Consider the following 288,358-nt stretch of genomic DNA (forward strand, 5'->3'; position numbering starts at 1 on the left):
CAGTCCTGCAATTATTATTCAAATGGGAACACAGCCTCTGGTAATGACTAAAAGCAACCACAGTATGTAAAAGCTGACTTGGTAACGAGCAGTGGAGAGCTTTTGATAGTAATAAACATTGTGAGATACGGCTCCCTCTGAAGCAATGTAGTTTTCCAGAAAGAGGCAACTTCTTACTCATTTATTTTAAGACTTCAGCTGAAGCCTTTTTCAGGCATCTGAAAGCACCTGAATATTTTCTTTGCTTTTGATATCTCTTTGATGACCAAATGAGCAAAAATTTCACAGCTTTGTTGGGATGCACCAAATGAGAATACTGGTTTTTGACAATTACCAAACGAGTCCAGGGACAAATCCGAATACTAATTAAGAAGTAACATTCTGACGCAATTATTCACATAGTTCTCTAAATATTGGTTTATTGAAACAGATATTAATATTGAAATAATGTTATATTTTAATTCACTGTAAGTTTCTACTGACAAGATAATCCTGTACATAAATAACAGTATATAATATTTTGTTTCATATACAGAGTAAAGTTATGTTCAATAGTAGAATAAACACACAGTCCATTACATCAGACACACGCAGGCACCAGGTAATTCCATTCATAAAATAGTGAACGTCTAAGCACAATTACCTCAGAATTCAAACATACCAACAAAAAACATATACACTTAGAACTCTTTTCGTGCAATTCCTCATTAAGCTGGTGAATGCAAATTCCTGAAGTATTTAGGTCAAAGTTGGACAGTCACCAGCTCCTGTAGCAAGAAGGCCCCCTTAAGTAATTAGCATGCCCCTGTTGCCCTGGCCTTCGTGCCCCTGCAAAAGTTTCCCAAAGACGTTAAGATTTTGCAATGGAAGTGCCCTTTGCAAAATAAAAATGGCACTGCCCTCTCAAAGATGACATTCCATGTCTGCATTAGAGATACCTGTGCAGCCAAAAGTTGCCAAAATGCCCTTACAGCCACGTTTGTTTCAAACAAAAACAGTTTATATGTAACTTCAAATAGTTTTTCTTGATTCTCTGGTGTTCCTATGGTTTTGGTTTGGTGAACATTTGAGCTATAAGCCCTTCAAAAATTCCCTCTAAAATTGATCCCTGGATTGATGTCTAAAGCGTTATTATCCACTAACGGTGTTCCTTATTAATCCATCTATTGCAAACTACTTTTCGGTCTTCTTGTTTTAAAAGTTCTCTTCACTATGTTGAGTTGTTACATAACTTGACCTGGGTAGTATTCAAAATACTTTGAGAAGAACTGAAAAGCACACAGCAAAAAAGTTTTAACATTCAGTAGAAAATCAAAAGGTTCTAAAGTATGCACCAATGAGCTTGTAAATGTTTACATTGGCTACTTAACTATACACAGCTTGGTTCAGAAATAAATGAATTTTAAAACACACTTTATACACAGCCTTACAGCTACAGAGTATAGAAGTTACATAGAGAACAAATAAATATTGAGACTTTTTTGAACAAATTCTAATGCTTCATGATCTAATGCGATAAATTTGGGTACAAAATGTTGCCAGCCAGACTCTGTAAAGGATGTGCAGCTGGTGTCCATACATAAGGAACTATATTGCAAATTACATTCACCTGTATTAAAGGAACACATTGCCTTGGATCGATCGAGTTGGTCTTTGAAAAGCGTTTGTAACCGTTTTTTATAAAATGCATATGGGTAGAAAGATGTTGCAAAAGTATAATACAATGATCCACACAAACATGCCTCGAAATTGCGTGGTTTTCCTTTTACCTCGTCGACTAACACGTCGGCCATTTATGGGGGTCAAAATTTTTACTCCCATAAATGGCCGACCGTGTTAGTTTGCACAGTAGAAGGAAAACCACGCAATTTCGAGGCAAACTTGTGTGGATTATTGTATTCTACTTTTAAAACATCTTTCCAACCATATGCATTATATAAAAAACGGTTTCAAACGCTTTTGTTTTGACCAACTCGTCCGATCCAAGGCAACGTGTTCCTTTAATATGTCTTTGAAACTTTGCATGGTGGAAGTATAACTAAGAGAGGTTTGGGGTAACACTAGATGAATATCTCTTTTTGGAGTAGTGTTTTGGTTCTGACAAGAACCAATGGTTAACAAATCAACATTTCGATCAGTATGCTTTGATCATCTTCCATTACTCCTGAAGAGGATCAGAGTGTACTGATCGAAACGTTGAGTCGTTAACGGCAGAATGACAACACTACACAAAAAGATATATTCACATGTTAGGCAAACCTCTCTTTGTCTTGTCGGCTTGTAAGATTGAAAGTGCTTCACTACCCATTTGTTATCATCAACTTCCCATTTTAATACTTATTTGTCACTATTAAGACCAGTGTACACATTATTCAATGGATAATGACTTCACAAATATTGTGAAGTAGTCTGTGGTCTACGTAAGGTTTTCGGTGAGAACATGAAAAACCTATTTGTGAGTAGTGGTGGCTCTGAGAAGAGCGGTTTGTTCTACTCGATGTCTATGGTCTATACACATCTGAACTAATTGTGGAAAGATTTAACTACATGTACAATGTCCAAATAAATAAAAGGTTTGAACACTTTTATCAGGGAAGGGGGGGGGGGGGGTAAATTACCGTAGCACACATTTGCTTCTTTTTTTTCACCAAACTTTTCATAGAATAAAGATCTGAGCTAAATTCTTTTTGAGGTAGTGTGTAAATTTGTATAAGTTTTCAATGAATATAATTCTAAGACTTTGAGCTACTGCACTTTTACAATGTGGCACCATCCTACCACCCATCAAGGTACTTGATAATAAACCTGGGACCAATTTCAAGGCTGTTTATATATATGCAGAAAATGATGCTGAGCGAATCTTCTGCCAAGCATGATTTTCCAGTGATAATAAATGTTTAATGACTCATAGCTTTTCAATACTAGCCCATTGGCACTATTTTATAAATCTACTAAGCAAACCTTCAGTAGTCTATAGGTCGAGGGACACGGCCAAACAAGTTTTTACGTTTAACTATTCGGCCAGATGCTTGGTACCTTCATACCCTTTGGGGTAAAATACATCGATAAAAGCTTTGGTAATAGAGAAAGAGAGAAGGCAGTGCAACGCCTACAGACCCAATGGACAATCAAGATCAGAGGCATAGGTCGTGTTCCCATTGGATTTTTTCCTCCACTGATACGCAGAAAGTTACCATGACTGGTTTTGGTGTAATTCTACTGTGCATTCTCATCTGGATATTCCGCATCGTTTAACAGCATGGTCGGGGTTGGTTTACAGCGTGGAGCTGCTCCTATTGGACCTATAAAGGCCTGGACACAATTGGTAATTACTCAAAATAATTGTTAGCATCAAAACTTACTTGGTAACAAGCAACGGAGAGCTGTTGATAGTATAAAACATTGTGAGAAACCGCTCCCTCGGAAGTAACTTAGTTTTTGAGAAAGAAGTAATTTTCCACAAAAATATTTGAATTTGATTTCGAGACCTCAGAGTTAGGTTTTGAGGTCCCGAAATCAAGCATCTGAACGCACACAACTTCGTGTGACAAGGGTGTCTTTGCATCCATTATTATCTCTCAACTTTGATGACCGATTGAGTTCAAATTTTCACAGGTTTGTTATTTTGTGCATATGTTGAGATACACCAAGTGAGAAGACTGGTCTTTGACAATTACCAATAGTGTCAAGTGTCTTTAAGCGACACTGTTAAGTTACCAAGGCTGCACAGAAGTCTTCCGCGACCTCTTTCGGCCTGTTAGTTTTACATCATGGTTGCGGTAGGTTGACAGGGAGGTCAAGTTAACCATGCGTCTGCGTCCTCATGGATTTAAATTTGATATTCTACAGAAGAGTCGCAGTACTCTAACCAAAAAAGGTCCAATGGGCACAAAGCTTTAGTCTGTATACAATGTAAACAAACCTAGTGATGCACAGTGTGCATGATTTAAGATAAGATAAGAATTTATTCAGCCAATGTTAAAAAGTTAAAAACCAAAACATCGGAAATTGTAGAGCACCTCAAGCTCTCTATAAATTAAACAAATAAATATATACAATAGGATGGCTGCTTCCAATGTTCCTGACATGGACATAAAAATTAGAGGAAGCTATACTTTACCATGCTCTATTTGTTAACAGTGTACACCAACGACAAGTCACGTGCCTCTAGGCATCAATTTCGTGTTTGTACACGGACCATAAACAAACAGTGGCCAAAACCTTGTTTTGCTGAGCAAACCTTGTTACAATGTTTTGCTAAGCAAAGTTACAAAGAAGTTTAAAAATATAGGTTCCTGCCCTTGAAAAATGACATGTAACTGTTGAAGTTAATACAAACGCAGCACCTTCCAAAGGAAGACAAAACCACAATAGACCACTCTTAATTTATGATTTAAAAAAAAAACATTGTCTACAGTAATATTTTCAAGCCAATTGGTATTCCAAGTTGACATTCCTTTGGTTAAATTAGACAAAGCACATCAGTGACAGGCTATTCCTACAAATAAAGGTAGACAATGACATTCAAGTTCCTTAAAGGCAGTTGACACTTTAATTTCTCAAAATATTGATTAGCATAAAACCTTACTAGGTAACGAGTAATGGGGAGAGGTTGGTAGTTTAAAACATTGTGAGAAACGGCTCCCTCTGAAGTGGAGTAGTTTTCGAGAAAGAAGTAATTTTCCACAAATTTGATTTCGAGACCTCAGGTTTAGAATTTGAGGTCTCAAAATCAAGCATCTGAACGCACACAACTTCGTGTGACAAGGGTGTTTTTTCTTTCATAATTATCTCGCAACTTCGACAACTGATTGAGCTCAAATTTTCACAGGTTTGTAATTTTATGCATGTTGAGATATAGCAAGTGAGAAGACTGGTGTTTGACAATTAACAATAGTGTCCAGAGTCTGTAAAATTCTAGAAAAATTCTTTAAAAACTTAAAGCTCAGAATATCAGCATAAGTTCAACCGAAGCCTTCAGCATCTTGTAAAGCATTTGTTTACAATATTTCAATAAACATGTACAGATTTAAATACAATATTTGATTATTTATTGAAATAAATATAATTTATTTGTTGTGATATAAAAATACAATTGTTCTGAGCCCTGACTGTTCTGTTGTAAATATGTTAATGTTTGTTCTCTCTGTAGGTATTGGAAGTTTCAATTTTGTTTAACTTTGTTTGATCTTTCCTCTGCATGTAGCACCTCTTAACTTCATATGAAGTACTTATGTCTGACCATTCAATATCATCCACTATGGTTCTCAATGACTATCAATGTCAGGCCTCCCGGAGTTACACAGCCTCCGTTGACCCTGGTCTTGGTGCCCTTTCAAAAGTTTCCAATAGACTTAAAGATTTTCCAATGGAAATGCCCTTTGCAAAATGAAAATGGCCTTGCCTTCTCAAAGATGAAACTCTAGGACTGCAATGTGACTCTGCAATATGATATCATATTGTGAATGCATCATAACATTACACAGTCAACCCTCCTACTGTCTGATCACTAAACGTGAATGCATCATCACATTACACAGTCAACCCTCCTATTGTCTGTCCACTAAATATCCTCCACTGTGGTTTAAAGTCTGCAATAGTAGGCTATTTATTATGACAAGGTGAATGCATAAATTCAGTACACAAAATGTACAGTCGTGCCACCATACACAGCCAGTGCAGTTGCTTGGATTAAAAATCGCTGGTCAACTCACTGGAAATGTACCGAGAATAGAAGGGACAAAAGTTTCACACTCAAAGAAATTGGGCCCTTGTTTATAAAGGTCATCCCATTCCTGATTCTTCACGGAGGCAACGAAGGCGATTGCCTCAATGCCCCTTGGTCATTGCCTTGGTGCCCTTGAAATGCTCCAGTAGAAATTTCCCTATAGGGTGCCCTTTACCAAGGAGAAAGTGCCTTGGTGCCCTTGCCCTTTCAAAAAACGAAGCATACAGGACTGTCATTCAGGCTTCTAATCAACAAACTATGACTTGTCTGGTGCCCTGACACTAGGCTGTATTTTTAAGATCATAAAGAAAGGCACCAGTCTATTTACTTGACACCAGCCTCCAATTGATTCAAATAGATTTTGAATCAAATATACAAAATGGCCGAACTAGGATGATGATCTTTTTATAAGAATATTTGTTCAAATGTGTGACATAGAACTGTCACTATGCATAGAAATACTATCCAGTCTTTCTAAAAGTTGTTTTTCTATTTTATCCAAAACTATTTTCAGCCTAACAGGTCCAGCAATCTACACTGGTCATGTGACATAAGTAGAACTAGAAAGAAAAAAAACACTGAAGCCAGTGAAATAAATGTCCACTGGTCCAGAAGGTAAGCATGAATAGAAAAATGTAAAAGTACTGGCCGATTACTGATGAACCATAGAGTCCGCTGATGTCAGTAACGACCAGGCCATCACACCGTAACAGCAGCTCAACCAATAACAATCAGTGGCTAGCCGTCACTTACACACATCCTTCCCATATCAATAAATAAATTCTCCAACCCACACCGGTGCTTTCAGACGAACTGCGGTTGCCGCGACTTATTAGAGCGAGGTCGGGACAGACTTTGAGCCGATGATCCCGAATGCTCCGTTGATTCCGATGTTGATGACGAAGCAGCAGAGTGGCTGCCTGCACTGGACGACGACCCTGCCACCGTGACCTCTGGTTGATCAGTCATCAGGGAGGATCTCTGGGGAGAGTTTTGTGAGTAAGCACTCGGGATGTACCGCTCAATGGGCGATAGGTCTGAGAGGGCGTGGCCAGTAGGTGATGACGACTGCCCAGCAGCATCAGAAAGCTGCCCCACTGTCTCCGGCAAGGATGTAGATAGTTGAGTTTTGTGGTATTGACTGGCCACGGATAATAGTGTCTGTTTGATGGGCTGTGGAGAGGAATCCCGGTGGCACTTTGGAACCGGTGAGCGACGACGGACTAACGGGGAAGCGTCTTGGTCAGAGTCAAACTGGTCTTCACTGGCTGAGGCTTCTTCTGAAACAGATTAGACACTGACTTTAGAATCGCTCCAAACAATCACATAATTTTAACTTCTTATCCAGTTAGTTGAAGAACCAATCATCCTTTAAAATATCTCAGACTTCTGTCCTTTTGTCTGATTAAACTGAGTAGTTATTTTAAAACAAAAATTGTTGATTGACAAATCATCTGCTCATTACTATAAGATAACTAATGGCAATTTCATATATGTAATGATAAAAAGGTCCTTTATGTTAAAAGTTCACACAAACTTAAAAAAAAAAAAAAAAAAAAAACATATTAATTTTTGTTACAAATATTTTACTTGGGAAAATAATGTTTCTTTTTGCCAAACAACTACTTTGGAGACAACTCTTGATCAATAAACTCCATTTACCAGGAGCTCCAAAACATTTTAAAGCAATTTTATGAAATCCATACAAATTGACCTTATAAGTTCTGATAACTTTGCTTTCTTTACCTCCTTCTCCTTCGTTCCCGGAGCTATCTCCATCCCCTTCTTCTCCAGAGTTGACATCAGCAGCTAGACAAGGCACGATGTCTCCACTATCTTCACTGCTTCCTGGTAAGACAAACCCTGGCACTCTACGTGAGCCAGCTGTTACTGTCTCTACAGGAGCTGGTGCTGCCATGTGGGTGGAGTTGTTTGTACTTTTGTTCGGTGAGTAGTTAATGCTGCCTGTAATCAAATTTCCAGAAACAATTACAAACATTTAAAGAGAAAATTTTGGATGATCTCTGTAATCAAATTTCCAGAAACAATTACAAACATTTAAAGAGAAAATTTTGGATGATCTAATTATTTTAAATACCATTTTATGTCCAAATATACATTGTTGATAGCAATTATTAATTATTTTACATCCATGGGATTTGAGGCATTGCATGGTGAGGTATCAAAATTTATTTGGTTTGCGGTAACAATGTGTGTGTGTCTACTTGCCAGGTAGAGTTTGTTGTTTAGAGAACTGTCTTGCTTGTTTAGTGACCCGATAAGAAGAGGAAGATAAAATGAAACCATATTAATGAGGGAATAAAACAGTAGGTGACGAGTTCTTAAACACCCGTTTAAAACCGGCAAGGTCGTGGCCATGTTATCGCACAGCCATGACCCTGCAAGGTTTTAAATGGCCATTAAAGAACGAGTCACTACTCTTTTATTCGCATTCATAAATGCTGCTATGTTAAAAAGCGAAATAAGTCCACAATTATAGACAGTGTGACACCGTTTCTTTAGCAATTTTTTTGAAGTTTGTGAGTTTGACGGTCGGTGTGTGTTCACATACAAGACGCGATGTTACCAATAGCTACGAATTGCGTTCCACATAATTCAAACTGGCGTACATTAGCTTGCGCGCCCAACTTGCTTCAGCTGTGTCTTGATCAACCATTTAAACAACCCCACGTGACGCACTCTCAACCAATAGGAACTGTCTGGGGTATTTATGAATATGTTTTAAAGATTGAAGACCTGTTGTATTTACCATGGTTGATGTCTGACGGTAGGGGAGAGGACGTCCTTGGTTCAGATTGAAACTGCTCCACTTGCGTCTCTCTGGGACCAAACACCTACATGATCAATAAATATTTATTAAAATAATTAATTGTAATCACAAACAGGCCAAAGCAAAAAAACAAACGTATTTGAGCATTACATGTTTGTTTCTAAATTACCAAATTATCCTTAACTAGGAGAGGTTTGCAAATATTTCAGTTAAAGTCGTCACTACAACATCCTCCTAATCTATGAAAACCTTTATTTTAATTTGGGAAACCCCAAGAAACAAGTCTAATAAAATGTATGGCCTTACCTCTGCATAAAGTATGAGCATCTCAATAGCCCTTGTCTGATGGGGCATGTCCACTAATGCTGAGAGGGAAGCTGTGTTATCACTGCAATTGGAGGGGGAAAAATAAGCTCAATAAATACAACATGTACTCAAAGCCAAAATCTCATCATCATCATTTAGGATGTTTTCATCCAGTATAAGATGTGGCCCTACTCATGTAAATGCCATTCATTTCTATTTCTTGCAGTCTTTGGTTGCCAATCTATTATCCCAAATCACATATTTTAGTTGATTATACTAAAAAGCACGATCCACAGAGATTACAAATTAAACTAGATAGTCTATGCACAAAACAGCAAGGTCGTAACTCAGTATTTCAGTGTAAAATAGTGGTGTTTTTTGTGAGGGTGGAGATTGTTTTCTCCCATTCTTTGTGCTCAGTTCCAAGGTAGATTAGAAAATGGACTCTTTTCGGTAGAGGTGACCCAGCATTGCGAATAACTTGTATTGCCCATGCATCACTTTAACTCACTTTGGTCTTAGAAGTGTTGGCCCAAACACAATGCTTAAGTTACTTGCAGTCATCTGATTGAAGTCTTCATTCTCTGAAACGCTGCACAAATCAAGAAAAAGAAAAAAACTTCTTATGATGGTGAAACTTACACAGAGCTGCCAATGTCTGCACCTAGCGATCCCGGAGATTTGGTTCAACAATCAGGGAGATATATTTAGAATTTCATTTAACACAATAGGGAAAAAGTTTCCATAATTTTGAATATTGAAAGATTTTCCAGAGCAATTTTCCTCCATCAAAATGAAAGAAAAACCCTGTAATTGATCTTGAAGAATTTTGAGTTGACATTTACTCACCCTTTAAGATGATGCATAAGAACTCTCAGTGTCTTGAAATTCTCTTCCGGCATGCCGTTAACGATGATCCTGAGTTTAGAGATCAGTCTCTCCTCAACCTCAGTGCTTTCAGGGACGCTGCGAGGAAACTCCTTGGCTAGACTGATGAATTCTGGGTAATGCTTAAAGGTCATCAGAGGCTCAGGGAGCTGGAAATATAAAAATATAAATTAGTTTTAGGCGTGGATGGGTGGATAATGCGTAAAGAGCTTAACCTCTCAACACTGTGCTCTTGGTTTGATTCACAGCTAATGCCAAATGTTTGCAGAGTTGTGCGGTAGTTTTCTCCTAATCCACAAATACTTTTCTCCCAGCCCTCAGAAAAACACTTGGGGATACACATTGCTCTTCACCTAAGCATCCAAAGCAGATACTTGTTCCCAATTCAAAACTCATCTCAAAACAGATTTTTTTGGAAACCATAGCCATTGAGCTTTTGATTGTTATGTGTATTAGCAAAGTTCTTGTTTTTTTTTGCGCCAGGAGAGGAGTGTAATCATTGACAGACATGAAAATTTTCAACATTGTTAATGTTTTATTATTAATTTATGGTTCTGCTAACACCATATGACGTGTTTACAGCCCTGCTACTGCCTAAATAAGGAGGAGACAATCCTATAATTTGAAACTCTACTTACTTGTCTGAAGTACAGTTTGAGAACACTGGTAATGAGATGTGGAGGGGTCTCAGAAAGGTCAACAAGATCAAGACCATTCTCAAATGTCTGACATAACTTTTCAACTTTGACCTTTAACCCTGCCACTCGATAGACACCCTATAGATAACAGAAAAAAGTACACTTATGTCAAAGTTAATAGTAATATATAATTCCACAAAAAGAGACCAAAATGTTAATAATAATAAAAAATAAAAAAATAATTGAGATTATTTCACAATGGAACAATCCATAAAACTAAAACTTCCAAAACAATCACAAACCTTCACATGTATTGCTCTCGTGTCGATCTCAGACGTACATTTTGTCACCAAAAATGGAGCATCCCGATTGGTGGCTTTTAGGTGGTCTCGTAGAGGGACGCCAAAGACATTCATCCTGCCCATAAGTCTCTTACCACCACACTGGATCGCCAGCGATTCCAGGCATTTCTTGTGGCATGCAAGGCCGCAGCGTTCACACTCCGCGCCATTGAAGTAGACGTAGCTGTCGCACTCACGACACTTAGAGGGGGTACGGAGCTTTCGTATGAGGTGGGTGTGAGCTGCTTTTGAGAAGGCAAGATTGCGAAAGGAGTTTGGCACTGACTCAATCAGTTCTGTTGAGTTACAAGAAAGAATGTGTATGTTACAACTTGCACAAGAAGCACACACAGATTTATTTATCTATTTATTTTGTATTCTTTGACCAGGGTAACCCCGTCAGTCGTCAATGATTTTCTTCCTGGCTTTGACCCTTGTATGTGTTGATGTACAAGCAGTAAATGGGACCTGGCAAGCCTGTGTTATTTATCATGGTGCGTCTTGTACGGCAATGCGCGTTATACGTTGAATCTCAACAACAAAATCAGAGATTTCTTGTACTGTGTCCTACCCACCTGACGTCTTATCCACAGGGAATAACGGTACCGCCTAACGTCTTATCCACAGGGAATAACGGTACCGCCTAACGTCTTATCCACAGGGAATAACGGTACCGCCTAACGTCTTATCCACAAGGAATAACGGTACTTACTTGTGCCACTAGGTGTTTGTCGGCTGTCATCCGTCTCAACCAACTCATCCCCTGATGACATGGTTCCAGTAGAAACTTCTCTGTTGAGGTTTCGATGGCCATTCATCGGGCTCGCTGACGGCGACGCATCAACAGACTTAGTGGAGCTGCCACTCATACTGTCCGAGTCACTAGCGTGTTGTGCTGGTGCAGTGCCCACCCAGGCATGCACTGGTTTGCTCTTATCTGTTTAAAAAAAAACAGGTTCGGTTAAAACTTCGCTTCTTATGATTTGACACTGACCTCATATCACCAGAGTTCAATTTCATAAATATTGCAGTTTCCTGCTTAGCGAAAAATAAGCAGGACACCAAACACAACTGGACGCAGTAGAAGTCGAAAGATCAACTGTTGCAGTGGTTCGGAGCGACTCTGGAGCACCTTGGTTTTAGACGTTGATCTTGACATGAGCCGAGTAACTGTAAATGCTATGTTAAGTCTGAAACAAAATTTATTTTGGTCGATTTAGAGTTGCTCCTAATCTATTTGGTTCGGTGCGACTATTGCACGCCCGTCTGAAACGGGTGTTCGATAACTCACCTGTCCTATCTGGTGAGCTACTAGTCCTTGGATGTCCTTGCTTACTTGGTGAAACCAATCTATCATCATCTTGACTGTCCAAGGAGTGGGAGCTTGGCTTACGTGGTCTATCAAACACACTAAAAACAACAGAAGATATCATTAGGATCAAATTGACGATTTGACATTCATCTCCATATATCTATTTAAAATAACATGTTACATGTGTTAACATGCTGCAAAAAGCAACTTAACACACAAAAGTAAAGAAAACTGTGTGAACTGTTATCATAATAATTAATAATTTATTATAATAATAATTAATATCATCACACAAACATAAAAAGGTTGATGCATTTTACAGTGTTTTTTTTTTTAAGTATAAAAGAAAAGCAAAGCTGTCATTTATTTTTACTCCAGAAACTTACACATAAGGCTCAAAGACAAAGGCCTCTGCATGTCTAGACGAGTGACCTTTAACCCTAGGCTTGTAATGGCGGACGAACTCACTGAATTGAACACCAGGCTCATAACATCTACTCTGCTCACAAAGGGTCTGAAATTGGACTGGTGCTGGAGCCGAGAGAGAATGCTGTAACTGGAAGTAACTCACTGTCACCTGAATAAGAAAGACAAAATATATACAACAAATGGTTACAGACAATGTTGAAAATTAAATTTAAAGCAATTGAGGGTGTCATGGCCAAGTGGTTTAGAGCAACAAATTCATGTTCTGGTGGTTTAGTCATCAGAGTGTGGGTTCCAATCGCGGTCGGAACACGTGTGTCCTTGAGCAAGATGCTTGACTATAATTGCTTCTCTCCACCCAGGGGTAAAAAGGGTAGAGGTTGATATTTTGTTTAAAAAAGCCTTTGGAGCGTTACAGCAGTTCTGGGATGTACATGTATACTCCTCAGGGAGCAGAGAAAGATCAAAGGAATGTTATTGGCCCAATGACCAGCAGCCGATTTCATGAAACGCTAGGAATAATCCTATCTCGAGTCAGTTAGGATTAATCTTAAGGTCTGCATGCTACAGTGCAGGGTTTGGACTCATCCTAAATCACAAGATTAATCTTAAGTTAGGAAGAGTTTGGTGAAATCGACAGCAGGGCACTAATGTAAAGCGCATTGGTATGTTATTGTAAAAAGCGCTGTATAAAACAAAGTATAATTCTTATTATTATTAAGTATTCATCCATCTTTTAATGACAACAATAATTCTGATCTTTAAATGGAGTTATCCTAATTGCTAGATGAAGGTGTTTTTACAACAAAATCCTCTCATGAAATTGCCTTTTCATCTGACTCTAAATATCAGAGACTTACTGCTTTCATAGTCTGATCACACTGGTAGATAAGCTCTCTCAGTTTCACCAGCAGTTCCTTCTGTAAACACAAACAAGAAAACAAGATTATCCATCTAGAATTGTCTTAATTGGTTGGTCATGTTATTCGCATAGAGGAACATGGCCTTTCAAGTCTTATAAATATGGAAAGGTTTGCGGTAACACCATGTAATGACTACATGTATCTCTAATGAGTTGGGGTGGTTCTGGAAAGAACCGTTGGTTTCAACTCAACGTTTCGATCAGTATGCTATGATCGTCTTCTGGGGAAAGTCTTATAAAGAAAACTCCTCAACGGAAAGTATAGATAAGGAGGCCAATGCTTCCACTACAGAAGATGAACTGAGATGCTGAAAACAACATCAGCAGCCAAAGCTTCAGATTGCCATTCAGAAACCCCAGTACATGACTGACGCTCTGATTGATCTAAAACACCAAAACAGATCCCCCCTCAAAATGTTTTACAATGCGTGAACCTGCTTCATAATAATAAATAGTAACAGTGGCCCCTTATATAGTGCTCAGTGACGCTCCAGGCGCTTCATCATCCAGTATTTTCCCTGCAAGGTACTTGGGACTACATTTGAATTATGGGATCTACTCCTCTATAGCACCATGTAAGGGTTTACAAGGTGCTGTGGTGCAATAGGCAGCCAATCATACAAGAAACATTGCAAGGTATGTGAAGGTTTACCAGACTGAACGATTCTTTACCTTAACAGCAGCCATGTCCAGCCTCTTTGCATTGGCTTCAACAATGCATGCCTTGTATGTAGTCTCAGCTTCCTTGGCCTGTAGATAAACAAAACAAAACTATTAATTTGTGGTCTTAAGCGGGACTCCACAACGAGCTTAAGTTAAACCCCATAATGACCTCAACATGGTATCTACTAAGAGCTTAAAGGTACTGGAAACATTTGATACTTTGCAAAGACCCGTATTCTCACTTGGTATATCCCAACATATGCATAAAATAATAAAACTGAGAAAAATTTGGATTCAATTGGTCGCCGAAGTTTCAACAGAAAAATTAAAGAAAAAAACACCCCTTATTGCCTAATAAAAAGATTCAGGACTTAAGTCTTTTAATATTTGCGTGAGAAAATTACCCCTTTCTCAAAAAATCAACACCTTAGAGGGAGCCCTTTCTCACAGTGTTTTATACTATATCAACAGCTCTCTATTGCTCATTACCAAGTAAGTTTTATGCTAACAATTATTTTGAGTATTACCATAGTAATAATAAAAGTAAACTATTCAGCATGTGCCTCATCACCATTGGCTGGACTATAACATACCTTCATCAATGCATCTTCCTCTGCTTTCTTCTTCTTCTCAAGTTTACTGGCGTTGGTGCCGCTACTCGTATTCAAGATCTCGGTCTCCATCTTGGCAGCAGACTCTCTAATCTTCTCGTATTCCTGGCAGCGGTTGAAGTACTGCTGCTGACACTTCTCCATGTTGGTCTTACGCTCATGCTGCAGGTCAAAGGTCAACAGAATAATTGGTTCTAAGGGTCATGTCACAAGAGTCAATTTACAGGCAACCAGTTCCAGGCAATCTATAAGAAGAGAGTCCATTCACATTTGAATGTAAGAGTGAAACTGTTTATAAAACTACATACCATTTCTTTCTTGATACTGTTCCATGTTTGACGTATATATTTTCTTTTCTTGTCATGGTCTGCCCTTCTTGCCTCCAGTTGCTAAAATCAAAACAAAAACACTTTATTAATAAACAGTTTATTTTTTATTTTTAATAACTGCCATTATTTGTGTTTTACCCATTCACTGAAGTGTGCCAAGAACTGTGTACTTGAAAAATCCCCAGACAAGATTAAATGGGTGGGATTCGAACCCAAGACCTTTGCCATTCAAGTGCGGATGTCTTACCAACTAAACCACCAGGCTTGACCAGTAGCTACAGGCAATTAAAATCCTACAGTTTAGCAACTGGTACTGCAACAATTCCAAAAGATGATAATTAGCATCAGGGATAAAAAAAATTGTTTTTATGTTTACCCATGCAACAGTGTGGTTTAAGATACGCAGTTTCTGTGGCCGATTTTTACAAAAATCTTAATTGGTCAGCAAAGTGTGATGTCACTATACAAATCACTGTGGCAAACAACCCATCCTAAAAATTAAAGATGATTCTTAGTGCTTTGTGAAAATGACACATTGGACATGTAATTGTTTTACATAAAAACATCCACTGCCAAAATCTTCAAAGAATTCACAAGTAGGCACCTCAACACTTATAATATGGGTGGCATGGTTGGCTTGTGCGTAAATTGCTCGCCCCTCACCAAGGTGACCCCGGTTTGATACCCGGCCTGGGCCATATGTGAGTTGAGTTGTGCGTTGGTTCTCTGCTGTGCCACGAGGGTTTTCCAGACCATCTGGTTTTCCTCCCTCGGGAAAAAATTAAACACTTTTGATCTTGGCTGTGCTCCAATGTCATAATGGGATGATGTGGCTGGCAGCCAAAGGCGCGCCTGCTTCTCGAACATGTGGTATTCGCGTCCTTTGCAATTCAGCTCTTAGCTGTAAGGATGATTAGCCCCCCCAAATATTATATTATTTTTATTGTATCAATCTTACCTCAACAAATTTATGGCCTTGAATATGCAGATGAGTGGCATCACAGTTTTTCAGATAGTTGAGATCCTGTAAGAGAGTTACAGAGTTACGATATAAGTCCAGATTCTCTCAACTTGCTACAATACCTACTTAAAGGCAGTGGACACTATATTAGCATAAAACCTCACTTGGTAACGAGTGATGGGGAGAGGTTGATAGTATAAAGTATTGTGAGAAACGGCTCTCTCTGAAGTGACGTAGTTTTCGAGAAAGAAGTTATTTTCCACGAATTTGATTTTGAGAATTCAGATTTAGAAATTGAGGTCACGAACTGAAAGCACACAACTTCGTGTGACAAGGGTGTTTTTTTATTTCATTATTATCACTCAACTTCGACGACAAGGTTTCTTAATTTATGCATATGTTGAGATACATCAAGTGAGAAGACTGGTCTTTGACAATTACCAATAGTGTCCACTGTCTTTAACCAAAATGACATTTTCTAAAGAACACTAAAAATATAGGTTAGTGTATTCTTTTTAACAGATCATAGACTGTTTGCCTTTGTACAGTATGCTTCCGTTTTCTTTTGCAGTTTTAATGTTTTCTTGAAGGTTTTTTTTTTTTTTTTTTTTTTTTCATTTTTATTTTGCAATGAAAATGTCTTTTTGGTAAAATTTGCCTCGTCAATACAACAATCAAAAGTTCAAAGCTCACGACAGAATTATAATTATTATTGCTATAATTATTGTTTGATTGACTTACATGCTCTAGTGCTGTGAGATAGGTAGACTGGAATGGGAGATATGTCTGCAAAAACAAAAAAATAAACAAATGATTCCAATGATTATTTTTTGAATACTAACTGTGGTCACAAAATATGCTCACCCATCCCCAGAAAAAGAAAACAAAAGGAGAAACAAAAACAAAGCAATGGCAACAAACAAACACACAAAAACTAACAAACAAATGCAAACAAAAAACCCAACCCAAACTCCTGATGACTAGAGCAAGCTAGTCGAAACGTTAAACCTATTATGAACTCACTCCGCAGTAGTGAAGTTAATAACGATCCTTTAAGCTAAAGAAGTAGTCCCAGCCGATGTTCTACCTTCCGCCCAGGTAGTTGTTAAAAACCAAGACAGTTCTTTTCAGAACTGAAAGTTCTCCTTGATTATGAAAATATACTTTGGGTAGTAGAATATAAATCAAGACAGTCCTCTCAAGAACAAACTTTACCTTGCAAGTAGATACATATGGTGTTAGCGCAAACCAAATATGCATATAAACACAAATAAGTTCTAAGTTCTTACAAGAGAGAGACAAATTTGAATACTACCCACCTCTTCTTTGAGTGTTGGACGTGTTGTGCCAGCTAATTTAGCAATACTCCTCGCAAATTCAGACTCTGTTAAGTATAGAAATAAAATAGAAGAAATTCTTTAACCAAAAATGTTTACTTTACAGCATTGAAAATATCCATACGTGTAGGTATGCCATGGCCCATGACTGGCACAGTTGGTTTGCCCGTCAGAATACTGAATCCATCAAAATCAGACAAACACTTTCAGGTCCTGATAAGATCTTTTTTTTAATAGCCCAACGGCTAGCTACTTCATCTCATCGTTGAGAGGGCAAGCCTTTTTCATTTTGCTCTAGAATGGCAAGGGTCGTGGGTTTGAATCTCACCAGCGTTATATGCCTGTGATTTTCGGGAAAGTAAAAAGTGTAAGAGTAAAATCAATATCAATATTTTGCATAAGGCACTTCCATTGAAACATTTGTGAAACTTTTGAAGGGGGCACAAAGGCCTAGACCAGGGCAACAGAGGCCTAAGTCGGCTCCCTCTAGTTCCAAGTCTACTTTAAGCAGCCCTACAGGTAAAAGGGTTTTCAAGGGAAACAAGGGTTGCAAGGTAGAAGGTAGAATATAATCAAGTGTAGGTTACCCAAGTGGGTCCTCTTCTCAACGCTCCCTCTAGTTCCAAGTCTACTTTAAGCAGCCCTACAAGAGGATTTTCAAGGGAAACAAGGGTTGCAAGGTAGAAGGTAGAATATAATCAAGTATAGGCTACCTAGGTGTGTCCTCTTCTCAACGTAGCAGATGACATCCTTTGCGTATTTAGACCAGACTTTAGCTCTGTCCAAAGCCAGGTCTAGACCAGCGTCTAAATGCATCAAAGTATCATCCAGCTCACTAGCAGACAAACAGGCTGCAGGAAACAAAAACATGAAGAAAAACAAGATTAAAACAGATTTATTAGTTTTGTGGAACGTGCCTCCACATTCATAACTTATTGACTGTTTGTTTTGATTATATGTGGAAATAAACTTTGTTTTTGAATTTAACCATAACAGCCAACATTTTGACAACATGTAGATAGCTCAAGTTTTATTTATTAATATCAGAGCATGGACATGTTAATTCGGAGGTCGCGGGTTCAAATCCTTGTCTTAACAATTTAACCTTCAAATTGAATATATAAAATTTAAAGCTTCACACAGTGTGAACATTTTTAAACTGAACCATTTAACTGGTTACAACAACTCTGTGATAGCTTTCTTTTCTAGGAAGCAAATATGGTTCCAAGAAGAATCCGAGGTGTGATAAATTAAGACTTTCCAAACATCATGTTGTTTGTCTTTAGTGGAATACTTCAACACTTTTTGAAAGTATATTCTTGGAACAATTATAAATTTAGAGTGGTTGCTTCGACAACCTAGGTATTTCAGAATCAATCTTCCTCAGGGAAATCATTTTTGTCAAACGGGCTTGGAATATTTGCCACTAGAGCGAGTGTCACGCCAAGCACACTTAAAGTGCAGTGGACACCTTTGGTAATTGTGACAGACCAGTATTCTCACTTCGTGTATCCCAACATATTATGCATAAAATAACAAACCTCTGAAAATTTGTACTGAATTGGTCATCAAGTTGCAAGAGGAAAGTGAGAGAAACAACACCCTTGTTGCACAAATTTTCTTGCTTTCAGATGCCGAATAAAAGTCTTCAGGCTTGAAGTCTTTTATAATTTGAGTGAGAAATTATCTCTTTCTCAAAAAACTATGTTACTTCAGAGGGAGCCATTTTCCACAATGTTTAAACTCTCAACAGCTCTACAGTGCTCGTTACCAAGTAAGTTTTATGCTAACAATTAATTTGAGTAATAACCAATAGTGCCTTTAATAGAAACACAAATACCTTTCTGTAAAGGTTAATGGGGGAGTGTACATTAATAGGGCCTTCGGGATCGGAAAGACTTTAACATTATTCCCATAAAACAACACCAGCACTGCCTTGATGGATGATGTTATCGCTAACTGAAGACATAACATTGCATCAAACAAGAGAAGTTATGACACATTACATTGTACCTGGCAGAGAGTGAATTCCATGGTAGGGTCAAGAATGTGAACTGAGACTCCAATTTCAAACATACTAAGCCGAAATAGGACTTGGGTTTTAAGAAAATCTCAACACGACAATTGAATACCAGCGAGGTTGGAATTTCATCAATAACTATGAATGACAAAAATATATACAAACTTTGTAATAAAAGCAAGGCGACAAAAAGTAAATAACATAAAACAATAGCATCAAATGCTTTGTGCAACTGATAAGAAAGTCATAAGTTATAAGACATGTTTGTACTACCAAAGGAAAAAAAGGTGTTTGTTTTGAATAAGCTCAGGGTCTGTTTTGAAAGTAAAACCATCCTGTATATAATAAGTGACACAACATCTTCGATTATAAATCCACATTCTTTGGTTGAGCTTTTATAGTTTCGACACATTCCTAGACAAATGGAAAGTTATTTTAGTGGTAAATCAAGCATGTGGTTATGATCTTGAAGGAGAAAGGCCACATTCAGTAAAGCAACAAGGGTTCCCATCACAAAGAAAGTCTGTGGTTGGAAACATCTTAAAGTAGTAAAAAGTGTCTCATGAGAAACTGACCACGACTATTGTTTACATGTACTGTATGTTATGTTTTGTTATAATTTCGTTATCATTATGGTGGTTTCATCCTTGCAATATTGTGGAATTTCCAGTGACAATAACACCCTTATCTTTTATCTTTAAGTGAGCAATGAATTCTCTTATGTTCTCCAATTGTTTAGTGGACATGCTCACACATACAAACAATGGAGGCATGAAACCAAAACAGAACCACCTCCTGGAGACAAACAGAGCACACTCTTTAAAACGCCAAGACCAAAACGGCTCTTTTCAGAGACAACACTCACACTAAAGAGATATACAATGAAGTTTTACCCACAAGTTTACTTTTTATTTATAGTTTCTTCCTATTTATCCACACCATGCAAAGCTTCAAACAATACTTAGAATCACCTTTGGTACAAAGGCCTACATTCCCCAAACATAAAGTTCTGTCCCTCATGTGACCCCAAATTAACCATGAAGTGTAAAAATAAAAAATAACCTTGCATTCTGTCTAGAAAACTAAATATTTCACGGCCAGCTGACGTCAGAATACTTAAAAACCCAATCCATCCTGCATCATTTGGGTCAACTGTTATTTATATGGGCAGCCTTGAGTAAACTCCTTATGCATCCTGTAGGGTCATCTAGAATTCTTGTAAAGCCCGGTTCATACTTCCTGGGAATGTGACTGGGAAGCGAATTTTGACGTCACCTGGCTGTTTTTCGCAGCGAATGTTTCGCAGAAGTCAACTGTTGTGAATTATTTGTTGCGAACTTGTGACGTCAAAAGTCATATGGCATTCGCAGGAAGTATGAACCGGGCTTTAGGGAGTGAAACTGGTGTTCAGAGACGTGGTACTCCATCGATAATTATCAAATAAACAGGAAAAAGGTTTGTAATTTCAGTGTGATGGACCTCTGATTACCTTGAGCTGTTTCACCTTTAAATGAAAAACTTTATAAGCATGTTCTGAACTTTGAAAAGCATGTAAGAAATAATGAAGGTTGTATCTGCCTTACCTGATTCCCTGCTATCTTGAGACATATGACGACTGTACACATTGCCACCATCAGAGCTTGTTGTCACTGAAGATAGGCTGTCATAAGACTGATAAAAGAAAACAACACAAAGCAAAATTTGAATCAATCTTAAATACAAATCTCATAAAATAATATTGCACATAATAACTGCATTTCTTTAACACTATTTTCTTTGTCACAATAAATGTTATCTTCACACAGTTGTTTGGCTAAACATTTTGGTTTCAAAATCTCAATATTTTGCATCTAAGACAAGTTTAACCAAGAGAGGTTTGCAGTAACACCATTTGAACATCTCTTTTGAGTAGTGTTGGTTCTGGAAAGAATTTGTGGTTAAAAACTCAATTTTTTGATCAGTATGCTCAAATAGTCCTCAGAAGAATGCTGGCCTCTGTTGCTGGACGCTGCTTATCAGTGCATACTGACCGAAATATTGAGTTGTCAACCACCGCTTCTTTTCAGAACCACCACTACTTGAAAGAGATATTCACATGGTGTTACCACAAACCTCTCTTAATTATACCTCCACCATCCAGCTAGTGAGCTAGTTAACCCTTAAAAGCCCATAGTGCCAACAAGCGGCTTGTACCAAAAGGCCCATATCGGCCGCACACGTCCACAAGGTTTGACATGCTCCCATTCACATAAAGAGGTCAAAGTTAAGGTCATGTTCGGAAACTAAATTTTCTGTTTCATGTCATTTCTGTTGACATTCTTACTGATCAAACTTTAGTAAAGAAATAACAATTAGCAATGTCTGATTGCTTTGTGATGAATAAACATAAATCAATGGTCTCTATGGTTAACTGGGTTCATTAGCCAGCCTGCATTTCTTTGTAGCCAACTTCATAAAGCCAGTGGTTAGCTAACCGAACCCAGTTAGCCATTTTTCAATATAAAAGCCACGCAGGCAGTCATCTTATTTACCTTTGATGATGGGAATCCCATGTTAATACTGCCCTGCTCAACATCTCCCATCAGATATTCTGTTACACTGCAAAAAAGAAATGATTGAAAATTGAACCTTTCCGCCACCAAAACAATTTCCTATTCTAATAAAGATTTAATTTACGACATATCTAGCAAAACGAATAACCAAACTAACTAGGATTCAGTTTGCTAGCAACACCGCTACATAGTTAGAAAAGGGGGCTCATAACTTCCAATGACCATTTCTTTAGTTGTGACAACATTATACCCGAGTTTGGGGGCTTGATTTGGTACATATTTGAACTTAATTGGAACACAAAAACAAGACAGAGGACTACATTAACTTGTTCATGCACTGACCAGTTGCTAGCAACCGGTTTATATTTCTAAAACAATTTTTTTTTTGTACATCAAAAATTAGGATTACGCAGTCACGCTGTTTTCAGAATAGGAAAGAGGATTCTTGAGGGCACTACCATTTTTGGGGTTATTTGTTTTAAACGACTGAACAATTGATTTTTTATCTAAAATAATTGGTAAATGAAAAGTTAAAGTTGAACATGAACCAGTTTCAATTGGCTTTGTAACCCACCTACTGCTGAAGGCAAGTGCCAGTTGATCTATGGCCTCAAATAGTTTAATTCTTTCCTCTTCACTCTCATCCTTTAGACCTAGAATTCAAACAAAAGACAAGAAAAATAAACCAAGCCTACCCTTACCAATGTTCTCTAGAATTCAAACAAAAGACAAGAATAATAAAAATAGCAGACCCTTACCAATGTTCTTAGAATACACAGTCTCTGATTACAAGCACCCTATAAACCATTACACAATGCTATGTAAAAGGAGTAGGTCTCATAATTCAAATGTAGTCGCACATCAGGTGTCGAACATGAACCTTGCAGGAAAATACTGAATGAGGAAGAGCCTTGAGTGAACTGAGTAACGGATATGCGCGCAATATAAGAAGCCACTGTTATTTATTGTTATTACAATTGGTATTGTCCTTTTTCTTGGCAATCGTCACTAAACAGCACAAAAATGAAACTCAAACATATGAATACCTGAGACTGCTCCCCTTTTCTTTTGGAAAAAAACACACAAAGTAGAGTATATAAGACAATTGGCAAATAGAGCTGTAACTCCAGACATGAGTTATTTACCGGTTTCTTTTATTAATGTAATTTTTACTGTTTGTAATTTGCTGTAATTTGTATGAATTTTGTGTGTAATTTGCCCCTTCAAACATCCTCGGATAGGAGATGGCATGGCACCCAAGAAATGCAATCAATTATTAATAACGTTATTAGTGATTACAAACCCAGACACTGAAAATCTTCATTAAACATATCTAATTGTTTTCTTCACTGAAAATGACACTATTATTTAATTGTCTCTAATGGTTGAAATAACACTCCCTCTCCCGATCAAAACACTCAGACGTAATTGAAAAATAAACCATGAACGAGATTAACAAAACCTAAAAAAGGAACAGGAATTAATTAAATAATTAAATCAACTTCCCCTCGTCCATGGTATGAATTAGTCTGGTGCGAAAACTTACTCTTGATCTGCGTAATAAGTAACACGGCCGCTGTATGGACATCGGTGGACCGTAGGGCACTGTACTTGTCTAGAATACTCCGTAGTATATTCAGCAAATCTCGAAGTTTATCATGGGCAAGAACTCGCAATGACTCTGTTCTCTCTGCAGAAAATACAACATAAATAACCTCAAATTAATTTGTCATCAATGTGTTGTGTTCTGATAGAATCAATCCAGTGCACATGAGTTATTCATGAGTTATTCACGGTACCATTTATAGGTTAAGCCTGGTTCATAATTCCCGTGAATGTATATCTAATTTTGATGTCACGAGGTGAATTTGTGATGCCACGCATACGCATTTGCAAGAAGTATGAAACAGACTTCACTGAGAGAAAAAATCAAGAAAAACCTGTGATAAGATTTTAATTAACCTTGCCACAAATCAATCAAAGCCAAACCATAACCTTTGCTTAATTGTTTGTCTTTAAAGACTGAAAAACACATCTGCTTATTAAAAATGCATCAGCCCAATTGATAATTGGTTAAACTTTAAGGGAGGCCGGTCATTCTCGTCTAAAGGTAGGGCTGGTTGAGTAAGTATCTGTAAACATCGTTAGATTTTGAATTGATTTAGGAAGCTTTCAAGTGATCAGAGTGTGAATGGCAGATATTCTTTTGCGGAAACAAACATTGAACACACATCAATCAACGTCAGGGCCCAATTTCATAGAGCTGCTTAAGCAGAAAAAGTTACTTAGCACATTTTGCTTACCAGAATAAGGCAAAACTACAAGCAGTACCAGGGCTGTATGCTTCGTTTTTGAAAAGGCAAGGGCACCAAGGCATTTTTTCTTTGGCAAAGGGCACCCTACCAGGAAATTGTAAATTTCTACTGGAGCATTTCAAGGGCACCAAGGCAATGATAAGAGGCAATGGAGGCAATCGCCTCCGTTGCCTCCGTGAAATATCAGGCCTGCAGTACTATTAAATTGGGTCCAGAACTGTCCATATAAAGAACAGCTGAACACAGTGCATACCATAGAGGTAGATACAAACAAAATGTTTCACAACGTCTCACATAAAACTGAAATCTAAAATTACTTTTGTTTACCAAAGATCTCCATTAGATTCTGGGCGAAAAATTCTTTAAGGAATTAAGACACACTCTGTTAATTATTGTTATTAGAAGTTTAAACCGTGTTAAAATATTTGCCAATTAATATCATGCAAAGACAGAATGTCTAAACCAATACCATAGAGCTGCTACATAAGCGCCATAACATTATGCTCACCATAATACGGTTACCGGTTAAAATGCCATGTCACATGTACCACCTGTGACTGGTAACCGAAGTATTTTTGCTCAGCACAAACTTTAAGTAATATTTGCTGCTGAAGAATCTTTATGAAATTGTCTACATATTTTATTCTTCCAATTTGGGTCGGGACTATCTCACGCTATCTTTGAAAGCGTGAGATTTAACCCTGACCAAATTAATGCAATTCAGGATTCAAGACCTTTACTTGACTGGACTCCAATCTTCTTAACAAAGTCCACACCCTCTGTGGCTTAAAAGTAATTAAAACAAAGTTAATCTTTTAAGCTCCCTATTATAAGATAATTATTAAAGTATAATATCTCATAACTTAATGACGTGTGTAATTTTAATCAACGAATGGTTAAAGGCTTTTAATAACAGCTTATCAGAAATTTAGAGTAATTAAGCTCGGTTCTAGTCGAATGCGAAGCGAGTTTGACGCCACAAATTTGCAAGAGTTAAGCTAACATTGCTCAACTCTTGCAAGACATTTTCAGTATGGAGACTTGTAATTTCATGAGGAATATCTCGAATTGAAAATAAGTGCAACAAAAAACTAAATTTGAACCGAGAACCCGTCTTTACAGTCTTCAGAGTCTTCATCATAATATATCATTTCTTTTATGATTTCCTAAGTATATCTAATTGATGTAATAGTGGTTGAATTTTAGAATAATGCCATCTTCAACTTAAAAATAATATTTAGTTTGGGGTGAATTTAACTTACGTCATCCTCCCTGGCACATTACATCATTTACTTGTCACTGCAACTCTGTAAATCTTGCAACTCATTTATTGATACATTTTTTCAACAAATAAGAAGACAGTAATCTCTTCTTCATACCAAAGTATTTAGTGAAGAAGAAAAAGAAAGATGAACAATCATCACTCCTTGAAGCTGGCATGTGTTTATTTTAGCAGAGTATAAACGAACAGCTCAAATGCTGTCATACTAAAGGTTATATACAGGCCTGAATAAAACATTTTGGGGACACATCAATGACATTTTAGAAATAGCTATAAATTATCATCAGGTTAAAGGTTATTTAAGTGTCAAGAAGGACCAGAAACAAGCCTGAAATGTTTGAAATGTTTATCTTTAAAGGTGTCAAGTTACATTCTTTTTGCAAAAGACTCCTTCATAATGTAAATTTAGATGTCTGTGGTTGTTAATGTGTTTTAAGGTGGTACTGGGTCACGACCAAATTGACCAAGTAGAAAATATTCCGTAATAAATTGTCTGCTACTGCTAGGTAAATTGTCTTTGATCTATGGCAAAAGGAAGCAAGATACTAGTCACAGGCAGTACATGTGATGATATGTTGGCTGGTGACCTTATTCTGGTAAGCATATTTACTTGTGCTTAGCCATGTTTGTGCTTTTAAAAGCAGTTCCGTGAAAAATTGGTCTTGAGCATTTTGAATGACTTCAAATGCTTACTTATTAAAAAAACCTTTAAAAAAAACTATCAAGTGCTTTATTTCAAAACTTAAAAAATGAATATGGTAAGTGATCGAGTTTGATTTTAATAAAAAGTGTCTTGTAATGGAAAACCTTGAAAACTGCCCCCCCCCCCAATTAATCAATTAAATTTAACCAACATACTAAATGACTTTATACTATAATTAATGGAACTTACTAAATTTCCAAAGCACATCAGTTTGACTACATTTGACACAATCATTCGCTGCAATTGCAAGGCAATACAGACATCATATCTCCAAACACAAAGTCAGCCAACATCTCGAGACACTATGTCTTAACTCCTATTCGTTACCTCCCAACCCAAGCCCAAAACAAGCAAGGCGTTCAGTCTACAACCAGCTTCCAAACAGAAATAAAAGCCAAGCAAAAATAAACAAGAAACCACTTCTACGGAAGCAGAAAGCCAGACCCTCAATCCTACTCCAATTGGTTCGCATTCACCGGGTGTGAATTTGTGAATTGAAGTCTGTATTTACTTATTGTATTGGACTAACTGGTCCAGAGCAAACAATAGCCCGACTTCACTACACAATGGTAAAGTTTGACCATTAGAGAAAGGACTAGTTTGTCTGGGCACTTGCAAGTCTTTTGTCCCTAGTAATCTGCTTGTTTGAAGTGAAGAACATGACTGAAGAATGTTCACTTGAAGTGGATGTCCATCATCCAATCCCCCCACCCCCTCCCTCGATTCTATTTTAAGACTTTTGTCTGCTGCTCTCCTCAGTCGGAGGAGCTGAGGTTCTTATCTGGAGAGGGATGCCGGTGATATTTCTCAAGAACCTGGAGTTAAATCAATATAGATCTCAAGTGTGACTCTCTTTGCCAAATGTTTCTATTCCCTTTCAAAACTATATATATATAGCAGTAGATTAATATGAAGGTAGGGTTATTATAAGTTATCACACAAGCGCGAGTGGAATACGTAAAAATATAGCGCTTCTGCGTCCCATATCCAACGAGGCCGAAGGCCGAGTTGGATATGGAACGCAGACGCGCTATATTTTCCGTATTTCCACGAGCGCGCGTGTGATAACGTATTTATCTTCAAGCAAACTTGGCGCGTGACATAGAACACACAAGACGCATGGTAGTGATATTAGCCGTGCAGTATAGGTTTTTATCACCACTCCATTCTGCCAATCTGATTGGATGATTAGCGCGTACTTGAAGATAAACTTTGGTATTTAAGACCCCAAAAGAAATTGTGTAAGTTTTACCCGGAAGTCTACTTCATATTAGTTTCGGCTTTTACCCATATACACAGATGTGTGTAAGCACTGTATACTTTCTCGAGCTCTGTGAAAAAAACACTGGCATATTACACGGGTGTAAGGAGTAGTGTCTTACCAACTAAACCATTGAGATTGTCCATAGGTAAAAGCAGCAGAGTACCGAGTATAATCGGGGGAACTAAAACCTAAATTAATATTCTTTATCCCTGATGCAAATTTAACATCTTTTAAAGCCTACTTATTATAAAGATGGTAACACAAGTTGAAGCAACCTGTGTAATCATAATAAACGCACCGTTGTACAGCAATTATTTGGTTTTTTTTTTATGAAAGAATGTTGCTCTGCCCGCCCTTCCAAGTTCCACATGCTCTTTACAAAACACATCCTGAAACTCCTCTAAATAACAAACGACGCGGAAATAAATTATTGGTCCACCTTTCTCTCAAGACTAACAGAAAGAAACAAGTGCGGAATGTTTTTACCTGATACTGAAACCATACCATTTGGAAGACACCACTATCAAGTTCCAATGTATACAAATTACACAAGTTTCTTCACTCAGTCAGACAAATTATACCTTAACATTCTTTGCCCAGTATTTTGAAACCAGACTTCACTGCCAATCAACCAGCACTGATACAATTTGCTGAGAGGAATTGAGATCATTAGATGCATTCCCTGCTTGTACTTGCTGTGACCTGGGCCCAATTCCAAATTTCCATGTGATTTTCAGGATAAGCAAACAACAGCTGAATACCAGTAACAAGCAACTTGCAACAAATGGAAATTTGGTTGGTAATCCTGTTTTTATCAAGGAAGAAATTCCATGCTAAGCAAATTTGTGTGCTTAGCAGCTCTATGAAATTGGGCCCTGAACACCATTTAAAAAATCAAAGTTCTTCACAGGAACTACAGTATACATTTACCCAGGAATGTGATTGTACAAAACTGAAAAAAATCCAGTGAGCCTCTTTCTCCCCTTAGACAAATTAGTTTACCCAGCATTCTTCTTGAGCAGTGCTCTGCTGGCCAAATGCCAGTTAAAACACACCTAAGGACCAGTCAAAATTCACTCCAAGTGATCCGACTGGCTACTTCAGTTTGAAAAGCATCTCTATTTCAGTTCAAATATGGACTACATGTAGTCAAAAAAGCTAGTAGACATGTGAAATGACAAGCTAAACTGGCCCTGCTGACCAGTCACTAAATAGGTTAAGGGCAAACCCTGACTGTTCACACTTAAATTGCTAACCTTTCCAAACTCATGGGAAAAAGCCAGGGATAGTAGAAAGCCCTGTAGGGATTGGGGGGGGGGTTAATAAAATGCAAAACACAGAATACAGTAATGGGGTCAATACTAAGTGGTCATTTATCCCAGGAAAACCACACCAAGTATGAAACAAACTTTGGGTAGTGGTGGGTTAAAATTCATCATGAATTTTCATTGGGTTTGATTTCCTAAGAATTGGCTCAGTAGACATTTGATCTAGACAGGGATGACAATTTTTTCTCTCGTTTATTTGAACTTTTTGATCTGAATTTCAGAGTTCTATCTGAACTTCAGACTTTTTAAGTCAGCCTGTTGAAGAAACATTTTCCCACAAATAGTGATCTTAAAGCAGTCCTTGTATTCTAAGGCCAATGTAACCTGAATAACACTCAAGTGCCTACATGTGAACCATCAGGCCTTCAACTTGACTCTTGAAGGGGCCATGCAATCTTCCACAGTGATGAGGGTCACTTCTTTGAGGAATGTGTAAATTTGTCTTCGAACTTTGTATAGGGCACCACTGCAGAAGGACAGTGCACCGAGGCATTGCATTATGGAACTTGCCGAGAATGCCTTGTAGGTTAATATGACTGCTATGTCCTGGGATAAATGATCACCTCCAAGACAACTCCGCTCCTCAAACAACCTGCACTCCTGGGGTGATCGCTGTTTTTCACATGCCGGGCCATCTCTTTGGAACAGCATCCCACTTCAACTCAGAAAAGCAGATACTTGTTCCAAATTCAAAAATCATCTCAAAACATCTATTTCGGAAACAATAGCCTCAAAACTTTTGGTTGTCTTGTGTCATTGTGTATTAGCAGAGTTCTTGTTTTTTTGCGCCAGGAGTGTCATCATTGACAGACATGGCGCACTAGAAAAGTTCATCATTATTATGTACGAATGCAGTATACATGTAACCTTCAATGTGAGTCATTACCAATGGCAGGGTATACATTACATGATGATCTCTTGTGCCACATTTCAACCAAAGTGCTACGTGCATTAATGCTCCTCCTGACGATGAAGTACACAACCCTTTCCTTTTGACTCAAATCCCTTGTGCCGTTCATGTCAAACCTTTAGGCCTATTCCACGAAACAAGGAAAGCACTTTTCGCATATCAATTTACAATAACCTTTCCACTGTACGATAGAACATTCAGGAAAATCAACAGACAATGAAATGCTTTTGATGGACAGTGTGATTTCCTTCTGTGTTTATTCCACATTCAATTACTTAAATTACTTTAACTAAAATGTTTGTTTGGCCAACATTCGTAGATGCCCAAAATGTGTGCACTTTGTAACCTAAATAGTATTATAGGGGCCTACGTGTACTATGTGTACATGTACATGAAATAAATGATCCATTGAAAAGTTAAAGCTCAACCGGTCACCAAAGTAGCACGAAAATAGTGAAAAACAGTCAGTTTTCAAACATCAAATTTTGGACTACCAAGATCAGAACCAATTGTTTTAAACTCACCATCTCTTGCAATTATTTCTTTCAGAGAAAAGTCAGAACTGTGTTAAGCCAAAGAAATCTTCTCAAATGTAATGTACATTTTCCTCCCATCCCCTTGACACCATTTAGTGTCTATGGCTTTTTACCCACTTTTATCCTTTTCATTCCTCAACTCTCTTTACTCAACAGCTCAAAATATTTAGCCTTGGATCTGATTGGTATGCCCATGGAGGAAGGGTATTCCTAGCCCATGAGCGAGTGAAACTTGGGCCTGCACATGAACTTGTCTGACTTTGAATTTCCTTCCGCCATGGACATGATTTTGAAGGATTTGAGGAATGTTAAATGGTTGATGGCAAATAAACCGCTTATTATTAAAACAGCTCTGCGGAGCTCAGCCAAGCTGCAACAACCTTCCCCCACCCACCACCAACAAATCAATCAATACAGCCTAATCAATACGTATTGATTATGACTGGAGCATCCTAAGGATTGGATCAATAACGTGCTGAGAATAGAACACCCTGTTGTCTGTAAGTGTGAATTGATGGCGGTCATTGGGGCGAAAGGAAATGTAATGAGATACTTTGTAGTTTATTTGTTTTTCGGATCATGCCATTTGGCAGAATGATAGAATTATCCCAGTATGACAAAGACAGCTTTCTCTACCACTGATTGTCCACTCAGCATTTATTCTATTATTCTTAAGTGTTTTCTATGTTATAAAAACACCTCATTGTTTTTTTAAATGATTTCTATCGGCTGCCAGTTCTTCTCCTTTTCTTATTTTGATGTGCAATTATGAACAAGAAACGATCCAGTTTAAAATGTGGTATTTGTATTCGATCATCCTTTGATCCTTTCTCAATGCATTAAGCGTTGGGCAATTACTTGCAATAATTTATTTAAACCCTTCTTCTCTCTGACCATAGAATATCATCCACTGTAGGCTTGAAGAATATAGACAAACCATACCAGTCTGCAATAAGTGTAGACTGATTGACATTTACACTCTGCAGCTCACAAATTTCAAGATCTCAGACCATGGGACATAGCCCAACTCAAGACGTTACCAGCACAAAGAAAATTGTGATCTTTCTTTTGCAAGCACTGTGATAAAATGAAATAACAATAATAGTAACTGTACATCTTGATAATGTATCACTTTGTTTACCCTTTAAAGAACTGTTGACTTTTATTTGAACACAATTGAGTTCCTGACCCGCCCTACATGTCTTGCAAGGGATATTACAAGTCTTTCTTATTTAATCAGACGGCATTTTCAGAGTTCCTCCATTTAGCATCTGAGCGGGATTGACATTCCAGAATCAGAGCGCCCGATCCATCTCCACCCGCTAGGAGACATGAAACATGTAACATGAATGTACTGCGGTTATAGCGACAACATTGCAGATCCTCACATTCATTGCAATCATACCTCATGCACTTCTTTTTCAAGGACGCGTTGCCTCGGATCGGGCGAGTTGGTCTATGAAAAGCATTTTTAAACGTTTGTTGTGAAATGCAATGGTTAGAAAGATGTTTTAAAAGTAGAATATAATGATCCACACAAATGCCTTGAAATTGCACGGTTTTCTTTATACAACGTGAATTAGCATGGCAGTCCAACTTGTGGGGTCAAATTTTTGATTCCACAAAATAGCAGAGCGTGTTAGTTTGCCAAGTAAAAGGAAACACACTTTCGAGACAAATTTGTGTGGATTATTATATTCTACTTTTAAAACATCTTTCTAACCATCTATTTTATAAAAAAAAACGTTTAAAATACTTTTCATAGACCAACTCGCCCAATCCAAGGCACTCGATGTTCATCTGTACAATGAACTCTGGAAAGGCAAGCTACGCATTAGAAATATGTAGTTTGTGTTATACATGTTGACTTTAACTGGAACGCAACAGGATATGAACGTGGAAGTGAGATGAAGTCACGACCTCGAAGTTTACGAGAGGACTTTTTCTCACGGTAATCAACAAAGTCATTGAGGACAATGACTCAAGGACAGATTTGACCTGTTATTAAAACAATTAAAGATTTAAAGTTGTTTTTGGAAGTAAAAAATAAGTGATGACTTCAGTAGAAAATGAGTTCCAAACTGTATTCATCGACAAGCAAGTATTAAAGGCACTGTAAACTCATGTTAATTGTTAGCATGAAACAATGGAGCAATGGAGAGCTATTGATAGTATGTATCATTGTGAGAAATGGCTCCCTCTCAAGTAACATAGTTTTTGATATAGGTGTAATTTCTCACTCAAATATAAATTTGTTTCAGGCATCTGAAAGCAACCTTACAAACTATTGTGCAACCAAGGTATATTTTCTTTCATTATTTTCTTGCAACTTCGATGACCAACGAAGCCCACAAGTTTGTTATTTTATGCATATGTTTGGAAATGGCAAGTGAGAATACCGGTATTTGACAATTACCAAAGGTGTCCTGTGCCTTTAAAAGCATTCATGTTATTTCTTACTCCAAATATTAAAACAAACTCACCTCCATCTTGGTTAAAGATGAGTTTTAATCGACTCAGCGACTCTGAGAAAGTTCTGACGTCCCTCGTCAACTGGAGTATTTCCTCATGATTGACAATAGGCGAATCAACGCAGTCTGAGTTCAGACTGGTGGACGAACCAGTCTTTGATGATCTCCTGATAGAGTGTGGTGACCCAAAAACCGCTATACTCGCTGGTCGAGTCCCTCCGTCGCTCGACTCGGAGAGACGCTTTGTCTTGAGGCTCCGAGGTCGAGTAACGACATCAGAGTCCGGAAGGGGAAGCGTGTCCTTTTCAGTGAGTGATGCATGATGGGATAAGTGGGTCATGTGATCTGAAGGCAGCATGGCTGGGCTTAAACGATCCGTTCCATCCGCATCCTGAAAATTAATAATAACAAATTATTAACTTAACGATGGACACTTTTCTGTGAAAAAGGTGGCAATATCTACTTTTCAATACACATTGTACAGCTAGGAACACAAGAAGTTGTGCTCAACATTCATCCAAGTTCTACTACAAACCTCTGAAAATTAGGTTAGTTTTTCCAGCTACATCAGCAAACACAATGAATAAAAACTCAACCTATATTTGGTTTTCAGAATTGCTTATAACAAAATTTAAAATTTATTTGTAGTTAAATTCTCAACTAAACTTAAGTTTGGTCAATTGATGCCAGTTTAACCACAACTTCTCACCCTTTTTATCAACCAAGTTGGCCTGGAATTCCTTAGCCGTAGTTTTGTTGATTTCAGCTTCATGAAGTCATAAGTGTTTTCTTACACACACCAAAACAACACCACCTCTGGAGTCACACCAGATTAATTGAAACTAACAAAACAAAATCTAAAAGTCCAATGTTTCAAGGGTGAGAAACAGATGTGTCCAATCTCAAGAATTCATCACAATGACATGAATCCACAGGAGTTCCAAGTTTAAAACTGGTAATAAATGAAAACTACATGAATCCCAAGAGAGCTTGTAAAAAAACCAAGTGCAGTGCGATTGCTGTTGTATTCCAAAATGATTTAGTCCACTCTGACATGTGGATCCTACTCAAGGACTTTATACCAAATCACCAGCGGAAATATCCACTTCACTACCATGTGACCACAACAGGTAAAACTTTTATGACGTTAACATTGTTCTTGCGTGTAACTTTACCCTGATTACTCCATTGATCCAAATATTTATCAGCATGGATAATGGATTGACAACAATGATACCTGCTTTTGATGTGGTTATTTTTATGGCCGGCCAGGATAAAAGAACAAGTAATGATGTCACAGGTTAAAGCAGGGTTCGAGAAACCTGATTAGAGTTTACATGCAATGGGAGTTACTCATCATGGACCATTGTGCAATGGTGCTTACCAAGTCTTTTCCACTGTTTGTAAAGTCCTGTTATTGACACTAGTAACCAATCCGTCGTTAACTACCCACTTCCTCTTGGTTTGAGAAAATATACAAAACAAAAGCAGACCTGCCGTAATCTCTTTCAAAATGTGAGCACCGATTACTCAGAAAATGGACTCCCTTTGGATTCATGTTTGATTGATCATGGGAAGGAATCACTGGGGTAAAGGTGACTCTGTCAACTCAAGTGGGTTTGACCTAGATTCAGATTGTCTACTCTACCCGTCTATCTTTACTTAAAAGAAAGCTTTGTTCAGATTTTTTAACGTCTGATTAAAAGTCTTCTTTTTTTTTTTTTTGCTTAAAGTTTTGTTGGGACTTTGTTTTCCATATTCACATGCTGCTGTACTAAAGACACTGGACACTATTGGTAATTGTCAAAGGCCAGTCCTCTCACTTGGTGTATCTCAACATGCATAAAATAACAAACCTGTGAAAATTTGAGCTCAATTGGTCGTCAAAGTTGCGAGGTATTAATGAAAGAAAAAAATACCCTTGTCATTCGAAGTTGTGTGCTTTTAGATGGTTGATTTCGAGACGTCAAGTTCTAAATCTGAGGTCTCAAAATCAAATTCGTGGAAAATTACTTCTTTCTCGAAAACTACGTCACTTCAGAGGTAGCCGTTTCTCACAATCTTTTATACTATCAGTCTCTCCCCATTTCTCGTCACCAAGTAAGGTTTTATGCTAGTAATTATTTTGAGTAATTACCAATAGTGTCCACTGCCTTAAAGTACAATACATTTTTATTAATGTGCAGATCATGTCACATTATACACAAAAGGTTGACCTTTCATACACTCCTTGATTCCTGGCAGTCAATTCCTTAGGAGTAACAAAACAATTCTAGTCATGAGCATTGTAAATTTTATACCAAAATAACTATATAATTATGTTTTGTTTCTTAAAAAACTAAAAGCTAAACCAGTTTCGAGAAGTGCCCTTTTCTTCACATCAATTGTTTATAAAAAGGACAGAAATGTTATTTTTTCAATTGAGTTGTACAAATCCTACCAGCCGGAAGTCTCAGCTCTTAAGCACATGTATGTTAACTTGTGATGTCATAAGTTACATGACCAAAATAACAACACAGCACTTTAGCTCCATGATTTGCTTTCAATCATGGAGCTATACTTTTATTTTAATCTACTTCTTCCCCCACGCTTCTATTATTCTTCCACATTTTATTTTTTACTAATAGGGTTAAAGACTTGTGTAAATTCCCAAGCTCTAATCCTTATTACTGATAAGTAATCATTTGATAAACATCAGTAATTGACAATCAAAACAGTGCTGTTTCTAAACATCATCACAAACAGTAGGGGTGGGCTGGGTTAAGGTTCACATTCCAGAATGTCTTCTATACATTCTTGGCACTGCATCTTACAGAAATCTTTGCTCAGGGCACCCCTATAAAAGTGTATTATTCTAAGAGCTGTGTGCACCTATCTGGCAGTAAGCAGTGCCATGAAATTAGGTCCTGTCCGTTATTTTATAAAGAACTAAGATTTATCTTAAGATGGTGCCAGTAACTAAAATCATTATTGAGTTCTAGATTTTATGCTTTGCGTAATTACTTGTGCCAGTTAGGTAATGCTTATGACATAATAAACAAGTTATCCTTTTGAGGTCATATTCATATTCACATATAAGTCATAATTGTAGACTACTTCAGTCATAATTAGAGATATATAAGTCATAATTATGACTTCCTCTTGTCTCTCTCTTAATAATATCCTTCTTATGCTTCCTGTATCTGCATCCTCTGTAATCATGGCAACAAAGGCTTTGGTTTGATAAGACTGTAGTTCCTGAGATTAGATGCTTACAAGTTTCATTGTAAAGATGGAAGTTTATTTAATAATAATTACAACAATAATAACATTTTGAAGAACTCAAATGTGGATGGCCGAAACCCCCAATGACATACTTTGTCACATTGCTGTATTTTATGCATCATCATGTCATGTAAACAAACACCTGTTCTCAAAGAAAATCATGTGTTTCTCTTTTATTTACAGTAAATATTTATATGTTTCATAATGCAATATTCTGTCATTAAAATTTGGTACATACAAATTTGGAAGAGGTGTAAAAAAAATTCATCCTCACTGAAAAGTAAAAAAATTGTTTCAGGTTTAAAATTACATTCATAATATCGGACAGAATTATTGCATAATATAATATAAATATAATACTTGACGCATCATTATAGATGTAAATGAGTTAGATGTTTTTCGGTACCATCAAGGACGAATGGGGTAAAGCAGGAGTGACTCCATTATGTTAAACGAAAAAAGGTAATCCAAACTGGTAATATTCAAAGTGGTCTGACCATTAGTGGCCAAGGCATGACTTAACCTAGAAACACAGTTCCTGTAGTAATTTCACAATTGGATCAGTTTAAAGGGATGTTGAATGTCAGGGCTCCAATTTGGGGGAAAAAAAACCACAAGACTATTCCTATAAAGGGCTTGTAGCTCAAAAATGTTTACTCGTAGCTCAAATGTTTCCTCGAAAAAGAGAATTTGTTACAAGGCAACACTTATCTACACAGTTTCACAATTAAGCTGTTATATAACAACAAGCACTAAATAAGAGAATATTTACGTCATTTTTGTTATGGATCGAATTTAAATTCTCAATGGAGTTTAAAGATGTTTGCCTTTATCAGGTGAAAACTTTAAAATGCAGTGAGGTGCAATTAAAAAAACACAAGACCGACAGACATGTATAGACATGTACAGTCATAAGTTTACTGTTCCAAGTCTAAAATGGCCTGCGATCCAGCGTTGATTTTGAGTGCTGATTGGATCAGGGCATCTGATCATGAAAGCGTTAAAAGCAATGTTACCAAATGGCGGCTTCAAAGAATATCACCATAATGTTTTATGGGACGAGAAATATAAACCCTGTTTTAACAAATTTTGTAGTTTTTTGTTTTAATCCCCAAACACAAGGCCGGGCCAGTACGCTTTGTTTTGAAAGGGCACGGGCACAAAGGCATTTTCTTCTTGGTAAAGGGCACCCTATGAGGAAATTGTAAATTTCTACTGAGAGCATTTAAAGGGCACCAACTAAGGCAATGACTAGAGGACATGGAGGCAATCACCTTCTTTGCCCTCTTGAAGTTTTAGGCCTGAAACTTACAGTACAATGCAGTTTACACTGTTTCTGCTTAGCAACGTTTGTATGTGCTTAGAAAATTTGGATGTTTCACAATTTTCCAAGATATGGTTCACCATCACTCAGTCCCAACACTCCTCCCCCCCCCCACTCCATCCCCTGACCCTACAGTCTGCACAGCTGTGCGCCCAATGACAGAAAAGCACAAGCGTGTTATATTATACTCACCGGTTGTACAGTGATGTACGGTAGGCTTGCAAACCGCTTTCGGATGAACCTCGGCGATGTGATCAAAGCCTTCATGTGCATTTTCATGTTGGATTTGTTATTATCCATCAGTACTCTCTGAGAATGTTCTACCTTTCACAAGACAGGCATATCACAGGCCAAAAAAGATGTAGGCTCAGAGGCATCAGTTTACAACGTACAGTCCAGGCTGGTAAACAACACTCGCAATCTCTATTAATACACTCTTGCTTGTGCTGACGTCAAATACACGTTGGAATGTGTGAAACACAGGAAACGGTGAATACAAAGCTCCTGATTCAACGTTTTCTTTTTCTAATAAAGCTACAGTTAGGATGATTTCATCAGTCTTTTTATAGCAACTTTTTATCCTTCCGACAAACACAGTTAAATTGACTAAATGAAAATGTCCTCAGCTTAAGTTCAGAAATTTCTACACACAAAAAGCAAACAGTCAATAAGGCATTGAAATCATATCTTGATAAACAAAGTTTGTTCCAGTCACAGTTATCAAGTGACAACAACATTCAGGTCTGTTTCACCTCACATTTATCTTCTCGGTTAAATGTTTTCCTCAGTTTTCACTGTGGAAGTCAAAACGATGTAAACAATTATATTGCAGATCTCCTGAAAATCCAGCTGAAAAACAAAAGAAGAAAAAGTGGCACTAATTTTCCCAAGCGGCAAGACGCAGAAAGTTATGCTCTAATGAATTGAATATCAATCCATATGGAAAGCCAGGCACTTCATCTAACTACCGCTCATCACAATGCTGTAAACAATAAGCGCTGTACCCAGAGTTCAGGCAAGAAAAAAGGTGCGTCCATTACCCTAGTTACATTCACACTCGGGGGGAGGGGGGTTCTGGATGGGTTGCAAAATCTCCTCTTTGGAAAAACTGGGCACTTCAAAACTACCCGGCGAAATGATGTCAACATTTATTTCTGCAATCAAAATTGCTGAGTTGAGTCAAGTGAGGTTCTTTCCTAGCACAGAGCTACACAAAGAGGGTTTTCCTTTCCTAAAGATGAACTCAATGTCCCAGTTGATTCCCAAAGTCAAGTCATGTCAACAATTTCTGCTGGTCATTTAATTCCGGCAAAGCAAAGTGTAATCCTTTCCTCTTAATCAAATTAAAGGTGCACCAAGTGCTTCCTCGATGACTTGCAACTCTTCCTTCCTCTGTCAAACTTTCTAATTCTGTGACAATTCAATTAAATGTTTTCCAACTTTGTTTTCAACAGTTCAAATTATTTCAAAGAAACTAATGAGTTTGCAGCTCATTGGTGAGGTCAACATCCTTCCTTGTTTGCAGTCACATCTTATTATCGATTGCTAAAATAGTTTCACTTTTAAACTTGTCCATTATTGAAAACAAACAATTCCAGAAAAAGAAATTATTTGCAACTCTGCTTGAGTAATTTCCAACTGATCTTCAAAGCTCTTGTTTTATATGTTGGGTTTACTAATCTTCTTCCATTTGTGAAATTGTCCGTCAACAAAACTGATTAGTGAAAGAGCATATCCTTCATGAGTTTTTTTTTTGTAGAGGTAATGTTTGTACAAAGTCTGTGTGGCAGACACTGAAATGTAATGGGATTAAAATCGTTGTGTTTATCTGGGTGATTTATTTGTTAATGTAACTTATGAAAAACTTTCCCAAAGGAAATTTGGACTTTGCATTTGTTTAATGCTGGATTAGATAGCTACGTTTTTTTCCCCTCTCATAATCCACTAATGCGATTTATTCATGCAAGATCTTCCTGGGGTGGGGAGTGACCATGGTTTAAAAATTATTAAATTGTGGCAATTATAACCATACTATTTCAAGGTCAGAGAACTTACTATCCTAAAATTTCAGCAAAGTAAGTTCCATCTTTACTGAAACTTGTACATAGTTTTGGTTGTATTCTTAGTTTATCTGCAAGTGTTTTTATTTCACGTTTGAAACACCCCCAAACTATCACACTCACCAATAATGCCTGACAAATCCTCATGAAGACAACAAAACTTACACACTCGATATAGAAAGACCACACCAATCTGACTCAACACCAAGTTCTCGGTATCGACAACCAATAGCCCCGTGATTCACACCAATGCCGACCAAGGTGAAATTGAAGTTTGATGTCAGACACTGTTTCATGGAATGTCTATTGCGGCTCGTTTGGCGCTTTTGTTGTAAAGCTCATTGTCGATCTCAAGTGGCCGGGGTTTAAGTCCAATCCACTCTGAAACATCCCAAGCAGCTTTAGACAACTCTGACGAAACAACCAATTTGACTCTTAATTTCAGTCGAACAGCCTGAAGAGTGGTTTAAAAATGCTCCAGTTGACTTGCAGCAGATATACCCAGATATATTTTCCAGAGCACAAAAATATTTGAAAGCAGTTCTGCAAATTATCTTGGTTGAAAACTTCATCAGCATAGATTAAAAACATTTGCTCTGCCACATGCCGATGTGCAGAAGCATTGGAGGAAATCCTTTGAAATGAAGTGATGGTGCACAGTGGAGACGGTGACAAATTACTCAGACTCCAGCCAAAGCGCTTTATTCTCCAATCTAGACACTGGGGAAAACCTTGTAGAAATAAATATCACTTTGTTTGTGTGTTGATGTTGTTGACTATCCTGCAACACAATTATACTCCAGTTTTATGTGAAAAGCATTGAAACAGCGCAACATTTCCCTCAACAAGCCCACAGGCTAGACTAGCTATCATACCAGCAACATGTTTACACATTACATGAATAGAAACAAGCCGCCATCAGCAGCAAACCACTCATTGGATCACAGCATATGTTCATCTCAGTCAAATATTTAATTCCTGCGACTACACACTGACTTCCTCTCATCCATAACTCATTACATCCGTAATGAATACTAACGCTTAAGATCCGTCGCTTCCTTGACAGCTCTATCTCGGAAATTGTCCACAATTTTATTCAAGTCCTTTTCGATGCAACCCGTCTGCGGAGTAGGATGGAGCCCTGGATATATGTTGAACCTCTCCCTCGGCTAAGAGACGTGTTACCCTGCTGCCTTCTATCCCCCACAACAAGTTCAATGACAATGACACGCTTGATAAGGTACCAACATTAAATTAACCAGCTTTACTCCAAGGCAAACCTGACCTGGTAAATTAGTCTCTGCAGCTAGTTTTCCACAACAAGGTTGATTTTTCCCCCTGATGACTCCACTACTCTCCCTTGGTTCAATTGACAGTGTATCTTTTTTACTAATCCATTCAGAAATTACTGCTATCCCAGAGTCTGTCATCCAAGCCGCTCTTGTGTTGTCTTCAAACAAAGAGTACTTATCCCAAACAAGGTCATAGACACAGTTCTTGTCATCCTTATTTTAGTTTAGATATCCATGCATACACAAATCAAGAGTATTAGTCAATCCATGGTCAATCCGAGGACAAAAATACAAGCTACAGATTTCGGTGCCACAACGAGTACAGATGGTCCCACAGTACGGCTTTATAATGTCATAGTACTAGTGATGTCAATCACGTCACATGTTGTTGACTGTTATGGGACGGTGGTTGTATTTACTCAGGGTTGCAGTCCAGCACCGACGGGAAGATATTTTTCATACGAGCTGTCGTTTTCGGAGGAATTTCCTTGGTGAAAGACGCTCCAGTTCCACACATAGCGGGGATAGTGACATTCACAGATGACAATGATGAAGTACAGAACAAGTACTGTGTACTACAGCATCCCTCATAGACTAATCGACTCATTCAGAATGTAGGCTACATATATATGTACGACCTACTGGCAGACCGTTAACATAGATCTCACTGATGGATCACTCCAACTGGGTGTTAAAATCCAGGTCTCTGGACGAGAATCCCAAGGATAAAACCTGCTATTTGACAGTCACTTTAAGCCACAGGGTTATCACTCTGTTCTGCCGTGGGCCTTAACACCAATCACAGTTAGCTGTAAGTCACACGAGCAAAGCAAGACTCAACACATCCACACAGCCACTCAGAGAAATCATCAAGTTTTGCACAGCCATTTTTTTTGCTAATTTAGAAGAACTTATTCGAATTGTTTTCAACGACGACCCTTTTACCCACACAGGGAATACAACAAAAACGCTCATCCCCTTTACCAACAATACGGGAATAAACATATATGAATGGGATGTGTAAATCTGCTGGTATGGGAGGGTATACATCTACTACAAGGAGAACGGTTGACGGACTACGGCTAATTATTATTCACTGGCTCAAAAACATCCAGGCTGCCTCTGAGCTTGAGTTTCGGGGGGGGGGGGGGGGGGGGGGGGGGGGGCAGTCTGAGCTAAATATCAAAGTGCACGCACTAGAATTTATAATCAGTTGCCCACTGCCATACGGTCTCTCTCCTGTGTTGTCCCTTGTTCGTCGTCGTCATATACAGCGTGTTTCCCCCAACCCAGAGCTAGATATTCTATTTATTCTTGCTCTATATGTTGGCTTCTCAGGCCCACATATGTTTGAGGCCTTTTGTGTACATTGATACGTACAAAGTCCTCATTTCTAAACGGCTGTATTGATGCTTGTTTTCGTTGGAAATTAATTGATTTTTGTTTTGTTGAGTTCTTCTTATGAATATGTTAAATCATTGAAGCCTGAAAAATAATAAAGAGTAGGTTCATATTTCCATAAATTCTTGAATTTTAATTGTCACAGATAAAAACAAATTCTTTACTGAGATTTATTTTGACTGATTTGTCATACATGTAGGTCTAACACAAACAAAAGAAAAACCATGTATTGCGTCGGATGACAGTGAAAAAAATATTAGTATCGATAAAATACCATTATTCAATTTCATGACATGTTCTGAAATCAGGATGATCTTAAAATGTAACTATTTGAAACTCAAGAGATACTTTCATATTATCATTTATTATCATAATGGTATAATACGGAGGTTTAGCTGCAATTCTGTGAATGTGACATCAGAAAATTTTGTTGTAAAAATCTCACGTTTCAAGCATACGTGAAGTTACCATATCTCACGTCAGGTACGTACGCGCAGACATCATGTGTGGGCATGCAATGTTACAAAGAAACGACACAATTGTCTGACGTTCACATTTTTGATAGCGTAACGTGCAGCTAAACCTCCCTAATGATTTTCTTAAAGCTGTTCTGTGCAATATGGGGCAGTTAATATTGTATTTTATGTTTTTATGTTACATGTTAAAAAATTCAATTAAAAAAAAAAAAATCTTTAAAAAATCAGTTTAAAAAAAAAAATTGGTAAAATTGTGCGCATTGCTCATACTTTACGCTAAGCAGTCGACAATTTACTAAATTGTGTATTAGGAGAACCTTGAACCAGTGGCTGTTTTCAGAGCTAAGATTGATCTAAACTGCAAATCAATCTAAGTTACTAAGCAAAGTGTGATGTCACTCAGTACATCCATAACAAATCACTATGGTAATACTGACAAGTCATCTTAAAGATGAATCTACGTGCTCTGTGAAATCGAGCCCCGGTCCACCCCCCCCCCCCCCCCAAATAAAATCAGTGTATAAATCTCACATGAGTAAGATATGATGACACACATGTACCAGCAGCAAAACAGACAATGTGTCTACGAGCACTGAACACTATCCATCTATGTTGCTATCTAAAATTCCAGATATGAAACGTTATTCCAACTTGCTCAGTTGTAACATCAGCTCTACTTATCAGGTTCAACTCCATATCAATCACCAGATCTGAAATTTCATGGAGGCCTAGGTCTCCATTGCCCCTTCTTTTGGCCTTGGTGCCCCTTCAAAAGTATCCCATAGTAGACTTTAAGCTTTTCTAATGGAAGTGCCTTCTTCAAAATTAAAATGGCCTTGTCCTCTCAAAGATGGCATTCAAGACCTGAATTGGACCCCAAATGTATCTCAACAATTGAGACATTCACAAACCATGATAACCTAAATCGCACACCAAATGTATCTCAACAACTGAGACATTCACAAACCATGATAACCTGAATCGCACACTACATGTATCTCAACAACTGAGACATTCACAAACCATGATAGCCTGAATCGCACACCAAATGTATCTCAACAACTGAGACATTCACAAACCATGATAGCCTAAATCGCACACCAAATGTATCTCAACAACTGAGACATTCACAAACCATGATAGCCTAAATCGCACACCAAATGTATCTCAACAACTGAGACATTTACAAACCATGATAGTTTGAATCCCACACCAAGTGTATCTCAACAACTGAGACATTCACAAACCATGATAGCCTGAATCACACACCAAATGTATCTTAACAACTGAGACATTCACAAACCATGATAGCTTGAATCAAACACCAAATGTATCTCACCAACTGAGACATTCACAAACCATGATAATATTCAAAGGATTGGTGATGATGTATTTTCATAAGATTTATAAATAATAAACCACAAACAGACTAACTGAGTAAATTTCATCAACTTCCTAAGGTGTGATCTCAAGTTATACATTATTTAACTTTTAAAGGGTGAATGGCTTCTGACTGGCACCCCTGAATTCCAGAATATGGAGAAAGATTTGGGTAAAGACAATTTGTACCAAACAGATTTAATAAAATTACAAAGGTATTAATTCTATTAATGAGTAAATACTACACAAATTTGATTACAAAGGATATGATGCCTATATCAAAAAATAGTTCATCGATACTTGTTCAACATCGCACAGCATCTCACAAGATGAAATATGCAGCAAGTACAATGTGCATCAATGGTAGTCGTTAGGTATGTGGAAACCAAACTGATTTCATTACAAATGCAATGCTTAGAATGTATGGTTTATAGGAAGAGATACATGACCTTCCCCATACACCAACCGAGTACGTCTCATGTAACGTGTCAGTCGATATTATTTATATACTTGGCAGAAATTATGATGGACTGCCCTATTACTGGTGTATCTGTGTGTCTATGCCATGTGACAATCATAAATTACATTGTAGTGCAATGTTAGACGTATTGTTGCAATAAACATGAAATGGCTTGGTTAGGATCCTATATAATAGTGATTTTTGTTTTAAACTATCAAGTCTGAAAAGCAATAATCTCTTTATAATTTTATGAATGTTGAAACCTTTGGATGATCGCTAAGCTACTACAATGTAGGTAACCACATTCTTAATGGGAAATAAAATATGTCCTAATGCATTTATTTCCTTTGTAGGCATGTTTTGTGGTTCATTTCTATTCCCATTAAGTGGAGGGATACTTGAAAATAATTTTAAGTACATAAATAGAGAGATTGCAATAAATGCAAAATTGCAAGGGTCGTGGGTTTGAATCCCACCCGAGTAAATATGACTGTGATATTTTTTTCACAGGTCTCGGGAAAGTACTGAGTATACAGTGCTAACACACATCGGTGTATGGGTATAAAACCAAAAATTAATATTCTTTATCCCCGATGCAAATTTAGCACCTAGTATGCATAAATAGTATTTTGTTCCACTTTACAAGGTGTACGTACATGTACATGTAGACCTACCTGTTTATGTCATCTTTAAAATGCACTGATCAATTTCCCTTCTACAATTGTAGATCTATAATCACAGCAAAAATTCTACACAAAATATGTCAGTTGCTAACTAAAAATCTTCATTTTCAACTCAAATGCATTTATTTAATGAGGGTGACCCATCCAGCACAGCTGATCATTTGTGGCCCTCGCATTATATAAAAATAAATAATAAATAAATTAATGTTTGAAAGTCTAATTATTCTGCCGCACAAAATTGCAGAACAATATTGTTGCTTGAAATGGGTCTCTAGTAAAAATGTCTGCGGGCTAGTAAAAGCACAGTTTACATGTAGTTGCCTGGTGGGTTACTTTCAGAAATAATTAAAGGCAAGTCCTGGCCTTACCGCAGCACAAAAAAGGGACCTCCCCTGAAAGTGACTTAACCAGCCGAAGGGAACTAAATCAACATTAATCATGTGAAATATTGTCATCATGCCAGAATTTGCCGGCGTTATTATGCGGAGCAGTCTGGTGGAAGGAAATATGAAAAGAAATAAAGTCACGCTTCATCGGGATGGCAATTACAAAAATAACCAAAGGTTATTAAATACTTAAAGGCACTATATAAGGACACTATTGGTAATTAATCAAAATAATTATTAGCACTAAATACAACTTACATCTTGGTAATGTGCAATGGAGAGCTGTTGATAGGAAAAACATTGTGAGAAACAGCTACCTCTGAAGTAACGTAGTTTTGAGAAAGAGTTTATTTTTGACTCAATTACTTGAAATAATAAAAGACTTTTGGCCTGAAGCCTTTTATCAGGCATTTGAAAGCACACAAATTTGTACAACACGGGTGTTTTTTTACATATTTTTTTATTCTCTTGCAACTTTGACGACCAATTGAGTCCAAATGTTCACAGATTTTATGCATATGTTGGGATACACCAAGTGAGAATACTGGTCTTTGACAATTACCAAAGGTGTTCAGTGCCTTTAATATCACAAGCTCATCAACTTCCACCACTAGGTGGCGCTGTGACTCCGCAGTCTCTCACTGTCTCTTGTAATCCTGATCCAATTTAACATTCTGGTAAGTGGATTTGGCATTTGTGGTTGCTGTCTAGTGAATTAAAGCAGCATTTCCATAATTGTTCAAGGACAAGGAAATGTTTCCTCTACTGAATGCCACACTATTCTTTATTACTAGAAATTGAGGATAGAAAAGTGGCCGAGTAACATTTAAAGGAACACGTTGCCTTGGATCGGACGAGTTGGCCTATAAAAAGCGTTTGTAACCGTTTGTTATGAAATGTATATGGTTAGAAAGATGTTTTAAAAGTAGAATATAATGATCCACACAAGTATCACTCAAAATTGCACGGTTTTCTTTTTACGTCGCGAACTATCACGGTTGGCCATTTATGGGAGTCAAAATTTTGACTCCCATAAATGGCTGACCGTGTTATGTGACGAGGTAAAAAGAAAACCATGCAATTTTGAGGCATATTTGTGTAGATCATTGTATTCTACTTTTACATCCTCTTTCTAACCATATGCATTTGATAACAAACGGTCACAAAACTCTTTTCAAAGACCAACTCGACCGATCCAAGGCAACGTGTTCCTTTAACAGCCCAACCAGCAACCCAAGGCTCTGAGAAGAGAATGCTACTTTTAAATGGTCTAATGTAATGCCAGGCCTGGAATTTTGCAAAGGCCACGGAGGCTATGGTCTCTGTTGCCCCATGGTTGCCCTTAGTCTTGGCGCCCCACTGCCCCTTCAAAAGATTCCCCTAGACTTTACAATTTCCGTGCCCTTTGCAAAATGAAAATGGCATTGTCCTCTCAAAGAAGAAATTCCAGGCCAGGCCTGTAGTTCAGTCCTTTGACAAAACGAGAGCACACTTAAATTTGTTCATCTACAATTTAAAAAACTGTGGACAACCCTGGAGTGGTTAAAATTCCCATGAATTTCTAGGATTTCATTTTAAGGGAACTACATGTAGTGCAGGTGAAAAGATGATTTATCTTGTGTTACATAACCTTGTGTTGATGAAAATCACTGAAGCTTGTAATGAGTTTCCCAGATACATAGTAACCTCTTGATCAAACCATGGAGGAAGATTTTTTCCTCCATGATCAAACTAATTACTGAGTTGTTTATAAACAAAGTATACAACCACATTTTTTCTCATGGGCCACACACAAAAATGTCAGAACTCAAGGCTACAAAAGTACTAAAAACTCAGTATGTACATGTAGTGCACTGGATCATACATTGAACAACTTATTAACCAAAAATGATATTGACACATTTAATTTACCACAGAGTACATCTTATTGGAGTTATTTCTAAGGGCCTGACAAGAAAGCATGTTTCTTCTACTTTTCGCATACATGTATATGTCAAGAACAAAGCTTTCTAGATTTCCTGAGAGTTTTTTTCTCAACATTAAAGGGCAAGGGTAGCATGCTTTCTTTTCAAGCCCTTAGAAATAACTCAAATAAGATCCTCTGCGGTAAATTCAATTGTTCAGTAAGCATGCTGACAAGCTTAAAATGCTTACAAATGTGTGGAAAGGCAAGCTGTATACTATGTACCCATTTTCGATGAGAAACAGGCTCATTTATGTTAAAATGAGTGAAAACATAGTTTTGAGGAATTATCAAAACTTTGTTGGGTCTCGGAATTCATCACTGCAGTAACCTATCTTTCTTATTTTTATATATACTCAGCTACTTTATTACCTTGTTTGGTAGATGGGTGTGCTTGTTGTGCAGTATTATTAGCGACCTTGTGTTGTGGCTACCAGTAATGTATCAATTGAAACAGGTACCTCAGTGTGGTAACTTTTCACTCTGACTGACAAAAATGATGGATGGATGGACCAACCCGTTTAAACATTAAAACCATCAGTTCCTTTCACAAAAGTACAGTCATAACACACCCTAATTCATCAGGTTCATGAATACAGTATTACATTACACTCTTTGGATTGTGTTTTGTTGATTGCTTACACACGATGTTTACTCATGCATTTAAATACACATGTACAATCATGACTGGAATTTCAATGTTAAACTAAACCATTGTAAACACATGGTTTTACCCAGACTCCTGACTGTGCCTATAGAGATACAGGAATTCATTTCCTGGAGTTAAAGGTACGATGCAAGCTCCATTGCTAACTAACAATTGCATCAACAATAATTACTTGAGAACAATGTTTTTCAACATACAGTTCATGTATGTGTCATAAGAACTTTATACTCAGTGCCTTTTCGAGTCCCGCAGACATTTATTACAACCCCCTATAAATTATTATTATAAATCTTCACTTGAACACTGGGTATGTTCAGACAGCGTACTAATTTAGACCCGAACCGGTCTAACTTTTACGAGCAGCGGGGGGTGGTCGTAAAAATAAAAACCCATTGCGTTCAGACAGCACAGAGTTAAACCCGATCCGGTTTATCTTCGGTTTTAAGAGGTCAAAGTAGACGCGACCCGTTGCTCTAACATCCGGTTTTATTCATCAGATTCACGCACCGAGTATGCCGAGATACTGAGTGTCCCATGCCCTGGATGATCAGACAGGGCATAACTAATGGATACAAATGGCTCAATCGAACGCGGTAACAGTTTTACCGTTAGGAGGATATGGGCACTTAAAACAAACTTGAACACGACTCGAAATTATTTTTTTAAACAAACAAAATATTGATACAAACCGCCGAGAAAACTCACCAAAATATTGTCCATATTCCATGAAACAGAACACGTTTCATTTTTGTGTTTTGTTTTATACCACTGTTTCCAATTTAATAAATACTTTTAGTTTGTACTTCAATCGATTGGAAGTTGCGATCTCTCAAAAGCTGGTGCCGCGATTTTTATTCTGATTCGTTCATAAACACAACTACACACGTGCAAGTTACGTAAATACATGTACTTTGCAGTATTTTCCCAACTTCCCAACAACGTGGTGATATTGCTGGCGTAGGGAATTTCCCCTACACACAGCCTCGCGCCCACTGCAGTTCATTCTCCTAGATTGAAAGTACAGCACGCTAACGGTGACGGCAATAGAAAGGCACATCCACGGGATCGGTGATGGATAACTATGGGATATCAGAGAGTGATCACTATGGGATGGCAGCGCTGTACATGTGAGAAGCATTACAAAAATGCTTCTTCGCTGCGCTCGTAGTATACGCATGAAAAACAGTTTCAATTTTTTGTAGGACACTCAACAAAAAAAGCTTGGAAAATATAATTTTGTTTCAGAATTTAATAAATCATGGGCGTGGGCCTGTGTTAAACTGCATACACCGATCGAGAGGGTTTCGCCAACTCGGTAAGCGGCAAGAAAGTAATATAAATACTCGGTGCTTTTCAGCATCAGAGGCAACAGAAACTGTATACAAACACTCCGGGTCCCGGGCGTGTGCATTGAACCACACAATGGGTCGTCCGTTGTGAGTTAAAACCGGATGTCATTCTGTCCACACGCAGTGTTAAAAGATAAACCCGAACCGGTTTAGACTCAGACCGCCTCGCTGGACGGTTTAAGTTTTGGGGTTTAAACCCGATCCGGTCTAACTTTATTTGCGTTCACACGCACAAAAGTTGAACCCAAACCGGTCTAAGTGGACTTAGACCAACTTTAGTACGGCGTGTGAACGACCTCACTGTCACATTTTACATTAAACTTCAAGTGACAATGAAACTTCTTAATCACGTCTTTGAAGTTTTAAAACTAGGAAACACAACCTCAAGGCAGGTTCCTTCCCAATTTTTCAAAACTGTGGCGCATTCTGGACGCAACGGTGGCACAATTCTGGACTGTGGCCCAAGCATGCTGAAATAAAACGAGGTCTTCGAAAAGTTGTTTAATTGCTGTGTAAAAATGGTTTGAAAGTCATACTATGCAACTTGTGACATAATGCATTATCTTTAATAGTTTTTTATTTTTATCTGCCGCGTTTCACGCCTATCGGCGTTCAGTTTGAGTATGATACGTTAGCTTGTGTATGGGAGTACCCTGTTTGGGAATACCCAAAGTATCCACACCCCCTCACTTCTAGATCAAGTTTATTCTTTCTTCCTCACTTAAACAAAAATGACAGAATACAAAAAACGCAATCTTGAATTGTTTATTCAAGTTGCTACATATATGTAGAATTGATTCCATTATACTTATAAGCCCTACATGTACAAAGCCTATTACTCATTTCATGCAAATAATTCTCCAGTAAAACTGTTTACTCAAACACTTTAACAAATCTGCTAATAAAATAAGAACATGTTTGTATTTTTCAACTCTATCCAGTGACTGATTTTCCTTGTATAGCAGGGCAAAATGCTTCACAAAAATAAAATGTATCAATTGCTACTCAAAAATCAGGATTAGCTACTCAATATTAGTATTCGGTGTGCAAAGAAAATGTTTTGTTAAAATATTTTGCTTTGCAATTATTGCTGGACGAAATCATAGTCAGAAGTAACATCGTTTCCATTCCAACCGGCACAATTCACTATTTTTTTCATTTCTTTCCACAACAAGTCACACACAAAGCGGACGCTATTCCTCTGAAGTTAAGAAATTTGAAATCTTTACCTTAACTCTTCTTGGGTCTAGAGATTCCAAGACAATAACAGGCCTTGCAGACATGACCAAAACATCAAGTTATACTCTTCCAGTCGCCCAAATCACAAAGTATTACCTCCGAGCTCCCAGGTGCTTGTCAGGCACTAGTACTGTGTTTAATAGTTAGACCAGTAACAACTGATTGGGTCTAGTACGCAAAGCAGTGTGATCTACAGGCCTAGTGTGTATTGATTTTAGATGGAATGCAAAACTCGGACCAAGTCAGGCATGGAACAAACTCTGAGTTACCTCTGAGCTCCATGAGACATGCGCCCCAGTCAGAGGGGGTTTCATAGCCTTGAATGAAGGCCCCTACTGCCAACTGATGGTTTAAGTCATTGGAATTTGCCAGGTTATTTCTGTGATGACATTTAGGGGATTTGTATGTGGTTTTGTGTAATCCTAGTGTAATGGGACTTCATCAGATTACTCAGACTTATTTTTTTCAGTTGGCTTGTTTTAAATGAACCCCAGGATGGGACAGTGGAATTTGAGAAAAGGTCAACTAGATTAAAACATCCATTGGATTGAAAAAGAAGAAGAATTTAACTGAACTACCCTGAACAAAAATTTCATATATCATATTTCATATCATGTCATATCATATTGTTACATTTTACTGTTTTATATTGTTAAATATTTCTATCCGCCCGGGCGCTTGCGCTGCTTGGATGTTGAATGTTGGATTTTTTTAGCTATCTAGTTGAAATATGTGAAACTGTTTGTAAAACAAATAGACTTCTATGAAATGTTGAATTGAATTTGATACAATAGAGATAAAAACCCATCAAAACATTTCTGTTCTGAATCAGAAATGGAAGCTGAATCCCAGTATCTTTATTTCAAGCTTAGCTTTTCACAGAAAAACAACCACAGACGGCTTTCAGACTGTCATTTTGCACAGTCAATGTTTTTTTTTACAAGCAAAGCGATTTCCGCATTTGTTGAGGTAATTTTAAAGATAGTGAATCCCCCAATTTGATTTTCAACATGGGGAATTTTTATCTGTAGTATGCTACCTTGGGATACAGAAAAAAATCATTCCACATTTTTAAAATCCCCTAAAATAATAATGAAATGTTTGTGCAAAGATTGCAGAAGTATCCATGTCAAATAAGTTGTGAGAAAAATACTTGGCTGAACACACACTTTGTTACAAGTCTGCGTTAGAAAAACACAAGATAACATGCCAGTATAAATAACAATTGTGGGGTTGGCCTTGGGGTGCATGTAGCAAATATTTCCGACCAAGAGTTGACAATGAAAAATAAATTAATATGTAAAGGTTTCCTGATTGCCCATTGAGCACAGGTCTTGGGTAAAGTTTGTTACATATTACAAAAGTAATTGTTATACGGGATAATACACTACAGTCTTACACTACTCACTGTATGTGTCCCCTACTGCAGTATAACCCTCCCCACGCCCACTACTCTAATACAAACAAACAAACAAACAAACAAACAAACAAACAAACAAACAGACAAACAAACAAACAAAACATGTTTTATGTATGAATAAACTTTATGTATAAATAATAGTAAACTTGTAATAAATCTCTTTATGGAGGAGTGTTGGCTCTGATGAAAAGAGCCAGTTTGGTCTCAAAATTTCAAACAGTATTATACTCTGCTCGTCTTGAGGAGAATCGAGCAGATATACCATCCCACATTTGCTCCTCTTACCCCCCCCCCCCCCCTCCTCTCCACCTGACTGCAATCCCCCTGGGCACTAACATACATACCAGTTGATCCAAAAGTTTGTAGGATGTTTCATTGGATTATGATGCAGGCACAGAGTATTAAAGTGAATCACGCTGAAAAAACATCCATTGGACCAAACCTGACCAACAATGGCCGCCTCATTAAATATTAAGCAAGCACAGTCATTGACACTATTGGCGTATTTTGTCCTGGATGTAAAAGTGAAAACCCCCTGTCAGTAATAGTTTCTCCCTGGGGATGACGAGGGATTAAGCAGTTCAGTGACCTGAATGTTCCTGCATCAGTACATAAGGGGGTATGGATTAGGAGGTAAGGGGGACATAATGAGGATCAGGACAATAGATTAGTGAGACACATCTCTGGGTGATAGCCATCTTCTAGAAAGTCACAACTTTTGTGTTGAAGCAACAAAAGATGCATCGATATTTACAGAAGAACAGATGCTGGGCAACCTGGAATGTTGTCCATTAAACCAGTCATGTTGTGGGAAATTAACAAAGCTTTGGCGGAGCTTCTTAGACTAATAAGATATTGGGAATCAAAGTTCTTAAGAAGTCCGATATCCATTGAGTGGAAGACAACAAAGCTTCCTAAGATCTCCATGACGCAAATAAGAATCAAGGAGCTTTGGCGATTTCTAAGTAATCAGGATTTTGTAGAAAGGGGCTGAACTTTGAGGTGGATTGACTGTGAAGACAATGATGGTGTGGAGGATCTTACCAATGCATCTTGAGTTGACAACAACGTCTTATTAACAATCTGATAAAGAAGTAACTTTAAGCTCATTAGAGATCTCAAGTGTTGATCTGTTTTGATCAAATTGTTTTAGTGGTGGAAGGGAGAAGAAGGGGGAAGGAAAAAACCTTTCACGAAAACATCTTAATGGAAAACAATAAGGTATTGCCTGTCAGTACCTTTTAGAAATATTTTTATTGACATAATAAACCTTTAGGTTATATAGGAAAGTTTACATTTTCCTTGTTAGTCTTGCCTGCTCCATATCTTTTTTATATCTCTTTTGTATTTAATTTAATTGAATTAGTGGAGAAAAATAAAACTATGATAAGTAACAACTGCCAACATAAAATCCAGCTGGGCCAATTTTATGGAGCCGCTAAACAATTTTGCTTTAATAAAACGATAACATTACCAGCCAAAATACACTGTAACTATGTCACCTACAATGCTACTACAGCACAATTCATCATCATGTCAGGTACATCTAGAGTCAATACATACACATCACCAATAGCAACTTAAAAGCACACTAGTAGCCTAACGTAAAAACTAGCACTCCATGAGTACAAGGTTATTACCTCCATAATGTAAAGAGCCACAATCTTAAAGTGGGCGCTAAGGCGCTTTGACTGGAAATGCTTGGGTGCCTTTACAGAGCTAGCACGTTGCTCAGCTGCTTAATACAAGCTTACATGTATTGTTGAATTCCAAAACACTAAGGTTGTATTTTGTTATCACTTTAATGTTATCAGGAGGTTCAGCTGGGCCCAGGTACTTCTATTGTCATTATTGTGTCGACCTTTAAGCTCCGACTGCGTAGGAGGAACATTCGAAAATAACAACTAAGAATGGAACGTCTGTGTTTACAGTACTTCTTTTGTTGACAGAAAAAATTGCCGGCTTGCTTCTCCAGCAAGGCAGGAAAAAACACAATCATTTGCTGGTGATATTTGCTTGCCTTCCTTTAAAGGCAGTGGACACTATTGGTAATTACTCAAAATAATTATCAGCATAAAACCTTACTTGCTAACGAGTAATGGATAGAGGTTGATAGTATAAAACATTGTGAGAAAAAGCTCCCTCTGAAGTGGAGTAGTTTTCGAGAAAGAAGTAATTTTCCACGAATTTGATTTCGAGACCTCAAGTTTAGAAATTGAGGTCTCGAAATCAAGCATCAGAAAGCACACAACTTCATGTGACAAGGGTGTTTTTTTCTTTCATAGTTATCTTGCAACTCCGATGACCAATTGAGCTCAAATTTTCACATGGTTTGTTATTTTATGCATATGTTGAGATACAGTAAGTGAGAAGACTGGTCTTTGACATTTACCAATATTGTCCATTGGCTTTAAATACTTGGAAAGCAGCGATTTTACAGAGGCGTAATATTTTTAAATCAATTGGCTGAAAATATACTTCATAGTGTTTTATATACCTGTATAGGGCCTTTTTCAACCAATCCAGATTTGAGGGCATTGAGTGGCAAATATTATGATCATATGTAAACAGAATCTTGAAGACATTCCATCCACTGCCCAAACGAAATGTTCTAACCCTCAATTTGAGAGCTTTTAAACATTGACCAGAGACTTCAGGAATGTATCCTGGGATCTTTCCTTGGCATGTCAGTCTGATGGTCTGGTCAATGCCTACTGGATTCTGGAATACATCATTTGTGATCATTATTGAACAAGTTTGAAAGCCAAAGATACCCTAGGATAATAGGATAGTGCATTGACCTATCCATTGTTGATATCTTGTTTTTTCTTCTATCTACATCCAAAAAGGTCAGACTGTTGTTTAGCCCTTCCTTAAATAATTTTTTTTTTTTAAGAATTACAAGGAGAGCTATAAACTGCAAAATGAGAATATCACTATCAGTATTCTTATAGATAAAAAATGAAACAAAACTATAAGCACATAAGTATACACAATTAACGCCATTGGACACTTTCGGTAAACAGTATTGTCCAAAGGCCCACACTTCGTGTATCAAAAGTATATAAAATAACTAGAAATTGAGAGTTTGTGTACAAACTCAGGGTGTTCGGGTGAATGGTCAAATGAGGTCACGTTGTGTACAACATTTGTAGAACATTACAAGAGGTTTCATGTAGTGAAAGAATCTTGTACGTAGCGTTTGTGGTTCTCAAGATATGAATTTTTCAATTGTTTCCCGTTTATTTAACGTAATGACGTCATCGATGACGTCATCATTCCAAAAAAGTTGCGGGTTCATCTACTCATGAAGGTTCATGTTTATGATAAGTTTCAAGTTCATAGTAGTTTAACATTTTGTTCAAAATCGCACGAAGAAAGATGAGGCGAATACCAGCGTAGTGGAATTTGAATTACGCGCGCCTTCAACGGAGTCTGCATGTGTATACACAACCCGTAATGCCCACAGCCACGCAGTGCTGTTTTGTCGTAGAGCATGGATACAATGTAGGCCTACATGAACTACACGCACACACACCCACACACCCACAATACAATAGTAGCATTCACATACATGAATGGCGATACTATCTGGTTTCTACGCGTAATGAATGGAGGTCAACACAAACGCGCGCTTTTACGACCAGAAGGCAAAATTCAACTGGCATTATGTTTGTGCAAAAGTTTGAGCAGGATAACTGATCTTCAAACTGATCTTCAAATTTTGCGAATATGATATATAGTTCTTGAGATATGAACTTTTGAAATTTTGAACTTCCTGTTTCAACCGGAAGTAAAAGTCACATGAGGTCACGTTGTGCACGACTTTTGTAGCTAATTACAAGACCTTTTATATGCACCAAATATCTTGTGTGTGTGGCATTTGTAGTTCTCAAGATATGAACTCTCCAATTTTTAGCGTTTTTTTTAACGTAATGACGTCATCATTCCAAAATAAGATCAATATATATGGTAAGTTTCAGGTTCATACAAGCTTTAGTTTTTGCGAAAATCGCGCGAGAACGTTCGAGGAGAAGAACACGCAGAAAAAAAAAAAAAAAAAAAAAAAAAAAGAACAATAACAATAGTTGTTCGGCTGGTGGCCGAACACCTAATAAACCTGTGAAAATTTAGGCATCAGAGTCGGGAGAAAATAACACGAAAACCCACCCTTGTTTCCGCACGTTTCGCCGTGTCATGACATGTGTTTTAAAAAAAATCTGTAAATTTTCGATATCGAGAATTCATAATTGTTTTAATGTTTTCTCAAAAAGTAAAGCATTTCATGGAATAATATTTCAGGAGAAGTCTTTCACCATTACCTTCTGTAAACCCTGTATGTTATTTGTAAATCTATGTTTTTTTCTTTTCTTTTTCTGTTCCGAAAGTGTCCAATGGCTTTAATACAGCTATGGAGGAGAGCTCACAAAGCTTCAAGAATAAGTTTAAAGCAAGTCAAATTACAACACTGTTCTCATTGTTTTCAAGACAAACTTGATGAAACTTGGGTTCGATTGTGTGTTGTTTATTGTATCAAAACTAGGGGTTGAGAAATCAAATACAAGTATCACTCTGTCCAAAATGCAGTTATGTTCTCTCCCAGAGGGACTCCAAGGTCAAAGTTAGTTTTGTGATCCACTCATTTTCAAATATACTGCCAACACTAGACTAGAGTGAAATAGCTCAGTTGACAGAGCACCAGTACATTAATCTGGAGGTCACAGGCTTCTTCCTTTTAAGTCTCATTCTAAGAAAAGTGAAGGTCATCGCTGTACTAGCCAATAACCCAATAGAGAGAAAAAGGAAGGGAAGTTCAATTTTAAAATGTGGGAGGAAAACCCTAGAGAATTATTCAAGGGAAAACCAACGCAGTTATGTAAAAACTGAAAACCCAATCCACCTAGTGCCCTCGGTGGGATTTGAACTGGGGTCCTGGGGTCCAAGAGGTGGAAAGCAAGGCAAGATAGCCAACCTGAACACATGTACTTTTTTAGCGAAGCTAAATTCAGTAAAGCATTCATCACAGCACTATAGTAATGTACAATCCTGTGTACAATGTAACTAGTATATAATGTCTTCATTACAAGTAACTCAAGGAAAGTTGTTTGTACTTACCAGGAAAAAAGTGGAAAGTTTTCTTCACTTCAATTGGGGATAAGACGTATGTACTTGTGTACTCTATCATCTCAAACTGCATAAGGTTCAGGGTTTTTCTGCCTAAGCAGGATGAAATTTGGCCCAGACTGGTAACCACTAAGCCGAATACATAATTCAAGACATTTGGCTGGTACGACCTTGATAGCCCATTTGTATGAATGGATCTAAGTTCTTAGAGAGTTTAGTCAAAGGGACAGAAAAGTGTAAATCAATGGGCAGCACATACATTTATTAATGAGAGTTAGATTAACAAAACAATCGACAGTTGATAATAAACAATTCTTGGGATCTTATAAGAGTAGTCAATGGTGAATCAATGAAAGTAAATGGATCATCTATTTAGCTCTTGGGTATTGACTATTAGCTGAATGGATAAATGATTACAGAGAGAACGAGCCATTCATTAAATGGTATCGCTTATCACTAATCAAAGATCAATAAGTAACTGTATGGTTGAGAAACTCTGTGTATAAAGGATATGCCAATAAGACCTTGGGTCTTCTTTCATAAAGCCACTTAGTGTGGGAAATTATCTCCATTAGCCAAGATAATTTCCAATACTTAGATTTCAATAAATGTGTGACAGACTTTCAATCTCATTCTTTCTCTTGGAAGGTATTATTTGAAATTCACATGAATTACTAATAAGCAGTAATTAACCGCTTTGCAGTGAAATCTGGAGTTATACGCCAAATTAACCCTCCTACTGTGGGTACCAATTTCCAGCGAGTTGACCAACCAGTTGGAATTACTCTTAGAATGTGGTAATAATTGTGCAGAATTGACCATGTACATGAGGTTGTCTACCAGTTTAGACCAAGGACTTGAAGAAAAAAACGAGTGTTTGGACTGAGCGTCCAGGTTCTTTATTGCTTACGTGTACAAAACCAAGTCACACAAAGGGGAACAAAAAGTCCTTGATTTACATACAGTGTCCACAAGCATGAATGTAAAATGTATTTGATGACAAAAATTATAATTTCCAGACTCGCTCACAATGGGCAACAGAGGGGGCTCTTCCTGTTTCTTTTACACACCTGATGGTAAACTGAATTGGAATTCTATCCACCACTCTCCATTTACACTATGATCCATGTCACACTGACCCTGGTGGATACTGAACTTGTTATAGCGTTAAATAAACACAAGGCATTGAAACTAACTGTTAAAGTGCATCTGTTGGCACTTTGTATTGCAGTCGTGCAAACCCAGGGGACAATGTACATATTATTGTTGTTGGGGTCAATGATCAACTTGATACAGCTAACAACATTGTAACCAATGTACAGTGTTAAAGACCAAGTCAAAAAAGGACAACCGCAGAGAACGGTTTCCCTTGGTCAACAGAGCTAAACGCTACACAAAATTCGTAGGTTATCAAAAAAATCATCAATTGCTCCTCAATATAAGCATTCAGTCTGCAAATCATTTGTTTAGTCCAAATATGAAATTGTTCCCTGAATAGTCCAGGTTTTGTTTCCTGTCTATGATAAAAAAAGTATACAGAGGAGAAGAGGAAAACTTGAGTCCAAAAAGATATGTCAAGTGGTATAAATGTACATCCGGAAGAGCATTAAATTTGTAATACTGCTTTGTACATCATATTGACAGTATTTTATATAAAGAGCAAACATCCTGATAAGTTAAACAAACCAGAAAGGAAATTAATAGCATTTTATTTTATCATTGAACCAATTGTAGTGATAATGAGGAACTACTTGTTTTCTTTTTAAATACATGCATAGCTGATGTTTGGATACTGACACACAAGTACTGTAAGAGAGCGGCACTATCGGTTTCTGTATGACTGTACAGATTTGGGTACGTTTTTTATGTTCACAGAATTTCAAGTCATACACTCAGCATATTTCACTGCTCTGCTGCAAAATAAGGCCGTTTCCAAATTAGTGGCTATGAGTAGGTAACCCAAACCACAATAACCTTGATAAGCTGCCATTAGCGACCCCTTAGAAACTGCCACAGCCTCCAAATCAGACACAGCCCCTATTCTCATTTCCCCTGAGATAACTTAGTGCAAGTTAAGGATCCCCTGCTCCAGAAAATAGGGAGAAATTGTTCTAAATAGTTTTTATGTATCAACCCTTTAAACGTTTCACAAATTTGTTTTCTTCAGAAAATGCATTTTTAATAGTGATGTTTAAAAATCAAAAAGTGTACCTGGTACAAACTTTTATTCCAACTGCTCACTCATTGTTTATAAAAGTTTCACAAGTATCACAAAAGTCAAAGAGCAGTTGTTTTACAATTCCATATCAATCCTTTATCAATACAAAAACAGATAAATCTTGTTTACGATGACCCCAACTGATACTATGACCTCATGGTGTCAAGGACTGATTAGTACTGCACTTAATGACAAAGTACACTTGTTGCTATTGGGAAGTTGTCTGTAAACACACAACAAACCAAACCATGAAAATGTCATAAATTCAACGTCTAAGATTAAGAAGCATCTAAAAAGTTGGGCATGTTTTTACATTGCAAAAAGACCTTTCCCACAAGCCTGCAATCCATTGGGCCACCAGAATGATCTTCAAGACCGAATCACTGAGCCAAAGTAGACTATATTGATAATAGTAACAAATTCTTATATATAGCGCATTTCACAATAACCGTATCAATGCTCTTTACATTAGTGCCCTGGTCATAGGGCAAATGACATCCCTGCAATGTTTCTCAGCTCCCTAGGGAGTATACAGCCCTGAGCTGCCTGTAAGGCGCTTGTGGCTTTTTCATACACAATATCAACCTCTACCCTCGCAGGTACCCATTTACACACCTGGGTGAAGAGAAGCAATTATAGTTAAGCATCTTGCTCAAGGACACAAGTGTCACGACCGGGATTCGAACCCACACTCCGGTGAATCAGCACCAGAACTTGAATTTGATTCTCTTAACCACTCGGCCATGACACTCTATATTGAGACTATATTATTTTGTCAGATGCCAAGAGTCTTTGCACTTCGTGACAAACCCCTGGCAGCAAATCAATTTTCCTTGTCATAACCTACCAACATTTCTGGTGCTATACTTCCTCATTGGATGCTGTTGCAATAGTAATACCAATTTGTATTATCCGTTGTGTTTCTTGAGTTTCCAAAAATGGTTTGCATTTTCAAGACAGCTCCTGAAGCTGTATGTTGTTGAGTCACTACAACACATGCAGGTGTGGAGGGGATTGCCTTCACGCCCTCAGTCATGCCTTGGTGTCTCTTAAAGGCAGTGGACACTATTGGTAACTGTCAAAGAGTAGCCTTCACAGTTGGTGTATCTTAACATATGCATAAAATAACAAACCTGTAAAAATTTGAGCTCAATCGGTCATCGAACTTACAAGATAATAATGAAAGAACAAAAACACCCATGTCACACGAAGTTGTGTGCGTTTAGATGGTTGATTTCGAGACCTCAAGTTCTAAATCTGAGGTCTCAAATTCAAATTCGTGGAAAATTACTTCTTGCTCGAAAACTATGGCACTTCAGAGGGAGCTGTTTCTCATAATGTTTTATACCATCAACCTCTCCCCATTACTCATCCACAAGAAAGGTCTTATGCTAATAATTATTTTGAGTAATTACCAATAGTGTCCACTGCCTTTAAAATGTTTAAGTAGAATTTCAATTTCCCTCCACACAGAGGTGCCATTTACTTACAAAAAACTGCCTTGCCCTTACAAGACCAGAATGAAAAAAGACTACACTGAACTATTTGATTTGCACAACACTAAGTTGGAAAGTAAGAAAATAATAATCTCATTTGCCTATAGATATAAATGGGCAAGTATACTTCAATAAAAGACGATACTCAACAGAATTGAAAGAAAGATCATGATCTGACTTAAAGTCACCATTTGAATTTGTTTTTCATTGAAGTTACTGGACAGCGAGGTATTTTTATTCAATTTCAAATCACAAGACTACCGGTTTATCTAGTCGTGAGTCTGGCCTGACACTAAAATACTGGTCTTAGAAGGATCTGCGGTCCCTTGTAAATTTAAAGTCCTGTTTACGCTTACGAATTGCTATGCAAAGCACTCCTTTGGTTTCACTGCCTGAAATGATACAAACAAAACAATAAAAACTAACTAAAAACAGTCACTCACCGAACTTGTTACAGTTGATGCCCTGTTGTGTCTTGTGCCAAGATCTTGAGTCACTGGGCTCTTCGATTCTCCTTCTTCCGTCTTTGAATTTCCTTCTGGAGGCTTCTTTACTTTCTTAGAGCCAGAGAAGAGTTTTCTACCGACCACTGACATGTTTCATCAGAAATCACTGTGTTGTGTAGAACGTTTCTTTCAGCACATATTAATATGGCATGACCTATAAGCAACGAACCACATGGAAACTCAGTTGAAGGAAGCTCAGACTATAATACGAGCTGTAACAGATTAAAACTTATAGAAATACAGTCACTGATGAACGGAAGTCAAACGTGAGTGATTATTCAAGGAATAACATCCGTCTAACTCCCTTCTGTGGGGCTTCATACCTTCGGTAATAGTGGTTTATTCTACCTTTGCACCTCCTGACCCACCATAGCCTTTATTTCTGTTTTGGTTTTTGCATTTTGGTTCGTCCTCGGTTAGTTGTATTAATGTTGTGTTGGCCCTTTAAGTTATTTTGTTATGTTATATATATTTTTGTACATTTTGCATTGTTTTGGTCGCATAAATAATGATAATAATAATAATAATAAACTAAAACAGTACAAAAGAACAAAGTAGGTAGCCCATACTCCTAGAACTATGATGAGGTTAGTTCTAGGAGTAGGTAGCCCAATTCACCCGAGCTGTTGGACTCTGATATTGGTGCACGTGGTAATATTGGTATGCCTGGTTGTTTTTGTGAATTCCTCATTCCAAACATGTCCAACAGAACTAAACAGACACATGCTGTAATGTATCCTGTAGGAGTGTATTGATGAGTTTTGAGGTCGGTTTATAGTCGATGGTCGCGTGATGGAAATCTTGACGCGCGATCCTAAAAAAAAAACAGTTTATAAGCTACAAACTTTATAGTCATCCCTGAGGCATAAAAACTGTGTCTGTTTTTTGATCAAGATTTCCATCGCCCGACCATCGTGCGACCGACTATATAACTCGGCCTTTACACATGTTACACTTCCACCAGTACCAATGCCTACTTCTAGAAACTATAAGGCTCACCTGTGAGCCTTATAGGGGTCTCGTATTTAGGGCCTCCTTAACGCTATACGTTTTTAAAATCAGCGTTGATGGGTGAAAGGCAGGAAAACAACAGTAAGTACCGAGCAGAAAATTGTATTTGTTGATGATGTTTTTTAATTTCACTCAACAAAAAGGAAATACAAGCATTATGAATGTATATTGAGTAGGATGGGGAAAGCTTTAGGTGTACAGTACACAGGAAACTAACCAGCTGGCTAACGGTCGTAAAACTTTCACCCATCAACGCTGATTTGAAAAATGTTTAGCGTTAATGAGGCCCTAAATATGAGACCCCTAAAGGCTCACAGAGGAGCCTTATAGTTTCTAGAAGTAACCAATGTCTACCTACCTACAGCAGTTACTGTTTTTACAATAGTTAAAATTATTGCTTATTACCAACTGTTATTACACATGAACTTATCTAATCATCGTACCGGATAACTTTCCGTATGGCGCCACCACTTTTTCACTCATTTTTACAAAAAGGGATATGTCAATCAGGTAAATTAGATACTATATTATTTTATTTCGAATGAAAAAGTGGTGGCGCCATACGGAAACTTTTCCATCGTACCATTTTGATACCCTGTGGCTGTGCCCTGACCCTGTGTTTACTTCTAGAAACTACAAGACTCGCTCACGTCACAGGGTGGCCTTATACTATAGTTTCTAGAAGTACCTAGTGTTGATCCTTGCTATCCCACAACCAAGCTTCAGTTCAAGAGCCTCCGATCGATCCACCCACACAACCCACAATTCGGCAAGCTTACAAAAACCGACACTGATGTGACCCTATATTAACTTCCTGAACTTCAGAAGAAACCAAAACATCCCAAAGAATTCTTCAAGAAAATGTACACACACAAAATACCGATGACTTAGAATAAGGCAAGCACATTACCCCTCTATGCATTAACCCTATCCCTTGGTCATACTTACGGAGGAAATCAAAGTTCACAGTTAGCAGAGATTCCTGACATTTGTAGACATTTATCGATTGCCAATATTCGGAGAAGTCAAGCGTTTCACACACCCAGGGTCGGCGGCCTCTGTGTATTATTTAGACACTGGTTCGGTTGTGCGGTGTATAACGAAGGCACAACTTTTAGCTGTCCCCTGTATAATGTATCGGGAGTTTGCCCACTGTTTGTGGAGGTTGCTGGGTACCTGTTAAAAAACACCAAAATATTTCTGGTTCTAATATGTGCCAAAAGAGGGCGCTGTTGCGGTTTAGGATTTTTTTAAAGTAAAAAATCATGTTGTTTTGCAGTTTAGAGTAGAGTTTATGTTTTATTGTTTTATTGTCAATTTTACCAAGGGTCTGACAATAAAAAATCAACTTGACTGTTGTTGTTTACTAAGTGGGAGTACATCAGCGACCAAGTCTAAATTTAACAAACTGCACTCAGTCTGCTCAGGGAGCCCCCTTCCCCGCGCTCAAATAATAAAAATGTTTGAACACAATGCCATTGTCCTCATTTTCATCAGAGATATCAAAGATATAAACTAACCACTGTGGGTTTTAAAGGAACACGTTGCCTTGGATCGGTCGAGTTTGTATTTGAAAAGCGTTTGTAACCGTTTGCTATAAAATGACTCCCATAAATGGCAGACCGTGTTAGTCGGCGAGGTAAAAGGAAAACTACGAAATTTTGAGTGATACTTGTGTGGATCATTATATTCTACTTTTAAAATATCTTTCTAAAATATCTTTCTAATCATATAATACCCACATCCCCAAACTAAAATATTGCCGAAGAGCCCTTTGGCAATATATTCTACAAAAAGTTTCTAGATAACAAAAATTGTAAACACTATGACAGCGTCATTTTGCTTTTAGGTTGTAAGTTGTAAGGCATGACAAAGAAAACAATGTGCAGACACTTTTATTTAAAATCTTCCATTTAATTACAGGTCTGAAAAGTATTACACTATTCACAATAGAACAATTAACTGACACATGTACAATGGTAAATTGATAGCCACATTATTTTACGGTATTACACGGAATGCATTTTAAATTATAACAAGCGCAAGGGATCGCAATGATCATAGATGTTTCAGTTATCTCAGTGATGTAATGTTACTATATTTAGAGTCTAAAAAGGCATGATAGAATCAAAGTTATCTTGTTCACCATTTTATTAACAGAAAAACTTAGTATAGTACACTGAATTGATATTTGTGTATAACTTGACCAAGGGATGGTACATCATTCAAGATAAAAACTTTGGACAAAATAGTCATACATTTTCCTGGCCCAAAAGTGTATACATAATCGGGAAATGAACCTAAAAATGTTATATTTAGGATGACAAATCTGCAGGTACCAAGGGGCAACATTTTCAAAAGATCCACAAATATTTATTCACCATTTTCTTTTTCCCCAAATAGGACCCAATATCATGGAGCTGTTTCAAATGCATGTTTCTTTTAGATCTAAAGTTTGGAAAGCAAACAACAGCTTTCTTGTGTCAAGCTAAATACTTAGTATTTGATTTAGAAAATAGGTCGTTAATGATGTGTACCATCCCTTAAGGTCAAAGAGACAGCTAAGACAGGAAAATACTTTACACATAAAACACAATACTAAGTTTCAAATCCTACAATGCAACTTAATAAATGAAGAGTAATAAGCTGTGGTAATTCAGTTGACATAATTTACATTCATGAAGATACAAATATAAATCAAGTAGTTCATCATTTAATTTAGCTTTGTTTACTATAAATGCATAAACAAATCTTGGGCCAATTTCATGGGTCTGTTAACCGCCGAATTCTGCGCTTATGGTCACTACTCTTTGATTATGTGAAAGCACCGAATTTCTGCGCTAGCTGTGTAAGTGTGGAATGCCTAGTAACGTGGAGTATGCACGGGCATAAGGCACAATTCCCTGCTAACCCGTCAGATACCCTTGACGTAAGCACAAAATTCCCTGCTTCCACGAGTGCCAAATCTTTGCTTACGGTGTAGGCAGAGCCCAAAAATGGAATACATAACTTTCCAGACACAAAAACACACTGTAGGTTGAACACTGTGGAACAAATAAACTTAAAAAGAGGCAAAAATTAACCTTACTTTTTAACATTTTACGCAAAAAGTGTACAACTTCCCTTCCATTCAATCACAGATCAAAACAAATAGCACCACCACTTAAAATCATAAACCACTAGGAAATGAATAATGTTTTACTGAGTAAATTTGATTTAATCCCAGAATATATATACATGTACTGACTGGTTTTGGGGGAACGACATAATTAAATAAACTGTGACAGCTTTATTGAAATATCTGATTGTCTTTCCGTGAAAAAGAGATGATTTTCAACACTGAACTAGCCAGAGAGAATACCGACAGGTTCTAATTTTTGTTAAATAAACATTTGGCCAGCTATTAAGGGAGAATGATGATTGAACCATGTGTACACCCAACAAGCTGTCTGCAACATGTTAGAACAGGGTTCCATTTTACAGTCAGGCCTAATACTTTATGAAGGCAACCAAAGCGATTGGCGCCATGCCCCCCGGTCATTGCCTTGGTGCTCTGGAAATGCTCCAGTAGAAACTTGCAGTTTCCTCATAGGGTGCTCTTTATCAAGAATAAAATGCCTTAATGCCCTTACCCTTTCAAAAACGAAGCATACAGGCCTACACAGGATTTATTAACGATAAACAGAACCATTAATTTTTGTACAATTATCATCGGCAGCCACATATCTGAGGTAGCTAATTATTTAATTTTAAAATTAATTAACATTTCAATTTTTCAAATGTTTCAATTTGAAACAAATGTTTGGTTTGGTTTTAGACATTACTTTGGGTATTGTGAAAATTCATGACATGATCTTTACTAAGATGTTTGTGATGTATGTCGAATCTTACGTGCAGCTGCTGAGTGTGTTGGGGGTACAGCCACGCTTAGTCACTCTGGTTTCTAAAGAACCCATGGCTTACAAATCACCATTCTGCATTTGCAAAATTTTAAAGTTTGGAATGCAAGAATCCTTTATTACATGATATGACCAGTGTAACAAACATTTCCTTGGTGTAGTATCACATAATGCAATGCTGTTATAACTGAAACTGCAGATAGTTTGCTACGGCTAAGCAGCCTTACAGATTGAGTTATATAAAACGTACACATAGATCCTTTGTAGTTTGGGATAATCGAACAGAATATGTGAGTCATATTTCCCCAGCCAAGAGCCCACTAACTCATCACTCTGTTCAGAGTAAATGAACAAAATTATGGTAGTACTTTCGTTTGATCCTTTTCTTTATATTAACTTTTTTGTTTCAGTTTCTTTTCCTCTCCAGCGCCTCGGATAAGTTTGCTAGATAGATGGCGCTATATAAATGCTTATTATTGTTATTAACTAGGCATTGTACAAAAAATACACTAGACACAAGACACAGTTTTGGCACATCCATGAAAAAACGATCATCAGGAAAATTCGTATGAAACCCTTAAACATGGATACGGCTTAGGCTTCAGGTCTGGCCTAGCCTCACCCCGACAGTTTGAATCCTTGTGTCAAAAGCCACAGCTGAAACCTTGTAGTACAAGCCAGAACATCAGTCCAAGCCAGAGCCTCAGCTCAAGCTGAAGCCTCAGTTCAAGCCAGAGCCTCAGCTCAAGCTGAGGGACAGCCCTAGCCATAACCTCAGTCCAAGCCAGAGCCTCAGCTCAAGCTGGAGGGACAGCCCTAGCCAGAACCTCAGTCCAAGCCAGAGCCTCAGCTCAAGCTGAAGCCTTAGTCCAAGCCAGAACCTCAGTCCAAGCCAGAGCCTCAGCTCAAGCTGAAGCCTTAGTCCAAGCCAGAACCTCAGTCCAAGCCAGAGCCTCAGCTCAAGCTGGAGGGACAGCCAGAGCCAGAACCTCAGTCAAAGCAAGAGCCTCATCTCAAGCTGAATCCTTAGTCAAAGCCAGAACCTCAGTCCAAGCCAGAGCCTCAGCTCAAGCCGGAGCCTTAGCTTAGGAAAGAGCCTCAGCCCAAACTATCGCCTCAGCCCTAGCCAGAGGGACAGCCTTAGCCAGAGCCTCAGCTCAAGCCAGAGCCTCAGCTCAAGCCGGACCCTCATCTGAAGCCAGAACTTCACCTCAAGCCACAGCCTCAGCCCTTTAACAACATCAAATTTCTCAGCAAAAAATTCATCTCTGACAATCTCTAAGGTAAGTTAGATAGGCGAGTTACAAAGAGAGGTTTCTACCAAATTCTGATCTTTGTTAGACTTCAGATCATTCATTTTTTCAATGAGCTCTTCTTCAAAACCTTCATTTTTGCTCATTTAAAAGTACAAGCTTTCTTTTTTGCAGCTTAAGACCATTGGTCCCAATACATTAATGAGTATCAAACTTTGATATCCAGCACGACTTGAACATTATCAAATCAAAAGAGATTCCAACCTTATGAGCTATAAAAATATTGCTTCAAATTATTTGCGCGATGACAATTTTTGGGGACCCAATCTTAAGCCATGTATACTAAACACACACAATTGAGTCACAAGAATCCATAAAACCCCCAAACAAATCACAGATATTCAAGTACCAATCAGAGGAATGCAAAAATCTGCGGCCCAGCAATTAATAATTTACGATATAATTTTGACGTACAAATTATTCCTATATATATATATATTTTTTCGTTTACAAAGGGGGAGTTTTAAAACAAGGCCTCTCTTACTCTTTCAAGTCATTCTGCGGCAAGTTGTTTTCTTTGGCGGCATGCATTGATGGTTCACTCATCTCAAATAATGAGTTACCCAGCTCCTCATGAGGTTTCCTGTCCGACTTTAAGACTTCAATGACTTCCTCCCAAGCATCTAGACACTGCAAAAGAAAAAATCACCATTTTGGTTCAAATGTTCGCACAAATCAATCCTGGGGTTGATATCACAAAGTTCATCTGAAGTTGAGTTGTCAGTAATGCTAAAGTGTTTTTTGTAGTGTGACAATCACACTTTTCTTAGCAATAAGAGTCATTTGGAGTTTAAGATCAATCTTAGCTTTTTGTGAAATCGAGCTCTGGTTGTAAAAATCAAATCCCAAGTTGTGGTTTGGCTCTCTGTCAAAAGATGACACAAACTGAAGTATCTGCTCCTTTAACATACATGTAGCACAATGTAATGGTCAACTGTGGTGCAATACGCTGCCAATAAAACCAGGAATAGTAGGGTGAACCCCTTCTCTTTTCGGACAAGTGCACTGGGTCTGTTTACGTGCTTTACACAACACATTGGACCAACAGCTTTATGTCCCATCTTATTGCACTCATATTTGTCCTGATATTCTATTTGTAATACTCCATCTTATTGAAATAGTACCAGGGCCCAAATTCATGGCTCTGCTTTCCACCAAATTCTGCGCATACGATCACCATTTCTCCGCTTAAGTGCAAGCCCCAAATTACTGTGCTAACTGTGTAAGCGTAGAATGCCTAGTAACATGGAATACGCATGTGCACAAGCCCTGCTAACCCGTGAAATTACCTGCATCCACAAGCATCAAATCTTTACTTATGAAATTGTCTGCAGGCATCCTATCCTACCTGTTTATAACACTCTACTTGATTCTTAGCTAGCCCTGTGAACATCTCTTTCATATCTTTCCTTTTATTCCGTTGCCATCTTTCCATATCAGCCTTAATATCAGCGTTAGCAACCTCCGTCCGGTCACTCAGGTAATCTACCTGCTTCTGAAGCTATAAGATTCAAACATCAGATCAAAAGCGGACATTAGGCATAAACTCAGATCATGAAAATAGGATATAGTAAGGTTTGCGGTAACACCAAGTAATGATAATCTTTTTTTTTTAGTTCAGTGGTTCTGGACTGGAATTTAATTCCTGAATTCAAGAAAACTTTCCCAAACATTCCCAAACGAACATGTAAAAGTGGCATTGCAGCCTCTGTAGCATTTTCCATATTACAAGTCAGTGGTTATGGCAAGATTTGAGAATAATATAACCAGAAATTCTGGGAAATATTTACAGAAATCATTGGGCTTATAAATTTTAAATTGTGATAAAAATTGATCTATCCTCGGTCAAGTTGAAAGGAAAGTGGAGAATCATTCAATGAGTGTAAAAACTAAAATTACCAAAATAACTGAATAATTAAAAACTCAATAAATTAAACTCCATAACACAAAATAACTCAAAACAACAAAAAACACCAAAATAACTCAAAACACTAAAATAAAATCCATAAGACACTCAACAGGACTGAGTCCATGAAATGAAAGTACAATTTTTAAAGTTTTTTTTTAACAGTGTTGTATCCTAATTCATTAGGAGCAAGAGTGCTCTTTTTCAATGATATCTAACAATTCAGATGCAAAGATCAGCAAGGTATTCTGAAAATGGAGAAAAGCATGCATTCCAATGTATTTATGGGCGTTGACGCAATCTACTCATAGTATGTAACAACTTCACTTTCATTACAAGGTAACAGTGGGCAATTTCACAAAGAGCTAAGATTGATCTTGGACCAAGCCAGAAACACAGCCCCCGGCCCACTTTGATGATATTGACAAGATGAATCTTAGCACTTTGTGAAATCGAGCTTAGCACTTCGATGAAATCTTAACACTGTTTTTAGGGAAACATTTAACATGCACTATTCATAAGGCAAGGCACACATAAACACAAATATGAGAGAGGACTGGGGTAAGTCTACTTGTGATGATGGATGAGTTTAAGTGGGGGGGGGGGGGGGGTGGGGGGTAGGGTATTTAACAAAAATTGATTTGTGGGTGAGGTTAAATCTCAGGTTGAAACCAACGCCTTTGGTTTTAATTAACTCAAGAGAAGTCATGGGAGACTTTACAAACTCAGTTCTCATTCTGTTTTTCAGTTAAACTTATTGTAGTTGAATTCTAAATAAACACCAAATAAACCAAGAAAAAAAAATCATATGCAAACTTGTTTCAATGAGAACATTTGAACATCTTTGAGTGTAAACATTTTCAACCTTTCCCAGTATGCATTTTAAACACAAACGCATTTCTCTCTCTCTCTAATTCACACAGTGGGCCTATTAAAAAAATTGAAGCAATTTAGAGTGCTTTTTTTCAGAGACAAACTTAGTTATTTGGGACAAAAGAATGAAGTACCTTTTCAATCTGTGTATCGAGCCTGGTACTCTTAGCCTCTTTGACATCATTGGGGTCTTTACCCATTATGGCCCCCAGAGAGTAGTTCTGGTCAGATATTTTCACCTGAGCAAAGAGCCAAAGGGGATTAATTACTAAAGGAATAAACGAGTGGTACGAGGTCTTAAGCGGCTGTTTAAAACTGGCAGGGTCGTGGCTGTTCGATAAAGAACCAACCCAAAGGGGAGGGCCTGTCTGGCTTGGATGTATGCTTCAGTTTTGAAAGAGCAAGGGCACCAAGGCATTTTCTCCTTGGTAAAGGGCACCCTATAAGGAAATTGTAAATTTCTACTGGAGCATTTAAAGGGCAAGAAGGCAATGACCAGGTCAGGGGGCATGGAGGCAATCACCTTTGTTGTCTCCGTGAAGTATCAGGCTAAGCACGGCACTGACCCTGCAAGTTTTTAAACGGCCGTTTAAAACCGAGTCACTATTCTTTTATTCCCATTCATAAATGCCCTTGTGTTAAAAAGGGGATTAATGTTGGAAAATCATTTCATTTTTATCTGAAAATTTCTAATTTCTGCCCTGTCATCAGGCTATGTTTCGCAAAGGGTCGAGATTGCATTGATGCTCAATGGTTGTGTGTATGCATGCATCCTAACAGTTTTTACATTGAGTACTGGTATATATTGATCGCCTGTTTAAAATTGCCACGCATTAACTAGCGCGCCACACCTATGTTTAATAGTTTCACTCTTCATCATGTTCCCTGACTCCCACATCAGTATAGACTTAAAATGGTCAATCTACAAAAAAGGAACCAGACTACAATTCCATTCTGCCTCACTTTGGTTTGTACTAATTCAAATGAACGTAAAACAAAATAAAATGGCTGCATTGTGACCGAAGCTTTACTGGCAAGCAAAAAGTGGTAACAATCTGTGATAGAGCGGCATAGAGCTGAGTGATGTGCGGACAATAAAATAAAGCAGGGTCCAATTTCATGGCTCTGCTTACCCCAGATTCTGCGCTTACCAAACCCTGTGAAACACATAAATTTACGGGATTGAAAGCGCTGCAATCCATGGTAAGCAGAGCGATGAGTTTAGGCCCTGGTTAAGAGCAGCCACTTAAACAATGTAGTAGTAGACTTGAATCAAGTAAAACTTTCCTGATTATGGTCTAAACCCAAGAACCTCCCACACAATACACATTTCAAAAATCACAAAGCAATAAAGTGTGCCCTCTACTGCACTGGGTATACTGTGCTCATCAAAGTGAAGGGCTAAAAAACAAAGACTTTGTGATAGCAGACGTTGTAAATAGCAATAACTAGAGGGCACACTTATTGCACTTTCCTTGCAGTCTGTGTATTGCTAGGGCGATGGGGGCCTGAGTACCCGATGGATTGAAACCATAATGTAAAAAATCAGACTTGAGTTAAGTCTAGAACAGAGAATATGCTGTGCAAAGATATTCACAGAAAAAACACCAAACAAGAAAAAAAACCTGACATAATGATTTGATTTTGCCTTACACTGGCATACTACTTCTAAAACATAAGTGAAAGGCCTGGAATTACACGAGTTCATCGAGGCCCTGGCCCCGTTGCCCTGGTCTTGGTGACCCTTCAAAACTTTCCCTTAGACACAGAGTTTTTCCCAGTGGAAGTGCCCTTTGCAAAATGAAAATGGTCTTGCCCTCAAGGATGAAATTCCAGGCATGATCAGTAAAAGGCTCAAATCAAATCACTTTGTCCCCGGTGCAATAATTACATCCGTGAAATAAATACTCAATTGAAAAATAAAAGGTTGCTTTTATTTTGGCCAATTCTTTGGGTACTATGTCCAAGCAAGTTGATCAACCAATCAAAACCCTTCAACTGCATTGGCTTTGTATGGTGACGCTTTGTGCATATAAACTTTGATACCAACTGATATCATATTGCAGGCTGGCATTGTTTATCTATCATTCAAAACTAGAGTGGATGATATTGAATGGTCACACAGTAGGAGGGTTGACCTTTTGTACTGTGTATGCATTCATTACATGATACATATATCTCTTTGTCTCGCCTTGAAATGAGTCAATCAAATTCAAACGAAACCTGCAAATGGATTTTGAAGGATTAGAGTGAATTGACCAAGTGTTTGCTCTATGAAAAAGAAAGGGGAGGGTGACGTGCAAAAGCTCAAGACAGAAGACACATTTTTACAAAAAGGACCCAGTTCATGCAGATAATGGTGTTTAAGACTTTACTAGGGTCTGATCATAAAGGGTATGGTTACAAGCTCATCTAGATGGGTTGGTCTTGTGATTACGCTAGGTGAAGATGCATGCTGGATCTAGGAAGATGTGGTTACTTACTGATTGTGTATGCAAATACAGGTCTGGAATTTCACGGAGGCAATGGCCTCAAAAATTCACATAGACTTTAATATTTTGCCCTTTGCAAAATGAAAATGGCCTTGCCCTCTCAAAGATGAAATTCCAGGACTGCAGATCATCAATGGTCATGTGGGGATTGATCTGAATGGGCGTAGTAGCTCCGATCTATTTGAGTGTCACTATTTGTTGATATAGACAAGTTTAGTTACTTGCTGGGCTAGTTGGGTGTAGCTACAAACCTTTTTTACTCAGCACAATGGGTGTGGTCAAATTTACAATTTTGATGGTCGTGGCTACTTACGTGTTCTCGTTCATTCTTCTTGCGTGTGAGTTCCTCGCATGCTAGCTCATACTCCATCTGGATAAAGTCTCGCTTCTTTAGTGTACTCTGAAATGAAGGGAACAAAAGCCCAGGGGGATTTCACAAAGAGATAAGACAAGTCTTATCTTGAGCTAGGACGAGTTACTCATCCTTACTTGGGACCAGCCTTAAGTTTTTCATTAACTCCTAGAACTACTCCTTAGTTAGGGCTATTGACCTCTCTGTCTTATTTTTTGAGGCAAAAGTTGCTCATCAGTAGGGATTGGTTCCAAGCAAAGTAACTTGTGAAGCAATACTTTCCATTTAAAGTAAATGTCAGTGATGCCTGGAGTGTCATTCTTCACAGACACGGCATCCTAGAAATGTCTCATGCTTATAGCAATAATAATAGTGGCTTCTTATAAGGCATGCATATCCGTCACTCAGTGACACTCCTGGCGCTGTAACATGCAGTATTTCCTGCAAGGTATGTGGGACTACGTTTGAATGATGAGACCTAATCCTTTTATATACATGTAGCACCATGTAATGGCTTACAGCTGACTAATGCTCCTACCTTGACTGCATCAGCGTACAGAATGTACTCCTTGGCAGCGGGAAGAAAATGCAGCTCTGTATTCTCTGTCTGTAAATAAATATTGACAAACAAGAAATTATGATTAAGAGCAGTATTCATTATAAATGTGCCTAAGTGGTCTAAAACATTGAACTTGAGTTCTGGTGGCCAAGTCATCAAGTGTGGGTTTGAGTTCCAGTCATGACAATTTGTCTTAGGGGAGACACTTCTATAATTGCTTCTCACCAGTCAGGAGTAAATGGGTACCAGTGAGGCTAGATATTGTTGATGTGAATGATTATCAATCTCTATTCGCCAATTTGGTTGTCGGTGCTGCATACTCCTAAGGAGTTGACGATTTTTGATGAACGCTGAAGACTCAAACCTCAACCAATTTTAAGACTCCTGGTAGATGCATCAAAAAGCAACAATTTTCCACATCGACACATGTTTACAGAAAAGATCCTGTTTGTTCAATATTTGTTTTGTTAAATCTCCTCATTAAGGTTACCACAGTGGTGAAAGAAAACAAACAAAACGGGGACAATTAAAGTTTTCTGTCTTACTAAATGTCTTACTTACCATGTCTTTATACGGTTTGGCACATTTATCTAGGCAGTCTCCAAGACCACCAAGTGTTTCTGTTAGCTCCGACTCTGAGTTTGCCCATAGTCTGTAGGTTGGGCCATAAGTTTCTAATTCAGTACCCATATCTGTAACAATAAAAGAACCCAAACTCAAAGTTAGTTTCACCCCTTCTTTGCCCTGATAAGATAATATGACTTTACACCTTAAATCAACGTCACATGCAGCTTGTTTTTGACACGCTTGGCATTTTGGGTGTCTACTGCATACGAACAGAAAATAAAGGAAAATGGCAAGAACTGAGCAGGCTTACAGATAACAGCTAGGCAATCAAACCACTTTCCAGACAACTGTTGGTTCTGAATAGAACCAGAGTTGAGATATATTTTATATTTTGCTACATTACAAATCCAACAACACAATTTGCAGGATGATTAGGAAAGAAAGAAGAAATGTTCAGTTTTAGATGTGGGAGGAAAACCTCAATGGGAAAGACTACAGGAAAGGACCTTAAACTCAATCCACATATGAGCTCCAGTCTGTGGTGGGATTCAAACCAGGGTCCACAGATATGAAAGGCATGGAAAGAAACCACTGAGCCAACCTGTAGAAATCGGGGCATATTTAATCGGTACATAAAGAATCTTGAGCACTAACCAGATTGTTCTTTAAGAATCCTCTGTGATATTCTATCGACTGATGACATCTTATCACCAAACATGCCGATATATTCTGTCATTATCGTAAACTCTGGACTCCTGTTTTTCAGCATTAGAGCCGACGTTGTCGTCTTGATGGTTGAACCGATGCGGCTCACAATACCAGCACCAGCTTTACGATGAGTTGTTAGTTCCTAAATCAGGAAAGATGGGGAAATGCTTAGGCACAAAAGTAGCTATTAAAACACAATAAAGCAGCCGTCGATTTCACTTAAATCTTCCCAACTTATGATTAATCTTACGTATGACGTATTGAACCCATCCTAAGTTAGGACGGATTACTCCTCCTAACTCGAGTTGGGATTAATCCTAGCGTTTCGTGAAATCGTCTGCAGGTCTGGAATTTCACGGAGGCCATGGTCCTTGTTGCCCTGGTCTTGGCCTTAGTGCCCCTTCAAAAGTTTCCCATAGACTTTCAGATTTTCAAATGAAAGTGCCCTTTTCCAAATGAAAATGACCTTGCCCTCTCAAAGATGAAATTCCAGACCTGATAAAGTTATGCTTACCAGAATAAGGTGATCACCAAAAATACTATTTCTCATGTACCAGCTGTAACTGGTATCCTGCTAATTTTTGCTTAGCAGAAAACTGTTAAAGCGTTTTTTGCTGCTTACAGAGAACAATGTAGTTGGGCCACTGGATGGATGGACAAAATGTGGCTATCATATCAAGTTAGTGTGGTCAAATTTTTAGGAACGCCAAAACTTGTCTTTGTTCATTAATAGTGCTTGGAAAATGTCAGTATGAAAATAAATTTTCAGGAAATTTCTGAGTTGGTCAAGCGCAAAGTGATTTAACGTGGAATGAACAAGGTATGTGGCTCTTTTTGATGAATGAATTAGAATTTTCAAGACTTTTTTAAAGAATTTCTGTGCAAGGTCGCACTCAAATTAAAAAAATGTCATAGCTTGGCACGTAATGACCCCTGTATTGACCTCTTGCACCAACGACATGACAGACTCTTGAGTCTGTTACCATGGTTACACTAGACTACATGGCCACATCACTCCACAGGTATAACAGTTTAATCCCAACATTACAAAAACAAATCAACTGAAGTTGTGCAACAACATTACTGTTTTCTATTCTACTTGTACAATCTAGTCTACTCTATTGTGCAATGCTGAAACAGACTGATAATAATACAGGCAGCCATGTACCTTTCTATCAAGGTGTGGCCATTTTGTTTGGTACCTTGTATACACTGTGGACGTCTGTATCAATTCATATGAACACATGTCAGACTATTTTTCATTGAGCCTCAGTTTGGTTACATTTGGCTGAATTAAAGGGAGGCAAGATCGCCACGACATCTAAATTTTGTTCTTAACCCTTTCGTTATCAAATTGTTTTGACGTAAACAACCACCAGTGACCAAGTTATTTGACCAGTTAAGCGTGAAGCATTATATGTTCGTACACAACAGCACATGTATATTCAGAGGCTAAATTTACAAAAGTGTGATCTGAAATCTCAAACAACATTACCACCCTATCATGTGTTGCTTCGGAGGAGTTCAAAGTTTTTTGGTATTTCCACTCCATTTTGAAAAGTCTGCATAATAGCAACCTTATTGCATTTCAACATTATTGGAAATATATGGTATTTTAGAGGGTGTTCATGGACAACTCTACTGCTTCATTCTGATCAGGCTTGAGTGTTTTTTATATATGTAATATTGGTCCACTAATTAAAGATATTGTTAGTGGTTTAAGAATTGGAGGCTTGTATGATTATCTGGTCTGAAGAACTAATGATTTTATGAGATGAAGGGACAAGAGCTTCTTGGTTTGCCGAACCAGATCGCTCTACTTGGGTCATGGACTCAACACCAAAAGATTACCCATGCCTTGGCTGTTAGAAAGATCTTCAGGTATTCATTAAATGACACTACAGGATGTTCAGAGATCCTCTGCATAAACTTGTGCAAGGCTGTCTGCCGTATCCTGGCAAAGACTTTACTCAGGCGGTCCATTCTCATACTGTGCTTCTCTGGTAGGGGCTGTAGGAGAAAATGGGATATATTGATAAAGGACTGGTAGTCAAATTAGTCAAGCTTATTTGGTCTATAAGTTAGGACAGATTGCAACAAATTCATTTATTATGTATTTTTTTCTTTTTAACTCAAGGTCTTTCATACTGTTTAGTAAGAGAGATGTTCTATTAACACATCATTAAATTGAAATTAGATTCTGGTGAATGATAATTATATTCACACAGCATTATACTGCAGACTGGTATAATGTATCATTCAAATCCACATTGCATTCTATTGCATAGTCAGACAGTAGGAGGGTTGACTATGTTCTGTGTAGATGCATTCACTACAAACATGATATCATATTGCAGGCTGGCATAGTTTATTAAAGACACTGGACACTATTGGTAATTGTCAAAGACTAGTCTTCTCAGCCGGTGTATCTCAACATATGCATAAAATAACAAACCTGTGCAAATTTGAACTCAATTGGTCGTCGAAAATGCGTGACAATAATGGAAGAAAAAACACCCTTGTCACACAAAGTTGTGTGCTTTCAGAAGCTTGATTTTGGGACCTCAAAGTCTAATTCTGAGGTCTTGAAATCAAATTCAGATATATTAGTGGAAAATAACTTCTTTCTCGAAAACTATGACTTTAGAGGGAGCCGTTTCTCACAATGTTTTATACCATCAACAGCTCGCCATTGCTTGTTACCAAGTAAGTTTTTATGGTAACAATTATTTTGAGTAATTACCAATAGTGTCCACTGCCTTTAAAGGAACACGTTGCCTTGGATCGGACGAGTTGGTCAAAACAAAAGCGTTTTTAACCGTTTTTTATATAATGCATATGGTTGAAAAGATGTTTTAAAAGTAGCATACAATGATCCACACAAGTTTGCCTCGAAATTGCGTGGTTTTCCTTCTACTGTGCGAACTATCACCGTCGGCCATTTATGGGAGTCAAAATTTTGACCCCCATAAATGGCCGACGTGTTAGTCGACGAGGTAAAAGGAAAACCACGCAATTTCGAGGCATGTTTGTGTGGATCATTGTATTCTACTTTTACAACATCTTTCTACCCATATGCATTTTATAAAAAACGGTTACAAACGTTTTTCAAAGACCAACTCGACCGATCCAAGGCAACGTGTTCCTTTAATCAATGGATGTTATTAAATGGTTAGACAGTAGAAGGGTACGGAAACATTGTTTACTTTTTGCATTTTCTTTTCTAGTAATAAACAAAGAAACCAAACAATTGTTACAGAAAAAAACAGTTCCTGGAATGACAACTTTGATGGGGCAAGTTCAGTTCTATTTTGCAAAGGGCAATTCTATTAGAAATCTTAAAGACCGAGCAACAGGTCTCTGTGTAATTCCCTGCCGGAGTTCTTCATCTTACCGGTATAATATGAGTTTCTTCCGTTTCTGTGAGTTTTTGTCGGAGCCATAGGAAATCTTGGTAGCGTCTTCTCACGCTGTACTCAGGCTCATCAAAAGAACTTCTTGTCGTCTGAATATAAAATCAACAAACAAATAAACCAAATAAAACTCATCTAAACAAATTAACACAGATCATTGTGATCGGTTACAGTGTAGAGTTTTTTGTTTTTTTTAATAGTAAGATTTATCATGTTTATTTGATTTATGTCAGGTTGGTGTAGCAGTGTCTTGCCTTGCTTACCACCTCTGGGACACCAGTTCAAATCCCACTGGGGGCACTACAGGATTGGGTTTTCAGTCCCTACTTGACTGTGTGGGTTTTCCCTTGAATCATTCTCTGGGGTTTTCCTCCAACATCTTTAATTTGAAATTTCTTCATTTTCTTCTTTCTTCTGGTTTGGCTTTAATAAGAGCGTTCAAAATAGATATCCAAATCCAAATTAAATGTTTTATTTGAATGCAAAAAAATTAGGCCTACTCCTGTAAATATGTTTTTTTGCATTTAGTTTTAGTTTGCAAATATATTTCCCGTCAATGCAATCAAGAGTCCAGTGGGTATTTCAAGCCATGTTAAATATTTAATTCCTACGACTGACTCTCTCTAAGTCTTTAATATTAACTCACCCTTGTGAAGACTCTATACGTGATGTAAGTATCAATCTTAAAGACATGTTTCTGAAAGTCATCAACTGTGATAAAGAGATCTTTGATGTCTGGATCCTCTTCCAGCTTAAGGGAACCCATTAAGGCTGTGGTTGAAGCGTTGGCGTTTGAGGATGAAGACGGAGCACGGATAACCTGGGGGAGACAAGAAATGTTGGTTAGGTTTGACGTTAGAACTCAAACATTTTCAAGAATTAGATTAGATTTAGCTTAGCTTTATTTATTCATCATAAGGTTTATCGCAAATAGCAAAATATCAAGAGAGGGCGCTGTTGAACCCACACAAAGATATAGGCCATGTGTGCGCACATTGTGCATGACAACATACATGTACACTGCGGTAGCAAATGCCCAATCTGCCAACCCATTGCGGTTCTGAATCGCGATAAACCTTATGTAACCATGAAAAGTGTTTTCCCAGTCATAAAAAACACTCATTAAAACAGCCACAAAAAACAGACAATATAATATAAACAACAATAATAAAAATACAATCAAGAGTAGGTAATTAAAACAGCCAACATTCAAAGCAGTAGAAAAGTAGATAATTAAAACTATACATCCCCACATGCCCCCTTAAAAACCTATCTAAAAAAAGAGTCGTTGTACCGTCTGACATGTCAGATGGCTGATGGGAGAAAGGAATTAATTCACCCAAGGGTTTCTGATTATTCCTGATCTGTTAACACTAGAGTGAAGAGGGCGATTACTCTCAGACACACGGTGAGGAATTTCTTCTCTAGGGCGTCATTGCACAAGGAATTTAATAGTTGCGATAACGTAACCCGATTTACGAACCATGCTCGAACGACAAACAGCAATCTGGTCCAACAAGTAAAATTTTGACAGCTAGTCAACAGATTTGCTCCATTTTTACCACTTGCGAAAATCATGACACAAATTCTAGGAACACAAATTTAATCCTCAATGTCTAATATCGGTTGTCTAATCTAATGAACACTCAAACACCATTGAGAAAATATTTTTGAAGAAAAATGACAAAAACTTACCAAGAATTTAACTGCTTAACATCAGCACCAACCAACCTGCTTGAATTTTTATCGGCAGTCAGAGACCATAAGGTAAACCATTAAGTTTTATGGATTCTGACTGCCGATGAAAATTCAATGATTTTTGCAAATGTTTTGTTTTGTTTGTGGAGTAAATTTTCGGGAACAACCAAAACAAATTAACAAAAAGTGTTGTCAGGATACACATGTCATGTTCCCCCTACTTAATTAAACTAAAATTAGAAACAGTTTCAGTTTCCAGAAGTAATCAAACTCAAAGCCCCGCCCCTCCCGAGTCCCTTTATGGCTATGATGGCCAACCCGTCTAGTGCGTAGTCTACCGCAGCAGACGTGCATTGTCTGCATTTATAAAATGTCAACAAACTTCGGTTACGCGATCCAGCGATTAAACATCTGCTTAAAGGACTACCAAAGCAGTCTTAGTAAATCTAAACATATCAAAATTTTCCTTACAGCAATAATGTCCTCTTCGTCATCTGTTCCAGAGGATACAGGGATTTGCAATGGATCTATAGTCCCTTCTCTTACGTTATTAGTCGTACTTTCTCCCTCTGCTTCGTCCGCCATGTTTGCTGACAAGGTGGAAATCTGCTGCCTCGATCCCACGTTTTAAAAACAAGTTTCCATAAATAATTAGTTTTCTTCAAAAAACCTTAATAAATTAAAAATAAATAACATTTTTACTGTTTTAAATTAAAATTTAATGTTATTATTATACTTATATTTTAAATTTATATATACTTAAGTTATCTTTAAAATGAGTATGACAAGTGTTGTATTTTTCTTGATTTAGTTAGTGTGTTTGGTTTGACTTTTGATGTGTACGTATTTTTCTGTGTTTTTCGTGTTTCTGTGCGAGTGACACTAACCATTGTTAATAAAGAGCAAGTATGGCGGCTCCTGGTGCAAGTACAGGGCAAGGTTAGGATACTTTCCAATGATATTAAAATAATATAAAGACAAGTTGATTGCAATTTGATGGACATGTATGTATGACATTAGACCCAGTAACTGGGGCGCTGTACTCCTTTTCAACAATTTTTGACTTTATCTGTCGTACTAGCGCCCCAGGGAATGGCACAGAATTTTAACGAATACCCAGTTTTTCGCGACACCCAGCCACAAAAAATGCCTCAAAATGACAAAAAGACCAAACAAACTAGCTCAAAAATCGCCTACTCTATTCTCGATACGTCTAGGATGTAACATCAGGCATTTAATTGTACTCACGATCATTTTTTAAACTCCAAATCGATGATTTTTAACTCCGCATCGTGGAGCGATTGACAAGTCTGCGATTTTCGGATGTGTATGGTAACGAAACATGGCGTCGCGTTGTGGGTGGATGTCCATCAACGGCTGTTTAATGCTACACTTGTTAGAGGCGTTGCAGCGAATGCTATACATTGTACACGGGGATGGGTACAGGCGCTGCAGCTAGCGAGTGCCCACGTGCGTTCAATCATGGGCAACGTAACTTACACGGTGCCGGGTTGTTGGAAAATTATCAGAAAGGGGGTGAAAGGTTCTCAGAAAGGGAATATTGTCTGAAAGAGGGGATTTTTCTGGTCATCGCCCCCCCCCCAAAAAAGAAGAAAAAAAAAAGGGGGAAAAATATGATAAATAAATAAAAACCGCTGTACTTCATCTAGGCCTACGATTTTTGTGCATGGTTAAATTGCTTCTTATAATGTTTAGTGCTGCCAGTGTCACTGTAGAATTTTTTTTTATTTATTTATCATCTTTTTTCCCCTTTTTTTCGTTTTTTCCTTCTTTTTTTTGGGGGGGGGAGGGCGATGACCAGAAAAATCCAGACCAGCAGACTTCATCCAGAACCATCCAGCTTCATCCAGCAGACTTCAGACCAGAAAAATCCCCTCTTTCAGACAATATTCCCTTTCTGAGAACCTTTCACCCCCTTTCTGATAATTTTCCAACAACCCGGCACCGTGTAAGTTACGTTGCCCATGATTGAACGCACGTGGGCACTCGCTAGCTGCAGCGCCTGTACCCATCCCCGTGTACAATGTATAGCATTCGCTGCAACGCCTCTAACAAGTGTAGCATTAAACAGCCGTTGATGGACATCCACCCACAACGCGACGCCATGTTTCGTTACCATACACATCCGAAAATCGCAGACTTGTCAATCGCTCCACGATGCGGAGTTAAAAATCATCGATTTGGAGTTTAAAAAATGATCGTGAGTACAATTAAATGCCTGATGTTACATCCTAGACGTATCGAGAATAGAGTAGGCGATTTTTGAGCTAGTTTGTTTGGTCTTTTTGTCATTTTGAGGCATTTTTTGTGGCTGGGTGTCGCGAAAAACTGGGTATTCGTTAAAATTCTGTGCCATTCCCTGGGGCGCTAGTACGACAGATAAAGTCAAAAATTGTTGAAAAGGAGTACAGCGCCCCAGTTACTGGGTCTAGTATGACATGTATTGTTATTATGTTAATGTTGTTGATGTTTACAAACAAATACAAAATATTATTACATTGTCACTATAACCACAGGTTTTCCTATTGTGTCTGGTTTATCATTCGATTTTTGTTTACTTGGCCCTGATCCAATCAGACTGCTTTTCTTAATGATATGTGTAGAGATGAATACCGGAGCCTTCTTCCTTGATGAATACTGCATGTACTGTATTATTTTATAATCCTGTAGTTGGCGATTATCTAGTTCTGTTGCGATATAGCCGATAATCCTAACCCTCCATCCATCCTCCTGAGGAGACGGGAGGCGTCCGTTGGGAGGATGGAGGGATAAGATTATCGCAACTAGTGTATCGCAACTAATCGGCCATCTAATGTACAATTTATTTTTAGTTTAATTACGATCAAACGTGTGCAGATTCAGTTCTTACATTGATCCAGAAATCATTGAATTTAAAATACTTTTTACCTTATAATAGTGTGTTTGTAATTGTTTCATCTTTCCTTGGTACAGAGCAGCAGAATCGCTTGAAGATCTTGGAAGATCTACAGCAGCAGAAGAAGAGACTACAGATGCAGACAAATAGCACCACACCTGGGTGAGGCTTCAATTGACTCTCAAGCAATTTTGTCGAGAACTGAATGGTTCAGTAATGTCTTCACATGTTGATTTGTCATGGTGAACTTTGAGTGTCAATGTTAAAGTCCTAGTTGGAGTTAGACCCAGTAACTGGGGCTCTGTTGTAACTTTTAACAATTTGGACATTTTCATCTTCGTATTAGATGCAAATGTCCAAATTTAAAACAATTATTAGGCCTACAGAGCCCCAGTTACTGGGTCTAAGTTGGAGTCATAAATGTCTTGCTAGATCACACAGAGCAATTTTTATAGGTGATTTTCTTGGCTATTATTATTTGCAATATAAATCGTAACCCTCCATCATTCCAACTGTCGGGATGATGGAGGGAATTACGATCATCGCAACTAAGGCTACCACCTGAACTGCATGCCAAAGGAAAACTCACTTCAATATAAAATGATGACATCTAGTTTTCATATAGTCCTATTGGTAATAAATGTCATGGTTTTAAACAGTTTCTTAATCATTTTTCAACCAACTTGCAGGGCTCCACTGCCAGCAACACAGGCAAGACCTAAGGATGGAATATTGAGTGGAACGGTCAGTATTTAACCTTGGATGAAAACTCTCTCAAAGGATTTATTTACAGTCAGACAGCCTTAGAGCCTTGTCTTATGAGGCAATTGCGACAGCCAACTTACATTGAAAAAGAAAATAATGGGAAAGCCCCCTTATAATATTTTCATTAATTTTCAAATGTCAGGTTTTGGACTTGTGAGATCAAAACATTTTGTTTAACTCATTCCTCAAAAACTTTAGCATTTGTTAAAAGAGTATTTCAAGGGAAGTTTCCCACCATGACTGTCTCTATAATATTTAAATTATGCGCAAATCTGTGAACATTTATACATTTGTTTCTATCTTACCAATGTTATGCACACCTTTTAACCATTCATTTGTGTTGATGCCCAACAGAACAGGGGGCCTACTGAAACCAGAAATCTAGATGCAAGACAAAGACAAGCTTTACAGGTAAAATGATAACCATTCTCGAAGGGTGGTCAGGTTGGTGTAGTGGTGCTCGTCTTGCCTTCCACGTCTGGGACCCGGTTCGAATCTCAACAGGGGCACTATTGGGTTTTTAGTCCCTCCTTGACTGCCTGGGTTTTTCCCTGGATTAATTCTCTGAGGTTTTCTTCCCACTTCTAAAACTGAAATTTCTTCATCATCTTCTCTTCTCATTTTGCTTTATTAATTAGAATGCTGAGAATATTGATCTAGATCCAGAAACTTGGTTCAATCACAGCCTTAACTTAAGGGGGTGGCCTTACTCCACAATTTGGGTCCACCATTATTTTCAGGTGATCCAATTGAATGGTTGGTCATATATTATTAACCTAATTAATTATTTAGTTTTCCATTTCTATTTCAGCATGCAAATTCCAATTCCTCTGCTTTCTTCATCACCCAAGACTCGTCGTTTGGAAACCTCATCCTACCAGTCATCCCAAGACTTCCAGCAGAATGAAGCCCTCCTCGAAAAGACTTAAAGAAACCTGCATGTCTTATGTACATGTTAGCCAGAATAAAGATCAAATGCTGGCCGGACTTATAAATGATGGACTTCATATGTTCAAGTAAAAGTGAGACTTGCATTTTTCTCCAGCTACTTGGAAAATGGTTCCAAATCTTTCAAAATCCTATTGAGGAAATTGTTTGACTTTGTAGGACTTGACTGCAAGCCCAACTGTTGAAACGGGCTCACCAATCTTACGCAAGTTGAGTTTCCATAGAGGATTCTGGAGGTTAATGATCTTAAGCCAAAGATAAAGTGACTGTGCTGAGACATCTTTGCAAGTGTTTCTGGTAATATAGTAAGATTCATCAACAATGGTCTCCTTGATTTTGTCATAAAGGAAAGAATACTACAGCAAGCCTGTCAAAACTTAAGACAAAACAAAACAGTTCTTGCGAGACCCAACACTTATTCCAAAGAGAGACTTTTCCACATGGTACAAGTGCACATACACACAATCATTGCGTCACTCGTCTGCGTACAAGACCTGCCAGCAAACTTAGAGTGCCTTTTGCTTTGCTGTGGTAAGCAGAACTACTGCCAGTAGCTGCTTATTAGAAAATGTCTGCTTACAGGGCTTATGAAACTAGCCCCAAACTGACCTCAGAGGTACCGATTTCATCAAATTAAAAACGCCGACGGATATTGATGGATTGAGTAAAGGTTGTGTTAAGATAAGAGTTCAATAAAAGAACAAAATCGACTCAAGAACTGGTTCATGCCATGTATTTTGTTAACTTTTTTTTTGTCTCGGTGAAGTAAACATTGTTTACAAATAACGGAAAGCACAATGAACATCAGTATGTATTGTTAATATTAGAGAGGTTTCTCAAATCTACAGATACATCAACACTTTGTGTTCACTTGATGAGTAACCATGGTGATTATGTTTCCCAAGTTAATCATGGATACCAGTGTTACATCCATACACATAAAAAAGAGAAATTAATATTGTTTTAGTTGTAGATTTGTCCAGGATTAACATTTCTCCCTATATTGTCGTTTTTGGTATTATCCATGATACAGTGTGTAAAGAAAGTGCAATGGTTAGTACTTCATTCACTCCCCATGCTTAGCCATGTTGAATGCTAGTGCCCGCAAGTGTCACATAAATCTACGATTGTGAAACCAAATTGACACGTGTGTTATGGTTATCATATCTGTATATGTATCCATAGACTTGGAAAACCTCTCCTAAGTGGGATTTGTATTTGGTAGTTAAAGGCTCATGTACACAAGAAATCAAGATGGATGAATGTACTACACCCTCGCAGGGGAAATCATTTTGAACCCAAGATGGTTCACAAAGCCCGGTTTATACTTTATGCAAACCAGTGCAAACGCAATTAATTGTATGCGTTACTTCCCACTAGTGCAAGAACATTTTGCTTCACTTTCACATTTTGCAATAAGTATGGACTGGGCACACCTCTTAATGATAATAATATAACAATAATAACTTTGGAGCCTAATTATCCTTACAGCTGAGAAGCTGAACAGTGAAGGATACAGGTACAACATGGTAGAGTCGCAGGCACCTTTGGCAGCCAGCCATATCGACCCATATATGACCACAGAGCACAGCCTGAGATAGAATGTGTGTGATTCCTCCCTAAAGGGCATTAGGAAAAACTCATAGGAGTGAACCAACGCACAACCCTACTCCAGGGATGAGATTGTTCAGACTTTTGGCTGAATTCAGACTTTTTATGTAGGCCTGGTGACAAAATCAGGCAATATTTTGTTCCCACAAATAAAGAAATCCTGCTCTTTGGTCTACTTCTCTAGTGCTTTGGATACTGTTTCCAAAAGCTCCTTGGAATCTATAACCCCAGGGGTTACCAAACGGTAGAAATGCCATCATTTCAACATACCTTTGAATTTGTATCCAAGTTTCAGAGTTTTTCATTGGTAATAATTCTCACCCCTGCTAATCACATAATGGCCTTAGTTGGGAATCAAACCAGGGCCACAGCGGTAAGAGACCTACTTCTATTCAACTCAAAACACTGAAACACAAGTGATTAAATTATGCGCTCGGTGTCAAAAAGTAGCAAAAGTATATAACTATCAACATCTGAATTAAAACAGGGAAAATAACTTTAACATCAAAACAACAAAAATTCAGTGCACTTTTCTTCGGTTGAGACTTCCAGGTCTTCATTAAAGGCACTGGACACGTTTGGTATCAACAACTCTCCATTTCTCGTTACCGAGTTAGTTTTTATGCTAACAATTACTTTGAGTAATTACCAAAACTATTGTCCAGTGTCTTTAAGGCTATGATGGTATGCCCACTTTAGTCAAAATTAACAATGATATTGAAGGACTCTTTAAGTTCTTCAGGTCATTTGTTTCAACCATAATCCCAAGAAGGTACATGTATTTACAGACAGCTCTTGCTATGGACAACAAGATTCAACAAATAATGCATTTAATGCGAAATCATCCCTCATCTACCCTGCCCAACAAAATCCCTCTACATCTGGGCCCAATTTTATAGAGCTGCTTAAGCACAATAAGTAGCTAAGCGAAACTAAACTATGCTTACCAAAATATGGTTACCAGCCAAAATGCAATTTCAAGTGTACAATCTGTGACTGGTACCCTGCTTTTTTTGCTTAACACAAACAATTTGTAAGCACTTTTTTTCTGCTTAAGCAGCTCTATGACATTGGACCCTGTTGCACCTTGATGCGTGTAGCACGATCAGGTATACAGAAAAAAAACCCATCTTCACACTCTGAACCAACAATTTTATTTAATAGTACACTACACAGCTGCGTCTGAAAGATGAAAATAAAGTATTTATCTCTTAACCAAATATATATAGTGACGAGACATTAACATTTATAACAAACACACATCATCTCACAAACTCTGACAATTCTAAAAACAATCTTTTCGGAATTACAGTTGTCCAGGCATATTTAACCCTTGTTTTCATATGGTTGATTTTAAGACGCTAGGGAACAGCCAATGTACTGGTTCATTTGTAAAAAGTTGACAACAGAAAACCTGTTAGATCTCAATGTATTGGGCAGAGGAAAACAATTATCATAAAATCTACAACCTTGAATAAAAATAAATAGTCTATTGTGATTTTGGTCGCTCATTGCTGCCTGATATCACAACTAAATGCAACTAATTTAAAGTATTCACAAAAAATCATATCAAAGCAACCCAAAAAATATGTAAAAAAATATTAAGTACACAAAATAAATGCATTTCAAGCTAGTTGGAAAGTTGTTAATGTTGTGGCCATGACTTTGTCTAGATCCCAATTTGTAGATAGTCAGATGAATACAATTGAGAGTTCACTTTGTAGGTATCAGACTATTTTCTTTGACAACACTGTTTTTCAGCTGCATCATTTCTGAAATTTCCAAAAGAAGTGAAGTATGTATTCTTGCTGCTGCATATTTAGTACTCATTTCAAAGTGTAACAGAATATAGCCTTAAAAACTACGTTTTGGGGTTGCATACTGGAATATTTCAATACATCAAACTTCTCTGTTCAAATATTTTGAAGAAACTTAGCTTCAAGGAAGATCGTTAGACACCATTCCTAAGATTTCAGTATTTTTCTCTGAGCGAACATGAACATTGAGTAATAAGAGACTATCTATTTATCCATCATCTTTGGGGGAAAAATGGGCCTTTTTTATTTGTTTGTCTTCGAGTAGAATTCACAGGTTTAAGGAATAAGCCATTTGTGAGTTAGATTTGAAAACATCCCCTACAATCACTTGTCTAGTCACAAGTTAGTTTCGGGGTATATTGTAAATGTATTTTGTTTTGTAATGTTATGGCAAATAGAATAATAATAATAATAATAATAATAATAATAATAATAATAATAATAATAATGACAGTTGCTTTGTCAAATGGTTCTGAAAAGCCTTAGCTCTCACCAGATGAGCAACCCTGGGGCCAATTTCACAAAGTAGTCAAAGTAAAATTCATCACAAGACAAATTGTCAGTATTACCACAGTTCACTACAGTGATTTGTTTTGTGAAGACACACAACTTTAAGCGACATTAACTTTAATCTATAACTCGCAAATAGCTTATTCCTCCAATGTAACACTTTAATGATCATATTAAACAAAACCTTCCCCAAAATATGATGACCACTATCTTTGTAATCTTTCAGATTCAAAAAAGTCAAACCTAATGTCTCCGATCACAATATATGTACTTTACTGACAAGCTATATAAACTGGGTGCATGTATGTCATAGGTATATTCAATAACTTTTTAACATTTCAAAAATGCTTTATATAAAACCAAAAATAGTTAACTCTGTTATTTTACACCTATTTATAACAGGTGGTACCAATCAATTTTATCATATAGGACTACGTCTCAACACATATTTAATCCGACACAACAACAAAATTGACCATTATTTACACCAATACACTGCTCATTGAAAAATGCACATATACCACTTTTTTTTAAACTGTACACTCACAAACCTTTTTACAAAAATTCCCATAAATGGAAATGCACACAACTGTTAAACTTTTTCACCTTTAAAGGGCATCACGTCAATTTGTAAAAATCAAAAAGCAACTTTTTTCTTTATAAGTATATACACTTTTTTTCTCCTTTATACAATGTACATTTATATATCAACTTTACATCTATCCGAAAAACAGGTAATTTCATGCGTCTTATTTGTACAAAATGTATAAGTTTATAGTTGAGTATTTCTTTAGTAAACGTTTTTAAAACAAAACTGCAAGTGTGGACTACTCTCTTTACTTTACGAAGACCGAGTTCACATCAAGAATACGGCTGTAGTTGTTGGCCAAGGCATTGATAATGAAGAATAGACCTTTAAGCTCTCGAACCCTAGACGTAGCCAAAACCAATGAATCAGACATGGCTTAACAGAGCCTCGGCAATAGACCAATCAAACAAGCAACCCCCCCCCATAGAGCTGACCAATTACAACCTCCAACACAACCCAAGCCTCCACATGTCCTACATGTTCAAATGGACCTGTTGCATGGGGCAGAGCAAGACGATAAGTCGTATGAGATGGGCTTCTTGATGGACAGTTGCTATGGTGAAGGGGGGGAGGGGGGGGGCAATAGATGTTCTATTTAGGGCTCTCATCCATTCTGAGCTGTGAGAAACATGGCTGCTGAGTTCTTAGGGATTCTTATTAGTCATTTCTAAAGGAGCACATCTGGAACCCTATTTCTATTTCAAAGAAATGCTAACCCCCCCCCCCCCCCACCTCACATTCAAGCGTAGGACTGAAACAATTGGAGGGGAGGGGTGCTTTAAATCTGAGCCTGGTTTACACTTGAAGTGACTATCAAAACAATTCGATATCAAAATTGAGATTCAATGCAAAATAATTGCATAATTTGGGCACAGTAATACTTTGGCTTATCCTTCGTGGATTTAAGGCCATTTTTGAAACCTTTGATACGGTTTTTGCTCTGGTAGGCCCAATTATACTGTTTGAAGCCCCATGACAAAAGCATTGCAGGAGCCATAGCCAGAGCCAAAGCCATGGTTTCAAAAGAGGGCCTCTGACTTTGTCTTGAAGCCAAGTATAAACAACACCCTATCTGAGTAGCGCATATAGGTTGAGAAACTTCATCCTTTGCACTCTACCTTTTGGTCACAGAGTCTTAACAAAAATAACAATGCTGAAATTCTTTTTAAATAAAAAATCACGACATCTGTCTGCATAAGTTTCAGGTAGCTTAACAAAATTAAATAAAAAATCCTACAAAATAACTTCTCATTTAAGCTTTCCAAATACTGTTTCTTCCCGACCGAAACTTTATACTGTGACAATTGTTGAGTAAATATTCCAACAATTAAAGCAAAGACTTTAGGAGTTTAAAAAAAAAGTTCTTGCTTCACACTCGTGTATCAATGAAAATGTATACTCTGCGTCAATTTGGGTGAAGTATTTCTGGCAATGGTGTGTCTTCTGCCTTAAAAAAAATGTCTTTGCACTTGGCTTCAACATGGTCGCTCAAGCCTAAGCCAGCCCACCACCCTAGCCGGAGTCAGTGGCAGAGCTAAAGCCACAGCCAGGGATTATAAAAATGACACTGGCTATTAGTTGATCAAATCAGTAGAAGTTTCATCAACAACCTTCCATGGTGTTTCAAAAACACCTGGGTCATTATTTTCACATTAAAAAAAGGACGCAATCAAATTTCATTCACTAAGTACTGTTCTAGACCTCCTTTCCCTAGATATATCTTAGGTGAATTGGGCAATACATAGAAGATATCAACCTTTATCACAATCTATTTTTTTTTTGCTTACCAAATTTGTCACTTAGGCACATACATTGGACCTGTGGCTAAAGGCAGTGGACACCTTTGGTAATTCTCAAAGACCAGTATTCTCACTTGGTGTATCCCAACATATTCAAAAAATAACAATTGTCATCGAAGTTACAAGAGAATGATGTAAAAAAAAAAAAAAAAAATTGTTGCATAAATGTGTGTGTTTTCAGATGGCTTCAGGCCTTAAGTCTTTCACTATTTGTGTGAGAAATTACCTCTTTCTCAAAAACTCTGTTACTTCAGAGGGAGCCATTTCACACAATGTTTTCTACTATCAAGAGCTCTCCACTGCTCCTTGCCAAGAAAGTTTTTGTGCTAAAAACTATTTTGAGTAATTACCAATAGTGTCCAGTGCCTCAAGTTCAATAATGCATGCAACTTTTTTTTGCTCAGTTGCAAGAAGCAAAGAAACATCACTTTGAATAAAACTACTTTAGTATGATTCTTTGTTGATATTTTGATGTAGATGCTCTTGGTGATATTTTTAATCCAGTGTTGACGTTTTGAAAGGGAAAACAATGCCCTTCCACTCAGCTGTTGATGATAAGGCAGAAGGTTTCTTTAAGCTCTAGTTGGCTGGTTGTCTACATCTGCTTGCATGAAGCACTCAACTTCCTTGGTTTCCGTGATGATTTCTTCTTCTTTTCGGCCACTTCTACGACTGGTTCGGGCTCCGGTATTCTAGTGATTTCTTCTTGTAATTCTGATTACAGAAAAAACAAAAACAATTGTGACTTGATAAATAAATAAAGGGAAGCATTCTTGATGTGGAAATTAATTTTCTTAATTCTTTTTATTTATGGAATTTCATTTTATATAACTATTTTTAACGAAAGGAACTAAGTACTGTAAAATTAAGAGTTAAAATTTGCTTATTTCATAACCCTTCAAAATAGTCTGTGCTGCACTGTATCTTGAGAGCTATTTATGTAAAAAGCACTTGAATTGAAAGACTGAGTTTATGACAATGTGAATTAGAAACCAGTAATTAAATTAACTGCAAGGGAAGCCATTAGCCAACCAAGACTGATTTTTAAGTAAGTAATTGCCTTTTGTGTTTGGCTTGAGAGGACTGGTAGCTGTATGCATTAACAACAACACGATAACTGCTATGTACAGGTTGGAATAAAGCCTTTAAGTGCACACTATTCGAGGTATCATTTTTATCAAGACACATTGTGAAAATAAAAGTGGAAATTTCACTGAAAGACATACACCATTTTTGAGATACTGGTTTAATAAACGATCTCATGTCTTATTTCTCTTCTTGTCTTATTTCTATAAACATTATAGTCCTGGACGATACTTTGTTCTTGCAAAGGGTGAGAGAGTTCATAAAGGACACCTCTTTAAGGTTTATTCGTACTGGAAATTTCCAGGTGCATGGAGGCAATGACCAGGGGGCATGGAGGCATTGGTCAGGGGGCATGGAGGCATTGGTCAGGGGGCATGGAGGCATTGCCAGGGGGCATGGAGGCATTGCCAGGGGGCATGGAGGCAATGACCAGGGGGCATGGAGGCATTGGTCAGGGGGCATGGAGGCATTGGTCAGGGGGCATGGAGGCATTGGTCAGGGGGCATGTAGGCATTGGCCAGGGGGCATGGAGGCATTGGTCAGGGGGCATGGAGGCATTGGTCAGGGGGCATGGAGGCATTGGTCAGGGGGCATGGATGCATTGGCCAGGGGGCATGGAGGCATTGGTCAGGGGGCATGGAGGCATTGGCCAGGGAGCATGGAGGCATTGGTCAGGGGGCATGGAGGCATTGGTCAGGGGGCATGGAGGCATTGGTCAGGGGGCATGGAGGCATTGGTCAGGGGGCATGGAGGCATTGGCCAGGGGGCATGGAGGCATTGGTCAGGGGGCATGGAGGCATTGGTCAGGGGGCATGGAGGCATTGGTCAGGGGGCATGGAGGCATTGGCCAGGGGGCATGGAGGCATTGGTCAGGGGGCATGGAGGCATTGGTCAGGGGGCATGGAGGCATTGGCCAGGGGGCATGGAGGCATTGGTCAGGGGGCATGGAGGCATTGGCCAGGGGGCATGGAGGCATTGGTCAGGGGGCATGGAGGCATTGGTCAGGGGGCATGGAGGCATTGGTCAGGGGGCATGGAGGCATTGGTCAGGGGGCATGGAGGCATTGGTCAGGGGGCATGGAGGCATTGGTCAGGGGGCATGGAGGCATTGGTCAGGGAGCATGGAGGCATTGGTCAGGGGGCATGGAGGCATTGGTCAGGGGGCATGGAGGCATTGGTCAGGGGGCATGGAGGCATTGGTCAGGGGGCATGGAGGCATTGGTCAGGGGGCATGGAGGCAATGGTCAGGGGGCATGGAGGCATTGGTCAGGGGGCATGGAGGCATTGGTCAGGGGGCATGGAGGCATTGGTCAGGGGGCATGGAGGCATTGCCAGGGGGCATGGAGGCAATGACCAGGGGGCATGGAGGCATTGGTCAGGGGGCATGGAGGCAATGACCAGGGGGCATGGAGGCATTGGTCAGGGGGCATGGAGGCATTGGTCAGGGGGCATGGAGGCATTGGTCAGGGGGCATGGAGGCATTGGTCAGGGGGCATGGAGGCATTGGTCAGGGGGCATGGGCGCTCACTTAGTAGACTACAAAAGAGAATCAGATAACTCAAAATGGCTGCTCACGTACCTGGTTCAACTGGGTCTTCAATATACCTCGGACCATCGTCAAGTCCCTCCCCATAGCTACCATCCTCTGACATCGTTGGGTCTTCGGATACCGTTGGATCAAACATATCTACTAGGTACGGTAACGAGGTCATCCGTCGGAGTGGATCATCACTGTCAGGGAGAGGGGGAAGGGAAACCTCTTCACCTTCCTTTGGGTAGTTCTTCTGAACCCACCTGTCACAAAGAAAACAAATCAGATGAATTATTTCAATGTTAATCAAATCAATCAGAAGATTCTCTTGCATGTGAACAAAAAATCAACCAAATTACTTCAAAGTTATTGTTTTGGACTTCAAGAACTAATCAGCATTTTTTTATGCACACTAATTGAAAATAATTATAAATACTACTCATTATTTCTAAGTAACAGGCACTCCAAGCTAAACATGAAATAAAACTGTTTGACAACAAAGTTTATTTCCAATGGATGATATCTTGATACTTACTTGTGATTTTTTACTTCTTGTGTATCAAGTCTCTCATCTGGGTTAGCTTTCAACATCCCTTAAAAGAATAAAAACAAGAACAATAAAACACTTAACTCTGCATATGAAATGCCTTACATCCATGATTGGATCTCATGGAACTGAACAAATTCAAACAGCCCCAAATCAAAAGGAGTAAATAGTCAAAGAGCATAGCATTACAAGATGACATAAAATATTAAACCAAATAAACAAAACTATACACCGCAAAAGATTTAAACATTAGGAAAATTATTAAATCATAAAATGAAACATTTGTTCAAAAGAGTCCTAAATGGAGGTAATAAAAACATCAACATAAAAGTATAAAGCTATTAAAACATTTTAAAAGCTAGATCCTTTAGAAAGTGCAAAGAATTACATATAAAGGTCTACACAGTGAACACATTAATAATTAAACAAGAGACTTATGTACTTAGTTACAAGCACGATTACAGAAAGAAACTCAGAAGCATTGAAATGGCTTCCTTATGGTGATCAATTTCCTGAAGAAAGCTGTTCAGTGCCGTCTCAGTTGTAATAAGGATGTTAAATACGATATTTCACTGCGCCCAAGTTAGCCTAATGCCACCTGGCAAGCACACTTATCTCTCTCTATCGTAGAGATAGGTTTAAGGTTTTAAAGGGTTGACCCAAGTATTTATGAATGGTAGATAAACCTTGCAAGCCTGCTATATGTGATGTTGTTCATTTTTTTTAAACTGTTTCTGCATAATTTTCTTATTGCATTTTATTGTAATGCGCCTTCAAACAGGCTGGCTCTAGAGAAAGCACAATATAAGTTCAATAAATTATAATTATTAATCTTACCATTGAGTAGATCTGCCAGTAGCGGTGATACCCCCTGCGGCATAGTGAACTCGCCCTTCCCAATGTTCTCAAACAATCTGTAGATATTGTCTCCTTCAAATGGGAATGTACCTGTCGTGATGTTGAATCTGCACAGGATACAAACATGAGGTGAAATTAGAAAATTTGAACAAGCTCATTGTAAGATTTGAAACTTCAGTATAACTGAAGCATGGTTCTCACTTCTTGCAAATAATATGCGAAAGCGATACGAACTTTGACGTCAGAAAATACGCAATTTTCAAAATTTATATCGCATTCGCATTCGCAGGAAGTAGGAACCAGGGTTAAGAGAGGTTTGCAGGAACACCATGTGAACATCTCTTTTTGAGTAGTGGTGGTTCTGAAAAGAACTGGTGGTTAACGACTCAATGTTTCGATCAGTGTGATCTGATCCTCTTCAGGAAAAGAATCGGAGCATACTGATCTAAACGTTGAGTCAGTAAACACCGGTTCTTTTCAGAACCAACACTACTTAAAAAGAGATATTCACATGGTGTTACCCCAACCCTCTTTTAGTCCTTGCAAATACTTTATACTTTAACCTTTAACTGTCTAACTATTCAATATCATTCACTGAGAATAAGGGAATAAAAGACAAGTCTTAAACGGCTGTTAAAACTGGCAGGGTTGTGGCCATGCCATAAAGGACCGAGCCAAAGGTCTTTATCACACAGTCTCGACCCTTTAAGGGTTTTTTCATTCCTATTCATTTCATAGATGTTAAACTTGCATCGGGGATAAAGAACACTAATTTTGGTTTTGACCCTTGCACTGATATGTGCTAGCACTGAATACTCGGTACTCACCCGAGTTCTGTTAAAAAAACAGAACTCTGGAGAGTACGACAGTGCTACATAGCACACATCGTGTAAGGGTAACCAAAATTGCTGTACATTGCCATTTATTATTACCTTTCGATTAGTAACAAACAAACAAAACTTAAAGTTGAGAACAAATCTGACTGTGTTCTGCCTCAGCTCGCCTCAACTTGACTTTCTATCCATTCTAAGCGCTGAGTTTACAGGTCATTTCATGTCAAGATAAAATGCTTCTCATTTGACCCTAAGAAAACTGCATTAATTTGCTGGAATGAAAGCAAAAGCAGCCTGGAAATCTCAATCAATTGAGAGAGGGAACTTACAACGTCACTCCAGATGACCAGACATCTACTTTAAAACCTGAGAAGCATTCCAGTCCGTTAGCGATCTCTGGAGGCTGGAAGGCCGGGGAGCCTTGACTCGTCCGACACGTGTCATCTTTGGTGTAAAGGTCAAGTAACTGAATCAAGAAAAGGTAAAAGGAAATTGAGATGGTTTTTTTGTACATTTGTAATCATAAGTAGGAATGAGTACCAAAGAAAAAGCTAAATCAAGAAAAGGTACAAGAAAGTAGAGATATTGTTAGTACATGTAACATTTGCAATCATAAGTAGAAATAAGTATCAAAGAAAAAGCTTCAACAAAAGCCTTCAATACCAATGAATAAGAGGCCTTTCTCAAAACCTTGGCTTGGGCTCCGGCTCCATCTGCTTATGTACCACCGCATGCAGAAGACACTCTGCTCAAGAAATGTATATATATATAGGCCTGACAAGGTTTCCACTACGTCTGCAGAACGCAGAGCCCAACTTGGAGATAAAGCCCAAGCCGAAGTTTGAGAAAGGCCCCTGATGTAAACAACGGGCTGACAAGCCATATTGGCTCCGAACAGACTTGACTTTTTCAGCCAGAGCCAAAGCCAAAGTTGTGCTTTGAGTAAAAGCAGTGATCTTAAAAAAAAATTGAGGGGTTCCACTTGAAAATTCAGAGCATCCGGAAAGAGCATACTCAACAGTCATACCTGCAGTGACTACAGACGTCAAAAAGCAACATCAACCTTCTTGTCGCCAGAGGGCGCTATTCATGAGTGTGGCCTCGTCCTCCTTGAACGAGTCTTATTGTCAACAAATTGGTGAAGTGGATACTGAACATTTACTCACTACCCTGGAGTAAGGGTGGAGGGTTTTTGGCATGTGTAGAGAATCACACATTATGCAGCAAGCTGATTTATTGTAGGCAATGTGAAAGCATATTGAATCAAGTTGATGTTTTATGAAATCAACCCGAAGTGGAACTGTGTAATTTAAGACATGGATCCAAGCTAGTAGCGCCCATAAAATAGTCTCAAATATCTAAAAATATCTATAAAAAAAGTCTAAAATATTCAATCTACTTGAGGATGTTCCCACTGTCACTTTGTTATATAAACTGGACAAACTGGAGAGCCTCTCAAATCCTGACAATTTTTATTTCTTCACACAAACTGGGATTTTAAGAACAACAATCCCCCCCCCCCAACAAAAAATAAATTCTTGTGCTTTGTTCTCCACTGGATGTGCTTTGGAAGAACTTGGGGCAGTTTTTATATTCAATCCAATGTTTCATTGTCAATAAAATGGATATTTTCTTTTTTTAACATGTTCATACTAACAGTAATAATCTTTGTAAAATTATAAAGTAACAAATTATGCTGAATGAAAATTTACACTCTATGCACTCTTTTTTGTTTTATTTTTCAGAATTGTATTTATTTTACCTCTGCTACTCCGAGATCTGATATTTTGAGAATTCCTGAAGTAGTGAGTAGTAGATTGCTAGGTTTGATGTCTTTGTGGATGATCCCTTGACTGTGAATGTACTCCAAGCCATTGGCAAGCTGTACAAAATACCTGAAAGCATACAAAGAAGACATTTAGTTGGCAAGCTTCTATAAGATTTCTAAATACTGTCTCATTACCATTTATTTGGGGATGTCTCATTACTTCGAAGTAACTACGCCAAGAGCTCATTCCAAAATTTAAATTTGTCAGAAACACAATCAATTTGAAGAAAACACCGAGTGAAGACTTTTCTTTCTTCTGATAGCTAAAATAGAAACCAAATTATGAATTTAAACAACTCAGACCTCCTCAGGGCTACTTGTTCAAGCCACTCTGTATCAAGAATCAACCAAATTGTCTGTTTATTTAACAAATTCTGGGGTCTATTCAATTAAAGAAACAAAGTATTTCTAAGTGGCCAGCACATTTATAAAAATTGGTAAAGAAAAAAAGAGTACATACAAGGAACGATTTTGTGTAATGGTGAAATTGTTCCCCGCCACACAAACATAGCCAGGCAGTCTCACTATGCGTCCCTTGAGAAGTGATTCTAGAACAGCGAACCCAAAACAATGTAAGGGAAAACCGCCATCGGATGGGATTGATCTATCTCCAGAAAAACACATTACCATGGCAACCTCATCAGATTTACAAATAAATCATCACTTATGGCCCTTATTAATGTATCAAAACCCGAAACAATGTAAGTGAAAAGCGTCATCAGATGGGATTGATCTTTATCCAGGAAAACACATTACCATGGCAACCTCATCAGATTTACAAATAAATCATCACTTATGGCCCTTATTAATGTATCAAAACCCGAAACAATGTAAGGGAACACCGTCATCGGATGGGATTGATCTGTCTCCAGGATAACACATTACCATGGCAACCACATCAGATTTACAGATAATTCTTCACTTATGGGCCTAACTAATGTATCGTTTTCAGCAAATGGAACAGCTTACTGCTATCATCTATCTTATGTGCGTTCCCAATTTACAATCATTGTAAACTTTCATATCCTAAGATACTAAGTAATACTGTAAACTACTCTTAATTTGAATATACTTATAAAACTTTGTAAAATGTGTAAGTTTAAATGTAGGGCAGCAATGAAATAAATGTGTGCAAATACAAATACAAATACAAATACAAATTCTACTACTAAAGGTTTTAGGTACTTTTTGTATGACACAAAACACAATGTTGACAGCATCACATTTAATCTTACATGGTTTGGAGATACTGATAGAAGAAAGCTTCCCTTAAAATATTACTTATTGAGGAGCTGTAGTTTTCAAGAAGAAGCAATGCCAAAAAAACAATGCCACACAAACAATTTTCGTCTCAGGAGACAAAAATTATTTAAGCATGTACAATGTATTTGCACGACTCTCCTGAAAACATCGCTCTGTATCATGCTCTGTAAATTTCACTTTTTTCTAAAAAACTTGCTGATAAATGAAGCTGAAACTTCTTCAGGTAAATTGTATTGCATAGGCCTACATCTGAAATCACAGTGAGTAGGGATTAGTGTCAAGGCCAAAAAACTTGATCTACAAAAGGTGTCAAAATCCTTAGCACTGCATAAATCATCCTCATTTTTGTCTCAATCAAAAGAATAGAATTCATGTTTTCTTCTATAATCAAATCATGAAATCACCACTCCCCAGTTTCTTGATCAGAAATAACAGTATGCATTTAAAGGCAGTGGACACTATGGGTAATTACTCAAAATAGTTATTAGCATAAAACCTTACTTGGTAACGAGTATGGGGAAAGGTTGATAGGATAGTATAAAACATTGTGAGAAACAACTCATTATTCTGAAGTGACATTGTTTTCGAGAAAGAAGTAATTTTCCAAGAATTTGATTTCGAGACCTTAGATTTAGAATTTGAGGTCTCAAAATCAAGCATTTGAAAGCACACAACTGGGTGTTTGTTTCTTTCATTATTATCTCGCAACTTCGACGACCAGTTGAGCTCAAATTTTCACAGGTTTGTTATTTTATGCATAGCGTTCTTTAAAAACTGTCCTCAAAACCCACCTCTTAAACAATCACCAGTGACTCTCTACAAACTTTTTCTGTTCCTTTCTGTTGAACTGTCTATTTTGTATCATGAGCGCCTTTTTGTGGCGAATACCGACGCTATATAAGACTCCATTACCATTATTATTATTAATATACACCAAGTGAGAAGACTGGTCTTTGACAATTTCCAATAGTGTACAGGGCCTTAATTTCTTCTATCGTTCTGGAGAACAATTGGATTGGAAGGAATTTTTTTCTTCTAAATTCCAGGGATGAAAACACCGCTTCCATGTTTCTCAAACAAAATAGTAGGCAGTTATTTCTTTTTCCTCTATAAATGATGAAATCGCTGGCCTGTAATTGAATGCTTTCAATAGAAGAAGTGGATGAGCATTTGTCTTTACACATGTCCAACGTCAGTCAAACATATTTAACAAACAGTAATTAACCACTGATAAAAACCTGAATAAATAAATTAAACGATTAAGGTCAACCCAGAGCAAGTCAATAGTAAACATGGACTTTGAAAGCTAGGGGAGAATCTAAAGATAGGTGCCCTGATAAGCTTAGTGTAAACAACTCTATTTTATAAACATTAGATTTATTTTACCCAGCACTTTGCATATTTGGGGTGATCTGGGCCGGTGGATGCTAGTAGTACCACTCTAGACCTTTCTCTTTGGTATTTTACTTACTTAGGCAATTACTCAGCTGCTTATGACAAGGTATCTCTTGGCTTCCTTGGATAACCTTCCCAAGACTAATATTATTAATAATATTGCTAAGTACAACCCTGGGAGCTCGACTCATTCTTCTGGCGAATGCGAATGTGATGCCATTGTTTGATTCACATGGCTGTTGTCGCAGCAAATGTCGCAGCGATTTTGTGACGTCAAAACTTGTATCGGATTCAGATTCGCAGGAAGTATGAACCGAGCATGTTCTTGTGATGGCAATAAAGTTTTTCCCTTTAAAACAAATTTCTACTGGATAATTGGGTTATTTAAAATGGCATCAAGACATTGAGCAGGTGCATGACTACGATTGCTTCCATTACCTCCAGAGACAATCAGGTGATTAAACATTCTAAATTATAGTCCTACACATCAATGTTTTCAACTCCAAAGGCAGACATAAAGACCTGTGTACATGTGCAATTGCTTTTTCTCTCCACTCCTTAACACTCATTAAAAATCAAAGTGGATTTTGAACAGTTTTGAGAATATATAATTTTGTTCACAGCAGAAAATGATTGACCTTTTATTGGATCATGTAACAAATTGACAATCAGCCAACCTAATCCTGCAATCTGGCACAAATACAACAGAAAATGAGCAGTTTGTGGAATGCTATTGGCTAAAAAGTTTAATTTTTTAAAATTATTTCTCAAAAACCCAAAGCCTTTCAATGAAAAGTATTTCAGGGGAAGTTTAACAACTTGACCATCTTTATGCTAAGTAGGTTTTATGTGTGACTTATATTTTTAATCTTCAAAAAGTCCATTTGTGTTGGGCTTTGGGGATCAGTTGGGACCTTGTCTTGTTTGGGTTTTTAAATTTGTGTCACTGCCTCCTATTTTTATGGTGTTTTATGGGTGTTGTTTTTTACCAGGTTGTACACATCTTAAGATGACAGTTTTTGTTTGTTTGTATAACCTTGGCAGCCCCTGTCCAACTTGTAATCATTGTGTATAATATGTCTAAAGATTTAAAACAAATAAAACACATAATAAATAATATTGTGCACACCCTTTATAAATTTTACTTTATGATGATAATTGTTATTATTAATTCACCCCTAGAAACACTATTGGGCACAGCAGACGATTCTTCCATTTAAACACTGGGAAGTGCAGTTCCTTTAATTCAAAGGTCAAAGGGCAAGGACCAATGAAATAGCTTCCTTTTTATATTGGATTCTGAATAAACATCCGGCTAAAAACAAAACAACATCCACAAAGCTACCTTGTAAAGACCCTGGACACAGTTTTTCACCTTCGTTCTAATAGGGTCAAAGTTAAAACCAGAGTCCATAATGATTGTTGAGTTCTGCTGGCCAAGGTGGATGTTTTGTTGACATAACACTAAACACGTTTTTGGCACTCTTTAATTTACCGACTCTTGAAAATGTAGAACACTCAGGACACAAACCTTTGTACTTTTGTTCTGCCCCATGATATTTGGTCCTTGGACAAAAGTAGGAAACATTTTGTTTAGTAAAAGGGCTTGGTTACATCATAGAGCTAGGTGGTTGCATCATAAAGGGCAAGCTTACTAAACCATGTACACAATGTCCATGGTCCACTGAACCAGAATACAGGACCAGGACCAGAGCCAAAATAAGAATAAAACCTACATACTGTACACAGTTTAACATTACTTGTTGGAACAAACACTTCATGGGCGAGTCTACTTCAATATTCAGAAAATGGGTTTGTTCAACTGGGCATAATGACTGCAGTTAAAAGTTTGTGCGAACATGGGTGTAACAAGTAGCTGCAAGAATGCAGCAATGCATGAATAGCTACACATGTACCATTCCTATAGCTAGGCCTTAGAAGAAATAGTTTGGGCTGTTACCATTCCTATAGCTAGGCCTTAGAAGAAATAGTTTGGGCTGTTACACTCCGAGGGGTACATGGTGAAGGCTAACTTCCAAGTTTGGAGTTTCTCTCAAACATATTTTGCAGGGGTCTGGTTTTACACATCTTTTGATGACAGTTTTTATACTTTTTTTTTTAACCTACAATTCAAACCAATAATGGTTGAAGCATTGAGTTTTTGTTTTAAGAAGAATGTATGTTTATAAGTGTTTTTCTTCAAATCAATATTGTTAAGTTACTGCCAACAATCATTTGCAAAGGCAGTTTAAGTTTCTTTGAATGTTTTCAGCGTATACAGGGTTATTGTACTTAGATTAAATTTACTTTGGTTAGTGGATGATTTGAGTTCCTTAAAAACCACACTGGTTTACCTGAATATACAACATGCTTGGTATTTATTAAAAATATATATTAGCATAAAAACAGGGAGCTGTTGACAGTATAAAACATTGTGAGTAACAACTTCCTTTGAAGTAACGTAGTTTTTGAGAACGAGGTAATTTCTCGCTAAAATATTTGAGAAAGGCTCCAGTCCTGAACCTGAAGCCTTGCTCAGGAATCTGAAAGCTTTCACATTAATTTTGTGCAACAAGGTGTTTTTTCTGTCATTGTTCTCTTGCAACTTCGATGACCAATTGAGTCCAAATTTCACAGATTTGTTATTTTAAGCATGTTGGGATACATCAAGTGAGAGTACTGGGCTTTGACAATTACCAAAGGTGTCCACCGCCAATTCTTAGTTCTTAAACCTGTTGAGGTAGGCGTATTACCAGTACATTCCCGGCCGAGTGCCGAGAGTGTGGACCCAAACATTCCACAGCGGAATTATGAAGGACTGGAATGTGTCAACCTTTAATGTTTACGCAATGCCTCCCAAGAGCTGACATTGTTCATGAATTACACATGACGACAAGACATTGTACACGTAGTACACGTAGATGGAAGCAATAAATAGATGGGAGCAATTTTTAACTTTGACGTTGACTGTGTGGAGTGGCCTTTAATGGCTCAATCTGTGCTAATTGTTAAGGTTACTGAAGGGAAGTGGTGTATACAAACTCATTAGAAATTCATCTGTCAAATCATATTACAAATGCTAACTGCTAATTTATTTATTTACCAGTATTTAATTTTATTTTTGGGGGGAATGTTAGTGTGGAAGGGTTCGGCTGGCCGGTTCTTAACTTTGATTGTCTGAAAGTATTACTGACAAGTATTATAGTTTGCAAATGCCAACTGCTAACTAATTGGTTTGTTCTAATTAAACAAAAAAAAATTCTGAATTTTGTATTCCTTGACTTGAAAATAATTTGAAAAAGTCAGGAAAAGAATCAAATCTTGTAGTATCGGTCAAACCTTTTTCTCATGGAAAAGACAACTGACGGTATTTCAAAGGAACACGTTGCCCTGGATCGGTCTAGTTGGTCCTTGAAAAGCGTTTGTAACCGTTTGTTATAAAATGCACACGGTTAGACAGATGTTTTAAAAGTAGAATACAATGATCCACACACATTTGCCTCGAAATTGCGTGGTTTTCCTTTTACTTTGCGAACTAACACGGTCGCCCAGCCGTTTATCCATAAATGGCCGACCGTGTTTGTCGACGAGGTGAAACGAAAAACCACGCAATTTCGAGTGATACTTTTGTGGATCATTAAAATTCTACTTTTAAAATATGTTTCTAATCATATGCATTTTATAACAAACGGTTACAAACGCTTTTCAAAGACCAACTTGACTGATCCAAGGCAACGTATTCCTTTAACCAGAGCATAAAAGATACATTCCAAGGCAAGATGTTTTTCTCAAGAAAAATGTGGCTAAAGTTTCAGAATTGTTCACATCAGCCATTTATCCAGTGGAACATTCAATGCAAAGGTCAGTTGGAACATTATCTTGTACCAGCACACCTTAAAGGAAAAGGTTGACCTTGTTTTTATGATTTTGGTTTATTGTCGGGGTTGTCTAAGCATTACTATGGAGGTAGACAACATGATTGTCAAAGACCAGTATCACCTCATGTGACCCTATTAGGAACACACATCAAAACCTGCTCAAGTTTAAGCTCTACCATGAGTCAACCGGGTTAAAAGAAAATAGTGAGAAAGAAGAAAAAAAGGGTTTTAAGTATCAGATTTTGGACTCGCATTATCAAAACTAATTGTTTTACTAATTTCTCAAAAACTAGAATAAAACAAAAATACATAAAAAATAAATAAAGCATTTCAGGTAACAAACTTTCAAGGGAGATTTTCCACTACGATTAGCTAATTTTTACATGTACCATGTAAATTTTGCCTGAAGCGAATCTGTGAACATTTCAGTCTCACCGTTAAGCAAGACATAAACCATGGCTGCCCGTCTAAATCTTAACCACTTGATTTTTGAGTCAGTTCAACCTTGTAACATTTAAGTCAAACACTACTCTTTTGAGTCAAGTCAAACGTTGTCTTCTTTTTATTTTTGTTAACCTAAAAATAGAGCTGCACAAATAAACGAATGACACAAGCCGTGGGAACATGAAGGACTAGTTTGTTCCGTCGTGTAATGAAGCATGTATCATCATTGTTGATGGGGAATGTAGACAAACATTAAGAATAAATGCACCTAGTTAACTTGACAACTTTTTTTTAGTTGTGTTTGGCTCATGGATATTGAAGCACAATCGAGGGTCAGACGAAGTAGAACAAAAAAACCAACAAACAAATAAACAAACTCTTGTTGATCATTGTCAGTCAGATTATTTAACCCTTTAAAGAGAATGAAAACTTACAGGGGGGGGATCCCGAGGCTGTGTTTTGACTTGAAAAGGTTCAGATGTTGTTACAAATGTTGATATTACTGCAGTAGTTTCAACAGACAAGACACCAAAATTGTTGGGGGATTTCACGTTTTACATTTTTTACAATAAACATAAATATATCACAGACAAAATATTTTGATTTAAGTTAACTAGAGAAGGGATGGGAGGGGGTCTTAAAAAAAGAATTTACTGTAATACCTCAGAGATGCCACCTTTATAACTTTGTAGAAATGCAAGCTCTTTAGTGAGTTAAGGGTAAGGCACATCCATGCCGGATGTATTGGCTTCTAGGGCTAGAATAGATAAGAAGGAACTACGTACAAATCTTATGTATGAGAGATGAGAAGTAACTAAGATTCTTACCCGTGAGATTGCCAGAGCGGGAATCGTCTCTCTGGAATACTCTCCAGCATCTCCTGTAAACCTCCAACGCAATACTCCATCACTATATACGTAAGATGCCGTTAAGGAACTCAAAAGATTTGTTTTAAAAAATCCCAAGGAACTCTGGCTTGAAAATCCCATGGAATACACCCAAAGCTTTTATAAATATGCTCAGCAAGATCCTCTTGGCATATAACTCGGTCTTTTGGAATTTAACCCTTGGGCTGACTAACAGGTTGTTTTTCAAAACTTGTTTTTGTTCTTTTACTGAAACATGCTTTTGGTTGAAAGAGGGGAGGGGTTACTGAACTGAACACATGACATTGTTTTTATTTGGCAGAATAAATTATGTATAAGAGCTAATGTGGAAAACATTACAACATAAAGATAAATTATGAAACAGTGTTTGGGTACAAGACTATGGGCACTGAGAGGTGACAGTGGGCAAGAACAGGGAGGAATTGTAGCAGTGACAAATGTTGTGGAAAATTATTGTTTACCGGAAGAGTTAAAAAGGTCTTCTGACTTTGATCTCTACCAGCTTCCATTTTATATAATAATACAATAAATAGCCAGTTCCAGACCCCCTTACAAATGATATGTCATTATTGACACTTATCTTTCCTTGTAAATAACTTCTGTTTCCTGAGTGTTGCAAATTTGTTATGTTATCAGAACTCTTTTTGGAGATTTGGGTGATTACATCTTTATCTTACACATTACATGTAATTCAGAAGTCTGATCAAACGGTGAGTTTGTCAAGTTGAAACCAAAGTCTAGCAAGTTGGTTTATCACCAAACTTGATTATTATGAAATATGATCTGACACACATATTTAACTATTTGCCAATGCAACATTTCCTTGTAGTGCATGCGTTTCAGATTCTTAGACAACCAGCATTTGGGCAGAGTGTTCAGTTTGGAGAAAGGGAGTCATTAAAAAACTTAACCAAAATCTTGGTTTGTACGTTTGTTAAAACATGAGAAACATGAGCTAGGTTTGGGAAAAGTGCAGTGGATTTCAGGAAACGTAAATCAGTGTGTGGGGGAAAAAGCCACGCTTATATGATACTCAAATCAGCATTGAGAATGCTGTCAACATGGTTTAGGGAAAACTTGACCAAGCTTTTGGAAAACTGAAGAGAGGTTGGAAAAACTGAAGCAGGGTTTGGGAAAAAATGAAGCACTAGCAGCATTGAGGAAAACTGAGTTAGGTTTATTAATTTTTTTTTTTTTTTTTACCCATACACCGATGTGTTAGCACTGTATACTCAGTACTTTCCCAAGTCCTGTGAAAAAATATCACAGGCATGTTACTTGGGTGGGATTCGAACCCACGACCCTTGCAATTCTTGAGCAGTGTCTTACCAACTAGACTACCAAGGTTGCCCGGCAGCTAGAGGCAGTCCGAATCCTATGTGAGGTTTCATAAAATGGGGGAAAATAGAATCAGAGCTTGGGAAAAACAGAAAGAGTGTTTGAAGGGGGAAATATTCACTATTCAGGTTTAAAAACTAAGCAGGGTTACAATAAAAAGAGGCTAGGTTAAGGAAAACTAATCTTCTGATTTAAACATCTCCCTCTGGTCTTGGTGTTTCAAAGGATATATCTTCTGCTTTTCTTCACTGTGAAGCACATCAACAAGCTCGATGACGTTTTTATGTTTTAATCTCTTAAGTAGCTGTATCTCTCTGCAACAGGGAAGAAAAATAAGAAGAGTAGATAATATGAGATGAGGCTCTGGGATGATGGATTTAATTGACTTGTGACGATGGGGGAGACATGAAGGCAGACACTTGCCCAGCGATAAAATAACTGATTAAATCAGGCCATGCTGTCCACGCACACAATTACCATGTTCAAATACAGACCAAGAGAAAACCCCATTTGAAACTGAACTCAGTATGTAGTGAGGTGTACAACATTTTAAAACCAAATGTCTGTCCAATTATTCATTTCAAATAACCAATAAGAGCAGTGTATGTTAATGTATCCTCAGTAGTGACTTTACATCACTTCAAAGAAACCTTCAACTGCCCAAATGAATTTAAAAACAGCATTGTATTTGAAAGATTTCCCTTGAAGGGATAAACTCCCCGTTTCATATCAACTGGATATTGCCAACAGACAATGGATATTTCTCAATACCACACCTTCAAGGAGATGTTAATTCACCTCCCTGGGAGGTTTATTACGTGCTGTAAGTCGACACTTTGCGTAAACAATCAACTGAATTTAGGACTTGGGCCAAGGGGCCAAGCTATCTCAAATTGCTTAGCAGTCAATGGCTTGGAATTTAATGTTGACAGCATTTCACTAACATCATCATCAGAAATTATTACACAATTGCATTTAAAGGGAAAGCACATCAGTGTGTTTTGTAGGAGTAAATTATTTCCCATCCTGTAGTATTCAATAGACACATTTTACATGTACCCATTTTAATCAAATTAAATGGTCATTAAAAAAAAAGCATACAAAAAAAAAAGCTTATGTATAGACAATTGCTAAATGGTTTTATAATCATATAGATTTTGCTATTCTGTCCATTCTGTAGAGTGTTAAAATAGTGGCAACTGAAATTAGAATGTTTTTTATTTGTTTGACTATTTCTCATTGGACATAAATACAAGTACAGTTCGTATTTGTGTAAACATTCCTCTCATTTCTCATGTTTTAACATCAAGCTGCAAGGTCACATTCCAGGCTTATAGGAAGCAACAAAAGCCATTTCCTGTATATCCCAGGGACCAATTTCATAGAGTTGCTTAAAGGCAGTGGACACTATGGGTAATTACTCAAAAATATTATTATCATAAAAACTTACTTGATTACGAGTAATGGGGAGATGTTGTTAGTATAAAACATTGTGAGTAACGGCTCCCTCCGAAGTGACGAAGTTTTCAGTAAAGAAGTAATTTTCCACGAATTTGATTTTGAGACCTCAAGTTTAGAATTTGAGGTCTCGAAATCAAGCACCTGAAAGCACACAACTTCGTGTGCCAAGGGTGTTTTTTTCTTTCATAGTTATCTCGCAACTTTGACGACCAATCAAGCTCAAATTTTCACAGGTTTGTTATTTTATGCATATGTTGAGGTACACCAAGTGAGAAGACTGGTCTTTGACAATTACCAATAGTGTCCAGTGTCTTTAAAGCAATGGACACTATTGGTAATTGTCAAAGACCAGTCTTCTTACTTGGTGTATCTCAACATATGCATCAAATAACAAACCTATGAAAATTTGAGCTCAATTGGTCACTAAAGTTGCGAGATAATAATGGAAGAAAAAACACCCTTGTCACAGTTGTGTGCTTTCAGATGCTAGATTTTCGAGACCTCAAAATCTAATTCTACGGTCTCGAAATCAAATTATTGGAAAATTACTTCTTTCTCGAAAACTACGTTACTTCAGAGGGAGCCGTTTCTCACAATGTTTTATACTATCAACCTCTCCCCATTACTCGTTACCAAGTAAGGTAATAATTATTTTGAGTAATTACCAATAGTGTCCACTGCCTTTAACATAGGTTAACAACATTCTGCTAAGCTGCTTTATAGCAGGATGCTAATCACAGATGGTATGGTACATATAATGACAATATCATGGCTAATATTTCATAATTTAAGCATCATTTTGTTGTGCCAAGTTACTTAATTGGACCCTGGTTGCTGCATGGGATTTCCTATAAAAAAAATCACAACACAAGGAAGGTGTGTTTTGATACTGGGAAAAAGATAACCATAATAAACAATAGTAGTATTTTTCCCTGAATTGAAAGAAAATATTTTTCCGTATTAAACTACAATTGCCTTTTTTTTTTTCTATCTATGATAATTGAAATCTTCTGCTGTTTTCATCTCATGAACATCCCATGGACATTTATACATTTTATACAACAAGGGTGTTTTTTGGGCTTTCACTACTTTCTTATTACTTCAATGACCAATTGAAAAATACATTTAACATAAATGCAAACTTGCTGGGAATACAAAACATCAAGTGAGGATACTGGTCTTTGATATTACCAGAAGTACGGTATACCCCTACATTGTACCCAGCTTAAAGGAACTGGACACTATTGGTTACTACTCAAAATAATTATTAGCATAAATTCTTACTTGGTAACGAGTAATGGGGAGCTGTTGATAGTATAAAACATTGTAAGAAATGGCTCCCTCTGAAGTAACATAGTTTTCGAGAATGAAGTATTTTTCCATGAATTTGAAGGTCTCGAAATCAATCATCTGAAAGCACACAACTTCGTGTGACAAGGGTGTTTTTTCTTTCATTATTATCGCGCGACTTCGATGACTGATTGAGCTCAAATTTTCAGAGGTTTGTTATTTGATGCATATGGTGAGATACAGCAAGTAAGAAGACAAGTCTTCACAATTACCAATAGTGTCCACTGTCCAGTGTCTTTAAGAGACTTGGTCCTGCTTGGGAGCCAGAGCCTCACTGTACCACGATAGAATGAGAATCCATGAACCTATTTATTAAACAAGCTTCATCTGTATCCAGGTTAAACACATTACATCATCCAATGGATAGGTGGGGATTTCACGCTTCAATCTTCCATTTGGATGCACAAACATTGCCTGGACAACAGACTACTTGTTATTGTGTGACAGGGAGTTGATTAAAAATCAGTCACGACTTTAGATGGTTCCCATTCCCAAATGATTTTAATTAGTCAGGAATAAAGCGTACATCTGAAATAAAAAATCTGTCTCATGTAACAAATGTGTTATTGTAATAACAATGTTAGAAAATGTATTGACAAAGTAAATGTATTTTTCTAGGATGTTAAATTCTTTTTTAAACTTTGAGCGAAATAAGAACATTTGCAAGTTGAGTTGTAAGTGGTTTATGAGAACTATTTAGTGCCAAGGGGTTTGGCAAACTTTCAATGCTCGGTGCTCAATGCTACAATATGAAACCGAGATATGGTTTAATTTGTCATGTAGGCAGGAAATAATACTAGTTTTCAAATATGTTTAAAAGCTTGTACTGCATCCATCGTTTCGATCTTAAAGCTCATTGAAAGTTACAATATTTCCTCCTTCAGAAGAAACCATTTTGCAAACGTGTATTAGTATTGGCGATGTTCAGTAGGGCTTTAAACTCAGGATTTCATGAATGTGTGTGATTCTTGTGTTCATATCCTTTTTGCTCGCTCGCATTTCATTTTTTCCCTCCAACTAACTTACCTAATTCTACCTCCATACCTTCTATGTACATTTGCACGTACTCTTTTAGAAGGATGAGTTAATCAGCCACTAAAACCATTCAACTGCGCTGCGCAGCGCAGTTTGCATTCATAATGGCACAACTGTGCACAGAACACCTCTTCACACTAGACTGTTTTAATAAAAGGGACCTTGACAGCATTATAGCTACAGCAAATTGAGTGCCAGCTACCTTTTTTTGCTAGATCATTTAGAATCAGGCCATGAAATTAACAACGGCAATTGCCCTGTGCCACTGACCTTTGAAGCCAACTGCCATCCAAGTTTTTTGGGTAAAATTATTTTAATAGTAAAACTGTATCATGCATTTATATTTGTACATTAATTAAAAACTGACCTGTCATCCTGCTCACGATTACACGTTTACATTTTAACAGTTCAAATATTCGTTGATAAAATCACTCAAAAGTTCACTCAATATGTTTGGAAACACAGACTACTATACGTGTACATTCAAGATGTACACAGCCCATACTCCCCTGACACAAAAGCAGTCACTTCGTATCCAAGTGGCAGGCTTGTAGTCTTTTTTAACCTTGCGCGCTACAATAAAGGCAAGAAACATTGAACACTAGAGGGCATCATTTCAGCCATATACATATACGTCTTCTATTTGTCAAATTTACCAGTGCATTAGGCAAAAGCATACAAAACCAGTTGTAAACGCCCCCCGAAATTCAAATACCCCCATATGTACAAGCCAAATTGATTACAAAATGACAAGACGTCACGATTTGTCAATCAAAGCGTGTTCTCTAAAACCAATGAGACTACTTGATCCATCGATCTTCATGAAATCTACACTTGACCGTACCTCTGCACTTTACTCTATTGACGTGGCTTGGCACCATACTTAACTCTCATGGAAATCTGACCTGCAGTAGGGGCAAGGCAGATGCGGATGCAGTGTCGGCATATGGTAAAATGCCCTCATTGTGGTCAAGTATAGGATGATTAGCATCACCGGATTAAGAGCACCGGATTCAAGCTCTGGTGTTTGACCAGCAGAGTGTGGGTTCGAATCCAGGTCGTGACACTTGCTAGGTAAAATTGGGGAGGTAGAGCTTTCTGCTCTAACGGCCAGGCTGCCGACTGATGATACCCAAGCCTACATCCGTATCATGAACTGTAAAAGGAGCAACCCTGTTTCAGCCCTATGAGTAGGTGGCAACGGCCTCTGGAGAAAAAAAAAATTGTAGCCCACACCTTAAAGTGGCATAAACATAGTAAACATAAATTTTCCTTTTAACTCAGAGAACAATTTCCTGTGTTTATCAAAGGAAAATGCTATACACAGTATCAGTTGCTACTCAAAAATCTGAATTTTCAACTCAATATTCGATTCAGTATGCACAAAACAGTCTGCTGGATGAAATCGTTCCTTGTATTAACTGAAGGAGGGAAATTACTGAATTAACTGTTATGTCGTTTGTTTTTGAATTTTGTGTATTTTTTTCACCTTCAAATCAATGTAGCAACACCGAAGCATGAAAGGCAAACACTCAGAGACCCTTTTTATGTACAATAAAAAGAACAAATCATTCATTCAAGCATTATTATTAATAGTCAAGCCAGCAGCTGAACGATTAACAAATAACTGTAAACAAAAGAAATCATTAGAAATTGCTACCTGGCTAGAAGTAACTGACATATTACACAATTACAATAGTAGGCTATGTTGATGTAGTCAACACGGCTTATAGCACACAAGGGAAATATGAAAGCGACATGAGAATAAAGGTCTGTGTACTTTAAAACAAAATCATTACAGCCATCAAAAGAATCAATATACAATTATCTGATTCAAGAAGAACGCTAATTACTTTGTTCTAATAAAATGTCAAGTAAAATGATAAATCACCACATGGCAAATTACAAATTACAGTAGACATATAATGCGAGTGTCGTACATGTACGATTCTGACATGATGTAGAATTGAGCTGCAGTGCTTGGTAGACGATTTCTAAAGGTTTGTCCCATAAATGTCAAATACAGAAATGGCAAATCTGCACAAGGCAAATTACAAATTACAGTACAAATAAAATGCGGGTGTCCGACATACGATCCTCACAATGACATGATGTATAATTGAGCTGCAGTGCGTGGTCTGTTTTCTAAAGGTCAAATATTCAATCACTTACTTTTGCCATTTTGAAGGGAAGAAAAAATACAATACTTTCTTAAATGGCACTAGGTCACAGATCTTTCACTACGGCATGGCAAACTTCACACTCAAAGTGCAGCATTGTTAATGACAACAATTATCAGCAATTAATTTCAATATGAATAGCTCAGGCTCATGTACCAGTCTACTGTGATTGAATGACGTACGGATAATTTAAATCTGCACTACTTAGGTCTATGTAATTAATTTTTCATTCCACACATTTTTCATTCTATTTTTCATTCTATTTTTCATTCTGTATGCCTAAAAAAAAAAATTATATCAATACACATGTGAGCGAAAGTTGTGTAATCTATACAAAAACTTAACTTGTTTGACGTTATTTTTAGCCTGCTGTTAATGATTGTACTGTTCAAAAATTTTGTTTAAAGATTTTTAGATCAAATTGCATTTTTTAATACTTCAGGAACTCAATTTATTGAGTTACATGTTTTACTAACAGGTTGAATGTTTTAAAGAATTTTTGCTCCTTTTGTTGCTATAATTCTGTTTCTTAATTTTTAATTTGTCAGTTGTTCATGTACTTGCTTAGTTTATTTGTTACTAGTGCCATGTTTAGTGCCCTAAGAACAAGTCAATTTGATTAAGTCGTTATAGGCCAAAGTGTTGGTATTATTATTTTACAAATGGTACTGGTGGTAAGCATTCTGTGAAATTATTTCTTCTGAAATGCACCCAAGTGACTGGAAATCAAAACTTTATTTTTCTTCTTCTTCAAATTCACAATCAATCATGGGTCTTTAGGATGAAACCATTTAAAAAGCCCAAAATACATGTTTTGTACACCTAGAAACACATATTTTGAGGACATCATTTCAATTCATACAGTCAAACTTGCAGAATGTAGCCTATGGCACCACAAACTGACATAATACATACATGAACATGTAATGAACATTTTCAATCAGTGATCTGTTAATTTTAAAGACTAATTCAGGGCCTACACATAATTCTGAAATTTCAATTCCGAAATAACAATTCCATCAACAAAGAAATAGATTGCACCAAACCAGTCAACCTCAACTTTATTATATAATACTTATTATGGATTACATCATACTATCAGGGACACCTGGCCTTTCAGGTTGCACATGTATCCAACAACCAGAAGGCATCTGGCAGCTGGTACAACATATAAAGCAACCCATAAATATCAAGAGAAAAAAACTTTCTGTTTGCCATCATCAATACATCAGCCCAAGGACACAACAAAAACCCTTGGGCTTGGCCACTAGAGAAAAAAAGCAAATGAAAAGAAAAATGAAAAAATGTGTACTTCATCAAGGTCAGCCTATAACTAACCAGCAGAATAAAATAAAACATAAGGAATATTCAAGGAGGCCCCTGGGCATGGTAAACATCATGGAGGACAAACCAATGAGGAAACATCCAGGGTGCTTTTAATGTTGTAGGATGTGGTGCTATGCAGGCCTGCGCCCTGCCCTGGCACAGTGCCAAGCTCCATGGCCAAGCAACAATAATTGGGTCACCAATGTGTATACCAAACCAGCCTAAAAATAGATTGTAAACATTTATATTAAAGGGATAGTGTATGCACTGTTTAATCACTGGACACTGATCCATAATGCATTTCCCGGTAGTACACACAGTGCAGTATAGACCAGAGTTAAAGACCCACTTTTTGTGTACAATACGCATGCACTTAAAACCAACCATTAGTCCTGCTGCATTTCCGCAAGGAGCTTCCTATAGAGTTACTCCACAGAGCCAAACAATATATGCGCATATTAATCTGCGCCCTTGCGATCATGCCACAGTGTAATAGGTTTACCTTCATGATCGAAGAAAATACTTTTTTTTATTTGATAAATGTCACTGCAGGCCTGTATGCTTTGTTTTTGAAAGGGCAAGGGCACCATTTTCTCCTCTGTAAAGGGCACAGCTTGAGGGAATTGTAATTTCCATACTGTTCCGAGGACACCGGAGGGCATCGAGGCAATAGCCTTCGTTGCCTCCATGAAGTATCAGGTCTGTGTCACTATAACCATCTCTTCCTTTCTCCATGCTAAACAACTGAACAGTTAATAGGATGTGAACCAAATTACATGATGCTGGGGGGAAAACAAATTTTAACAGAAGAAAAACCTTTTTGCTTTTCAAACACAAATAGTGGACCAGTCACAACAAAGAACGCATGTTTTCATTCCAACAGCTTGTTAGTAGGTTACCTATATTCATAAGAATGTGTTAGGGCCCACCTCTTTTTGCTTTGCTTGATTTGAAATATTTACCCCATGAGCTTACAATGCAACAAGATTGTATGTGTACATCGCTTCACAAAATTGATCTCAAACACTCAAATCCACCTTCCGTTTGGAATTACTTTGACACAAAAATATTCAATGAACAACTGGTTTGACACAGGTCTACGCTAAGGAGGTCCTGAGGCCTGACACTTCAAACAATTCTGTCGAGTCTTGAAGAATGCTACAGCCTGGTTTATACTTCCTGCGAATGCCATGCGAATTTTGACGTCACATGGCTGTTTTTGCGGTGAATGTTTCACAGGAGTAGAGCACAAGTCAACTGTTGCGAATTGTTTGTTGCGAGTTTGTGACTTCAGTTTTTTGTCCCATTCGCATGAAGTATGAACCAATCTTCTCTTAGTGTTCAAGTTCAACTGAATACAGTAAAACTTAAAACATTTTTTACCTGCAGGTATTTTTAAACACTTTTTCCTTTATTCTCAATCTGGTTAATTGTGAAAAAAAAATTCTGGTAATATAAACATTTTGAGCTACAAGCACGTAAGCTTGTGGATCCCCCCCCCAAAAAAAAAAAAAAAAAAAATTTTAAAAAAATTCAAGTCTTGCCCATTTTCGTTGAATGTGAGTATATGTGTAGGCCTACATGTATGACTAAACAAACAGGCTGAGTGCCTAATAATGTTCTGTACCATATATAATTTTCCTAAACAAAGCATTCTTGCATGAGCACAGTTTCAGGTAAACAAATGACAACTCCTTCGCTTTTCAAGAAGAAGGCTGATCATTGCACACAATTGTGCTCATTTTATAATGAAATAGAAAGATCTTCCAACCATGAAAAATGGGCCAAGATGATTCTTTCATTCAGATGGCAATTTTAGAAATGTCCAGGCCAGTCTGGGAGTAAATGTCCTTGAGTCGCAGACAATGAAAGGGGTTTCTATATAAACTAAGTCATGGAAGGATAAAAGCAATGAATGCAAGTCAAGTAGCAGTGTAAATTTGAAACGGGATGTTAGATACAGTCAGAGTTGTTGATGATGCGCTTTGAAACACATAAATGAGTCTGAATAACTGGAAATAGACTAATGAGTTTTAACTCATTAGTCTATTTCTAGAAAAATATAGAATCATTGCTTTGGTATCAACACAGAAAAACAAAATGTGCAAGTTTCATTCAAAAGCCTACTCAAAGATGGTAATAGTAGTGAACATCCTGCTAAATTACATTGCCTGAAGTGCTCCGGTTGATTAGAAATTAACAAACTCCAACTACAAATTATGACATTAGTTTCCCGAAAAAGCCCATGGGACCTGGAACCAAAAGGCTTCAGCTGAAGTCTTTAATTATTCACCTCAGAAATTACCTCTTTCTCAAAAACTAAAATACCGGTAGCCATTTCTCACAATGTTTTATACTATCCATTACCGGGTAAGTTTTTATGCCAACAGTTAGTTTGAGTAATTACCAAATTATTACTAATAGTGTCCTGTGCCTTTAAGTGTGTTCTTCAACTTCACAACCAACCAACACTGATGATTTATGACCAGTACTAGAGCGTAAGTGTATGATATCAAATCATTTCTGGAATGAGCAAAACTGCCAGCAAGTTTCATCTAACGCCAGGCCATATTCATGATCCCAATACTTGTGGGTACATTTTTTGGATGGTATATTATTACATGCATGTGACCATGAGGGAAGCGAAAGCTAGAGTTAAGAGGAGGGTTGCAGAGGAGGGTCCTGATAGACCCAGGGTAATTCTGGCCCAGATCCAAAATTCTGGTTTATCCAGGAATAGCCCACTGTTGGTGATTTACAGTACAGAGAACTTGGACAATGCAATGATCTTATTATTGTAGAGGCCAAAAATAACCAGTTCCTCCCGCAGAGCTTTTCTAATGAAACTAAATAATCACTGTAATGGTTTTTAAAATGAGTTTCATTCCCATGAAAGCAAAGTTCTTTTTGTAGTTTATACACAATGAAAGGGCAACAGCACCAAGGCGTTATCTCCTTGGTAAAGGGCACCTGTGAAAGTGAGGATATTGTAAATTTCTACTGGAGCATTTAAAGACACCAAGGCAATGACCAGGGGGCATTGTAGACTTGACTCAAGTCCCAATCCCGTGCCAGCGCCACAGAAAATAATTGTTTTCCATGCCCCAGCCTGTTCCGCTTGCCTCGATCGCTGCTGCAATAACTACATTTTGGCGATGGGGGCGCACTTTTCTTAAGTGGCTGCTGGCGCGTTACATGTTTGGGACCTCACACGATAAAGGGACTTGAATCAAGTCTAGGGGCATTAAGGCATGTGCCTCCGTTGCCCCCATAAAGAATCAGGCCTAGTATCCAATTGTTTTTATAGAGCCGTGTTGTGTAAACACGCTCATATATTTGACTTTGTGTATTTTATCAAATTGCCTTTTTATTGAATATTAACTACATAATTTATTAATTTGTAACCTTATCCCTTTACTTAAAGTTTGGGCTCAAAAACCTTTTTTAACAATGTCCTTATTTACTGTTTAAACTGAACACTGGCTCTTGTTTTGTTTTCAGAGTGCCACATTGGAAAACAAAATTGTTTTGTGTTATCCTCGGCAACACTATCTTTTCTTGTCAGTAGGGTCTAAACTGTTTTTCCTGCAATGTATTGCAATCTTTCTTAATTATAACAACCAGGTCCAGTTTTGTGTGTGAAATCTCTTTGCTAAATATATCCAATCTAACAATGACTTCAATGTCAATAATACTATGGTGTACAAATGTACAATACGTGCATTTTGTTCAATATGGAGCAATGATTGTACGTACGTCTCCTGTCAGGGGAGGGGGCATTAAACCAAATGCATGGTGCATGGGGGGTGGGGGTGGTTGAGATTACTAACAAATGGAAAGGCAGGTTTTCCAATTTTCTGTATGCATGAACATGTCCTCTTCTACTATTACATGTATTAGAGCATCAGGTTCCACAAAACAATCTATCGATCATCGCTCAACAGCACAAAGTGTGAAACTTTCTGATTGCTTTAAACAATGCTCCTATTGTTTTGTGCTCAACGGGCGGGTATTTAATTACTTAGTAATTGAGCATCTGTTTGGATTAAATCACAATTAATATGTAGAGGTTGGATCAAGATTCAAGGACCAATGATCAATGCATAGTAATTCCTGATTAACTTGCTTTTGTTTTTTGTTTTTCTGCCAGGAAAATTTACTTAATTTGGGCCTTGAAAAATGAAGGCAAAATACAAGGCCCTAAATTATCCTAAACAAAAAATTAATATTATGAAATATTTTCGATTAATTTTGCTTTATATGCTTCCTCAAAAATGTATGTCAAACGAATTAGTTTACTACACATAGCCCCAGCTGATGTAGGCACATCAACAAATAAATGGGTCAATCTTGTTATACAATGTAGTTATTTTATGTAAACATAAAGGTTTGCAATTATTGACCCAATTCAACCACACCATCATCACAAATTCACAACAATCCTTGTTGTGCCAATGGGAGCCACCACAGCATCAGAGTTTGTTTAAATTTAAGTTTTATCTATTTTAAAAACTGTTACACCAGTAACATCATATCAAAACTACAGCCCTGAGCCATTGTTGTCATTTTTACTACACATGAATACCCACAATATAATTTTATGTTCAAAATTTGGATGATTCCAAGTTGGTTGTGTAACACTAAGAAGAAAGGTAACATTGTCTACAGAAGGGACCATGTTCTTTTATTTTTAATCAAAGGGATGACAACAATTTCGAACAACGTGTCGCCCCAACTTCAATTACTTCAACCCAATTAAGAGAAATTGCGTATAATGTCAAACTTTTCATTATTCTTAAAAGCTTTGTTAATCTCACAATAGCATTTCCCTTGTGTTGTTGTTTCTTAGTGTAAGTTCTAAATTGTCAACACATATGGTGGAAAATTCTAGATTTTTTTATACAAATATATATAGATAGAAACTTTAGAATTTCATGAATATTTCATTAGTACAATTTCTGCCCTCCAGTGTGAAGCATTTTGATGATTTCTGGTTTGATCAGGCTGTGAATCTGGTTTGATCAGGCTGTGAATCTGGTTTGATCAGGCTGTGAATCGGATTTCAAATAAGTGCATCAATACAAATTGACAATAATGAACTTGTTTGCTTTGGAAACTAGAAACACCTGGCTGATCGGCCTCAAATAAAGAAGAAGTGGGCGATACTAATTTGTCCTCTCCGCGCTTAGAGCCCACGCACTCACAACTCAATGCTGCATACCTACTCACATACAACATGTCAAATCTAAAGGGACAATAAAAAAGACAATAAAGTTTCCAGCGTGACTGATCGCATTGTTGAATTTGCGAGGAATAGCCCAGCTAAATGGCATCCATCTCTTTCGCAAACCAAGGGGGAGTTAAAACAAAATGAGCTAGCCCGTCACTATAAAGCCATAACAAAATTAACTGTTATGCCCTGTGCAGGAGTAAAACGAAAAGTAGACCAAAGGTTGTGTGTCACTAGCACTGGTGCTATGGTTTCTTATTCCCTACCAGTTGTACGTGTTCATAACAACAACAAAACTTTAAAGTTGCAGAAAATTAGCACTTCTTCTATTTAGCCTACATGTACACCCCAGAGGGAACAAAAATGTAAGGGAATTATAAAACTTAATGGAAAAATTCTTGTTTCTGGAATTTGCTCTTAGTGAGTCTTACTGTACAGGTTAATGTTTTGGGCTGAATTGTGCAACAATACTAAACCCTGGTGTATTTGAACTTGTTCATCCAGTACAGTTTGTATTTATAATCAAATGGTGCAAAGCTACATCCTTGACATATCACACGTTCCCTGTGTAACGTGAACAGCAACTCAACAAGGTTGGTTCAACTTCACACGTTTACATCACTGATACAAACACCTGAAGGACTGACCTTGCTAAACCAAGGGGCAGGCAATAAATTGTTTAATTATTAAAAACAAATGATCCATACAAAGCAATCTGACAAATATTGCTTGTTCAGTGGAAATACATAGCAGCATGTATTTCCGCACTCTCCAGGGTCCACTTCAATTGACAGACAGATAGAGCTGAAAATAGTGTCCACAGTGTCTTATCAATGTTTAATGTTAAACATTAACCAAGGACCTACAAGGCCTTACATTAAAAATGCAACGTTACATGTAGTTGCTAGTGAATAACTTGATATCTGGTCATTGAAAAAAAGTAGGATAATTTTATCAAGTATTAAGGCCAAGGGCTCACATACATATTATATGCTTAAAGCCATTGGACACTTTCAGTACAGGAAAAAAAAATAAAAGTTCACAGATTTGCAAATAACTTACAGGGTTTACAGAAGGTAATGATGAAAGACTTCTATTGAAATATTATTCCATGAAATGCTTTACTTTTTGAGAAAACATTAAAACAATATCAATTCTCGATATCGAGAATTACAGATTTATTTTAAACACATGTCATGACATGGCAAAACGTGCGGAAACAAGGGTGGGTTTTCCCGTTATTTTCTCCCGACTCTGATGACCGATTGAGCCTAAATTTTCACAGGTTTGTTATTATATAAGTTGTGATACACGAAGTGTGGCCCTTGGACAATACTGTTTACCGAAAGTGTCCAATGGCTTTAATATACATTTCAGGCTATATAATTTAATCTCAAATTTTCAGACTTTTAGGTCAAAGTAGGAGAATATCATGCCTGGTTAAATTAAAAACACTATTTTATCAAGTACAGCAGGCTTGATACTGCATGGAGGCACTCACCTCCAATACCTTGGTTAATGTCAACCCTTGAAATGTCCCCGTAGAAACTTTACTTTTCCTCATTATTGAGTAGTTGCGATAACATAACCCTCCTCCTGACGCAAACGTTGGGAGGAGGGTTACGTTATCTCAACTTATCATTGAGGTGCCATTTATGAAGGAAAAAGTAAACTAACTTGTCCTTACAAGAATGAAGTCTGATAAACATGTACACCTGTGACTTAGTCTCTTTAACAAAGATGCTACGTGCACATGTACCATCGAGATATGATGTCATTATAAATTATTCATTGCAGCATGTGACATTAACGGGATTCCCTTACTCATCCCATGGGTGACAGCAAATAATTTGAACTGTGCAAATTCTTTCATCAATCATGAAAATTACGGAGGAAGTAAAGTAAATTATGGACAGAGCGTGTTAACATTAAACTATACTTTTTTCATTGCGCATTCTATACACAAGAAAACAAATTAAAACACGTATGTAAAGATATTATTAACAAAAAGGGAAAGAAAAGAAGCGGTTTGGGGATATGGATTGAAGAAAAAACCTTGTTATTTTATTAATTAAAGCCAGTGGACACTTTCGGTAAATAGTATTGTCCAAGGCCCACACTTTGTGTATCACAACTTATATATAAAATAACAAACCTGTGAAAATTTAGGCTCAATTGGTCATCGGAGTTGGGAGAAAATAACGGGAAAACCCATTCTTGTTTCCACACGTTTCACCGTGTCATGACATGTGTTTACTCTAATCCGTAATTCTCGATGTCGAGAATTGATAGTTTTAATGTTTTCTCAAAAAGTAAAGCATTTCATGGAATAATATTTCAAGAGAAGTCTTTTACCATTACCTTCTGTAAACACTGTAAGTTATTTGTAAATCTGTGAACTTTTATTTTTTTTCTGTTCCGAAAGTGTATAATGGCTGTAAGCGCATTTTGCCTTTGGATAAAATGGAAAAATGTCCGTTTCCTGTCACCACTTTTCCATTCGTTATAAAATAAATAAGTATCTAATTTACTCAAATCAGCAAAATGAGAATCCATTCCTTTTGCTTTTGTGTATTATTATTTATAAAAACTATTGAAAAAGTGGGAGGTGGCACTGGCAGGATACAGAAACTTTTCCCAAATTGTTAAAGTCCGAATACGTACCTCTAGTTCCCCATTTATTTTGACATATTGAGTACATGCAATTCGTAATTTTAAGGGTTTAAACATTTTAGTCTTAAACAAGCGTTTCAAATATGAGCAACAGCCGGCCCGCCAACACACATGGATGACGTGCATGCTGCTCTGCGCTCATCACACGGGCAGAATAGAGCGACCAAGCCCACCAGAAACCCATCTCACCTTCGCACATTCTGCTCCCCGTTCGGGATCCTTCGGAGCTTCTTTTTCTTCAATATTTTCACAGCTCTCCTACAAAGAGTCTCCGAGTCTAACACCTCTTTAACTTTCCCGTACGAACCCTCACCAAGCACGTCTCCAAAGAGATATTTCCCCACCATCTTGGCTTTTTTCTTGCGTGGTTGATAAATTATGTCCGCCGAATCCACTCGGTGTATTATAAACGGGTGCGCATCTTCGTCGTGCAACAAGAAATCCATTTGGTCGACATCTTGCGACCAATGTCGGGGAATACGCTCCGGAGCGTCCAGATCAGGATAACTATCTAATACCGCTGGATCTACCATCGTAAGTCCAAGAGGTTTTCGGCAGCTTAACGGTGAAAAAGAGCTGCATTTGCCTACACTGTCGGTGACAACTTAAAGCACGTTACTGGCACGACCGTTCTGTCGCCATGTTGTTTATTATCTGAAACCGAGGCGGTTTATTTTCTCACACACAAAATACACACTGGTCACGTGACATGCGTGAATTTTCATTCGGGCAGAAAATAGGTCAATGTTTCGATATGCAAATATTTCAAACTATATATTCATGAGATGATTAACATATGTAATTGCATTCTAGCCAATCCATAATCAAGCGCGTGCCATATCGTTTCCTTGTAAGGGCTTTGTACACAGCTGAACCGCAATACGCGTGCCTGTAATTTATTCTGGCACAGTAGCTGTGTGTATACCCGCATCTCCTTTGTGTTGAAGCTAAAAGCAGATGTGCAAAATATATTCTCACGGTTGTGGATCAAAATCAGTATGACGTGAATAAGAAGAAAACACGATCAAGGTAAGCTGTGATTTTTAATTTACCGTAACTATTCCTCTGTTCTTCTGTTTTAAAAATAAGTCTGTAATAAAAAAGTTATTTCAATAAAGAGACAGCAAACCCTGTAAATATTCACAACATAATCGAATATATTCAAGTTTCCCTCTATGGCTGCATCATCAACATTTTATAACCAGCATTCATGGTTCAATTACGGGTAGTATTATACTATTAAATCGAACAAATTGTATTAATGCTTGTTGTTACATTCCTCATTGAAAAATAATACAGACTAATCTTTTCAGAGCAAGAGGATTCGAACTTTCGAATAATTTTATAGACACCCTTTTTTTTTTAAAGTGCAACTTTGTTCATTCTTGTTCTGACATCGGAAATGTACATTCAAGAAAAATAATACACAGTATAAAACATTATATGATTTGAGGCATTGCAACAACATATTTACATTGATAAGCCAGTTTGAATTTTGTTTACTGTTTTTTTAATATGACCAAACCTATAAAGGCTGGAAGGACAATAGTCAACAGGAACACCCGTTGATAAAATGGTTTTAAATAAAGGCCTCACAGTGTACCTACTGATTCTAATTATTGTGACAACTATGGCGTAGAAGTAATCCCTTAATCGCACACACACGATAACGATACTAAGCCATTCTCAATGTTTTGAGGACTGATATTTTTTTGACGATCCCTTCTTCACAAATCAATTCAACTCGATATTTATTTTCATATTATTATAAAATGAACATACACGTAATTATAAGGATGGTCTATTGAACAAAGAGGTATAAAGAACTGCTAGAAAGGAGACAAGAGGCAAGAACAATAAGGAGACAAAATACTAGACTTTAGAATAAAACTTAAGTTTGATTAGGCCCTATTTATTAGCCCCTATTTATTAAAGAAAAGCTGCCGTCAGTTTAAAAACAAAAAAGGGGGGTCAACATCGTAAAACTTTTGGTAAGCTAGATAAATGCAGAGAATGCTATTTCAAGATCCGGCATGTTATGATTTCTTTTGTTCCAACCTACCGTACTTTGGTGCTGAGAATCCATGTCCAATCTCCGTTATCTCTAATGCCAGCTGGGGTCACCACAATGACTTCCTGCAATACTCCATTTCATACAAGTACTGCTTAATCTCGATTTGTTTCCTTCTGCTAAGCCTAACTTAGCAGGAAACCAGTCACAGGTGGTACATTAATGTTATGGTATTTTCTGACTGGTAACTTAATTCTGATCTAATAACCACAAGTTGGCAACGTTTTTTTGCTGAAGTGACAGTTGCGTGGTCAATTTCTTTTTAATAAAATTTTGAACGGCCTCGTTTCGGAACGATTCAAAACAAAAAACGTTTTATACAAAAACTTTCGCATATAATTAGTTGTACTCGGCAATCGCTAATTTTTAGTATTTATCTCGAAGTTATAAAAATAGCTATTTGAAATTTAAATTCAACAGTCTGTGTCATGATCGGCCCAAATGTCTGACATTGCATAACTGTCAGCCCCGGCAATACACGTTTATTTATGAAAATCAATTATTTCAGGAAATTTCTGAGAAGTAGGTTAATCCGATTTCCTCCGTCAAAGGATTTTGTTGAGGAAATCGGCACTGGTTGGGAAAAAAACCCAGCTTAGGCCAATGCAATCAATTTTATTTGACGTGTATTTGTTTTATATTCAAACAACATTCGATAGTTATTCAATTATGCTAATTTTATGAAAAATTGTACTTTTTGCAGGGGGAGCATCCACTTGATACAAAAGGCCAGTCTCATGTGCAATACTAAGTAATAGATGTTCATCTTCGTAAATTTTCTTCACTCTTCGCCGGTTTCGCAACCCAACGATGGGAACTTCTTCATCAAAAGGACGTAAAAAAGCTCCCTACAAATGCAAAAAGGAGCTCCCTTCACGTTTCTGGGTGCCCTATCCCCCGGAGCCCGGTGGCACAAACTCCAACCAGTTTGGCCGGGTGGTCAAGGCAGTGGATTTGACCAGTGTGCTCCGACCGTGCGGTAATTTCAGCCATTTACCGGCGATCAGATGGTGGGCGCATTGTGAATTTCTACCCTATGAAGACTCTAAGTTGTTGAGTTGTATTGCTCTGTATGATATGGGAGGTCAGAGACTGCCACCACATCTACCCCCATGCACTACAAATGGTATCATCAATGTCTGGAACTTGGGCAAAGAAAACAGAGGTAAAGTCACACCATAGAAAACATGACCATTAATTTAAAATATTTAAGCAACAGTATATTACAGATCATCTTAAAATGAATCTATGTCCTAATTTTAGTGAATTGATGTAATCTATTGTATCAATTTTCATTATTTCATGAAAAAAAATCCTAAGTAACATGGGCTAATGTGTTTGAATTATTTATTTGAAAATTTTGGAACTGTTCAGAAGAAGTTTCATGAAGAAAACATCCAAAGTATTAAAACATGGATCATTTATTCGCAAACTTTTGAAATGGTGAACATAAAGCAAGCAATTTTTTCAATAGAAATTTCAGAATAGCATTTGAGTCTAAAAAAAGATTTTTTTTTTTTTTGGGGGGGGGGGTGCGGTAAAGGGAGGTGGTTTTACCTTCAAAGTTCAATCAAGGAAGGAAGTAGATATCATGCTATTGGTGTGTATTCACAATATTACAAAATTGCAGATGGTATTGCTTGTTTTTTAGCAGTCTTTCTCAATGGCTAAAACGACTCCTCTTGGATTTAAATATGAAACCATTATTTTTTTCAGGATATGTTTGTGTGCAGGTTAAAGTTGCAAGATTTCATTTAAGCAGAGTCTTTCTAGAAATTTTCAGTGGCTAAAATGTATCCTCTTGAGCTAAAAAGTGAATTTTTTTTTTATTTTATGTGCTTGTAGGTTGTAAGACGGAGATACACAGGAAGAGCAGTCTTCGACAGCCTCATTGTCAGATGACGCCTGATGGAGACTTTGTCTGTTACATTGAGTCTAATGGTATCATCATGAGAAATATCAACGATGTACAACGATATTACAGAAGAGAAGCCTTCTTTAGGTATGCTGTGGACTTTGTCGAAATTGGGAGGGGGGGGGTGCTAAGAAAGAGAAGTACGTTTAGGTTACATCAGTTCCAAGGTGTCATTGCCAAGTGGTTAAGAGCATCAGATTCAAGTTCTGATGGTTAAGTCATAAGAGTGTGGGTTCGAATCCCGGTCAAGAAAATATTTATAAAATGTATTAAGCTCAAATCAGCCTGAACCTGTCTCGTGGTTACATCTGCTCTTGTGGGTTCAAGTCCCACCAAAAAGAGTCTATTTTCCTCGGTAGGACCTTTAAGATTTTCCAATGGAAGTGCCCTTTACAAAATGGAAATGGCCTTGCCCTTTCAAAGATGACATTCCAGGGCCGTTCCCCTCCCCACTTATCCTGATTAAAGAGATTACTGAACACTAAAATCAAATGTCTTTAATATTTTCAGGTATGGCATCTATCACTTCTGTTCCATGTCACCTGATGAGCTTTTCATTGCTACGATTACTAGACAGCGTCACTGCTTCCAGCTCTATGTCTTCTCAACCCAGTACTTCTACTCCTACAAGGAGTCAAATTGCCATGAGATCTTCCCGCAGTTTCTCAGCGATAAACCCGGCCTTGCCCACGAGCATATCGAGTGTCGTTTCTCACCAGACAGCCAGTTTATCGCGGTCAGTAGTTCCTTTGGTCAGCTCTTCGTGGCAAGGAAGTGTGGACTGACTCTATATCGAGGCGTCCTCCCAGGAGTGTGTGGGGATACTGCAAGCCTAGCCAATGCCCGCATGTTTGATTTTGACCCTAGGTTTGGGCATGAGGTCATGGCAGTCTGCTGCCTGGACCACGTCCTCAAAGTCTGCAATCTGGAGACAGAGAAACACATTTGGAAATTATGCTTGCCAGACAGTCTTGGGATTCCAGATAGTTTGAAGTACAATCAAGATGGGAGTATTCTGGCCGTGGCAGGGTCGGAAGCCAAGATTGGACTGTTCCACTCTAGAAACGGGGATCCTATAACTACCTTAGATGGGGCAGACCAGTGTATACACTTCTCAATGAAACGTCAACAGGCTTCGGGTTGCTATCCAACAGTCTTGCGTCTCTCCTTTACCCATAATGCATCACACCTGGCTGCGGCATCCACAGATGGGTTTGTGCGAATCTGGCGACTCCCGCAGACTTTAAACTTGCAAAGCCTCTGTCGTCTTAAAATCCTACGCCATGTTCCGCTGAATAAAGTAGCCAAACTACCACTTCCACAGAAGCTGCGAGATTACATTCTTTGCAGCCCTATGTGGACTTAAGTTATGAAATCGAGTACTGAAATCTTGCCAAAGAAATATTTATTGACAGTGAAAAGATAAAACATGAGGCTTTCCCCTAAAGTAGATGTGCCTTTTTTTGTTTCATGTTACTTTGCTGATAATACCATGATCTGATATCATGCTTGTAAAATGCTAAAATATTTGTGTCAAGTTGGGGGAAACCTACATTTCAACATATTTATTGTAACTTAATATTTAAAAATGTGACCAATTCAATTTACTTTTTCTTCTGATTAAAAATAACTCCAGACCATTGCTGCAAAATGGAAATTAAGTCCATTTTAATTAAGTGCAATCCATGAAATAACTATTATTTATATCTCGATGCTGAGAAAAATTTTGGTAAAATTCTGAAGAAAAAAATCTCTCCTGTAAAATAGATTAGTTGTAAGGAAAAGTACGACCAACAAACATTTCTGCTTTGTTTCCTTTACCTACTTCCAATTGTGCATTGCGCAGTGCATGAATACACATTCGCTAATGGGAATGAAAGATGGTGTTAACAACACTTTATTTTATGCTAACTTTTGGTGAATTAAATAACAATTGCACAGCTTCGATGTTATCACTCTGTGCTTTTATATAATCTGCAAAAAAAGGAGATATAAAAAATAAAAATAAATCATCATTAATAGGACTAGAATTAAGAGGTTCATTTTCCAATTAAAAAAAAAATAATATAATGTAGATAATACTTACATGTTGTTTTAGTTAGTTACGTTTCATTCCTAAGCTATGAGCTTCTTCAGACTATTGACCATGTCCAATTCTGAACTGCCTTTTATACTCTTTCTAGCTAACTAAGATAATATGCAAGTAACAAGTACATTTAAGAGATGTTAAATTTGCATCGGGGATAAAGAATATAACATGAATATAACATGTACATTATTTTTGGGTTTTGGAAAACAAACCTCTTAATTCATAAATTTAACCAATCCAGATGAACTTTTAATGATAAATAAGACAAAACTAGGGAAACATTATTTATTTACATCTTAAAGTTTATTTCCTCACACGTCATCGACAAGGATGTTTTGGTACATAATGTCTTCATATATTTTGCACATATACAGTGGAATATTAAAAAAACGACTTTAATCAATTTACAATTATGCTGTAGTTGTCCAATCTGTCATTTGAAAGTAAAATAGTCCAATAATTTCTACTCTAAGCGCTGACCAGAGTCCTATTTCCTAATAGTAATAACATTAATACTTGGTTCTTATAGAAAGCATTATCTTAGAAGCTAGATAGAGGCAGTTGTGATGTCAACATTGATCAGACGCTGTCAGGCTGTTTCACTTGTAGAAATAAAAACTATGATATTCCTTTACCGACGTGATTTTTACCAACTATGCTGGAAATAATATATGCAGAGGAGGGATTCAGATGTGCGATTATTCGCACTTATAATAATATTGAAGTCTTATATAGCGCACGTATCTACCAAACAAGGTACTCAAGGCGCTGAGTGTATACAAACTTTCAGAAAGATAGTTAATTACAGTGATGAATTTTGAGACCCAATTATTTAGCACCTTGTAAGGGTTTACAATGTGCTACGGCGCATTAAGCAGCCACAGCCAGGAACACCGGGGCGAACCCCTTCTCTTTTCGAAAAGTGCACTGGGTTCTTTTACATGCGTTACACAACACATGGGACAACGGCTTTAGGTCCCATCTGAAGGACAAAGCAAATGGTTAAGTGTCTTGCTTCTTGTGTCCCTTATACGGAAGCAAGGTTTAGGCGTGGGAATAATGTGTGATCGCACACCTCAAATATAAAGGACTGCTAAATATTTTCCTTAAACAAGAAATGGAAAAGAAAGATACATGTAGAGTTAGGGACTTGTCACACAGGGCAATTTGTAAAGGCAACAAATCGCACTGTATGATTTTTAGTAGCGATTTGTCTGTCACTAACTTAGTGTTCCACAAAACTTATGTGAAACGGGTTGCCTGCAAATTTCCCCATGTGAAATGGCCCAAAGAAGACCAAATTTAAAAGGAAAATTTCCTCACAGAAATTATTCCTCTTTCATGATCTGTATTCATAAAAAAAAAATCAATATCAAACAACCTTTTGCTGTTTCATTCTTCGGGACGGTTTCATCTAAAATTTCATCTATCAACTAGTGCTCAAGAATAAAATAAAGAATAACTATCCAGAAAGAAATGACTACTCTGAAGTTTTAAAAATATTGGTTTGAGTTTCATGAAGATAAAATGCAAAATAATGTTAGTAAAAGAAAAATCCTACAGATAATTCCTTTTTGATGTCACAAAGTGTAAAGTCAGCCACCTTAACGGGCAACAAAAACTTTTGTGCGGCATGTGAGAGTTCTATTAAATGCCTTGCATGATTGGCCACTTAGCTGCAGAACCACTTAGCTGCAGAGAAAAATTAGAATGCTTGATCCAGCCGAAACCAAAACCTAAGCTACCCGCAAAGATGGCGACTAACGGAACGTATCTTTTAAATGCTCCTTGCGATTCAAGAAGACTTTAAAAAAAATTGGGTTAAATTATTTTCTTCTAAGATTATCAACAAAAATATGTACATCAACTTTTAATTACATTATAAACATTATTTGGCAAGTTATTATTGTCTTTAATTTAGGTGATTTACAACCTCCTTGAAACATTGATAAGTCTTAATTAATGCCTTATAATAACACTCTAACCTGTGGGTAAGTCATGAATGCTGTTGATTAGGTCCTTTAGCAAACAGCCACAACCCTGACAGTTTTACACCGCGATTTAAGATCTCATCACCATTCTGTTAAAATTCCCTTAGTCAAAGTCACAGGCCCATATCTGTTGGGTACAGCAGTTGTGCATCAAAATGCAGGATGCCAAGTGATATTTCTACAAAAACCTATTGAATGATACACAGGATGTAAAGAAGTCCATCCAGAGTCGTCCAAGGAATTCTTCTCACAAGACCATCCCCCCCCTTCCCGGTACACCAGTAGACCGCCTGATCAGTTAATAATACCAATGACATGGTATAACAGGCTGTCATAGTGTCTTCTTAATCTACATTTATGTGAATAATAACATAAAATGATCAGCCAAACCAATACCGGGTTAAACATTGTCGCATTAAAGACTCTGATCACCATGGTAACATCACTTAGCAACCGTCTAGATTCCAGACATCTCCAGACAGACAAGTGAAATGCAAATACCAAGAATGGCAAAGGTTAGAGTCGTTCCCACTCTAGCCATGCAGCACTAACATAAAAAAAACACTATTCATTTTGGAATTGTGAAAAGCAAGATTTGTTTAGTCTAAACATTGCCGACAACAATCTCATTTAAACTGGTATACTTTGCAGAAACAAATCTCTTTTAAGAGTTGTGGTGGGTCTGATAAGAGCCGCTGATTAAAAATTCAAAGTTTCGATCAGTATGATGTGATTGTCTTCAGGAGAAAGCTGTTGTTGACCTTTTCTTCACACTACAGACATCTTTGTCTGGTTCCTAGTGTACACAGTGGTATTGATAACTGTAATTTTCACATTTTAAGAGGGATCTGACCTCATACCGAGCGAAGTATTTTTACGTCTCCCCTTCCTTTATATTCCGATCTTTCAATGAAATTAATTTCATTCCACAATCTGGGGATACACTATTCAGGAAAAAATTAATTTAGATGGAATAATTTTTGGTGTAGGGTAAATTCTAAAATACATTTTTGTTTAATGTGATGCAGTAATTGTTAAATCAATCTTTATTGAGCAAATGTAATTGTTAGTACCACATCTTCGCACAGAAAGAAAAATCCACTCCAGTTGTGTTAACAGTGCATATTTTTCTTTGCTAGACATACAAAAAGAAATCTGTAAGATACCATTGTCATATCCCATATTGGTGTCATCAGATATTATCATTGTTTTCAGCTCTTAATCCTGCAATACAAAGGTACCACAGACTGCCATAAAGTACCCTATCCAGGTTTCCATTAGGTGCATGGGTTTATTCTGTTTGTATGGCTGGTATTAACAGGAAACCCCAATGCATTCTTGTGGACCTTGAATGGTCTGCTATAGTTTTACCTGGTTAACCCTTGATCTTCGCAGACCTTTAACCGAGTAATTATCGGAACCTGGTTAACTAGTAGACAACTGAGCCGGTTGTAGTAGCACTTTTACTATACAGTAAATCGGTCCGCTTTAGTTTAACCTGGTTAACTGTTGATAAACTGACAACTTATTAACCAAGTAATAATAGGAACCTGGTTAACTAGTTGACAACTGAGCCGGTTGTAGTAGCACTTTTACTATACAGTTAATCGGTCCGCTATAGTTTAACCTGGTTAACTGTTGATAAACTGACAACTAATTAACCAAGTAATAATAGGAACCTGGTTAACTAGTAGACAACTGAGCCGGTTGTAGTAGCACTTTTACTATACAGTTAATCGGTCCGCTATAGTTTAACCTGGTTAACTGTTGATAAACTGACAACTAATTAACCAAGTAATAATAGGAACCTGGTTAACTAGTAGACAACTGAGCCGGTTGTAGTAGCACTTTTACTATACAGTTAATCGGTCCGCTATAGTTTAACCTGGTTAACTGTTGATAAACTGACAACTAATTAACCAAGTAATAATAGGAACCTGGTTAACTAGTAGCCAACTGAGCCGGTTGTAGTAGCACTTTTACTATACAGTAAATCCATAAGGCCCTGATTCATTAATGATAATTATTTAAAAACTTGCTTAGATTCCTCAAGGGTTTGCAGCATCCACTAAGGTGTTGTTGCTTCCTGAACCCCCTTCTACGTCAGCTAAGAGAGGAACACTCCCTTCACCTCCTCTTGGAGTAAGCTGAGACGAATGTGGTGCTCCTGAGGAGTTTGCTGATGGCTCGGAGTTTGGGATGAAGTAGGCAAAGAGGATGGCAACGATGACAAGGAAGGCACCAAATACAAAAGGGGGTCCGGGAATAACTGACTGTTTAGGATAGAGGAATAAAAAAAGAGAAATGGAATCAAAGATTGTAATTGTAAGGGTTAAATCAGGTGATTTTATTCTTTAATCTTTATTTTGTATTTATTTTCCAAACCAACAGCGGACGAACCGCCAATTACAGTAAAGTGAAAACAAAACAAAACTGAATCTTTAAATTTTAAAAAGATAAATTAATATTAAAATAAATAAGCAAACAAACAATAATGATAATAACAAACAGAACTTATAAAGCACTTAACATCTAAAACCTACACACACAAAAACGCCCAACAAAGAATTAAATACTGAAATGAACAAATTTTAAAAAAGCAAAACACATTAAAATTAACAATATGGAATAAACTTAGGTACAAAACCAAAGAAAAAATACAACAGCAAAATGTTTAGATATAAATATAGATAGATATAAAGATATCATGTAATATTCAATCATTGTGTTTTGGCAATGACACAGAGCTTCTTTAAAACAATAAAGAATCCCTAATCCCTGATTACTTACATCATTTACTGGTGAGTAGTCTGGTTTCCCAGCTTCAGGCTCAGGCTCTTCTTTACCCGCTACATCAAGGTTCATATCAAAGAAGTAAAATATGACACCAAAGAGACAAGGTCCCAGACCATTGCACAGTCCTCGGATACCTGTAATCATTCCTTGTACCACGCCTACGACAGGATCAGAGAAAGAAACTTCAGATTACTGAAATATTCAAGCATTTTTTAAAGGGTGGCTGCAGTGGTTTTTTTTTTAAATTTAAACGATTGAACATGACTTTTTAAACCTGAAATATTTTTTTTTTTTTAATGCGCACGTATTTTAAAAGTGGTTTTCAAGAGATTAGGGGAACCCACCCCGCCCCTAAAAGGGAGCCTTCATGTGACGTCATGTCGGGAACTCGAGCCGTCGGGGCCCCTGGCTGTGTGCATATAGAGACGTGTGCACTGTGGGCCTGGTACCTAGGCGCGTGTAGTTAGGGACCAGACTCTTTTTGCCGACGATATGTTTAAACTCCCGACGTGACGTCGATGGAAGGGTGGCGGTAACAATCCACAAAAGGAGGGGCATGACTTATTCGCTAATTACACAAGTGAGATATGTCGGGGAAAAAACAAAACACATTTTATTGATGTTCAATACATATATCAGAAATAAATGACAGCAAAATTAACTGTTTTATTTGAATTCACTGCAGCATCCCTTTTAAACTTTGCGTGATGGGAATATCGTCTAGTGAGGTCTGTAGAGACACCATTTAAACAAGAAAGACTCTGCTAGGATAGAAATATCAGGCCAGTAAAAGGGCACGCTGCCTTGGATCGGGCGAGTTGGTCTATGAAAAGCATTTAAAAACCTTTGTTATGAAATGAATATAGTTAGAAAGATGTTTTAAAAGTAGAATATAATGATCCACACAAATCTGCCTAGAAATTGCACGGTTTTACTTGTATGTCAAATTTTAGACTCCGGAAAATGGCAACCTTGTTAGTTTGCAAAGTAAAAGAAAAACTGTGCAATTTCGATGCATATTTCTGTGGATCATTGTATTCTATTTTTGAAACACCTTTCTAACCATATGCATTTTATAACCAACGGTTTCAAATGCTTTTCATACACCAACTCGCCCGATTCAAGATAACATGTCCCTTTCAGTTGGTAAGCAAATTGCAACAGCTAATTCTCTTTTACTATGTAAACTAGTATGATTTATAACTTTACATGGTGGGAATACAATCTAGTGAGGTCTGCAGACACACCATGTATGTGTCGGGCCAGTATGCTCAAGTCTGGTGTTCTTGGTTTTTCTTTTTTTTCAATTTGACATCTTTGTCTTAAAAGAATGATGTTCAAATGTTGAGTTTGAGTCTCACAAATGTCTTTCAATCCTGTGAGTATCACTCATAATTTATGAGTATCACTCATAAATAAAAGAGACAAATTTTGTCTTAGTGTTTTGTTCAAATGAGACAATTTGGATGATAAAATTGTGTTCTCATTTTGATTCTAGTATAGTTTCATTTTGATTCTGGTCTTGTAGAAAGACTCCAGTCCAGTAAAGATTCTGAGTTGCAAGTCCAGCAGTCTTATGGATTCCCACCCCCCCCCAAATTGGAGCCCTTGGTATTAGTTAAACGGACTCTGATGGCATGGGGTGGATTCTTCACATACCTTGCTTGTCTGCTGATGAACTTCTGCTAACCATTGCACTTATAGCTGGATAATTCATGCTACACACTGAGGCAATGATACCAGCAACCCACATCATCCATTGCTGTGATGCAAAACCATACCACATCAACTCTAACATCTCACAGGCTAGTGCTATCATAATGGTGTGTTTGTGACCCATTGTACGTATTAATACACCCAATAAGATTGTCTGTAGGGAAAGGCACGAGAGAATGAACATTAATATCAGGCAAGGAACTCATCATATTTCAAGAATGACAGGCAAAGTTTTTGAAATTTTAGACGCATTTAAACAACACCTCTTAAGGGCTTACAAGGTGATGTGGCACAATCTCCAGTCGACTACGCTAGAAACACTGCAGCGAACCCCTTCTTATATTATGTGCATTCAACAACATACAGGAACTGTGGCTTCATGGCCATACACAGCACAAATCAACGCTTTGCTTAAAAACACAAGTGTGATTAAAAAGAGAAGATGATGAAAGTGCCAGGCACAGCAGAATTTTGTACTGTGTTTCTCAATTCACAGGCCAAAACTTTTCAGCTGATCAGGGCCCAATTTCATGGCTCCGCTTACCGTAAGCAAAGAATCAACGCTTATGCCAAGCATATTTCCTAGTTAGCAGGGAATGTTGTTGTTGTTTATGTCTCGCTCAATGTTACTAGGCATTCTCTGCTTACACAGCTAGCACAACAATGTGGCACTTGCACAGTAAGCAGAGAATGGTGATGGTAAGCGCAGAATGTGAAGGTGAGCAGAACCATGAAATTGGGCCCAGCTGATTTCCTCCTTATTGGTTTCTGTTCGCACTGGATATAAAATTGTGAAGTTACCCATATATGCTTGGTTGGTTTACCCAGAATAAGTCCAATGAGAAGACGGCTTTAGTTTAGTAGAATGTTCAAACACTGTCTGCAAAACTATATAGTTACTCTTCCCATACCTGAGCTAAAACTGAGAGAACTCCTACAACTGCTATGTACGCTGGTACCTGCTGAGGAGAGAATTTACCAACCTACAGGACAAAAGAAGAAAATAAAATAATTTTCTTTTAAATTGACTTTAAACTGTCTTTGAAATAAGTTCTCTAAAGATGATTTGTAATAGTGCCAAGTAGGCACATAGATCATTTTCCGTATACGGACCCAGAACCTTGAACAAACTTCCACAATACATCAGAGATACCACCTCACTGCATACATTCAAGACACTCCTGAAAGCTCACCGGTTTCAGGAGGTGTATCATCAATAACGTTTCTCCTGTTTGTGCCCATACATCAGCGCCGTAGAGCAAACTTTTGATTTTGGTGCTATATACATTTATTTTGATTGATTGATTGATTGATTTCATCTTTGGCCATTTTCAATTTGTAAAGTGTACCTCTGTTTAAAAATCTTGAAGTTGCATCACATGATTTTTGTAGTAAAGCTATACATACTTTTCCTTCTACTTATTTTGATAGATGATGCTGATTAAAATTGAACACATAAAATACTTTCTTAAATTACAGGCACAATGCAAAAACAATCTTGAAAAAACCAAATTGTTTGTATCTAGCTGTAGAATCAGAGATTAATGTCAGGATCAGAATAGAACTCATTTATTGAATACAGATTTCTACTTACTATTTTGAGATACAGGAATATACAAGAGTATTGCCCGGCTTCTGGTAGATAGGATAGAAATACTGCTATGCACAACATTAACACTGTGAAATCTTGACCAACTTTCCTCAATGACTGTATGTAAAACAAGAAAAGACAACAAAATTAACCAATCAATTTCACACTTTCAGGGAAGGTTTGCTGCTTAAAACTACAACCAACATGAAACTAAGAAAAATTCTTAACAGCTTTAAAACAGAATGTCTTTTGCCTTTCTTCTGCTATGTCACAAACGCAGCAAAAGAACAAGCCACCTTTACTGCAAAATATACAACAATGTATCATCTAATACAATAATGCTATCAATGTTTTATAAAAAAAGGACAGCTTTGCGATTCTAAGGCCATCAGTACAAAATGGTGGTTAGTGTTTGTAAACACTAGAAAGGTCTATAAGCAGAAAATATAGACTTATCTCCTGGCCGTCTTAGTCTGGTTACCTATTTCCACTATGACAATTGACATTCTAAAAGCAACCCTACAAACAGGGAACCTGTAACCAGCTATGTATTATTATAACTGGGGTTGTGAATCTACATTTATTTTCCTAAATGTTTTGGATTTGGATTTTACATATTCTCATTGCTCTTATTAGAGCCAAGCGAGAAGAGAATAGACAACGAAGAAGTTTCACTTTAAAATGTGGGAGGAAAACCCTAGATAATTATTCCAGGAAAAACCCACGCAGTCAGGTAGAGACTGCAAACCCAATCCGGGGTCCGAGTGTTGGAAGGCGAGGCAAGACACAACTACACCAACCTAACTGTTTAAATGGACCATGTAACTTTCTGTCAGTTCTGGTCGGCAATCAAAAACTCTTTGGCAAAACGGTTGGCAATAAAAAAAAAAAGGTCTCCTAATTTTCTCAGTCTAGTCTTCTATTCAACTCACACTAAATGGATCTGCCTGTTCCCACGATATAGCTGCGCCCCATGAAGCTGGACGAATCTTTTCCGGTAGTGACTCTGGTACGGCAACCAATATAAACAAGACATCACATAACGCTACAGCTGTCGCTAGAAACACTACTAGATTATCCCCATAGACACTACCAAGGTAGGATCCTAATGCTGGACTGGTGATAAGGCTGGCTGCAAATGTCGCTGAAACCTGAAATAATAACAGAGTTTAGAAGATGTGAATCACAGGTCTGAAGTTTGCATGTTATTGTCATATTAGTGTTTTAACACTAAAAATAGTTTATTTATTTCATTAATACTACTTTAATACTAAAAAGACACTCTCAGTAAAAAATATTGAGTTAATATAAAATATAGGCGCTGTTATTAGCTGCGGCCTCGGGAGAAATGTTGCTCCCACTTTTTCTCCGGTTTACCGGAATCCGTCTTGTTGTATCGTTGATTTTATATCAACGTTTTCTTGAGTATGTCGTCCTTCATCCTGAAGCAGTTTGGAGCATGGGATCTTCTCTGGAAGTACACAGTTTGGAAAGAAATTTCGGACATCGAATCCAAAATGTGAGTAGGCTTACCAATAGCCATAGTGGTTGCCAGCACAACATCTTAACAATGGCTTTGAACAATGCGGTTTCGGTTCAGCAGTCAATCGACAACAGACCTCCCATTGTGTCTGCTACTGTGCATCGCTACACTAAACAACAGCTACTTGACTTACGCGTGAGTAGAACCCCCATATCTGACAAGTCCTATAACACTATGAAGGAACTGGGCATTGCTCGTCACGTAAGAAGTCGACGTGCAGGAACTCATATGTTCAAAAAGATCAAGAATTGCTGTGTCCCTCGACCTGTCAATACACGAAAATCCCATACCAGTAATCTTTCTAACTTGCGACCAATTTCCCTCGGCAAGCCATTTTCCAGTCTATCCATACATCTCTGGAATGCGAACTCCGTTCGCAACAAAACCACCACCTTATTGGACCACATTATATTGTTTGATGTTGATATAATGCTACTGACTGAAACCTGGTTATCCGATGACGACATGGTGGTAAATGGTGAGTTTACACCCCCTGGTTACAGCTTTATCAATTTTCCTCGTGGCGGTAAGACCTACGGTGGAGGAATTGGCATTGTGTACAAGAAATCTCTTCAACTATGCTCTACTCCATCCGATTTTTCATCCATTAACTTTGAACATTGCATCGTTACTCTCAACAACTCCATCCAACTTATCGGCATATATCGTCCACCTCCATCACATGCAAATGGGCTGAAAACATCTGAATTTTTGGACAAGCTTGAAACCTTTCTCGACGAGAAGTTGGTCACTCCTTATACAAAACTGCCATACTAGGTGATTTCAATGTTCATGTTGAATCACTTGATAACCGGGACTCCAATAACTTCGCCAAGATCGTTTCCAATGCAGGTTTTATTCAGCACGTCAACGGCCCAACACACAAGCATGGGCATACCTTGGACCTAGTTATGTCTCGTGATGATGAAGATCTAATCCACGAAGTTCAAGTTGACCCCTTGCTTCACTCTGATCACCACGTAGTGAAATGTACCATCTTGTGTGCCAAGCCTCCACCACTGAAGATCTCAACTACATTTCGTGAGTATGGCAAGATGGACCACGAGCGCTTTGCAGAGCTTCTTCATGACCGGTTCACAGTCTTTCCGGATAGTACCAACCCTAACATTCTCACAGAGTCTTACTGTTCAATAACTTCTACCGTCCTTGACGAAGTTTGTCCCTTTGTGACCAGGGAACGTACCGTCAAACCCAAACTCCCATGGTACAACAACTCCATCCATACTGAAAGGCGTGTTCGACGTCGGCTTGAACGGAAATGGAAAAAGAGCAACTCAGCGTTTGACGAACAAGCCTTCCGTTCTCAAAAGGAACATGTTAACAAACTGATCACTGATTCTAAGATTATGTACTTTTCCGATAAATGTACCAATTGTAATATCAAAGATATGTATGCCATAATTAATGTTCTTCTTAACAAGACTGCTCAAGTTTTACCTGAATGTGATTCTAACACAAAGCTTGCTGACAACTTTCTGTCCTTTTTCAAGGACAAGGTTGATACCATACGCTCCAATGTCAGTTCACACCCTGATACCAATGTCATTGTTCCTAAACAGACTTCCACTGTCTTTTGTATGCCAGAATTTGAGCAGCTTACTTGTGACGCCGTTAAACAAATTATCATGCGTCTTTCAAACAAATCTTGCTCATTGGACACCTTACCATCCTGGTTGGTTAAAAACAATCTATCCACTCTTCTCCCGGTTATCACAAAGATTGTTAATGCTTCCCTCTCATCTGGTATATTCCCGTCCAATCTTAAACACTCTGTAACTACTCCTGTACTTAAGAAGAGTTCTCTTGACCGTAATGATCTTAAGAGTTACCGTCCTGTAGCCAATGTACCCTTTTTGTCCAAGGTCATAGAGAAGGTGGCAACATGTCAAGTAATTAACCATGTGGACAGCTACACACTAGGGGAACAGTTCCAGTCTGCTTACAAGCGCTTTCATAGCACTGAGACTGCCCTCCTTCGGGTGAAAAATGACATTCTTCGTTCCCTTGATAAAAGTAAAGCTGTTCTCTTGGTGTTGCTTGACATGTCTGCCGCCTTTGACACGGTTGACCACGACATTCTCCTCCAGAGACTTCATACTCAATTTGGAATAAGCAGTACGGTCAATACTTGGTTCAGCACTTATATCAAAAACCGTACCACCAAAGTTTTGATAAAAGGCGATTTCTCAAGACATCATATCTTTACCTATTCCATACCTCAGGGGTCCATAGTAGGTCTGTTGGCTTTCATTTTGTACACCAATCCCATTGGCGAGATCATTCGTCAACATGGTATCTCATTTCATGAATACGCTGATGATATTCAGCTTTATGCTGAGTTTGACCCTAAGTCTGAAGGTGATCGTCAGCGTGTACTCAGCAAATTATCATCATGTGTGCTTGCCATCAACAAATGGATGGCTCAAAACATGCTTCAGCTGAACCAGGGAAAGACGGAGTTTATTGTTTTTGCGAACAGTCATGTTTTATCCACTCTCCCTAATCTTGAACTAATATTGGCCGACTTTACAATTCCTGCTTCCACATCTGTTAAGAACCTAGGAGTCTCGCTTGATTGTTCTCTGAATATGTCTCATCACATTAGCTCTGTATGTAAAACTGTTAATTTCCACATACGTAATCTATGGCGTATTCGCCGGTTTATTACACAAAGCGCTTGCCATCATGCCGTCAGAAGTCTGGTCTTGTCCCGTCTTGACTATGCCAACTCTCTTTTGGTAGGTGCCCGCGAAAATGACCTCGCTCGACTCCAGCGTCTACAAAACAAGGCCGCTCGGCTAGTATTTGCGTGTGGCCGTGACCAGCCTTCTGCCGGCCTGATTGCATCGCTGCATTGGCTCCCTGTTAAAGAACGTATCAACTTCAAAATTTTCACTCATGTATACAAAATCCTCCACACCCAATCTCCATCATATCTGGTTGAACTTGTTCATTCCCAAAACTCCAATACTGCTGATGAATACAGGCAACGACTCCGCTCATCAGCTGATCAGACCCGGCTTTCCGTTCCTAGAACTAGACGGAAAGTTGGGGATAGCTCATTCTCCATAGCTGCCCCTCGCCTATGGAATGAGCTCCCCGCGGGTCTGAGAGAGGCGATCTCGTTGCCTGTATTCAAAAGCCTCCTCAAGACATTTCTTTTTGCCCACCCATCCTAGTTTGTTTGTTTTTCTTTTGTTTTGTTGTCATAGTCTCATGTAAAGCGCTCTGTTCTCCGTAGAGCGCTATATAAATGTTTCATATTATATTATTATTATTATTATTATTATTATTATGTTCTCTAAAGTACAATATGGTAGTTGATACAATAAAAAGCAGTAAACGACAAAATAACAAAACTGTTGACAAAAGAAAATCATTTAGGGTGATCATATAAATACCACATGTATATCAATATGGATTCTTATGGCCAAGTCACACTGCAGCGATAACAAAAACGATAACGCAGAACACGCGCACGCTCATTCAACCAATCGAGAGCGTGCATTGTTAACGTTCTCATTTTCGAGGCCGGTGTGACCGGGGCTTTAGAAGTATTCACAGTTCCTTTAGAAGTAACCACAGTTCTGGAGAGGATATGGGGCAAGTTTGTCTCAACGCTCTGGACGTTAACCTCCTCATGTCTTCCAAGGTTACTAGACTGATGAGCACTATGTTCACTTACCAGTCCATAGGCTGAACTTCTCTCAGACTCATCAGTGATGTCAGCAACATATGCAAATATGATTGAGAAAGTTACTGCAAATGTTCCGGAAACGGACAACATGGCAAAGAACCACCTGGGCAGAGAAAAGAATGTAAATAGTTGGTAAGAAACAATGTTTTTGCTAACTTGACCTGTTTTGACGCAAAACAGAGCAAACAAACATTTATCTGTTCTACTCTCGACCACTCAATATATTATAATCCACTGTGGTTTAAGGAAATAAAAGAGTGGCGCTAAGTGTTGTTTATAAAATTATAGTAGGATTTGAAACTTTGCATGGTGGAAGTATTTAAGTAAGAGAGGTTTGCATTAGCATCATGTGTAAACCTCTTTTGAGTAGTGTTGGTTCTGAAAAGAACAGGTGGTTGACAACTCAATGTTTTGATCAGTGTGCTCTGATCATCTTCAGGAGGATGCTGGACTCTGTTGCTACGTAGATGCTACAAGGCAGTACATAAGCAGCATCCAGCAACAATGTCCAGCATTCTCAGATCATACCGATCGTATCATACCGATTGAAACGTCAAGTTGTCAACCAACACTACGCAAACGAGTTTATTAAATGGTGTTATTTATCACAAACCTCTCTTAGTTGTTGTGGTTGTTTTCTTATATTTTTCTTTACTTACCATGCACTGACTCTCATTAAAGGTATAGGCATACAAGTAAAGAAGACTGTAAGAAGCAGGAATGATTTACGCCCCCAGACATCAGAGAGCGCCCCCAGTAACGGAGCACTAAGGAATGACAGTAGACCCTGAAATACAAGGGAAGAGTCACAGGGCATTAAGAAATGATAACGGACACTGAAATACAAAGGAATAGGGCATTAAGAAATGATAATGGACTCTTAAAAAACACACAGGAACAGTCACAAGGCATTATGGAATGATAATGGCCTCTAAAATACATGGGACCAGTCACAGGGCTTTATGAACTGATAACATACTCTTAAACAAAAGGCAATAATCACAAGATAATAAGACATTGTGTACAATGGGACCTGAAATACAAGGTAATAGTTACAGGGCATTATTAATTATGATAGACTTTGAAAAGTCCTTCCATTTACAAATTATAATAAACCTCGATATATACAAAGGGGTAGTCACAGTGCATGAATAAATTATAACAGACCATAAAAAACAAGGGGATAACAACATGGTATTTAAAACATCAACCCTGAAGAACAAGGGAAGAGTAACAAGGCAAAAACAAATTATAATAATAACTTAATGAACTTATTATTGCGCTCTCTCCAGGACCAGCCTGTTCGAGAGCGCATAACAATTTAACACAATTCCAGAAAAAAATAAAATTATGAAAATGAATTAATCCAAACGAAAACAATCAAATGCGTAATTACATCAAAAAACCATTAAAAAGTTACAGCAATCCATTATAACATACCCAGATATACAAGGGAATAAGAAACAACAACATTGAAGTACAAGGGGAATAGTCACATGGCATTATTGGACATTGAAATAACCTAAAAAAGTTTGCAAATACTACAATAAACTTTCATCCAGGAAAAAGAAGGAAACATTACAAAACTAAAAAAATTATTATTACTATTGGTGTACACGAAGACCAAGTATCAGTACCAATGTACATAATTGAAGAGGGACAAATCAAGTTAACCTTTGACCTGCCACGGTACATGTTTGGACAGAGACCAATCCACTTAACCCCAGACTTGCTCCTGTAGAAGTTTTGTATTCAACACTCAAAACACTGGACTGAGGCAAATAGATATTTTGAGCCAAGTGGATTTTGTGACTAAACCTTTAATTCAGTGTTCACATAATGGTTATCAAATTCTATTGTATATATCTCTTTGCTTTTTGTTCACAGTTTCAGTAAAACAAATAGAACACAACAAAGTGTAGTGATAGACGTACCTTTACACCCTGGACTAGTCCATTCATGAGAAAGGTGTGTTCTGAAAATGTGTCGTGTAGCACCTGTAAAACAGAGGTTAAATACAAAAACTTATTTTAGTGATGAGTAGTTGTCTTAGAAATGACACTCACCAATGCCTGGAATAGTGCTATTGCAGGCATTGAAATACCCTGGTACCATGACACTCACAGCAATTGCCATGGTGGCCCTGTGAAAGGTGCCTAATACAAATTTATATTTTCATCAGAAGGGAATTGTTGTGCCCCTTCAAGAGCGAAGTTCAAGGCCTGTATTGGCTTTCTTGCAAGTGGTTTACAGGTCATCTCCATGGTAACACCATGCACAGGAAGTGATGTCATACTTAATTGCATGATGGTAGAACGTAGTTTGTAACTGTTTATCCTCCTTCCTGGATTACTTGTCATGATGTCAACCTGGCCATGACTAGTGATGTGACCCCGGTTGACCTTAATGACTTCCGCTCAGTCAAGGGGTATGAGGTGATATGAGATGACTCATGGAATCAGACTAAGGGAAGATTGAATCTGAGACTGTCAGAAATCAAAACACTTGTAACTTATCAAACCAACTATGACGAGAAGTATCATACTCCACATTCTCCTGGCCAAATGCCATTTAAAACACCTGTGGACCAGTTAAAATTCACTCTTAGTGTTCTGGCTGCCTAGTTCAGTGTTTAAAAGCAACCCTATTTCCTACATTATAGACTAGTGAAAAAGCTGGCGGACGGTTGAAATGACAAGCTAACTGGTCCTGCTGACCAGTCACTTCAATAGTTCAGGGCAATCCTTGCAAGCAGTGGCCATCTATGTTTTGTGCCCTTAGTAGGGGAAATGGTGTTTTACAGTACTTGTCGTGTGTAGTTGTTGTGTGTAATTGTCGTGTGTAGTTGTTGTCTGTGTACTTGTTGTGTGTACATGTTGTGCGTACATGTTGTGTGTACATGTTGTGTGTACATGTTGTGTGTACATGTTGCACTTGGAAGTGTCGTGGCCGAGCGGTCAAGATCACCGAATTCAAACTCTAGTGTTTCTGATCAGCAGAGTGTGGGTTCGAATCCCAAGCCATGACACTTGTGTCCTTAAGCAAGACACTTGACCATTGCTTCGTCCTTCGGATGGGACGTAAAGCCGTTGGTCCCATGTGTTGTGTAACGCATGTAAAAGAACCCAGTGCACTTATCGAAAAGAGAAGGGGTTTGCCCCGGTGTTCCTGGCTGTGGCTGCTTAATGCGCCGTAGCACATTGTAAAACCCTTATAAGGTGCTAACTAATTGGGTCTCAAAATTCATCACTGCAATAACCTATCTTTTTGAAAGTTTGTATATACTCAGCGCCTTGAGTACCTTGTTAGGTAGATACGTGCGCTATAAGACTTCGATATTATTATTATATTATTATTGTGATTGTACTCATTGTTCAGCAATCAGTGGTAGGGCAGTCCCATCTTGCAGCCTACATCCTGAACAAGAATTTTTACAACTTCATTAACCCGTCCCAGCAGTCTTGGCAGAGGCCAGTTGTGTCAATTAAAGTATTCAGCAATATGCAATTACAATCCTATTAGGTGGTGACAGACTTTCAAGGTAAATCTATTGTTCTTGGAAATGTGCACATGCTCTGATAAGCGTTAAACAACGAAAAATTATCCAGTCTTCTGCCACCTACAGTGTACAAGTACCATCGCAAAGCCCCCCCCCCTCCCGCCCCCATTGTAATGTTTACTCAAATTATCTAGTATCCAATGCAAGACCTTATTTGTACCTACGTACATGTAGAGCCCCCCCCCCCCCCCCCACCACATTAAAACCCCTTTGGAGCGGTACGGTTGCCCGGGGGTTGTATACTTCCCATGGAGCTGAGAAAGATTAAAGGAATGTTATTGGACCAATGATTAGGGCACTATTGCGCATCAATACGGTGATTGATCCAATTCACCTGATGTTATTATCAGAATCTTTAATGCGCCACTTGGTGCAAGGAGTCAATATAAGAACTTGTTTTTATTATTATTCTAAGCCCATTAAATCTGTCATGAGCAAAATATGCTGTAACCTTTTTGACCAACTGAAGTTCTACCAGACTGCATCACATTGCCCAAGTACAGTAACATATCAATCCCAAAGAGAAAGCATGCATTAATTAGTATTTTGAATGTTCCAGTGGTCCAACAGAGTGATCCACATGCATACAATAGGATCCAAATCAAAACTTTTACATCGAATTCCAACTTTTCAGACGCTCATTAACATCGCTGTGAAGCGGCGATACATGTTTATTACATATCTCTCATAAATGTCTCAAAATGTGCGAATAGAGCATGCATGAACCTAATTTAAGTGTGAAATCTGTCACATAATATTGCATTGTTTTTCAAGCCTTGGAGAGAGACTGAGCTAGAGTTGAAACTCCAGGCCATTAACTATGTTTTGCATAAATATGAATGATATACAAATATGACAACACATAAAGTTGGAGAAGTTGTGCTTGGTATTGTATTTCACACTCCCATTTCACCAGTCACCTATTTCTTTGTGATCATTGGGTAGGGACTGGGTGGGGGGGGGGGGAGGGGGTTGAACTCTGGCTCTCTCCTCCTAATCCCCATTAGCCTTTATGAAATATGGTGGACACAATAGGAGTACTGTTAGGTTTGGGTACAAATATAACAGAGGAATGTACTCAAACCTAATAGTGGCATATTGTGTCCACCATATCTCAGAATGACTTATGGCTACACCACTGGATGTCAAAGCAAATTAATTTCAGCTATAAGCTATGATCTTACCGTGAGCATTGGATTTGTGAGAAGTCCCCAAGCAAAGAACTCAAGGAAGATTACAATTAGCGCATGGTAGATACTTGGTTCACCAATTCCCTGTAAAACAATCACATCAGAAACACAACTTGATTTAGTGAACAGGGTCGTAGCCACGGTGGGCGGTGCTGGGCGGGCTTGCTTGGAAATAACAAATTTCACCCAGCATACTGAGCAAAATACACTGCGCTGACCAGCACAGATTTTTCCTGAATTGAACATTTGAGTGTTTGAAAGACAAATACAATATGGGGAAGTCTGTGGCACTGCTATGTAAGGATCTTTAATTGTTGAGGGTTAAATGGTTTGACAATCATGTTTCAATCAATGTTGTCTGTTCTTGTTTGTCTTCTGGATGCTGCATACTGCTGATAATAATGTGGAAAGACACTATCACTTTTAAAGGTGCCAAGATGCAGATTGCTTTGTCAAAGCAATATAGAATAGTCATAAAGAAAAAAATAGGATTTTATTAAAAGACAAAAATGCAGATTTTGCACCATTTTGCTTGTTAACAATACACAGCTAAGGGCCAAATTTTGCGCAATGTGCAGATCCGTGGAATGCACTAAATATCCAGATCCCATACATCAGCATGATCAGTGAGAAACAGTGTCCCATCTTCATCCCCAAAACATCAATTTGGAGCACAGCAGAAGATGATCTTGAGTATGCCTGGTGCTTCACCTTTCATAACGATATTGAACAGCTGGTGGCATGCAATTGTCCAGCTATTATTTTTTGTCATGCCTTTTTCATCATATCATTTGAGAAATTTTTGGAAGGTGTTGTTGCTGAGTGGAAAAAGCAAATTAAGTTTAGAAACAGAGTCTAGTTAAACAAGTATGGTTTACGTGTCCTGCCTCTGGTGCGAAGTACGATTGTCAAAGTCAAAACTTCACATTATTTTTTTAAAGACTAATCATTTTCTCCTTTGGTGTTAATATTTTGTGAAAAGAAAATTGAAATTGACGTTTCCCATTCCCACGTCTTGCACTAACTTCCGTGTAAACACTTTCTTGCATTGATCACTGGCGGCCTACTATTTGCAACCAAATCGCAGTCAACTTGCATCAACCAACCACTAAGTAGATGGATTAGTCAGCGAGCAATTTACACATAGTATACTATGCGGTACCGGGTACCGAGCATTGACCTCTGTTGTCCGCCCATATGTACATGCCCTGTGAAAAAGCAAAATGGCGGCAGACGGCTTTGCTGCCTAAAGAATTTTTTCTTTTTTCACCGAAATTCAACCTGAAACTTCTAAAAATTCTATTTGAGCTGTAATACTTTACAGTTTTATGCCTCCTGGTTTTTAAATGTATATTTGAGGAGTTGAAGAGGAGTTGACGGCACCTAACCAGTTGACGGCGAATAACGGCAAGATAATGCAAATAGCGGCACTGTACTCAAAGCTACGCGCACTTGGGCTCACACTATCAATTGGTACATGATGATCACATCGCCAGTGCAGAACTTCGACATATTTTCGGAAGTAATTTCTTCCATGGATATATTTGTTAGCTGTGAACTTGTTGAAAATGTATGACGGACACTATGAGGATGATCGAAATTTCAACTTCTCAAATCAGGTCAAATTTGGGTTCACATTGTAAAGAACCTTTATACCCAGGACGTCAGTGCATGCAGTGGCACTGACTGCATCCAACCAGGGCTCTAGCAGTAGTAAAACTAGTATAGGCCTAGGCCCTATCATGCCTATACTTATTTATAGTAGTGTATCGTAGGAGGTCCTGTTTTCAAGGTGTCCCTAAAATCGTGGCAAATCTTTTACCTCTCTGTGCGCGATGTAAACAGTCCCTAGATACAAAAATTTTGGTTTTATTTGCCAAGCAAAGAGTCTCCTCTCCCTTGACCAAAACTTAGAAACACGGAAGGCTCCACTGGATATTTGCACTTGTAAATGCAAAAAGTTTGGTATTTTAGACGTTTCTACAAGGTACAAAAATATGTCATAATGTTGAGGCCGTATCAAAAAAAGAGCCCACTGAAAAAGTTTCATCAAACACTATTTCAATTCACAATTCACGATGATCAAATCAAGTGACTGAACATTCTGCTGAGCATTCTGGGAAAAAAATACAGAGGCTTAAAGAAGCCATGTGCCTTATATTATTTTCTAATATTTGTTGAGATTTTTTTGTTAACCATCGATTCAATATTATTATAATTATTAAAATGTTACCATCAACTTGGTGATTCAATTATCACTTTTTATTTTTACACTTGATTATAAATATTAAGGAGAAAAAATTGTATTAAAAATCAATAAAAATAAGATTTAAAAGCCAATAATTGTTCACACTTTTTTTTTTTTTTGCAATTACCATGGTAATTTTCAAAATGTCATAAAAAATATTGTGAATAAAATAACGTCCGTCGATATATCGAAAATACTCAAAAACTCGATATTTTTTTGACATCGAAATCGCCGATGTCACTTTTATAATCATATCGTAATATCGGATTTTCGATATATCGAAAATAATTTTGATGTTTTGAAAATTTCGATGTTCCTAAATGATATCGAAAATACCAAAAGAATGTCCGATTATTTAAAAGAAATCTGTGTTTGAGTATTAGAAAAGCCGTCGTCGTTATGTAGTTTCATCATTTTGAGTTCCCCTATTAAATAAAATACATTTTACAACCAAGTATGTCTGCTTGTTCTTTGTGTTTTCGCCATCAGCCGCCGGCCCGCCGCAGAAGTTCACGACCCCGCGGCGAGCGCTCGGTAAAACCTCAAAAGAAACCGCCGCTGCTGCCCCATCGGCTGTTTAAGATGCAACTTCCCATTGCGCATGTGATCAAAATCAATGCGTATTCACCCCGCAAAAACTTCCCCGAATCAACAAGACAAAACAAAACAAGGAAGAAAACAATCTTACGTTATACAGTTAAATAATCTTTCTAACAATCCAAGGTATCGTAATGGCGTCATTTTGGTCAAATAAAGCCTACACGTTGTGTTGTTTTCGGTAAACAAGCTAACATTTCCGAGGAACTTTATGCTTCGCAGCACAGACCACGCTGTCGGCGGCTATTGCGTGCGTACCAGCGAAGACTATGCTTTTGTACGGTTTAAGCGTGCACACCAGCGTGTATGGTTATTGCAATTCGGGGGGAAAACCCGTTTGCCCAAGCATGCACAGACACGTGCAGTCTTTGGTCAAGGCGGTAACGCGTGATGCACTGCGTTATTTCGACAATAGAGGGCGTTCTAGCATTCAATGTTTCTTGCCTTTGTTATAGAATGCAAAGTAAAAAGACTACGAGCCTTTATTGGAGACTATGTGACTGCATGCTGCGTGCGTTGTATATTGTGATCGCGGAGTGGTAGGTCTGTGTTTTGCGGGACTTTCTAGTGATTTTTTTTTCGATGATTATCTCAACCATTTTCAACCGTAAAGGTAGTCCGGGCGCCCGTCGGACAACTTGATTGACACTTCTACGTCAATGCATCGGCAACTGACACCTTAATGTCGGCGAGTCACGCAACTCACAAAGGCTCTGTGTCATTTTGAGACGGCCAATCATGGCCAATCACGAATCGAGAATTGTGGTGAGCGTTCACCAAATGGCCAAGCCAGCGGTAGCGGCGATCATACTTTGTTGTAAAACCAGAAATAATCGGGGCGGGACTACGCAATTTGAAATTGTTTGAACTACAAACAAGTTCGGGGATCAGACAAAAACAGGTTGAAATGTAACCCTATTAAACTGTCAGTCTACGGTATATATCTTTCTACCTCCATGAGTATACCAAGTGCTGTTTTTAGGCTTCCATCTTGCGCGCGGGAAATACTCGATATATCGAGTATACTCGATATTAAATTTTCGATATATCGGTTATGGGAAAAAACCAACATCGACGGACGTTAGAATAAAATTAAGACAACTGCTGACTGTAGAGTCATACACAGAGTCTCACAGAACACTTGCAGTCACTGCAGATATTTCTTCCATGTATTGCTTCACTGGGAAACCATTCTTTCTCGTTTGCCTTGAAAACAGGAAAAACTCAAAACAAATGTGACCAGTTGAAGTCATTGAAGATCGGTGTGTGGTGTGAAAATTTCAATGTCCATCAAGTTTTAATTTATGTTTGCATACTTAATATAAACAAATGAAGATATTTAGGGCATCGGTTGATATATCACATCATTATTTTTTTCCCAATTCAAAGAAAAGGGCATAGCTAATACCGTGAAAACTGGTAAAAAGAGGAGGATCAGTCAATAATCACACACTAAATATTATTATTACTATATTGTAGCGTCATACGTTATCGACCTCATATGTTTTCGGTCCCCAACTTTGATTCCCGTTTACCGCGAGATTGTGCAAGCTGCACCGGTGACAGAAGCTATGCAGTTTACTCACGGTCTGTATTTTCATCAGGCTTAATCATGCTGAGAATAAAGTTTCCTATCGTTGGTTATACTCAAACATTTATAAAATGATTGATTTTCGGTACAAATCACTTGTGCATTATTATGCCAACATTCAAATGAGTCAAAGAAACATCTTCCAACCTCGAAAGTTAAAAAAAAATTTACTTTCATGCCTTATGACATCTCTGGATTCTAATAAAGTAGCCATAATGCCTTAGGACAAAAATGTAATTAAATTTGTTTAGTAATAATTGAATAATATTTTTGATTTATTTTGCACGCCATACTAGCTTCTGAATATTCAACAAAATACCAACCAATGAAAGGTGTGAAAACATATGATGTTGCTCCAATGTCGTGCATGCATAAGCACTGTTAATGGCGGACTGTCTCTCGCGACGTAAAACCAAAACTTTAAAAATTTCAACACACCATGAAGTGAAAGTGTTATTGTTAAAAAATTGGATAGATGATTGGAAAAAAATACATTTTTTGATTGTGAACAATTTTCCTGTTATCCTACTGAAAACACATGACACCAGGATACTGTCAGACTATTGAATGCTAATATGTGGATCCGCTAATGTTATATAAATCTCATCACTGACCTTCCTAGTTCAAATGACAATGTGTACATTGCGAGGACATTGCAACAAAATAGTTTAGTTGACACAAACAAACTGGTTCAACAATGTCAGCCAACCAACACATGTCTACTCAACCTTCTTCGGTCAAATTCCATTTAAAATAAAAACATTGACTCACTGTAGCACCATTGTCCTTAGTCATCAGCTTCCCCTTCGATATCCGCAACTTTTTCCGCTTCTTCGCAATCATTTTAACAATTATCGGAGATTAGTTTATATCGAAAACTCACGGGAAATCAACTCATTTTTGTTCAAGATGGAAAGTTAAAACCCCCGTCGACGATACAAGCTTGCTGTAAAATCATTAGCTGAATGCTGACGATACGCTAGGCATTGTGTAATAGTATAACACATGCAGTACAAGGAGGAAATAAGCAATAAAGGGGGGGGGCAATGTGGCACATAGATGCACCGCGGAAACCCTCCCACTTTCCCCTCAAAATTAAATTGCTGTTTATATAAATAGTTTGAGAATGCTAGGCCTTTGAGGAAAACAACAAAATTAAAACAAAAACCTGAATTATATTATTACTATATAAATAGGGCCTCGCCAGAAGTCCTGCCTTGGATATTGATTGTTTAGTGATACATGATTGTATGGTTTTTCAGTCAAATTGTTCATTTTTATTTGTCGATTTTTATTTATCGAAGCAAATCAGCAGTGTTTGAGAATGGCAATAGAATGGAGAGGACAGTTTATAGAACTTTAAATTTTAAGAAATGTTCAATATACCATCGGTTTAAAATAAATTTAAATAAATATCTCAATTTGTAGTTCTCCTTCAAGTTCCGCCTATCAAGTACCGCCGTATCTAACTGCATGGATTATACTAAAACGAGACGCAATCGAACACTGTCTGGTCCCTGCCGCAAAGAGAATCACCGACCAGACTGAACGGACAGTTTTTTGTTTATGTTCTCTTCTGATAGCGCCCTCTTTTGAACCAGCCCATGACATCGTTGGAATCGGTCCGTATGTAGCAATACTATAAAAAAAATTATAAATATTATTCAAAAACTCTCAAAAAATATTTAAAGTCTCTTAGCTTCTTGATACATTTTCATACCATTTCAGATTTCTTTTCAACCCTTGGTAGGAATTTTTGCTTAATTAGGCCTAGCTAGGCCTACATCCAGAACGCCTCAACCCCCGAAAATGTGTTTTCCCACATCGACTTGCCGTCAGCTTTTATGAGGCACTCTCATGTAAATCCCAAACTAAATAGGACCAATTTTAGTGCCAACATTTATCAAAGCTTCTCAATAGTTGAAACCCAGAACAGGTTGTGATGAATCATCTTATAATTTTACAATTTATTATAGTTGAATGACCCCAAAACGTTAGAATTAAAAATAAGTTGCGGGTTTCTTACAAAGGCATGGGTATTAATCAATTATTTATTCAGAAGTACACCCTGTGTCCTGTGTCCAGATTAAGGATTTGCCGGTTAAATAATAGACCAAGCTTTTCTCGTTTTGCACTTTTGTTTATTGATCGACATAAAAACTGTTCAATCCCACTTACAATGATAAAAACACCAGATTAATATTCCATATTTTATTTATAAGGCCTTAATTAATGTAAATAAAAATAAAATACGATCCATAATCGCCAAACGAGTTGTAATTACTTTAATAAACATTAGATTTACAAACAATTGTTAAAGATTTTCCCTGACCAATTTCGGGTTAGTTTCCAAATAATTTCCCATCATAAATCATGTATTTCCGCATGAGTTTGATGCGAGAAAAAAAATACGGGTTCTTTTTCCTCTTTGACGCATTAAGTTTAATTTCGCTGCATTCAAAACCTTCTTTGTTTGATTCTTACACTTTATGTTCTTGGCACCTCATTTCGACTTCACTCAAATTAACAACGCTATGACTGCATGCGAAGCAAATAAATATTCAATAATCGATAATCAAAATCGATGATGATTAGCAAAAATACTTTGCACAACCACGCCTTTTTCTTTGGTTCCATAAGTCATGTTGAAAAAGTACACTTGAAATGTGTAATAAAAATCACAGTAATTACATTCGTGGTTATAACTTTTTTTAAACATCATCTGAATCGTCCATGTTATTCACTAGGTTATTTTCTTCAAAATGTCTTCAAATTTCAGTCGCTGTAAAAGGATTGTTTCCAAATAATATTAATGTTTCATTAACATTTCGTATAATCATTTATATGGTTTTTATAATAACAATAGGTACACAATTAAAAAACATTTGTTGGTTATTCAATAAACTGTTAAACAATAGGTGTACATCCTTCTCCGGCAAAAATGACCAATTTCTTTCTATTTCGACAATAAATTATTCAAAATTTACTGTCAGTTGAGCGAGAGGATGTCTTAAGCTGACGCCTTCTCGGGACCTTGCTTATTCCAAACTAATACAAAACCCATTAAAGGTCACGTGTTCTTCATCAATTTGTTCTTCCTCCGGTGTAACTCAACCACATTAAGTTGAAATAATTTTATTATGTAATTTTGATATTATGTTATTTCGCGCTTTCAAGAGGGTGTTCTAGAGTTGTAACTGTCACCAAATATAGTTATCATTATATTCCTTTAATGTATGATAATAAGGGTGTATTACGAGTCATCTCGCGGGATAGTCACAGGTTACACGATGGGGTTAGAACCCAGAACCACATCATTATAGCTGAGTTCTTTGACTCAAATGCCGTTGCTTCAGAAATCATGTTTCTTTTCGCATGGCTGAACAATTTTTTTAAAAATAGTTTGCACCCACGAAAAATGTCTATTCCTCAATTATACAATAAATACACAAAATAATACCTGCAACTATAGTTGCTCACATTATATAGCTGAAGCACAAACAAGATTATATTGACAAAAACAATAACTGCAAGTTGAAGTAATATTGTATGTAGTCTTGGCTCAAGACGTATGTGACAGCACGCCCCCTACGGTATGATTTTACCAACTTGACTGCCTTGTGAGCCAAGACTATTATTTAGTGTACGAGGTGGCATCCAACCTCGCATTTTCAGGGTCCAATTTCATAAAGTCTGTTTAGCCAAAAAAAAAAACACCTACTTTTCAGCACAATTGTTTGCTTAGCAAAAATGGGTTACCAGCCTGAAAACAGCTACAAAGCTGCGACTGGTACCGCGGTAATTTCGTGCTTAGTTAAGCAATCTGCTAAGCAATAACTGCTTAACAGCTTTATGAAATTGTGCCCAGGAACCGAGGTATCTCGGTGTAGTACTCGGTGATTCTTTATAACTTCCATGTATCTTTAACCATCTTGACGAATTTAGCGTCGGAGAGTCGAGCCATCCCAGCATAATAATTCAAAAATTCCTCCTTGGATACCTGGAAGGTAAGAAACATTTCCTATATAAACGGAATCCTCGCACTTTTATAAACAAAAACAAATCAGTTAGGTTTTTATATGGCACCCTGTGAAAAAGACACGACTAAATTTTGTTTTGATCATTAAAAAAAATTCCTTTTAGACGACAAAAAAGTGAGCAGGGACCCATCAAGCGGCTTGATTGAATTTATAAGTTACAACTTATTTACATTCAATGTCCTTGGTCCAAAGATCAAACGAAAGAGGAAGAAGACGAAAAAAGAAGAAGACAAATTGTTTTGTTTTGTGTTGTTGCTTTCCAAACACGCTGTCATAAGTTTTCATATATTCATTTTTTTGCTGAAAAAATCTTACCTTTTTATCATTGTTCTTATCAAACATCAACAGAAACCGATTGGCCGCCTCTTCGTTCGTCATCACACTGCGTGCGCGCGCATTCTTGAAGTCGTAGCCGTCTTTCAAGTCGTCCATGTCGATCACGCCGCTGCCGTCCTTGTCTAGCTTATGGTAGGCTTGCATAACGACTTCGAGTTTAGCCTCTGACAAGCAGCCCTATGCAATGAGTAATAAAATGGATCAACTTATGAGGAACAACTTTCTTTAAAATGATTCAAATAAAACAGGTTGACGGAGAGACCACTAGCAACATTTCTATTCTTATGAACGATTTTTTCTTCTGTACACCAAAATTGCCACTGTCGTTTGGTGCTTTTCAATGGGGATTATTAAAAACGATTTGTCTTTTAAAACGATTGTTGAAAGGGAATCTGTAAAAAAAATCAGGAAATTTCTTGAGGATGCCAATAAGCAAAACAAAGGGTGCTTAGGCTATTGTCAGTAAACCAGTTGAGAACACACACAAGCGCAATACTGTCAAATCTTCTCGTTTGTTCATAAAAATACACTTTTGCTTAGACATAATATTCTGCTATGGTTAGCACATACAACAAATTGCTTTCCGGTAAGCAGCTTTATGAAATTTCGCTAGGGTTATAAGAGCACACCATGTTTGGTGTTTTTAACCATACTAATTGCTTTTTCCATTTTCCGTGCAGGCCTGCCCCAGCTTTACTTTAACAACCAACACCTTATTTTTTCACGTACCCTGACAGCTACGAAGAATTCATTCAAATCCAAAGTCTTGGACCCGTCTTTGTCGAGTTCTGTGAAGACATTCTGAACTTCTTCTTCGCTCATTTCAAGACCAAGTTCTTTGTTGATCCCGTGAGAGAGTTCATCCATAGTCAGTACACTATCTTTGTCTCTATCCATTTCGGTAAGGAGGCTGGATGACAAAATAATAATAATTTTAGCATCAGACGAAAAAAATGTTCAGTGTCTGCTCAATGTTTACCCTAGATTAGGGCCTACTTACTCTGCAAGTTTCTTGATATTTTCCACTCCACTGTCGAGCAGCTTGGATCTCAACTTCTCCATTTTTAAGTCTTTAATCTGCCTGAGGTTTCAATTTGAAAAGACAAATCGTAGACAACCTACTTCAATTATTTGAAAACCAGAGTTAACGTCTATAGTATTCAGCGAAACCACCGAGGATACCATTTGACACCAGTCACACATACATTATGATAACACACGAATCACCAGCATATGGCGCTGGTAAAACTATCTTGCAAGTGACACGCCTTGTATTAATATCTCCCGCGGCCCTCGCTCTGTCATTTTTTGAGTCAAATTGCAGTAAAAGACAATATGGTCAAAATTTTATAAAGATGCTTAAAGGCACCATAGACTATTGGTAATTACTCAAAAAAATGTTTAGCTTATAAACTTAATTGACAACGAGCAAGATGGAGAGCTGTTGATAGTATAACACATTGTGGGAAACGGCTCCCTCTGAACGGTAACGTAGTTTTTGAGGAAGAGAAGAGGTATAGTTTCTCACTCGCACCTATAAAGCCTTTTTTACAACAAAGGTGTTTTTTCTTTCATTATTTCATGCAACTTCCATGACTAAATTAGCCCAAATGTTAACCATTTTCATGAATAATGTTGGGATACACCAAGCGAGAAGACTGGTTTTGACAATATTACTAAAGGTATCCAGTGCCTTTTCAAGACAGGCTGTACTTTTGGTATCTAATCCAAAGGTTAATAACACCATCAATTACTTTTTCATCAAAAAACTTGAGTTACGAGGAATCATCAGTCAACGTCAAAATTAAATTTATTGACTGAATTTGATGGAACAATTGATAGTTCCACCATCTATACACAGTTTGTTGTCATATGTTTAGCAAAAAAGAAGTTGGAGAAGCAATTCAGAGTATATGTATCATAAGTAACAACAATTAATCGAGCAAGAATGTGTTATAAACATTATTAAAAACCTTTCAGGGTCGTTGCCGTGCGATAAAGGCCCGGGCCTTTATCACATGGCAACGACCCTGCCGGTTTTAAACGGCCGTTTAAAAACTCGTCGCTACCCTTTTATTCCCGTAATAAAAGTATAGTAAATGACAACGTATGGCTATAATTAAATTCAATTAAAGCTAATAATTCATATACCTCTTCTCAAGATATAACATATACAAAATATGACATAGATAAGCAAAATAATAAGCACACAGGCTGGAGGGGAAATAGTTAATTAATGTAAATCAAAATAAATAGATCGGGGAAGCCTTTCGGTTACGGAAAAGTCACTCTTTATTCTAAGACCACTGATTTATTCTGAACAAATTCATTTTCAATTACAGAAGGGTGCATCAAATCATTTGACTTTTTAAACCCCAGATTGCAGTTAGAAAGGCAGTTACATTTCACTTTGCTAAATTTAATCTAATCTGGTTCATTGATGTGGGAGAAAGACTGCCAATCAATGGCTCCACGTCACTAACTGGCCACTATTGGTAATTACTCAAAATAATTATTAGCATAAAAACTTACTTGGTAACGAGCAATGGAGAGCCTTTGGTAGTATAAAATATTGTGAGCAACGGCTCTTTCTGAAGTAATGCAGTTTTTGAGAAAGAGGTAATTTCACACTCAAAATATTAAAAGACCTGTACCAACAAGGGTCTTTTTTCTTTCTTTATACGTTTGCAACTTCATATTATTGGGGAACATTTTCACAGAATTGTTATTTATGCGGATGTTGGGATACACCAAGCGAGCATGCTTTGTTTTGACAATTACCAAATGTGTCCAGTGCCTTTAAAGATTTAAAGGGACGTTTGAAATGTTCCATTGAAGACTTATTCTTCACCCCAAGTTCCGAACCCCACTAAACCCAACCTCGAACTCAAACCGCACCCTAGCGCCCAACCCTCCAAATACCCAGGTTGTAGTCGTGTGCAATTGTATAAGACCGTACACACCTATATCTTACCCTACTAAATAATAAGTAATAGACACAAGTACAAGTTGAATTAAAATTTTGGTTTACGTATGTATTGAAATTGTAGTGGTTAATCGACAGAACATGGCAATCAGAATTTAAAGACCTTTGTCTCAGTCTATCGGTAACAAGTTAGAGAAAAGAGGTAAATTTAAGAAAATATAAGTGAGCGTTTACTTACATAAACCAAACGAGGTAGCTGGATTGTTATCACATTCACACACGTAGAAAGCAAGGGAGTGTCACTGTATTGCAATGGAGTCTAGGTCCGGTCCAGCGTGAAGCATTATACTGTAGTAGTTTAACTATACGCTTGAAAGATTCTATTCATCTAAACACCCTCATTGAACTGAACTGAATACCAAGGTTTACCTAGCCCCTTTTTGTGATTTTTCAATTCTGATTCAAATCCAGACTTTCAAAAGTAGGTTCTTGGAAAGACTTTCTGTAATTTCTGTCAAGAACATCTCGAGAACGAAGGTTTTTTTCCAGGGCTGGGATGTATGAAGTTAGTTTGTGGTTTTGAAGGCCCGTTATTGTGGGGGGATTCGCTGTTGTTATTTTAGTGTAATACAATATAAAAGGCTAACCTTTATGGCAACAATGGCTAATCACTAGACTGTGATGAGTTCAGTTTGGAATTATAATAAAATCTTGTTAAGGAATTTTGTCATCAAAAGCTTCAGACACAAAACAAATTGGGATGCTATGGCTTCATGCTATGGCAGAGGCGATATGATTTTGCCTTTGACGAAACAAGCTCAGTCGGGAGAGGAGGAAGGACATAGGCCTATACTGGGTTTAGAAAATGATGGCAGCATAATGGCAGCCAATTTGAAGATTCGGGAAAATGCTTTTTATTCCAGCTATATTTTTTTACATTGTAGCTAATTATGGTCATTGTGTACAAAACAAACTCATACTCACGGAAGAGGGCGTACTTCACCTTTCTTCTCCGTTGGTGTAAACCAGCGATAAGCGCAAAGCTGTCATTGAGCACAAAGTCTGTAACTTCCCAGACTCAAAGGCACGCAGTTTTGTCACTCAACATTTTTTCATGAAAACTGATGAGGCACCCAGGACATAGTCTGGATCCCCTTCACAACACAGTGCTATTTGGCAGAAGAAGCAGGGAACCCAACAAAAAAGGCCACACCTTGACGGTGCAAAAGCTAACAATATATAAAGTCTGAAACCCCTCTATCATTAATATCCATTCCACGTGTTAGGCCTATATAGTTGGTTCTTACCAACGATCGTTAAACCAATATTTGAATTGAACTTTTAACAACTCTTAGGAGCGTACTAAACAACGTTATTGAATACGATTGCACACAGACTTGCTGCCGGTGCTAGGCAGCTGGTAAGTATACTGTTGTCATGATAACACTATCAGTGCATTTAGCATCCGTCAGCGAATGGTGCCCATTTTTCAAAATTCAATTTTCAGCTCATGTCCCTCTGTATGAATATTTTCATTCAGAGTCCCATGCTAAGAGCGTGATTAAAAAAATGCAATAGCCAATGCACACGGAGCCGAAACCGTAATATAATGATATAACCTTCCACAAAAACCCAGATGAACGGTTTATTAATACAATAGGGCCTAATAAATTAGTATTGCTTAAAGCAATCGCACATCATCTGTAAACAATATTGTCCAAAGACCCACACTTCGTGTATCACAACTTATGTATAAAATAACAAACCTGAGAAAATTTAGGCTCAAGCGGTCATCGGAGTCGGGAGTCGAGAAAATAACGGGAAAACCCACCCTTGTTTCATAACACGTTGCGCCGTGTTATGACATGTTTAAAATAAATCCATTTCTCTCGATATCGAGAATTGATAATTGTTTTCATTTTTTTCTCAAAAAGCAAAGCATTTTATGGAATAATATTTCAAGGGGAGTCTTTCGCTATTACCTTCTGTAAACCCGTAAGTTATTTGAAATCTGTGAACTTTTAATTTTTGATCTGTTCAGAAAGTGTCCATTGGCTTCAACACTTTTCAGCTTGTCACATTATGGTAGCCAATAATGTGGAAGGGTACTGTGTCTGGTAACCTTATTCTGGTGATAACGTTTACTCTGCGAAGTTACAGCAGTTTGAAATTGGGTCCACATAGCACCATCATTGGGCCTCATCATCAACAACATCATGGGGGCTCATCAACAACATTGCGGAACAGCAACCATCCGCAATAGACTGTGCAAGTCTCGCGAGAAATTGAACTTCCGGGACCATTGTGGTCACAACCTAATGGAGTTTTACGTTGGGGAGATTTTGTTCTGTCAATAATTTTAGTTTAACATAAGTTATGACTCCAAAAAGTGAATATGTTCTTGGGAATGTAAAAACAAGTGATTAAAAACGGAAAAGTAAAACCAATTCAACAAATTAACGAAGAAAACTAAAGAAAAAACTTGACCTCCAGTTTCCGGTTACCTCTAAACAGTTAAGAATATTACCCAACTGACGTTCCCATTATCGCTGAACCTATGTGATGATCGCACTAATTAGACGTGATTCACAAACGGGGTTTATTAGAAAAACCATCCAGGTCGATGTCGAACAGCGATCCTCGTCCCGATAAATGTATAATTTTTACGTTAATTTAAACAAAACAATTATTATGTACACGAATTAAAATAATAATTATACAAAAAGTACGTGTAAAATAATAATCTTTGAGAATTTTTTAACAAATAACAATTTCAATACAATTTGGTTTTGTACAAAAATATACTTTTTTTCGAATTAAGTTCTCGTTTTCGCTACGTGCGAGACTTGCACAGTCTATTACAGTTACCTTTTTGAAAGAAAGCTTATGCAATCGAAAAGCAACAATTATTTTCGTACCCGTGAAAATACGCTAACAGTATTGTTTGCGGTATAAACCAGAATTATTAATGCAATTTTATGTTTCGAGTACGACTAAGCAACAGCGTTTATTAGACAACACAATGAGCACAAACCAAAATAACAATAAAGACATACTGAGGTTGTTATTTGCTTTAAAATGTTTATTCTCCTGAATACTTTTAGAGCTCTCGATATTAGAAAGTGTATCAAGAAAGAACAATTAATTGTTACCATTCACAGTTAACTTTAATTGTCTTTCTGTTCGAAAGAAAATGTTTTACAGTGGACAATTGTATGCTGATCGATTGATTAATAGTGATTCACACATGTTTGGACAAACTACCAAACCATTGTGGTTTTTCTGTGGCCAGGTCTAAAACTGATTTATTCTCCTTTTTTCTGACGTCAGTCTTGGTTTAAAACTGTTACACAATCATGGTTGTAATATTGGTCGCAGTATCAGATAGGGCGGGGTTTAAACTCGCTATGAACATTATTGATTTATAGACTTATCATAAGCCATTATTTATGCTGGACATTAGAGCTTCGAACTTAATGTATGCAAGTCGTTTTTTTATCATGGAACCTTTTTCATGTTTTTTCCATGGAGCCTTTCCATTTTCAGTTGAGCTTTTCGATCGGTTTAGACTGTCCAGAATGACCTTATCGCAGCCGCGAAGTCTGCATCACTGTAGGTAGTAAGCATGCTGCTGTAGTACTTGGTGAACTCTGCCAGTGTCACCTACACGAGGGGAAAGATTGACACTTTAGTCACTACAAGTACATAAAACCTATGATACCACGTCTAAATAATCTTCTTTCTGTACAATCGACTTGGCGGCTACAGTTAACACGACAGCGATTAAACTGGGCTCCTTTGCTTAATTTTAGCTTGGGAAAAAATGTAACAATAATTGACAAGACCTTGCAAAAGAACTTGGACAATAGAAACAAGTAATTGTTGTCCCTTTCCCACGAGGTACATTTTGTAAAAATGTATAACCATGCTAAAACTTAGCAAGGAACCTTTGCTAAATTAATTGCTATCGTGTGAAAGGGGCTTTGGGCTACGTACAGAGCCCAACACAGTAGCAGTAGCTGCAGGCACCACATGGTTACAGCATCAGTCTGCTAGTTATACGTCATTGCAATTGAAACCACTGGTTTGTTGAACTGTTGTCTAGTGTTATTAGCAAGGATTAATTAACATAGAAACGGTGTGGCACGTACAAACCTCTTATGATAGCGCCCTCTTTTGAAGAATCTCCGTCCTTGTGAGTAACGACACTTTGTAAAAGTGGTTCTGTACACACAGACCGTAACCAGAGTCACCAAATTAAAGGAACACGTTGCCTTGGATCGGTCGAGTTGGTCTTTGAAATGCGTTTGTAACCGTTTGTTATAAAATGCATATGATTGACAAGATGTTAAATGTAGAATATAATGATCCACACAAGTATCACTCGAAATTGCTTGGTTTTTCTGTTATCTCATCGACTAACACGGTCGGCCATTTGTGTGACTCCCCTAAATGGCCGACCGTGTTAGTTCGCAGAGTAAAAGGAAAACCACGCAATTTCGACGCAAATTCGTGTGGATCATTGTATTCTACTTTTTAAACATCTTTCTACCCATATGCATTCTATATAACGAGCGGTTACAAACGCTTTTCAAAGACCAACTCGACCGACCCATGGTGACGTGTTCGTTTGATCCCCATCTCACCTTCCCATCTCTAGTAGCTACATCAGGCTCGTAGTTATTCAATATTGCCTCGAAAAGCTGTTCCTCCGTCTTCCTACCGCTCTTATAGTCCGGGTTATATCTGACGTTAAAGACACCCTTCATGTCGGCTGGGTCGATGACGCCATCGCCGTTCTTATCGGCCTTCTTGAAAACGGTCTCGATTATTGTCTTCCTGGCCTCAGACATAACTGGCTGAGAAGAAGGAAAATAATACTCGAGCATTAAGGACCAGTGCATGGAGATATTAAATCAGTTTTAACTTTGTGGAATTCAACAAACGTTTTAATTGTCGAGTCAGTTTATATGGTGTCAATGTTGATTTTGTTAGTTGCCCCAATACGAGAAATGTCTAAACGTGACTCCCGTGGTAGGAGTGGGGAAAGAAACCCCGTGCCCGTATCAAAACTGAACGCCTTGGGAAAAGTCTAAGTCACGAGCCAGGGGTCGATTTCACAAAGAGTTAGGACTAGTCCTAACTTAGGACTAGTTCTAGGAGATATACAAATTGCATGGATAGTCTTAAGTTAGGACGAGTAACCGGTCCTAACTCGAGATAAGACTAGTCCTAACTCTTTGTGAAATCCACCCCAGATCCCCCAAATTCACCCCAAAAAACCTTAAAACCTTCTTGCGCAAAAAAAATAAGGGCAGATGGCCTTGAATTTGGCCTCTCTTCCACAAAAGATTTTCAAGCTGCGATGCGCCTCAAGTAAACTCACCCCTACCCCCTCCCTCCCTCCACTAACATCCAGGCGGCGCTCATGCTCCGGTGCATTTTTTTTTGTCATTTGCCTCCCCCTCCTCAGTACATCAATAGTCAATAGTAAACAAATCATTAAAACAAACCAATAGACAGCAATAGCATTTGTTTAAATACACCTTTTAGAATCAAATAAATTAATAAATTAATAAATTAATAAAATAACTCAAAATAGAATAACATTCCGGATTCCGGGCCTGTGAAATTAAACCCAAATTCATAATCCTTAATACCTTGGCTGCATCATAAAACTCATCTAAGCTGAGACTGCCGTCTCCGTCTACGTCCAATGAGGTCAGTATAGCCTTGATATCTTCCGCGCTGGCACTTATACCCATATCATGGATGCCTTCTGAGAACTCTTCCAAGGACAAAGACCAACTACGGTCGTCATCAAAGATTTTAAATTTCCTAAAACGGTCACAGAGAGAAATAAAGATACTTAAGGTAAGATCTCCATTTCGAAGGAGTTGGAAACTTTTAAACGCTAGGTGGCAGCAGAGATACGAGGTAAAAATAATGTCAATAGACCTTTTTATGTAGTTGATACTGAAAATATTGAAATATCGTAACTGAATATCCATATCTACACGTTTTTGCATATATCAGTATAACAATCAAGGGGCTAGAATGGCATGTTTTATTTTGCTTTCACTTTTTCATGAATAAAGACAGTTATTTATTTTTAAACAATTGTTTTACTGTTATCGCGTATTGTAGTCTAAAATAATGAGCAGAGTAAAACAAATTTATGCAAAACTAACATATAACATTTTTTACCCCCACTTTCTTAAACATATGACTCCTCTCACAAAAGGGGCAGAAATAAAGACAGTTATTATAGTTGTTAATTTTTAAATAATAATTTGACTGTCATTATGTATTTTAGTCTGTAGTCAAAAAACTGAGCTGAAGAAAATTAAAATAGTCAAAACTAACAGATTAAATTTGTTACCCCCACTTTCTTGAAACGTAGCCCCTCCCCTAAATGGGCGAGATCTGAGATGGTTCTAAGTCTTAAAATGATCTTTAGGGTATACATGTATATAACAACTTTAGGAAGCTTTTACCATAAAGTGAAACATTTTCCCACATGGTCCTTAGCAGCTGGACTATTTCGCAAAATACTCGAACTTTTGATAAGACTTCCATAAATTTAGGTTTTAAAGTTGGTCCTATATTTAGCTGGGGAGGTGGGTTATTGCTTTCATAGCAGAAAACCATATTTGCGAGGAAATGAGCAAAAATTCATAACGGCTGCCCTGCCAAAAAATGAAAAGAAATCTGAGATTAAGCTGTCCGAACCAATCGACCAGACGGCCGACGAACATTTCATGTCTCGATTCTCTAGATTATGTTATTAAGTGACTCACTTGCCCAGCCGATTCACTTTATTTAACTCGAACAACTTGGCTTGGAGTTCGCCCCTTGCGGAGATGGACTGCAGATACAAAAGAGAAGATAGTTCACAAATATATTACTTATACCGTTATCTACTGAGCGAACAGAAACTTTGCAGCCGTCGATTTCACAAAACTCTCCGCAAACTTAGGATTAATCTATAGGACTTAGGATGAGTTAAAGTTCCGTAACCATAGACGTTGTGACGCATTGAACCCATCCTTAGTTACGACGAGTAACTCGAGACTCGTTTCATAAAATCGGCTGCTTGTTCAGAATAATACATAAAACGTCACAGACAATGTACTGCCAAGATGGACATTGGTAAAAAAGAAATCATCCCAGAGTTAGCCACACCATCTGTATTGACATCAACTCCAGCTAGAACAGAGCCCAATTTCATAGAGTAGTTTTCAAAGCACATAAACTAGCTTTAACACAACAAAAATATGCTAAAATGCAATTTCACAGACTGATATCTTGCTGAGTGTTGCTTAAAGCAGAAATCTTCTATAGACTGATATCTTGCTGAGTGTTGCTTAAAGCAGAAATCTTCTAAGCAACATTTTCTGCGTAAGCAGCTGTATGAAATAGGATCCTGAAGCTCACTACACGGAACAAGATTTTTTAAAGGCAGTGGACACTATTGGTAACACTAAAAATAATTGTTAGCAGAAACTATTACTTGGTGATGAGCAACGGTGAGCTGTTGATAGTATAAAACATTGTGAGAATGGGCTCGCATTTTTTGAGAAGGAAGTAATTTCTCATTCAAATATTATAATTGATTTTGAGGCCTCAGCTGAGGTCTCAAATTCAAGGCATCTGAGAAAGCACACAACTTGTGCAACAAGGGTATTTTTTCTTCCACTATTCTCTCGCCACGTGACGGCCAATTGAGTTAAAATTTTCACAGATTTGTTTTTTAATGCATATTGAAATACAACAAAAGAGAAGACCTGCGGTCTGACAATTACCAAAGGTGTCCAGTGTATTGCAAAATGATTCGTCCCTTATTATACCAATGTGAAGAAGAAAAGAACCGCAGTCTCACCTTTTTCTCAAACAAGTCCTGGAGCTCATAGCCTCTTTCTTCATCTTCCAGACGCTCCCGAAGACGCTTGAGGAGGACTTCTAACTCTCCATCTAGGTTTCCTTCATCCTGGTACCCATTTACAAAGACGTTGATTACCAACGAAATAATTAACACAGCTTTGATTCCAAACATGATGCTCCTATAAATAAAAGGACAAGTGTATAACTCATGAATTGGTACAAAATAGGCGCTTTCTGTATACAAAACGCACAATATTTGGTCTACAAAACAAGATAAAAACGGCCTTTTTACATGTTTTTTTTTAAAACAAACCGCTCAGCCTTGTTCATTAGGTGAAACGATTTAATAACGTTGTATTCATTGTAACTCACTGCAACATGTATGGGGCACCCAACTTAATAAACTGTCATCAACATATCCACAAACACGAAAAGTACTTCGAATTTTGACAGTATTTTGACGATAATCCATCGAGTCTTAAAGACAGTGGACACTATTGGTAATTGTCAAAGACTAGTCTTCACATTGAGATACACCAAGTGTCCCACTTGGTGTATGACTCAACATAATTGAGCATAAAATAACAAACCTGTAAAAAATTGAGCTCAATCGGCCATCAAACTTTCAAGATAATAATGAAAGAAAAAACACCATTGTCACACGAAGTTGTGTGCGTTTAGATGGTTTATTTCGAGATCTCAAGTTCTAAATCTGAGGTCTCGAAATGTCGTGGAAAATTACTTCTTTATCGAAAACTTTGGTATTTCATAGGGAGCCGTTTTTCACAATGTTTTACACCATCAACTTCTCCCAATTACTCGCCACCAAGAAAGGTTTTATACTAATAAATATTTTGAGCAATAGTGTCCACTGCCTTTAAGCTTCATCTCCTTCAATATTCAATATATCCCGGGGCACGTAGATGTTTTCTCCTACCAAATATAAGCAGCCCTGGGTAAATTTCAAAACGCCCGAGCAACAATCTTGAAAAAGTTTCCCAACCAGAGATTAGCAAACGCACCAGACACTAGTATTGGTAATTACTCAAACCTATTTTAAGCTTATATAAACTTACTTGGTAAACGAGCTATGGAAAGTTTTTGATAGTATTAAACATTGTGAGAAGCAACGAAATTCTGAGAAATGGGTAATTGTCAGTCAAATAATAAGATAGTCCCAGCAAGCCTTTTGATATAGGGATTTGAAAGCACACAAAATGTGTGCAACAAGAGCGAGCTTTCTTTCATTATTCTCTTACAACTCGGGATACACCCAGCGAGAATACACGTTTTCAAAATCTTTATGCACGAAGGCCACGTAAACTGCTTAAAAGCTTACCATAGCAAGCTGTATTATAGAGAGAAACATCTTTCGGCTCACCGAGCTTGCTGAAAGATATTTGCATAGGCGTGAATGAGTTCCTTGTACCTTTTATTGCAGTATTCAAATTCTTTAGAAGGTTCTTTATAAATGGTGATTTCGGCCTTCGAAGGTGACTTTTGCACAAACGAATGAAAACGGTTGATGCAAAAACTACGGCACACGGCGCCTACAGATGCCGAGTTTGCAAGGTGCCAAGGTGCCGAATTCAACGGTGCTGAGATTGCAACGTGCCAAGTTTGTTGGTGCTGAGAAAGGTTTTCCTATCACGCCACCACTTATTCATTCGATATGAAATAGTAGGATATTGTATCTAATTTACCTCAATGAGATATCCCTTTTTATAAAACAAGTGAACAAGTGGTGGCAGGATACGGAAACTTATCCCGAGAGGAATGCATAGGACTAGGCCTACAACTAAACATACAAAGAACTCGCTTACATTATCTCGTTTAGAGATTATGCGGAAAACCTTCCGTTTGAGTAAATTGGGATGGATAGACCTACTATTTTATTTTATAACGAAGGAAAAAGTGATGACAGGATACGGAAACCTTTCCGATTATGCAAATACAACATAGGCTTACTGAATTTCACAGAGGAAATTATACATCGATACACATTATACTTACGAAAGTTCAGTCCGTCCAAGTTGTAGACCACTAGCTGGAGTGACTGTGGGGCCAAGAGATGCGCCTTGATTTTTTTTTTATAGTGAGATATGTCTAATGGTCAATAGACCATGGCCAACTATGAATATTCATCAGTCTGTGGGAAGGGCTGAGGTGATTGGTTGGAACATGGAGTGACCCCCCCCCCCCAATCAACCACGTGAGGTAAAAGGTCAAACGGAATAATAACAACTTGTCCCTCAAAACTGGGCACAAAAGGATGACATGTCAAGCTTTACTGATCACGATGTTTAGAAGGGAAAAAAGAAAGAATATATATTATGAGGCAACCAACCACAAGGTAAACCGACTGGGTGAGTTTGAAAGCATTTGAAGTATTCAATGCACATTGATGGCACCAAGTACTTTGATGATGAAAGCGTTTACCCCCTGGATATTTTTGGAGACGACCTTTAGATGTAGATTCGACTGACAAAGATAGGCCTGGATTAAGTGTACCGCTATCCTGGGGATTTTTGGATGAATTAAGAAAGGGGATTTTACTAAACAAACGAGTAGGGAAAATGGAAAATGAGAAGGGGGGGGGGGCGATCAACTGAAATGAAGGGGTGATTGACCGATAATGTTACTTGTAATGCGCATTATATCCACCCTGCTGTGTGTTCAAGGCGCAGTAAACCCCAAAAAACTAAACGAAATAAAACAGACTCAGCAAAATTAGTCCTTGAAAACCTGTTACATAAGAAGAGTTTTGAGAAGAGATTTGAGTTTTGCGGTACAAAGGCAGGATCTAAGATTAAGTTGGAGAGAGTTCCAGATGCCCAACAGGAGTGCTTATACAAATCAAAATGGAAAGCTGTGGTTAGTCTATAATGCACATGGCACATCGGGTGAAGGACAACAACTCCAATATTATTAAACATAACTGATGCAAATAAACATATCTACTTAATTATATGAACTTGACAAAATCCAATTGAAATAATATACACTTTTAACAACTATACACTACACGAACAAACAAATTATATTTGGTGTTTCGTGCATGAAAGCGAAATTGTTTATTATTGAGCACAAATCAAAATTCTAGCAAGACGTTGTTAGCTATAAAATGTTTATTCTCCATAATATATTTCAGAGCCCTCGACATTTGAAGGTGTATGAAGAAAGACCATTTTTATGTTTATACCATTCAAAGTTTTTCTTTCTGTTGTCAAGAAATTGTTTTACAATATTCTGATCAATTGGTTATACGGTGATTTTGAAAACATTTTGTTAGACAAACAATACACAACCAATGTTGCTTTTCTTTGGCAAGGTCTAAACTATTTTTTTGCTTAGTCAGTCTTGGTAAATTAGAATTCAGTTACATTATTGGGGCTGAAATTGGGCGCTTTTCAAAAGGGCGGGTTTTTTAAGCTTTTAAAAGTACAAAATCTGTATAAAACTAGTTGATTAATAAACTATCGCCGTGCTAGACTTAAGTTCGTATATAGCTTCGATTTATAATGCATCGACTACTTTTTGTCTGTAGTTGTTTTATCATGGAGATTTTTTCAGTTGTTCGACTGTAAAGCCTTTACAAATGGTTTATTATGAAGCCTTTTCCCTATATGGATCCTTTTCCCCAAATTTCATAGAGCCTTTTCCTTAAATTTATCATTGAGCCTTTTCCCAGTTCTATCATGGAGCCTTTTCCCAGTTCTATCATGGAGCCTTTTCCCTGGTTTTATCATGGAGCCTTTTCCCAGTTCTATCATGGAGCCTTTTCCCAGTTCCATCATGGAGCCTTTTCCCAGTTCTATCATGGAGCCTTTTCCCAGTTCTATCATGGAGCCTTTCCCAGTTCTACCATGGAGCCTTTCCCAGTTCTATCATGGAGCCTTTTCCCAGTTCTATCATGGAGCCTTTTCCCAGTTCTATCAACGAGCCTTTCCCAGTTCTGTCATGGAGCCTTTCCCAGTTCTATCATGGAGCCTTTCCCAGTTCTATCATGGAGCCTTTTCCCAGTTCTATCATGGAGCCTTTTCCCAGTTCTATCATGGAGCCTTTTCCCAGTTCTATCATGGAGCCTTTCTAATGGTTTTTATCATGGAGCCCTTCTAATGGTTTTTATCATGGAGCCTTTTCCTTAAATTTATCATGGAGCATTTTCCCAGTTCCATCATGGAGCCTTTTCCCTGGTTTTATCATGGATCCCTTTCACTCAATTTATCATGGAGCCTTCCTAATGGTTTTTATCACGGAGCCTTTCTAATGGTTTTTATCTTGGAGCCCTTTCCATGGTTTTATATAGGAGCATTTCCCATGGTTTTATCGTGGAGCCTTTTCCCTAGTTTTATGTTTGAGCCTTTCCCTGGTTTTATCATAAGCCTTTTTGAACATGGAATCTTTTTTTTCGTGGTCCAGTTGAGCTTTCTCGTGCTTTAGACTCCCCAATATGATTTCATCATTTCCTCGAAGTCTGCATCTTCAGGAAAAGCTTGGCCGATGCTTGCGTAGTAGCTCATGAACTCCGCAAGTGTCACCTATAACACGAGGGGAAAGATTTACACTTAAGTCAATACATAGAGGACCATGTCAAAATTCCTTCCTATCACAACCATTGTAAGGTTTAGAGTATTTAATTTGCATAAAGCTGTACTCTCATTGTTAGGCCTGGTGCATACTTCATGCGAATGACGTCACAAATGTTTTGCAGAAGTTAAGCACATCTCAACTCTTCCGAATTATTTTTTGCGAATTTGTGACGTCAAAGTTCGTTTCACATTTGCATATGAAGTATGAACCAGTCTTTGGAGGGACTATGATGCATGATGGTTTCGAAGCAGATAAAACGAAACTATGACCAAGATGCGGTGGGCATCACCTTCCACAATTATAAAATAATGAGAGGCCGATCACAAAACAACAACCATGCAGGTTCGCAAACCGAGTGCAATTTTTAAATTGTATTATCACATCGTAAAAACAATTTAGACATACCGATTGCAAGATTTGTATTTTCCTGTAGGGTCGGGGTACCGGGGAATTTCTACCACCGGATGTTCTGCCCCCCCCCCCCTCCCCAATGGAAAATTAACATGGTCTCGAGGAGGAGGAATCAAAAGAGGGCGCAATCAGCATAAGTTTGTACATAGTTCGCCCTTCCTCCATGGTTCGACGTATGGGGAAAGGGTGGGGGGGGGGGGGTGAGGCACAGAAAATCTCGTGCCACACCAGGATCTCACCTTCCCGTCTCTGGTAGCTTGGTCGGGCTCAAAGGTATTTAAAAACTCTTCGAAAAGTTGTTCCTCCGTCTTCTTCCCGCTCTTAAAGGCCGGGTTCCAGGAGACGTTGAAGACACCCTTCAAGTCGACTGGGGTGATGAAACCATCGCCGCTCTTGTCGGCTTTCTTAAAGACGGCCTCGATCAAATTCTTCCTGTACTCGGACATGGGTGGCTGGAGAAGGAAGAAAAAAGAAAAGAGAAGAAGCGTTACGACCAGTGGAGATATAGTTTAACTTTATGGAGATCAACTCACGTAATAGTGATTTTGTGGTGTGGTCGTTCCTTGTACGGGAAGCCTGTTTGTTTGCACCGCAATGAAGGGTTATGTACTGTAAACTGCCAATTCTTGGCATGAGTAGGAGACTACGCTTTTTAAAATAATCCTCCAATGAAGGAGGTGTGTATAACTGCGTTATAATAAAATCAAAAAGCAATCCAGTATACCATTGTGCAAAATAAAACAAACATCAAGTCATTTATACCCTTGCAGCTTCCAAAAACTCATCTATGTTGAGACTTCCTGATCCGTCTTTGTCCAATGTCTTCATTACAGCACTGATTTCTTCGAAGCTCATATTAATCCCCATATCACGGATGCCTTTCGTGAACTCCTCAAGGGACAGCGAACCGCTACGGTCGTCATCCATGATTCGAAATTTCCTAAAATGTTTTACAGAGAAAAAACAAAGATACCAAAGATGATATTGTATTTAATTCAAAAGAGTTGTTTGAAACTTAAAAGACACTTGACACCTTTGGTAATTGTCAAAGACCAGTCTCTCACTAAATAACAAACCTGTGAACATTTGAACTCAATTGGTCGTCGAAGTTGAGAGATAATAATGGAAGAAAAACACTCTTGTCACACGAAGTTGTGTGCTTTCAGATGCTTGATTTTGGGACCTCAAAATCTAATTCTGAGGTCTCGAAATCATTTTTTTTTCCGTGGAAAATTACTTCTTTCTCGAAAACAACCTAACTTCAGAGGAAGCAATTTCTCACAATGTTTTATACTATCAACCTCCCCATTACTCGTTACCAAGTAAGGTTTTATGCTAACAATTATTTTGAGTAATTACCAATAGTGTCCAGTGCCTTTAACGCTAGGTGGCCGCAGAGAGGGTTCTGATCTAGACTGGTCCCTTGTCATTATCCATATGACAGTTTTTGTGAACACATGTACGGATTTTATTGCAAACCTCATGAAAGCACGTGGCTTTTTGAGATATCAATTGACATTATGATTTCATGCAAACAGCGTACATGTTAATTAACCAATCGACCGGAGGGCCGACGACCATTTCATGTGTCGATTCTCTATAATATTTTACAATGGACTCACCTGCCAAGCCGTCTGAGGTTGGCCACATTCTTCTCAACAAGCTGTGCTCTGAGCTTCTCCATTGTGCCTTAGTGATGGTAATGAGTAGCCGTTTGCTACACTGCAAATAATTATGAAAGAAACAATTGTTTGTACCAAGCATAAAGCATTTTGTTATTACTGAGCGAACCATAGAGGGCGCTAGTGGCAAGCATGTTACAGACTTTTCACGGTGTGCATTCACTAATTACGGGGGGGGGGGGGGTGGTGATTAACATAAATTTGATACAAGATTTTAAGTTACATGGTCCGATTTTCGTCTAAAGAATTTTGTTTAAACTCTAAGCGGTTCTTGACAGATGGTGCAATTTTCAAATCGAAAAAAAAAGAACATGAACAAAATTTCCAGAGGAGCGTGATTTTAAGTCAGAACCCCGACAATAATCCATTGTTCCTTTTCGTGTAATTTCCTAAATTAAAGCAGTTGATTTCAAATTTTCACAGGTTTGTTATTTTGTAAATAATATGTTAAGATACCAAGTGAGAAGAATGCGATTTGACAACTAGCAAATGTGTCCAGTGTCTTTAAAGAAATAAGATGCCATTGATTGAAGATTTTCTAGTTTTAATTTAATTAGGCAATGGAACCACAAACAAGGAAATGATTCATGGGCTTTCCTATTAACTGCACACTGAAGTTTGTAAGTATGACGTAGTTCCTAAAGCCAAGCCCACATGCTGCTGATCAATATCAAGGTTTTCAAATAGTTAATCTGAAAGGAAAACATAGTTGGTCGTGCCTTTCCAAATAGTTCTCTAGAGCATGAGGTCTTCAGTCTCGCAGCTAATATCAGTGACATACGAACGTTCGTTGACAACTGAGAAATTGTTTGTAAATCTATAAGTACGACATCAGGCAGGGCTGTGCGATGGACCGAGCCGCTAGTACGACATCAGGCTGGGCTGTGCGATGGACCGAGCCGCTAGCACCACGTATTCAAAGTCTCCAAGGACAGCCGGAAACTGATTAAAAGTTTACAATTGAAAGTTCTATAAAAAGAACATTGTTCGGTTCACTGAGCTTTAGGGGAAGATATTTACCCGTCGTGAATTATTTCATTCACACAAGTTTTTACTCTTTACTCAAATTCTTTTGATGGAATGCACACATCGTGATGTTGTTGGTTGTCGAAATGTAATGATTTCAGATATAAAAAATTAAGGATACTTTACTTAACTCTCGTCGTGGTCTGCTGCTTTGCGTAGGCCTATAAATGGTGTAAGCCTAATCCTTTTTGCTTGTATGCATAGCTTGTTAATTACACTATACGTACATGCCCTTGCATATGTTTTTTTATATTTTTTTTATCCTAGTTCTTTTCGGGGGGGGGGGGCAACCTTTCTCCCCAACCATCTAAGATTTAAACAATATTTGTTTGACTGCTTTTATTAATGACCCCGCCGAAATAAAAATGCAAAATATACAAACAGTATAGTGAGCAGGAAAATACTTCTATATTCTGCCTTGCACCTTTTATCTACTCATTTTTACCTAAAGGAGTATCCTTTTTGAATAAATAAGGCACTTATTTATTTGTAACAAATTAAAAAGTGGTGGCAGGGTACTGCTTCTTTCGTGCATCATCTCGTCCCATAGAGAGTCGGGGGAAATAGCTGTATCAACTACCCTTTTCTTTGTCAAAAGCCTTTTCCAAAAGAACAAAATTTGTAATCTTAATTATTGGAACAATGTTTGGTCATTTGGAATAAAGAGTTGATAAAGAGTCGAATACAGTTAGACTTATGTCAAGTGGAAGACGCATGCATCAGATAATTGTCATTATTATCAAAGTTGGACTTTGGAATTGATTCAAAGAACAACATACCAGACGAATGGGTTTATCGACTATAATGGATACCATAATGACTCGATCAGAGAGGGTTGCTTTACGACTGGTATACCAACAACTCTTTTACATTACATTGTCTCATTTACATATTATGAAAAACAACAAACTTGTCGACAATTTGTTGTCAATCACAGAGGAAACTAATTAAAATTGTACTTACGAAAGTTCAGTCCGCCAATGTTTCCGATTACTAGCTGGAGTGCTTGAGGCCAGTAGATGCACGGTGTGTTTATGTAGCACCTACTACATGTATATGTATCAAACCCTTGATAATTCTACATGTCATGGGCAACGCCTTAATATTATTACTAATGAATATTCATCGATCTGATTCCAAGGGCGGAGTTGTTCAAATCATATGCTGCGATTGGTTGGAACATTGGTGGATTAATCCCAATCAACCACGTGACATAAAAAGGTCAAGAGGAAACTGAATAAAGTGTCCCTCAAAATTTGACAAAAGGCCGACCTGTCAGACTTGCCTGAACGCGATGTTTAGAAAAAACAAATGGAATATAAAAGTAATAAATAACTTATACCACAAGAGAAACTGACTGGGAAGTGAATGGTCGCCATCATCAAAGACTAATTGACATGCATATTATGGACGCAAGGCAGTTTGTACCAAATAGTTGATAATACATCGTCATTTGGAATAAGGAACACACATCGTCCACTTTCTAAATTCCAGGATTTGTATAATAACGAATAATCGCTATTTAAGTTGCGGATACTCTCCATATAATTAAAGGAACACGTTGCCTTGGATCGGTCGAGTTGGTCTTTGAAAAGCGTTTGTAACCGTTTTTTATAAAATGCATATGGTTAGAAAGATGTTGTAAAAGTAGAATACAATGATCCACACAAACATGCCTCGAAATTGCGTGGTTTTCCTTTTACCTCGTCGACTAACACGTCGGCCATTTATGGGGGTCAAAATTTTGACTCCCATAAATGGCCGACCATGTTAGTTCGCACAGTAACAGGAAAACCACGCAATTTCAAGGCAAACTTGTGTGGATCATTGTATTCTACTTTTAAAACATCTTTCCAACAATATGCATTTTATAAAAAACGGTTACAAACGCTTTTGTTTTGACCAACTCGTCCGATCCAAGGCAACGTGTTCCTTTAATGAAGCGACATTCCAGCAAATTGAGGCTACAAGATGATAATACAGGATCGATTGAAGAATGTGGACAGATGAGGAAAGGGATTTGCTATCAAACAAACAAGTATGGGGAGAATGGCCAAGGAGGAGGGGGGGGGGGGGGGAGCTACCGTCACTCATCTCCAACTGGACAGCGGGTTAGACACATCCATGTAGGGCAACAACCTGCTATTATCAATTATATCCTTTGTATTATGCACATGAATACATTATGAGCTTTCCGATATCCAATTACCCCCCCCCCCCCACAACTTTATCATTAACAACACATGGACAAATATTTCTATTTTAAAAACTTGTTATTGTCATTTTTCAGTACAACATTTATTAATATTATTAATGTTCGCAATAATGAATTACTTTGTTTGCCTTGATCAAATAATGTGAAACAAACTTTGTATAGAGTCCCAGCATTGTAATTTGTGGCTTAAAGTCTTAAAAAGCATTTCAGTGTATTTGATGAATCACTATAGACCTTTACTTTGAAAACTGAATATCTTGTATTGTTAACATCAATGTTATACAAGCTAAAAACCCAATACAATATTTTATCCAGTTACACATTACTCGCTGGCTAGATTATTTTAGGCGAAGCAGCTTTTGAAGTCGGATTTTGTTGACGCTACATTTGATTAGAATCCAATTGTCTTTTCTCTTCATTCTAATTAATTTCAGTTTATTTCATATCATTTTGAGAGACCCTGTATCATTAAAAAAACACCAAATGAACAAACATTTTTACGATCAAGGAAAAAACACATCACCTATCAAAACATAAAAACCCCATTCACATTTACCAATAAAACATCAGCGACAGCAGCAATCACAACTAAGCATAAAACCTGGGGTAGATTTCAGAAAAAGCCAAGACTGATCTTACTGCAAGACACTCTAAACTGCTTAAAGCAAAGTGTGATGTCATCATACAACTCACTATAATAATGATTACCACTCGGCTTAAGATGAATCCTAGTGCTTTGTGAAATTGAGCCCAGGACAACTTTTCAACTTCTTACTAACTGATTACTAATTTGCTAAGCAAAATTGAACAGGAAACCAGTCTCAAACAATCATATACACCACAGGTTAATTTGGCTGGTAACCTGTAACGCAGAGCATTAGTTGCTTAGTAAGTCTGCAAGCTTAACAGCATTATAAAATTAACCCCAGCTGTATTTAATTACAACAATACACAGCCCATTAACTACAGTAAGGTAAGTCATCCATGATGCTACACTTCTATAGCAACTGTTACTATGGTGATATCAATGTAAACATGACCTTCATCATCAGAGATGACTCAATGCAAGGTGGCAGTGCATTTATTTTAGGAATAAAGCTGGAGATATATTAAAACGCTGGTTAAAAAAACGACAACATTAAAACAGTCAGTTTAAAAGTCCTAAGATCGAATACAATAACATCAACTTGTCTTATGTTTTGTTCAAAAACAAGCTTGTAAAAAATAAAACAATATCTCTTGGAAAGTCGGTTTAAAAACATTGAAATTTGTAAGCAATAACTTTCATTTTAATTCAAACACTTTACACTGATTTTCTTTGAGCCACTCACATCCTTGCAAGACACAGACAGAATAACCATTCTAAATTGAACCATAATTCACCCAAGCTATAAAATATTGAAATGGATAAAAACATCTAGAATTACAAACAGTGATCTAAAAATAAATAGCTGTTTTGAACCCAATATTAATGGAATTTGATAAGGAAATGTCTTTGAGCATGGGAAACATAGAAATCACAGTTGTTTAGAATCTGGTCTGTACTTCTGCTATCGTTTTATGTTTTGAGTCAACCTTTTATTCTGAAGTTTAATCTTTCTTCTTTATTTATTTTTTTTATTCTGGACAGAGACATTTGAAACAGTATAAGCTTACCATCAAATGAATCTAGAATGTCAAATTTGACTCATATTTGTGCATACAAAACTTACTTTTAAAATTGAAAAAAAAAATACTGATAATTTAGACCTTTATTTGGGATAATCACAAGAAGGACGGGTTGGTAAAACAGGAATACATAGTCACATGATTTTTAGGGTTGACAAATCTCTTTTGATACTGTTTTTAAAGATTATTTACACTTCTATGAATTTGTACAACAAAAATGAAACATGATTTCTATTTTCAGACCCCTTGAAAGATAAAAAGATAAAAATTACAATTTAAGTACGCTACAATGTGACCATACTGTTCACAATGTCGCCCTCTAGAGGCTCCTGTACATACGCAGGGTTGACAAGTATGAGACATTAGGGGGCAGCAGTTATCTCTGCAGAGCTGTGTTATGAGAGTGAAATGTCGCCACTCTCACAATACACAGTGCTGTTAGTCATTGTGATCATGAACAGGTGTGCTATTTTGTAACCAAATCAGATTGACTGTGAGTAAGTCTACTGCCAGCGAAAGTTAAAACAAGTCTCCTATTACAATGACAAAATGACAAAATGACAATTTACAATGATATCTTAAGTACATGAAATATTTACAATTACACAACATATGATCAAGTTACAATAAATCTTTTCTTAAAACTTGATTTCTACTTCATGCTTAAGCGAATGCAAAGAGCATTCCCACGCACAAACAAGAAGTTTGCATTGTTCCCACAATTTGCATGAAGTAAGAGTCAGGTTTTACTATTAATTTAAAAATGAAGACGTTATTTACGCTTCATTTTATCAGTTGAAAAATAAATTTAGCCGCAAAAAAAATTGAAGAGGTAAAATGAGATCCAGAAGAATACATTTCAATTATTTCATTTTTATTTACACACTAATTTTTTAACATTTGACGTGAGGGGGTTGTGATTTGTATTCAAAACTTAATTCAAAACATATGAATACTTGAAAGACTGATTAAAATAGACTTTAAAATAAAAACAAAGCATATCAAAATAATCTATCGAGACTTATAAGAAGTGATTCATTCGGGAGCATCTCTTTTCTTATTTTTCTGAATTCCTTTCTTAATATTTGGTCACTGTGGCTTACCAGTCATTGGCACTTATGGTGGAATGTCTCCAACAGTCTTCAGACGCTTGTCATTCAAATGATTCTTTTTACATCAGGAATTTCCAAGACAGACGATGACTTGATCAAGGTTCAACTATTCTTGAAGAATTTTTATTTTCTATCACCTGCAATAGTAAGATAAATGTTATAAGAAAGGGTATCTGAACAAACCTTTGCAACTTACAGTCAGAAAATATTAAGCTGCACTTTCTTTATCTTAAGAGTGATTCACCATCTCCTCATCTCAACTTGATTTTAATAACTGCTATTAAAGCCAAAGCTGTTATTGTCCATGGGAATTCTGTCCCACATTAGAGGAAATTATTGTGGGTGGAAAGGGGATGATGAGAAGAAGTATGAACACAGGGGGGGGGGGGGGGAGGAGGGACGACACACACATAATCTCCAGCCATACCAGCAAAGAACACCTAAACGACTCTGAATTTGGGTCGAGACCAGATGGATCAGGGGTGAACAATCTTGAGAAGCAACTTGGCAGACCATTAATGCTTATAGTTATTGAAACAATGGTAAGTTACTTACAATTTATACGCATTCTGCATCATTAATAAGAAATAGCCATCCTTATCAATGGATGCACTCACACCGCAATAATAATTCTGGAACTCTTCTTTTGTTATCTGGAGAAAAAAAAAAAAAAAAAAAAAATAGAAGTCAAATACTGTATGATAATAACAGTACTCTCAGTGCTTTCCACAGTCTGTGAAGAGAGGAGCATTTATAGGCTATTAGGGTGAGATTCAAACACAAGACCACGCATTGTACAAAGGATACGTGTCTTAAGAGCAAATAATAATAATAATATTTATTATTTGAAAAAACCCTTCCATGTCACAGACATCACAAAGCGCTGTACAATTAAAACCAATAAAATTACAGAAAATTGTTACAACAGAAAACAGCAATATTAAACATAAAAATCAACAAGTATGTTATGAAAAGTAATTTTTAAAAAGGTTAGTTTTCAGATAAGATTGAACAGTTTCATATGTATCGGCTGATTGAATTGCTGCTGGCAGCCTGATCCACAAACGAGCGGCATATATAGAGAATGAATATCACCATAATATTTTGGTTTTGGCTACTGGCTGGTTTAAGTATACCGCACTGGAGGAAGATGAGTGAAGAGTACCAACAATTCACTAAGATAACCTGAGACTATTCTCCTAAGAATCTTGTAAACAAAGCCACAAAGCAACATTTGGCTCCCTATATAAAATCAAGCAGGATAAGGATAGCACTTAAAGACTAGAGCCCAGTTTACACTTCCTGAGAATGCGAATCACTCAAAAGTTTGACGTCACAAATTTGCATTGAATAACTTTCATCAGTTGAAATGTGTTCAACTCCTGCGAAACATTCCCTGCAAAAACAGCTATGTGACGTCAAAATTTGTATCGCATCCACAGGGAGTGTAGACCGGGCTTTACTAACGTAAACTACTGCATGAGCTTTCATAGCAACAACTACTTCAATCAGGTGCTACCACTATCTTCCTTGTTTTTATCTATCAGAAAAACACTTCTATTTTCTGTTATTATTGTCAAGCTTACCTGACCATCAGCTTCTGCCGAATTTGGCTCAAAACTGTCCAGGAATTTCCTGAAGAGTTGATCTTCTGTCTTCTGCCCGTTGAGAAACTCTGGATGCTTCTGAACATTGTAGACTCCCTTCAAGTCTTCTATTGTGATGACACCATCTCCTGTCTTGTCCAGTTTACGGAAGGCTCTTGAAATGACGTCCTTTCTTGCTTTGGACATTGGTGGCTGTGAACAGCGAAATTAACAATTGGAAACTTTCTTTAAATTATAGCTTTCCAGCTACAAGACACCATTATCTTTACTAAAGATTAAATAAAAAAAATGACAGGAATAAGATCAAACTATTTATTGGTTCTTACCCTCAACGATATAAGGAACTCATCAAAGTCAATGGTTCCACCTCCGTCTCTGTCAAAGGAACTAAACATTTCTTGAAGTTCCTTCATTTCAAGGTCTAAACCATAATCTGAGATGCCTTTCTTGAATTCCTTAAAGTCCAATGTTCGATTACCGTCATCATCCATTATCCGGAAGACGCTGTTAGAAAAAATAAAATAAATAAAACACCATGGTCAAAACTTGCTTCCTGCCCACTTCCATGACTGCAGGACGAGTATCAATGGTATTAAATAGAAAATATGCAAAAATCATCTGGGCTTCGTGTGTTCCAAAAAAGGTTGCGACTTCAATAATGTATGTAAAACGAGAATAATTGACACTCCCCAATTATGGAATTCTTTATCTATCCTAACTAGAAACTCCAACGGTGCCCCAGCCTTCAAACGTGCTCTCAAATCCCACCTTTGTCCCTCTTCGTAGCTGGTCGTCTTTGTCTTTGTTCCGTCTTTTCCCCTTCTTTTTTTGAGCGCCTTGTATACTTTGGCAATTTGGCGCTATATAAATTCTGTTATTATTATGACTACACGTCTAGTGAATTTCACTGGTCTCTCACAAAGTTAGCATCAAGTCTTCGTTTGCAATTGTCCAAGTCAAGTCAACAGATAATTTTTGCAAATAAATCTAAGTCAAGTCAAAAGTAAAATTTGAAAGTTTCAAGTCAAGTCACGAGTCAAACAAAAATAAAGCGACTCAAGTCCGACTCAAGTCCGACTTAGGTCCAAATCACATGACTCGAGTCAACAACTCGGTTATCAAGTACTAGTCAGTAGCTGCTACAGGAAAAAAGGAAGCTTGATTTTTTTGTTTAACCTTACCGTCCTATTCCTTTGATTCCAGCAGAGCCTCTGGCCAAACACTGCAATCTCAACTTCTCAATTGGATCCTTTGTGGTATTCAGTTTCTTCTTGGCACTTATTACCATCTCTCGGTCGTGCCTTGCTGTGCCTGCCATCCTATAACTAGCTCCCGATCTGACTGCCGATATCCAGTAGTGATTCTACAGATCACTCAATATCTTGTCAATGATGAGTCGGCCCTTGGGACCAGTTCCTCCAGTGATGGGTAAAATACACCCTGTATTTTTTCAAGAAGTGAATCCTTGGATGACTTTTCATCAATTTGTTCGCAATCACCTTGGTCTACAAAAGCAAATGAAGATAAACCGTTTTTAGAGTAATTAGCTTCAACATCATGTCAGATACAATTAGGATTATTTTCACAAAAGTTTGGTAAACTTCATGGTTAATTAATTTTAATACATTTACCATAGGCCAGAATAAAACAAAATTATCAGTTTAGAATAGTTTCTAATTTGAAAAAAAAACCAAAACCCTTTTAAGAGCCCATCTAATGGTAAATTAACTATTTGTCTTTCTAACAAACAAATAAGGGACAAATATTGACAGAGAGTTACGTAGTGGAAATCGAACTTTGAAAGTTTGCCAGCAGCCAGGACTGAATTGACTAAAATAAGCAATACCCATGTACATCAGGGAGTTCATCTTAACTGACTCTAACCTTAGCCTGGTAGGACGTCAGTCAGTGCCACTGCACTGCATGCAACGGAGGAGTCCAACCTGGGATAACTCTAAGCTATGATATGCCAATGTGATGATAGCTATGAACACAAACATTTTCTGCAAAATTCTTTTTTTATATTTTTAACAATTCCCCCAGATAAATAACCACATGTTACCTGAATCAATAACCACAAGCTGACAATAAATATAATCGATATCATGGGCTGCTAAAAAAATTGCAAAGCTAAACATAACAATAGTATGAAATTGACGGACCTTCAGACAGATTTAAAAAAACCATGGGATTTTATATCAACAAAAACACTGTAAAGATAAATGCATTGGTTTGATAGTTTACTGGTGATGGTAAAATCATCCATGTTTTGCTTATTTTTTTTAAGGGAGATCTGGTTGGCTAATAATACAAGGGGGAAACACACGCAATAGCCCACCCGCCTTTTTTTGTTTTACAATTAAAACAAACTGGAGCACGGCTATGCTATGTCTCGATAGCGGACGAAACCGAAATATTTCTAGGAGTACTGGCCGGCATTATGATGGCGAATCCGCTACAACATTGTATGGCACTCCTGCCACCGACTGAAAGTGAAATTATTATTTTTGGCATTTGCTTTCCCATGTGGTAATGCAAATACCGGGCTCGGTAAAATTGACAATGAAAGTATCCTCCCCTTACCAGTTTTCACGCTACTATGCCTTTTCTTTGAATTTGGAAAAAAATAATGATGCCTTATATCAACCGATGCCCTAATTACCTTCTTCTGTTAATATGAAGTATGCAAACATATATTAAAACTTGATGGACATTGAAATGTTCACACTACACACCGATCTTCGATGACTTCAACTGGCCCCATTTGTTTTGAGTTTTTCCTGTTTTCACGGCAAACAAGAAAGCATGGTTTCCCGGTGAAGCCATACATGGAAGAAACATCTACAGTGACTACAAGTGTTCTTTGAGACTCTGTGTATGACTCTATAGCCAGCAGTTGTCTTCGTTTTATTCAAAATATTTTTTAATGAAATTTTAAAATTACCATGGTAATTTGCAAAAAATAACAAAAATAAATAATTTAATAAAAAGTGTGAATAATCATTGGCTTTCAAATCTGATTTTTATTTATTTTTTTCCCCTTTTTTTTCTCTTAAAATTTATAATAAAGCGTATAAATAAACAGTGATAATTGAATCAACAAGCTGCTCGTTTAAATTTTAATATAAATAATATTGATCGAAGGGTTAAAAAATAAAATCTCCAAAAATATTAGAAAATGATATAAGGCACATGGCTTCTTTAAGCCTCTGTATTTTTTTCCAGAATGCTCAGCAAAATATTCAGTCACTCACATGATTTGATCATCATGAATTGTGAATTGAAATAGTGTGTTTGATGAAACTTTTTCATTTTTATATGGCCTCAACATTATGACATATATTTTTGTACCTTGTAGAAATGCCTAAAATACCAAAATTTTCGCATTTACAAGTGCAAATATCCAGTGGAGCCTTACGTGTTTCTAAGTTTTGGTCAAGGGAGAGGAGACTCTTTGCTTGGCAAATAAAACCACACAATTTTTATCTTGGGACTGTTTACATCGCGCACAGAGGTAAAAGATTTACCACGATTTTAGGGATACCTCGAAAACAGGACCTCCTACGATACCATTGGTACAATTTAGTTTGGCTTTTTATCGAAATAATTTCCATCTTTTTTTGTCCACAACCAGCGTGAGTCAATCAGCCAATGGCCATTCAATTTACAACACCTTCTTCAAAATCAAATCCTTTAACCACTGTGTTCAATACTCTGCTCCGCGCAGCGTCCACAACGACCACACAAAACAGTTATATTTCTCGAAAATTGTCATAAGGGAAACCACATAACAAAACTCTGTTCAAACTTAGGAGCAATAAATTATTGTACTCATTCGTAGTATTTACGTTCTCAAAAAAACACAGATTCAACACAATTGTAAATATTGAGCTTACCTCAGTAGAAATGTCGACTTTTCTCACGCAGTTTGTGCACGACTGAATGGCATTCTTGAAAACATGCATCGGCTACCTGGTGACGTCACAGTGTTTTGAAGCTATGGAAATATAAACCGCCCTCTTGGGTTTAGTCTTGTCCGTGCGCAAATTGCATCTGCTTTCGTATAAAAAGCGGATGAACCAGCCTTTTTCTGACGCGAGATAATTAATTGGTCTTAAACAGGTTGCAGTATTTTCAATATTTTGTTGGGTACTTGGCTTTTTCATTGAATGACTCGGAAACACTGCAGTTAAATTTATTTACTCTTTCAAAACTATCTGACTGTTTGTAAAAAAGTGTGATGAAAAAGTAATTAAAAAACTTTTTTTTTTAAATCACATAAAAAACAACATAAAAGTACAAATTCCTTCAAAGGCAAATCTTTTAAATCTCAAACTACACAGATAGACCTCTACTGACTACATCTTTGCATATCTTCTAATCTGATTACCATTTTCATATCCAGTCTTATTTTTGTCAAACTAAAGTTAATTAATAGCCTATGTATGTCCGTGCATTGATGCAACAAGTGAACAAACAATCGGAAATTCTACATTATGATTAATTAATACTTGGTGAGTTACAAAAACAATCTAAACCCAAGCTTCTCCTCCTATACACTGAAACTCTTCGGAAAAAAAGTTATCCTTTTGAACCCCCCCCCCCCTGCATCATTTACCTCAATGAGCACCCGCACATCTCTCATCAGTGACCACTATGACCAATCTCAACAGCTGTTGTGTATGGGGCCTAGTCGTTTCTGATTAGAAAAAATGTGGTTTTAAACCCCTGTGGGTTCAAGTTAAAAATATCCAACCTCAGACCAGAGATTTGAGTTTTGCTGTTCCAATCTGATTACCTTTTCCATAGTTGGGGTTTACTTCCTGAATCTGAAAACGGTATATTCTTCAACATTCTCTCCGACACAGGCAGACCTACAGGTAGGTCACAGGGCAAGGGACTTTGAGGGTTCATTGGTTTTATTACCAAAAATATATAAGAAGAAACCAGACACGGGACTTGTTCAGATTTCTACACTTTTTACTTTATTGACCCGAATTTCCAAGAGATAATAAACAATAGATCATCCTATATAACAATATTTCACAGTTATTTACTACAGAATGCAACAATTGCTGCAAAAAAAATATACAAAGAGTTTATGAATTGACAACATGTTGATAGTGTTACCATGGCGATCCATGGTTTGACCCACAACAGTTTAATATACAAGAGAAATTCACAATAATTATTGTTTCTTTAAGAATGACCATCTTCTTTTGAATCCCAGGGCCCAATTTCAAGTTGAGCAGAAAACTTTGCTAAGCAAAATAGAAATTGCTTGACAATATGGGTTACCAGCTGAAATACAGTGTAATGTAATTAGCTTTTGACTGGTTCCCTGATACATTGTGCAAGTAAAAGTGTTTAGCAACATTTTCTGCTTAACAGCTTACTGAAATCAGGTGGTCCTGGACGCATTAAGGCATAAACTAATGCCAATTTAGTATGACCACATAACAGGCACCAGTCTAACAATTTCAACTTCATACATCTTTTTCCAGTGAGGTGTTTTTTGAGGCAATAACTCATATCTGTTCTGATTGTTACTATAGAAAGCCAAATAAATAGCAAAACAGCTACAGTAAGCAGTTTACACTACAAAAAGACACCTCAACAATTCCAAGTGAGTATGTAACTCAGCAAGCGGCTTCATTATGGTGGCGGAAGCCACAGCCGCATCCAGAGTTTCTCAAAGGCCCCATGTGTATTCTTTAAACTGTGCGACTTTGGCAAAGGCAGTGGCTGTTGGCTCAAGCAGCAATGTTAAATTATACCGATTTGTCATTTCAGCCTTGGTCAAAGCCTACACTCTACAACCTTCCACTTCTCTTAAAGGAACACGTTGCCTTGGATTGGTCGAGTTGGTCCTTGAAAAGCGTCCTGTAACAGTTTTTTATAAAATTTGTTTGGTTAGAAAGATATTGTAAAAGTAGAATACAATGATCTACACAAATATCCCTCGAAATTGCATGGTTTTCTTTTTACCTCGTCCAGTAACACGATCGGCCATTTATGGGAGTCAAATTTTTGACTCCCATAAATGGCCGACCGTGTTAGTTCGCGACGTATAATGAAAACCGTGCAATTTTGAGTGATACTTGTGTGGATAATTATATTCTACTTTGTAAACATCTTTCTAACCATATGCGGTTTCAAACGCTTTTTAAAGACCAACTCATCCGATCCAAGGCAATGTTTTCCTTTAACCTTCACCGATCTAAACATCTACTTGACACCTTCACCACAGTTTCTAAAAAATAGAAATATTTTCTAGCCACAAAGCTTATCAATCCTGTTCTGCCTACTTAATATTTGCTGCAATTTGATGTGAAAATGTACCATGAGAGATAAAACAGTAAACCTGGGATCCAAAGAACTAAAACAAGTGTAGCAATAACAAGCGTGTTCGGGCTTTGAAAAATATTTAAATTCACGTTTTGTAAATCATAACAAACTCAGTTCAAACAAAATTTCTTTTAACAAACTAATAATAATTACAAACCTGGAAATATTTTCTTTTTTTAAATGCTAACAATTCAAGCTATAAAAAACTATTCTGTATGAGAACAAATTACCCGCCCCATCATATCTCAGGATAAGTGCATAATTATAACACATCCCAAAATCGACTAAATAAAAAAATAATTAGGCAATTGTTTTGCAGTTCAGACTTTGACCAATGTTCTACCTGCCCAACAAGAATTACTTATCACATTCCAAAAGAGATGATCAGATCATTATAATCTTGTAGAGAATTCTAATCCTGATATCCTGTATTCTTATTTATTATTGATGCCAATCCATTGCATTAAAATACCCCCCACACACACACACACGTGCAAAAACAAGACGCTAATTGTGCCCACTCAATTATTATTTGTGATTGTTAAACAGTTAAAAATACATTATCATGATTTTTCAAATTCTACTTCTTCACAAACAATTTTTTTAAGCGAATCTTAACACTTTCAAAAAGTTTAACAAGTTTAAGGTACAAAATTACTCCCTAAAAGTTCCCATTTTGGGGGAATTAAATGGTTCACTTGAATACTGTTTGTTTTTATGGGAAGATTGAAACACTGCAATGAAAAACATGGTTTAGGTTCGTTGAAATTGTTGCATACATTTTTGAAAGAACTAATGTTTTAAAGGTAGGAGGTTTTCATTTGTTTGTAAGTATTCAGCCAGCAGACAAGAGGGTTTTTATTAATGTGATTTATTAATGTAATTCTAACGCCTGCAAATGGCTTATTTCAGATTGGTTATTACTTAACAAAATTACCCCTTGCAAAATTTGTTACCTCAAAAGATACACAATTTTGCACAAATTTAAAAGAGCAAAATGTCTACAGCACCTTCCAAATTGTACTTATTTCTCCAGGACTAAAAAAAAAATGCTACGGAAGATTTGTAAATTTGCCATTTTGTGATTATTAAGAATTCTTGGATTAGTTTCAAAACTGTAAAACAGGTAACTGACCAAAATGCTTATCAGTATGGTCCCTCATCAACATATACTTTAGTAACACAATCTCCCAATGGATTAATCTGAGTAGCTTGAATAAGAAGCTGTTGGCTCCTTTATTTACATTGCGATTTAAATTTGCACACATTTTCTATCGCAATGTAACTACCCTATAAATCTCCTGCTGCTATGTAGCCCACCAACCGCACCTATAATTAAACCCTTAGCCTATACCATGTTAGTTCTTATAATTAGATATCAAAAACCTAGTCACCATTTATACACGATTGCTATTAATCCGTTATACCTAATTACTGTTAATGCCAATAACCTGGTTATCATAAACTAGTTAATGGATTCGGATTAATAAAAACTAAGCAAATTGCTTGTTGTTATTTTGTATGGAAGCAAACAACAGTTCTGTTAATGTAGCCCTGCAATTATTGATCATCACTTCTAGTGCACAATTTTGGAAGTTGAATCGTTGCTTTTTGTGTGCACTTGAAACCCAAATGGTTCAGGTATAACTAAGACCCCAGTAGATAATGAGGTATAGTATCCAACACAAACACAACTGCAGTAACCATTATACTTTCAGTTTTTAAAGGCAGTGGACACTATTGGTAATTACTCAAAATAATTATTAGCACAAAACCTTAATTGGTAAGGAGTAATGGGGAGAGGTTGATGGTATAAAACACTGTGAGAAACGGCTCCCTCTGAAGTAATGTAGTTTTTGAGAAAGAACTAATTTTCCTTGAATTTGATTTTGAGACCTCAGATTTAGAATTTGAGTTTTCAAAATCAAGCATCTGAAAGCACACAACTGAATTCTTTTTTTTTTCCTTTCATTGTTATCTCGCAACTTTGACGACTGATTGAGCTAAAATTTTCACAGGTTTGTTATTTTATGCATATGTTGAGATACACCAACTGTGAAGACTAGTCTTTGACAATTACCAATAGTGTCAATTGTCCTTAAGTAACGGTTCATTAGTTAAATTCTTTTTTTTTAAATTTCAGCCTTGGGTCAATTGTTTCAGAACGGCATTAACAAAAAGAAAACTCTTCATCCCTTCCCCCCCCCCCATGCCGAAAATAAAAGTATGTAACATTTACCCATCAGGTCATTAAATTAATTTGGGGTAGAACAAAGAATAATTGACAAGAGCTGCATTTGAAGGAATGGCCTCCAGATTAACATGCTGTTGCTCTACCACCCAAGCTCTAGCCCTAATATTGGCGATCTCCCTATATTGTCAATATACTTGTTTGGGGGTGCCAGTCAGAAGCCAGTCAACCTGTAAGAAGTTGCTTCCTCTTTAATGCGATCCCTAGGCTGACGCTTCCCTGAATGTGATCCCCGGCTATTCGACAGTCACACAGGTTGAGTGGATTCATCCCCAATAAAAAAGAAAACATGGCTCAGTTGGTAGAGTGCTGACACGTTAATCTGGAAGGCGCAGGTTTTTACTCCACACTCAAGTAATTGTTTCTTTGTCAAACCCCAAGTTAGCTAAAATGTACCTAGTTAGTTTCCCTTACGATTTATTATTCATAAAATTATCTGATACCTCAAGCCCTTGTCCAAAATTGTCAAAAGTTCAAAATTTTACAGCGATAGAAAAAAACAACGAAGCAGTTTCTCTCTGCAAACCTACAATGACAGAGAAATTGCATTAATTTGTAACCTCTGAAATACTTTGGTTTTTAATTTATTTAAGGAGCATTGATTCTGTTACTCCACAGACACACAATAGCACCACATTAGGACAATTGCAAAATCCACCAATTCATATGCAGCATATGGAGCCAATACTTAATTATTTCAACAAGTCTTAGCAAACTTTATCACTAACTTCTAGTGCATTATGTGTTTTTATAGAACAGGACGGCGCTAACCTACAACATTATACAAACCCTTAAGGCTTATTCACATTTAAGATCCCTGCATTAAGTAGGGTGTGGGTTTTGGCCACCCTGAAAACCGGCTTGGTAGTCAGAAAAAACCTGTCAATAGATGTTAAATTTCATGAAAAAGTTCATGAATAGAACCAAAACAGTGTCTGGCTGCAAAACTAAGTATTCTCATCTGACCAAAGATCCCAATTGTTGGGAAAGAAAAAGGTGACTGAATTTATCCAGAGTATGCACAAGGCATATCATTTAAATCTACCATGTTAGCAGAAAAATTAGTTGAATATTAGAAATTTGTGGATAGATGATGTCATCTAAACACGACTGCAAAATGAACTTCCTGAACACCTTATTATTATAAACTCAAGGGTTTCAACTTTGATCCACTTTCCACAACGGCTCAAACGACCTACAATCTAAACTCTTCAAACCTGAAGCTTTAACGTTCACAACAATCCAACAACAGACACAGCTAAACAACGCTAATTGGGAAACATTTAACACTAAATATTCTAGAACGACGGTAGAAAGAATGTAAAACCCTGCATGTATTATAGCCAATCAAACTCTATAAGACTTGGGATCTGACCTATGGCCTTTGACCTATGGCCTTTGACCCCAACCTAATTAATATTCATGCAGTGTTGGTTCTAGTACTGAACAGAAAGAATATCAACTTTCACACTTACTTTATTTATTTATTTTAATTCCTAATTAATGAGTAATAAATGTATATCACAACATTGATATACTTCACAAATGCACCAATTAGTTATTGTTTACTTATAGACGGGGGTGAACATTTACCCCAAAAGTTCAGTCAACATTTTTGTTTTAATCAAATCTAGTTACGTAAACTGTAACTCCCAAAAATTGATAATTTAAATTAAATACAATAAGATGGATATGATTAGTCTTTTTCTCTCTTCTGTTACAACAGACTTAAACTTACTTTAACAATTTACAAAATGCAGCATGATAGATTGTGTACAAACTTGGCCTTCAATTTCAGGAAGCCATTCACTGCAAAATTAATTAATTAAGAAAAAAACAAACCACAAGATACCCCTCGGTAAATTACACACTTTGTAAAAAAAACAAAAACATAATTCTGCAAACAGCTTACTCTACCTAAAAATGTACTCACTCTACCCACTTCAGCATTGGGAAACAAAACTGGGCATACTTTGTAAGCCCTACAGTTTGTCTTATGTTTTTATACAAAAAATAGTTACAGTATACTACTGTTATTATAATTTGACAATAGGAATAAATAATATAGACCTGTTTTCCTTTACATTACTTCTCAGGTCTACATATATGTTTGGTCCCATTAATATGATATTAATTAATACGTACGAAATTGCATTTTTTGCAGGCAAGCCTATGTTTATGCAGCTGTAGTAATCATTTTGAACACAAGTACTTCATATATATCAGCATTTTTTAACGTCAACTCATCTGCTTCACAAATAGAAACTAAAGAAGTGGCAAAGCATTGCATTATAGAACCACAGAGAACAATCAATCTTGCAAGACTTCTTGAAGTTTTATAAGGATTCTGTTGGAATTCTTATATGAATTGTGAAGCAAAGCAAACATTTTTAACAAAACGTTCTTGCAAAATGTTCTAAGCAAGGTTGTTCTTGCAGCCTTGGCTGACAATATTACATTAGCAAAAATATGGTCGAGATCTTGCGCTGTATTTTGTTTCTTAAGAAGTTGTTTCAGACTTACACTGTACTCACTAAGATTGAAATGTCTGTACAAAGTCAAGGTTGTTGTTTCTTTACATTTTCTAAATTTTTACTATTTCATTTTTAAACATTTGTCATTTTATATAACTCTTTTCAAAAAATAATTTGTGACCAATCTAAGAATTTGCTTTTTCTTCCCTTTGTAGAGAAAACAATTTACATCTTTTAAAATAATTTATTTGTTGTTATTTTTTTTTATAGAAATAGTGATGGCAGTGACACTATAGGCGAGACATTAAGATAAGAGGTTGGGTTCACGCATACTATAGAGGGCGCTCTTGTGCCTCAAAGTGCGCGATGAACAGATCATCAACAATATCGTTATGAGAAGTCATCTAAGAAGATTTGCAAGATTTTGGGGAAAACATTCTGATGAAAGACTCGCCCTGAAGTAGGGCCTCAGGAAACTGGGTAACCAGCCAAAGCCAATATATTTCACATGGTATTTTGGCTGGTACCCATTTCTGCTGAGCAGGTTTTCTAGGGCTCAGCAAATTTCAGCGAAAATAGGAGACAAAGTTCACTTTCAGTACAATCATTCCGTACTATCAGTAAGAGGTACTGCCATTTCCAAAAACTAACAAAATGAAGGAAATTCACTAAATCCCAACAAAACCTCTTAAAAAAGAAAATCTGTGAAAATACAACTTTTCAGATCATTGTCTGTTTTTGATGCAGCAACCGAATACTGGGAGTATTCCCATGTACTGGTATTGTTCTTTTACTCTATCTACAATTCTTTATAACAAAAAACACCATCCATGACTCTCTAGAAACATTTTACAAGTAATGAAATATAATTGTTATCTTTTGTCTTCTCAATTTGGCAGTTTGAAAAATCCTTACAATTGCTATACGTACTTTAGTACAGAAACACACCCTGTCACATTAATGAATGCCAACCATTTATAAGCGTTGCACTCAGTAAGTTTTGACATCTCTCCTCCCCCTTAGCCCAACCCCTTATTCTCAACCCCTCATAAACTGAACTCAAGGCTTATTCTCACCGAGGTATTACTGGTGCTGATTTTAGGTCGTACCATCCTGGAAACACTCACACAGTGTGTCTGCACCGAGAGACTCTCAGACGAATCTGTAAGAAACACAAGATGAAAACAGTTGGAATAAATATTACTGAGTGTTCCAAGAGAATTTGTGTTTCTGGTTAGAGAGAGGATCAAGAGGGAAGTTCGGCAGATAAATCTCAGATATTTTTGTGATAAATTTAACCAACAATACGTGTAATATTCCTTTTATTTAAAAAAAATATCTGCATAAGTTCATTTAGAAGTTTGATTTTTAAGTCATAGTTAACAGCGGGTGATTGTGAACAATTTGAAATTAAAGAAAAATAATTTCAATGTCTGGTACATTGACTAGATTTGTAACAAGTGAACACTTACATTGGGTTGCCCAGACTATTATGTTGCTACATCCAATGATTAAGGGAAGGTTTTTGTATATCAACCTCAAGATGAGCAAAGCCTGGTACAAAAGTGCCGTAAACATATTCAGAGTGGTGTGACTCTCTTACAAAGACACACAAAATTCAATCCCTGAACCCTAGAAACTGTCTGTAGTCTGAGGAATTTAAACTCAAGTGGTTATTACTAAACCAGACAGTCTTTGTACCAGATATTATCCAAATCTACTTTTTCAATAATCTGGTTTTTCTTGTGTTTTAATGTTTTCTTTTGTGTGATTTTTAATGTTTCAGTGCAATCTCCTTTTTATATTGTACACTTATATTTTTATCGTTGGCAGGGGTCTGGTTTTACACACCTTTTGATGACAGTTTTTTAAAACTTGTTTTAACCTTGACAGCACCTGTACAACTTGTAACTATTGTGTATGTCTAAAGATTTAAAATAAAAATAAATAAATAAATATTGCAATAACAATTTGATATTTTGGTGGTTCAATATGACATTTAAATAACTTCATAGGCACTGATCTCAATTCGAAACATTTACTGACCTGTGTTTGTTATTCATCTGGGCGTGGTCCCATACTGCATGACATAACCGGGCGTGGCATTAGGTGCGGTAAACCCAGCTAGGTTAGCCTGTGGGTGTGGGTAGGATGAGTGTAGGTACGTAGGTATTCCTATTTCTGGACGAGTAGGCATTGGATACGGTGTTAGCATGGAGAATCCCGGGGAGATGGCCATACCAGGTCGCATGCTGTTGATGCGTGGAGGTAGTGGTCTACCAGGGGGAGGAGGGGGAGGCGTGGTCTTGTCATTCCTAGGGGGAGGAGGTGGAGGAGGGGGTGGTTGTTCAGTTGGGGAAGTCAGTGGTGGTGTCGACCCTTTTGACATCATCCTATTCTGGTGAGGGGCAGGGGGGCTTGGGTATGGGGGTCTAAAATGATTTGGGGAGGTCGGCGATGGGGTGTGGTTAAAGTTTGAGCGGGCATTTTGCAAAGGTATCCCAGCACGGTTTGGAAGACTCTGGATGTGATTATATGGAGTCTGCTGAGCAGGCTGCTGTTGGTGCTGCAGTGTGTTACTGTAGTGTGGTGTATTGGAGAATAATGAAGCATTGTTGAGGTAACTAGCAGTAGCACTATTCTGAGAACATGACTTCAGAGTCGGTGACACTTCTTCAGGTTCATTCACAGCCATGTGTTTCACTTTAGAGTTAAGGTTTGCATCTCCGGCACCTTTATACTGTCCTGATTGTGCTGCTCCATGCTGGGGTGGCCCATTCCTCTGATGCTGTGATTTGAGCTCAATATACGGAGTATTGACCCTCCCTTCCTGTCTAGTACCACCACGTTGGCAAGAATTACCGGCTGCCGGAGCGGTGATATTACTCTCAGCAGCAAACTTGCCTTCCCAGTTTGGCGCATACTGCTTGTTGCTCATTTTCCAATCGCCAGTAAGCTGAGGATGAGAGAGTTTCTGAGTAGCAGCCGAAGTCACGTTGTAACCCGAGTGTTGATGACCCTGGTTTGACCGTGGATGTTTGGACGTGTTTCCTGGGGCCGTGTATTGCATCGATGCGCCAGGTTGATGTTGGTGATTCATGGATGACTTTGGTGTAAAGTTTGCTTGTGAGTTATAGTTAGCATTCATGTGGTGCTGTCTCTTCCATTTATGGTCAACAAGCTGATTGTCTGTCCTTACAGCTTGAGGTCCAATATCAGATGACTTACCCTGGGTTACACTCGGAGCATTAATTTTTGGATCATTATTTGGATTCAGTTGATGCTGAAGCCAAAGCTTTCCGAATTTCCGCCCCTCCTTGCGGGAGAACTTCTTATGGAACTGATCGGCAGGGGCCACTTCGACAATACTGTTGGTGATCGAGTTAGCCGTGCTAGTCTGGCTTACAGTTGAGGTGATGGCTGCTACAGATCGATTACCAATCGGCATGGTGGGACTGCTGCCAGACATCTGGACAAACTTGGGTTGTCCTGCTGCATGCTGAGGCACAGATTGCTGTGTTGTTCTGGCAGGCGCTGACTGCTGCGATGGTCTGGCAGGCGCTGACTGCTGCGATGGTCTGGCAGGCGCAGACTGCTGTGATGGTCTGGCGGGCGCAGACTGCTGTGATGGTCTGGCAGGCGCAGACTGCTGTGATGGTCTGGCAGGCGCAGACTGCTGTGATGGTCTGGTGGGAACAGACTGCTGCGATGGTCTGGCAGGCGCTGACTGCTGCGATGGTCTGGCAGGCGCAGACTGCTGTGATGTTCTGGCAGGCGCAGACTGCTGTGATGGTCTGGTAGGTGCAGACGTCTGTGATGTTCTGGCAGGCGCAGACTGCTGTGATGGTCTGGCAGGCAAAGGTGGTACACCTTGCCCAGATATGGATCCTTGCCCAGTTATGGCTCCCATCATCCCAGCTAACCTTTGATGCTGAGCAGCATACTGTCTGGCTATGTTTGCCTGGTTGTACTGCGGTCCTTGGCTAGGTGCAGTGGTATTCACAGACCGATTGTTATTGCTTACTTGTGATGCTGACATACCCCGAGTGGAAGCAGAGAGACTTAACAAGTTGCTCTGTTGATGTCTGGCCTGAGTAGGCGAAGGGACTGCTGCCTCTGTCTTAGCCACGTTTGAAGGAGTCTTCTCTACCAGGATCACCGGCTTCTCTGGCTGAGGAGGTAACTCTTCTTCTTTTTCCTCATCAATATATTGCAGAGCCTCCTCATCTGCCATACGTCTCCATCCTGGAGTCCTTGGTTTAAGGAGCTCCTGCATGGAGTCTGTTTCCTCCACGTCGATGTGTACATCATCGTCGTCATCAATGTCCTCAATAAGACGGCGTTCAGTCTCTCCAAACCTCACACCATCTGCAGCATTAGGTAGTGATTGCACATTTGCAGAGTGATTCAAAGATACCACACTGTTTTGAGAGGAAGGGACGCTGGGTCCCAAGTGGGAAGTCAAAGCAATCATTGGAGTGCCTCCAGCCTTCTGGATATCCTCCCCTCCAAAGCTGACTGAACTACCCTTCTTCTTATAGCTCTCCATAGTCCCTTCTGGGCTTGCTACCTGAGGTACATGGGGTGAGCGTCCTCCTGCGCCAAGAGGACTCTTTGAAGCATCTCTCCTCCCTTGGTTCTCCGGGCTGTTCCCAGCACTCTGACGACGGATTTGCTTGCTACGGTCTAGCTCGGTGGATGCAAAAGCAGCAAGAGACTCAAAACCACTGTTGATCTTAGCTTGAAGCTTCTTGCTGTTTGGCGACTCCTTGATCTTAGGTCTTGATGGCTCTGGAGATACAGGAGAAGGAAGTCTCTCTGTGGTGATGAAAAGATCACAACAAGCTCAAAGTTAACAACACTGCTGAGTACATTTCAGTTAATAAATACAAAGATGCTTTATTATATGGAACTGCTTATCACAGCAGTTTTCACTTACATTTACTTTAGCCAAACCTAACATACAATTTTTGTAAGGATTCACTCTTCCACAGACTGGCACAGCAAGACTATGTACCGTGTTTTTCAATTTTCAAAGGCACATCTAAGAAACTGCTTAACAGATTTGGAAACCACTTAATAGCATTTGATATTAAAGATGCATGCCTTTTCCCTTCATAAATCCTAAAATAAAGGAACAACTAGCTGAATGCATGTACAATGGGTGTCTTGCAATTATTGAGCTAGTATGTGTAAAGACGTCATGGCTTATAGTGGAATTATGTCACATTAATAGACAGTAAAAGGCATCCAAGCAGACAATAAACTGGAGAGCAATCTTAGCCAGAACTGCCTCTGAGGTTAAATTAACTTACCTTTACTTTGTTCTTTTGAAGGGTCTGGTGTCTTACAGATGGATCTTTCAGCAGTTACTGATGCAGCATTGTTTGGGGGAATAATCGCCTTACACAACTTACTGTAAAAGACCAAACATGTAACATTGATGAATAACAAATAGCTATAATATCCGCTTTAATATAGGTTTGAAGAAGTGACCATTTGAAAACAAAATCAAGCTCTTTTAATTTGAATCAGTGATCTCAAGTCATCATTGAAAGTGTACTTTGAAGACACACTCTAGTCCTGGGGGTCTTTGGTGAAAGACCCTCCCAAAATACTCTACTTTTATGGCAACTCTTCAGACAACATTGGTACATTGTATGTCCGGCTTCAGGAGTTTTTATTCCGACTCCGAGAGCGATTTTGTTTGTACAAAAAAAAAAAAAAGATAGCTCAATGATGACTCTGATAATTTTTAACAGATACAAGTTTGGTATCTAACAAAACTCATTTTCTTCTGCACAGACTCAATTTTGACTTCAGAAATAAGAAAACTTACTTCTTTGGTATAGGTCTTGAAGTTGATCTGGCTCTTCCTCTTTGTGTCGTCTGCCCTATGGATCGATCCAAGGATGACATTTTACCCTCTGGGGAGGGAATTGCACTGATGCGCAGCGGCTGGTTCACATTGCTCAACATCGTCATGATGCTGTCTTGGGTTTCAAGACTTCTCTGTCTTGATGTGGTGGTCAACTTGGCTGGAATGTGAGTGGTCACTGTGGTGGTTGAAGCTCGCTTACGACTCTTCTTGGGTTTGACAAGCTGCTGCTGTGGCTGTGGCTGCGGCTGCGGCTGTGTCAAGACGGCTGTAGTCATAACCGATTTCGAAGACAGCTGTGCAGCGGACGGATTTGTACAAGTAGACAACAGCTGAGGTTTCCCTGCAACTGTTGATTTCAGCACCGGGGTGGAGGTTGTGAAGACAGCCACCCCGCTGGAAGTTGTCAAAGTGTTCTGTGAGGTAGTTATGGTTGCAGTACTGCTGGTAGGCATATGTTCTTTACTAGGCTCACTGGGGTATAATGTAACATTCATGGGACTGAGGGGAGCATCCAGTGATGCCATGCTTGTGTCCATTGCCTTATTTACCTGGCTCGTAGTTAGCAAGTTGAAGAAACCACGATGCTTGATGTCAAGCGGGCTGATCAGAGCCATTGGGGGCGTGGTCTGGGAGGTCTGAACTGTGGGCGTGGTCTTTTGGAGTGTTCCAGCGAGTCCCACTGATGTAATGACTGATGTTACCATGGCATTACTTGCCATCATGGAAGGAATTGCTTGCCCAAGGTTGGAATGTCCGACGTCACGCTGGCTTTTAGATACAACTGGTGGCTCGTTGGCCACACTGCCCTTATTGATAACAGCGCCCTCTTTCATTCCGTCCATTCCAACTCTCTGTGTCGATGCTGGGTCTGGTAGACCGGCAAGGATTGCAAAACCTCCCTGGATCTTGTCCTTCCCATTAGCGCCTTTTCCTTTGACATCAGAATTCACAACTGGTTCCTTTTCATTGCTACTCTGCGTCAGACCCAGTTTATTGGGTGACTCCTTCGTGATAAGTTCATACCCAGAGAGTCTACGATGGAGGGCTGCTTTACCGGGGGATAGATGCGCGTAGTCTTGCATTCCGGCGGCGAGGGCAGCAGAGCGTGGGGACAGATTGGGTGGCAGTATTTTGGTGACTGGTGCAGTGGGGGATGGACTCTCAGAGCTAACCCCCTTGGCACATCCTGGGCTCAAGCTGTTATTTCTACGATGCTCATAGTTACCATTAACTAGACCTGAGTGCAACGATACAAAAATGAATCAATCATTACTTCATCAATTCAAACAACTTGTGTTGAATCAAGGATTCACACCCAATCATGAATACAAATGAAATATTAATAAAACAATTCTACACTGAGAAATTTGTTGGGATTGCTATGTTCTGGAAACCATCCCTGACCCCCTTCCTTGACCTCATAGGCGACTACATTCTGGCTACATTCTGCTTATGGTCCGCAAACTGCATGTAGAGATTGTAAACATTGCAGATGGTATGGATGTGACCATTCGCACACCTGCCCAAAATACACACTCAGTACCACACAAGTTTAAGCTTAGGGTCTTGTCACACGAGGCAACTTTTACAGGCAACTTGGAGGCAACAAACTGCAGTGCATGCAACAGGACCACTTTGGCAGCACATGAGTCATTCTTCAATTAACACTAACGATCTCCAAGAATTATAAGTGAACATTGAAATGTTAATGGCTTTTCTCCAAATTGCCTCGTGTGACAAGACCCTTAGTCTTTAAGGTTTTGAGAACACAAGTGAAAAGCACAGAGCAATGGCTTCAGGAGAGTCGCTTAAATCCTTTGTACATGCTAGAATAATTTTAGTCTCACTGAGATGAAACTTATTTTTGTGAAATTGTTTGACTAGTTTCTCAAAAACTAAAGCACCTCAGCAGGTAAACTTTAAAGAGAAGCTTTATACCATCATTATCTTAAAATCGTGTAAGTTTAATGTAAATCTGTGGACATTTGCATTTTGTGTCAAACAAAACGTGATCAAACCAAAGAACTACACAAAGACTTGCAATCTCTACTCCTTCTCCCAAGTTCACTCCTTGGTAAAGTAACAGAGCCAACACTTACCTGCAGGACTGCCACAATTCCGCTTCACACCTCGCTTGGTTTGGACAAATAGATGATTATCCCCTGGAGTAACTGACATCTTCTCTAGTTTATGAACCTGGAATAAACATCAAATCAGGTATGATGGTTAGAAGATACTTTATGCCTGAAAAAGACCAAAGCTCAGTAATTGATTGTATTGATTTTAAAATGCTGAAGCCATTCTAGAATGAATGCTACAATGCAGCAAGCAAGCGTCTGCCAAGAAGACTTCAAACATTATTTTGTGCTTAGAATGAGCCTGATTTTTATGACACTACTTACCTTAAAACTAAACCTTAAAAATGCTGCAGACATTCCAGTTTGAAAGATACTAACCCCACCAAGCTTCCCTCACATCAAAGTTAAACTTGGCAAAGATCCAGGGCCCAATTTGATGGCTCTGCTTACCGCCGAACCATGTGCTTACAATCACCATTCTTCGCTTACTTGCAAGCTAGCTGTGTAAGCGTAGATGCCTAGTAATGTGAAGTACGCACACACGTAAGCAAAAATTCCCTGCTAACCCGTGAGATACATTTGACGAAAGCGTGGAATTCCCTCCTTCCTAGAGCATTGAATCTTATTGTACGCAGAGTCATACAATTGGGCCCCAGTCAATAGCCAAAAGGGTAATTAAAAACAAAGTCTCACCTCAGACTCCAACTTCTCCAATTCTTTACGAAGATGTTTCTGTTGATTGTATTCTTGTATAATCTGCTCAGTGATTAGCGATGTTGGATTGGAATGACTCAGCACTTCTTGCTGACTCTCCTGAACCTGAATGCAAAGAAGAATCACAGACATAGGTTACCAGACATAATATCATATTCTTTATGTCTCTCTACTGTTTGGCTGGGCAAAGAAGCACAATGGTCACTACTTCAATGTCTGATATTACTCAACTTTTCAGATTGTGTTCTATTTGTTCTAGAGTGCATTTTCTAGTTCATTTTGAATATTGCTGTCCCAATACGACGACTCAAGGTTTCTGTTCTTCTTTATCTTTGAGATTTAAATGCCCTGTATTGAAATTGTACAGTGAACATGTGCATGTATACATGCCAATATGACACTTTATGTTTCTTTTTTTGAGTAAGTATTTGGTTATGGCCAAACTGTTGTGAATTGCTAACATAAAACCATTCTTTTCAACAAACTATATAACACTCCACTAGTCTATGGTTTGATTTCTGACACCTGCAATACCAACCAGATTATCTTAGAAGAAGAACTAGATTATCAGAACGAGAGTATCTTACCAATTTCTGATTAGCTGATTCTATAGATAAGATTTGGTTCTGCAAAGCCTCACATTGAAGCTGTACCTCTCTGCGCTTTCCAACAATCTCCTTTGACTTCTCTACAAGCTCCGCCGGCGTCTTAGCTTCGATACCAAGCTGTAGACGACAGAAATCAATGTTAAAGCATCTCTATAGCAATGAGGTTCCAAAGTAAAAGGGGATGCTATTATCACAATGCCTAACCTCAATTGGTTAGCCCCATATAGTTTGCCCCAAAGCCTTTCCAAGGCTCAACATTAAACCTTTCCTAGGCTAACCTCAAGTTCCATTCCTAGCCTAACCCCTTAGCCTTTCCCAGGCCATCCAACTAGCCTTTCTCGATTAACACTTTCCCAGACTAAACTACTAGCCTTTCCCAGGCTAACCCCTTTCCCAGGCTAACCCCTTTCCCAGGCTAACCCCTTTCCCAGGCTAACCCCTTTCCAAGGCTAACCCCTTTTCCAGGCTAACCCCTTTCCCAGGCTAACCCCTTTCCCAGGCTAACCCCTTTTCCAGGCTAACCCCTTTCCCAGGCTAACCCCTTTCCCAGGCTAACCTCTTTCCCAGGCTAACCCCTTTCCCAGGCTACCCCTTTCTCAGGCTAACCCCTTTCCCAGGCTAACCCCTTTCCCAGGCTAACTACTGCAGGATTCCATCCACCTTTAGTGGCTGGATTATCTTGCCTCCTCACCTCATCTACACATACATTTATATTTCATGCTGTCTAGTCTCAGATGATCAAAGCCTTTCCCATGCTAACCCCTTTCCCAGACTAACTCCTAGCCTTTCTCAGGCTAACCCCTTTCCCAGGCTAACCCCTTTCCCAGGCTAACCCCTTTCCCAGGCTAACCCCTTTCCCAGGCTAACCCCTTTCCCAGGCTAACCCCTTTCCCAGGCTAACCCCTTTCCGCGGCTAACCCCTTTCCCAGGCTAACCCCTTTCCCAGGCTAACCCCTTTCCCAGGCTAACCTCTTTCCCAGGCTAACCCCTTTCCCAGGCTACCCCTTTCTCAGGCTAACCCCTTTCCCAGGCTAACCCCTTTCTCAGGCTAACCTCTTTCCCAGGCTAACCCCTTTCCCAGGCTACCCCTTTCTCAGGCTAACCCCTTTCCCAGGCTAACCCCTTTCCCAGGCTAACTACTGCAGGATTCCATCCACCTTTAGTGGCTGGATTATCTTGCCTCCTCACCTCATCTACACATACATTTATATTTCATGCTGTCTAGTCTCAGATGATCAAAGCCTTTCCCAGGCTAACCCCTTTCCCAGACTAACTCCTAGCCTTTCTCAGGCTAACCCCTTTCCCAGGCTAACCCCTTTCCCAGGCTAACCCCTTTCCCAGGCTAACCCCTTTCCCAGGCTACCCCTTTCTCAGGCTAACCCCTTTCCCAGGCTACCCCTTTCTCAGGCTAACCCCTTTCCCAGGCTAACCCCTTTCTCAGGCTAACCTCTTTCCCAGGCTAACCCCTTTCCCAGGCTACCCCTTTCTCAGGCTACCCCTTTCTCAGGCTAACCCCTTTCCCAGGCTAACCCCTTTCTCAGGCTACCCCTTTTCCAGGCTAACCCCTTTCCCAGGCTACCCCTTTCCCAGGCTACCCCTTTCCCAGGCTACCCCTTTCTCAGGCTAACCCCTTTCCCAGGCTAACCCCTTTCTCAGGCTACCCCTTTCTCAGGCTAACCCCTTTCCCAGGCTAACCCCTTTCTCAGGCTAACCTCTTTCCCAGGCTAACCTCTTTCTCAGGCTAACCCCTTTCTCAGGCTAACCCCTTTCCCAGGCTAACCCCTTTCTCAGGCTAACCTCTTTCCCAGGCTAACCCCTTTCCCAGGCTACCCCTTTCTCAGGCTAACCCCTTTCCCAGGCTAACCCCTTTCCCAGGCTACCCCTTTCTCAGGCTAACCCCTTTCCCAGGCTAACCCCTTTCTCAGGCTAACCCCTTTCCCAGGCTAACCCCTTTCCCAGGCTAACTACTGCAGGATTCCATCCACCTCTAGTGTCTGGATTATCTTGCCTCCTCACCTCATCTAGACGTACATTTAGTAGTTTCATGCTGTCCTGTCTCAGATGATCAATCTGTTTCTCCAGTTGCTCTTGTCTTGCTCCAAGCTGATCCTTTCGAATCTGAAAAAAAACCCCAAAAAACGTAAATAGACCATCAACTTGTTTCCAAATAAATGGAAGAAAAAAAACCACCACAAGAATAAGGCCTCATCAAAATTGGCATCTACAGCTACGGCTACGGGTATTGCTACGGGTGTTGCTAAGGATGTCCTATACCTCACTGCATAATGATGCGGAAATCTAGATGTAGCCCTAGCTGTTGCCGCTAACACGCCTCACTTTCCTCTGTGCAATCCAAGTATATCACTACAAATTGCTTGACGTTTAAGTGACCTTGACTATGACCTATGACCTACCTTTTCTTGGTCCAGCTGCATGTATAAAAGCTTGAGGTATTCAGGACTTCTCATATACACCATAAACTGTAGCATCTGCTGCTTGTACGAGTCTAAAAAGAAAGAAAATCGTTTTTAAAAAATTGACATTACATTTTTATCTGAACACCAAGGTGAATTTATAACTGTTTATACACACACAATCTGCTTAGCACTGAATAATTTTGCTTAGAAGGCAAACATGTACCAGAGAAAAAATCATGCAAACTGCATTCTTTGTGACTGGCACCCTTCACTTAGCAAAGAAGCCATTCAAGCATAATTTTCCTGAGTTTTTGCAAAAAATTTTCTTAAAAAAAAAATAGATTTGTGATATTGACACCTTATGCTAAAATGGATTGCTGCATAATAATTTCTAGAAATACTTGAAGTGTACTCACCCAGTAGCCTGTCCAGGGATTTCTCCACATCATGCTGTTGTTTCGTGCTTAGCGTGGTTGGACTCGTCTTGATTTTATTCTTGGATGTGACCATACTTGGAAGATTGAATTGGGTATGACTTTGCCTTGAATCTAGAGAACCAAACATTGTCCACAAATAAATGCAAGGCTTATATTTTAATAGAATCTAGACTAGTCCACAGGCTAATTTCACAGAGTTGCTTAACATTTTAAATTTTAATTCACTTCAATTTAATTTAATGAAACATTTATTTCTGTACAATAAGAAAAGACATAAGTATTAGGACAAATTAATAGTAAATATAAGCAAAGAGTAAACATGACCAATGATATGATATTGAAAAAACCATAACAAGTGTATAAGGAAGCTGTTCAAAAAAGCAGAGGCTTGTGGGGAACAGCCCTAGAGAATGCAAAATGTACTGGTAAAGAGCTAGTTATACAGATATCAAGCCATGATACCTTGTAAACTAATGTTGTGTAAAGCCCCAAAGTCACCCTTAAGACTCCTACCTTTCTTATCAGGAGGTGACTGACTCAAAGACACTGTATGATTGTGCAGTGCTTCCAATCCAAGAACTGCAGATTGCTTCTTAGTCACCGAGATCTCATCCTGACCAATTCCTGACTTGCGAGGGCGCCCTCTCTTGCGTTTAGTCTCCGTCTGAAAAAACCCAAACCCAACAGTTATTTTGAAGCTCTTGAGAGTCTAAGCAAAAGCCTTAAGCCAGAGCCATTGTTTCCAAACAAACATAACTTGTCATATCCTCATAACAGGGTCCAAGTTCATGGCTCTGCTTACCGTAAGCCAAGAATTGGCACTTGAAGAAACAGGGAATTCTGCGCTTACGTCAAGCCTATTTCACGGGTTAGAGGGGAATTTTTGCTTGCATGCATGCATTACTCACTATACTAGGCATGCTTTGCTTACACACCTAGCAGAAATTGGGCACTTGCAATGTAAGCGGAGAATGGTGATCGTCAGCGCAGAATTCGGCGGTAAGCAGAACCATGATATTGGGCCTTGGTAATCAAGTATTTGAAACTAACCTCAGTAAGTTGATCTGTTACATCTTTCCATTTTCTTCTTCTCTGTCTCCTGCCTGGCTCGGAACACTCAGAAGCCTAGAAAAGCAAAGAAAACAAATATCATTTACAATTCATGGGTTATATGGCTATGGCTGCTGGCTTTATTAGTGGGTACATCAATCTAGCCACAGCCATTGAATTATAATAATAGTAATCATGTTTGTCTATAGCGAGCCATGTTTGTCATAAATAACACACCCTATGCCTATTCATCCAATTAGGAACAAAAATGTTAATGATTTTACAAAGCATATAAAGTAGCTTTGCTGCCATACCATTCCAGCTCTTTCTCGCTATAAGTCTACTGTGTTCTTTTATATGCAGTACACAAATTCATGAACCAATGGTTATAATATCCCAATGGACACAAGTATCACAGAATAATCCAAAGGTATTTCCTGGCATCCTTTGAAGTACTCTTTGACACCCCGTTTTTGAATTTTTTGAAAATTTGGAATTCTAATTACCAGATCCTGAAGACAATCAGAGCATACTGATTGAAATGTTGAGTTAGCCAACCAACCTCACATAATTACCAGATCCTAGTTCAGACTTAGGTTTGAATTTTTTTTTTAATGATACCCTGTTTGATTTCTCCCTCTCACCTTATCAGAATTCTTGTCAACATTCTCCTTTGTGTTGTCTTTCTGAATCCATTCTGTCCATTTGCGTCTCGTCGTCGGACCAACAACGGGCGACTCACTATCGCTGGAATTCCTACTGAAGTCTAGATTCTTAACTGCGTTGAATTCTACTCCTCTTCTATTTCTATTCTTCCAGTTCTTGTATTCTTCTTCCTGCATGTCACAATAATTATCAGAAATTAACACTTTGCCTCATGTTTTGAAGGCGTTGGTCTTAAGTCATAGATGTCACCAGTTATCAGTTGGACTTTGTACTTCAGTAAGTTACTTTGCTAATTATCTGCTCATAAAATTCTTCGTGAACTAAGTTATTGAGGTTTGAACTGCAAGACCGCCACAAATACAGTTACTTCTTCATTTATTATTAAAACTTTCATTCAAATAAGGATAACCTACATGTGTTACGTAAATAGTTTTTCAAATAAGGATAAACTACATGTGTTACGTAAATAGTTTTATGAAAATCATCGCAACGTAATGCTAACCCTGACAATTCTTACATTTAAAATTAATACTACTGTCAAAAAGTGCAAGCAACTGAAAGGGAATAAGTAAGAGAAAAATATTGATGAAATTTCCCAAGAATTGTTTCTTCTGATTTGACAATAAAAATATAATCACCCTGAGTTTTGGATCTTTTAATCGCTGAAAATACTTCTCAAGCTGAATGGTGAATAGAAATGGGGGAGAAACAATGAAATTATAATTAAACACAATTAATTTGATGGAGGGGTTAACATTTAAGCCATTTGCAAACTGAAATCACATTAACATAAATAAGTTTAACAACAAAAATTGAGACAAAATTGATCCATCACAAAATAAATAAATAATTGATATAAACAATTTGTGAGCACAAAAATATTGATCATCTTGAAATCCAGCCAAACGTTATGTCTGAATTAATGGCTTTAGCTATGACCGGTAAAACCAAAAAGTCTTCTTCTTTGCTGTTAAACAAGCTTTCATGCCTTGATTCACTGATGCAGCTATCTACTGATAAAGCTTGCTCAGCCGGCATTCATTGCTTAGCATAATTTCTCATTGATCACTACTTACTGTGTCCAAAGCAGAAATAAGTAATGTACTCCAGATTACTTCTCCAATAGTAAGCACACATTGTTGCTTAGTGTTAAGCAGATTTACAAAACGAGTTGATAGATTGTAATGGTTACTCACCAGTGTCCTATCAATAGTATGGAGGTAGTAAGAGACAGGTTTGCCAGTCCATGATACAGACCCACGTAGTGGAGATAACTCAACAACATGCATGATGCTACCAATATCTGATGTATCAAGAAATAATCAACAGAAAATAAATTAACACAAAAGTAACAAACCCCAAATTGCATGAATTGGGAGGAAAACCCCCAAACCATGCAACCAGGTAGGGACAGAACACCCAATCTACATGCAAGACCCTAGTCCTGGATTCAAACCAGGGGTCCATTGAGGTGAAGGTAGGTAAAAAAACTTGTATTGGCTCTGAAAGGAGCAGATTAGTTTGTTCGAAATGTTTGGACTCTTGGACTAGTTTGCTCTAAATTGACTGGATCACCTCAGGAGTCGTAGTTTTAACCATAGCACTCGAAACAGTCAATATTTGTATACAATCCAATGGCAAAACTTACCACTTAAATTTCTATCTGTGATTCTGAAGTTGAGCGGGCAGAAAGCTTTAGATGAGACGATCTTAGCACCTTCTTTCATATTGGCAAAGCGTTCCTTCAACTGCAATGAGAGAGAGATTACAATGAACTTGCAGTCAAAGTAGCTGACTGGTAACAACCCAAAACAGAATGGATGAGTTTCAATCTGAAAGCTCACACCAGACCCCAATTTCATAGAGCTGCTTAGCACAAAAAGTAAATAAGCACAACAAAATCACGCTTACCAGAATAAGGTTACCAGCTAGACTACCATGTCACATGTACAACTTGTGACTGGTATCCTGCTCATTTCTGCCTAGCAGAGATGTGTCAAGCAATACTTTTTGGCTTCAGCAGCTCTATGAAATTGGGCCCAGTACTATCTAACCCTCTAGAGCAATCCTTCAGTCTGAAGTACTATCAAAGTCAATAAACTAGCGAATAGTATTATAAGACGACCCTAAAAGTCTCCAGGGAATGATTCCAGACCTGTTTGTTTCGTTATTGAAAGGGCACGGGCACTCAGGCATTTTCTCCTTGGTTAAAAAGGCCACCATAAGTTTCTACTGGAGCACCAGGGGGAATAGAAGCAACGCCTTTAGAGGCATTGCCTTTGGAAGAATCAGGCCTGTGATTCCCACTTCTTTTCAGCATACTTTCTTCATGATACACCAACAAACAACTTTCATAACTATATGTCATTTGAGAAAAATTCAAAATAGCAATTACCTTGTGGTCCACATTTGGTCCAAACGCGAAATTGTTGACGAAGATGATGCTGAAATGAGGAAAATAATCTCCAATGTTAACTTTCACGATTCAGTAATATTCCTCGAAAAAAATCTCTCAGGACTCCATTCTATTATAAAGTCATCATTCAAAATGGTTAAAAATGCAACTTACTAGAGCAGCAGGAAAAAAAGTGGCTTTTACAATATTTATTCTACTGCTAATAGCGGGGAAAAAATCGTCCCAATCCCTGGATCAATGAGAGTAAATGTCAGCGAGAAACTCTGCAATCTCTGGAGATAACAAAGTGATCTAACTTTTCTGGGACTATTACTTTCCAGAGTACTGACGTCATGTTGTGCTGAAATATTCATCAACTTTTCTACGCATTTCGAGACCTTGGTACCCAAGGGAAGAGCTGAAATTTTCTACTTTTAAATTTTATTCATTCTTTTTTTCTTATTTTGTTTGCTGTTTTTTTTTCCTGTAACAAATATATGTCATCAGTCAAGGATTTCAGCTTGATTACTTCAGCAAACCTCAAGGAATTTTTAATCCTCAAGCAAAATAAGCTTTAATTTGCTTGCCAATTTGCGCAACTCTTGAAAGAGCTTCGGGTTTATTTGAGGCTTTTTTTCTTTGCTACCTAATTCAGTTTGCTATGTACTTTGAAAAACACTTCAGGTGGGGTATTTACACAACAGAACAATAGTACAAAACAATCTCCCTAGAAATCGTTCAAACACTGCAAAATTTATAAGAAATAACTGTTGTTTTAGCCAAAACACTATACTTAGAAAATCAACAATGCAGAGTGGAAATTACTTCAAATTAGGTGTTCAGGCTGGCTTCGGCCAAAAGCCTCTAGATATTCTTGTAGTCTTTGTGTTAGTTAAAGAAAGAGGTGAAAATGATATTTATTTTCATAAATTACAATACTCTGTCATCTGAATATCAGAACCTATTCTGAACTTTCTTTTAAGTTGAATTTCTTGAGAAGAGATAAGGACAAGGTAATCTGCACTGGACAACAACTAGGTCACTTCATCACAAACAGTAATGAACTCTTGTAGCTTGGACATTTGACTTCAATAGAGATGTAATCATATCTCTTACTATGTAATATCAGGTCGAACATTTAGGAGGAGGGTTGGACTTAAATTACTCAAAATAAATGTTAGCATGGAGAGCTGTTGATAAAACATTGTGAGAAACGGCTTCCTCTGAAGTAACATAGTTTTTGAGAAAGAGGTAATTTCTCACTCAAATAATATGCACCTGAAAGCACACACAACTGTGCAACAAGGGTGTTTTTTCTTTCATTATTTTCTTGCAACTTTGACGACCAATTGAGCCCAAATGTCACAGATTTGTTATTTGATGCGAACATTGACATTTACCAGAACATGTCCTGTGCCTTTAAGTACACATCAGTAAATCTTAAATACCAGTAATGAGACAAACTTACTTGGCATTGGCTATTTTCTCTTTCATCTCACTAGACAGAAAGTCACCTTTGTGGAGTTCAGACGGACTGTACTCCTTCCCATACCATTTCATCCAGCGCTCAAATTCTTTCATCAGTTTCTGCAATTAAACATTGTTCAAAAGTAGTTTTTTTTCTTCTTTTCTAATCATGGCCCCCATTACAATCTGAACAGATAGCTACAGAGAAGCTATGGCCCAATTGCTGAAAAGACCTGTTCTTCATTGCTTTTGCTGCAGAAAACAGCTAAAATTGCTTGATTCAAAAACAAATTGAATGGTATATTCAAATCTGTGAAACAAAATCAAAACTCACAAATTGAGTAACTTCATACTTTGGCCGTCATATTATATATTGGAGTCCTGTGCACACACTCAAAATGATTGTTCTTTCTTTTTGTTAAAGTTTGAAGGAACATGACTATACTTATGTCTTACCTTTCATGCCTTTGTTTGGCTACATTTAGTTGAATGGGAAAGAGATAATGTTGGGAGAGAGGGGGAGGGGACACACTTACCACTCCATATGCTGAAGGGACGTCTGCTTTCTCTATGCCGTACGTCAACTTACACTTTGCAGAGGCAGCCACCTGAAGTACAACCTGACCCACACCTTCAATGCAATAATAACAATGACGTCGACTCGGGGTTTAAACTCAGGAGGGGGAATTGGGAAGGAGGGGTATTGTTATTGGCAGCTAGACCAATTTTAGTCCACTGAGGGCGAGCAGTTCAACAAAATCATTCATGGTTAGATATGTTAGATATTGGGCCAACAGTGCTGAAGTGTAATCTGGGGGAAATCTTTTGCTCAGAGTGCTAGGCAAAATTTGTTAGTTGTGGGGAGGCCAGCCCAGCACCGTCCACCGTGGCTACAACACTGGTTATTAGATTGGAAGCCAAATTTGTTCTCTTTCTCTCTAATTATATTACAGGCATTAATTTAAATTAATTTTTCAAGCAGTTTTGTTCAGGTTTAATTATTTCTATTGTCTGATGGTCAGGGTAAAATTTCATTAAACCAGTAAGCACAAAAACAGGTTACCAGCAAAGGTTACATTAAGTGTGCATTGGGCGACTGGTGCCCAACTCAATATTTGCTTAGCAAAGAAATTTTCAAGCAGTATTTTCTGCTGAACAGGTTTATGAAATTGACCCTGATCTAGGTTAATTTTATAAGGCTGTTTTTTATGAAAGGAATAAAATAATGTGTTACTTTGGTAACGAGATATGATTGATTTAAGAGATGAATGATTCAATCTTACCACTGCCAAGATCAATGAAGGTGTCATCTGGTGATATCTTAACATGTTCTAACATCTGAGCCACAAGATCAAAGGACGTCTCACCATAGACCTGAAGGAGAGTAGAAAACACAATGGACAAATTAGTAATACATCTTGCCTGCCAGGGAATGCCATGGAACATGTGGAACATACAGGCCTGATAATTCATGAGGGCAACGGAGACGATAACCTCTGTGCCCCCTGGTCATTGCCTTGCTGCCCTTAAAATGCTCCTTCCTCATAAGGTGCTCTTTACCAAGGAGATAATGCCTTGGTCCCCTTGCACTTTCAACATGTTCAACCTGAAAATGTACAATGTACAGAACAAGGTCATCCTTTTTACAAGCACGAAGATTTTGTGTTAAAGACAGTGGACACTATTGGTAATTGTCAAAGACCAGTCTGCCCAGTTGGTGTATCTAAACATATGCATAAAATAACTAACCTGTGAAAATTTGAGCTCAATTGGTCGTCGAAGTTGCGAGATAATAATGAAAAAAAAAACACCCTTGTCACACGAAGTTTTGTGCTTTCTGATGCTTGATTTCGAGACCTCAATTTCTAAACTTGAGGTCTTGAAATCAAATTCAGGGAAAATTACTTCTTTCTCAAAAACTATGTCACTTCAGAGGGAGCTGTTTCTCACAATGTTTTATACTATCAACCTCTCCACATTACTCGTAATCAAGAAAGTTTTTATGATGATAATTATTTTGAGTAATTACCAATAGTGTCCACTGCCTTTAAACAAAAAGCTACAAATCTATAAAATACAATGCACCTAAACCTGCACTGTACAGTGTATAGAATATGTGTACAGTTCAGGTCCAATGCACACTATACTAATATCATGATATTATAGGCCTACTGTGTACATTGTGCATAGTACATGATTTACTTCATTCATTAGCCTATTACATGTACATGCATTGAAGTGTCTTTGCATACACTGTACAAAGTGTCTTTGCATACACTGTACACACAGTACATGAACGTGTGCAAATTAATGCAAGTTCAATTCTGCCTGTTATTACCAGGGCCCCATTTTGTTGTTTTTGTAGCTCAGGATTCTGTGCTGATTCCCTGCAAAGGCCCATCAGAAATATGTACTTCACAAAGCTGCTTAGTAAATTTGTTTGGTTTGGAAAACCAATCCAATTTTGAACCAACAGTGGTACTCTGTCTCAGCTAAGCAAGATTTTTCTGTGGTTACATAAAAAGCAAGTTTTTCCTCTTTACATGCCACATTGGGCTGAGTCTTCTTTGGTGAGGAGTACCATGTTATTTGGCTGAGCATGTATGCATTTTATGATGTAAAATGCATACACATTATAGTGCATCACAAAGGTTTCAACTTTTGCGGAAGGTATTTCCAGTAAAATCCTGTCACAAAGTTTGATGTGACTTGTTTGCAAAACAGTGTTAACTGTATCTTTGCACTTTCAATGATGAGTAGAGTATGCACTGTACATTTATAGCAATGGAAGTTTGTGTAGAGCATCATACTGATACATAGCACTATCATGTACATGATCAGTGTACTCAATCAGTGTTTATGTTTTATGTACAATATGTACCATACATGGCAGCCTGTATGTAATGTACCTTGCTGATGTTAAGAGGCCTAGGGTTTACTCCTATAAAAAGCCATTATGATTAGCAGCTGTGTACTGGCTCTATACATCTAATTACAACCATTCCAGCTGCCCTTAGATGCTTAGATAACCATCCAGACAGTGCTACTACACAATGTACATCATGTATACGTACATCATGTAGGACTGGATGAATAATAAGCAATAATGAAGCATGGGGTACATTTAGGTCTCTCTGAATGCTTAAAGCCATTGGACACTTTCGGCAAACAGTATTGTCCAAGGTCCACACTTTATGTATCACGACTTCTTTATAAAATAACAAACATGTGAAAATTTAGGCTCAATTGGTCATTGGAGTCGGGAGAAAATAACGGGGAAACCCACCCTTGTTTCTGCACGTTCCGCCTTGTCATGACATGTGTTTAAAATAAATCCGTAATTCTCGATATCGAGAATTGATATTGTTTTTAAAAATGTTTTCTCAAAAAGTAAAGCATTTCATGGATTAATATTTCAAGAGAAGTCTTTCACCATTACCTTCTGTAAACCCTGTAAGTTATTTGTAAATCTGTGAACTTTAATTTTTTTTTTCTGTACCGAAAGTGTCCACTGCCTTTAAAGGGATAACCACACAGACATGGCTGTAGAATAAATGAGCATATAACACAAGCATGGGGTACATTTAGAGTGTTCAAAAAAGCAGTGTTACCAGTCACATCAATGTGAATGACACTGTGGCATTTTGTCTGGTGACCCGTTTCTACTTATTTCATGTACATGAAATACTTTTTAGGCTAAGCAATTTGTGTGTGCTTACTAGTTTTATGGAATTGCTATCTGATTGTACAATCTACATGTAAGTCATCATATTTTGTGGCTGGTTCACGATTAATATCAGCTGTGCCCAAACGGAATGCCATTTTGAAGCAGTAATGGTACAACATGCAATGAGCACAGAGCATGGAGAGTGATAGTACCATGTAGATGATGAGGTGATATTTTTTATTAAATTATGTGATGATGATATAACTACACTGTAGGACAGGATGCCATGGCAACGTGATTGGGCTGTTTAGGGAATTTCGATCAAAGTTTTCCTTGACTACAAAAGACGAACATGAACAGTAACATGAACATGTAGCCTAATAGGCAAAACGTGCCATAAATCAATGCATTTAGGCATCAGACTATTTACCTTCCCCTGTGCATACATTGTATACGTATGTACATTGTATGCACTGTGTACATTGTACCTAGCATACATTGTATGCACAGTAAAGGCAAAGCTATCCAAAACAATCCATACAAAGAACATTTCCCTGCTTAAAAAGATACATCCTCTTCCTTAATACGCAACTTAATTATTTATGTTGGTTTTTCCTTTCAATTAACAAAATTCAAAACATGAAATAATGCATGGAGTACACTGGGGATGACATTCAATGAGCTGTGGCCTTTAAAATTAAAGAACTGACCAATTACCATGACAATGGTCAAACAATGATATATACACATTGTAGGCCTAGCGGACAAGATTGCAAATTAATTTTGATGTTGAATATTGACAAACCTCTGGTGAGAATGGCTCATACGCATTCAATCTGTCGGGGTCATCGATGGCATGGCTGTAAACCTGCTGCATGATGTGTTTCAGATGGCCACGGGTAGTTTCCTTGTTCAGAGGTAGTACACACATTGTCCCTTTCCACTGTTGGCAATCAAAACAGAGAGGCATACATTTATTGCATTAACATACTGTGATAATAATAATTATAATAACAATAACAATAACAATAACAATAACAATAACAATAACAATAACAATAACAATAACAATAACAATAACAATAACAATAACAATAACAATAACAATAACAATAACAATAACAATAACAATAACAATAACAATAACAATAACAATAACAATAACAATAACAATAACAATAACAATAACAATAACAATAACAATAACAATAACAATAATAATAATAATAATAATAATAATAATAATAAAAATAATAATAATAATAATAGTGGCTTCTTGCATAGCACCCATAGGGCCTATCCGTCACCCAGTGACGGTCAAGGCGCTTTAACATACAGTATTTTCCTGGAAGGTCTCTGGGACTACAACATGTATGTTTGAATTATGAGACCTACTTCTATTGTAACAATGTAAAGTACGTGCATGTAAAGCACCATGTAATGGTTTACAAGGTGCTGTGGCGCAATATGCTGCCAATCAAACCAGGAACACCGGGGCGAACCCCTTCTCTTTTCAATAAGTGCACTGGGTTCTTTTACATGCCTTACACAACACACAGGACCAACGGCTTTATGAACGTCCCATCTGAAGCACGAGATGCCTTAACCATCCAAGCCAATCTTGTTTGTTACACGTAGTGTTGTTAAGGGCAACATTCATGTAACTATTCAAATGTAAATTTACATGGATGTTGTGGATGTCTGGGACGGATCTTTGATGCCCTCTTTTATCATGATGTGTGTACACATTGTATGTAAACAATTTCTTGGAAAACGTTTTTTTATCCCCACAGCCTTCCATCTGATCAGTAGGGCATACATTGTATATTGAGGTTACATAGTACATGATGTACCTGCTTGAAGACCCATCAGGAGTACTCTCGTCTCCAATTCAGCATGGTTTTAGGTTAATAGAAACCACAATACCACCCCCCCCTTCACTCTTTCACTCGCCCCTCAAGATTGCCCCCTTAGTACAAGCACACACACAATTTATGCAAACATGAAAACGCCAAGTACAGAACTACAGTATACATACATTGATTAGCCAGGTGCTTGGGATGAAGTACGGACTCTTGGGGAGGGGGGGGGCACAAGATCCTCAATCACCATGGTAACAGAGGGGGGGGAATGTTCATGGTTGATCACTTACTGAGAAGCTCTGAATACATACGTGCAGAATATGTTTAAATCCCAACAGTGTAAAACACGAAATTGATGCCCAGGGCAACCAAAACCACAGAAGCAAGACACACAGTGTATGATGATGGTTACCCAATGGGCGTCCTGATGTTTTGATTGACCATTAAATATATATAACTTTCAGGTATGGTACCAAGAATACCCACATACTGTAGTAGCTGGCAGGCATCATCTAAGATTCAGACTCAGTTTGTGATGACCCATTACAACTTGATTACCGCCTGCCCTCAAAATGATGAAGTCAAAACAACTCTTAATACCGTTCTTAATCGGCATAGCAACCAAGGAGTTGTCAAAGTCAAAGTTGGAGCTTCTCTTTTAATTAAGAGAAACAGTCCCAGGGGCCAATTTAATCCATTCTTCTATTAGAACAAACTGTGCTACTGTAGCAGGTTATGTACCATGTAAACTGCATGCAAGTGGTTTACCGTCACATTCAAGCTAATACCAGTGAATAAATTTAATTCCAATCCTTCACACCGCTACAAAAATGTCCATCCACCACACCACCACAATATCCTAAACAAGCTACATGTAATGAATTGCAAATATAATTGAACCAACTCCCAGGAGATATAACATTAGCATAACTGCCCAGACTAGTAGTAGTACAACAGAAGGGGGGAAAATGCATAATGCTAGGCTTGCACACTCATCACACTCCTCTGTGCATACAAGAACAGTATGTCTTATCTTGTACCTTAGAGGGGGGCTCAGTACAACACCTCAAACCAGACTTGACTGAAATAAAATGTCAAATCTATTTATGCATTTGGAATATTTGGGGTCAATGGAAGGACAGGTCACAGGCTTCCTCTTCTCTCCCGCAAGAACTCACAAGAAACACGAAGAAAAAAACCTAGAACACTAGCGGATGACTAATGACAATGAAAATGAAGGTCGATCCATGAACTAGGCCAAAAGCTCTTTATACATAGCACTCTGAAATCCTTCACTATGTGTGCACGTAACACGTGAAGCGCTCATAGAAATAAACATACGCCGTTGCACTATAAATAGATTTGCCCGGTTGATAGTCTGCAATTTGCCTATATTTAGAAGCGGTCAGCTTTTCATTGTGAAAAGAAAGTGTATTCAGCATTCACATCATCATATCGAATCGTCACCCAGTACTAAGCGTACTATGCCTTAAAATGACTCGGCAATGCACCCGGGCATCATCAAATATGCAGATGTGATCTGAATAGGGAAAGGGGGGGTGGGTACACAACAAGCATTAGCCATACTTCCTACAGATTGATCCCCATGTGATCATATCTCTATAGGATGACAGGGCCTCTGGCTAAAAATAACCCCAATATACTCGCGCCCCCTACCCTTACAAAAGGAAACGTCTAATTTTATTTTTGTAGATCGGGGGAGGGGGGGGGGGGGGAGGAAGAGTATCGCAGGGTAACCTAAGAACAGCAGACGCTTGCGGACTCGTCTTGTATGAAGAGATTGGGTGCAATATGACACTATTCACTGACGATTATTTTTATTTCTAAGGTTGAACTTGAATACACAAAAGGTGGCAAGCTAGCCCGTCAGGGAGATGGGTAAGAAATGATGTGAATGAATGGGCAGATCACTGGCACTGACGTTAATTTATGCCTGGGGAGGAGGTGAGGGGGTGATGGCGCAGATGGTTCCATAACAAAGGCTTTTGTTTGGTAATTTTAAGCAAATGCTACCTGTATGTAAAACCAAACATGTTGTTGTTTTTTAATCATTTATCCAGTATGTCCAAGGTTATTCAACGTCATTTGAGAATGGCAGAAACATGTCAATATTTTGCACATCTAACTATAGTGACGTATGATAAGTGAAAGTGTACTAAAGATGCAACATGGTGATTGGTGATTCTATGCAACCAGTTCTCAAAATAATGTTTGTGTACTTAAAGTAACTAAATCATTAACTCAATAGAACGTCATCCAAAATGCTACATTGAAACAGACATGATACATGTACAATGTAAATCCCTTCCGTCTACAATTTAATATCAAACCTACACCAATGTTTGAAGAAAACTCATTTGGTTTACTAAAATCGCTGTCTGCGTCAGAAGTACATGTACCTACATTTGTCCAAACAATCTACATCAACGAGGTATGTGTACATGCAACGCCTCAGTGCTTTAGAGAAAACTCTCTATTTTGGCGCTCTAGTATAAATGACTTTTGATTTGACGAGGGAATTTATTCCATCAGAATATTTGACAATTAATTGGTCCAAGTTCTTGTACGTAAGTTGGAAAGTTATTAAAGTTAAGCAGGTAATTGAACTTTTTCTACACAGTGAACATCTACGCAGCTAATGAAAGTGCAAGGGTCAGATCATCAGACCATTACTTCATGGACTATTGGGTGAAAACATTTTAATTAAACCCAACAAGTGTTTATAAGTTACATGTACTTACCAGCTGTCTAACTGCATCAATAGCTCTGTTATACTTCTCACACAGTGTATGCATACTTTCGTAGCTGTTGAGTGGGAAAGGTAAATAATTTGAGTTATCAAGAATTTGATAAAAATATAGAAAGTTTGCAGTTGTTCAAAGCTGAATCCTTGAGATTCCAAACACCAGTACTGGAATTCTTGAGAACCAAACAAGTCATTGATTTCATTGCCCTGGTCTTGGTGCTCCTTAACATGTTCATGGGTAAACCAAAAATGTTATTCTAAATGTGGTATCCTTTTCCAAATGAAACTCGCCTTGCCCCTTATGAAGTTAAGTTCAAGACCTCAGGCATGGAATTACACAGAGGACACAGAGGCTAGGGTTTCTGTTGTCCCATGTATGTTGGCCTTGGTGCCCCAAATATTTTTATGGTAGACTGTGTGAAATGAAAATTGCCTTGCCTTTCCCCAGATGAACTTGCAGGTATGAAACTTGCCTGTACACAGCAGTAAATGTGGTTAATTTGGCTAGGAATTGCTTTCAAAACAGTGTGTGGTGGTGGAAATTATGGAATTCAGATTGTACAATACACAACATCAATATGAAAGTATGAAAGATGTTTTGACATTGGGAGTATCTTGGGGCATAAATTCTCCAGGAACCAGGAATTTTCTGGGAACCCCCTCTGAGAACTCCCCCCCCCCCACCTAACCATATAGGAACTACATACATGTAGTCTGAGGCAAGTCATCCCTGTTTTGACTGACTTTTCATGCACATTTAATAAAACTCTTCCTTGACCTGACAAAAACTCTGAGACAGTCTGGGGACCTTCAGGAAAGAATTAGCCTTTTTGAGGTATGGTGTCCACCACAAATTTACCCTAACCAAATAGTGTTATAGTGTGTCCACCATTCTCAAAAAGGCTTACACTCAAAGAATTATTAACTGGTTGCCTAAAGTTACTCTGTAGTGGGATACATGAAATGTCTTCGTTCTTGTAAGTACACACTTGTGTGTACATAGTGAAAACAAGACAATTATTTCCCATCAACGACAGGGGTCGAAATTGCCACTAGCCCGCTAGCCCGGGACTACCAGATATACAGCCGGGCTACTGATTTTTCCAGTTGATAGCCCGACGGGCTAGTGGAAAAATAATGCAAAAATCATCATCACAAACAATAAAGAACTATGTTATTGATGTATTGTAAAGTTTGAGCCGTGACGCGAGACATAATGTGTCTTTCGGGCTACCAAAATCTAATCAGGGCTACTAAAAATTATTGGTCACTAGCCCTGCTGACTACCATGGAAATACACTTAATTTCGACCCCTGAACGAGCTCCATAGAAACCATGTAAACCAAACACGTTCCATAATTCAGGATCCAATTAGTTTGCACTGTATGTAGATCTAGTCCTCTTGCACTTCCAGGATGTTACACTTGTAAAAATAGAACATTATGTTTTCAACATGACTTGGGGTTTCCCGGCCTTCTCTTCTTTCAACGAACAAACATTCCTAGCATCATCAGCATGAAAGAGAAACTGATATCGTAGTTCCCCCTTTAGAGCAATTGTACATTTGCTTTTGTTTTTGAAAGTGTGAACTTTCTTGGAACATGCTACATGTATCTATAAAGTCTTCAATGTGGGAGAAACAAACCATAGGAGAGCAAGTTGTTAGAAACACTTCTGTAGGTGCCATACAAATCTTGAAAATTTCACGAAAGGGAAAGCCTATTTTTGTTTTACATTTGTAATTTCCTAGAACGACACAATGAGTGTTGATTGAGAGTGAATCCCCCTCTTCCTTGAACTTTCAAGGCTCCCCCTTCCCAATCCCAAAGGGGAGTGTATAGACCGGATTCACCTGAACACTAACCCAGGAAACATCCTCAGGTGACAATGACGCTCAAACCTTTGTCATCAGGATGTTTTTAATCATTTAATTTTTATGTCACAATGGTGGCTGGCCAATTCTTGTTTCAGTCAGTCACCATCCTAAACCAAAAGGGAGAATTAGCCAAGTTTGCTATGGACAGTTTCAGTTTCTTGAGGACATCAGAAATAGTCCTAATGAGAAACAAGCTTCATCATCCATGAAAAACAAATTCACTTATAGGTCCTGTCGAAGGTGAAGTGAGCTGAGGTGGGATTGGGCCAGGGTCCCAATGGCTCCCGAAAAACCCATAAGTCACAATATGTAACAAACTTTATTAGCAACTGCAAACCCTATGGCCAGAAACCACATGTGTTGTATGTTCTTGTTACCAAGTCTTTTCAAGATGCACACAAATCATCTTTAAGTTGACTTAACATCTACAAACATTACTTTAAGTAACCTGTTTAGAAAGAAACTGTCATCCTTAGTTTTAATTTATTTTTGCTTTTTTGATTGTCCAAACGTGTTCCGCATCTCCCAGATTGATTCCCAAATTAAGACTCTCTAGACAGTTGGCATTGATCCAACATTTGCGTTGCCTAGCAATGACACACCCCCTCACTCACGCTGTACTTAGCGCGGTAAATTACGGATGTGCACTACTCCAATCACATGTACTAGTTATCAAGTTCACATGCTGTGTGTCTGCACAAAATATCAAGATTGTTATTTTCAACAATGTTTGATTTTCAAAAACACACAAGGCGAACACTGGTGAACTTAATGTCAATGTAATGTAGATTGTTTCATCAATTCATCTTAAAGTAAAACTGCTTTCCTTAAATTATTGACAAGAGATTGATTCCCCAAATCATACATTTTTACTAAAACTGTGAAATCCAACAGGGTTTTACAGAATCAGACTGTTGATTTTGTTGAATTTTAGTCTGTATGATTGATAGTTCATTTCTTGCTGGGAATAAAATTCTGGGTTTTTTCCCCCAGAGATATTTTCAAATCAACCACAAATTTAGTGCTGTTGGGTCATCATACACAAAACAGAAAGATTTACAAATTAAGGCTTTTGGATTTCATTAACAGGCAATCAACAACAATTGTTCCTTCATTTTGTCTCAAAATTGTTCTTCAGAGTTCTACACATTGTCAGCTGTGTAACAAACAGCCATTCCTAACTCCCATTGTTAAAGTCATTTACATACAATCTTGTCTTACCTTTTTGCATCAAAATCATTGAGTACATTTTGCTGCATGGCGGCCATAAGCTCTGGTATATCATCACAGACCCATCTGCAAGCAAGACACAAAAAGGAAGACAGTTGAGTCAGGCATCAAGGTAAAGTGAAATCATTTGCACATAACCAATTACAATCACAATGCAGTCTTATGGAATTTTTGTTTTAAAATCAAAGAGGGGACTTTATGGGGACTACCCTATTCCTACTACTCTGATGGCAGGAGTAGAATAGGGTCAACATTTCAAGGGCACAATTCAAATACAGGTAAGTTTTTTAATTGAAGTTGCGACTTGCCCCAAGCAGATTTTCTGCTTAAGTGGTGTGTGCTTAGCAGCCCAATGAACTGTTGCTCAAGTCTTAGTGATAGTTTCTAGAATTTAGTGGTCTCCCTGATCAGCAATTTGAGTGAACACAATACGTCTTCGTGCCTGAAGATTATTATGTTTTTATAGCAGTCAAGAAGACACATTGTATGCAAGTAAATTTAAGTTAAGTCAGACATGTACAAGTAAAGCCACAGGCAATGAAGAGTGCATCAAATCTAGAGCCATTCCTCATGTCAAAATACCACAATAAAAAAAATGACTGGTGGGTGGGAGTGGGGAGGGGGGGAGGGTATTGGTGGGTGGGAGTGGGGGGGGGGGAGGATATTGGTGGGTGGGAGTGGGGAGGGGGGGGGGAGGGTATTCAATACTAGTTTACTGAACTTGCTTTACAATAGTTGTTTCATTACAACCAGTAAGAACCTACAAATGTATAGGTGGAGATGTAATGTGCACTAACGGCAAGTTTAAACCCAAAAGGTGTTCCCACCCTAGTTCCCATCATAAAAAAAAATCACAGGTGAATTCTAGTAAACTTGTCAGGTGTGACTTCTATCGTGATGGCATTCATCATTTCAACAAAAAATTAAGGTTTGCATTATAAATGTATTATGCTTATTTTGTATGCTGGTGCATGACGGTGTACAATGAAGTCCATAAACTCAAACGGATTATGCTTTTTGATTTGATTTCAAGGCTACTATGTAGAAGGTCAACTTACTTGATTGTGTCGACGATTTCATTTGCTCCATCATTCTTATCCTGCAAAGGAAATGAACACAAAAGAGTGAAAGTTAGTTAGTTGTTCTGTAGAAATAACAGGAATACTCGGCCAATGGATGGGGCAACTGGGACAAAATACAAATAGTATACAAATTGCCCCACGGTCTCAATACATGTACATGTACATGTACATGGTGAACATTGCTTATGTATACACTGCATGAATAATACAGAAAACACTCGGACATTAGCATACTCCCCAAATGAATGATAAAGTGAAAATGATTGCTTGTAACGAAAATGTCTACGAAAAATAGTTGCAATTTATCATAATTCAGAGGATAAAATCACAAAACTACATCCCAATGATCGATGAAAATGACTTTAGTATATTTATAAGACTAAGACTGAGAGTTACAATCCATCACAAATGGTCCTTAACATAATGGCCACTGATTTTATATCTTTGGGGAATTGAAGTTAAAGTTTCTGTTGTTAAAAGGATCAATATTCAACTGAATTTTAATTATTACGTATTCATTTTAGAACCCCACTCATGGCTTCTTTCTATTTTTACTGTCCTCCAGATAGGTCACTGACTTTTGATAATATTTACCTATAACTTGGACTGAGCATGGAGGTACATGTAGCTACCTCCATGGACTGAGTAAGACATATATCAGAAGAAAATAATAACTGTAATGTAACAGGAAAAATTGCCCATAGCTTCCACATGACATGTGGTGATCTATATCAATAAAATCATTAATATTAACAACAGTGAGTAACAATGTTTATAAATAGCACACAGACAGACATCATGCACTCCTCTGTGTACTTTCTACTGCGATTCGTGAATCAATCAAATGAATAAAATAAAATGTACATGGAAAATTCCATGATTGGACTTGATTGAATGTAGCAATTGACAACACTAATACCTATGAGTACAGATATTAACTATTGTCACTTTGATTTTGAACAAATAGCAATTTAATACACACAAAAGGCAAGTTGTAAAGGTTTACGTGCTGACCGTAGTGCTGGCACCATTAAAGTACATGGTGGCACACACACACCGTTTTAGTGTGGCATTATTTGCTTGGCATTCTCCAAATCCCAATCTCAATTTTAATGACAGAAATAACGTTTCTGCAGAATAAAATAATAAATTTTTCACTGAGAAGGGTGTCATGATGTTGAACCCCATACCTGTGTGTAAGAATAGGCTTAGGTCAATAGTCTTGTCATTAATTTACCAATTAAACATGCACGTTGAGTTATTATTTTGATGTTTATTGCCATCAAACCAATGGTTAAATATTGACTGTACACAAACTCAATGGGTTTACCGTGTGCTGCAGAGGCCAAGTGTAGACGGCAGTTTCTGCTCCGGCAGGGCTGTGTAACCTCAATTCCAACGGTCCATTTTGCTCGCCTGAGTCGTCGTCCATCCTGCCAACTCGATCCGTGTCCACAAAAATGATTACTTTGACGGCATTTTTCCAGAGAAATATACTATTTTCCGGCCTGTGTGCTTTCCACAAGCTACACGCACGACGTACGTACAAAGAAAACCCACCCCATTGGAATATCACGTGGCCTTCATAAAGCCGTCTGATTGGTTGATTGCACGAACATGGGCATCTCATTAATGGAAAGGGGTGTGCGTTTACGTCACAAATCGTATATAAGCACGTAGCGCGTATGCATAATATACCATAGAAAATCTCTATAAGTATAGAAATTCACGAAAATGATGAATTACGGCCTACTTATAATGTAAATGAAAGTAATTTATTTATACTATCCCTATCAGTTTAGTAGAATCGTCATTGTCATTCATAGATTCTTTACACAAGCAGCGTCCATTCACAGAAACCTGTCGTCGTATATCAACAAATTTGTTCATTCATGGAAATGAATCCCTGTCAATGGGACTTCAGTGACCGCAAAACAATAATTTTAAGTACTCACATTTCTGCAAAACCGTGTCAAATAAATCGAACAAAATTTCACTGAATCCCTGCCTATAATATTAACCCCGAAAACTGTCAAAGAAACAATGTGAGTAATTTATGCCGGAAACAAATAAAACACAATTTTTTTAAGTGGTTTCTAGGCCTACTAAAACAAAAAAATTATAACCGACAATTAAAATGACAATTCACTCATGATCTGCAAATGTATAACTTTGATCACGAAGTATTACAAATTCCTCCCTATACTTTCTGTATCACAATATAAAACTGAAACAAGGGGAATTACCCCTACAGTTTGATTCAATTTACTACTAGTCACAATTACACGAGGAAGTTCTGGTATTTTCCATCTGCTGCACGTGACGATGACGATTTGGCGGGAAGGGCTTGCGGTTAAACATTAATGAGCAATAATGACTACATACTCCCCACGCAATACTGGAAACAACTATTAAAAATGTTGGGGTTTATTTATACGTCAGATGCAAATTTGATTGGAATGATTGAGAATTGACGTCAATGAATCAAGTTAAAATTAACAAAAAAAGTCAAGAATTAACCATTAATTTATTAGAGGTTCCTATGATAAATAGGGCTACATCAGTGGGAGTACCGACAATATTAATGTGCCGGACACTTAGATTTCATGTTTGTTGAAACATTGATGACCAGGAGCTATAGTAGGATCCCGTAATAATTACAAAGCCTTTAAAACCCCACAAAATATATTTCTTTAGGGAATGCTTAGCAGGAATCGTGTACTTAACAATAATGTGTATCGCTCGTGACTGGTTCCTATGCTGGTTACTTGCTTAGCAATTAAGCAAGACAATGAGTAAAGATAAGCACTATTTAAAAGCAAGAAAGCAGGGAATAATGTTATTGCAAACACATTATTTTAGGAATTTTGACCTGCAAATTTCCTGGATGGTTTTGGTGACAGTAATTTTAAAGGAAGTAAGTTTACTATAGAGTAGTTTTTGTCGACTAATGATTGCATCTTTAAGCCATGCATGTGGTTGTTGCACACGTGTGGGTGTTTTGAGTCGGGAAAGCCCTAGCATGGATTGCGGTCGCATGGCAGTCGTTGAGTCATCGATATCAACATTAGGAGTGTGTCGATGGCCGCAAGATGGAGAGGTAGTACAGCAGGTCTACGTGATAAAATCATTCCATAACACTGACAACAATGACACTGTATACGATTAACCTCATCCAACACTAAGGTAACTGATTTACAATTTTTAAGTCTACATAATTTACACATTTGATTGTTTATTCAATGTATCGACTGATTTATATATTATTACTAGTGTAAGCATGGAGGAGTAAATTTATTCCTCCATGCTAGTAGTGTTACCTGTCATCAATATTAGGTATTTTATTTGTCTATATATTTATTTTGTATAGCAGTGTAATTAGGTCTTCTTGTGTTTCTAATTTATTTATAAACTTATTTATTGATTTACAATTTTTATTTTTGCTAATTCAATGAATTAAGAATGTGAATAAATAATGAGCCTCTTCCAAAAACGTTAGTGACAAAACCCTTATCACGCAAAGTTAATTGTTTTCAGATGATGAGTTAAACAATGGAAAACCACCAGAGGATCTGCTGCCACCTAGCGTTCATTTATCCTTACAGATAAAGACAGGCACTGGTCTTTTGTCTCATTGAATGGAATATTATGCATATTATGCAAGCTTGTGCTCTGGGAGCCCAAGTAAGGTCAAGCCCAAAGTGGTCGAGGCCATCTGACCTATGTCGATCTGCTGAAAAAGGACACTGGATTTGTGACAGCTGGGGAAGTGTCCACATGCATAAAGGACAGGAAGACATGGAGAAACCTCAACCGTAATATCATTGACCGAGGACACCACTCGAAATAGAAGGAAATGACGCGTAAATGAACAAACTCACACAGTAATGGTGCGCAAGGTAAACATTTGATGTCAAGTTCAAAACGCCGCGGTGTATGGAGTTTTCCACGAGACTCGAATAACTTGTGACGTCAAATTGTACGGGCTTCAATTTGCCTGTTCTTTCCCGTGCAGACTAACAACATTGGGCAAATTCTTTGCTCTCCTAACCATACCCACCAGCAAGGTCTGGCCCTTACGCCGGAGAAGTAAAGAATCGGCGCTTACACGTAAGCAGTGAATTCCGCGTTTACGTCAGTTGTTCTCCTCCGCGTTTAGCAGAATTCCCCCTGTAAGCGAACAATGGTGATCGCAAGCGCAAATTCGGCGGTAAGCAGAGCATAAAAATGTGTCCATTAGGACTATGTCCATTAGCTAAGGAAACGCCTTCTCGTTGATAGGGGAGAATTTTTTATGGTATAAATGTAAACTAATTTATGCAAACTTTATTGAACCACGAAACCTCCGATCCTTTTTTAAACCTCCTTATTGTGTTATTTTTCTCGGTAGATCGTGCTATTCGACTGTGTCGTCATGCTTTCGTCACATCAAGATAAGCAGTTGAGCCGCGCAATTTCCGAAATGACCATATATCGCCAAGAAGCCATCACTCATTGCTGACGTCAGAGCTACTATTAAATGAAGGAGAGGGGAAAACGCGGGAACGTGCGAGAGGATGACGTAGGCAGTGGCTAGGATAGAATTACGCGCTATCAGAAATTCATGCAATGCTTGTGCAGGCGGGTAGAGCTGAATGACATACGATATGATTCGACTATACGGCTAGGTCGAAGAGCGATTTCAATGCAGCGATTGCCTCTTAGCACCGGGCAATTTGCACATGACGTATAATACATCTATGTGATTGTCAGGTTGTAGTGTTTGCAGTGCAATGTCAAATACAGATTATGTGCCGTCATGGGAGTGTGGTTTATGTTAATGAGTGATATCAATGTACTGGCCCGGAGTGTTTTAATAGCGCGCCATTCTGGGCGAAGTATGAGGCTTTGATATCTTGTCAGCTGAGCATTGTTTGTGCGAATTAACAGACGGCACATTATGTACATAGTTTACATTGAAACAGAACCCCATTCACCTTAAGAAATGCAACTAATTATTGTTTTGTTTAAAAAGAAGGTGTATATTGAATCGAAAATTTGGTGGTTTAGGGACAGTTCAAAGCAATACACAAATCGGAAACAAACCATCACAATATTGAGAAGCAAATGATATTTTCTTTTATCTACAGACATTTAATGGTGCTCCTTTGAAAATGGCGTCTCAGCCATCACCTCTTTAAAAAATAATATGTCAGGCCATAACATTACTACAATTTTAATGTTTGTATCATTCGCAGAATGATGGCAAATAAATTATGCTCAAAAATAGTTTTAATTAACTCAATCAGTTACCTGCAAAATGTCAGCTTAGATCATCAATCATTCTAGTTTTGTTAGATTTTTTTCTTTTTCAAAATGAAATATTATGACGGGCGTTTGGTACCCATTAAAGAAGCATACAAACCATAGCAACACACGATGTACAAAAACTATAATTTGACCAGATAAAAACAAAATATGACGAGTATTCTTAGGTCTTGTGCATCCTCCTCATCCTCCTACAACCATACTTCAAACCCATGATGTTATGTCAAGTATAGTACCTTTGTTTTTTCAATCAATCACAAAAGAGATGGCAGCTAGCCATGACATCATAGTTTGTGGACGCTTGTACATAATTTGTCCTCTGATGTTGTTTGATCATCGGGTGGCAAAAGTCTTCACGAGATGGGTTTAAACGAGTTTTAACACAACTACTTTTGATCTTTGGTGTCCAAATCTTGATGTTTGAAAACGGCGAAAAAAGGTATAATGTGGGATCACTATCTTGTCTTGAATCCGATCCAAGTGAACTTAGACTCAATTTTGTTATCTTATGTATTGTGCTTAGGTTACATAAGCGGGGATACTGGTATTCAACATTTATTAATGTTGTATGTTGCTTTAAAGAATGTAAGTTGTCAGACTGACACCAGATAAAACACCCCATGGTATCCCTTCCCCAGTTACAGGCGAATACTGTACACTGGGACTGGGAACAAGACCACTATATAGAAGCAGCATGATAATGGCCTATAATGCAGTTTTAGGTCAAAGGTCACAGTTATGTTAAGAAATGTTAGGGTAGAGTGTAACATTAAAGACATCCATTTAAGTCATTGAGCTTCAGCCAAAACTAAGGCAACAATTTCTTCTGTATAAATAATATATGAGTTAAATATTTGTTTGTGTTGACATAACTTAATATAATTATTACACTCTACAAAAAAAAAAACTAAACCTGGGAGTTGGCTCTATACACAAAGATGGATTCTTTGGTTGAAATACACGTTTTTACAGTTAAAGAAGATTAAGGGAATAGTTTAATTTAGCAACATTTCAACCAAAAAAGAAACAGGTAATGAGCTCTGTGGCAATCCTGAATCAATACATTTGAATTGATGTGTAAGTCTTACAGGCATGCAAACATCTTTGGACATCACTCCAGACATCGTATGCAAACTTTCCAACAGATGAAGTGAAATTAGAAAACTTCCAGAGACAAACACAATCGTTAGTTTTAATAAAATTAACCAATAATACTGAAGATAACTTTATCTTTTTGTAGGTAGCAGAAAAGAAAATGTGGTGTAGAATCTGGGCTCAATTTCACAGAGCTGCTTCATCAGAAAAAGCAGCTAAGCACAAAACATTAATGCTTAGCAGAATAAGGTTACCAGCTAATAACGCCATGCCACAAGATATCATTTTGCAGGAGTAAATAATTCAAAATCACAATGGATGATATTGAATGGTCAAATAGTTGAAGGATTAGCAGCTGGGAGTGAACAGAAACACGTCTTAAAGTAATACATCTTGCAGATTTTGTTTCTTAAATTCATGTTTCCTCAAAAGTCTCAAGAAAGCTGCCACCTTTATGCAAAGCACACAAAATAACAACAGACTGGTTTCATAAAAAAGCAGCTGCTGAACTTTAGATATTTCTCAACAAATAAATTAAAAAAGCAACAGAATTGGGAGGGAACCAGTCTGATCAATGTACTTAACATGATGATTTAGCTGGTAATACCTATCGTTATTAAGCAAGACTCTGGTGTGATTAGCAATTTTCATGCAATTAACAGCTCCATAAAAGTGTGTGGGGTGGGGACCCTAGTCACACTCATGGTGATGCTTACTGTTTCTCAAACAATCCCTGCTGTCACCTTTTCCTGACTTGATTCACCCTTCAAAGTATGTCATATCATTAGATTTTTCAGAAGAATAAATTCACTCCCATCCTCTACTTTTGATTCATCACACAATTGGGCTATTCTGTGAAATCATCGTCAAACTTGGTTGTCATGCTTGAATAAAACAACAAAAACTATTGTCTATTATTTGCAGCATTCCGACTGAGCAACGCTGATAAATGGTATCTTCAAAATGCAGCTCCCTTGACCGTGAAAAAGTTTCATACAGAAATATTTCTCTGGCAGATTGTAAGCGCTTCAAATTTGATCGCTTTTTGTATAATGGCTGTCAGCAAAAAGCGTTTTGAAGTAAAGTAAAGGTATGACTGAGAAAACAGTAGTGACACTCTAAAACCACTTCCTGCCGAAACACAACATTTGGATTAATAAAATGAGATGAGAATAAGAGCTTTCGAATAACACCTCATTAGGGTCTTTAAGTTTAGTCTTTGTCAACATGTACAATGTTTAAGACATCACATCACATTGACATCATGACTGATGTTGCTTAGGCTGTCTTAATGTTTAATGCCATGTCACTTTTTCCAAGAAATGCTTGATTTTGAAGTAGGGCATCACAATTTGTGGCTGAGCATAACGGCCAATACTTTTAATAGAAAGAAAATGGCCGCCAAGATGTGATGTCTCAGTTGTTGCACCGAAAGCTCATGCAGTTTTTTACTGTCATTAGTTAGACTTTGAGTGCTAACAATACTTTCCTTCTCTTTGAGTGAATGATGATGTATGCCAGCTTTGGAGTCAGAAGTAGCTAAATCCTTTAGCATAAGTAGGATTTGAAACTTTGCATGGTGGAAATAAGATATAGAAGAGTTTGCGGTAACACCATGTAATAACTATCTCTAAATGAGTTGGGTGGTTCTGAAAATCTTCTGGAGAATGGGTTAAACGTCGAGTTAAACGAACGATTCTTTTCAGAACCATCATTTAGAGATAGTTATTACATGGTGTTACCGCAAACTCTTCTATACCTTCAGCATAAAGTAAATGCGTTCAAGTTTGATGTAATGATTTCATCCTCTGGATAGGGTTGGGTAACATTTGAAAAAAAACTATGCCAATGTTAATGCTGAAGTATAGAAAGACACCCTTAACAGTGTATAACATTTAGCAACATAAGTTTAGGCATCTGAAGCAGCCCAATCTGCCACTAAAGCACAAGAATTGGTAAGCAAAGAAAAGTCGTACCAAGCAGAAATGGGTTATCAGCCGAAATACAGTGTATTGTTCCCACTCATGGTTGGTTCACTGCTCTTTATGGCTCAGCAAAAAGAAAAAGGGGCAGCAATTTTTCTGAAATCTGGCCATCAGAATTGATTTTGACATAATGTGCGTTTTGTTAAAGGAACCTGACTAGTATAGTACCCTGACTGCTTCCTCTGTATGATGGGTTGATTGATGCAAAGATTTGTTTGATGGTGATTGGTGGGATGGATTAGTTAACGTTCTTCGATAAACAGCGTCTCCTGTGGGCATAGGCCGAGCCCTTTAAGCGTCTCAGTAGAATCTAACAATGTCAACTGCAATGAATAGATAGAGACATAAAGAATCAGTATAATCTGCCCGCACTTCCATACACTTCCATGCCACTTCCATGTCCTAAAAAATCATCCACTCCATTCTTAGATATTTACGTAATTTTTATATCAGAATTTCATTATGTGATTTAAAAAGAAAAATTATTATGTGATTTTATGTTTACTTTTTAATATGTTAGTCTGTTTGCAGGGCTCAAATGGAAACCAGTTATTTTTACTGATTTGGCTTAACCTGAGTAAATAAAGGAAATAAATGGTAGCTCAGGCCATGAACTTCGCTCTTGAAGGAACATGATTGTTGGAAATAAATGGTAGCTCAGGCCATGAACTTCGCTCTTGAAGGAACATGGTTGTTTCCCTCTGGTAAAGAGCACTTCTATGAGGAAATTGTGAACTTACATAGAAATTTGCAAAGGGCACCACAGCAAAAGCACAAGTGCACTACAGTAAGTGCTTTGGCAATTTTGCGCTTTATAAATAAAGTTATCATCTGTAAGCAGGGCCATGAAATTGGGTTATGGTGTCTGGTCAACTGGTTTGCTGGTGTGTGCCTACGGGAATGACTTTCCCAGTCAAGTAACAAGCAATGAGGAAACTTGTTTGTATATAAAGTACATCTTTCTAAATCTGACTCAACTCACATCTTTCTTTGGGAAGGTTGTCAGCACTTTATATTCCTCAGTATGGTAGCCTTTAGTGCCTAGGTATACCATGACCATTCTGATGGGTTGATCAGCTAAGAATCGTCTGGTCAGCATGTCACCGCTTGGGACACGCATCCTGAGTGTGGTCATTGGATCTGGACAGTCCTCACTCGGCTCGTTAGCTAGCTGCTGTTCAAGTGATTGCAACAAGGCCTGACAAAATGAAAAATAATAAGTAAATAAATAAGTAATAACATATCTTTTCGCAAAGTAATAATAAGCTAAGCCCAACTTCATGTTAAGAAAATACTGCTTGACAAATTTCTTTGCTAAGCAAAAATTGAGTCGGGCAAAAGCCACAACAATGTAAACCTAATGTAATTTAGGCAGTTAACATGATTCTGCTAAGCATTACAATTCTGTGCTTAGCGAGTTTTTGTGCTTACAGTCTTTATGAAATTGAGCCAAGTTAGCCATTCATAAGAAGTATACACGACATGGTATTTTGGCTGGCAACCAAATTCTTCCTTGTTTTTTTTGGCCAAGCATAATATTTTACCAGGGAGGCTGTCATGAACACTGTACACTATTCGGTATTTTGGATGGTAACCTATTTTTGATGATCAAAAAGTAATAAGGAGCCAGTCACACGTAATGTACATAACATGGTGTTTTGGCCAGCAACAGTAGCAACAAGATAAACAATACCTTTTGTTCTGCCTCTCGTTCTCTGATTTCTTGTTCTTCCTGTTCCTTCAATCTTTGATCTTCCTTCTCTTGCTTTATTCTTTCTTGCTCCTTTAGGGGAATAAATTAATAAGAACTGGTAAACATAGTAATCGTATTTCCACCAAGCAAACAAACATGGGTTCTATGACGCCCTCACATCATATTTAAGTCTCATCCAAAGGATCAAGGTCTGGGAGAAACTCATAATATACCTCCCAAACCCAAACCATCCTCTAGCCACCAAAACCATGTTAATACCGTAACCTTTTACAGGGTAGACTAGCCACACATCATTTCAATACTGTACCATTTTACACCTGACTAGCCACCAATACCATGCCAATAGATCCTTTGCATGACGCGAAACGCTACAGGGTCGCTGAGGTCACGCACACATTACGCGCAGCTATCATCAAATGAAATCCTCCTTTGGCCTCAGTGAGGGCACTTTTTGAGTGTGTGACATCATATGCCAGGGGTCGTTACCGTAGCCCTTTCACCCATCGGATTTAAACAATGTTAATACCTTAGCCCTGTCTGCCATTAAGGAAGCTTGGTAAGCAGCATCTTGTTCTTGCTTTAGCTGCTCAGCAGCTCTTCTATCATTCTGTAAATCAACCAAAGGAAGAAATAGTCAGACAAATAAATAGATATGAAATCGCTCTCATTGACACTTGATCCTAAGTCAAATCACTGTATACTGGTAAACAACTTTTGTGCCAACTTTAGCAGAAAAACATACAAACATGTAAGTAAAGGTGTATTTCATAAAAGATAAAGACAATTTGAAAGCGCTTTTGTGCATACACATTGGATATGTATGGTTACATCAATCATTTTAATTACAGTAAGCAAGGGAAGGTAAGCTTCCTTTTTGTGTGCTTGCAGTTAGCAGCGCTATGAAATGGAAACTTGAACAGTAGGCATAAATCAGTCATCAAGCAGGGCTGTGTTTTGGCGGTCAGAACCAATAACTGTTTTGGGTGAATTGGCAATTGGTTAATCACTAGCCATTGAGCGAAACAGTTATTGGTTACGACCGCCAGACGAACCCCAGCTCTATGAAATTGGGCCCAGATTCATAACTTTTTCTTTTGAAAATCTTCTGAAATTTCTTACCTCTTGTTCAATCTCTGTTTGTCGTTGCTCTGTGAACATATCTACTGCATGGATTAAACTGGTCATCATTTCATCTATACCGGTATTGCCTACACATAAAAGAGAAATAACCCCAAGTTATGAATACTGATCTACATAGTAGAGATGTGGTAAAGGCAGTTTGCCGAAATTGCTTAGTCCTTCAGATGGGATGTTAAGGCATAGGTACACTGACAAGATAGAAAGAGAATTTAAAACAAACTTTGCTGGAAAGCAAGGATCGCACTTTGGTGTTTCTTCATCATAGTAAGCATTGTTATTAGCAGGTTTCCTTGGGCTTCAGAGCTAAAATAAAGAAGTTTACCATGTGAGGTATCCTTGGTTTTGGGTGATTATCGGGGAACTTCCTTTTGAAAAACTCTCCTACACTTGGTAAAATATTCACGCAGGTTAATATTGAATGGTCAAACCGTAGGAGGGTTAGGTTAATTCATCAGTCTAGCGGAAGATCTGTTTATTTACCTTGAAGAACTGAGAAGACTTCTGTGTTGGATCGTATCCTCATTACAATTAGTAACAAAGGAAATTTATCTTGGTTTAAATTACGAACTGTCGCCGTGGTGACGCTGCCAAACAGCTTTGTACAGGTGCTTAGCAATCTACAGAAGAAAAATACAAAAAAAGAAGTTATCAGTTCTGGAATCTTAATTATACACCAACCTTTTGTAGAGAAGACAATGAAGAAACTCATGATTTAGCCGTGGAAGAAATTAGTCTAATCGGCAGTGAGCCCAAAGTTCTGAAGTTTTTCTCCTTACCTCTCCTTGTTCTCCTCAGCTGTGACATCCCACGCCCACGTTACAAAGTTTTGCGTTAGGAAATTGACAATGCTCTCTGCGCAGAGGAGTTGACTACAGAAGACATTGCTCTGGACGCTTTTATCGCTGTGGATGTAGATGGCTAACAATTTCCTCTGTAAATCAAGAGTGGATCAATAAAAGTTATGTACATCAAAATAATAACAACTTCAATTAGGAATGATAGATAAAACTTTTATATAAGGTATGCAGTGAAATCATATAAAAACTTGTGGGTAGTGATGGCTCTTAGAATAGCCGGTTTCTGCTTGCCATTTCGATTAGTGTGGCTCTGACCGTCTTTTGGAGAATGCAGACTATGACAGCATGCAATACAGTCAACCCTCCTCCTGTCTTACTACTCATTATCATCCACTGTGGTTTTGAATGATAGATGCATCAGCCTGCAATAGTTTTCATGTGTGTGATTGTCTCTCCACAGTACACTGCACACATGCACAAAGTTTGTTGTGTACACTGTTCACAACCCATGCAGTTGAACAGTATCAAGTGGGCAGAAAATGTAAATAACTATTTAACCAAAACAGCAACAAATCTCTTCATGATCTGACGTTTCAACCCTTGCAGAGTCTTTCTCAAAGGTTAGCATTCAAGAAAGACTCTGCTAGGGTTGAACCCTCAAACCATTAACTATTTTTTTGTATTTATACCATAGGTCCTTATGGTTGGTAAGCCGTTTCCAACAGCTAATTCTATTTAACCAAAACAGAACACATAAACACTTTGTTTACTAAGACGAAACTATAAATAAATAAATAGTAAACTTGCGGGGAACAACCATGTGTAAATCTCTTTTATGTGAGTAATGGCTATGAGATGAGACAGTTTGGTCTCGGCGTTTTTAACAGTATACTGGTCTTGATGGATTTGTGCGCTTTATAAGTTTTCATTATTAATATATCTTTGTATAAGAACTGCATAAAAGGTGCAAATAAAGATAGAAAAATTTCAGGGGGTGCCACTCACCTCTATTGCTGCACCACTGAATGCCTCCCTGACTGCATCCTCTAATGGACCCATATAAAACTGAGGGTGGGTCTCCCCATACCTTGAGCTGAATTCATGACTGAATTGGATCAAGCCGTCTGTTTCATTTTCAATATCCGCTGGTACTAAAATCAAACAAGTAGTGAAAAGGATGAGCAAGTAAACAAAACATATAAATAAGAAGAAAATCAAGTTTAAATTTTGTTTTAAAAATAAAGTTGAGTGCTTATCACCGTGTGTTTCAAAACGGTTTAAGACAGATTAGGTATGCAAAGTCTTTTGAAATGTGAGACCCATTTTTTGTAAAGCATCTTGAATTAGTTGACTAGGTGTTGTGGTGCATTCAGCAACTACTGCCAGAAACACCGCAGCAAACCCCTTGCTCTTAGCGGTAAGTGTTACTGGGTTCTTTAACGTGCATTACACAACACACTGGATCAACGACTTTACGTCCGATTGGAAAGACAAAAAAGGAATCGAACCCACACTTTGCTATTTATCAAAACAACGGAGTCCAGTTTCATAGAGTTGCATAAGCACAAAAAGTAGCTTAGCACAACAAAACTATGCTTACCAGAATAAGGTTACAGACTTGTTAATTTATGAATGTGTTTGGAATACTAGTCTTTGACAATTACTGAGGTGTCCAATGCCTTTAAACATATAAACAGTAAGAGAGAAGATAGGAAACTTACATAATGGTTCAAACTTCCATGATGAATATTAGTTACTTACATAATGGTTCAAACTTTCATGATGAATATTCATTACTTACATAATGGTTCAAACTTCCATGATGAATATTCATTACTTACATAACGGTTCAAACTTCCATGATGAATATTCATTACCTACATAACAGTTCAAACTTTCTTGATGAATATTCATTACTTACATAATAGTTCAAACTTCCATGATGAATATTCATTACTTACATCACGGTTCAAACTTCCATGATGAATATTCATTACCTACATAACAGTTCAAACTTTCTTGATGAATATTCATTACTTACATAATGGTTCAAACTTCCATGATGAATACATCACGGTTCAAACTTCCATGATGAATATTCATTACCTACATAACAGTTTCTTGATGAATATTCATTACTTACATAATGGTTCAAACTTTCTTGATGAATATTCATTACTTACATAATGGTTCAAACTTTCTTGATGAATATTCATTACTGAAGATGGTGGTATCATCGATGTCCATCTCAGGCACGTCATCTTCACTGTCGCTTATACTAACACCTTCTCTCGACGTCGTAGGCTGGAAATAATGGACAAGATTTCTTAACAATTATTGGCCCATCCTGATTGGAGTGCAGTTTTTGTTAGGGCTGAGGCTGTACCCTTTCAAAAGTAAAATCTGTCCTGCGCCAATATGGCTCATCAGACAAGTTCTTGAAATCCTATTTCCTTGGCATTAAACAACTGAGAATATTCCTATTCCCCCGGGACAGGATGCCAGTCCATTGCAGGTTACTCCCAAGCTCTCCCTGGTACCCATTTGCACTCATTCTTGAGTCAGCCTGAACATCAGACATCACACTTCGAGGCTCGTGAATAATGCCAGAGACCTACCACCAAACCGGCGTGTATATTCACCTTTGACCTACATTCATTTCACATAGAGATACACAGTCACATTCTATGGCGGACGTGATAGGAGTGTACTGTTTGGGCTTCTATGGAAAGCTCATGTCACTGTGCACGTTTATCAAATATCATTGTATCCAATGGAATCACTTCCATATCTGTGTTTTGATTGGTCGTCCGAAGTGACCTCAGACCAATCAAAACAAACCCAGATACGGTAGGTTTTAGTCAATGCTTTTATCTAATGATATCATTGTATCCAATGGAATCACTGGATCTGAGTAGCAGGTAGCTATCCTATGGTACATGTAGCCTGACCGTCTGACGCCATTCTTCGAGGCTCGTGAATAACGCCAGAGATCGGGCTAAAAAAATTGCAAAACAGGCGTGTAGTTTGACCTCTGACCTCTGTCGTTTCACATTTAGATACGCAGTCAAATTCCATTGCGAACTTGAGAGCAGTGACTATTTGGGCATCTATGTGGCCCAGTCTGTTAGCCAAGTCTGAACACATGGTGGCGCTATAATAATAATGTGAAGTATAACCATAGATTATAACAGTGAGTGGATCTTACCTGATCTGTCTTATTGTGGTTCTGTGGTCGACAGAAGAATAAGTTATGATTAGGGAAGGATATTCCAGAGGCCGCTAGCGTTAACTGAGAAAGTAAGAGAGAGAAATAGAACAATGTTAAATAACAGACAAAGCTACGGTTATCCAAGAAGTTATAAGACATGTCCCTGTTTATTGGAAAGAAAAGGTTTAACTTAGTTTAAGTTAACGTGTTTATGTTGTATTATTAAAAAAAATATTTGCTGTGCTCATTGCTCAATATTTTAGGCAATAATGGCCCCCCCCCCCCCCGTTCAATATTGGTTCTTACTGCACGGTCTGCGCTCCAACTGGGGTTAACAGCATTGAGCAGAGAAGCGGGAGAGGGTGTGTTTACTTTCAAATGGCCCAAGCATGTTGGCCGAGATTGTAGTTCCTACAACTCTACTGCCAAACCCAACCCCTGATCTCCACCTCGTTCCAACTTAACAAATCGCTCTCATCCGGCCATCCCCTCCACTGTTGATGCCTGACCGATACATTTGTTAATGCACTAATTCCCTGTTTAACATTTAAGAACCGCTCAACTGCCAAACCCAACCCCTGATCTCCACCTCAGTCCTACTTACCAACCCCTGATCCCGACCTCGTTCCAACTTACCGAATCGCTCTCATCCGGCCATCCCCTCCACTGTTGATGCCTGACCGATACATTTGTTAATGCACTAATTCCCTGTTTAACATTTAAGAACCGCTCTACTGCCAAACCCAACCCCTGATCTCCACCTCAGTCCTACTTACCAACCCCTGATCCCGACCTCGTTCCAACTTACCGAATCGCTCTCATCCGGCCATCCCCTCCACTGTTGATGCCTGACCGATACATTTGTTAATGCACTAATTCCCTGTTTAACATTTAAGATTGTTTTGCAGCCTTCGTAGCGTAGTCTGTACTCTTGCGATAAATCTGTATCGGTGATTATCAACTCAAAGGAACGTGTCAGTTTTTCCGAGTAGCTTGGCCTGTGGTGGATTATGACAACAAACAAATAGTGAGAAATAAAGAAGACATTAAGATAAGAACCTGTAAACATGACTCTGCTTATCGTAAGCAAAGAATTGTCGCTCACAGAAACGGGGAATTGTGCACTTATGACAAGAGTATTTCAAGAGTATTACAGCAGGGATTTTTTGCTTGTGCGCGTCGAAATCCACATAACTACGCATTCTTGGTTCACACAGCTAGCGCAGCAATTCAGCGTTTTCACAGTTAGCAGAAAATGGTCATCGTAAGTGCAGAATCCAGCGATAAACAAAGCCATGAAATTGGGCCTGCAATCAACCTCTGGGCAGACAAAATTGCATGTCGGTTGACAGAGGTCTTTTCAACAAATATTTCATTTTAGTATAAAGATTTTTTTGTTAGTGGCCTCCTTTTTAGATTTTTACTCAAATTTAAACAGAGGTCTGTCTAACCAACCCTTTAAATCTTCTTGCGGATACACAAGAAATGGGTTGTGGGGTGTACTCCCAAACATAACTACTTTATCACCAGGGTTTCCAAAATGTAACTGAGCTCACCTGCGGAATCAATTTTTCTTTAGAATTCTTGACAAATTTTTGTTGCTGATGATATTTTTGATACTAATGAAACCATGACTAAACCACATAAAGACAACAAATGTTTTCACAAACTGCACCAAGAGTTCTTGTTCTCTTTCGAGAAAGTGTGGTTTGTGTCCATCATAAATTGTTCGGTCAATTTTCTCTCGAAATGGTCAAACTTGAAATCTTGAGCAATAACAGGTTTAAGATAACGTATTTTGAATAACTTACTCTTGCCCATTGGCCTGGTCAGTGCTGGTTGTTGGTACACCTGGTGTGAGTACATACAATCGGTTCTTGAGCGGTAATTCCAATGTGGACAAGATTTCCTGAATAACATAGAAAGAGACTTCTGGTTTCAATGGAGGGTTGACATTGACACCTAAAGTCATCAATTCAATTCAAAATATGTTTAAGTCAACTAATACCTGGGTTGGATTTCACAAAGATAGTCTTAACTTAGGACTAGTCCTATGACTAAATAAATAAAAATAAATAATCAAATAAAAATTGGTTTAACATGTGCCAGTTCCAGACAAAGCTGTTAAAGGCGCATGACAGTGTATATTAAAATATTAAACCTTTAAAAAACCACATAACACATTATGACAGAGAGAGAGGATGAAATCTATGAAGTAATCAATAAAAGTATACATTACAGTGTTAAAATGCAAAGAACAACCATGACAATTTGAACAAGCGACAAGGAGAGATAAGACTAGTCTTAACTTTTTGTGAAATCTACCAAGGCATTTTGCTAGCATGTGTCATCAATCTTTCTACATGTATCCTCTTTTTCATGCCATGGTTTATTGTGAGGCCTGTTAATACATTGTAGGATGGAGGGAAACATGCACCAAGCAAAGTGTTCCAAAGAGATGCAGTACATGGAACAAAGCTGTTGGAATAACTTTTTATTCTACATCTATTATGTAATGGGAGACTTTTGAATGCTAGGTGGCAGCAGACTTACCAGGTACAATTATTATTGTTTACGTAGTTCTGAGCATGCGCACATTACCGAGAACAGTGGATTTTACCTGGTAAGTCTGCTGCCACCAAGCTTCCTGAAAGTCTCCTATTGCTATGTTGTTTTGGAAAGTTCTCAGGCCTGATTCTTTACGGAGGCCATTGCCTCAATGCCCCCTGGTCTTTGCCTTGATGCCCTTGAAATACTACAGTAGAAATATACAGTTTCCTCAGATGAGAAAATGCCTTGGTGCCCTAGCCCTTTCAAACATAGCATACAGGCCTGTGATATTTTTAGAGTTTTGTACAGCACCATGAATGTCAAGACTTGATTGAGAAGGCTCATAATAAGAGTTTATAATATAGAAGAATTATCTTACTGAATCGCTTGGTGCCGGTTTAGCATGTCCCCAACCTCCAATCATCATCTTCTCTGCTGGGATGTTCAAACTGGCTGATAATAACTCCTTTACCGTACCTGTTATGAAGTCATAGACAATCAATAGTAGAGTTAACCACTCTGGGAGTCATTTCACTTTGCACCACTCTATTTGCCTTGATGAATTATGGTTTCACAAACATGGCATAACTAGACCCATGGGGGGGGGGCAAAGAACAGATACAAAAAATGTATCCTTTTATACGATTTGTTGACAAGAACTCATTGGAACAGAAATTGGGGACCAACTGTGGCCTGTCAAGCCATAGAGGTACATGTAGATGGTCAAACAGGGGGTAGTAAAAGAGGGTAAAAAGGCTTAAGGTCTCTACGGTCTTTCTCAAAGACTACAAAAGGCCAATGAGAAAGACTCTGCAAGGGTCCAAACTTCAAGCCATTAACTAATTTTTGACATTTTTAAAATCACTTCATTCTAATCAAGAAATTTGACTTATAAACTTTTCTTGAAAAGAAAAACTTGTAAAATGTAATAGGTTTTGATACAGCCTTTCTACTAGATCAAGGATGAGCAAGGAGATAAATAAAGAATAAAACTCATCATTGAATTTAATTTAGTCCAGCTTTCTCCAGAAGACGATCAGAGCATACTGACAAAAGTCGAGTTGAAACCAATGGTTCTTTTCAGAACCACCCCATCTCATTGGAGATAGTCATTACATGGTGTTACCGCAAACCTTTCTATATCGTTTTTTTTACCATGCAAAGTTTCAAATCCTACGAATTTAATTTAGTTAGGTGGTGACCTTGTTGTTTACAGCAGACACTCCGGACTTTGTGTTACACAACTGCTCGTATTTTCTCAACTTGTTTTCAATTTATTGCCAGATGTATGTCAACAGGCAAAACAAAGTTTATGAAGAAATCGAAACGAAAACAAACTACTCCAGTTAAAACTACCTTCCCCCCAACAAACCTACAAAACAAGTCAAAAGTGTCATAACAGGAAGTAAGCTTGTGAAAGACTACTATCACAAAACAAACAACAAAGAGTCAACATCCAGACCAAAGGAAACAATTTTACACACCGACAGTTCTGAAGTCTTCCACGACTAGTTCTGTGTTTGTATCTTGGTAGGTGATATTAAATTCCAGCATACGGACTCTGCTTGGTGGAGGAGGACTCCGTGAGCGGTGAGGTTCGAAGGCTCGAGGGACTGAGGTGCAGGGTGTTACTCCACTGAATTGAACTACGCTCGGCCTGCAGCAATAATAATGTGAGTAGAAAAGTACAAGATTTAGTGTTGAACAATGGAGTGTCAATCCAGAGCTAGGTTGTGGTTCAAATCCTGCTCTCGTCATTTTTATTTTTGTCTACCCCGAATCATTTCAAATTTACTCGTCAGTTTCCCTTGTGGTTTATTAATCGATATAAAAAAGTAAAAGTAAATCAAGAAGGGGAAGGATGGATCACTTTGATAAGATTATGAGATATCATTGAAATTTTGCTTTTTAAGAAGTATGTAAAGACCCTTCCATAAAGAAATCAGATCATTTTAAAATCTGTTACAAGACTAGCGAAATGGATTTACTGGAATCCATTTTTAAAAAGCACTAAATTCATCTCAGTTTGGGTTACAAGTTTATATCGTCAAAGTGATTTGTAATGTGATACCACATGTTTCTTAGCAATTAAGGTCAATACGCATCAGAAGATGATTTAAAACTCGAAGTGAGAATTGAGCCCTGGTCTTTGTAGTATGCTTTTTTGAATTTGCAGCTTTGTCAGGTTAAGGTTTACGCGGTCGAATACTGCAAGATCACTGCTCTCGAGCAAAACTGCCGGCTGCCGACTACTCCTCCATGAAAGCAATGGTCTCCTGCCAGTCTCAAGAGAATATGGCCAGTGTCAAAATGCTATAAATGCAAGCATTCTGACTATCAATGCAACATTTAACAACTTGTCCACAAGTCTACAGTAAGCACTATTGGCCATAACATTTGACCTAGTGATGGAGATGCTTTAAAAACTTACATAAGACCCTGGACAGTAGGTGCTTGTGGTAGTTCCTCTGGCATCGAGTCCGGTACGGATTCTGGTTCTTGGGCTCCCATAACGGACACCACAGCTCGCTGTAAATCCCATTGGTTCTGTTCAAGGTGGGCTAAACATTCTTCAAAGTTCTCAATTCCTGTACACGCCTGTAACAAAAATTGCATCCGGAACGTTATTCAATACCGTAAGATGTGGAAACTTTTAGGGAGGTTTAAATCTATTTCTATTTATCTGATGTGTAACGCTTGCATACATCATGGTTGTGCGTACTATGTATATATTTCATAGATATTAAATTTGCATTGGTGATAATGGATATTATTTTGTTTTTTACCCCCAAACCAAAAAATAATATTCTTTATCCCCGATGCAAATTTAACATCTATTAAATCGTTTGCAGTACCCGCTGCTAAAACATAGGATTCGAACTGCCTCTAGCTACCGGGCAATCTCGGTGGTCTAGTTGGTAAGACATGTGCTCTAGAATGGCAAAGGTCATGGGTTCAAACCCCACCTGAGTAATATGCCTGTAATTTTTATTAAGAACTCAGAAAATTCCTGAGTACACAGTGCTAACACACATTGGTCTCCTAAGGGTAAAAACCAAAAATAACTCATATATTTTCATAAAGGTGCGAGTCGACTACACAAGTATTAGTAGTTACATCAAGCTACACGTTAGCAACATCAAAAGGGCACTCTGGTCATTTTTCAAATGGGTATGAAAGATATTTGTTACTTCTCAGTTATTTCCTCTGTGAAGGTACATGAAGGAAAACAAAGAAGCCGAAGGAAAGAAATGCTCCCAAGTATAGTACCTCAGCAGGCATGGAAAATAGTCATTCCATGAATGACACCCATGACTCATTTGGTCTTTAAAATAAACAGACAAGATATTCTTTCTTTAGATGACAAGTTGATACAAATTGAAGGGTGACATTTCTATGAAAATTGTAACATTTGATGCATTAAGTGTAGAATGACAGATGTTCTACACTTTATGGTTCTTAATTGTCACTGGTTACATGTACATGGTCTGTACTGTCATAACTGTGGCTAGGTCTGGGCTTGTATTTAACCCCTGACCTTAACTCCCAAACATTACAAGTTATTACGGTACAACTTGCTCATTTTCTTAATTCCCTGATGGAATTCTGTATAAGTTCATGACTTTGGTGAAGCTGGAAGTTAGAACAAAAATATTCACCATTTAAATGTATTATAAAATCAATGGAAAATTTGCAAAAAAAACAACAAAACAATAATTAAAAACATCAGAGAAAACTCAAACCAAACAAAACGCAACAAAAGCAACACAGCACCCCAATGTAAACACCCTACTTCGTAAGAAACAGTAACAGCCAAACAGAAAAATCAAAACTGTCCCCTTTAAATGGAATAATGGGACAGGAAGTCTAGACTGGGTTGGAGAACAGCGAAGTGAGCTGTTACCTAAATCTATAAAAAGGTCAACAGGAATTATTTAAAGAGATAATCACATTGCCATAAGAAGTAAACGCCTACAAGAATTTGTCCAGACATTTATTTATACTTTGGCATCTGTAATGAATTGGTGACTTTGTGTCGACACGGGGCACAATCATACAAGCAGGAATGGAATTTCATCTTTGAAAAGGCAAGGCCATTTTTATTTTATAAGGGTACCTCTGTTGGAAGTCAAGTCAATGGGATACTCTTTGAAGGGGCACCAAGGCCAAGACCAGGGGCAACATAGGTCATGGCCTTGGTGGCCTGAGTGCAATTCCAGACTTGTACAAGGGCCCAATATTATAAACCTGTAGAAAATAACAAATTGCTTTCTTGAGCAAGATATGAGTGGGTACTGTATGGTATTTTGGCTGGTAAACTATTCCTATTGCGCAAGATTTGTTTGTGCTTAGCAAGTTTGTTTGTGCTTACAGGCTTTATGAAGTTGGGTTAAGCAGGTACATGTACATATAATTACACAAAATTTTACAGCAGTTTGCAGCATGCACTATTTCTGAAGTATGTCCGAAGGCTTTGCTGACAGCCACTACAATGTGATGTTTAGGTTTCTATTGTTTTTGTCATATCAAGAGCCTATTTAAAAAAAATTTTTTTTTCAAGTATTTAATATATTGTTTCTGATTAAAAAGGTGATATTTGAAGCTTTGCATTGTGTGGATAGCAAGAAGTAATTAGTTTACGACGTGACATCAGGGCCCAATTCCATAAACTTGCTCAGCACAAAATAATCTTGCTTAGCAAAACCCCACTCATTTCTTGCTTAGCAAAGAAATTTGCCAAGCAGTACTTTATGCAGGATTCGGGTAATTTTTCAAAATGTCCACAGATTTACACTAAACTTGCAGGGTTTTAAGATAATGATAGTAGAAAGCTTCCCTTCAAAATTACTTACTTAGGTGCTATAGTTTTTGAGAAATTAGTAAAACAAGTCACAAAATAAATTTTTTCTCAGTGAGATGTAAAAACCTATTAACCAGTTATGATATTATATTATATTTTTCGTGACATTGTTTTACTCATTTCTAAAAAACTACAGCACCTAAGTAAGTAATATTTCAAGGGAAGCTTTCTACTATCATTATCTTCAAACTATGTAAATCTGTGGACATTGTGTTTTGAATCCCCACCCCCATCTTTCTTTGATAAATAAATTAAATTAAACAACAAATAGACAGAATAGGAGTGGGGTAAAATGTACACCAAACATTAGCTCACAAGAGTCCAAATTACAATTTTGTTTTTCCATAGGAATATGTTCACAATTGAAACAACCAAGTCCTAACCACAATTATCCCCTCCACATTATCCATGAATATAGACTCCTGGAGATCCAGTGTGTAGAGACTCCCTCTATTGACCCACGGCAGTCCAGTGTTGGCAAGATATTCATCTTAAGTCAGTAAGTGTTAAACCACAGAGTGTTATTTCCTTCCTTTGTCACACCATGGATGGTCACACCATGGAGGAAATTAAAATGACTGACAGATAAAATGGGATTGACCTGGCTGATTTTGCTGAATTGCTGAAGGGCACTGTGGAAAAGAAAAGGGGGCTTACAATTTTACAAGGGGACTATACAAAGGACAGTTACTGGATAAGGCTTGATAATTTCATTGTTACAAAATTTGGTAAGTTTATTTTTTAATGTCATCATAAAATTATCAATAACAATAATAGGGCCTAATACAAGAATAAACCATTACTAACTTAATTAATTCAGACAATGAGACATTATTCATAAATACCAGACAGTTTCGCTATTCCTATTGGTGGAGAGCGCGTCACGTGGGTGTGTATATACCTTTGTTTATGACCAGTAAAAAGTGTTGAAACATGGGCGTGACACGCAAGCTTGCACCTGTGATTTTAAGACAGTTTCTTCGTTCCTATTGGTCGAGAGCAACGGCCAAGACAGTTGTGCCACATCACGCGATATGCGCGACGCGCACAGCATTCCCTTTATAAGAAAGGAGTTGTTTACCTGAGGGTGGCGGAGGGCCTTAACATTTCATAGCTGGAGGGGTGTTGTGTTGAACACGTTTAATTTTTGCATTTATTTTACTTTTTGACCCAAAGACAAAGTGTTGATATTTTTTTTTTCAAAAACAAAGACCCACAAAGTGTGTTGAATCATTTTTCAACAAGTGGTTCAAACCCGCCGAGGCCTGGTTCTTGATAATTTACCTCGACTTCGTCTCGGTAAAATTATCAAGAACCATGGGAAAAGTTTCCGTATGGCGCCACCACTTTTTCATTCGAAATAAAATAATATAGTACCAAATTTACCTGATTGATATATCCCTTTTTGTAAAAATGAGTGAAAAAGTGGTGCCGCCATACGGAAAGTTATCCGAACCATGCCGGTTGGGATTAAACCACTAGTCGAAAACCTCTTCACCACACATCCCTTATTTTTCACCTGTTCACCCCACTGCCCACACTCCCTTCCATCCAGGCCACATTGAATATAAATACAATTATGATTTTTGATCATTACAAGTAAAAAGTATCGGTTGGATACAGCACTTGTGAGCACAGAACCCGGAACCCTGCCCAAATCTACATGACTCATTTATCATTGCGCAGTACAGAGAAGAAAAGTAAGGCACAATTTTAATGATCAATATTTCTCCGTTGTGTGTGTTGTGGGCGCAGATCAGCTGTGTCATCGACGACTCAACGCCAAAATAAAAAGGCTTATTTTACAACAATAAAAGGACCAGAAATCCAGACAAGACTTGGTTATTGAAGAGTTAGACCCACATTAATGAAATGATGACGATAATATCAAATATTCCCCTGATATACAGAATAACCACTCAGACTTTTACCTGAAAATCTGCCAGAATTTCTTCTCTGTTGGCCGCCATTGTTGTGGTCTTTCGTCACTATTTTTAAGCATGCGCATAACAAGTCGTCATAGTTCGCAAACACTGTAGAGGGCGCTATAATGTTTACATTGTTGACGAAGTTCTTTTGTTACGAAAAAAATAATGACATAACAAGTCTGGGCCAGTCTTGGGGGAACTTCGTGTTTGTTGTCAAATAAAATACCATAGTTATAAATTGTCATTGTCCTGATACTATTGACTTTTACAACCGAAATTATTGAAGATTAATTTATGCGTTGAAAAAGCCTACTTTATCCGCTAAAGGCAAAGAACTTGGTGAAATTGGCCACTATTATTTACTATATGAAACAAGAGAAAGGTAAGTTACGCACTACTTCACTCATGCGTAAAGTTAATTTCAACCGTGTCTTTGAACTAAAAATAAACGGGGGCTTATCATGTCTCAACTTGTTCATGAAATCACGGTGCATTCCCTCTAAACAGAAATTTGGACCAACCAACACAAACAAGTTAATTGTTGTAACCCGGTCGGATAATTGACAGTTAGAAGCAAACAAACTTACAAAATAGAAGTCTTCTTTCTGAGTGCTTTTCTCCGTGAGCGCGGGAACGCCAAGGAATTTTCCCGCGCAAATATCTGGTTAAACAAGAAAGACTTGGTAAGTAGGTGTAATGACGTTGTATTATGGTAATTTGGTGATTACAGTCGCATCTAATTTGATTACACTGTACAAAACTACTCAGGTGGTGATACAGGTGTATTTTTTACAAAGTAATAATTATTGTTTCCTGAAGTCCAATACCGTCCGCAGTGATAATTTAAGGTAAAGTTGCTGGTAAAATTTGACACACTAAGGAGAATACCCGACTACTTAGAATCAGAAGGACAATAAGCGCAGTTATGTTGGCTCAGTGAATTATTCGTCTTATACCACATTTCCTCCCTGCACAGAGTAGTGTTTAAAATTCTTTACAAATTTTCCTGACGTTCAAAGGATCCTCTTTTTTACTCGATTTAGAAACAAAACAAAGTTCACAGTTAAAAAGCACTACGACACTGGCAGTTTCGTAGAGCAGAACAAAATTGCACCCAGTTCGAATCCAGGACTTTGCATGTACATTGGGTTACCAGCCGGAGTTTCCTCGAACACCTAACCCCCCTCCCCGACTATTATTCACATTATTGTCTAACCGTAATTACAAAAATATAGACTAAAAACAAAGAGTCATATTATTCACTGTCCAAACAAAGAGAGGCTATGAAAACACACAATAATAAAAAACACTCCTATTTAAAAAATATTTTCACTATGTTTATTGAATGTTGTGACCCGAGTTAATGTCAACAGTGGATCATTTTAATGGTACAACACAAGTTAAAACGTGGCCGAAAGCAAAGAAGTTATTAAATTGTTCACATTAAATTTGTTGACGATTTGATGAGTATGCAACTGTGCAAAGCCAACAACGAAGACAGGTTCGTCCGGCCCACGTTGACACTAACAGATTTAATAGGAGTTGCTTGAGTCACCCACTCTACCGTCCATGTAGAACGAGGCAACCGCTCAATAAAATAAATAGTACTTATAAGGAAATAAAAACAAAAACAAAGACAAAGTCAGTGGAAGTACTATAATAGCACCTATTACACAAACACAAGTTTAAAAACCAAAACAACAAAGCAGACAAGAAACACCAATCAAAAGATGACGGTTTTCTAAGTTCATTTTAATCACTAACAATAATTTAGTGTTATATTTTAAAGGCAGTGGACACTATTGGTAATTACTCAAAATAATTATTGGCATAAAACCTTACTTTGTAACGAGTAATGGGGAGAGGTTGATGATATAGACCATTGTGAGAAACAGCTCCCTCTGAAGTGACCTAGTTTTGGAGAAAGGAGTAATTTTCCACGAATTTGATTTCGAGACCTCAAGTTTATAGAACTTGAGGTCTCGAAATCAACCATCTAAACGCACACAACTTCGTGTGACAAGGGTGTTTTTTTCTTTCATAGTTATCTTGCAACTCCGACGACCGATCGAGCTCAAGTTTTCACAGGTTTGTTATTTTATGCATATGATGAGATACAGCAAGAGAGAAGACTGGTCTTTGACAATTACCAATATTGTACACTGTCTTTAAGTTTCTTTGATAAATTTACTTTTTTTAAAGTATAGTATGACTACACGATATCAAAATAAAACGGGTCTGCAATCTCTGGCCACTACAAACTACGTCCCTGGTCTGCGCCTCATCATTATCGAGGACTGCTGTACCACGAAATATTGATGAATTCGTGAATATTCATGAAGGTCAACCCATTCAAGCTCGCTAACTATCTAGCGTATTTAGTGTAGATTAAAGAGCGCCATCAAACCGCCCACTCACACGGTTACTGGTGGATCTGATGCCAAAACATGCCCACACATGCCTCGCCAAAAACATGTTGCTACAAGAAAAATTCCCAATAAGAGTAATTATAAGGTCCTTTGGAAGGTTAAAATCTCAGCATTTTGGGTCAGCAGTCCATAGTAACGGTGGAGAGCGGTGTGTCATTTTATTGTCAGACTCGGTGTAGCGTTTGATCACAAGTTGAAAGTTGTTTAAGCAAATTAAATTCTGGGAACATGGCAAGAGTATCTTTAAGTTTGACATTTTCAGTGTTTGAGTGTCATCAGAAATGGCACGGTAAACATGTAACAGCTGATGACAAGAGTTCATTGACCCTGGATTTGTTATTGGCAGATAGCGGTAAGTTCCTATTCAATATTGTTTACATTGAGTTGACTGTTAAAGACGCACCAATCAATGACGTCATACTATATTTAACTATGACATCATCACTTTCGTAGTCGACCCCTGGTAACTGAGGGGGGCGGGGGGGGGGGTGTTTCACAAGGAAACAACGTTTCGTGCATCCGTTGTAAACAGTTTTATTTCTCTGCTTAACACACAATGGACATTGTGGACAAGCGTTTATTTACCACAGCGCCATAAACTTGGTATGTTGGTCCATGAAGGCTACATTTCTACCAAACTTTGCCTACGCAAAAATTTTACTTGAAGGTAGACTGGACTTTAGGCTGTTTTGTCGTGGTTGTTTCTTTTAAAGGCAGTGGACACTAATGGTCATTACTCAAAATAATCATTAGCATAAAACCTTTACTTGGTACCGAGTAATGGGGAGAGGTTGATGGTATAAAACATTGTGAGAAACGGCTCCCTCTGAAGGGGCGTAGTTTTCGAGAAAGAAGTAATTTTCCACGAACTTGATTTCGAGACCTCTGATTTAGAATTTGAGGTCTCGAAATCAAGCATCTTAAAGCACACAGCTTCGTGTGACAAGTTCTTTTTTCTTTCCTCGCAACTTCGACGACCAATTGAGCTCAGATTTTCACAGGCTTGTTATTTTATGCATAATGTTGAGATACACCAAGTGAGAAGACTGGTATTTGACAACTATCAATAGTGTCCAGTTCTTTAACAACCTCCCATTGGTTGTGAGGATAACCAATACACGAAAGCCTTTAGGTGGTTGGTAAAGGGCGATTGGTCAAACACTTTTGTTTGTCAAAATATAAAAAGCACTTATTCACATATACTTTGCGGTTATCTTCACACCATTTATGCCCAGGTATATCTAAACGGCCATCACCCAAAATAGATCATGACGTAACCTAACCACACAATTCATTAACTGTCGAACCCCGTCTGTTTTACAATACTTCTGTTTTCTTTTTGTATAGGCCTTGACCTTGTACAAGATAAGCCATTGGGACAAACAATAGAGAACAAAAAATAAACACGAAAGTCATCCACCATGACCATTATTTTTTTTATAGGTAAAACTATAGTAAATCTGCGAACAGTTATAATTATGTTCAAACTTACCACTGTTCTGCACACCTTCAATGAATTTATCGATAATATTGATTCGTTTTTAAGAATTTGACAATCGGCTATCTGGCCCTAAAGCAAGTCTAACTAATAAGACTATTAATGTAAAGCCAATACACTTTACCTCCCGATTACACACGTATTAATTTACAAAATGTAAATTGAGGACACTATTGGTAATTACTCAAAATAATCATTAGCATAAAATCTTACTTGGTAGCGAGTAATGGGGGGGGGGGGGGGCCGGTTGATAGTTTAAATTTTGTGTGAAACGGCTCCATCTGAAGTGACATAAGAAGTAGTTTTCCACGATTGATTTCGAGACTTCAGAATTTGATTATGAGGTCTAGAAATAAAGCATCTGAAAGTAAACGTCGTGTGAAAATGGTGATTTTTCCTTTCATCATCTCGCAACTTCTACGACCAATTGAGCTCAAATTTTCACAGGTTTGTTATTTTATGCACATGTTGAGATACGCCAACTGAGAAAACTGGTCTTTGACAATGATCAATAGTGTCCAGTGTCTTTAACATCTGAAGGCCTCCAATTGTTAATTTGTTTACCAATCTTCCTTAAGTGAAAACTTTGAGGGATTTTCGACAAATACCCACACTCCCACAAAAGAGGTTTACACACCCGCAAATTTACATGTTATTTATAGTTTCTTCCTAAACGCCCCCTTGTTTCTACACGTGGAGGTAACATTGTGTGAATGCACTGTGAATCACAACACACCAACGCACGTTTGATGGTTCTCAAATCTTTGATCTATAAAAACTAAACTCAGCGAAGCGTCAAACCACCAATAAATCTAGACTTGGTTCCAATAAATCTAGACTTGGTTCTAGACTTGGATCGTGCCTTTTAGTCTACACGATAGCCAATACATTATTGCCTGGTCGCGTGATGGCTAATCAGTGGGGGCGTTTTGCGTCTGATGCAGAGGAATAACCGCGACTTCAGTCTTGAAATCAAGTCTACCGATTATCAAGATGATGTAGTTTTCTATTAAAAACACTGACGGGTTGAAGCAGTCAACTTTTATTTAAAAGTCAACGGTTCGTCAGGTTGGCGGGAGAAACACCAAGCTTTCTCGTCGAGACGAGCTCCTTGCAAAAAGTCTGGAGGAGGTTTATTTTACTATCTGAACTGGTACTTTCTACTGGCGTCGTAGCTTTGATCTGTTGGGTGTAATTTTGTACGCTTCCATGTTGCAAATTATAGAAGACTATTGTAGGAACATTCATCGGAAATTTTCAGGTAGATTATGCATATCGAATTTAAGTTCGTTTATGGTAAAAGTAGGCTATTGCAAATAACAGCTTGAAAACAATACCTAAACTAATTTAGTTGAGCTACACGATACAATTATGCCAATCCCTTGTTTGAAATACATTGTGATGGAAAAGTGTGTTGTACGTGAAGTTTTCACTGATATCAGAAAGTTTGTCATGATAATAATGTAGCTCTCTGTACAAAAAACAGCATGTGTTTTTGGATGTGCAATGTTTTTTTTTTTGACAGGAAAAGGCACAGGACACATACTCTTCCGTCGTTTACAGGGAACCCACTTTCAACTTCTGAATGCTAAGTCTATATTAAACACCGATGTATGTTTTGTTTCCTCTATTACTAAAGATGTATCAGTCATCATGGCCAACAACAACAATAACCAACACCTAGTGCAAAATGACTTCACACAAGCCGCTGCTAATGGAAATCTTCAGCGACTGCATGAACTGAGTGACCATCAAGATGTCAATATCAACGGCCGGAATAAATATGGAAGAAATGCGATCCAGGTAGGAGTTTGAAGTTTGAAAATATTATTGAGCAAAAATCATATATTTTTTATACAATCGCACCCTCCAGCAAACGTGTACAAAGTTTATTGGATGAAGTTGTTTTGTGTTGTAGCTTATGGTTAATGTGTACAAGTAAGAAATATAAACCAAGGAACACCACAATTCGGTTTTAAAACAAGAAAACCGATTTATATTTTTGTCATGGATTTTATTTATACGTGTCTGTTTAGATTGCGGCAATTAAAACAAGCAATCTACTTTTGAGGTCTTCAAATGCTATTTCCTCTACATGTTTTGTGGGTTTTTAGCTGGAGTTTGAATTTTACTGAGAATGTACCAATTCCAGTTATTACTGACCATCAGTAGCTGGCTGATAGCCTTTAGAGCTTCAAATCCTCAGCACATGGAAGAAGAATATGTCTGTCTCTCTGATTTTATTTTGTTAAACGCCGAAAACACCAACTATTCTCGTTTATTCGACCAGGTCATGACGATGACCCGGCCAGAAGTGGCTGAATTTCTGCTTGGGTTGGGTGCGAATCCCAACGAGCCAGACCCGGACGTGGGTCGCACGCCACTGCACGACGCTGCCGAACATGGGCATCCGGACACCGTTGAGTTGTTACTGAAGTACGGGGCAGACCCCAGGCTGAGGGACAGTGCCAGGGGTAACACACCGGCTCATCTTGCCGCTGGGGAGGGACGACCTCTTAGGGTAAGTAAACACTAACCCTCGACTTTTCCAGTGTTGGTAAACAAACTGCGCTGGTTTGCATGGCCATTCGATTGCTAACAAAATATATAATCGTTGTTGTGTCCTAATTCAACATGTTTGCAAACAAGTACATCCCATAATTGGTTGCTTTGTTTCCCAAAAATTCAACTTTGTTCAAACGATGGTGTGGCATTACTGCAGATTGTGGCTATCTGGTTTGTTTTGCATGTATGGCTTTCCATGGTTTTCCAACTTCGGTTGGCAAAAACTCAGGCTGTGACGTTGCGATATAAACGCTTTAATTTTAGCCATGTTTGTCTGATTCCCTGTATTTACCACACCCATCAACACTGATTATTACAGGGATGGCTATAGACCCATCAGTGCCGATCATTAACTTTGGTGTGCTGATCTTTCCTATAGATTTTAGAATTGTTGTCGAACGGTTGCACCCTCCGGGAACGGAATAGCGCTGGACTTACTCCCCACGATGTGGCAATAGCCAAAGGTAATGAGGACGCTGCAGAATGGATCGCCAGTTATCATAGTACGTGAGTAATCGTTCCCGGTAGAGGGCGCTATCCCGCACAGTCGGTGAGAATAATTCTTTACTCCGACCCCCCCCCCCCCCGTACATTTACCAGCCTGGCGGACATGGCTTTGTGTTTATAACCAACAACCTCAAACAAAAAATCGAGATTGGATATATATTTTAAAAAGTACAATTATTTTGTGAAGTCTGCAGAGGGTGTCATAATTTCAATCACCAAAACGTTTTGCATATATAGATTACTTGAAGTTTTGCAAGAACCGTTGGTTTGCTTCGACGTTTCGATCAATTTATATGGTCTTCTGATGGTCTTCATCAAAAACATTTACAACCTATTTCTTTGTTTGATTGTTCTGTTAGGTTTGGGTAGAGGTGTTCGACTAATGCATCTATGCCGCCTTACCATTCATCAAGCACTTGGTACACAGCGGTTGTGTAGAATACGGGAACTTAGCAATTACCCCTTGCCAGATATGCTTGTCGACTTTATAAAAATGTATCGGTAAATTGTAACAGTTTCAAGGAAACATGATCGAAAAAAGACAATAAGCTGGAAGTTGTAAAGATCTTAGCTTGATGTCATACAGGCGCCATCTTGGAAGTAAACCATAATTATTCTGAAAAAAAAAAAAAAAAAATGGAAACGAATATGGGCAACTTCTGGCATTCTCACAGTACCCTGTTAAGGGAATGGGCCACAGGCGCAAAATCATTTCTGCATTTTTTTATGCGCTGCCCACAGGATTGGCCAATGAAAAACAAGGGTGAGGGCTACTCAAGTTACGTCATGTGCACAAGTTACTAAATAATAATACTTACACATTCTCATGTTTGCATTATTTTAGTGGTAATAGATTTGAATTGAGGCTGAGTAGCTGTACATAAAATAAAATAAAAATTGTAATAACAAGTTTAATAAAAGTATATTGGTTCATAGGCGAACAATAGACGTGCGACCTTACACAAAGAGGACCATTACCTTAACCATTGCAGTTGTTGTGTGGGTTTTGTGTTATACGCCTTGGGTGTATTTCACAATAAAACTAAAAATTAATCGCAAGACAAAATCACTTATTACCATAGTGATCTGTATTGTGACATCACACTTTGCTTAGCAACTACGATTGGGTTGCAGTTAAGATAAAACTAGCTCTTTGTGATATCGGCCCCAGGTTCTTTGATTCTTCTGAGATGCCCAGTAAGGACTCTCTCGACTCGCCCAATAAGATGACTTCTTTTGTAAACGCTGCTCGGACGTTGGTATGTTGTATCTTCAAACCTTGCAGCATGTACGTCCACAAGTAAGTCCTAGCTATATAAAACAAAAACTAATTTGTGCTGCCATAATAAAGTGTGAGCTAAGCAGATTATGTGCGAACGTCAGCCCCAAGATGGAAACAGAGATGTTTTCCAATACAAAACGTAAGATTGTACTGCGGCCTATCTCGTGCAATAATATAGACAGTAAACATAATTACTATATCTTAGAATTTGTAATAGGTTTTGTAAATGCAGAAATGTAAATGGAATAGTCGTCAATAATATAATAACGACGAATCAAAGTTATAACTTATATGTCATTGTAAACAAAATAGCCAAAGTTATTTACACAACTTTTTTATATAACAATAATTGTTTTTAAAACAAATATAGTCACAGACTTATTCGGTGTATGGTCAAATATTGATGTAATTATTTAAGTAACAAACAAGTTATATTTGAATAAAACGCCAGTGATATAATCGGAGGCAATATTAGTGACTGTAGATCTCAATTATTTTATTCAATTACAAAATCCCCAAACCAACGGGCCATAGTAAACCATGGACCCTGACAAGTGCCCAGCGCTGTGATCCGTTTTAGGCATAAAGTTACATGTGAATAGTGAAGAAGAAATGTCAGTTTTAGATGCGGAGAAAGACCCTTATTTGGATGGGGAAAACAAGGGCAGTCATTTTGAAAATTGTGAAAAATTCCCCTTTTTCAAAGGACAACTGCAATGGCCGTAATGGTCAGATATCTTTCTCAAGGCACGCTTTGACTCTGATGTGCCAAATTCCATTCCGTAATTATTATCAAAGCAACAATCCCCCATTTCCCTTTCATTCTGCCATTAAAGGCAGTGGACACTATTGGTAATTACTCAAAATAAATATTAGCATAAAACCTTACTTGGTAACGAGTAATGGGGAGAGGTTGATGGTATTAAACATGGTGAGAAACGGCTCCCTCTGAAGTGACATAGTTTTCGAGAAAGAAGTAATTTTCCAAGAATTTGATTTTGAGACCTCAGATTTAGAATTTGAGGTTCGAAATCAACCATCTAAACGCACACAACTTTGTGTGACAAGGGTGTTTTTTTCTTTCATTGTTATCTCGCAACTTCGACGACCAATTATTGAGTTCAAAGTTTCACAGGTTTGTTATTTTATGCATATGTTGAGATACACCAAGTGAGAAGACTGGTCTTCCAATAGTTACCAATTGTGTCAAGTGTCTTTAACTATTATTACCTCGCAGAATAAAAATCATTAGGCGAAGTGTGATGTCCCAGGGAATTCTGTCCGCCGGAGATAAAAAGTGGTTCCCCAATGGGAAATTAACGTGGGCTGTAGGAGGAGGATTCAAAAGAGGGCGCCATCAGTTTGTCACATAGACCTTTTCGCAAATACTGGGGCGCGCGCGTAAAGCTTGGAATTAGGTGCATTGTGGTCTAGCTGATTACAAATTTGATTCATATATATCCCACAATGCACCTCATTCAACAGTCTGCGCTTGCGCATTGGTATTTGCGATAAGGTCTATGTTTTATGTGGGGACCGATTGAATATCCGGGGGACAGAATCTCATGCCACAGTGGCATGTGCAGATTTACAGGATGCACCCCACCAAATAATCTCCCATAGCACACAGTGCAAAGCGTTAAATATTCAAAAATACACGAAAAATACTTAAAAGTCTCACAGCTTTTAACTTGAAGGGGAAAATTAGTGATTGACTCTTGAACTTTTATTCTTTGCTCAATTTTATATGGGGAGTCTCTGGGCCCGTCGAGTTATTCTCCTTCCAAGTAAAAACACCACTTCAAAGGTCTAATTTTCCATTTAATAGGACCATTTATTTCAGGGCCTATGTCATCCAAAATACTTCAAGCTGGAAGTCAACACCCCCAGGTCACAATTGGGCAACATTTTCCCACTGAAATACTTTCTGGGGCTCTCAAAAATCTGTCTAATAAAAAATATTTTCAGGGCCTACAAAATACACAACAGGAGTTTGGATGTTCGGTACATTCGGGTACATTTAAGTAGCGCCCTCGCTTGAAAATAAATAAACCAAAAGTCATTGGTATTTGGTATTCCATTTAACTAACAGTGCGCCCTCATTGTCATTGTGAAGATAATCAACTTGAATTACTCGAAGATGTAGCCTGAACGTCTGACGTCATTCTTCGAGGCTCGTGAATCCTTGCGGATAAAGAGAGGGGCCCAGTCTATCGAAGATGTTGTTCCACGATTCCCGAGCCATTGAGTTACAACATAGAGTAAGGGTTACAACTACTGATTTATCCATCGTAAGAAATTCAATTGGTAACGATTCTGAGGACTCAACGTTGGTTAGTAAAAAGTAAAATACGGAAGACACGAACGAACATCGCACAGAGGAAAAACGCAAAACAGACATACAATGCTATATAGTCTTAATGACAAAATGCAGGATTTGTAAATAACAAATTTCATGTGAAAGCCGACTGATTGTCAAGTGTATACCAGTAGCCCATAGAAATAGGCCGTCTGAAAAACTGTTAAGTCATGCCAAGAAAAATAAGCATCTGATGGTACCACTTATCGCCGTTTGTTAATTCTATTGCTGGCTGCAATTAAAATAAGCCCAATTGCACATAATAATCCCTGACAAAAAGTTAGTCTTTGTTTCCACTCATGACTAAATTTAAAATTGATGCACTGGGCATTTTATTGACACTTTCCTTTGTTGTCCAATGCCACGTCAATCAAACAAGTTGACCTGTCAACTTCACCATAAATCACTCAGTCATCTAAGAATATAAAAATCCATTAAAGACCTGGAGTCAAAATCCGCTACTCCGTTGCTATGCGATTTAAATCCCTTCCTACCTTTTTTATGTTTGTGGGAAATCAGACCCACCTGCTACTCGCAAACCCAACCGGTGACAGAAGAGACATACCTGAGTTTCCGGGGCGACCGTGCACCTGTGACCGTGGACAACGGGTGCTGGTTGGGCCGCGTAGGAACGCGATTGACCGGGAGCATTTAGGGGGTTGGCCACGGTAGATGGACAAGCCTGGAAGCTGGAAACTGTGTCAGGGTTCCGGTATGTTTGAGGCACGGTTGTCCCCCCCCTTCATGGTAAACACTTGGGCCATTGTGGTTTTGATAATTTTAGTTTGACCTGGTTGCTGAAGTTTTATACACTAACTGTTCTTTATTTTCAGATTAAAAAAGTTATTCCTTTTTTAACAAACATACACAAAAACATTTACCTTTCCACTTTAGAGAGAAAAAACACAACAAATAAATAACTTTGTTGTTAAAAACATACATATCTTTGATAGTTTTATTTTACAAGTGTAGTAAGCTAAAATAAAAACAACTGGTCGAACGAATTAGCATAATTATGTAAAACTACTCGTGGAAGATTACTTTTATTCATAAAACTTGACACTTTTCTGGATCAATCCTGCCCACAATGTGTATTCCACATAGTCTCAACATCAACAGTATTCCAATTTTCTCCTCAAGAAGACCAGAGTATTCTGTTTGAAACGTCGAAACCACAAATTGCTCTTCTCAGCGGAGCCAACACTCAGAGACAACACAGAGATTTATTGAGGATTGTTGAAGTCCAGCATTCTACTTAAGATGAATGAGTATAATGTTTGAAACGTGGAGACCACAACACTTCCTCTCAAAACCAAGACTCTTTCCAAAAGAGATGATACATGTTGTAGTCTAGCATTATGTACAAGATGAGAAAAGTAACCTTTCAGAGCGTCAAGACCACACGGTTTATTTTCAGAGTCAACATTCCTCCTTAAAGGCAGTGGACACCATTGGTAATTACTCAAAATATTTATTAGCATAATTAGCATAAAACCTGTCCTGGTAACGAGTAATGGGGAGAGGTTGATAGTATAAAACATTGTGAGAAACGGCTCCCTCTGAAGTAATGTAGTTTTCGAGAAAGAAGTAATTTTCCACGAATTTAATTTCGAGACCTCAGATTTAGAATTTGAGGTCTCGAAATCAAGCATCTGGAAAGCACACTACGTGTGACAAGGGTGTTTTTTTCTTTCATTCATATCTCGCAACTTCCGAATCGACGACCGATTGAGTTCAAATTTTCACAGGTTTGTTATTTTATGCATATGTTGAGGTATACCAACTATGAAGACTAGTCTTTGACAATTACTAATAGTGTGATTGTAACCCGCTATAGTTTAGTTACTACCTATCATTCAAATCATCATGACCAACTTCAAACATCGTTTATTTTTCAAAACGTTGAATCTTCGACTTAATCAGATATGAAAATCTCTATAAAACCACCAACACAGATCTTCTTAAACATTTTCACAAGCCTGTGGATGTAATGCTCTTGTAAAATAACTATAGCGTATAAGATTATTGATTAAAACAATGCTAAAACACTGTCATGTTTAACCGCCATTTATTCTTTCAATTCAAATTCTTCGTCACACATTGTCTTCAACCTCAGTTCCAACCCCCTGCTCACTCCCACCCCATCCCTACTCCCCTCACCCCCGGCACGGTGGTAGATATTATAGAAGCCTTACAAATTTAATCCTTTCACCAAAACATGCTCAGCAAACATCAGCTCTTCAGCCGAACAATACAGCAGTGAAAAATTACAGCAAGAGAAAGTCTCAACAAAAGCCTGTGCAAATAACCCATGAAGAACACACAGCCACTGGCTAAGGCGTAAAGCCGAAAAGTTCACTCCAAAGATTTTCCCTTTCAGTTGGAGTACACCGATTACTCTAGAGTTTCTTTTTGATTTGATTTTTCAAGCAGGGGGTCGGTTTGGAGAACAATAAAGAGATTATGATTTTTGTTTGTTGTTGCTGGAGCGATACATTAAGTTGCTAAATATGAAAACTGCCGACTAACAATACTCTGCAGATAATCTGTGTTGGATCGATTGACTGGCTAGGGATTGACATAGTAGACGCTTGTAGTTATATACATAGGAGTCTAATGTTATAAATGAGTTGGAGGAAAGCCTTGTGTAATGTTGACTCGAGCAGCCAACGGCCAGGTTGTCTCAGTGGTTTTTGTCACTGCCTTTCACCTAGGTGGACCCCAGGTTCGATACCCGGACAAGAGCCTTGCATGTGGATTGGGGTTTTCTTCAGCTCCTACCTGACTGTGTGGGTTTTCCCTATAATATGGGTTTTTCTTATATCCTAAAACTGGAATGTCTTCATTGTCTTCTCCACACAAAATGTTGCGATGCTTTGCCGACAAGATAATTCAGATTCAGAAATTTCTAATACTGTTTCCAGTATCATCTGCTAAGCAACAGTAAGCAAGAAACTGCTCAAATACAGTGGGCCTACAGGTATTTTGGTATCAAATGCCGACCTTAGCAGAGCGTTGCTGATCAATACTTGCATCAGCCAATTCTTTTTCGTTTCATCAATATTTGTTCATTTACCATCTCTTGCAAACAAAGATTTCGATGCAATTTCTTACCCTAATTCGCTGGAAGAAGGCGTTGTGGAAGCCAGCGTCGGTTTGCCAAAACCGTATCTATCTAGAGTGAATACCAGTTAAAAGGTTAATTACCATCAGTGCCGCACACTAAAAGAAAGTGTGGAATTAAAGACACTGGACACTATTGGTAATTGTCAAAGACCAGTATTCTCACTTGGTGTATCTCACCATATGCACAAAATAACAAACCTGTGAAAATTTGAACTCAATGGTCGTCGAAGTTGCGAGATAATAATGGAAGAAACTAATACCCTTGTCACACGAAGTTGTGTGCTTTCAGATGCTTGATTTCGGGACCTCAAAATCTAATTCCGAGGGCGCAAAATCAAATTCAAATATTTTAGTGGAAAATTACTTCTTTCTCGAAAACTACGTTACTTTTTATACAGAGGGACCCGTTGCTCACAATGTTTTATAACTATATCAACAGCTCTCCATTGCTTGTTACCAAGTAAGTTTTATGCTAACAATTATTTTGAGTAATTACCAATAGTGTCCAGTGCCTTTAATACAAAAGCACCCTTTCATTTTAGTTTATCCTCACTGACTATTAAACATGTTTTATAGCTTTCATGTTGGCTGAGTGGATTCCGTAGTTTACTCGACGTTTCGATCAGTATGATTTAGTTGTCATCAGGAACTTGCTATAGATGATAACTGGGAGCGGATATTCAGTACTCTATAGTTCTTTCGAAACCACGGGTTCGTCTTCAGCTCCATCCGCCTGATTGAAGCTCAGTGCACAAAGTGCAAGTTTTCAATTTATTGACAAAGCCAAAGTTACTGCGGTTTAGAATGATCAGTCAACAAGTTTAAATTCCTAAGTATAATTTGGTACATTCGACAAGTGCATGAGGTTTATCTTTGTTTGATACCCAAATGCTCAAACGATATCAGCAACACGTGACCAGACAATCCCACACAGCCTCTCTCTGGTAACGTGGAGTTGCATATAAAACAAGATGACTGCCTACATCTCCATTGTGGCTGTTGTTTGTGCTGACTCTGGCTGCTGATCTGAACCGGATAGCTTGTACATACGTGGCTCGCCATACACAGTACAACCATCGCTCTATGGTACAACTACCGCTTTTGGGCACAAGGGAAAACTACAACACCACCTTCTGTCCACCGTATGTTCAAAGCACATGGAATTAGCAATATTCCGTATGTACGACATCAGAAGGAAATGTGCTGGATCAATGAACAATGCCGAGACGTTAAAACCAAGTATCAATATCAAAGCTGTATTTATAAGGTCATTGGTTTATGGGGGATAATTGAGTAGTACAGTAATTCCCATTAAGATAGGCACGACAGGTGGTACTGCCAATGTAGACGGATCTAGTGTTACTACAAACTTCAGAAACGTCTTGTGTGTTTCTCCGTCAATCCCTTAGTTCATCCAAGTGATAAAGATGGCCAATGGAGGATGCCGACAGGGCAAAGTGATATTAAGTGACGATTAGAAACTCATTCAAAGACAGTTACGGTGTTGGTTTTGCCGGGCTGCACTCCCGGACTCACCCTGTTATCAAGGCGGCAGATGGACGGTACCAGAGGAGGGTTGGACCCAGCATGGTCGGCGTTTACGGGGACGGAAACGGAGTAAGATCTACGGGTATTTTATGACTCATTAGTCGATGTTACAACACTTGAACCGGAGAGAAAATGCGTCATAAGGTGGTATGGAATAGCGTGGACAGAATGTCCAATCGCTCGGCGAGTTGGGTCCAGTTTGGGGGTATACTGAGGGCTTGAACAGTTGCAAAAAATTAAAATAGGGTTCAAGAGTTACTTTATGGTCCACTGGACACTATACTTTATAAACAGACACCAACCAAACTGCCTGAAGATTGCTTTCCGTGTGGATGTTTCAACATCGGGTCTTATCCCCTTTTGTAAATAAAGTAGCGTTTAAATAAACCTTAATTTAACTGTTTGATTAAAATAATGATTGCATAGTCACAGGAACCTTCTATGGGAAAAAACTTCGTGTATCAAAGCCGATACTGTTTTTGAATAAGGTGGACGCGTGCGTTTATATTTATCACCCCCCCCCCCCCTTTCAGTGTAGGCTACAGGGTACTAAGCTAACATGGCGGCCTCCCCAGATCCAAACAATATTTTATTTAAGTAATAGGATGGCTTTGTTAGTACCGGTAGAAACACTGATGAGAAGAGGCATAGCCTTAGCCATGGCCCTAGCCGTAGCCATAGCTGTAGCCGTAGCCGAAGACGCCTGGCTTCATTGAAGGGAAGACAGCGATTGTATACAACGGCAGGATGTGACATTGTGCCACAACGAGTATGGTGACCTGACCATAAAGTACAAATTAATGGTACGAATGAAAGCACCAGGCTGTTGGGTCCTAACCAACATTTTAATAACAAACTCGGCCACTACAATTCACACAGGTTCAATTCCCTTTAAAATTAAACTTTTCATTCTTGACGAAAAACAAAAGCAAACAAACAAAACAGTATATATACACTTTTGCCGAAACACTAAGCATATCAACATTGCAATGGTTGTTTTATTTGAGCCAGAACAATCCCCACTTATGGTTTGAAAACTAGTATGGCTCCTTTCGGTAAAATTAGAATCAGTGAGTTACAAACAGGGTATTTACACAAAAGTATGGTCCCATTTTGGTAAAATGAGAATTCGAATTTGCAATTGTGTTTTCCCAAAAGGGAACACGACATCAATATTGACCTTTTTCTTGAGTAAAATGAGAATTAGCGAGTGGGTTACTGTTACAAACAGGGAACATGGCACATATGATCCCATACTTAGGGTATAATGAAAACCATCATGATTGCTTTTTAAACAGAGAACAATACAAACAAACAATGGTGGCACAATAAGTTATCTGTAAGTTTTTGTAAGATTGGTGAAACTATACATCTGACTGTAAAGCAACCACTCGATTGCCGTATCTCCCTTTAAGTCCGAGACATCTCCCTCCATCTTGGTTTTTTAATTATCAATGATAGGATAGTTTTCACGATATGTGTCAATCCAACAGTGTACCGATCCAAGCAAGCGACCGACCATTCGCCCCAGTTTTCACTCCCTCCATTCCTCTCTATATTTCTTCTCTATAACCCGTCTCAATGTCGCCTCAGGCTTTAAACGAAAACGTCTTCCCTCTTACCCCCTTGAAGTGACAGCGGCTGTCCAATTCCAAGTATAGTCTCCCCTATCTTACCAAGCCCTAGCTCGGCTGAATAGAAACACGGGGTGTTCAGGCTGTACGGCGTAGAGAGGGCTTGGCGGTGAAATCGGATCTTGTGCGAGCCGCCTCTCATACACTGCCTGGTCCGGCCCTCTTGGGCGTTCTTGACGAAGAACTCCGGGAGAGAGGGGGAGTTTTGGATCTAAGCTCGGCATTGGAGAAGCAAAGGGACAAAGGCAGGGAGATCTCGAGTGGTACAGGCCCGGGACGATTTGGGGCATTAGCCGTTCGAGGACGTCGTTTCTTGACCCAAAATGACACGCTTGCCGAGCTGATTTGACTGTATCTCAAGCATCCCTGCAATACACTTTGAGAAACAGCAAACCCGGCCAGCAACAACAGTTTAGATTGAAAAGAGCCTCGTGGTTCCAGTTTGATGCCTGCAGGGACGTGACGCGAATCGGGCTCCATTCCAGAGGTTTTGGATGACATATTTCTATATTTTCTCTGCGATTCTTGATGAGTCTTTAAGTATCACACGCTCGTGGAGACATTATTGAGCATCTTAAAGATGTGTGTCATCCCAAATGTTCGATCGTGCTGCTTTCATTTCGAATGTCACATGTAACAATACACGCTTTATCAAACCTGCTCATGTTGCCAACCGTATCCCACAGTTGTTTTGCATAATTGCCGTTTTGCTCCGAAATTCTCCTCTCAGAATGTTCTCGCACATCAGAAAAAGTGAACAAACCTACGCACAGCTACATGTACGTACATAGCATTCGAGGTCAGAACCAATAAACGCACTACTGATTGTGATAATGTTCCCCCTTCCCGAATAGCATCCCTCACAAGTATTCAAACATTGGGATCCTTTAAAGTACGCATTCTGTTTGATTCGGACGAAAAATCATGTACAAAGGGCCTTTTACAAACATCGGCTTAGGCTTCGGGCTCTGGCTTCGGCTCGGATTCCATCATTTATGTTGGAGCAGTGTGTCGGAACATTTTGCACGGTGTTTTCAACATCAAACGAGGCCCGGAGCCCGTAGCTCGAGCCGAGGTTTAGAAAAGGCCAAAGGCTCCCAAAAGGTATCCGGAAATTAGACTTCTCGCGAGACTTTGGCAATCTATTGTTATCATGTAATAGAATCACGACCTCAATCATGTATTGTAGGGGACACCGTAGACATATCGTATACCTGCAACTCAAAACCGTCGTGCCACAAAGGCAGTATTTCTTATCACTATGACATTGACTATAACATCCATCAATAGCTAGAGAAAGTGTTCCAACACAATCCACACTAAAGATTTCTTCTAAACTGACTAGACTCCGGCGATTGAGGGGCTGGTACCGTGACAGAGCTTGGTGTAATGCCGTTAATTAATGCTCAGGCACGGCCTGCGAGTCTATACCCAACCCGGTACGAGGTATTGGACACGCCGGCCACGTGGGTACGGAGAAAACTGATAGGTACAACATACAACTATGGTTTGAAATATAAGACCTCCCATCTTTATAACATGTTCGTATACCATCATTTCATTTCACGTATTGATCAACAGGTGGTCGATATGATAGGAGAATAATAGTCCAAACTAAGTCTCCGTTTGTTCATTCAAATCAAATTAGAAGGTCGGGGTCGCCAACCTGTGGTCATGTGACACACTTCTTGCAGGTTTTCACCAAACTCGAACATTGTCGTTAAAGGTCGGCAAACTTACTACTATAGGAGGAAATTGGAAATGACGTCATCATAAGCTGAGACTCCCATTTGATGACGTCAGAGTTATTCACTTTCTCAGAACTTTAAGAAGAATTTGACCTTTTAAAAGTTTGAGCATTCACACAATTTGACCCTATTTCTCCAATTCAAGTCAATACGATCAAAGCTGGGAGACTGGAACGTAGTCTGGTCTCCTACTTATAAAATCAGAACAAGTAGTCGCAAAAATACAGGGGCACAGACCAATGAGTGATGGAGGCGTTCAAGCTGCCGCCATGGCAATCATCAATACTGAAGCAAATCACATTCAAAAAAGGAACAGACTACTCTCTACCCAGTCTCAGTTTGGTTTAATTTATTTAAAAACATAAGAAACGTATAGTATTACTTTGAAGAGAAACACGTGTAAATGGTGCTCAATGTGGACCAGTGACCCTATAGTATAAGCACAAAGAGGACACCAATATTGATTAGTTTTTATTTAATTTATTTCGTTTTTATTTGTTTTAATTCAATGAATGACATTATAAAATGCCGTTGGGATTTCTCACGATTCTAAATTTCAACAACGTGACCCGTTTATAAAGTCATAATTATTTGGTGTCGGTTTATTTGATCCACTCTGATACCATATCTCCGTAAATTATAATCTTTCTAATCCTGCTCTGATATAGCTTTGAGCTACCCCCAGTTTAGGACTAAATGTTAGAGAGAGGGAGAGGGAAATTAACAGTTACATTTTCTGGCTGATGCAGGAAGAATCTAAGCGTGCTGAACGCCCTTTGTTTGAATATTGCAAGACCGAGATTATTTCCAGTCCGGCTTTTGCAACCCTTTTGTAATTCGATTAAGAAAAATTAGAAGAGGGAAGCTTTTGTGCAAGTCCCTCGAGGGGACGAGACAAAAGCAAAACGGAGGTAGTCTCTCTCGATTACAATTGATTTGGGTTTGTAGAGATATCGAATCTAATCCTCTGCTACCCACTCCAGTTGCCTGCATCAGATGATACGGACCTTGCTAACTACTACTGGGAACGTATGGTAAGTGATTTCCCCAATTGGATATGGTTTCAGTGAGCGGGGAGGATGGAGGGAGTCCGGCATTCAACGGGGACTGGGCCTTGCCGGTGGGCCGATCAATTGGCCGTGTGGGCCCGCATCTAGACGGGGACCCATAGCCGGTAACTATCGAATTCCGGGACCGTTTTGCTGATATTATACGTTGTTGTTCTCTAATCAATCGACGCTCAGGCCCTTTGGCTTTCTCCAAACACAACCACGTGCCGTTTTCACATTATTCAAAAAGAGAAGACCAGAGAAACAGAGAGAACGGTCTCTGTTGCATGAAGTTAAATAATTGCATGTATTATCCTTAATTAAATGTTGGCTTCCTAAAGACACAGTTAACTTCAGTTTACATAAGGGTTATTTTCAACTAAGAAGTTAATATGAGTGTCAAAACAATGAGGCAAATGATCTTGTCGACCACATCCCAAAAGACTCGCAATGGTCATGAAACTCACATAACCAAGGCTCGGGTATTGATTAGACTGGTGCCGTGAAATAAGTGACAGTGAAAGGTCATTTGTATGGTCAAGATACCGTACAGCCAATAATGTAAATTGGCTTTGACGATGCCTAAGCTGCCTTTACTCAAAGAAAATGAAACAATAAAATGAGCAATGGCCGAAGTTCATCGCAATGCAAGCACTGCTGCTGACATTTAATGCAATAATCAGACTAAGACTTCTGAACAAAGACAATAACTTCAAGACGGACAGGCAAGTAGTTTGAGAAAAGAAAGACAACTGCAAGAAGATACGTGACCATACAATGACTACACATGAAGAAGTCACAATCAAAACACTCGACGACGAAAACGGTCTACGTTCACCCCCAAGAAAACATGCAACAACGAGCGCCGAAATGATCCTTCGCTAAACATGAAGTACATTTACAGTTGACATTTTGTTGGAGAGAGCACCCCACGAGTATCTTGTCTAAGCAATGTAAAAACCATTACAAAGTCCGAGAGTAAACACGCACCGGTACGAGGAGCAGCCAACAGGGCGGTGCTATCGTCGCGTTGTCCCCCACCATACATGGCCCTTGATCAGCCCAAACACACAAGGTCAAGACGCTATCGCGGCACTACTATATCAAACTCATGGATGTCGACAGTGCGATGGCTTGGTTGCTAGCATTCTAGGATAACTGTCTTCTTATATGACTAGTCTCGTTGTCTGAAGAGGTTGCGTGTTGTTTCTAGTGTTTTCTTTTCTTATTAGAGGACCTTTTTCTGCAGTCATTGCTAGAAGCAGTTGCTATTTTTATAAGCATCGGGAAGAGGCTACTTGGCTTATTTCTCTTGGTTTGTGCAAAGAGGTCACGAGACCCGGACAACTAAACTATTTTTTATTCTCAGCTTGCAACTGAATTTTGACGCAGTGTTATGGGCTTAGTAGATTTATAGGTTTCTAAATAATCTAGATTGTGTTGTTATTGTCCAGGTACGAACTGTCGACATTGATGCCTTGAGTGGAAGACTATAGCAATCGCAACATCTTTTAATTTGATGAAATCAAACACCAAAATAATATAGCGCCACCACCGGCGGTGCATTGTAGGTATAGTTACTGCCGTGCATGTCATGTAGTGAAAAGAAAATAGGAAACCAAAAACTTGTTCTGTTTTGAAGTTGGACTCGCGAGGCTAAAATATTTCGGGGGAAGTTTGCAACCGAAACCATCTGTATATCGTGTATACGTTATGTGTTAATCTGCAGACATGTATTAACAATTCACCTTATAGACAACGGGACAGCCTGGTATGGAAGGCTAATCATCATTATTAAGAGCAATAAATGACAAGAGTAACTCACCTGAATCGATTATAAGCCTCTTACATCTTGTTGTACTTTCCTAAAATAAGTTGTTGCTGCCCCGGAGAGGGTGTGTTGCAGTTCCATGCGAGCTCTTTGTTTGTTCTGTTAGGGTGCCTAAATCATTGGTAGTGATAAAACAAAACATTGTGAAAACATCTTTATTGGAATGTCGTTTGAAAAACAATCAACAACCTCAGAAGAAAAAACCCAAGCACTTCCCACTGTGTACTCTCGATGTGCAAGAAAAGTTAGTTTTTGTTTCGATATGCCAGATCAAATTGATATATCATGTTCAGTTGTGAGATTGTTTTGACATGGTGTCCGAGATTTAAAGAAGACTTCAAACCCTACTCAACCACGCAAAGCCTAAAATCATACACACCAGACAGTTTTAATATAAAGCTTTACGTCTTTGTTTCCCAGTCACCGCAGAGAACAAAGCATTTCCATTATTTTCCCTCTCAAAAATTATGTCTTCCTCATCAGTAATCAAAGACTGCATTAATCTAGAACCTTAACCTAGAGACGGCAAGGGTTGCTTGGTATTCAACTAGCCTCGTTATCCGCTCACCCCCACTACTGATAGATCAATCACAACTAAAAAGAAAGCTCTGCCTTTCACGCCTCATGGTTCCCGCCATTTATAGCGAGTTCGATTAAAGATAAGGCGAAGGATTGATTTAGGAAAAGAGTAAATTCAGTCAAATGTCCCAGTACTGAAGCAGTTATGTTGTTTATCCATCCGATCTGGATAATGGTTATCAGAAGTTTGGTTAATATATTTAGAACATTAACTCAGTTTTTGAATTTGTATTGTTTGTTTCATGACACATTGATATGTTATTGGATATAGGCCTACTGCAATTTGCCTTGTCTTTAAACTAATTTAGTAATTCTCTATTGTTTATTTCATTGTGTTCGTCTATTCTGCACTTTTTACCTTTGTTGAAGACACATTTGCTAGTAGGAAAGCAAATTTTACTTTGAAGATAAATTAAATGTTCGGATTCAAACAACATCATTCCAGGAGAAATAGCTTAAGTTAATACCTTTTAGAACCATAAGTATTATTTCACATTGCCTCATCGTTACATCTGTCTCATCATTTTAAAACTGTAAAAAAATAAATAAAAAATGAACAATTAAGGAGAACATTACAAAGAGGTTTGGGCCAGAATGTCTGTCATGTCTGCCTTGTAGCTCCATTAAAGTTCACCTCAGATTTACAAAGCTTAAAGGTAAATGTTTCCCTTGAAAAACCCCCCACTTCACCTTGGATACCTCACGGACAGCTTTTGTTTTCACTTTGTAATTGTTTTGGCACAAACATAATTCCGCAACGCTTTAAATGTGGTCTGCTTCGTCCCGCAACGGCACAGAGATGGAAACTTCAGCGAGGTGTCCAGAGAGAATAATTGGTGGGAGGTTTAAACGAAATGCTCGGTGTTGACTCTGAGGTGGCTGTTTGCCGAGGCATTCATTACGCCGTTGCTTTTCGTTGATTTCCCATCGATTATGGGGGGTTTAGACTCTGGGGCCCTATGACGAGAGAAAGCCTTATTGGCGATGATGTTGCTAAGGGGGAGAAAGTACAATTCTCACCCATCAAAATCAATGACTACACAACCTACCTATCACACATCAATGACTACACAGACTAACGGTAACACTTCTCAATCTAATGATAGTTTTTAACAATCTTCACATTCGTAAATTGCAAGATTTGCTTTCAGCCTTGATTTGTTGGTTTTAAATTGAATGGATTTCTAGGAGATTTCATATCAACCATCATTTTATTGAATTCAAACGAACGCAAGGGAGTAAACAATTACTTATGTATACACGAACTGTCTTGACACTAATTTGTTTCGAAAACTTGAGTATCTTTAAAGCAAATAAAATCATGATATATTTTGAAAGCTAAATACTTTAATATTGTCTCTAAGCCGTTAGAACCCCAACAAAAAAATTAAATGAAGAGTAAACCCCACACAAAATAAGTTGAACTGGAAACTTGAACTGAACCAGTGCAGCTCTGAAACAAGACTGATCTTGAGTGAATCACTCCATAGTGGTTACCAGTCTGATGGTTACCAGTCTGGTGGTTACAGAGAAAGTGTTGCATTGAAACAGCTGTAACCCTGTACCATTAAATGAATCATACATCATTGTTTCTCTCATAGAGTACTTTCATTCCAATCCTTTATAGTTCAGAGGCAGAATAAGACAGGCACGCTCGCTGTTCTGGTTAAGACATCTGCTTGAGAATTAGTGTGATGTTGCAGAAAGGGGAATACTTTGGGGGAATTTGACAAACAATCACGAGTATGTCACGAGAAAGATCGACTAGGGCCATCGCATAAATGTCCTTGTAAAAGATTAAAAAATGGCTGCAATTGCTTTACATTCTACCTGTAGACATAGACCTTATGCACATGACGTCATTTCAGTAGGGCGCCCTCACCTAGAGGTCAAAGTGAGGTTGTTCATTGGCCACTCCTGTGCGCCGCGCGTACAAATCTGTGCGTTTCGATTGTTTCGTCACCGTTTTTCCACTAAGATGGCCGCTGGATGACGTCAATGCATAAGGTCTATTTTCAACCAAAGCTCTTTGTGTAATCGAGCCATGGTTTGAATTTCAGAATCAGCGAGCTTCAAACTATTATGTTTTCGATATTTACCAACACTTTCTTTAACATTGAAATATTCATTCAACATGAATAAAGTCACAATCCACCCATATAGTGGTACTATTCTTCATACTATGGTAACTTAGTGAGCAGTCAGATATAAGAATAAGTTTATTATACTTTAAAATTTTGGCTTTGAATTAGTTAACTTGTTAATATTGGGTTTTGGTATAGAGCTAAGTTGTATGGAGCAAGCGGTATAGGAATGAAAAGTATAAAGGCACCCTAGGGTCGCCCCACTTTGTTCATCCCAAATTGACTTTTGAAACCTCAGCATTTTAAGTATTCCTGTACACCCCATCTTCGAGTGGTGCATCGTTTGCAACCGGAATAAAGACAATCTTGTCAGCTATTTACCCCTTGATGCGGTCACGTCTGCGCAACAACGTTACGTGCGCAGGCATTGAAGTGGCTACGGACGGGTGAAGGTTGGACTCGAGACTGTAGTCATGCGTTATAAAGGCACCATGCTCAAAGCGAATCGGCTGGCACTATTAAAACCGGACTGGATCGTATGCCCCATGCACACCGTGCATACTCATGCATGCACCCTCAAGAAACTGGTTCTCTTGTCTCTTACTTAGTTTTTTTTTTTTTAAACGTAGGTCAAATGTGTTGTCAAACCTGTATGTTTGGAAATGAATGACCGATTTTTAAGATGCTCAAACACAAATATGCTAAACCAGGTTTTACAAAGAAGCTAAACCAGGTTTCATAAAAATGCTAAACCAGGTTTTACAAAGATGCTAAACCAGGTATTACAAAGATGCTAAACTAGGTTTTACAAAGATGCTAAACCAGGTTTCACAAAGATGCTAAACCAGGTTTCACAAAGATGCTAAACCAGGTTTCACAAAGATGCTAAACCAGGTTTCACAAAGATGCTAAACCAGGTTTCACAAAGATGCTAAACCAGGTTTCACAAAGATGCTAAACCATGTTTCACAAAAATGCTAAACCAGGTTTCACAAAACGATTACACAAAGTTTCACAAAGATGATAAACCGGAATGCACGAAGATGCTAAACCAGGTTTTACATAGATGCTAAGACTAAGTTTCATAAATAAACCAGGTTTCACAAATACGATAAACCAGGTTCCACAAAGTGAAACAAATAAGTTTTCAGTAAAACAAAATATATAAAACAGGTTTTCACAAAGATAATAAACCAGGTTTCCAAAGTGATTACATGTCTTTTCCTGAAACGGATGTTTTGCTCATCGAGATTCGACTTATTCTGGGAAAGCACGCGGTGGACTAAATTAACTGTTGTCCGGATTTCCAACGCCTTTCTTTACCCCAATCAGTGCATAATGTATCCTCAGAAACTTCTAATAAATTGTTGTTTTTCCTGATTTTTAGGTCATGTCAGGGGAGAATGACTTTGTTGAACAAGGAGCACGCTGTGAACTAGATTATTCCGTAAACAGTGATTTTATTTTCTGTATGCCAAGCGAGTCATTCCGGTGACGGGCCTGAGGTAACGTGTTCATTAGGCGTTAACCAAACCCCGCTAAGCAGCGGGAAGCATTTTTAATTCAAGATGAAGATTGGTTATTGAAGTTTAAGACTAAATTAATTAAAACAAAAATAAATCTATAAAAAAGTAACGATGATATTTGTTTATGACCCAGATTTATTTTGAGTAAATGGCTAAACAATTCCGAGGATGGTTAAGTCCAACGTTTTCTTGCATATTCAGTTTTTTTTTATTATGTAAAAATTAAACTAAATTCTAAAATACAAGAACCAAAACAAAACAGAAGATTTTCTAACGTATTTTTTTTTGTCAATTGAGTAACCAAATAGACTAAATTTTATGATAAACTACCAGGTTTAGGTTTGAAAAAGTATGTTTTAGAATATAATAATTAAAATCGGATTATAATCGACAGTGTAAAATGGAATGTCAAGTGAAAAACATAAAGCTAACCCAACCCATTTTAGTTTTACCAAAGTAAAAATCAAATTAATGGTAGCTTTTATTGTTTCAATCGGTCACAATCTTCAATCTTCGTAATCATGTATATATAAGGCCCTCAGTCGGAAGACTTCATTAAAACGAAGCCCCTAAACCACCCCTCAACAAATTAATACTACCCCAGTCTTAATCCATCGGTCTTTAACACTTTTAGACAAAGCAAGTTGTCATGTAACGCACAGGAAACATTTTCTCCCCGCCGACTAAAAAGCAGCGGTCGGTCTCTCGCTCACTGCTTCCCCCCGACAGGAAGCCTTATTCTTAGGGAAACAAGAAATTGCTTTTACGCTCCCTGACAGATTGGCGGTGATCTACTTGAATAACCGATCAACCATCGTGGGGTGAGATCGAGGGGGCAAGAAACAGAGAGTGAGAATGGTTGCCAGGGTTCCGTTTCGGGCTCTTGCGAGTTTCAACGAGAAACAACAATACACACAAAGAATAATTAGCACCTTCTAAAAATAAACTCTTGACATTTTGGTTTTCGTGGTTCTGTCCAGACCCTCTTGACCGCTCTGCTTTTAGAGTCTGTTCCCCAACTGCTTTCAACACATCTACCACTCCAACGTGTCAACTCTACCAATTAAATATCAATTATATGGAAGCAGATTATAGATGTTTCCACAGCTTGTCTTAAAGCACTTATCTAATATTTATGACACCATTAACTTCCATTATCTTGGTCATTTATGAAGTATGGTTTTGCTTTTATGCTGAGGAAAGGTTTAAGCTGATAAAAAACTCTGTGTACACTTTGCCCATCGTTTTGGTAGTTAACCACAACGCACTTGAGTGTTGGAGTGTAACTATGGAAACAGGCTGAAATTGACTCTTCAATGTGACTGATTAGGGTGACATTATAGTGGCGGGTTTCCTCGCCAACACACGTGATTGATTAGTCACCAACCTTCAGTACAACATTTGATAACTTTTTATTCAATTAACTGAGTTTTTTTTCTTCTTCTTTTGTCATCGATGCTTGCGTGTGACAGTAATCCGAAAAGGCAGTCAGTTTTAGCACCCATCCAATTCATTCGCACTGTTTATTGTTGTTTAGATTAGGCGCGCAATAGGTTTTACAATATTTTAATATATCCTACTTCTCAATCCTGATGGTTTATAAAAAGTACACGTAACATCTTTTACTTCTTCTTCATTTCATTCTCCCCTCAATCTCTGGAAAAGTCCTTACCACATGGACTGATCCCCGCGTGTGAAATGTATAAAATGCCCTTGTCATGTTCTCGCCGATTTAACACTGGCAGGGCCGCGCGCGAAAAAACAAACATGGTTTTAACTTCGGATTTGGCTATCCGGGTGACGACTGGTCCGGGTTGGGCCGTGTTTTCCTTTCCTTTCTCTCTACCGTGGATTGCTGTGAGATCACGGTGGCCACTGCAAGCAGCTGTTCTTAGACAAGTGACAACCAAATACTGGATGACTTGTCACTTGTCTCGCTCGCTGAAGGTGAAACAAGATGTAAGGAGCGATCATTGGCCTTACTTGACGTCGCTGTTTTGTTGCGGGGAAAGAAGTAAGAAATAACATTCTTGCTTCTGCTTTGAACGAAGTAATGTATACGCCGTTCCGGTCTGACGTCATCGTGTGCCATAGTGAGGCTATGGAAAGCGCGGGAATACCATTTTGAAGAGTGTGTCTTTTATACAACACATCTTTTTGGGGAAATTGTGTATGGCTTCATTTCTTTCAATTTTAGTACACCATGAATTCGGGCACAGCATTAAAACCAGGGCAAAATGCTACATCAGAAAAATAATTTTATAGCTGAATAAATTAATACTGTGAATAGACAGACCTAGTCGTCATGGTGATCGTGATCTTACTTTATAAGCTTTGAATAAAATACATGTTAAATTGTCAACATTTAAAGAAGGTATAAGTCTGTTAAATGACGACTCCCAATTTCTGTAATTAGAATAAAAACCCAATGGAAGTTTGTGGATTTCAAATTTCCCAACCAGCTTACAATATTTCTGCTAAGGACGAATCAGCAGGACACCAACCACAAACAGCCCGCATGACATTGTGATTTAATTGGTAACCCTTTTTCGGTTAGCAAAATTGGTTTTTGCTATTAAGCTTCAAGCAGCTCAAACAAATATACGGTGATCATTGAACACTCTCTTACTCTACTCAAACTCATTTTTTCAGGTTGACCTAGCTTGATTAAACAAAAATCAATGAACATCAAATTAAGAATCGGGCAACTGCTCTTTCAGTCCATGTCTGTTAATCATAAACAATTAATAATGTTGTTTGTCATAACTGGAGGGTAAAAACCACAAATAAGACTCTGGTTTGCAATAAAGTGGCATTATTGATTTACAGTTTTATAAAAACCTCCCCCGCTGCGCCCATCATAATTTGAAGAATAATCAACACCCATCCTCTCTTTTCCAACAAGGACGGAGTGCCAAAAAGTGTCAGGACTCTCCCCAACCATCCTAGTTCCGGTTGACGATGTACTTTTCTGGGCAAACTCTCGGTCATCAACTGTTAATCCATCTATTTACACGTTCCGACTCTCAAGCATTTGATTAAACCAACACGGGTCTTATTTTCACACTTTAACGCTTGGCCTACTTGTAAGGTAAGTAAAAAAAGATGAAGAAGAAATACCTCACTGCCACCACCACCAACCTCAAACCTCCACCGGTAACCCCCCCCCCCCCCGCCCGCGTTCCTACTCTAGTCTGGCAACACTTGTCATAATTGGGCCAAAAACGTGTAAATACTTAAACCGTTCTTCAGTTATGATCACTCACATGGCATTCTACTGCACGATGTGATTCTTGACTGGCTAGCTAACATACCCCCTTGTCACACTGTATATTTATCTGAGGACCTCTAACCATCAGCACAAGTTCACTCGACGATAGAGAGACGTACCAGGGAGAGTTTTGTCTTCTATGACGAGGTATCGCTCGTCGCTCGTTCCTCTTGGTAGAGTGACTTGGATTTGACGATGTTTGGACAGTCTGGCGTTGATTGACGGGTAAATCACTGCCCTCTGTGATTCAATGCCTTGTTCTCTTCGTCTTTTTTTAAGATCCCACAAACTCCGGAAGGAAAGTTATGATAACAGTGTTTGGAATTTGATTTTTTAGTGACGGGATGGTCTCAAACACTAAAAAGGAAACTATTTTTCAGCTCCCATCGAATTCTTTTTCAAATAAGGCAAAGGATTTGTGAAATGAACAGCATAATAGTTTGTTTCATCATTTTCGTTTACACTATTCGAAATAACTATTTGTTTTTCCCAAACTATCTCAGTTTGGGAAGAACTTTCTATATGGACAGTTTGGGGATTGAATAATAAAAATATGTATAATTATAACTAATAATGGGAACAAAAATCAAGAGACAAAAAACCCAAATTATTCTTAGACAATTCTCTCGGTGAGTTCCGAAACATGATATATAACTGTTTTAGAAATTGACTAACGTGATAGTGGAAGCCTCTTTACCAAAATTACCTTTGTCTGGATCCACTTTCACACAACGAAAGTGAACATTCCAATTGGCAATTCATAGAAAGATACCAGACTATTTTGTCACTTTGGCCTCGGTTTCGGTGTATTGGTGTGAATGGGAAGAACCCAATGCAGTACTTGTGAAGTACATAGTCCAGCATCCTCCTTAAGATGATCAGAGCATACTGATCAAAGTGATGAGTTGACAACCACACTCCTTCTCAGAACCAACTATTACTCAAAAGAGACTTACATGTGGTACTACTGCAAACCTCGCCTTATGAACCAATAACAAGATGTTTCACCGTTTGGAATCAATCTGATTATTACAAAATACTCAAATTTAACATCTTTCGTCCCTTAAAGAGTGTCGATCTTTCGAAGGACTTATGTTCAGAATGTGTATGTTTTCATGTCATCACCATTTCTCAAAACCGTGCAAGGCATAGATGACACTCAACTTCACCAAATATTATTTCTCGAAGATCAGAATGGACTTACTCCACAAAATGTATAACAACTTGTTGTTTTTGGCTGTGTGAAGTCCTATATTGATTGGAGAAATATTGGCATATTCAGAACCGGTTAGGATGACCGACTGACCACTCTACTCGCTCTAGTGCCAGCCTTAAGCTTCGTTTGACGTAAAATGCACGGCTCAGAAAGAAACGGAAAATGCCAAAATCTCCATGACACATTATACCATAAAGATCGACCTAGATTCGTGCCGTATTCTACAGTTTGGAATTAAGACAGCTCTTCTTGTCAAACTACGAGGATGTTTTCGATACCTTCACCTTCCATCAACCCAACTTCGCATCTGGTCTGACTCGTAAAGTGTAGCAACAAGCAGAGTGCTTAAAAAGCCGAAAATAAACACAACCCCAGGGATTAAAAACAATGAGACAACTGTCAGCTAGGACTTGAACGTGACCGTTAATAGTGCGATGGTTGCGATGTTAGTGGCAGTGTGGAAGGACAGTGTGTTTCAGTAATAGAAACTAGCACTTCTAGAGGTCGATGTGGGTCGAAGGACGAAGGAGTCTAGTAGTGATGGAAAGCTGACGGGACGAGCTGTCAAAATGACGGCGATGGTACCGTTTGAAAGAGACGTGGGTGGTTCGTTCAGGCACGAAGGTACCAGTGGATAGTGGAATGAAACAGCGAACGAGACATGGAACTCATGAGACTATATCGCCCAAAAGTGATATAATCAAATGTCATTAGGTATTTGAAACAGTTAATCCTTGAATCCAAAGATTTAATTAAATTGTATTCAATCTAGTCAGTATGGTGTGTTGGGTTAACATTTTAAAAATGTAGACATGAAAGCAGAGAACAAGCGAGTTTTGAATCGTACTTATATACAACGGCAATGTCGAGTACAAAAGAATAGCAATAACATTAAACAAATAAAACATTTACATTCCGGAGCAATGACCTAATTGTGAACTACTCAAACATTTCCTTTAAAATAAGTTTTACTTCAGATAATTTACTCAACGCCAAAACTGTCGTACTTAGTTACGATAACGTTTACGTAATTATTGCCTATACGTAAATCATTCCCCAACTTTACGCAAAAACACCAAACACACCGTAACGAAAGTGTTTCATTATGGTCATAATATTCTTTTAAGGTGACGGTATTTTGACGATTGTCACATTTTGCTGTCAACACTTGATGAGTGTTGGTGTTTTTGTTTGCTGTGAAGGCAATTTCAAGAGTGCGCGAAGAAGAATGAAGTATTTAGCTGATGCCTACCCGTATGAATACATGAATGGCTGGCCATTGGCCAGAAAAATCAGATGGCACAAAAACCCAGACCGATTGGCCAAAGTATGCCTAGGATGCCATGACATCTAAAGGCATTGGACAGCAATGACAGGAAAGTTGCCAATAAGAAACTGGCATCGGCAAAGTTGGCCACAATGAATCTAATAAACTCATCAGCAAGCATAAATGCGTGAAGAGTGACGTCACCAAATTCTGGCAACTTAGGGTGCTTTATAAAAAGAATTGTTTTGGCTTAAAAGCGTCAGGAAGCTACGATGGACAATTGAGGACATTTTGGACATTGCAGAAAAAAATGTCTTTCTTTATGAGTGGCAGAATTACCAGCCAGTTTAAGACGGCGTCCACAAGCCAGATTATAATGGCCAGAGTGGACAGGTTTATCACCATGGACCAATCACAGCGTGTATATATGCCTAATCACAATGGACAGTGTATCGCAATAGCAAATTGAACTGACAGTTTACAACAATCAGACAATATAACGTGTTGCCGGCAGCCATAATGTTGTTATTATCAGGCAGCCATAACAAATTAATTTCAAAAATCAACAATCTGTCACAATGGTGGACATTGGGTGACCAGTAACAATTTACACATCAAGAAGCCATAACAACTGCCGAGCATCGGTCATTCTATAGCAACCGTTCAACACGAAACAATGACAACTTTTTATTTGAGAAAATGACAATACAAGAATCGTAAAATAACAAAATTGGCTACACCGGCAGGCGGCCACAATGACCGAAGAGTATGGACAATATTGACCATTCGTCTCGGTGGGGAAGGGGTCAAATTCAGCCCCATTCAGATATTGATGTGGCGGCAAATAATAAAAACCCTGGTCGGTTTCATCCTTGCCTAATTGAATGATCACATGGTCGCTTCATAAAACAATCCAAGTTTTTTCTTGACAGAGGAGAAAATCACTTTTCCTGTATTGATGGGATAGGCTTTTTGGAGTATGGGTTTCCCCCAGGGGCACGGGGAACTTATTAATGCTGACTGACTTGAAAAAAAGGTAGGGTGCTGGAAGCGAGACCTCCTTGCAATGAGCTGTTGCACTTTCAGCTCATGTCAAAACAAATCAACGGGCATCTCTCGGGCGTGATACGTGATCGAGCAAGCGACATTTGACCGCACCAAGTTTGTTATTATAGGGGGCTCACCGCTCTGCCGAGACCGGGGCAGTCCCACGGCAAGCCGCTCGGCCGAGTAATGACTGCCCGACCGCTCGGTGTACGGGTCCCGTGAATACACCCCACAACACAGGGCGTGAAAAACTCCCGACTCGAAATGACAGGAAATTAGCTCCGAGGTTGAATTGAATGTCTCTTCTGTTGACACTTCTTCGCTTTCCTCCTTTCGAGTCAACATTGGGAAGTAAAAAAAAAAAAAAGTAGCTAGGATATTCGAATAATTGATTAGATTGAAAGCAACACGTTAGTGTCTTGTTTGAATGTGTTCAAGCCCCACGCGGAAGAGGTATTTAATTTTATTTGATTAAACACACCACTACAGCGCCAAGATTAAAAGCCACAGCCCCCAATCAACTGTGGCTAATTAATATAATCAATTAAACAAAAATCACTCCTTGGTGTTTAGGTCAGTGTCTAGTATTATAAAAGACCCACACCCGGTGTAGCGCTGGAACCACTTCATGATATCTATCGAGACTCTCAAAGACAGCACTAATTTTAGTGTAAACTTTGGGTGTTTTTTTTCTACATGGACGATGGAAACCTATTTGCCCCCGTTGTTAAGCTGCCAGTATAACCTGTCATTAGTCTGCGCCTTTGTGTTGATTTAAACGATGGACAGTGAAGCTGCAGCGTAATTGATTGACTCAGTTTAGGCAAACAATGCTACAAACAATTAGCTTTTACCCTTCATTTATTTATCAAATTATTGTTACTAGTTATACTTCCGATTAAAGCTATTAATTAATTACATTAGGTATACGTTTATCTCACGATAGAATTCCAGCTTGGATCTGTGTGAGTGGTGTTCATGGACCTCTTTTAGGAAAAAAAGTTGAAACGGTAAACTAGAGAGAATGGCTGATAAAGATTCATTATACCGTATCTTAATAAAAACAGTAAGCCTGAAATATCACAATATATTCATTTTCATTGTAAAAGCAGATTATCAAATTACCAGAGCCTACGGGATCCCCTAACTGCCATACAAACACCCACAGTCTGCAAGAATACATCAGAGCGATAATAGGACAAGAAGAAGCTGGTAATCTGCATAACTGGTCCCCGGGCGCACCTATCGGATTCTAGGCCCATCGTGTCGGTAAGAGAGGGTGTCCATAAGACATGGAGGGGCGGCCCATTATGACTATATGGACAACATTCAGCACTTCGGTAGGGCTGCGAGCCCTCCAAGGGATGCTCCCTCGTGTACCATTATCTCTGCCCCAGTTTTGACATAATTGATGTAGTCGATGGGATGAAACTAAAAGAAACGCCAATGGCTCCTAAGAAGAAAAAGATGGGGGAAAGAAGGAGGGGATATCAACCCCATAGGTGGCTCGTAACAGCGAAAAGGGATGTATTAAAAAAGGTAAAATATGGGTGTAGTAAGATTGAACCCACTAAGCCGTCAGCGCCGATTATTTTTGAAAGGCCAAGAAAAATAATATCGCTTGTTATTAACGTGTCGAGGATGCCTTAGGCGGGAGTATCTCGCAGTCGTAAGAAAATATCACGGACGCAACTATGCAAGAATTATGCATATAAATTATACATGCGAGTGCGATTGGATAGCATAGGGCGGAAGTGAAGAGTGCGAGGCTCGAAAAGAAATGGGAGACCTGGATTTGCCGTCTTGGGACCCGGGAGGGCAGAAGAGGAGAGAGGGAGACTGAGTAGGGGAAAGCGAAACTGGGGACAAAAAATTGGAAAAATGATCGTATCTGTGGCTAGGGTTAGTTTTACGAAGCGGCACTACGACGCAGTAGCGTCACGCGTGATTGGTGGCTACTAACGTGCAGAATATAGACTCACTAGATCAATCCGAGGCTCAGACCGTATGCCGGCTCGTCGCCTGCGGGCCCTTAAAACCTAATCCAATCTCGACAATATTTCAATATTAGCCGCTAATTACTCGACCTCAACGGGGTCCAACTCACAGAAAAAAAACCCCATCTTTAATCTTAAGAAAGGGAGACTTTGATATCCTTCATACATTGGTTGATTGCAATAAGCTTTGGACCAATACGAGTCAACCTTAACAATAAGACTAGACACGTGCACATGAAACTATTAATGCTGTATCTTGTTTGAAGAAGGTATTGCTAGGGTAGGGGGAGCGACACAGAGCCGCATCAACGGATATACGATACACAGTTAAAAGCTGACCAGCCTCGCTCCACCACCTCTGCAGGCGAAGATGGAAAGACAGAGAGAGAGAAAAAAGCGGGAAAAAAGTTGCCACTCTTGCCTCGTACCTCTTTTGCATTCTTGGTTTCTGCAGGGTTGGTTGCTTAGGATCCCCAATACGTAGGGGCATCCGTTGTTAATTGCTGCTACCCCCATGGTATCGGTAAAACATACTGACTAGGGCCTGCGGTCGCCCAGATAGTCTTACCGTTGACTTCCGGTTTTTCCCGCGAACCGAAGATCAATATTAATGACTCCTAGTAGCTTCGATTTTTTTCGCCTCCTCTTTCTCTTACACTCTCCTCCAGACTCTAGCGTCTTAGTCTACCTTCCCTTCACCCATCCTCAATAGACTCATTTGCATACGGGTTTGTCGGGCTAGTCTTTGTCTCATTATTAGTCTTGTTTCATCTGGTTAGTCTTATGGAAGTGTCAGTCAGGCTAAAGATGCAGCACTTTGGAATGTCTTCCTCTACTTTTTGACCGCATCCCAAAAGCATTGTTTAAAGATAAAGAAGACTTCGCTGAACACATTGGTAAAACAACCAGCTCTTCTTAGAACACTCAGGTCGCAACGCCGAGTAAATCGTTGAATTTTATTGAAAACAATTGTGTTGTAACGCAGCCTTTAACGTACTATTAACGAAAAAACTATAGTTGTCAAGAAAACAAATATGGAACAGGGAAATAAACTTTTAGTAAGACGCCAGCTCCTTCTTAGAACACTCTGGTCAAAACGTCACACAGCTCAGTAAAACAAAGCCAACACAAAATCAAGAACATACCAGTGCCAAATCCTCTGAAGATGTGTTTCCGTCTGAAATACTGTCAAAACCAAGAACAAATAGTATTAAAAGATCCCCTAATCACCATTCCTTGTTTGGATTGCTGCACTGTACACTAGCGCATAACAAAATAAACAAGAAACAATAAACAAACAACTACAGCAAAAGGCAGTGATTTAAATGGTAACAAACATTACAAAATAGACACAACAAATAGTTTGAAAGTTAGGAAATACCACAATCCATAAATGATAACACAAGACCCGTACAAAACTTCTTGTGCAACTGCAATAAGTTCACACAAATCACACAAAATCCCCGAACAAAACAAAACAACAATTTTTCCAGTAAATCATGATTGGATGACAATTCCACTGAATTGTCAAAAGGTGAAAGGATTTGGCAATAACCTACTCCCAACAAACTATTTAAAGCACTTGACATTTTGACAAACATCGGTGACTCAAAGACCAGCACCCACACTTGATTTGGACCAACATAAACATGAAACAATAAACCTGGGAAAGTTTAAGCTCAATCGGTCACCAGAGTCAAAAGAAAATAGTGAACAGAACACCCTGTTTGCAACGTTCAAACATTTCTAAAAATCTATGGCATTTTAATAATCAAAACAATTTCAAAGTATTTAAAAAAAAGACAACAATCACAATGGAAGTTTTCTACCATAACCCTCTTTATTCCATGTCAGTTATATGCAACTCTGTGCAGTTATTTACTTTCAATCTTTTGTGTACACCCTTCAACATTAAACACTTAATTGAATAAGTGCATTAGTTGATATAGTTATTATTATAAAGACAGACGAAGTGAAGAGTGAGAGTGAAATACAATGTTTATCTAATAGCTACAGATGATTTCCAAATAACACCCAAAAGCTATTTCTATTAGTCGAGGTATCCTCCTCTTAAAATGAAATCATCTTCTATGAAGTTCGTCTTATTTGCCCTCTCTTCTGTCTCCTGCGTCTTCCTTCACCGTTGACTCTATCCAACCATCTTCACCCTTATCTAAACAAAAAACACTTTTTTTTCTTGACACTCTTGTCTTGAAGCTTTCCCGTAAGCAATCTGAGAGCGATGTCCACTTCCAAGCACTCTCACTCCCACCATCTTGCTTTCTGTCTTCAACTCCGGAGTCAAGTTGTTGATTCATGGTTGGGCGGATGGCAAACCTTGCCGCTAGGCATGACGGGTAAAGCACGGATTCGACGTCATTGGGGTTTGCGGGGAAGAGTCCGTGACCAAACATTATTTTGTTGGATGGGGTTGACTCAGACCCCAACCCCCTACTCTCTCACAGTTTCAACCCTGTTGACAATTATGATGCACCGATCTTTGGTTTTCCAGTCGAGAGAGAGAGAGAGAGAGAGAGAGAGAGAGAGAGATAAAATATTGTTCTACTTTAGACCTGGTGTTCGCACCCTCAGGTTATGTGAGTAATGGATTGATGGTAATTGTTTTGCATACAATATTGTGTAAAAATTACTACGAGTGATTCATTTCCTCGATTAGTGCTTTACAATTAATGAATTCTGAGAGTCTGTGATGAAGTAATGTATGATTGACCAGAAGGAGAGTAGGTAGGAAGGTTTTGGTGGAGTGAAGGTATGGGGGGAGGGGGTATTGTAAGTAGGAGGGGGAAGGAAATATCTGATGGCTGAGCGATGAAATGGGAATCAACAAGGTGTTCATTCAACAGGTGTATCCACTTTGAGTAAGGTTTGACTGGCATCATTATGAGAGGTGTAGATAGTAGTGCTGAGTTGGTTCACTCAAGATTCCAAGATGACACAATGATCTGAAGTATCTTTATCCCTCAAGAAGGAGAGTTTGGAAAGTAACCGTTGCAACCATCAGATAAAGCCAGTACAAACGGATTGATGGGATTTTCACATTTCGTATTGATGAGTTATTAAGACTAGACTGTACCAAGCTAACAAGAGACTCACCGGGCACAGTAATATTAAAACACATGTATATAGCGCCGAATACATTGCAAAAATGCTTCCAGGCGCTTTGCGATAAGAAAACTATACCATTTAACCATGAAAAGTAAAATCATGAAAAGTAACGGTCATATCCGGTTTCCTTGACATTAAACAACTGAAAATATTTATATTTCCCATTTACAGACTGCCATTCCTTCGCTGGTTTCCTTTGAATCGCTCTAACATGTACCCTTGTCATCCTCGGTGGAGAGAAGCAATTATGATAAAGTGCACCGCAACAGCTAGAGCCCAAATACAGAGTCACAGCCGAAGCCATGTTTGGAAAAACACACAGTGGTTCGACATCATGTCAATAAATTAAAGTGCATTTCCAATTAAAGAGTATTCACAACCCATTCTCAATTCCTTCAATATCCAACTGATTTTCAGTTTGTCTTTGCCTGCGAATCCAGCTATTGTTGCTCTACATAATCCGTTTAAAACCAATATCATAATTCTAACCATATGCCACATGCTTTCTTGTTTTGAGGATTACAAAAGCGTGCCCCAGTTTTTATAACCATCTGGTTTTTCTTTCTGATAAAGCGAGGACAGAAAAAGTTTGTTTGGTGTGGGCCTTGATAAAATCCGTGACAGCCACAAAAGAGTCACACCACGAACGATCCCTGAAGCGGCCTATCGTCCAAACATTTACCGCTCCAAACACAATGTTTCACTATTGTCTAGGACAAGGGAAACCAAGGTATTTACGTTTCTCAATATTTGTAGAGTTGCTAGTTTGCCCCCATTTCAGCTCCAAGTCTTCTTTTGAAAAAAATAAAATAAACACACAATTAGAACCGCTCAAGTATACATTGTGAATGATAAAGCACACATAAGACTGGAGAGAAAAAAACAAGAAGAAAAAAATGGCTATTAACTTTGTTGGTTTGCCAAGGTCACGTATGAAAGCTCAGATGGTAAAATTTTCTCCTTGATCCTTTTATTACCTTTACAAATAACCACCTGGTGGTTCCTTCAATCTGACCCAAATACTATCCAGCTATCCACACAGTTTATGTTTACCTTTTCTAGTCCCCTTCTTCCTTTCTGAAGTAGCTAGTTTGCGGTTGCAAACTACCTCCAACAATAGGGACCGGAGGCCCTAGAGTTTGTCCTCATCGCAAACATAGAGAGAGAGGAAAACAAAGTTTTCCGTGAAGTTGTCAGAACTCCTCTAGTACCGAGCCCCAAGTTTGCCTTGCATACAACTCATCACACGAACACCCATGGATCCCGTCCTCTCGTAGCAACCATCGATGCTGCTTGACACATTATGGGTTGACTCCCCGCCCCCTTTTGGCAATTGAGGGGTTTACTGTTTGCCCGGTTGTGCCCTTTCATACTTCAAAATCACACTCTAGATTTCTTTATCGCAACTCCAATATCATGTTTCACAACTCTCTTGTATTTACTGTTAAAGTTTCGAGCTACGCTGTCAATAACAACTTATCTATAGCGAGGCTTCCACGTAAGCAGAAGTTATTCAATACAATCTATTTTGTTTGTGTCCTTAACTGACTGCTTGTTCATGTTTTCTTCTACTTCCCGCAAAATGAATTGTACAAATCTTACTTACCGCATAGAGGATACACTTTCCCAAGTGCTCAAAACCCCTCCAGCGAAACGGTATGTTCTATGTCTGAAGCATAGTCAATTATAAAGAGTTATTTATGAGACGAAGCAACCACAATACAACACTTTGAAAGGTTTGCAAAGTGAGGTTGCCTATAATTGCTGCCAGACCAAGACAACAAAACCAGGGGCAAACCTATTTTGTGATTAGTGAAAAAGTAAAAAAAAAGAAGAAACCAGTATTCAATGCCACCTTAAAAGACAATAGTCCGCCTCTAAAATGTCAATCGAAATAGATCTTCATGTTTCTAAGTAAACAAAAGTCAACAACAACAAAAATCTCGTTTATTAATAGTTAGACCCTCTCGTGAAACATCAAACCTCAGCACGCCCGAACGACTCCAGTCTTTGCTCTTAAACCAAGGAACTGCTAGTGCGTTTCACAAACTTAATGATGTCACTTTTGTCGGGTTACAAAAGTGTTTTTAATGAAGGATATCAATTTATGAAAAATAATCAATTACAGATAAGAAGGCAAATCGAGTATATAATGATTCGTAAAACGGGCAGTTCGAAATTAAAAAAACATCACGGGCTTGACCGAGGGCAAGTTGGCTGTCTCTGCGAATTACGTGAATTGATGCGACAAAAGTGTTAAGCTTAATGGTATATAATATAATATTTATTGTTATAAAGCCACCTTGTGTCTATTGCTAGCCTAATTTAACGAATAAGTGTCAGTAATTGAGAAATTGACTCAAGTGTTTAGTTGACGCATACTCTATAGAACCCCATGTACTTTATGATGCGTCTTAGTGCATGTTGTTGGGGTGTAGTGTACCTCACGCGTGTCTGTATCCTTGCTTACGGCATAGAGCAAGGAATTACTCCTTGCTCTATGCTTACGGCATACAATGTTTTCAATCAGACCAATCATACCACTTAAGACTGTTGACCCAACACTGCAATGATTTCCTTACCATTTTGCCAGCTCAATAGTCTGCGTCCACAAGTAGCGCTAATAATTCTCCATTTGTATACCAATTTCCCGCGTTTTTTCTACTGAATGTGTGGATACAGGCCGTCATTCTATTGTGATTACTCACATAAGCCACGTTTTCATAGCTAGAGTTTGTACACTTGGTTTGTCTTCTTTTTCCCTGTAAAGAGCAAACCTAATTTAATGTAGATCTTACCGGATGGTCGTCCATTAATCGAAAGGGGGTATCGTGCACGATTTTCACCAAGTTTACACTCTTTTGTGAGGACGGCCGGCGCTCGGACAATGTCCGCGCCATTTAATTTGTAGTTTGGAGCACGGTTTCGCCACTCACCGTGATTTGGGCAAATCATAGACGGGGCTAGAGCGCTGTGGAGTCGGTAAACAGATACGGAGAGACACGAGCGGGCTCCGGAGACCGCATTGTCACCAAAGCTAAAGACTTAGAAAACTGTCTCAATTTTGTGAGCAATTTTCTTCCAAAGGGACAAAGACAACATTTTCATCGCCTGAGGAGCCGGGCAATCTTCTTGAATATCGTCTGTATGAAATCGATGTATTTTGGCATGTTTGTTATGGTTGACCGTGAGTAGAGCCAACAAACACTCTGAATCGAAATGCTCCACCGCAGAGGTTTTAGACCAACAAGAAAAAAGAAAAAAAAATCAATTTTCAAAAGGAATTTCAATTTCAGTTAAAAGGTTCATTTCAAAGCGTTAAGTACACGGACAACAAATACTACCTCAAGTAAACGTAATTATCGACTCATTTTAAGAGAAGAAATTGTATAGATTAACACTCTTGATTTTTTAGACTATGCCTAATCGGTTATTCTACTTCACACGGACGATGAACAAAATACAATGTTTATTAAGTCTACACTCACCAAGTGAGAATAAAAGACGCGAAATTCTGAACGTTGTTTGAGTTGCTTAAAGCGCCATCAACGTGCAGTAGTTCAACACACATTTATGAGCTGAGGTGTAGATGCACTTCACACGTGCTGGAGACTACATGTTAAGAAACGTCCAGAGAATCAGATATTATGAGAAAAGTTTCTAGACAGAAAACATTTAAGGTTTGATTAAGTGAAAAGCGTCTGTCTCGAGTGTGTAATTTCGTCCATAAAAAACAAAGGTCAATATTGCTAAAACTCTAAAGAGTCCAGAGATAAGAAATTAATCCGGATCCAGGATCATGTAATCCTGATCCCGGATCATGTATGCGGATCCCGCATCATGTAATCCGGATCCCGGATCGTGTAATCCGGACCCCGGATCATGTAATCCGCGTTATAGGCAGACTCGGAATCAATGTCATGTGGATTAGAAATCCGTTTTAAAGTCTTTCATGGTGAGACTTAGGATCAACAAGTTTAAAATAAATACATAAAATACAAAGTCCAAGATTTCTTGAACACACTATGGAGTGAATTGAAGACAACAAAATGACAGCATTTGTAACTGAGTACAAGTGAGTTAATGACAGAATGAATGAATTGCAAATTATATTCAAACAACCTATTTGGCAGTTTCTAGGTAGACTGGACGATTGTCTTTTGTTTTTACGGACAACAGCTATAAGGCGTTGGATCTATTTGTCTTTGCCGGTCAAAACATGCACGTGTATACAGCTCAGCAAAAGTCGATTCGAAAAGCTTGAAAATGCCCCGGATTCGATAAAAGACGGTAGCACTGCGCTTCCACCTCCGAGAGAGAGAGAGACGGATAAAAATGTTTAATTTACAATGTGTAGTCGCTTCCAAATAGGTCAGCCGCTCGGGTCGTGGCACTGGTGCGTGAGGTCCGAGGCACGAGGCTCCCTCATTTGGGATTTAAATCACCGGAGAAAAATGGTTGCGATCTTGGATTGGCTTGATGGGAT

The 288,358-nt window shown here is 38.2% G+C and overlaps 13 protein-coding genes across 36 annotated transcripts; 3 read left to right on the forward strand and 10 right to left on the reverse strand.

Annotated features, from left to right (window-relative positions):
• Positions 1-3,940: 3,940 nt before the first annotated feature.
• Positions 3,941-63,424, reverse strand: LOC139945966 (rho GTPase-activating protein 45-like). 6 transcript variants are annotated; one of them, XM_071943511.1, is made up of 26 exons: positions 63,302-63,424; positions 61,280-61,496; positions 32,647-33,025; positions 23,372-23,515; positions 22,400-22,478; positions 21,805-21,871; positions 20,857-20,944; positions 17,967-18,104; positions 17,236-17,300; positions 16,658-16,702; positions 15,914-15,979; positions 14,935-15,015; positions 14,609-14,788; positions 14,025-14,102; positions 13,291-13,350; positions 12,391-12,581; positions 11,984-12,102; positions 11,405-11,629; positions 10,654-10,988; positions 10,352-10,489; positions 9,675-9,862; positions 9,337-9,417; positions 8,826-8,907; positions 8,499-8,583; positions 7,475-7,693; positions 3,941-7,005 (listed from the first exon to the last, which is right to left on the reverse strand). In XM_071943511.1, the coding sequence occupies exons 2-26, from the start codon at positions 61,430-61,432 to the stop codon at positions 6,533-6,535; spliced, it is 3,759 nt and encodes a 1,252-aa protein (XP_071799612.1). In that variant the 5' UTR covers positions 61,433-61,496; positions 63,302-63,424; the 3' UTR covers positions 3,941-6,532. The 6 variants fall into 6 exon arrangements, with proteins under 6 accessions (XP_071799612.1, XP_071799611.1, XP_071799616.1 ...); XM_071943510.1 differs by having other exon boundaries at positions 3,941-7,008; XM_071943515.1 differs by lacking the exons at positions 61,280-61,496; positions 63,302-63,424 and adding an exon at positions 50,569-50,941 and having other exon boundaries at positions 3,941-7,008.
• Positions 63,425-64,246: 822 nt separating this feature from the next.
• LOC139946531 (sorting nexin-7-like) lies at positions 64,247-81,468 on the reverse strand. 5 transcript variants are annotated; one of them, XM_071944220.1, is made up of 12 exons: positions 81,382-81,468; positions 80,605-80,742; positions 79,082-79,255; positions 78,417-78,527; positions 76,874-77,032; positions 74,969-75,164; positions 74,309-74,439; positions 73,727-73,795; positions 73,150-73,236; positions 70,479-70,583; positions 68,914-69,066; positions 64,247-68,195 (listed from the first exon to the last, which is right to left on the reverse strand). In XM_071944220.1, the coding sequence occupies exons 1-12, from the start codon at positions 81,385-81,387 to the stop codon at positions 68,046-68,048; spliced, it is 1,479 nt and encodes a 492-aa protein (XP_071800321.1). In that variant the 5' UTR covers positions 81,388-81,468; the 3' UTR covers positions 64,247-68,045. The 5 variants fall into 5 exon arrangements, with proteins under 5 accessions (XP_071800321.1, XP_071800323.1, XP_071800322.1 ...); XM_071944222.1 differs by having other exon boundaries at positions 76,880-77,032; positions 81,382-81,467; XM_071944221.1 differs by having other exon boundaries at positions 80,605-80,739; positions 81,382-81,440.
• LOC139946533 (SOSS complex subunit C-like) lies at positions 80,923-89,965 on the forward strand. Its single transcript, XM_071944227.1, has 5 exons — positions 80,923-81,072; positions 83,107-83,191; positions 83,719-83,773; positions 84,149-84,205; positions 84,606-89,965. Exons 1-5 carry the CDS (start codon positions 81,042-81,044, stop codon positions 84,699-84,701), a joined length of 324 nt encoding a protein of 107 aa, XP_071800328.1. The 5' UTR covers positions 80,923-81,041; the 3' UTR covers positions 84,702-89,965.
• Positions 89,966-90,083: 118 nt separating this feature from the next.
• Positions 90,084-122,849, reverse strand: LOC139946532 (serine/threonine-protein kinase STK11-like). The gene is made up of 9 exons (XM_071944226.1): positions 122,400-122,849; positions 107,186-107,269; positions 105,558-105,647; positions 97,685-97,817; positions 96,252-96,388; positions 95,069-95,196; positions 94,220-94,277; positions 93,733-93,947; positions 90,084-91,782 (listed from the first exon to the last, which is right to left on the reverse strand). The coding sequence occupies exons 1-9, from the start codon at positions 122,741-122,743 to the stop codon at positions 91,664-91,666; spliced, it is 1,308 nt and encodes a 435-aa protein (XP_071800327.1). The 5' UTR covers positions 122,744-122,849; the 3' UTR covers positions 90,084-91,663.
• Positions 122,850-123,152: 303 nt separating this feature from the next.
• LOC139945974 (uncharacterized) lies at positions 123,153-127,997 on the forward strand. Its single transcript, XM_071943527.1, has 4 exons — positions 123,153-123,239; positions 124,985-125,446; positions 126,127-126,283; positions 126,707-127,997. Exons 2-4 carry the CDS (start codon positions 125,092-125,094, stop codon positions 127,560-127,562), a joined length of 1,368 nt encoding a protein of 455 aa, XP_071799628.1. The 5' UTR covers positions 123,153-123,239; positions 124,985-125,091; the 3' UTR covers positions 127,563-127,997.
• A 139-nt stretch (positions 127,998-128,136) lies between these two features.
• LOC139945973 (hippocampus abundant transcript 1 protein-like) lies at positions 128,137-151,782 on the reverse strand. Its single transcript, XM_071943526.1, has 11 exons — positions 151,597-151,782; positions 146,384-146,473; positions 143,575-143,637; positions 142,300-142,427; positions 141,629-141,743; positions 137,312-137,530; positions 136,383-136,496; positions 135,700-135,771; positions 134,732-134,942; positions 133,067-133,230; positions 128,137-132,549 (listed from the first exon to the last, which is right to left on the reverse strand). The coding sequence occupies exons 1-11, from the start codon at positions 151,666-151,668 to the stop codon at positions 132,325-132,327; spliced, it is 1,473 nt and encodes a 490-aa protein (XP_071799627.1). The 5' UTR covers positions 151,669-151,782; the 3' UTR covers positions 128,137-132,324.
• Positions 151,783-152,932: 1,150 nt separating this feature from the next.
• On the reverse strand, positions 152,933-158,473 carry LOC139946556 (crustacean calcium-binding protein 23-like). Of its 2 annotated transcripts, XM_071944253.1 has the most exons (5): positions 158,366-158,473; positions 156,202-156,295; positions 155,931-156,111; positions 155,181-155,378; positions 152,933-154,825 (listed from the first exon to the last, which is right to left on the reverse strand). In XM_071944253.1, the coding sequence occupies exons 2-5, from the start codon at positions 156,261-156,263 to the stop codon at positions 154,730-154,732; spliced, it is 537 nt and encodes a 178-aa protein (XP_071800354.1). In that variant the 5' UTR covers positions 156,264-156,295; positions 158,366-158,473; the 3' UTR covers positions 152,933-154,729. The 2 variants fall into 2 exon arrangements, with proteins under 2 accessions (XP_071800354.1, XP_071800353.1); XM_071944252.1 differs by lacking the exon at positions 158,366-158,473 and having other exon boundaries at positions 152,935-154,825; positions 156,202-156,340.
• Positions 158,474-161,183: 2,710 nt separating this feature from the next.
• Positions 161,184-168,122, reverse strand: LOC139946546 (calcyphosin-like). The gene is made up of 6 exons (XM_071944244.1): positions 168,025-168,122; positions 166,010-166,190; positions 164,928-164,995; positions 163,788-163,965; positions 162,774-162,986; positions 161,184-161,790 (listed from the first exon to the last, which is right to left on the reverse strand). Exons 2-6 carry the CDS (start codon positions 166,181-166,183, stop codon positions 161,692-161,694), a joined length of 732 nt encoding a protein of 243 aa, XP_071800345.1. The 5' UTR covers positions 166,184-166,190; positions 168,025-168,122; the 3' UTR covers positions 161,184-161,691.
• Positions 168,123-169,049: 927 nt separating this feature from the next.
• Positions 169,050-174,801, reverse strand: LOC139946515 (calcyphosin-like). The gene is made up of 5 exons (XM_071944201.1): positions 174,687-174,801; positions 172,638-172,737; positions 171,778-171,955; positions 171,255-171,467; positions 169,050-170,552 (listed from the first exon to the last, which is right to left on the reverse strand). Exons 2-5 carry the CDS (start codon positions 172,697-172,699, stop codon positions 170,451-170,453), a joined length of 555 nt encoding a protein of 184 aa, XP_071800302.1. The 5' UTR covers positions 172,700-172,737; positions 174,687-174,801; the 3' UTR covers positions 169,050-170,450.
• A 1,206-nt stretch (positions 174,802-176,007) lies between these two features.
• On the reverse strand, positions 176,008-184,306 carry LOC139946326 (calcyphosin-like protein). 2 transcript variants are annotated; one of them, XM_071943951.1, is made up of 6 exons: positions 184,222-184,306; positions 181,507-181,830; positions 180,652-180,829; positions 180,305-180,517; positions 179,274-179,371; positions 176,008-178,855 (listed from the first exon to the last, which is right to left on the reverse strand). In XM_071943951.1, the coding sequence occupies exons 2-6, from the start codon at positions 181,641-181,643 to the stop codon at positions 178,852-178,854; spliced, it is 630 nt and encodes a 209-aa protein (XP_071800052.1). In that variant the 5' UTR covers positions 181,644-181,830; positions 184,222-184,306; the 3' UTR covers positions 176,008-178,851. The 2 variants fall into 2 exon arrangements, with proteins under 2 accessions (XP_071800052.1, XP_071800053.1); XM_071943952.1 differs by lacking the exon at positions 176,008-178,855 and having other exon boundaries at positions 179,270-179,371.
• A 978-nt stretch (positions 184,307-185,284) lies between these two features.
• On the reverse strand, positions 185,285-223,140 carry LOC139945795 (uncharacterized). 3 transcript variants are annotated; one of them, XM_071943224.1, is made up of 25 exons: positions 222,926-223,140; positions 221,572-221,612; positions 220,505-220,579; positions 217,403-217,466; positions 213,584-213,721; positions 210,395-210,485; positions 209,648-209,742; positions 209,113-209,231; positions 207,645-207,693; positions 206,898-206,997; positions 206,446-206,552; positions 205,888-205,929; positions 205,228-205,419; positions 204,584-204,658; positions 204,047-204,197; positions 203,513-203,644; positions 203,094-203,185; positions 202,711-202,797; positions 200,659-200,796; positions 200,051-200,176; positions 199,379-199,475; positions 197,238-198,516; positions 196,714-196,814; positions 193,445-196,216; positions 185,285-192,560 (listed from the first exon to the last, which is right to left on the reverse strand). In XM_071943224.1, the coding sequence occupies exons 1-24, from the start codon at positions 223,025-223,027 to the stop codon at positions 193,458-193,460; spliced, it is 6,252 nt and encodes a 2,083-aa protein (XP_071799325.1). In that variant the 5' UTR covers positions 223,028-223,140; the 3' UTR covers positions 185,285-192,560; positions 193,445-193,457. The 3 variants fall into 3 exon arrangements, with proteins under 3 accessions (XP_071799325.1, XP_071799324.1, XP_071799326.1); XM_071943223.1 differs by having other exon boundaries at positions 202,696-202,797; XM_071943225.1 differs by lacking the exon at positions 205,888-205,929 and having other exon boundaries at positions 202,696-202,797.
• A 3,573-nt stretch (positions 223,141-226,713) lies between these two features.
• LOC139945832 (FAS-associated factor 1-like) lies at positions 226,714-246,250 on the reverse strand. The gene is made up of 16 exons (XM_071943300.1): positions 246,187-246,250; positions 241,826-241,992; positions 240,879-241,051; positions 239,774-239,871; positions 238,656-238,753; positions 237,653-237,842; positions 236,842-236,925; positions 235,817-235,937; positions 234,639-234,784; positions 233,613-233,767; positions 233,317-233,453; positions 232,816-232,904; positions 232,223-232,303; positions 231,676-231,765; positions 230,965-231,180; positions 226,714-230,305 (listed from the first exon to the last, which is right to left on the reverse strand). The coding sequence occupies exons 1-16, from the start codon at positions 246,223-246,225 to the stop codon at positions 230,225-230,227; spliced, it is 1,965 nt and encodes a 654-aa protein (XP_071799401.1). The 5' UTR covers positions 246,226-246,250; the 3' UTR covers positions 226,714-230,224.
• LOC139945833 (uncharacterized) lies at positions 240,939-254,581 on the forward strand. 11 transcript variants are annotated; one of them, XM_071943309.1, is made up of 7 exons: positions 246,369-246,565; positions 246,691-246,866; positions 248,228-248,271; positions 251,750-251,913; positions 252,401-252,631; positions 253,055-253,178; positions 253,542-254,581. In XM_071943309.1, the coding sequence occupies exons 4-7, from the start codon at positions 251,764-251,766 to the stop codon at positions 253,685-253,687; spliced, it is 651 nt and encodes a 216-aa protein (XP_071799410.1). In that variant the 5' UTR covers positions 246,369-246,565; positions 246,691-246,866; positions 248,228-248,271; positions 251,750-251,763; the 3' UTR covers positions 253,688-254,581. The 11 variants fall into 11 exon arrangements, with proteins under 11 accessions (XP_071799412.1, XP_071799409.1, XP_071799410.1 ...); XM_071943308.1 differs by lacking the exons at positions 246,369-246,565; positions 246,691-246,866; positions 248,228-248,271 and adding exons at positions 240,954-241,067; positions 244,674-244,754; XM_071943307.1 differs by lacking the exon at positions 248,228-248,271.
• Positions 254,582-288,358: the final 33,777 nt, after the last annotated feature.

The sequence above is a fragment of the Asterias amurensis genome, chromosome 13 (genome assembly GCF_032118995.1).
Source record: "Asterias amurensis chromosome 13, ASM3211899v1".
In the NCBI taxonomy this organism is placed as follows: Eukaryota; Metazoa; Echinodermata; class Asteroidea; order Forcipulatida; family Asteriidae; genus Asterias; species Asterias amurensis.

Excerpts from the sequence above, each read along its gene's own strand:
- LOC139946532 (XM_071944226.1), bottom strand. The coding sequence starts at position 122,743 with ATGGTAGATCCAGCGGTATTAGATAGTTATCCTGATCTGGACGCTCCG. Across the intron at positions 93,948-94,219 it reads CAAGAAGTAAAAAATCACAA|GTGGGTTCAGAAGAACTACC; the intron begins GTAAGTATCAAG and ends TCTTTGTGACAG. Across the intron at positions 91,783-93,732 it reads TGAAGACCCAGTTGAACCAG|AATTACAAGAAGAAATCACT; the intron begins GTACGTGAGCAG and ends TTCTGTAATCAG.
- LOC139945795 (XM_071943223.1), bottom strand. The coding sequence starts at position 223,027 with ATGGACGACGACTCAGGCGAGCAAAATGGACCGTTGGAATTGAGGTTA. Across the intron at positions 220,580-221,571 it reads GAAATCGTCGACACAATCAA|ATGGGTCTGTGATGATATAC; the intron begins GTAAGTTGACCT and ends TCTTGCTTGCAG. Across the intron at positions 209,232-209,647 it reads TCCCTTCAGCATATGGAGTG|AAACTGATGAAAGAATTTGA; the intron begins GTAAGTGTGTCC and ends GTTTAATTGCAG.
- LOC139945966 (XM_071943510.1), bottom strand. The coding sequence starts at position 61,432 with ATGTCAGTGGTCGGTAGAAAACTCTTCTCTGGCTCTAAGAAAGTAAAG. Across the intron at positions 22,479-23,371 it reads ACTTATTACGCAGATCAAGA|GTCTAAAGGATGAGAGTGAA; the intron begins GTAAGTTTTCGC and ends TTTGAATTCTAG. Across the intron at positions 11,630-11,983 it reads TAGCTCACCAGATAGGACAG|ATAAGAGCAAACCAGTGCAT; the intron begins GTGAGTTATCGA and ends TTTTTTAAACAG.
- LOC139945833 (XM_071943301.1), top strand. The coding sequence starts at position 248,841 with ATGGCAAGAGTATCTTTAAGTTTGACATTTTCAGTGTTTGAGTGTCAT. Across the intron at positions 248,965-251,749 it reads TTTGTTATTGGCAGATAGCG|ATGTATCAGTCATCATGGCC; the intron begins GTAAGTTCCTAT and ends CTATTACTAAAG. Across the intron at positions 251,914-252,400 it reads ATGGAAGAAATGCGATCCAG|GTCATGACGATGACCCGGCC; the intron begins GTAGGAGTTTGA and ends TTATTCGACCAG.
- LOC139946531 (XM_071944220.1), bottom strand. Across the intron at positions 78,528-79,081 it reads CGTATAGAGTCTTCACAAGG|ACGACAAGAAGTTCTTTTGA; the intron begins GTGAGTTAATAT and ends TTTTATATTCAG. Across the intron at positions 69,067-70,478 it reads TCGATACACAGATTGAAAAG|CTTCAGAAGCAGGTAGATTA; the intron begins GTACTTCATTCT and ends TGAATCTTATAG.
- LOC139946556 (XM_071944253.1), bottom strand. The coding sequence starts at position 156,263 with ATGGAGAAGTTGAGATCCAAGCTGCTCGACAGTGGAGTGGAAAATATC. Across the intron at positions 156,112-156,201 it reads AATATCAAGAAACTTGCAGA|CCTCCTTACCGAAATGGATA; the intron begins GTAAGTAGGCCC and ends TTTGTCATCCAG. Across the intron at positions 155,379-155,930 it reads AATTCTTCGTAGCTGTCAGG|GGCTGCTTGTCAGAGGCTAA; the intron begins GTACGTGAAAAA and ends CTCATTGCATAG.
- LOC139945974 (XM_071943527.1), top strand. The coding sequence starts at position 125,092 with ATGGGAACTTCTTCATCAAAAGGACGTAAAAAAGCTCCCTACAAATGC. Across the intron at positions 125,447-126,126 it reads CTTGGGCAAAGAAAACAGAG|GTTGTAAGACGGAGATACAC; the intron begins GTAAAGTCACAC and ends ATGTGCTTGTAG. Across the intron at positions 126,284-126,706 it reads AGAAGAGAAGCCTTCTTTAG|GTATGGCATCTATCACTTCT; the intron begins GTATGCTGTGGA and ends TAATATTTTCAG.
- LOC139946533 (XM_071944227.1), top strand. The coding sequence starts at position 81,042 with ATGGCGGCTCCTGGTGCAAGTACAGGGCAAG. Across the intron at positions 81,073-83,106 it reads TGGTGCAAGTACAGGGCAAG|AGCAGCAGAATCGCTTGAAG; the intron begins GTTAGGATACTT and ends TCCTTGGTACAG. Across the intron at positions 83,192-83,718 it reads ACAAATAGCACCACACCTGG|GGCTCCACTGCCAGCAACAC; the intron begins GTGAGGCTTCAA and ends ACCAACTTGCAG.
- LOC139946326 (XM_071943951.1), bottom strand. The coding sequence starts at position 181,643 with ATGGCAGGCACAGCAAGGCACGACCGAGAGATGGTAATAAGTGCCAAG. Across the intron at positions 180,518-180,651 it reads AGTTCCTTATATCGTTGAGG|CCACCAATGTCCAAAGCAAG; the intron begins GTAAGAACCAAT and ends CGCTGTTCACAG. Across the intron at positions 179,372-180,304 it reads CGGCAGAAGCTGATGGTCAG|ATAACAAAAGAAGAGTTCCA; the intron begins GTAAGCTTGACA and ends TTTTTTCTCCAG.
- LOC139946515 (XM_071944201.1), bottom strand. The coding sequence starts at position 172,699 with ATGGAGAAGCTCAGAGCACAGCTTGTTGAGAAGAATGTGGCCAACCTC. Across the intron at positions 171,956-172,637 it reads AACCTCAGACGGCTTGGCAG|GAAATTTCGAATCATGGATG; the intron begins GTGAGTCCATTG and ends AAAACATTTTAG. Across the intron at positions 171,468-171,777 it reads AGTTTTTGGAAGCTGCAAGG|CCACCCATGTCCGAGTACAG; the intron begins GTATAAATGACT and ends TTCCTTCTCCAG.
- LOC139945973 (XM_071943526.1), bottom strand. The coding sequence starts at position 151,668 with ATGATTGCGAAGAAGCGGAAAAAGTTGCGGATATCGAAGGGGAAGCTG. Across the intron at positions 137,531-141,628 it reads GAAGTTCAGCCTATGGACTG|GTTTCAGCGACATTTGCAGC; the intron begins GTAAGTGAACAT and ends TTATTATTTCAG. Across the intron at positions 133,231-134,731 it reads TTCATCAGCAGACAAGCAAG|GCGTGGTACAAGGAATGATT; the intron begins GTATGTGAAGAA and ends ATCCTGTCGTAG.
- LOC139945832 (XM_071943300.1), bottom strand. The coding sequence starts at position 246,225 with ATGGCGGCCAACAGAGAAGAAATTCTGGCAGATTTTCAG. Across the intron at positions 237,843-238,655 it reads GACCAGGCCAATGGGCAAGA|GCCAAGCTACTCGGAAAAAC; the intron begins GTAAGTTATTCA and ends AATCCACCACAG. Across the intron at positions 233,768-234,638 it reads TCAGTGGTGCAGCAATAGAG|AGGAAATTGTTAGCCATCTA; the intron begins GTGAGTGGCACC and ends CTTGATTTACAG.
- LOC139946546 (XM_071944244.1), bottom strand. The coding sequence starts at position 166,183 with ATGTTTGGAATCAAAGCTGTGTTAATTATTTCGTTGGTAATCAACGTC. Across the intron at positions 164,996-166,009 it reads AGGACTTGTTTGAGAAAAAG|TCCATCTCCGCAAGGGGCGA; the intron begins GTGAGACTGCGG and ends TTGTATCTGCAG. Across the intron at positions 162,987-163,787 it reads AGTTTTATGATGCAGCCAAG|CCAGTTATGTCTGAGGCCAG; the intron begins GTATTAAGGATT and ends CCTTCTTCTCAG.